The sequence below is a fragment of the Vulpes lagopus genome, chromosome 11 (assembly GCF_018345385.1).
Source record: "Vulpes lagopus strain Blue_001 chromosome 11, ASM1834538v1, whole genome shotgun sequence".
NCBI classification, from domain to species: Eukaryota; Metazoa; Chordata; class Mammalia; order Carnivora; family Canidae; genus Vulpes; species Vulpes lagopus.
The window spans coordinates 67,950,101-68,235,427 of NC_054834.1; the positions used below are offsets into that span (position 1 = coordinate 67,950,101).

The 285,327-nt window shown below is 53.0% G+C and overlaps 2 protein-coding genes across 4 annotated transcripts; one reads left to right on the forward strand and one right to left on the reverse strand.

Moving 5' to 3' along the window:
- Positions 1 to 12,237: 12,237 nt before the first annotated feature.
- TP53I11 (tumor protein p53 inducible protein 11) lies at positions 12,238 to 28,566 on the forward strand. The gene is made up of 8 exons (XM_041773564.1): positions 12,238 to 12,431; positions 22,373 to 22,446; positions 23,166 to 23,325; positions 23,898 to 23,956; positions 24,197 to 24,245; positions 24,630 to 24,726; positions 25,627 to 25,728; positions 26,164 to 28,566. Exons 3-8 carry the CDS (start codon positions 23,197 to 23,199, stop codon positions 26,295 to 26,297), a joined length of 570 nt encoding a protein of 189 aa, XP_041629498.1. The 5' UTR covers positions 12,238 to 12,431; positions 22,373 to 22,446; positions 23,166 to 23,196; the 3' UTR covers positions 26,298 to 28,566.
- TSPAN18 (tetraspanin 18) lies at positions 28,494 to 215,251 on the reverse strand. 3 transcript variants are annotated; one of them, XM_041773562.1, is made up of 11 exons: positions 215,119 to 215,251; positions 181,373 to 181,451; positions 88,985 to 89,122; positions 57,882 to 57,964; positions 49,492 to 49,564; positions 46,678 to 46,872; positions 39,215 to 39,289; positions 38,740 to 38,838; positions 38,018 to 38,200; positions 33,786 to 33,869; positions 28,494 to 31,697 (listed from the first exon to the last, which is right to left on the reverse strand). In XM_041773562.1, exons 5-11 carry the CDS (start codon positions 49,552 to 49,554, stop codon positions 31,650 to 31,652), a joined length of 747 nt encoding a protein of 248 aa, XP_041629496.1. In that variant the 5' UTR covers positions 49,555 to 49,564; positions 57,882 to 57,964; positions 88,985 to 89,122; positions 181,373 to 181,451; positions 215,119 to 215,251; the 3' UTR covers positions 28,494 to 31,649. The 3 variants fall into 3 exon arrangements, with proteins under 3 accessions (XP_041629496.1, XP_041629495.1, XP_041629497.1); XM_041773561.1 differs by lacking the exon at positions 215,119 to 215,251 and adding an exon at positions 213,570 to 213,848; XM_041773563.1 differs by lacking the exons at positions 28,494 to 31,697; positions 33,786 to 33,869; positions 215,119 to 215,251 and adding exons at positions 36,401 to 36,668; positions 213,570 to 213,855.
- Between the last annotated feature and the right edge of the window lie 70,076 nt (positions 215,252 to 285,327).

Consider the following 285,327-nt stretch of genomic DNA (forward strand, 5'->3'; position numbering starts at 1 on the left):
GACATCTCCCCAGGGGGGAACAGGAGTGGCCTTGAGATCATCTCTGCCACTCCTCCTCCTCCTCCTCCTAGTTATAACACTTAGAGGCCCCCAGTCCTGGAAAGATGAAGGTGTCTCCCCTTAACCCTAGTGCAATCCTAAATAAGATTAGCACTAAACTCTAACATAACTGTAAGGAAGTCCCATTATATAGCACTTTGGTGCACTTACAAAAATCTATTGAATTCTTTAAATTCATTTTACTGGTGGCTGTGCTCCTATGGTGCCCAGAGCAATATCCTCGTGCCCTGAGATAGCTTAGTGTCCCTGTGCCCCATCCAGTGTGGGGTCTGGGCCACCGAGAGCCCCTTCTCTTCCTTGGACCTGGTCCTTTTCTGGCTCCCTCAGTCCCTCCAGATTGGAGTGTAGTCTGGAACGTACCTCAAAGCTGGAATGCACCCATCAGGGGAGCCTGCATGTCCAGGAGGGACCCCGGAGCGGCACATGTAGATGGATACTTGAAATGTGTGCCTCTTGTCTCCTTGACCATCTGGCTTCCCTTCCTTGGGGGGCTTTGAGGGAAAGCCCAGGCTCCCTCCTCACCCATCTGGGGAAGGGATCCCTGCCTAGCCGTCTTTAGAGATGAGACAAGGACAGGCCACCCAGGGATGCAGCCCAGAAGCCACTCTTTCCTCTGGGGATGCTGGTGTTGGAAGGTGCTGGAATGTGGAAGCCGGAAAGGACAGCGGTGGCTAAAAAAACCTACTATGTTGGTGTTTTGCAAGGCACTGGAGGACTCACTAAGGTAAAACAGGGCCTATATCCTAATCCCACTTTGCAGGATTATTCAAAGATGAAAAGAAACCACCGCACATGCACAGGCATTCAGCACAGACCCCGGCTCGCTCGCAGGGAGCATTCAACACCCTGTCCTCATTGTCACTCTGAGCTGGGCATCCTCAGAAAGAGCACTGGAACAGGAGTCAAGCTACTCACATTTTTTCTTTTTTATTTGACAGAGACAGAGAGCAGAGCTAGAGAGAGAGCATGGTGAGGGGCAGAGGGAGAGGGAGAAGTAGGCTCTGGGCTGAACAGGGAGCCCTATGTGGGGCTCGATCCCAGGACCCAGGATCACGGCCTGAGCCCAAGGCAGACACTTGACCAACTGAGCCACCCGGGCGTCCCGAAGCTACTCACATTCTAATTCAGGCTGTGCCACTACTATGTGGGTGGCTTTGAACAAATCCCACAGCCCTCTTGGGGCCTCAGTTTCCCTATCTGTAAAATGAGAGGCTGGGACCAGATGACGTTTCTGACTCTCCATCGATGACTCCATCGCTTCCCATAGCTCCCGTTCGTCCTTCCTGACTCAGTTAAACGCCAGCTTCTCTAGGAAGCCTTTGCTGAGCCCCCTTGGTTGTGAACCTACTGGCCGCCCCTCTGCCCCCACCTCGGGCGCTGTGTTCTTCCCTCTGGCCGCAGGCAGGAACACCAAGTACCAGGAGGGTTCCCACACTGGCTGTGTGTGCCCCCTCAACCTGTGATTCTGCAGCTCCAGGGAGAGTCATGAGATTAAGGTGACCCTTCATCAGTTCCCTTGGGCCGACAGTCCTCCCCCCATTTTACAGATGGAGACACCGAGGTCCTGGCCATCCAGCAAGCCCGGGAGTCCCAGAGCCTCAGCCAGATCTCTCACAATCATCACAGCAGCGGTTACTCCTTAAAGGGGTTATTTTTCACTGTTGGCGCTGCCACACGGGCCTTTTTTCCCCCTCTTTTCTTGGGTTTGTGTTCACCAGTGGCGGCGAGGAGACTGAGCTTGAAGCAAAACAGAAGGAAAACATAGAAAAGGAGAGGAGGGCAGGCAGGAGGGCTGGACAGAGGAGAGGCCAGGGCTGCTGTGGGATCTCTCACCATCTTCCAGGCTGCCCAGGACCCCTGGTGAGGGGTGGGGAGCAGGGTGGGGACATAGTTCAGAAGTTAGAGGCATGGCTGGGGCACCTGGGGGCTCAGTGGTTGAGGGTCTGCCCTTGGCTCAGGTGGTGATGCCAGGGTCCTGGGATCGAGTCCCGCATGGGGCTCTCTTCAGGGAGCCTGCTTCTCCCTCTGCCTGTGTGTGTGTCTCTCTCTGTGTGTCTCATGAATAAATAAATAAAATTTTAAACAAACAGACAAACAAACAAAGAATTTAGAGGCACGGGGGTAGGGGTCCTGATCCAGAGGCAGGGCAGCCGCACCCACCTCTGCTCTCAGGCTCCCCTTGATCCCCCCACCCCATTTTCAGACACCCACCACTGGGCGAGGCACAGAGACAGGGCAGCAATGACACACAGTCTTGCCTGGAAGGAGCTCCCTGGGCCAGCCCTGGGCACTTGGAACCTAGCTGCCAAGTCCACTCCAATCCCTTGAGGGTGCCGCTGGGGTCAGCTGGTAGGAGGTGAGGAGGAGTGGGGGGGGGTGTCTGTGTGGCCCAAACTTGAGTAAAGCATAGAGGGAGGCAGCTGGGGGTGGGAGGTCATTGAAAAATGAACTGAGAAAGGAGAAGCATGAACAAGAGCCAGCACATGAAGACCGGGGCATGATGACAGAAGAAAGTCCCAGCAGAAGGAACAGCACACAGCACAAGTCCAGATATGGAAGAGTGATGCGCAAGAGGGCAACTTGGAGGAACGTCGCTCAGAGTCTGTCTTCTCCACCAGATTGCAAATTTCTCTGATGCAAAAATGGAGTTCCAGGGATCCCTGGGTGGCTCAGCGGTTTAATGCCTGCCTTCAGCCCAGGGCATGATCCTGGGGTCCCGGGATCGAGTTCCACATCGGGCTCCCTGCATGGGGTCTGCTTCTCCCTCTGCCTGTGTCCCTGCCTCTCTCTCTCTCATGAATAAATAAATAAATAAAATATTTTTTTTAAAAAAAGGAATTCCCCTTATCGCTCATTTGATGCATCTATGTGTAGCATGCCCATGTGCATTTCTTCATCTTTGTTTTTTTTTAGCTGGAATAATCTGAGGTTTATTACAAATCTTAAAGAATGGCTTGGCAGATCTAGGATGGCCTTTACCCTTGGGTTGCCATGTACTGTTGCACAGGCTGTGTACTGCAACGCTCCCTCTGAAATAGGAGTAATGCCCTGTGGCCCTGCTCTACACTGTCATTAATTAGCAGTAATATTCTTCCCCTGCCCCAGCTTATGTAATATGTATAGAGTAAGGTGCTGGGAATACAGTGGTGAGTGAGCCAGTTAAAGTCTCCACCCTCAAAGAAGGTATATTCTAGAGGAGGCAGATGAAAGAAACAGGTAAATTTTAAAATTTAAAGGCAATCTTAGATACGACACATGCTCTGAGGGGCCAAGCAGTTGAGTCGGTGGTACGTGGGAAGCCTCTCTGCCGAGGCGGTCTTTCAGCTGACACAAGGGGTGAGAGAGGGACAGGCGGCCTGGTGAAGGCCTGAGGGCAAGAGTGCTCCAGGCAGAGGGCACAGCGTGTGCAAGGGCCCAGGCTGGAAGTGCTCAGGGGATGCAAGGGCTAGGAAGGTGGACTCAGTGTGGCTGGAGTGCCGGTGGCAGGTGGGGGGGAGCCGTGCCCGCAGGGCCAGACCGTCTATAATGACAGCTCTGGATTTTATCCTAAGCAAGGATAAAAAAGCCATATTTCCTAATCTTTGATCCACTTTCTCAAAGCTCTCTTGGAAAGAGTGGACTTGGAGGAGGCACAGCTGGGAGGAAAGGCGGCAGCGGCTTGGGTTCAGTGGGCTGGACGGCGTGCTCGGGCAGGTGACAGCACTGAGGCCAAGAGGCCCAGAGCAGCATCATGGAGCGGAACACTTCCCGCCCTCAGCATCCACAACAATAACAACAGACACAGTATTATTCCTGAGTACCCGAGCATTTCCATAGCACTTTTTCTCACTTTGTGAGGCAGACAGGCCACTGGTAATAAGCCCATTGTCAGCTGTGCAAACTGAGGCTCCGAGAGGTGAAGAACCCTGCTGAGTTCCCATGGCCCGGAGAAGGCCACAAAAACTCCCTGCCTCAGTATCCCCACTGACACCTGGGCGCTACAGGCCTGGCTGGGGTGGGAGGTCCTTCCCCACAGCAGGGCGGGGTGGGTGGGGGGAGCAGCCAGGCGCAGTGGGCTTCTGTTTATTGCCTTGGGCTGAAAACACATGTTAGCAATTGGCAAAACACAGGGAAGCTGCCGTTCAACATGCTTAGGTTGGCAAATGCACACAGTGCCCTTTTCTTATATCAGGACATAAAACAATAATTTATTTATACTCAGAAGCTGGAACATTATCTCCTGCCAAGGCTTCCTGCAACCCCCTCCTCTGGCCCTACCCCCACGGAGGGGTTCCCAGAATGCCCTGGGGCCTGCAGGGATGGTAGGGGGCACTGAAGGACAAATAAAAGCTGTCCTGGGACCTTTGGAGTGACCTGTAGAGGTAGTATTGAGCACCTACTGTATGCCGGTCCTTAGTTCTTTCTTCCTTTTTTTTTTTTTTTTTTAAGATTTTATTTATTTTTTCATGAGAGACACACACACACAGAGACACAGGCAAAGGGAGAAGCAGGCTCCCTGTGGGGAGCCCAATGTGGGACTTGATCCCAAGACCCCAGATCACAACCTGGGCGGAAAGCACATGCTCAACCACTGAGCCACCCAGGCGTCCCGGTCCTTAATGATTTCTTTTTCTTTTTCTTTTTTTTTTAAAAGATTTTATTTATTTATTCATGAGAGATACAGAGAGAGAGAGAGAGGCAGAGACACAGGCAGAGGGAGAAGCAGGCTCCATGCAGGGAGCCTGACGTGGGACTCGATCCTGGGACTCCAGGATCAGGTTCTGGGCTAAAGGCGGCGCTAAACCGCTGAGCCACCAGGGCTGCCCCTCCTTAATGATTTCTTATCTGATTGTCAAAATAAGTCTGTGAATGGGAGGTTTGAATCTGGGCTTGTCCCTTACCAGCTAGTCATTTGGGAGAGACGCTGATCTCTAATGTGGAACCAGGAGGAGCAGAGTCCACAAAGGTCTCCTGCGTATAGTAAGTGTTCAAGAAACACTAACCTCTTGAGCCTGGGGTTGCTGTTATCCTTGTTTATGAACCGGGCAAACAGAGGCCCAGCGAGGCTACCAAAGTTACCCAAAGCCACACAGCTAGGAGTTGAGAGAGTCAGGTTTGTGGAGTTCTGTGGTCTGGGTCTGAAGACTGTCACTGAGCATTAAATGTACCTAAGGGCTGTATGCTTCACCTCAACTTTACCCAGTGCTGGGAGAGACTCACTGTGGGCCAGGCCACTTAAGATGAGCAGACACAGAGCCACCATCCCAAAACATGTGGCCTAATGCAGGCAGACAGATAACAATAACTCCCATAACTTCGTGTGTCAGCACTGTCAGGCTGGAAGAGACGGCCTTGAAGGATTCCTGACGCTGGGGTGGGGGGGGCAGTTGGGGTCCTGGGAGAGATTTCCCAGACATGACGCACTGCATGGTGGATGGGAGGAGGGCATTCCTGGCTGAGGGCCCAGCCTGGGCAAAGTACAGTAGGGCTGAAGCATGCCAGTGTTTGGGGGTATGGCCGGGGTGGGTCCTCAGGGAACGTGGGGGCCAGGCCTGGTGTGCTGATCCCCACTAATCCAAACAGCCATGGCGTGTCCTTGGCACCATCTGCTCGGTGGACACCAGCTGCAGCACTTGCCTGTGCCAAACCCCTTCTCCGGGCCACCGATGCAGAGATGCACGCAGTACTTTCCACCCCATCGACAGCATCCTGGCGCCCTGACCCCAGTGGGAACACTGAGACACCAACTGATCTACGGTGGTTATAAAGACCTGCTGTGGGGCACCAGGGAAAGAACATGGCCTTTGGGCACATTTGGAGATGGGAATTCTTGGTGCCTGGAGCCAACCCTTTCTGGGCCTCAAATCTCCACCTGTAAAATGGGTCACCTCACAGAGGTGAGCTGGATATGCAAGCCATTCGTCTTAGACTCACAAGCTGCCCTGTGCATTGGTCTTCTCTCTTTCCCCAGCTCCGGAGTCAGGGTGGGGTGAGGAGGGACAGTGGGAGTTGGGAGGGGAGAAGGGAAGGGGAGCCCTGCTCAGCCTCTGGTCCCTCCAGGTCCCTCCAGGCCAGGGGAGCCGCCTCTGAGAGCCCCTTGGCCGGGAGTGGAGGGCTGCCCCGGCCATGAAGGGGTTAACCGGCTTCGGGCGTGGGAGGAGGAGCCGTGGGTGAGGACTCCTTGGCAGGTGCTCCATCCACCCAGAAGGCTCTAGCCCGCCCTGAGCCTGTGGCCCCGGGCCTGGCGTTGCTGCTCCTCAGAGCAGTAGTTACGTAAGGATGTCCCGAAGTCCCGGGAGCGCGGCAGCGGCTGCCTTTGTTGCTGCAATCCGCCTGGGCGGCAGCGGCCCAAGCCCCATCAGTATTAATAAACCGATCACTCAAAAGGGCAGGCTGGGCTTTTTTTATGTAGATTTGGGCTGGGGCACCTCGGAAGGAAGAGTCAACACGGCCCCCCCCTGCCCCCCTCCCCCCGCAGCCCTCCTCCCCCCTGGATCAGCCCTGGGGCCACAAGTCCAGCAAACACGATTATCCCAGAGCCCTGGCTGTGGGTTCCAGGCCCTTCCCTTCCGCTTCAAAGCTGGGAAATCTGGCAGAGGGAGACTGGTGAGCCTACCTGTAAAATGGGCCCAAGAAGGCCGAGAAGCGGTAGATTCAATGAGACAATCTTCAGCGTGCACCTTGCAAATTCTAAAGCCAGGGTTCTCAGACCTGAGCTCCTGAGGAGCATCAGCTGGAGGGCCCCTGGGAGTGCAGTGTGCCCCAGCTCCCTCCTTCCCTCCCTCCCTCCTGACTTCCCGGCTGGAATGAGAATTTGCAACTCTAACCTGCTCCCTACAACCCAGCTTTGAGAACCACCTCTCCAGAGTGCTGTTTAGGAATTCGAATCTGCTGGCAGCCGGGGCTGCCCCCTTGTCCCAAAGTTGAATGACTACATTGTGGGGGGGAGGGGGCACTGCCTTGCAGGAGGGTGGGCCATCCTTGAGGGAGTCAGCAGCATAGCCAGAGCCATCTGGGGCATTGGGCCAGACTACTTGGGGTTCCCATCTTGACTTCAGTGCTTTCCAGAGTGTGGCCTTGAGCAAATTTTGTAACTCAGTGAGCCTCAGTTTCCTCATCTATAAAATGGAGCTAAGAAAGGTACCAACGTCCTGAGATTTATTGCGATTAAGTACCTAGAATGTGCCCAGACTGGTGCCTGGCACACTGTTGAGATGATGGGGTATGGTACCCAGGTGGCCCAGCAGCCCCTTGGGCTGGGGGCAGGTGAGGCGCTGGCCACAGCCCTAGCTGGCCACCCAGGGTCCAAGGCTCTGACCTCACAGCCCAAAGAGGCTGCTGTCAGCTCTCACTGTGATGCAGCCCTGAGGTCTACCTTCTGCTGCCCCCTACCCTCAGCAATTCTTTTCTCCATCAGGATTCACCCTTGGAGAGTCTGACCCGCCCTGAGGCTCTTGCTTGGCTTGCAGAAGGGTCAGCTGTACCCACAAGGGATAGTCCACACTCTATCTTGAGCTTTGGGGGTGTCCTGGGCTTCAGATTCAAGGCCCCCAGACATCCCCCTCACTCTCTGGGCTGGAGGGAGGTGGAGGATGGCTTTCCTGCAGACAGTAATGTGTACCCCCTGCACCCCCACTCACTGCCATTGCCACGCATTCATTCTTCATTGAGTCAATGAAATTTATTGAGCGCTACTGTGAGCCAGGCCCCCAGGCTCAGGACTAACATAATCCTCCAAGTACCCTGACAGTCATCATGATTCTCCTCTTTCCACTGGGCAGATGAAGAAACTGAGGCTCAGAGAGGCCGAGAAAGTCATCCAAGACCCCAGAGCTAGTCAGCAGAGGACCAGGGCCTTGTGCCTACATCCTACATCCGGGATGGCCTGAGTCCCAAGTCCTGCTGGTACCTGCCCTCCAGAGCTCACCCTCCCTGGCAGCAGGAAAGGGTGGGCTGGGGTCCTCTGGCCCCCCCAGCTGTCCCACCCGTACTGTGGGAAGGGCTGACCCCATGGCTTCCACCCCCACCCTGATGGGCCGTTGCTCCCACAGGTGAGGAGCTGAGACAGCCAGCAGCCTGGCTTGTGGCAGCGAGGATGATTCATCATCAGAGGGAGGGCGGCTTCCAGGGAGCAGGGTGGAGGGAAGGAGGCCTGGGTAGTCTTCAGGGGCTGGAGGTGGGGGCCGGGCAGTGTAGGGGAGTCCCGCCTCATTGGGCCTGATCCTGTAGCTGTTCCTCTTTGTCCCCAAAGTGTGCTCACCCCGTGACCACCCGCAGTGGCCAGGAAACTCCCAGGGGTCCTACCAGGCCAGCTCTCTAACCGGGGAGGAAGCTCTAGAGGAAGTGAGGGGAACCAGGAAGGGGAACCTGTAGGAGTTAGGAGAGCCTAACTCTTCTGCCTCCCTCTCCAGAACAGCGGCCCTATCAACCTGGTCCAAAGCGGTCCTCCTCCTGGCAGCTTCAACTAGCCGTGGCTTGACAACTTTCTCACCCCAGAGCTACCTTTTCTGGTTTAGGAAGCACCGCACCTCCAGGGTCCCTCTCCCTCTCTCTTTCTGGCTGCTACTAATATCAACAAGGGTCCCTGTTCTTGCTAAGGGCTTATCGTGTGTCTTCATTGTTCAATTCCCAGGGACCCCTAGGAAGTCAGCTCTACCCATCTCCCTATTTTAAAGACCAGGAAGCTGAGGCTCAGAGAAATGAAAGCACTGGCCCATGATCCATAACTAGATTGGAACCCAGGTCTATCAGCTCTAAAACCCCTGGGTTCAACTGCAGGGGCCTCTGACAACATCCTTTTCCTCTCTATGCCCTGCTCCCCATCCCCAGGGAGCAGGGTGTGTGTGTGGGGGGGTCACTGCTGAGCCCAGGCCCCAGGCCCAAAGATGGGCATTCCCCCAGCTTTTCTCCTCCCCCTCCAGCTCCCCAGGGAGCAGCACTAGTCCTACTGCCACATCTTTGAAATCCAGCTGCACTTGCATTCCTCCTCAGGGATTTGCAATCCACAAGTGATTTTTGGCCGCAGACACTGGCATTTCCGGTGCCCACGCCACCCTCCAGCCACACACCCACCCATATGCCACCCATCGGCACAAGTGTGGGTGTGTGCACACACAGGCACTGTGAATGTGCTGCCGCCCCCGCTGAGGGGGATCTGGAGGGGAGTGACCCCCTCCCAGTCTCCACCTCCACACCCACCCCACTCCTCCCTCCTGGGGCTCTGAGGGACAATTTCACAAAGAGAATCCCAGGAAGCATGATAGTAATCAGAATGAGCATTTCCAGCTTGCAAATCTTTCTCATCTAATCTCTCCCGTGACACTGATGAGCTCCTGGAGGCAGGTGTTTTTATATTTCCATTTCTCAGGTGCAGCAGAGGGTCACACAGCTAGTTAGGAGTGGAGCCGGGACCCCAGCCCCCTTATCTCATCCTCTCTGCTAATGCTCCTTCTCTTGAGCTGCAAATAATGGTGACAGCTCATGGTCAGCAGGTGCGAGCACCTGTTCTTGCCCAGCTGGGCCGTGTTCTTGCTTAGCACTCGACGGATGCCAGTTTTCTGTCTCAGGACAGCCCAGCAAGGTGAACTTTTTTATGTCCAGTGAAAGGATGAGGTACAGAGAAGTTAAGAGCAGAATGGCAGTCTAAGGAATGCTCCTGAACTAGATGCCCATCACTTTAGAAAACTATAGGAAGGAAGAGAGCAAGAGCTTCTAAGGGCACTTAGGGAGTGTGGATGCTGGGGTGGGCGGGGTTGGGGGGAGTGGATAGCTCTTCCCTCTCCTTCTCCCCCTGCTCCCCCCATCAGCCCTTTGCCTGTTGACGTGAGCTGTCTCCACAGCTGCTGTGTGTTCATCTCTCTCCCTGTGGCTGTGAGCTCCCCAAGGACAGGGACTGGGTCCTGTTTGCCACTGGGGTGCCAGCACCCAGCACCTTGCCTGGCACACAGGAAGGGCCCAGACGAGACTACCTCCTTCATGAGGATGGGGGGACAGCCTGTGCTCCCGGGCTCCCCACTGATGGACTTGGGAGACAGAGAGAACACAGAAGACATGCAGGACTCAAAGGTTATCCACATCCTATGCCACCCAAGGTGTAGATCGGTCCCTCCTCTAGCCCCCCTCATTGGCTCTTCCCTGGCTTCTCTTTGCATGCTGCTAGCGACAGGGTGCTCACCACTGCGAAGGCAGCACCTTCCATGTTGGAGATCTTGGGGTGATTGTTACAGAGTCCCTCCTATGTAAGGTCAGGCTCTTGGGTGTATACAGTGGTCACTCCAGGGGCAGCACTGGCAATGTCTCCATGTCAAGGAGGGTGATCAAAGGTGACAGTGCACACTAGCGAGGCCAGGGCCTCCCCGCAGCAACCCAGAGCCCTGCATGCTGGGAAGACAGAAGAGGCAACAAATGAATCCAGCCTCCCAGCTTGAGCCAGCTCTGCTGAGGCAGCGAGCTGAGACTGGGTTGTTGGAAAGACTATTCTGGAGCCTCGAGTCCGGTGGATCCTGGGTCTGTGCTTCACCCAACACACTTAGAAGCACTCCTGATCTGTGGTTGTAGCCATTCATTCATTCACTTACCCATTCGTTATCAGCCGTCAGGGACAAGAGTGCTTTGGCTGGAAGTGGGGATGGTGGCCCTGTGGGCCACTGAGTCGTTTCCTTGCTAATCAGGACGGCTCAGAGTCACCGAGAGGGCCCTCTGTGAGCCAGGTACTGTTCGTTTACTTCCGCGTAAAGGGCACAGCCTCTCCCGCCCAGTCCCAGCTCTGGGGAGGGCAGCGAAAGTCTCCTTGGCAAACAGTCAGTGCTCAATATGTGCTCGCTGCTGCTGCTGCTCCACAACAAACAGAGGCAGTTCCTACTACGGGTCACCCCCATTTTGTAGGCAGAGGCAACAAGCCCTGTAGAGATTAATGACGTAATTTAGAGATTAATGACGTAAAGGCCACAGTCCCCAAATGGTTGAGCCAGGATGTGAACCCTGGGGGTCTAGGCTCACAGCCTCCTTGATTAACCCTTCAGGGACTGGTGGAGAACGAGCTTGGACCCGGAGTCAAAATGCCCACCTAGCTGGAGACCCGGGGCAACTACTCACCTCACCGCCGTCTGCTCTATTTACTTATCTTGTGAAATGGAGCGTGTCATCAACCTTGCCTTTCTGTCCCCACCTCCCACACTCCCATCAGATAAAGATGAGGAGAGCCGGGCATTTTTTTCTCAGAAGGAGGGTGCAGGGTGGTGGGGTTGGGGGTGGGAGGCACATTACTGGTCCCGGGGGGTTTGAGTGAGCCCAGGGCTGGTGGGGGCTTTGTTTGCAGGAGCCTGGTTCTTTTAGGCAGACAGGTTCCCAGGGAGGCTCCAGGACCCCCGAAACCACACCCTCCCCCCTCACTCCCCCAGGATGTGCAGAGATAGAAGGTCTCACAACTGTGCCCCCTACCACCTGTCCAAGAGCCCCGGATAAGATCTTAGTGCCGTTGACAGCACGGTTCACAGCGACATCCCGACATCCCGGAGAGACCAGATTTCAGGGCGGAGGATGAAGAAGCGGGTGTGTGTATGTGGAGGGGGTGGGCGGGGAGAGAAGGGTGGGTCTAGGCTGAAAGCCCAAATCCAAAGTCACTGACCATCATCTGTAAAGGGGGATTGATCGTGCGGCTTTCGTGGGCTGGTGTGAGAACCAGAGGAGTTGGTGCTCGCAGCTCCTTGAGCACACGGAGCCTGGCACGGCGCGGGCGCTCAGCAGATGGTGACCACTGTTGTCACTGTGTTCCCTACACACTTGGGTATCTACCAGCCCAGGCAGTCCCTTCCATTTTAGACACTGGCCTAGGCCCCAGGGGATACCCCGAGGATATTTAAGACGGTGTGGTTGTGGTGTGCCAACCTGTGGGGGTGTTGAGAGTCTCGCCGAAGGGGCGCCGTCTTCGGAACTTGCCAGGGGAAGTCTTCCCGGCGGCGGGGCCCTGGGCCGGGATTCTCCAGCGCGTCTCCCGGGCGTGAGCGCGCCCCCCGCAGGCAGGCCCCGGGAAAGCCTCGGCCGGGGAGCCCCGGCGCCCGGCGGCCCCAACCCCGCCCCCCGCCCCCGCCCGGCGGCCACCCTCGGGGGCGAGGCAGCCGGCGCGTGGGAGGGGACGGCGCGCCATTGGCTTGCGCGCGGGACCGGGAGGAGGGACCAGCGCGGGCCGCCAGACTCGGGCAAACCCCGGCCGCGCAGGACGCCGCGCGCAGCCCCGCCGGCCCGGCCCTGCCCTGCCCTGCCCTGCCCTGCCCGGCCCTGCCCGGCCCGGCCCGGCCCGGCCCCGCGCGGGCGGCGCGATGTGAGGTCCCGAGGGCCCGGCGTCCCCGGCCCGCCAGCTCCGCGCAGCGCCCGCGCCAGCCTGCGCTAGGAACGTAAGTTCGGCCCCGCCGCCCCCGAGCCCCGCGCGCTCCCTCCCGCCGCCGGCCGGTGCCTGCGCAGCGCAGCGCAGCCCGGCCCGGCGGGACCGCGGCGGACCTGGGACCCCGGGGCCCCGTGCGCGCCAGCCGGACGCCCCGGGGCCCCCTCCCCGCGCCCCGCCGCCCCCACCCCCACCCCCGGCGCAGCCCCGCAGCCCCTCGGGGCGCCTCCCTCGGCGCTCTCCACTCGCCGCCCTTCGCCGTGCCTCGGTTTCCCCCTCTCCCCCGGCTGCCCCCCTGCGCTGGCTCCTCGCCGTTGGACTGTTTATTTCGCCCTGGCTCCCCCCCCCCCCCCCCCCGCCTGGGAGCAGGGGAGAAGAGGCAACAGCAGTTTCTGTCCTGCCCGGGGTCGGACTGCGGTCCCCGCGCCGGAGCCGGGTCCCCTCCCCCATCGCCATTGTTCCCGGTCCGAGGAGTGCGCGGCACAAACTTGCGAGCGCCCCTCCTTGTGCCCTCGCCCCCGCAGGGCCGCGGGCCGCCGTGGCGGGGTTCCCGCGGGCCGGACCCGCTGGTTCGGGGGGCGGGGGGCGGGGGTTGGGGGGCGCCCAGCAGCCCGGAGCTCCCCGCCGCGGGGCCCGGCTCCCGAGCCCGGGTCTCAGAAAGTGGGCGCGTGCCCGGAGCTAGGAGATGAAGGGCGCGGTGGAGGAGGAAGACGAAGCCGGCCTGGGGAGACCCCGGGCCTCCGGGCCGGGGAGGGAGGGAGGCCGAAGCCGCCGCCGCCGCCGCCGCCGCCGCGGCTGAGCCCCAGTTGTTGGGTGGGAGGTCGGGGAAGCGCAGGTGGAGACGATCCCCCCGCCCCGGCTCCCCCGAAGTCGCGCGCTCGGCAGCAAAGGGCCGCGCGGGCTGGGGCTCCCTGCCCTGGGCAAAGCCCGCGCACCCCTCCGGGCCCGGGGTCTGTCGAGGAACAGCGAGAACCCCGCGCGCATCCCGCGCGCCCCGCTGGCTCGGCGCTGGCCCGGCGTCCCCTCGCTCCGCCCTCCGCCCCCGCCCGGCCCCGCGCTCCCGCCGCCCCCTCGCGGCCCCGGGAGCGGGTTCTTCTCCGTCGCCAGGTGGGCGGGGGCAGGAGCGGGGCGGAGGCCGGGGAGCCCGGCGCCGACGGCAGGGCCGCCCCCCCCCCCCCCGCCCCGCGCTTCCTGGGTGATTTCCTCCAGACAAACTTTTCCTGGTGGGGCGGCCCTGCGGGGAGATGGGAGTCGCGGCGCCGCACAGATGCCCAGCCCAACCCGGCCGCCCCCGGACCTGCGCCTCCGGGGGCCGTGTAAGGGGGCCACCACCCTGTGCAGACCAGACCCCCTCTTCCTGCAGCCCAAGGACCGGGGCGCACAGAGCGGGTGGGGGGGAGGGGAACACCCGGGAAGGGACACGTCCTTTCCTTAGCAGAAGCCTCCAGCTGAGCCCCACACTCAGCCCGGGAGGAGGAAAGCTTTCTCTTGTGGGGTTAGGAAATAGGGCACTGTGTACTCACTCTCCAGGTCTCAGCTCTTCCGTCTATAAAATGGGCCGTCTTATTCCTGAGGTCCCCTCTGGCCCCTTTATCCCGGGAGCAAGCTGTCCTGGCTTCTTTTTTTCTGCCCACATGCTGTAGGTCTAATCAGTCCTTCCAAATTTGGACTGGAGGGCTGAGGCCCAAAGCCCTTCACCCACGGATGGCTGTCAGCACCTGCTAGATCCCTGCCCCCCAGGCTCCAGCTGTAGCTTCTCCAGCTCTGTGCTCAGCTGCCTCCTCCCCCCTCAAATCTTAGAATAGCCCCCCCCCCCCCAGAAAGGGCCTGCCCCTAGCCGTGGGAAGGTAGGAAAACAGTGAAATGAGCAGTGACCCTGGATATACATAGTTCTAGACTGTTCTTTCGCTGATTGAACAAATTGTTTGTGGGCCCTATACCAAAGGTGGTTTAGTGAGCCAAGTGCCAGACACAGTTCCGGGCCCTGGGAGACAGCTGCAAACAAAGTGTCATGGAGCTGAACTTAAATGATGGAGGGACAAATAATTTATATAGTGTATTGGGAGGTGAGGTTGGGGTGAGGGAGTTGAGTATCAGGCGTGTTGAAGTCAGGGGTGGGGTTGGCTTTCCTGAGGAGGTGACTTTGGAGCCAAGGCTTTGAAAGAGTAAACTGGGCAGCCCCGGTGGCTCAGCGGTTTAATGCCGCCTTCAGCCCAGGACATGATCCTGGAGACCCAGGATCAATCCCATGTTGAGTTCCCAGCATGGAGCCTCCTTCTCCCTCTGCCTGTCTCTGCCTCTCTCTCTCTCTCTCTTTCTTTCTCTCATGAATAAATAAATAAAATCTTAAAAAAAAAAAAAAAAAGAAAGAAAGAGTAAACTGTGGGGATAGCTTGGGGAAATAAAGATCCTGCAGAGAACAGCCTGTGCAAAGGTCCTGAGGCCGGAATGTGTCCACCATACTTGAGATCAACAGTAAGGAGCTAGTGTGGCTTGGGTAGAGTGAGGCGGTAGGGCAGAGATAGGAGGCAAGGCTGGCTGGAAAGGGACGAAGCGTGTCCTTTTCACAGATGAGGGAAGTGATGCTCAGAAACGGCATGTCAGTTCCATGCAGCAGTGGCAGCGGCAGGGCGGGGTGCCTGACGTTCTGACGCCTGACCCATACTGCTTTCACTTCGCCCTGCATCTCAGCTACTCATTGGCAATGCTGGTTTGTATCGTTGCCAGGGTCAGGCCTGGCCTGACAGGGAGGGGAGCCACCCAGGCTTAGTACCTCAGGGGTTTCATATCCCTGCCACCTGCTGTCATCCCCCTCCCGGGATTCTCCCTGCCTGTTCATCGTGAGCGCCTAAGGGCAGCATCTTCCTCCTGACCCAGAATGACCCGTATTTCCTTTCCATTTCCTTCTTATGGCCGCCCCTTGCAAACGCTCCATTCCTTATCCACATGTAGCCCCTTGAAAGGGGCTGAAGCTGGTATGGTCAAGGGAGAAACTGAGGCAAAGAAGCTGAGTCTCCTAGTCTGAGAATAACAGCAGCGTTATTACTGAACGTTCACTATAAAACAGGTACCTTTCTAGATGTTTTTATGCATCTTCTCATCAGTGGGTGTTAGGTGTCCTTATTAAACCTAGTTCACAGGTGAGGAAACTGAGGCCCAGAGAGGCAGTATCACTGGCCCGAGGCCATGCAGCTAATAAATGGTAGAAATGGGATTTAAGCACAGGCCTTTTGAGTCCTGACTTACTCCTTTGACCCTGAGCCAGATCCCCAGACCCTGGGGGAGATGGTCAGTCCTGGACTGTAGTTCTGGCCCACAGCGTCCTGGGAGAAGTACAGGGACCCTTCTGCCTGCCTCCCCCAGCCCACCCAGAAGACAGATCGCCCCTTGCTTCTGGAAAAGTTGGCTCCAAATGCCGGAGCATCCCTGCAAGGAAGTCCCCACCCCGGCCCCCCTCTTGTTCTCCCCTTTCAGGGGTTTGGAGAGAGGTGGGGGGAATGGCATGTGTCTGCTGCCCCCTCACCACAGCTCTGGCCCCGTGGCGACCAGAAGCCAGGCTGTCCCCATGGTCATGGCCTCATGGGCTCGGAAGCACCAGCTGCCTTTGAGGGCTCTGATGCCGTCACCAGGCTGGTGGGGAGGCAGGCCCATTCCCGGCTGGAAAAGGACAGAAATTCCCCATGTGCTCTGCCCTCTGTGACCGTGGGGACAGGGAAGACCCTCCTTCTGGTGACAGCTGAGGGGCGACGGATGGCCCTCAGGGGGCTGAATCCCCCTTGCACACAGCAGCCTCAGGCCCGGGGGTGGGCCGGGGGTGGGTGGCCCAGGGATGTCCCCTCCTTGTCGTCTGCTCTGCTCTGCTCCCTCACCCTTTCCAGAACTGCAGGGAGTGTTTATTTCTGGTCCCTGAGGCTCTGGAGATGTTTGTTTTGTGATGAAAGTTTGGGCTTCCCTCTGCCATTCTGCAAATCAGGCATCTTTGAAAAAGAAAGAGAACTCGCAGATAAATCATGCGTCCCCAGGGGCAGCCAGGCTGCCGGAGCTGTGCCGCTGGAGTGTGGATTTAGAAGCCACATCCTGAAGATCACAGCCGGGAGGGCCCCAGAGACCACACTCCTGGTGTTTGCAGATGCGGAGACCGAGTCCCCAAGTCGGCCTCTGCTTTCTCCAGGGAAGCAGAATCTCTGGTGTCCTCGGCTGTCCTGTGTCCCCGTGCGTGACTCAGGGCTCCGCTGCCAGCTCCCACGTTCCTGGAGGTTCCTGGAAATGGGACGTGGAGGCCCTTTCTTGAAGACGACGACAGAGGAGTTTCGTCTCAGGGTCTAAGATCTGTCACCCCAGCAGGGTTCGCATCGTGCTTCCCCCCTTCCTCCCCCCGCCAGCTCTCCCGTCATCCTGCCCCCCTTGCATCCACCGTTGGTGACTCGGGGCACAGAGATGGATGATGCCACCCGCCCTCCACTGGCTCACCGTCTACTTGAGACACGGGGCTGACTCAGACAGGCTCGGCCTTTAGAATAACCGTGCTCTTGAGGGACACACCGCAAGGAAGCTCTGCTGCATGCAGCCTCGCCCTGGCTTTGTGCCTTCGCCTGCCGTGACCCACATGACCAAAGCCACTATGATGACGTCAGTAGTGATGATGTTGGTAACGCATCGGTCAGGCCCCCTTTGTGTCCTGTGACTTCCTAGTTTCGCTGTCACTCCGCCACCAACCTGGCAAGTCAGGCATCGCGACCCCCATTTACGGTGCAGGAACGGAGGAGGGTCTGAAAGGTTGATCTGCCCAAAGGCTGAGGGCTAGAAACCAACATGGGTCCCTTCCCCCCCTACCCCACGCCTCTCCAGGACAGCCCTGGAGATGGGAGATTCACCCGGCCCGAGGGCTCAGGCTGGGGGCTCTGGGCTGGGGGCCTTTAGGGAGCCCCTCGGCCACGGAGCTGATGGGCCGCCCCAGGGAGGGACCCACGGGGTGGATGATTGGGGCTCTGGACCCTCTAGCCTCCCTGGCCTCCTTGCCTCCCTTTCTCTGTGACCAGCCAGAGGCTCCTTCTCTCGCTGCCCCCTCTCCTGGCACTGCCCTGGCCCACACCCCGTTTCCAGCTATTTTGCACCAATGTGATAAGAGAACAATGGGCCTCCCGCAGCCCTTCCCTGGTCCTGCTGGAATCACCGGGCCTTCACCCAAGGGAGGCTAGACCCCAGGAAGGAGGGAGTTCAGATGCTGGCAGCCGGCCAGGGACTTTCAAGGGGCGATGTGAGGAGAAAGATGGTGTAGGGCTTCGTTCTTCTCAGAGATTAGGCTCACCACCCAGCTCCCTGCCCCTGCCACACACACCCGCCCTTCTCAGGATATCCATTTAAAGCGCGGTCAGCTCGGTTCCAATTTCAGCTCAGCCGCTTACCCTGCGAAGCTTGAATAAGTCACTCGGGCCTTCGTTTCTTTATCGGGAGAATGGAGGTGACAACACAGCCATTCTCATAGGGTTGTCGTGGGGGCTGCAGAGGATTCCTGGTCTGGAAGTACCTGTTCCCTGCCTCCAACCCTGGGGTGGGTGCTCTTGGGGGCAGTTCCTACCAGACGGGGAGGGACAGGTGCACCGTCCCTCCAGCAGAAGGTCTTGTTTGAAAAGGAAGTGGCTGTGATGCTCAGCGACAGTGACTCCCCCCTGAATCACCGGGAGGCTCGGCAGCTGGTGGGCGTGCTGGGCCCCAGGCCCCCTTCGTTCCCCCTCCCACTCCCACTGCTGGTCAGGTTTCTAAGCCAGCCCTCATGGGCACAGTCTCCATGCAGTCCGACTGTTTCTATGGAAACCGGGCTTCCTGGGAAGGCTACAGGGGGGTTGGGAGAGGTCCTTTAGGACCAGCCCCCTCTGATCTGCCGCCAGGGCAGGGCCTTGGCAGCTGCCCCATGAGCAGTGTCGCTAATTGCTGTCCTGTATGGAGCACACAGCAGGTGCCAGGCCCCTCGGCCGCCTTCGCCCAGTGCCTTCATCACAGCCCTGTGAGGTAAAAAATAGTTCTGTGGTTTCACAAAGGAAGAAATGGAAGCTCAGAGTGGTTAGGAAACTTTCTTGAGGTCGCAGACAAGTAAGAGAAAGAGTCGAGGTTTGAGCTCAAGTTTGCCTAATTATTAAGGCTATGCAGCCACGATGAGCCTCTCTGTCCCTGGCCTGTGTCTGGTTGTGCCCCCTTCTGTGCTGCTGCCACTCGGAGCTCTTTGGGAATGTTCTTGCTGGCCACAGATGTTCCTGCACTTGAAGGAGGGGCGGGTGGGGGCGTGGGGGGTGCATGCTGCAGGGAGTCAGACCTTGGCCAGCTGTCGGGTACGGGGCGGGGGGCTCTCCACACCTTCCCCAACTCACTACTTGGTGACAGGTATTTGGTGAGCTCCTCACATGCCAGGAAGTTTGCCCCAGGCCCAGTGAGCAAGACCTAGGGGTGCTTGCCTTCTAGTGGTGGCTGCAAGTATCTGAGGAGGCCATGGTGATGTCTCACTGCATGCGCTCCTCCAGTCCTGACACCCCCCCCCCCCATTTCCTGGGCCACCCCACATGCCAGACCCTTCACCAAGAGCATTTGTACCCACTCTCCTATGTCTTCAGCATCCTAGACCCGCTTGTCTGAGGCCACTGGCCGGTAGGAGACGTCACCTTTGAACCAAGCGCCGCCTGACTGCAAAGCCCCTTCCCTGGACTCCTCTGCCACCAGCTCATATGTGGCCCGGGGCCGAGCCTGCCCTCTCTGGGCCTCAGCTTTCTGCCTTGTCCAGTGTGTGTTTGGAGCAGAGCCTCCCCTGGGGCCCTGGCACTAACTGAGTGTGATCCTGGGTGTCCTGGCTGGGGCTGGGAGGCCTGCTCCCCGCAGCCCAACTCTCACTCATTCACCTGCGCTGACCAACTGCCCACCTCGTGCAGAGGTCCAGTGGGGAGCTTCTTGGACAAGATAACAGCACTGCTTTCAGGTCACTGGGTCACCGGGAGCCCGAGTGCCTGTGATGTGACTGCGAGCATGGGCTGGAAGTGGTCAGTGGCTGTGCACGCTGAGACCCACGGAAGTCCAGGGGAGGGAGGGAGAGGCTGTGTCCTGGGAAGTCCCTGAAGAACTAGGAGCATCGAGGTGGGGGGAGCAGAGGGAGAGGAGGACCTTCCTGCGGGCAGTGGTTCCTAAGTGAAAACAACCATTAAGAAGGACAGAAACTCTGTTATTAAATACATACACATGAGAAAAAAAAAAAAAAAAAGAAGGATAGTGACTTACTGGCTTTATTGGGAATCGAGGTCAGAGAGGCCAGCCAGGGGCAGAATGTAGAGGTCATGAGCTCAGGCTCTAGGGGGCCGCGGGCTGCATTATCCCTGCTCCTTGGCTGGGCAGGTTCACCTCTGCCTGCCCCTTCCCTTAGCCTCGGGCAGCCTGGCATGGGGGGGGGGAGCCCTGGGGGCCCTTCAGAAGGCAGCTGGCTCTGGAAAGGAAGCAACAGCCCTATCAGGCAGGCTTTTTCCATTGTGCACAGCTGAATGGCTGAATGAAGAAAGGGAAGTGGGAGTGTGGGCAGGCTGGGCACTTGGCCCCAGGCCCCGCCCGTGTTCCCTCTCCTTAGCCTCCAGCACTTGCACAGAGTGAGTGTTATTAACCCCATTTCACAGGGGCAGAAACTGAGGCTGTGAGAGCGGCAGCGAGCCGCCCAAAGCCCTGCAGCTGGTGAGAGGGGAGAACCAGGATTCGAATGCGCATCTGGCTCAGCTGTGGTGCAGGGAGTGGAGCCAAGGGAGGTGTCCTGTGTCCTCACTTAGGTTAAAATGAGGCAGGACTGAAAAACACCTGTGGAGTGGGAAGGGGAAGAAAGTTCAAGGGCAGATCCTGGGGATGGGGGTGTGCCCAGGGGTAGGACATGTGGAGGGGCCGGCAGGTGCATAGGAGAACTGCAGGTGGCCTACCTACACTCCCCCTGGGGTGGGGCACATGCTGTGGGTGAAGCAGGGACAGAACCTAGTGCTTGGAGAAGTTAGCAGTGCAGCGGCAGGGTGCAGGGGCTTCTACTCCCCAGAGGAGTTAGGGTTGCAGGGGCAGGGTGCAGAGGGTCCTACTACCCGGGGAAGGTAGCAGTGCAGAGGCAGGGTGCAGGGGGTCCTAGGACGAGTTAGCGGTGCAGAGGCAGGGTGCAGGGGCTCCTACTTCCTGGAGATTGCACTCTCCCTGGGAGGCCCTAGGGCCCTTTGGGGGTGGTGAGCTCCTTGCTGGGGTCTGGGCTCTGGGGGAGGCCGCAGCAGGTCCCACCAGCCCAGGTACCTGGTGGTGGTCCCTGTGGATAAAGCCTATCCCCGCTAAGCACATCAGCTGTCTTCCTCTGCCCGACGACCCTCCCCACCAATGCCCACGCTCCGAGGGGGGGTCACTGACACAGCCCGGGGCCTGGCGGGCTTGGCCTGAGTGCCAGCCTTCTGACAGGGGACTGAGATCTATGGCTAATTGTCAAACTCCGCAAACAGCCCAGGTGTCCCGCAGTGAGTGGCTGCATCAGCAACCGGGTACGTCTGTCCCACAGAACATGACTCTGCCATGAAGAGGAACGGGCAGGGGACGTGCCCAGCGGCTTGGGTGAATCTCCGAGGCATTTATCGTTAGGCTGCATGGAAGAAGCGGTCTCCAGGGGGTCTAGTCTATATGATTCTGTGCATAGAGCACGTTTGAAAAAACCCCAAGCCAGAGCGATGGCCAACAGATCAGTGGGGAGGGGAGGGGAGGGGAGGGGAGGGTACGGCCGGGGCAGCTGTCCCCATCTGCAGGTGGTATTTCTCTGCATCTACACGTGTGCTAAGAGTTCGTGGAACTGCAAACAACAACAAAAATGTTAGTTCTGCAGTATGTAAATTAAAAAATGAAAGGCCAGAGGGGGAGGCCGGAAGAGGAAGAAGGGTGAGGGCCGGGCTACCCGATGTTTCCCTTGCTGAGGCCCGGCGAGGGGGGCCAGCCCAGGCAGCGACCGGGGGTGGCTGGCCAGCTGTCGTGGGCCGTCTCAGGCCGGTCTTTCTGGCAGTGGGAGGGGCGCCAGGCTGATTGTCGCCTCTCTCTGGAGTCACAGGAGCTGGTGGCAAGTGCTGAGGTGTGGGGACAGCGGCTGGGCCCTGGGGGGGCAAGGTTTAATGACCCTGCCTTCTCCGATGGGGCTGGCTGCCTCCCCATCAGACGGGTCTCAGGCATTGGAGCTGCTTTTATGGCCACCACCGGCCACCTCTGTACCCCTCCCCTGGGGGCTGGGTGTGGGGAGGGGTCAGCAGAGCTACCCCTGTTTCATAGATGATGAGCCAAGGCCAGGGGGCTGGACATCGCTCCCTGGAGACCACTGAGACTGACTTGTGTGCCTACTTCCCTGTTCTACCCAAGTCTAAAGCCACATTGTCCAGGTTCCCCGAAGTCTGAGTCTCGGTCCTGATTATTTGTCGGGGTGCTTTATGTTATTTTAAGACACAGGGAGGCTAGAAAACCAGAGGTGACGTCTCTGCCTCTGGCCGCCCTGATCAGGACTTGGAGGGTGAGGCTTGGCTGGGGCCACGCGCCCCTAAGGCGGCAAGCCAGACTGGGACCGGCTCAGGCCTGGGCGGGGAGGTCCAGCAAGCCCAGCAGAGGGGCAGGCGATTTCTGAAGCTCGTCTGCACATGAGGGTAGTTTTCCCGACTTGCTGGCGGGTGGCTGTGGGCTTCTGGAGAATGGGGTGCTGGAATAGGGCATGTGGTGGGGTGGGAGGTATGGAGTTACTCAACCCCGTCTCTGTTGAACTTTGTTGAGCTTGGTTTCCTCATCTGTAGGGTGGGTGTAAATAGTTCCCACTGCATGCTAGGGTGGGGGTGTGATAGAGGAGCCCAGTGTGCCCCCCCCCCCCCCCCCCCGCCGCCCCGGCCAGCTTCTGGAAACCTTTGCCTTACTGGGGTCTATACTTCTGTCTCCTTTGTACAGCTGTTGTGGTGATCGAAGGCGAGGACCAGCAGTCAGCTCATCTCTGTGTCTCCCACACCAGAGCCTGGCACACAGTAGGTGCTCAAGACCTGGCCCAAGGTGGAGCTGGGGGGTGGGGGTGTGTGTGGCTGGGGATTGGGGGGGTGTAGAGGCTTGTGAGCAGACACAGGGTGGAGAAGAGGCCGGTCGTGGGTGCCCCTGGCAGGAAGGGGCACAGAGCTTCTGCCCACTTTCCTGACTTCACTGGGTCCTGGGGCCATCCCCCTCCCCCTTCATTCGGTCCTGGCAGGTTTGAAGGATGTTGTCTGCGAGACAGGGAGGGAGGGCTTGCTGGATGGAGGGATTATCTGGGCAGAGGATCAGTGGGGGTTGCTGGACCCCAGGACTTGGGCACGTCTTCTTTCTTCTGGCAAGACTGGCTGGTGCTCGTTTGCCCCCGCCTCCAGGAGCTTTGGATGTGGTCTCCACCTCGGCCCACAGACCCCTCCGGGGCCATCTGGAAGGCTCTGTCCAGCCTGGTTCCTGGGGTCTGCCGTGTTCTTGTAGGCCAGATGGGCTCACAGAGCTGGAAGAGCTTTAGGGACACCCTCCTCCACCCATTTTAGAGATGAGGAAGCTGAGGCCAGGAAGGGGAGAGACTTGCCTCTTTCGCCAAATGGCCGGGTGGTTAAGGAGCTGAGTACGAAGGCTGGGCCCCCAGATCTCTCCAGACCTCAGGCCCCGGGTGCAGGTCCGGCAGGCCCTGAGGTGTGGAAGCTGGGGAGCTGTGGCTGAGGCTGGTGTCTCCCCTCAGCCCCTCTGCAGACGCCAGGCTCCAGGACGAGATGGCAGCCAAGCAGCCCCCACCTCTCATGAAGAAGCACAGCCAGACGGACCTCGTGAGCCGCCTGAAGACCCGCAAGATCCTTGGCGTGGGCGGGGAGGATGACGACGGGGAGGTGCACCGCTCCAAGGTGGGCCGAGGGACCTCAAGCTGGCCACCCCCCGGGGAGGCGGGCCGGCCTGCGTGTGGGAGAAGAGTAGCTGCAGCCTGCAGAGCTTCAAGCGCTCCAGGACTCAGCTCGCGGTTTTCTAGGAACTTAATGGAGATGTCAGGGGAATAATAACAAAAATGAAGACAGATCGTTAGAATGAATTTCATGCTTATTACGTGCTCGTTATTACACCAATTGCTTTATAAGTATTATTAATCCTGCTAGTTCTGGGAGATAGTTATTAACCCATTGCATCAATAAGGAAACTGAGGCTCAGTGAGGTCAAGGACTTGCACAAGGCCCTGCCAGTAAGTGGCAGAGCCAGGCTTTAAGCCCGTGCCCAGTGCTTTTATCTTTCCTCAGCATATTTTCAGTTTCCCGTCAGCTCTGGTGTCATGAAGGGGCAGAGGGGGGTGGCCTCGGTGTGACCTTTCTAGCCTGGATGACCTTTTGGCTAAGCAGAAGGCCCCAGGTGGATCCCTGGGCATGCCAGGGGGCTCGGGAGGGGAGTGAATGGCCTGGGCCTGCCCCTGACTCCTCTTGGTCCACAGATCAGCCAGGTCTTGGGCAACGAAATCAAGTTTGCTGTTCGGGAGCCCTTGGGGCTGAGGTGAGCATGGAGTGGGAGTTTGGGTGGGTGCGGGGTTATGGCAGGGGTGCTGCATGAGGCCCCGCCTCGTCCGCTCTGCCCTGGTGTCCTCGTGCCTGTGATTCCCTCCCTCCTATCTCATGCCCTCTGCCTTTTACCAGCCATCCCTGGACACCGTGGCTGGAGAGGGGAGGGTCCCCTGGGGCCTGGAGGTGGCAGTGGGGGGCCCTGACCGTGACCTTTCTCTCCACGTGTCCCCAGGGTCTGGCAGTTTGCTTCTGCTGTGCTCTTCTCCGGCATTGCCATCATGGTGAGGCCCCACCCCACCTCTGGGCCCTGGGTCTGGCTCCCTGTCCTGGGGTCCCTGCTGCCTCTATCCGTGTGGTCATCGTGCTGACGCCCTATCTGTCCAGTCCCAGCTCCTGACGCTCATTCCCACCCATACCCTGCATGCTCTGGAGCATCCTAGATCCCATGGTGCACGTCCCTGACTCCTTGCCCCTGGGAACCTAGAGCCTTCGGTCCTGGCACAGGGGAGTCCGGGGTTGGGGGAGGGCGACAGGTAATCAAGATTCTGATGTTGGACTGCCCCAGGGGCTTCTGCCCTGCTTCTGGGGGAAGGAAGATGTCCGTGGGAGGTTTCAACAGTGACCCCCTCCAACTTTACCCTGAACTTCCCACCCGATGCCTGCAGGCCCTCGCTTTCCCTGACCAGCTCTACGATGCAGTCTTTGATGGAGCCCAGGTGACCAGCAAGACCCCCATCCGCCTCTACGGCGGTGCTCTCCTCAGTGAGTATTGCCAGGGCAGACTGGGGGTCGTGATGAGCAGCTGGGGACCAACCGGGACCAAGAGAAGCATGGGGAAGCCCTTCTTTGTGCAGGGGCTCCCCTTCCACACCCCCCCTTGGGGATGAGTCCATCTCCCTGGGGGTGTGCTGCCATCTTGTGGCCGCTGCTGGAATGCACCCAGTGGACTGGGCTACGTCTCTGCCATCGACACCCCCCTGGGTCACTGGGCTACAGAGATGAATGGGGCTCGGGCCCTGCCCTCCAGGGCCTCAGCCTAGAGGAGGAGGCAAAATCAACAGTGTCTGCAAAACCCCTCCCACCCCTGGGCCTCTCTTGAGCCATGCCATTTCCTCTCTGATTTGAGTCACACCCTGCGCCTGGTGGGCAGCTGACTTAACAGCTCTTAAAGGCTAGCACGGGTAGTGTCCCTCCTCTTCTCCCAAACACTCTATGGCTCCCATTTTCCTGCAGAATAAAGGCCCAGCCCCTCCACCTGGCTTTCCGGGGGGGTTTATGGGGTGGATCCAGCCTACCTTCCCAGACTTACCTCCTCCATTTCCCACTGTGGGCTCTGGACTCCAGCCACGTCTCATGATGTCCAGCCCCCCATTTCAGAAGGCTTCTATGCCTTTGTACCGTCTCCCCAGCCTTGTGCCGATGGCACTTGTGCAGATCCTTCAAGGGTTTGCCCCAGTACTGGTGGGACAGGCACTGGTGGAGATTGGTGTGGCTTCAAGCACTCCACCCAGACAGTGGGACAGCTGGGGCTATGGGGTTAGGACAGATGATGGACGGTTTTCATTGGGGGGGTATGAGTGGACAGGGGAATGTGGAGGTCTGGGATCTTTCTCCAGGCCCAAGCTCCCTGCCCCCAGTTTGCTCTTTGGCCCCCCACCCCAGGCATCTCCCTGATTATGTGGAACGCTCTCTACACGGCTGAGAAGGTTATCATCCGATGGACTCTGCTCACTGAAGCCTGTTACTTTGGGGTCCAGTTCTTGGGTGAGTCTTGAGGTGGGCAGTGAGACAGGGAGGCTGATGGAGGGGGAGGCGCGGGCAGGGCAGCTTGGTTTCCAGGAAGTGATGAAAGTCTGTCTGCGGGGGAGGGACTCAAGTGGCCTCGCGTGCCTGTAGGTCTGCACACCTGTGCTCACACTCCTAATACCTGCCCGTATCTTCTTGATTGCACATGCATGCATCTCCACAGCCTCGGCCACGCACGTGCACCTGCAGCTTCCTGTAACCCATTGCTCGCTGGTGTACCCAGCGCACACCCAGTCTTGCCCACACGCTCACCCTCACCCCGGTACCTGCCACATGGGGGACAGCAGAACAGATGCGTCCGGCGGGAGCCCCCAGCTCAGCATGTCTTCCAGGGTTGGGGGTGAGGCCCGCCCCTCCTCTGACCTCTGTCCCCTCCCCGTCTTTCTCCCACAGTGGTCACTGCCACGCTAGCCGAGACGGGCCTCGTGTCCTTGGGAATCCTGCTGCTCCTGGCCAGCCGCCTCCTTTTTGTAGCCATCAGCGTTTACTACTATTACCAAGTCGGCCGGAAACCCAAGAAAGTCTAGCCACTCGCTGGGCCAGGGGCCCCTGTGGGGCAGGGAGGTCCCCGGGCCCCGGATTCCCTCTGGCTCCTGGAAGGCAGGAAGGACCCTGCCCTGCGCCAGGCCTGCCCCAGGCAGGCGCGGCTGACCACCTTCCTTTCCTCCTGAGCACCCCCAAATGCTGTGATCTCCTGGACTTTCAGGTTTGGGGAGGGACAGGGCCTTGGGACCTCTGTTCTTCACCTCACGCAGTACCGCCTCCTTTTCTCGGGTCTCTTGGCCTCTGGATCCCCTGGATAGATGCCTACGGAAGAGCTTGAGTCATAGGGTCTTAGGCTGAGGCGAGGCTCCTGCTGCTTCTGCCAGGAGGCCCTTCTTTCGTTTGGGAGAGGTGTGCACCGCCCCCCTGCCCTCCCTGCACCCCCAACCGATCTAGTGCCCACACAGCTGAACGTGGCTTCTGTGTACGCCTGGAAAACCTGAGAACTCGACCCCAGACTCCTCAGTGTGGGCCCTCCCCAGCTGCCGGAGCTGCCCCCTGCCCCTAAGCGCACATCCTTGCCTTTCCCACGGCCTAGCCACGGGGCTGACGGGGGAAGGGGGGGGATGGCTGTCTTTGAGCTGGCAACTCCCTTTGCAGCCTGTCTGTGAGGTGGGCCACCTGTAGCCAGAGCCTGGGCCCGGCCCCCAAGCCCGGCCACCACGGGCTGTCTCCCAGGGCCTTGCTTGAGGCTGCTCCAGCCCCCGGGGCTCCTCGGGTCCCCCCGCTGGCCTGGGTCCAGAGGCCGCCAGCAGCCTCACCACAGGCTGGCCCTGGCAGTGAGTGCAGAAAGCACCCTATGGAGGCCCCTGTGGGGTTTGAGATGAGGAAGGAGAAGCAATGGCATTTCCTTGTCCCTTGTCCTTCAGGGTCTGCTGTCTGCTTGGCTCTGCTCCCTCGCCTACCCTCACCCTCTCCCTGGGGTGCAGCCCTCAAGACCTGGTGGGGTAGGACTGGGTGCCCTTCAAACTCAGCAGGAGAAATAAATAGAGATATTTCGGCAGGCCACTTCTCGTGTCCCCCACCGCGAGTGCCCTGGAGGAGGCGAAGAAGCGGCTCCCTCAGAGCTGCAGACCCCCCGCCTGTGCGCCCCCATAGCTGTCCCTCCCCAGGTCCCTTCCCTCCAGGACACAAGTAGGCACACCCGGAGTGGTGGCCCTCCTGGCGACAGGCATGGAGAAAGACAGCCCGGGCCGTACCCTCGATTCTCACCTAGGAGTAGTGTGGTCAGCGGTGTGAGACAGATGGTCCTGAGGGAACCTTGCCCACATGGGGCCGGCTGTCCCCACAGCCACATGCTTGGTGCCCGGCAGAGCAGTGGTCTCGCTGCTGTTGCACAGCTGAGGAGAGAGGCCCAGTGGGTCGGGTGCCCACGGCTGTGCCGCTGGTGACCGGCTGAGCAGAAGGGAACCTGCTCACCAGGGAAAGGCTGGGCTCTGTCCTGACCCCCGACCCCTGCCTCTTCTGTCTGTGCCTCCCCCCAGAATCCAGCTGCTTGCTGACAAGCCCTGGCCAGGCGGGGCACCCACCACTGCCTTTGGGAGTTGGGGTTGGTGGCCGGCCTCCTGTCCATCTGATCCAGGCCTTTAAAAAGGCCTGCTGCTCATCTGATGGGTGATGGGTGGTTTGTCCTAGTCACCGGTGGGCATGGTGGGCTAGTGCCCCTGGGTGGCTGGCAGGGAAGTAGGAAGTGTGGGCTTAGCAGTCGGGCTCTGGGTGAGGCACTTGCTGGAGCCAAGCAGTCTCACCCCTGGCGGGAGTGGACTGGGGTGGGCTGGGGAGGTGGGAGGGCCGCCCGGCCTTGCCCCTTGGGTGGTAGTGAGGGTAGTGAGCGCTGGCATGGCGCTGTCGTGACGTTCCGTGCTGCTTGCTCAGCCATCGGAGGTGGGCCCAGAGGGAGGGGGCCTGGCAAGCAGACGTAGTCTGGGGACCTGGCCGGGCTGGCGGGGAATGAAGGCCACGAGCCATTGCTGTGAAGGAGGCAGTGACAACAGGGAGGGGCATCCACATGTCTCCTGAAGAAGGCCCAGCTCTCCATCCTGAAGGTTTGGGAAGACTCCTCCCACCCTCTCCCCCGCCCATCACCTTCTACCCTCATCCCCAGAGCCCAGCACCCTCTGCCCACTTCTCACGTCATCCCTGCACCCCCTCCACCCTCACCCCAAGCAAGACCACCTTTCTTCACAGTCACTATTTATTCTTTGTTCCTTCTTTTTGTAAGAAACAGTCACAAAAACCAGTGCAAAACCATCAGTGTGGGTGTCCTGTTTTATATTACAAAAACTCCTCTTGATATAGAATATAAAAAGGGGGGGGTCACGGGAAATAAACATGATAAATTAGCTCTGCTATCTACCGCAAGGAACATTTACAGTTTTCAAAATAGACTTTTGACACAGGATCCATGGGGGAAGGGAAGGAGGGGCTTCGGGGAGATGGGGTAGGGCTGCCGGGGCCTTGGCTGGTTTGGGGTCCCCTCGGGCATGGAAAGGCCAGAGAGACGAGGGAGCCTCCGGACTGCTCAGGTGGCTGCTGCTTCCTACAAGGCAGTAGCTCTGGAGCAGGAAGCTGGCTTTCGGCCCAGGGTGTGGGTGTGTGGCCAGCAGTGTGGGGTCAGCCCTGGCCCCTGCCCTGTGAGCAGGCTGGGAGAAGTTCCCGCAAAGAGGTGTCCCTACCCCCACAGCCCCCTGGCCCAGCAGCTGAGTGACTGCCCCCAGCACCTCGCAGGGGCTGTATCTGAACCAGCCCAGTTAGATCTCAGTGCCTGGGAGAGGGTCAAGCCCCACTGGGCCTGGGCTTTATTTTCATGAGTCAGAATGGCTGCAGGCAGCTACCGGCCTAGATCAGTGCTAGAGGTGGATTCAGGGCTCCATGGCACCTTTTTGGAAAGCCCTTGGGGATGAGGCTCACACCTACCCTTGAGCCTGCCTCAGCCAGATGTTCCTCTGGGACCTGCCCTTCCTCCCACTGATTCTTACAGGGCCCTGCAGGGGGGTGGGAGTGGGGGGGGACACGCAGGATGCCAGATATTAGGCCCTTCTTACCTTGAAGGCTCCAGGTTCTCCTGGCTGGTAGGGGACCCGATGGGCCCCCGAAGCCTGGGATGCCCCTGGACGGGAGCCACACAGCTGCCCAGTCAGACCCTGAGTCCCGCCAGGCCAGCTGTTTTTGTTTATTTTTGTCAACCTCAGACCAGCCACATGCCTCTGCCGGGAAGCTGGAGCTAAGCATGTGGGCGGGCGGGTGGGTCTGGAGGAGCAAGCCGGAGGTCCTGCTCAGGCTGGGCTGGGAGACCAGCTGCAGGGCACACTGGGTCCTGGGGATGCCCCGTCGCCAGGGAGTTCGTGGCGGCTTGTATGGAGTTGCCAGGGCAGGTAGGCTGTTCCAGGGACAATATGGAAAGCCCCAGCTTGGTGGCCAGAAGGGGGGACTGGGACTGGGGTGGGGTGGGGGGTAGCAGAAGGATGGCATGGGTCAAATCGAATCTTTACAGCAGGCACAGAGCTCAGGGCTACATCTCTACAGGGGCGGGTGGCCGAGCAGGGAAGCACGGGGCCGCAGGCCACAGCTCCGGGTCTCCCAGTGGCCGGCAGGCTGGAGGGAGGCTGGAAGGGGACACAGGGCCTAGGATTCAGAATGGGCTCATGCTGCTCCTCCCACTGCCGTGCCTCTGGCAGACATCACTAATCGAGCCTAAATTGTCTGGCAGACACCACCAATGGGGATTTCACCGTCCATCTGGCCCCAGGCCCCAGGCCAAACCCCAGATTCTGTGAACAGCCCCCTGGCAATCATTCCTCATTCACTGGAGTCGAGGCATCTTGCAACACTGATGTAGAATGTAAGGCCCGTGTGTGAGGGACTGATTGTGGGTTGTGAGTTTAGGGGACAACCTCTCCCTGCCTGAGCTCAGAAGAAACACTCAGAAGCATGCAATGGACAGCAAAGGGACTAGAAACCTTGTCGCAGCAGAAATGAGATGTCTTGGAGCTCTTGAGCCTGGAGAAAATGGGGCTCGGGGAAGGCAACGTGTGGTCTCAACCCTTTGGGAAGGAGAGAGAGCAAATGGGATGCCACGGATGGAACCAGAGGAAAACAGAGGACTCTCATGTGCACTGAGCTGATGCTAAAAAGTCAAAGCAGTCCAAAGACTCAAGTCTGTCTCGGGAGGTAGTAAGCTCCCCATCCTTGGAGGTATGCAAGAAGAGGGTGGCAAAGTCTTGGCAGAGATCTTGTGGAAGACATCCAAGCCTCAGTTCTGGGTGGGGAGAGGAGAACCAGATGGTCTTGGGGGTTCATTCAGCCCTGGGAGCCACAGAGTTGATGGAAAACAGGAAAGGGGTCAGGCTTGTGGGAAGAGGTGGGTGGTGTGTGGAAAAGGGACTGTAGTGTATGTGCGTGTGTGTGTGTGTGTGTGTGTATCCCTGGGGAGCTTAGAAAGTGTGTGTGTGTGTGTGTGTGTATGGGGGGGTAGGAGGGAAGCAGGCGGGACCAGTCCAGAATTTTCTTAGCTGTGGAGCTGGGGAGTTCTTGACCAGCTTGCTCTCTCTCCCTCCTTGGGAAACCAGGATGCCGAGGCCAGGGAGCGGTGTGAGCAGCAGATGTGCTGGGACCTACAGAGCCCTGCGAGGGGTGACAGGCAGCCGAGGGACGACCGGGTTCTTGCTCAGAATTGTCATGCATGTGCTGTGTGACTGTGAATGAGAAACTGCCCCTCTCTGGGCTTTCCAGATTATTTGATCCAACAGAGGAGGGAAGCAAGGACACCGCCAGCTGGGCCATTCTTAGATCTAGTGTCTGAGCAGCCCACCCTTGGGCCCCACCTGAGGCAGGGGCAACTCTATCCTCAGAGGCCCAGGGGTTGAGCACAGGTTCCAAGTTCCTAAGGACGTGGTGACCGAGTGTCCTGGGGGCCCCCGGGTTCCGTAGACCTCTGAAAGCTGCTTTTGCCTCCTTGTTGGCTAAATCCGCACTTTCTTGGCCCCCCGAGCTGAGGAGAGGGCCCAGGCCCGGGGCTGCCGGGGGCTGGTGGGATCGAGGAGGGAGCCTGGCCCTGGGGATCCTTGGGTCTCTGTTGCTCCCTGGGTGCGGGCGCCGGGGCCTCGGCAGGGCGCCAATGGCACCCACCGGGAGTCCAGGTGGGGTACATCAGTCTGTGTTTTCTTCTTCATTTTGTTTTGTTAAAAAAATAGCTATTTGCCTCCGCCCCGTCTCCTGGCCACTCGTCGTGAGCTCACGTCCTTCCCTGGGGCTGAGGGCAGGGGCACGGGGGCGGGGAGGGCGCTGGGTGCTGGGCAGTGGCGGCGGGTGAGGCGTCAGGCTGCAGGCCCTGCCCTCTACTGAATGCCCCGGAAGAGACACATGGCGAAGATCATGGCGAAGAGCTGCGGGGAAAGCAGATGTTGGCCTGTCAGGCTGGGCTCCCAGCCCCGCACAGGGCGGTGTCACCCCCACGGGATGGGACGTCGGCGGCTGTGGGGCAGGGAGGCGGCTCCGGTGCACAGCAGGCTGCAGGAGGAGGGCTTCCTGACAGTCCCCAGGGGCAAGGGTAGTCATGGAAAGAAGAGGCCTTGGGACATGGGTTCAAATCCAGCTCCCTTGTTTGCCAGCAGCCACATTGGGCCACATGTGTCCCTTCTCTGGGCCTGTGCACGGACTGGGGGCTCGCTGTGTGCCCTGCACAGCTTTATATGTGTTTGCGGAAACCTGTGACAGGGCAGGAGGCAGGACACAGAGAGGTGATGCAACCGCCCTCAGGTGACACGGCTGCAAGTGGGGGAGCTGGGGGCTGGGGTTTGCGTCTGGGCACTGTGACCCCGCAGCCAGAGCTCGAAAGTCCTGCGCGCTCCCCCGTCTAGCTCACGGGGGTGGGGGGGAGTAGGATGGCAGTATAAGGCAATGATGCTGGACAGTAGCTGTAGGAAGAAGTTACCAGCATCGTTATTAACCGGCAGGGGAGATGTAGCCCTTCGCAGAGTTGAGAGCACAATTCCTGAGCACCTAACCGGGGCTCTGGGGTGGTGGGGCAGGCAGAGACCTGGATGCAGGGTTAGCCCTCTGACCAGAAGGGCTGAGTCCCCCACGAGCAGGGGTCTCCTTGCAAGTGGCCCATGACACAGGCCCCAGCCTGGAAGCTCAGGGCCGGATCTCGGGTCGGGGAAGTGGGGTGCAGGTAGGCGAGGCTGGGATGGAGATAAGCAGAGGTCCCTTTCCGGGACCAGGGTTCTGGTTCCTATTGGGGTCGCTGCCGGCTGGGGGGCTGGGGGTGAGGGCAGCACACGGAGAACACAGACGATGTCCGATAAGCCCCAGGACCACCTGCCAGGCTTGGAGCCCCATCCCCTGCCATCCTCTCAACACCCAGGAGCCCCAAAGCCGGGGAGCGGGGTAGTAGCACCATTTCACCGAGAGGTCACCTATGGCTCAGAGGCACCGTGTGCCCAGAGGCAGAGCTGGGAGTTAGACTGGAAAAGCCCGTGTTCTTCCTGCGTGGGGCGGGGGGTGGGGGGGTGGGGGGGCACAGCCTGCGATTCCGCATCCCTGCCCTGGGGTGTGTGTTTCTCGAGCATCGGGTCCAAGGTCTCCGCCAGAGACCTTCTTCACTGGGAACGGTGCTGGCATACAGTAGGCGCTCAATCTATGCTTGCTGGATGAGTGAATAAACGACCCCTCCCTCTCCCCCGTAGTGTCCACAAAGACCTGCTCCCCCGGGGAGCTGTAGGACGCCCTGAGGAGCTGAGCAAAGCCACGTTTGCCAGGCACCCGGGAGGCCCCCCAAGGAGGAGGGGGAGGCTGAGGCTCGGCTGCCTGGCCGAGGCCGGGAGGGGTCCCTTCCTGGAGCTGCTCAGGCCTGGGCTACGCGGTCAATCCAAACTGGGGAGGAGCGGGTTTGAACCCGGGAGGAGGGCGGGAGAAGGAAGGGCGGCGGCGCCCCTCGGCTGTAGCGCCACCTGGTGGCGGCGGCGAGAGCCTGCAGCTGCCTTCCCTTTGAGGGGCTCCGTGGTCCAGGGAAGAGGGGGTTTATGGAGACCGCCCTGGTGAGGTCGACAGGACCCCCCAGGCCCCGAACCTCCCCCAGAGAAAGGGCCTGACCTAGAAGCACAAGCTGCAGCCCCTCCCATCAAGGCAGCGGTGTTGATCCTCTGACAAGAGTCACTCTGGACCTTGAGGGAAGATTCCCCAGAGAGGAACAGGGGTGGGGGACAGTGGGAGGAAGATTGGGGGTGTCCACTCCCTGCTGGAGACTTGCTCAGAGGAGCCCAGAGTCCAACAGTGACTCGGGCAACAACAGACAGACCCAGCCAGGCTTACCATCCCGCAGTCCCCGCAGTGGGGGACCGACCCACTTGGTCCTGGATTTAGGATGCGGAGACAGAGCTAGGCTAGGGGGGATGCAGGCCATAGGGGATCTCTCCGAGACCCCGTGTGTGCCTTGCTTCTGGGGAGCCGCAGACGTGGGGACCTTTACTCACCTCGATGGCCAGTACCCCTATGGCGAGGGCTCCAGCCAGGTAGACGTAGGTTTCGAACGTGTTGAGGATCACTGTGTAACAGCCCTGGGAGGGAAGGACCAGAGGTGAGGCCGTAGCCAGAGACAGTCTGGGGTCAGGGGCCAGCCTCTGGACCGAGGTACGAAACCGGGGGACTGGCACAAGGCCCCAAAGCTCAGGCAGCAGCAGGCTTACCCTGCCAAACCCCGTTGGCACCCGTTGGTGTGGAAGGGGGAGGGAGGCAGGAGGCTCAGGAACAGCAATTTGGCAGCATTACACCAAAGCCCCCCCCAGCTCCTAAGGTGGGCTGGGAATGGCCACATTCCCAGAAACCCTTTTGGTGTAGTAGCCACAGTGATTGGAGTATTGGAAAGTCTCCCATAAATATCTAGACTCCCTGCTGCTCCCCCCAAATCAGGAGATCCAGCAAGTGGAGCCATCACTGCTGTGTGGCCGTGCCTGTCAGATGGGGCCAGGGCTCGCTGGAGGTCCACAGCCCCCGTCTTTCCCTGTTGAGCTACACTCACCCTCTCCCCTCCTTATTACTTCCGTGGCTGAAGGATTTGGGTTTTTTAGCCTCTGCCCTAAGGAAACAGCCCATTTTTCAAAGCCCAGTACACACTTTACCTCCTCCAGGCAGCATTCCAAGATCAGCCCAGCCCTCAAGATCCCTCTCAATGGATGAAGTCCTGTGTTATTACTGCTTTCCCAAGCAGTGGTGGGGATACATACCCTGAGATAGAGATGGCTATATACACACCTGGAGAGAGAGCGGGAGGGGCCTTGGGGTACCCTCACCTTGAGCCACTCTTGCCCTGGTCACTGTGCTTCCAGCCCTATCGGCCTTCCTCTCTGGGTTCCTGGAGCATGCCATGCTCCCTCCCACCCCAGGGCCTTTGCACATGCTGCTCTCACTCGCTGGCCAGAATGGCTTTCCCATGCCAGGAGGACGAGGGTGTGGCACTTTACATCGACAGTCACAGCAGCACCCACACTCACAACCTGCTGGGGAGCAGGTGGGGAGCACTGGGGATGAAGCAGAGGAATGTGAGGCTGTGAGGAGACAGGGCTTAAGATCAGCCAGGCAGATGGGGACTATGGATGTCTTCCTATTGGGGGTCTGCACTCTGGCCTGGAGTCCAGCCAGATCATCATGTGCTCGGAGCCCCCGTCCTCTGTTTCCAGCAGGAGGCCTGGGTGACTGTCTCGACCCAGGGCGGGCTGAGGAAGAGCTGGCGAAATGCCCCGGTGGCTTTGACTCCTACCAATGGGGGAGGCTGAGTGCTCATCACGGTCACCTCCTTTCGGGATTTTCTCATTTCTGCCCATGGAGTGCAGTGGCAAACAGCGGGGAGCTCACTTGACATCCACAACTGAGTGCCATCTGCCTTGGCCTTTGGGCGCCACGTAACCGGGTCCTGGCCACCCAGATCTATGCAGACGGGACAGGGGCTTTCTGGGAAGGACAGGGTGCCACGCTTTCCCTTCCCTCTGTCTTAAACATGGGGGGGTGGTGTCTGGAGCCAACAGTAGCTGTTTCACCACCAAGGAAAGGCCACAGAGATCTCAGAGGCTCGTCAGGCAGGCGGGACAATGCTACTGATGCAGTGGGAGAGGCGCCACCTTCCAGAATGCTCGCTGTGTGTGAAACACAGGGGGCGTGTGCATAAGCCCCTTTAGTTGGGATTTCGGGTCCTGGCATCCAGGCGTTTTGCTCACTGGTTGGAGACTGTGACTGGGGACACCTGGGTGGCTCAGTGGCTGAACGTCTGCCTTTGGTTCAGGGCGTGATCCCGGAGTCCTGGGATCGAGTCCCGCATCAGGCTCCCCACAGGGAGCCTGCTTCTCTTTCTGCCTGTGTCTCTGCCTCTCTCTCTCTCTCTCTCTCTCTGTGTGTGTGTGTGTGTGTGTCTCATAAATAAATAAATAAATAAATAAATAAATAAATAAATAAATATATATATATATTTTTAAGAAAACCATGACTGGATGCAAGGCACACTCAGAAATGCAGGGCTTTAGCAAAATGGGCTTTGGAGAAAAACCAAATAGCGACAGTCCCTCCACGGAGGCTCTGAAAAGGAAGAAGGCTCAGGAGGGATAAGTGACACAGAAAAAGATCCCAGAGGTCAAACTTGGGGGATCCTCATGAGGAACAGAGGGAGAGTCACCATAAAGAACTCAGGCAGCTGGATGGGGACATCCCACCCCCCAACAAGGAGCTCTGATTCCAAAGTCATGTCCAGGAGACCGAAGGAGGTGCCATCACCAAGGATGAGTGCAGATGCAAGAAGCTTATGAGGATGAAGCCCTACAGGAACACGGCCCGCAAAGCGCCTCCCTCAACGATCCACAGGTGGCCTCAGGACATTGGTGTTGGCTCTGGGCACCAGGCCACCCAAACAGTGGTGCCTTGGAACAAGCTAGAAGTTTGCTCATCTTTCGTATGAAATCCCAAGCTGTGGTGGTCCGTCTGTTTCATGGAGCCGTCAGAGACCCAGGCTCCCCTCGTAATGGTCTGACATCCTTTTATTTTTTTTAAAAGATTTTTATTTATTTATTGATGAGAGACACACACACAGAGAGAGAGAGAGGCAGAGACACAGGCAGAGGGAGAAGCAGGCTCCATGCAAGGAGCCCGACGTGGGACTCGATCCCAGGTCTCCAGGATCACACCCTAGGCCGAAGGCGGTGCTAAACCACTGAGCCATTCCGGCTGCCCATGCTCTGACATCCTAAGGGGGATGGTCCCAGGTCCTAGATGGCTGTCACCATCGCTTCATTCCAGCCAGGGGGCAGGGAGGAGGGGCGGGCACAGTGCTTCTGCTGGCCCCTCCCTGGCTCCTGCACGGTCACCTGGCTTAGCTGCAAGGGAAGTAGGAAGTGCAGCTTTTCCCTGGTGGTGATGGGGTGGCGTATAAACCCCATCTTTCCAAGGAGGATAGCCCATGGTCTCTGCTACGGTGTGAGGAATCTGAGGTCCAGAGAGGGTGTCACAGTCCAGGCCTGCCTGACATCAAAGCCTGAGCCCACTCCCCGCCCCGGCCTCCACTTCCTGCAGTCTCTCCTGGAGGCTGAGGTCCAACTCCTTGGTGGCCCTCTGCCCCGAGCCCACAGCGGCTCGTGAGTCCTTTGACACGGCACGGGCATGTGCAGGGGATGGAGTGTGGAGTTCCAAGCTCAGGCCGGAAAGATCCCACCAGATGGCCAGGGTCAGGCCTCAGCATGCTGCCCCCTCCCTGGGGCTCTGGGAGGCCCGCCCTCCAGCTCCCATCCCCTCCGTTCTCGCTGGGCACCTGCTTGTATTTTCTTGATGGAGATCATTGCCATGTGAAGTTATTACTTCTGGTTTGCTCCTTATCGTGTGCTCTCTTGAACTAGATCCTGAGCCCCTTGTCTCCTGTCTCCTGCCGTGTCCCCTCCATCTGGGACTGCCCCAGGAGATGCTCATTAAAAGCCAAATCAAGTGAGGGGTGTGGGGACATGCACTCGGTTCATAGTTCATCCCCGTTCTCCTCCACTCCGTGCCCAGCCTGGTCTCTCACACACACACCCAAGGGGCCAGGGACCTGGGGCGGGGGTTCTGGGTGGGGAGCTGCTCAGGAGGAAGGAGGAATCAAGTACGAGGGCACTATCCTGGCAGGTGGAGGCAATGCAGGGGCCCTGCGTCCCATTCCCTCCAAGACGGCATGTGCAGAAAGGGGAAAGCGCTTCTTCCCAGGACCGAGATAAAGTCCTTGGGCTCCAAGAGAACTGAAGAGTCTGACAGTTTCCCTGACCTTTGGGGGTTGAGGGGAACCTTGCTCCCTTGGGGTCAGCAGGGGCTCTGATAGGGCACAGGCGAGCTTCCCTCAAATAAGAGCGAAGGAGGGGCTCCCACCATGTGATTCAGGCTTTGGCTCCCGACCTGCACCCCAGAAGCTCAGAGAGTGCTCTGCCAGGAACACTGGACGGCTCCGACTTACCCTTTAACCCCAGACAAGACGCCCATTCCTCCGGCCTATACCATTGCCCACCCACCCGCCACCCTCTACTTCCTTCCTCTGTCTCAGCTGGACCTCAAGGGCTTCATCTGCCCCTGTTCAGGAGTCGCATGTCATGACCCACCCACCCAGGGGGGTTTCTGGGGTGCTTCAGACGCCCTGTGCCAGCACTGCCACCTGCCCAGCCCTGGCCATCCGAGTCCCCCTGCCTTGGGGAGCAGGGCCTGGTACCTGCTTGTTCACGAACGGGTCCCTTCCCAGGAGGCACTCCTCCCTGCTGAGCAGGACCCCATCCCGAGTCTGGGGCTCTCTCCGGCAGCAGGCCTCCGGCACCTCGTCGCTACCTGTAGTCAGCAGTCGGAACACGGATGCAAACCTGAAGTCTTCGGGCCCGTTGACGCCACAGCAGCCAAACTAGAAGGGGATCAAAGGGAGATCTGGTGGGTGGGAGCTGGACCCAGGGGAGGGGTGGTGGTGCAGAGATGGACAGCTGCTCCCAAGGCCAGGTGTGGAGCAGGGTCAAGCCTCAGCTAGGGGTTGGCTGTCTGTTCCTCCCATGTGACCCTGGGAAAGTCACCCGACATCTCTGAGCCTTCAGTGTCCTCCTGTGCAAAAGGAGGCTGGAGGTAACAATTCCTACCTCACCAGGCAGCAGCACCCAAGACATAGTTGCTGTGATTAGCATCGCTGACAATCACAGCTACTTGCAGACTGGGGTTAGGGATGGCAAATAGGTTTCGGCCGGAGTCTGGACCGTGTTCAATGGGCCCCTAATGACAGCCCAGAACGCCGTGTGGAGGCCGATTCCTAGGCCCCAGTTGGGCTCCGAGGGGCAGGCCCGAGTGATGACTGATGTCTGGCACAGGAGCCCAGGGGGCTCTGGAGGCTCCACATTTGCTCCACCTGGCATCACGGCTGTGAAGGCTCACAGCATCCCCAGGCGCGTCACTCACTGTGATCATGACGGAGTTCCAGGTGGCGGAGAAGACGTCTGTGTCATTGTTGCCCTGGTAGTGCTTGGTGAGCTCCTTGGTGAAGGACTCGCGAGTGAGCTGCGGGAAGAGGCAGAGGGCAGGCTCAGGTCCCCCCACCCTGGCCCGGGCCTCAACCCAGAGAGCTCTTCTTGTCCTCCTGCACAGCACCTATTCTGGGGCTTGGGGGGCAGCTTGACTATCCTCTGCCTGTCCAATGGTTATTGCTGGGCATGGTATGGAATGGAAGATTCCAGAATCTGGTGTGGGATTGTATCGGGTGGTTTGGAAGAGCAGAGACCCTTAGGGACCGTCCAATTCTGCCTCCAGAAAAACCCTCACAGGAAGAGGGTGGGGGTGGGTCACGGTCCGGGCTGGGATCACTGGCTGAGAGGCTGTGGACTCTGCGGGACCCTCTCTGAGCGGGGGGTGGCCATGCAGGGGGGCCCACACGTACATTTTCCCTGAAGATGAAGGCCAGGATGGCCGCCGAGAGCTCCGCCAAGAAGATGATGAGGATGAACAGAAAAAACTGTAAAGAGAAGAGGCAGGCTCGTGAGCCCCGGGGGCGGCGGGAAGGGGACCGGTGACCCCTTGCGGACGTGCCCTTCCATCTGTTACGCAGTTGACCGGACGTACCGATTTCAGGCGACCAAGGAACCTCACCGTTGTTCGTGAGCATACCAACAACCCATCTGCAGACTCCGCAAACATTTCCATACAAACATGGGAAAGCAAACAAGCAAATATGCCTTCCGTGCAAATGGCACCCCTGCCACGATGCCCCTTGTGCAGTGCTCGGCCTGAACAACGCCACACAGCAGCCCTGGGAGGCGATCGATGTTCGTCTATTTGGGCCCTCTCTGTGTGGACAGTGCACACCTCGGAGATCCAGAGCTCCCTGGGGGCCACTGGCTGGCCTCCCCCACCCCGCGGGCCCCAGCGCCGCCTCCCCCTCCCATGAGCGGTGCAGTCTGTGTTGACCTTCAGCCACGACCAAGATGCAAGATGGGAGGCAAGGCGATGGGTCCATCAACATCTAGAAATCCAGGGGCCAGAGTCCGAAATCTAACAAGACCCCTCCCCGCTCTACTCGCCGCATTTCTTTATGTTCCCCAAATTATCCAGGGCGCCTCCTGTCTCGGGGCCCTTACGTGCTACACTCCCTCTGCCAGGAAGGCTCCTCCCTTCCGCACCCACCAGCTCCTCATTTTCCAGACGAGGCTCAGTGCAGCCTCTCACCAAGCGAGGCTGGCTCCCCCACATGGCGGTGCCCCACAGAGGTGCCTGCACAGCACCTGCTGGGCAGCGCCCCCATCTCTAACATCGGCACAGAGGCTCTAACAGCGCGCTGCATTCACAGTGCCCGCCAGCAAAGGTGTCGGGCCACGGCCATCAGATGAACGAACGAACCCACGAGTGATCCGCTCACCGTAACAACCTCGTTACGTGCTGCGTGGCAGCCCCTGGTCACTGTGGGCCATTTGGTGAGAGCTGCTGGCAGGAGAAGCAGGAAATGACTTTGCCTTCATCACTTCGCACTGCTGGTGCCCTTGGCCATCTCAGTCTGCGACAGTCAGCCCCACTGGAGACCACCAGCAGAGGGCCAGATCCCCGGGGCCCACGGAGGCTGGTTCCTCCACAGCCTTCCAGCACCTCGGCCGCTGCCCTCACACCTGCACTAGGTGTGCGTGGACTGGAGGGAGGCAGAGAGTCTGGGGCTTAGCATCAGGACACCTCAGCCCCCTTGCCTCCCTTCGTGTGGCCAGGGGACAATCACGAAAAAAAAAAAAAAAAAAACCTTTGATCCTCAGTTTCCTTGTCAGTAAAATGAGGATGCTAACATCCACTCCCGGGATCATTGTGGGGAGTCATGAAACAATGGATGTGATAGTTCTGTGTGTCGTCACAGAGGCTGAGCAAAGCTTGTGGTTGAGGCTTTTACAAGGACCACAGAAGGCAGCTCACACGGGAGCCTTGAGGGCCTGGCCACGGGGATTCACTCAGTGCTCGTTTCCCCACAGACACGCTCCCGGCTGCTTGCAAGGCCCCTAGGTGTCCCTCCCCTGGATCGCATCCCTTGTGGTTTCTGTCCCTTTATCCTCATCTGGAAGGACCGCAGTCAGGTTCTCTCCTTGTCTTTTCAGCTCTAACAGCGACTGAAACAGGGTTTCTCCAGACTGCTAGGGCTGCGGGTGGAGAGCCTTGGGGTGGATTTTGAGATGGTCCCTCGAGGGTGTGGGCATGAAACACCTCCAGACTTGCCAATAGCTTCATTCATTTTTTAAATGCCCAAACCCAAGGAAAATGCCCAAACCCAAGGAACAGGTGGGGCCCTCACAAGGCGTGGACCCCTTTGCACCTGGTCCCTTGTGGTCATCTTCGGCCACGGGCTCGCCGGGCATGCTGCCTCTGGCTCAGAGGGGCTTATTTGGCACTAGAAGCCGGTGCCCAGGGAACATCTGGGTGGCTCAGCAGTTGAGTGTCTGCCTTTGGCTCAGGGCGTGTTTCTGGAGACCCAGGTTCGAGTCCCACGTCGGGCTCCCTGCAGGGAGCCTGCTTCTCCCTCTGCCTATGTCTTTGCCTTTGTCTCTCATGAATAAATAAAATCTTAAAAAAAAAAAAAAAAAAGAAGAAGCTGGTGCCCACCGCACAGCCTCTTTCCGTTTAGCCCCCACGTCCAAGGAGGAAACAAGCCAGAGAAGGGAACCACTACTCCAAAGCTGTGCAGCTCCAAAACGCCAGAGCAAAACCTCGCCTCTTAATGCAGCTGTCTCGCTGAGCGCCACGCTACCTCTTCTCTCTGCTGGAAAGACGGTTCGGGACTGGCCTGGGGGACTCTTCGGAGCCCTGGGGGTCTGCTTCCCCCTCTTGCCTGGGTTTGGGGACAGAGCTCCCCAACCAGAGGGGAGAGTCACAGAGGGCCTCCTGTGGCCCGGGCAGGCTGCACCCCCCCCCCAAGGCCGCAACTCCCACAGTCCATTCTGCACCCCATCACCCCCACCCCCACCCCCCAAGAGGCTCTGCAGCCTCGCATCCCCGGTGACAGTGATGGAGGCCCTGGCAGGGCTCCTGGCACTTCCATTTGGCCGCTGATGGATGGGCATCTGGCCCCGTTTCACATGGCCACCCTGGGAGCCCTCCCTGCTCTCTGTCCTCTTGGCCGAGTCGCTGGCAGTTCTCAGGCTCGTGAGGAGTGGCCCTGGAGATGGTTTCCACCCTCTGCCAGGCGACTGGGTGGGCTCTGGCTATCGATCACAGCTTAGATGGTTATAAACTCTGGATGACACAGGGCTCAAGCCTCGTGCATGCCGTGCGCTCCTGGTCCCCAGAGCGTGTGGCCCCCCGGATGGGGCTTAGCACACTTTGGTTAGGGGGTGCAGCTAGAGCGCTTTGCGTGAGGCTGGCACAGGTAGGGCTGCTCAGATGGCGGCTCGGAACCAAGAGGCAGGCACGGCTCTCCCGACGGCAGGTGCTGGTGTGGACAAGGCCTGAAACACTGACGTTGGCTAACACCTACCGAGAGCTTACCACCGGGGTGCCCCGGATCTTACATGGCTTCTTTCTCGGGGCGTTCTCAGTGGCGTGGGGAAGCAGCCGCGGTTACCCTCAACACCTCCAGCTTACCACAGGGGAAACTGAGACCCGGAGAGGATAGTACTTTGACCAAGCTGGCCCATCTGGTCGGTGGCACACCTGGCTAAGTGTGGGAACTCTGATTCTAGAACTCAGCCTCTGAACACCTTGTTACCCTGGAACCCATTAGAGCCTCCAGGTCTGGAGGCTTTCCGATCGCCTGTAGGGTCTCTTGTCCCTATGAAGACCCTACAGGTTCTAGAAGACCAACAAGGTTCTTCTAGTTCCACATTTATCAAGTGATTGCATGTGCTAGGAACAGAGTTAGGCAAGATGCACATTTTCTCCTTGAGCCATGATCACAACACTATGGGCGGGAAGGCCGCGTCATCCGCTTCATCTTACATAGGAGGAGTCTAGGTTCAGAGAGGTGAAGTAACTGGCCTCAGGTCACACAGCCAGGAAGCAGCTGAGCAGGGATCACAACCTAGACTTTCCTGGCTCCAAAGCCCATGCTCTTACCACACTCCTAAGACCACCTCCTCTCTGTCCTTTTATTCCAGGGCTGTTCATTGAGCACCTGCTGTGTGCCAGGAGCTATGCCAGGTACCAGCAAGGCAGATGAGATCACCATCCTCGTGCAGTGTACGCCGAGCCGAGGTTCGTGATTCATGAGATGAAATTCGTGAATGAAGCTAGTAACTCACAGAGGGAGGAGGCCTGCAGATGTCCTTGCCAGGGCCCCCTCCTGCAGCAGGGGTGACGTGTGTGAGCGGGTCACCCGCAGCCAAGTGCAGGGCTGTGGTGCCAGCATCAGTAGCGATGCCACTTCAGCCCACCGGCCTTCCCCAGCGTGAGATTACTTCCTCTTGCTTCCTCCTGGTTATTCAGAGGGGCACCCCCGGACCCCGTCACAGAGGCTTGTCCTGACGCCTCCCTGGGCTTCCCCCCACGGGGTGGGGCCTTTCCCAGGGTTTTTGAGTCAATCTCACCCCATCTCATTTGCCTAAGGACACATTTGCCAGTAATTCCTGAACATCAAATGTTCACTACTTTGCTTAGGATGGAAAAATTAACAAAGGGTCAGAAACTGCTATCTTGCCTACTTGCGTTTCCAGATTTTTCTAGCCCATCTGCCTATGGGCACATCTACTTTCAGTTCTCATTTCTAATAAATGTTTACCAAATTTACATACTTTATGTGCCATTCAGCTCATTTATCTCTTCTAAATACACTCATCTTGCTTTGCTGTTCTCCTTTCCAATTTAGCATGCCTTTGTCATAAAACAGAAAAAAAGAACTTTGAATCTTTAAATAAATAGATTAAAAACATGCTGTGAATGACTCAGAGGCAAGCAACTGCAAAAAAGGGATGACACAAAATATCCATTATAGGCTGAAATTGTCCTATTGTATGTGAAATGCTGTAAAATTGATCACCAGGAGTGTCTGGAAACAGTATCTTTAGAAAAATTGATCATTAGGTGATGTAGTCATTAGGCTCATTGGTTGGTGGAGGGTGATGGCACCCTGGGGTTTCAGCCTCAGAGCAGGGGGGAAGGGATGCTCTGTTCCCCCCACCCCAGCCCTCCTTCCCTGCTGAGGTGGCCAAAGTCACTCCCTCTGGGTCCTATTCCTGACAAGTCTTCCCTTCCTCCCCGAAGGTTGAGGAGCAGGGATGTCAGGCTTCTCAAGGGACCCCAGCAGCAACCAGGGGTGAGACTGGGTGCCTCTCTTCAGCAGGAACCACCACATGGCCAGTCCAGGTTAGGAGAGAGAAGTGGTTCTTCTTATTTTTTGGGTCATGAATCTTTTTGAAAACCTTCCAGAAGCGGTGGCACCTCTCCCCAGAAACACACGTGTTCACACAACACACACAAACAACACATGTGTATAGGCACACATACACACAAGGCCCTAATGGTAATATTTTGTACATAATTTTGGGTGAATTTCAGACATGTGAGTCCATTTTAGATTAGAAGCCCCTCAACTAGCCCTGGTCTGAGAGACAGGGGACCTGGGTCCAAGGATTCCCTGCCTTTGACTTGCATGGAGACCTCAGGCTAATAGGTGCTGGGCTTCAAAGGTGGGGGGAGAGGGAAGGAATGGGAGGAGGGGGAAGGTCAGAGGGTAGGAAGAGGGGGAAGAGAGAGAGGGGAAGGGTGAGGGGAGGGGATGGAGAAAAGGAGGGGAAGGTGATGAGCGGGTAGGGGAGGAAGGGGAAGGAGGGGAGGGATGGAGCCAAAGAAGGGGAAGGGAGAGGATGGGGAGAGGACACAGGGGAATAGGGAGAGAGGGGCAGAGACTAGGATTGCTTAGGAGAGGGTTAAGGAAAGGTAGCAGAAATAGAAAGCAAGAGATCAGAGTCAGAGAAAGAGCAAGAAAAGAAAGGGATGGACACAGGTAGGTCTCCTAGATCTCCAGATTAGCAGAGAAAGGGAGGAAGGAGAAGGTGGCGAAGAGAGGGAGCTGGAAGGGGCTCCTTAAGGCTCTAAGGGCCGGGCCCAGCCACAGCCAAGACCTAGCTTTCCCTTGGGAATGGGGCCTGGGGCGGGGTGGGGGGGGGCACCTCAGTTGGTCCCTGGGTCTTGGTCTTCTCCACCTGGACTGCCGCGCCCACCCAGTGGCAGGCTCTTGTGGGGAGGGCTTTCGAGGCCCCCAGGCTGGCCTCTGGTCTTGGCTTCAGGGATGAGGCTGGTGTGGGGGGGGGGGGGGCTGCTGAGAGGTGGGGGGGAGGAGAGGAGGGGTCGGCATGACCTGGGACCCATATCGTGGCTCCTTTTAAAGACCCCCTGGGGGGCGGCTGAGTGGCTCAGTTAAGTGTCTGCCTTCAGCTCAGGTCGGGATCCCAGGGTCCCGGGATCGAGTCCTGCATCAGGCTCCCTGCTCAGCAGGGGCCTGCATCTCCCACTCCCTCTGCCCCCCTCCCTGCTCATGCTCTCTCTCTCTCTTTCAAATAAATAAATAAATAAATAAATAAATAAATAAATAAATAAATAAATAAATAAATAAATAAATAAATAAATAAATAAATAAATAAATCTAAAAAAATAAAATCAAATAAAGTACCCCTGGGCTCCTGAGCACCGGCTGGCTATGCAGAGGGCTTCCCGCCAGGGGGCGCCCGCGGGTTTCTTTGTTTTCTCTCCAAATGCAAAGTTTGCAGTGTTCAGGCTGCCCAAAGCCAAAGGGACCCTGGGCTCCGAGTCACACGTTTCACAGCTGATTTCACTTCCTGCCTGGGATGTGGGGAATCTCACTGTGACAGGAATGGGGGCCGCCCAGTCTGTTCTAATCTGGGGAGGAGGGCTCGTGCCAGGCCTCTACCTCCCAAAGCCACAGGAGCAGACACCTTGCCACAGAGTCCTCCTGACGCCCGGCCCACCCCTCCCGGGCCGCCTGACACCCGGCCTCTGCACCCACTCACCCACGAGGACCATCTGCACGTTGACCCATCCACACACATTTCTCTAAGCGGGGCTGTTTTCACTGGGCTCAAACTAGAAGCTCTCCAGCCCTGGGCGCCCAAGGGACCTCACTGGGGCGGAAGGCCCATCCACCGAGGCCAGCCCACAAGAATACGGAAGGTCAGAGAAACAGAACATCCACTGCTTGCCACACTTAGCTCCAACCTATGCCTTAGCTCCAAGCTATGCCTAGCTCCTTAGCTCCAACAGCTGCCCCTTGTTAAACAAGCAGAGACACTAAAGCTCAGAGAGGCTAAGAAGCCAGACCTAAGTCACACCATTAGTTAGGGGACAGAGCAGGCCTGCCTGCTGCCCACGTGTCCCCATGGGCCTCACAGCCTCCCACGTGCCTGTCCACCATGGAGGGGACGGCCGCTCAGCCCTCGATGCATCTTCAGCTCTTAGTGAACGACCTGGCCTGCAGTAGCAGCTCACGCACTATTTATCTAATGAATAAAGAGATTTCAGAGATCATATCAGCTCTATTCTAAAACTGGAAATGCAAGCTGTGACTGGATTATGGAACAGGTACCCTCCTTTTGCACCAAGGAGTTAGACATTTGAGTTCTTGGGAGAAGGCAAGGGGAAAAGCATCCTGGGCCGTGTGCTCAGCTGACCGTGCCTCGGCTGTTCAGCCCCGGAGGCCCAGGCCGCTCTCCACCTGACGGCAGGCACGGGCCCAGTGCAGGGAGCAGCAGGCTCTGGAAGCCGGGGCCGCAGGTACAAGCGGAACAGGCTGGTGGCTTTCCCGCTCCTGGAGGCCAGCCCAGCTGGGCGTGACCTCTGAGTCCCCTGCAGTGTAGACACAGCACCCCGCCCCCATCACGCTTTTCCCTAGGAACCCATGGGTGGGGTGGGGGTGGGGCTACTCACAAACAGCAGCAGACACTTGTTCTCACGGACGGCCCCGCAGCAGCCCAGGAAGCCGAGCAGAAAGAGCAGGCCCCCCATGGCCAGGAGGATGTAGGCGCCCGTGATAAGCAGGGGGTTGGCAGCCACGATCTCCCGGAAGCCGGTGGGGTCCACCATGACCCAGACGCCGATGCCCAGCAGGCAGGCCCCACCCAGCTGCTCCCAGGGCCGGGAGGGAGGGAGGGGGAGAGACAGGTAGACAGGGGGGTTAGCCACTGCACACGCACACCGTCCCCCTGAGCGGGGCCCTGGGGCAGAGCCCAGAGAACCAGACAGAAACCCCACTTGCTGCACACACTGGCGTCCCAGCAATGCTTTTCTCTGGTTTGCATTTTCCTGGTCACCTGGACCTTAAGGGTGTCCCATAAACCCCATCTCCCATCTGCACCCCATCTGCCTCTTTTAGATTCTCCTTAAATGTCAGAGCTGCAGGGTAATGAGGGCACCAGGTGCCCCCTCTGATTCCACACTGAGCCCCAGAGAGGGCCAGTGACCTGCTGAAGGCCACACAGCAAGCTCATGGCAGAGCCGGGGCTGAATCCCGGGCTTCTCTGACACGCCCCGAGTCTACAGAACATGCTCTGAGGCCTGTGCTGGGCCTTAGACACACCCGGACACACGCCATCCACTTTGTCCTCGACAGGAGCTCTCATCAGGGTGGGCTCGCCACTCTCAGACCGGCTCCTGGCAAGCCGTCTTGTTTGTGGTCCTGTCCACCGCGCATCTCTGCGTGCCTTACTCATCCTGGCTTAACCTCCCTGAGCCTTAGCTTCCCCGGGGGGAAAAGAAGCTACCAACCTCCCCTCCCTCAGGTGGCCCTGAGGAGGAAAGGACAGTTGATGGGAAGGTGATCAGTAAATATCCGTTCAGTCTTCCCAGGGGACAGGCCAGGCCTGGAAGCCCATCTGCCATAGGAGAGCAGTTTGGCCTCAGCAGATTTTGAAGGGGGTAAAAGTGCCTGCAATCCCCGTGCGGTGGGAGGACCGGAGGCCCCCAGAGGTGCGGGGCCAGCAATGCCAGCCTGCAGATAAGAGCAAACGGGTGAGCTCTGGTGTGGCTGAGAGGGGTGTGCAAGCTGGTGGGCAAATCAGCATGGCTTGGGGCTTAGAGCAGGAGACGAGATCCTTAGGTACAGGGGTCGGGGCAGGGGTGCAGCAGGGAGGCCCCGAAGTACCCAGCACGGGGTGGCAGTGAGGGGCAGGGAAAGGAAAGGCCCACCGGGGCTCCCAGTGACAGTCCACACTGCCACCCTGCATTGCACGCTGCTTTTCTCCTCCGTCCCTTACAAGAGATCCGGTCAAAGGCACCTCGCTCCTCATTGCTCTTAAGGTTTGGGGCTCAACCGCTGTGAGCAGAGGGCTGCGTCCCAGGCACAGACTGAGCTGCCCAAGGGGACGCAGCCCGATTTCAGGGGGCGACACTGGGGCTTGCCTGGGGCCACCCAGCTTGGAAGTTGGGTCTAGGATTCAAGTCTGGGGGGCTCCCTGTTCTTTAGGATTATGGGCAAGGGAGGGACCCCGGGACAATTGCTTGAATGTATACAAAATAGGAGAGATTGAAGAGAGACAGTGGTGACCAGAAAGGGACCTCTCCTTCACAGGGACCCTGCCCTGGAGGGCATTGGTGGACTTTTACTCACCCAGGTCCTGGCTGCACTAAAGTCAAAGGTTGAGGTGGGGTCGGGAGAGCCTGCGGGGGCTCAAGAGGCCAGGAGTGTGGCTCTGCCCCTGGGAGAAGCGAGGGGACCGAGCAGAGCTCGGGGGTGCTGCCAGCAGGTGGGCTGTGCTGCAGGGCACTGGGCTGGCCCCCTGAGCGCTCAGGCCTCTGTGCATAGACTCACCACAGACTCCATAGGCTGGATTCGGATGGAGCTAAGCCAGCAAGTGCTGGCACCTTCCAGGCGCTTCCTAAACAAATCTTGCTTAACTTCCCAAAAAACCCTGTTGAGGTAGGTAATTAAGGGATGAAGATACCGAGGTTCAGAGAGGTGAAATGTGTTTCTGATCACACAGCTGGTTAGATGCAGACCAGCTTTGAACTCTGGGTGCTCCCGGCCCCAGAGAGGTTTCAATTACGTCAGGTGGTCGCAGCAGCTCGGATGCCTGCAACAGCTCTGGGGAGGTCAGGGTCCAGTGGGGCTCTCTGTGCCCCAACACACAGGGATTCCAGACACTTTACCTCCCCTCAAAATCCGATGAAGCCAAACTGTTCTCCTATAACGGATGGGATTCCAGTCCTGCTGTGTCCCCAAGGAAAACTGAACAGATATCTCCCGAAACTTGCTAATCACCTTCCCATCCACCCTGTCCTTTCTTCCTCTGGGCCACCAGGGGAAGGGAGGGGGAGTTCGTATCTTCTTTTACCCACGAGGCTCTCTCTGCTGCCCTCTTCTCCATTCCCTCCTTGTCCTCAGCCTCCACCAGGGGTCAGATCCAGTACTAAGTCCCCTACCCTTTGTCAGAGGGCCTGACAGCTCAGAATCTGTGCAAAACATCTCTCTTGAGACCGACTGTAGGCTCTTCGGACTGGGCCGGGCCCCACGGGGGGCGGGGGGACCTCTCATATGGGAAATTCTGTCTGGGTGGGTAGGTTTGCTTCTAGCACTGACCCTGACCTGTCCCCAGTACTCAGCCTGGTGTGACTATTTCTTTTTTTTTCTTTCTTTCTTTTTTTTTTTTTTTTTTTTTTTTTTGGTGTGACCATTTCTAAGGTACAGCCTGTTATGCCCACCCAGCAGGCCCAGGGACACCCTGGGCACGTCCCAGCCATACTTACAAATATGAAGAAATTGAAGACAAACATCAGATACTTCATGCAGCTCAGACAGTCCCCTTCCATGGTGTTCTACCTACAAAACAGCAAGACTCTCAGTTTCCCCGCTGGGGGACCCTGCCCAGAAAGAACCCTTGGCCCCCCACCTGCCCTCCCCTATGGGGGTTCCTGGAAGAGGGACACTGGTAACGATTTCCTCGCTCAGAGGCGGCTCTTTACTCTGTGGGGCCAGCATTAGGAGAACTCGGGGAAGCCAGCATGCCTGGGTCCAAGCCCAGTTCTACATTCATTTGCTGTGTGGTCTTGGGCAAATCGCTCCACCTCTCTGAATCTTGCTCTTTCCCACCTGAGAAAGGAGATCAAAACCAGAAGCTTCCTCCCAGCAGTATCATGAGGATTCACAGAAATAATGCAGGAACATGCTTAGTCTCACGCTTAGCACCACATCTAGCAGGTGGCAAGGGCTCAACAGGGCTGCCTGGAGACAGTGCTTAGTTGCAGAGGTGAGCCTTCCATCTGGCCGATGAGCCACTCAGGCTCAGAGCCTTCGGGAACTGGCCAAGGTCACGGAGCAGGAGCAGAATCCTGGGCCTCACAAACTTCCTGCCGCCGCATATGCCCTCCAACCTACACCACGTCCCAGGGTGGTTCCATGGTGCCAGGGAGGAGGGCTGTCAGAGGCGGAAGGGGGTATGGGCACCTACCTGGGCACCCGAGCCCTGCTCCTGAGGCCAAGCCCTCCTTACACCCTGACTACCCCCGTCATGGGACCTGCGGCATCCCACCTACCTAAGGAGCCTTCCCTGTCCCTACCTAACAGTATGTCCCAGGTAGTGAGTCACTGGATACAACTCCATTCAGCCAGCATTTATTGTGCACCGACTGTGTGCCAGGTGCTGGGACTTGAAACCAATAAGAGGCAGCCCTTCTGCATCCCCAGGGGAGGCAGACGGCAACTGCTGTCATGAGTCAGACCCCAAGGCACACAGTCATGCTCGCATTCAGCATTCAATACTGCCATACTTTGTTCATGACAACCCCGGGGAGAGAGACCTGGGGCGGGGATCAGAGGTCCATGTGACAGGTGAGGAGACCAGGCTCACAGTGAACTAACACATGGCCAACCTCCTCCAGCTGCTAACGGGCAGGGCTGTGGCTCGGCCTGGCCTGAGTGGCTCTTCAGGTGACCCCAGCAGGCGGTCTGCGCTTCTACGACAGGACGCGGTGCAAAGGGTCCTGGGAGTATTGCTGGAAGCTGTCGAATGTTGGGGGGGATGATGGTGCTTCCTTACTTCCCACGGTTTCCCATCCTCCCTCTGGAGAGAGCCGGGCTCAGTTTGCCTTACCCACCAAAGTAAGGTTGACAAATCCTGTCTTAAGTGGTTGCTGCCAGGATTATTATGATTCATCTTAATAATAGCAGTCCCTGTTTGGGGAGCACCTGCTGTGTGCTAATCCTGGGCCCAGTGCTTCACACCTATTATCTTATTTAATTCTTGTAACAACCAGTGAGGTATGGGCACTGGTTATCGCAAATTTTCACAGTAGTCTGGCAAGGTGTATGTGATTATCGGAGAGATTAAGGGATCTGCCCAAGGCCACACGGCATGTAGGAGGTGATGCTTAGATCTAACACCAAAGCCCACATACGGCACCTGGTATGTGGTGGGCACTGAGCAAATCTGCCCCTTCCCACCCCAAACCACCACCTGATGCCCCCCCCCCCCCAGCAAGGAAAGCCAACACCCTCATAGTCTAAGGAGCAAAGGGGCCAGGGCAACGCTCACCTCCCACCCACTCAGATCATTCCACTGGTGATGACAGTACCAGCCCCATGCAGCATTTTGGTTTAGGCCAGAGGGTTTTAAAAGTGCATTTGAATCTATGTTGAGGAAAGCACAGCAGAACCTCCTACTGGGGAAGGGCGTGTAGGAAAGTGTGGTGCCTCTCGTCAACTCTTCTTGTGGTTTTTGCTATTGTGCCAAGGGTCTGACCTTAGTCGGGCAGTGGGCCCGGCACCACTCAGGCACCTGGGAATCCATGAGGAGGGTGCTGGGTCAGATAGGCATGGGCCATGGGGCCCCAGGGTTCCCTCCTTCCATGGCCCGGCCCCTGCTGGCTGCTCTACTAGGTTTATTGAGCCCGAAAAAAAGACAGAGCTGAGCAGGGGACACATGGACAGGGCACAGAGCATCATCAGAGCCACATTTACTTTCATTTTTTATTGAGTGTCAGAAACCAATGCATCGGGTCACCCAGTGATGAACCCAAGGCCACTCCAAGAGAAAACCAGCGAATGAACCTGAACCAAGGGCTCCAGGCCCAAAGCCTTTGTCCTTCCAGAGGCGCCCAGCCCAAGGGCTTTCCTTAGATTGGGCCAGAGGAGAAGGGGAACACAGGGTTCCTGGGGTCACCTGGCTGGTCTCCACCCCTGTGAATAATAACATGATTGAGCATTTAGCAGGTGCAGGGCTCCATCCTTAGACTTGACATGTATGAACTCACAACAACCTGTGAGGTAAGTACAATCATCATCCCAGTTTTCCAGAGAAGGAAACTGAGGCAGACGGAGGCTAGGTGACTTGCCTGAGGTTGCAGCTGCTGAGTGGTGAAGCCGAGACTTGAACCAGGCAGTCTAATTTGGAGGAACAAAGGATGGAGTGTGTGTGTGTGTGTGTGTGTGTGTGTGTGTGTGGAGAGAGAGAGAGAGAGAGAGAGACAGGACTCCTCCCTTCACTGAGCTGTGGCTTGAGTTTATGAAATGTCATTGGCCTCCAAAGCTAGAGTCTGGTGACAGCATCCACTCCCTTCCAGGGATCTTTCAAGCACCTCCGGCCTCACTCCTGCTCGCGGCCTCCTCCTCTCTCACCCAGCTGCGGCCTCAGCCTTGGCCTGGTCTCCCTACCTCCAGCCAGCACCTCCAGAGGGGCCTTTCCATAGAGCACATCTAGCTACATGATGCCCCTGCTAAACGCCTGGCCTCTACAGGAGACCAGCCACCCCCTAACTGTGGTCTGCAAGGTTCTCCAAGACTCCCACGGCCACCTTCTGTGCCTTTGCCCCATCGCCGACATTAAAGGAGAGTCCCCGAAGCTCATTTAGTGCCTCCACTCATGCTGATCCCTTCTGTTCAAACTGCCTTGCCCTCTCCTGCCTTTCCATTCATTTCCTATTCATCCCCCTAGGCATCACCTCCTTCCCTGATACCCCCCATCCTGCCTTCCCAAGAGCTCCCGTGGCCTCTGCTGACCTCCACCGCTGCCCTACTATACTGTATACCATTACGTCATCGGCCAGTGTTCCGGTGAGCTCCCTATGGCATGGGATGGCAGCTGTGTCCCTCCTGGGACACAGCAGGCCCTGGTACATGGTCTGGACTGCATAAAAGCCCACAACATAGCAAATGTGAATTAAACAGCATGGGCAGGAAGTCTGGTGCCAGGCTAAGGGCTTTGCGGCCTCCTTATCCCCAACAGAGAGAAGGGGCAGGAGGATTCACACAAGCAGGGGGGCTCCTAACTTTCTCCTTTCCTCTCTCTGCTGTGCCCTCTCCAGAGTGAGGACAGTCCTCATGTGACTCCTCCCGATGCTCCATTTGCCTGTCTTTCTCTCCAGATCTTCTCGAGGCCAGAAAGCCCAGAGCTGCCCTGGATAGCCAGGATCAAGAGGACCTGTCCCTTCCTTTGTCCCAGGACCCGTCCCCTCCAGTGGGGTGGTGGGAGGGCTGAGATTTGGTGGGGACTCCCAGGTCTGGTCAGCCTGCTGTTTAGCCAGCCTGTCTTCTGACTGGCCCGTGCCATTGTGCACCAGTTGTTGAACATCTTGACCCTCGTCCTTGACTGTGGGTTATCTTGGTCTCCTCCGTCATCCCTATGCCCAGGCTCCCTGCTTCCACGGCAATTCCCCAGGATGCCATCTCCAGGCCCACCTAACCAGCCATGCCCCTCTTCCACCCCAGTCTTCTAGAAGCAACATCTCACCTGCATCCAAACATAGTGGTTCTGTGCACAGACTCTGGAGTCAAACACACCCAGGCTCTAATCCGGCTCTCTGTCTTTCTACTGCTGTGTCTTTGCTAAGTGACCTAACCTCTCGGAGCCTCAGTTTCCTCCTCTGCAAGAATGGGCACCGAGGGCCCACTGAGGGTCCACTTTATGGCCGGTTGTGAGAAGTAAATGACTGCACTGGCCTGGAGTGGGGTGGACGGCTCTTACCGCCAACTCAGCAGCTGTACAGGCTTCCCTGGGCTGCTGCTCCCTCTGAGCTCAGGACCCCAGGACAGTGACTTAAACCCTAGGTGCTGGGGCAGCCCGGGTGGCTCAGCAGTTTAGCGCCGCCTTCAGCCCAGGGTGTGATCCTGGAGACCTGGAGACCCAGGATCGGGTCCCACATCAGGCTCCCTGCAGGGAGCCTGCTTCTCCCTTCTGCCTACGTCCCTGCCTCTGCCTCTCTCTGTGTCTCTCATGAATAAATAAATAAAATCCTTTAAAAAAATATATAAACCGTAGGTGCTGCATTCTAACCCCCTTCTCCCTTTGACACCAGGCCAATTCAACTCCACACATCTACTGATGGGGAAGAGGACAGGAAAGAATATTTATTCAGCACCGACTCCTTGCCAGCCACACAACTGCTCCACAAAGTAACTGCCCTGACTCTTTCGATGACCCCATGAAGTGTGAAGCACTGTCCATTTTACAGATGAGGACACTGAGGCTCAAGGATGTGAAGCAACCTGCCTAACATCCCTGGGCTTGTAAACATGTCCCTTGGCCCACTGCAGATCCTGTGCTCCGCCTGGTCCGGGGGCAGCTTTCAGGTAGACAGAGGGCAGCAGGAGCACTGGACTGCGAGTCCAGAGCCCCGTCTCCTGCTCTGCAAGTCACTTCCTCTCTCTGGCCTCAGCCCCTTCCTCTGCAAGATGATGGAGCAGGAAGTTGATGACTTGTCAGTTCCTTCCGTCAAGGGCAGAAAGGGCTGTCCCGCTAAGATGCTGGGGTTCTGCGGGAGGCCAGGCTTTAGCGGCCCCCTCCTGGGCCCACCCAGGCAAAGTTGCTTTCCAGAGCAGGATCGGGCTTCAGCTGGCTCTGGCTTTGTAGCAATTAAGGGGCATAATAAATATGGCAGCTCATAAACGGGCTACCTGTATTTATTACACACCGCGTTCGTTACAGATTACATCTAATGGGTAGCTTGTGGAGTGCTGGGCTCCCAGACAAATGCAATAAAAGGAGCGTGTCTCCTGGGAAGAGCCTCTGACAACCTCAAAGGTGAGGCAGGTAGAAAAATAGATGGTGGGAGCCAGAGGGCGGATGGGGATACAGAAACCCAGTTCCAGCTCCAGGGCAGAGTGGGTGAGTGGAGAGAAGGTGCTGGTGCCTGACGGAGGATCAAATCCCAGCCCTGCCAGGCTCAGCTGGGGACCTGGGGTGTTTCTAAACTGCATGCATCTGAGTTTCCTGGTCTTTAAAATTAGTGTACAAATAATGATTTCCTCATAACGCATGGAAAATACAGAGTGCAGGACTTGGCACCCGGGAGCTAACATTGTAGCAATAGCTAGTAACAGCTGGCGTATCTTAAATTCTTGCCATGGGCCAAGGAACATGCACAATCTCAAACCTCATCAAGTTCCAGGACAGGGGTAATGTCATCTCCATTTATCAGGCAAGGGAACTTAGGCTCAGAGAGGTGCCTGAGCCTCTCATGCAAGGTCACACAGTACAGGGACACCTGGGTGGCTCAGCGGTTGAGCGTCTGCCTTAGGCTCAGGGCGTGATCCCAGGGTCCTGGGATTGAGTCCCACATCAGGCTCCCTGCATGGAGCCTGCTTCTCCCTCTGCGTATGCTTCTGCCTCTCTCTCTCTGTGTCTCTCATGAATAAATAAATTAAAAATCATTTTTAAAAAAAGGTCACATAGCACAGAAGTGCCTGAGTCAGGATATGTCTGTTTTCTTCCGGAGCCACAACTCTTAATCATCATTTTGGATAAGCACTAATTGCCCTGCCCCATTCATCCATCCTCCTCCAAAATTCAGGCCTGTCTTCATATCTCCTGTGCCACCTCATTTCCTGCTATTTGGGGAAATCAGCCTTCTGAGCCTTCATCCACTGCCAGCCAGGCTGAAGCCAAAAGACCAACAACGCCTGACTGCTCCACCTGCCACCAGGGGTTTCTGAGTGTGGGACACACCTCCTTAGCCAACTGGCCAGACAAGAGGGACAGACCAACCTCCAATCCCCTGCCTGGATCTGGTGGAGAGCTCCACTCACCCACAGAGCCTCCTGGAGGTTGAGCAAATCAGCCCAGTTCCCTAATTTACCTCAAAGGAGGGTGGGACATAGTCTCTGGAAGGTGGGCTGAGAAGAATCTTGAGGCTGACCATGAGGTCCAAAGGCTGAACTGTTTCTCAGAAATGATGTTCAGAGGCACTTATGGAGGAGACTGCGAATCTCTCTGCTGAAGGAACATGACATACCCTCTCTGGGGCCAGGGATGAAAGGCCCCCCTAAGGTTTCCCCAATCCCCGGAATTGCCAGGGACCCCGAGGGGAGAGTATCAGTGTGGCTGGGCCGCAGGGTCCGACTGGGCCTGGCCCTTCCACTTTCCAGCCTCATGATCTTGGACAAACACACAGCTTCTCTGGGCCTTTGCTTTCTTGTCTGCAAAATGGGGCCAGGAATGCTGGCATCCAGAGGAAATTGTGCGGACTCATGGTTGAACGGGAAGAGGTGCCAAGCTCCTCACACCACAGCTGGCACACGACGGCTCCGTTCCTTCTTCCCTTCCTGCTCTGTCCCGCCACGGGGCAGCCACTCTCACCTACTTCCCCAGACACCAATACACTGGCCAAGTTCCCCGAATCAGGAGAGGGGAGGACTCTAACCACCAGGTATAGTGTGACTTTACAGAACAAAAATGCAGGAGAAACTCTAAGGTACATTTAGGATATGACTTGGTAAAGGCAGCACTGTTTGATGGATAAAATCCTTTAAATCGGGCACCTAGGTGGCTTGGTGGTTGAGCCATCTGCCTTTTTTTTCTTTTTTTAAGATTTTATTTATTCATAGAGACAGAGAGAGAGGGGCAGAAACACAGTCAGAGGGAGAAGCAGGCTCCCTGAGGAGCCTCTGCCTGAGGAAGTCTGATGTGGGACTTGATCCCGGATCTCCAGGATCACACCCCAGGCTGCAGGCGGCGCTAAACCACTGCACCACGGGGCTGCCCGAGCCATCTGCCTTTGGTTTAGGTCGTGATTCTGGGGTCCTGGAATCGAGTCCTGCATCGGGCTCCTGAAGGGAGCCTGCTTCTCCCTCTGCCTGTGTCTCTGCCTCTCTCTGTGTGTCTCTCATGAATAAATAAAAATCCTAAAAAAGAATCTTTTAAATCTTAGGGCCAGGGTGATGAAATGTGGGAGTCAGCATTGCAGGCAGACCTGACTTCCTGTGAGTTCAATTCCTCATGTGCATGGCGAAAGCGTGCAGGGGAGCAGGCTGGGTGTTGCGGTTCCAGCTGCCCTTCCACGAAGGGGTCTGCCTCAGGTGAGTGTGGGGCTGGGGGGGCTGCTGCCCTGGATCTCATGGTCTTGAGGCTCCTGTCATGGTGCCTGTCACGGTGCCCCCTCACCTGGCCAAGTGATGGTTCTGGCCTTACAGACGGGTGTTTCACCGTACAACATGACCCCCAGATGCAACCGACTGGTTCTTATACAACAAAACCAGGTGGTTCAGAGCTTTGTGGGGATGTAAGGAAAACTTTTCTCTGACACTATTGTTTGTGTCACCCTTGGTGTAGAAGCCAATGCTTATATAATTTATGTCACCAGCGTTTCCGTAACAGGAGTTCTGGGTCCCAAACCGGTAGGGCAGGCTGACTGGCCCATTGCCCTCACTCTGGAAATGAGAAATGGGAAGGGGGCGTGGCCAAATCAGCAAGCCAGTGAGGGATGGACGTGAGGCTAGAGCGCTGGTCGGGATCCCAGGTCAGGGGCCTGGGAATACACGATAGGCTCGGTATTGTGCTTATTTATTTTGGTGGCACACGTCTTCCCTTGTTAGAATGCATGCTTCCTAAAGGCAGGGACTGGTTTCATTCTCTGCCTCATTCCTAGCATCCAGAGCAGTGCCTGGCACACAGTGGGTCCTCAATTCATACATCTGAATGAATGAATGTTGGAAAAAGAGAAATGGAAACAGAAAACCGTGTAGATCTGTGAATGAATCAGAGAAAAAAAAGACTAGTCAGAAAGACTGGGAAAGACAGAAAGATAGACAGCAGGACGTGAGATGGCAGACAGATGGGCTGAAAAAGAACTGAGGCGGAGGTAGGGCAGTGTCAGGGGACAGGGCGGAGGCGCGCGGAGGGAGGGCATGCCCTTTGCTGACTTGTCACCTGGGCAGCTCTTCAGGAGTCAGCAGGACAGAGTCTCCCGGTCAGAGGGGGTTTTGTATATTCTTCTATTGGCCCAGCTTGTCCTAGAAGGAGAAAAATATTCAATTACTATAGGAAGTCAATAAAAAGCAGCCACATTCAAGAAGCTGTTTATGTAAACCTGCCCTAAGGACGCACACAGGGCAAGTGCCCTGCTCATCTGGGTCCATTAGTGCTAATGAAAAGCTCTCAGCATCGAGGCCCACTCCAGCTGGGGAGGCCTGCCCGGGGTGCCTGCCCTCTGCCCAGATGGCAGCTCCTGAGTCCTCACAAGAGCTACGCGGGGAACCACATCTTTAAGAGACTTTCCGTTTCTGGCCTGGGCTTCATCTATATGGTTGATGAGCTGAGAGGAGGCAGTGGGCATGGTGGCCCACGCACCTGGAAGCCACCTGGATGTCACCTGGCCATCTGCAGTGATGCCTCAGCAGAAAGAGTGCCAGCATGGCCCTGTCCATCAAACCCCCTCCCCAGAATTCCTGACTCCCAAGGGAGAAACTGGATGCTGGAAAGGGTTGCTTGGCCTCACAGAAGGGCTTGCCAGAAGGCTCCTACAGAGGACCAGATCTCAGCAGTGGAAAACGAGAGTTTGCTTTCAGTAGTCAGAATGGGCCCCGAAGGAGGCTCGTATTTGGCCACACTTGTGGGGAATCACTTGGCCAGGTCGGATCGAGAAGGATCTGGAAGCATGGGGTGGGGGAGCTTGGGCTGCGGTGGGCATTCTCATGGGGTTCCAGGGAGGGAGATGTTGGGGGGGGGTCTCAGATGCCAGTTCAGATTCCTTCCCATTCATGTCAGTGGAGGAGGGGGTGGTGGATGAAAGACTCCTCTCCCCATCCACCCATGCATCTGCTCAGGAGACACATATTGAGCACCTGCTGTGTGCTGGGGGCCGTGTCAGGAAACGGGGCTGTAAAGAAGCTCACCCTCCTGGTCGGGTGGCATTTGGGATGGAGATGCCAGGAAGCTCATCTTCTGTGTCAGTGGAGGAGGTTGGAGGAGACAAAGAAAAGGAAGACGATAGGGCTGGGGACCAGCAGGAAGGAGGGCCATCCACTGGTATAACTCCACTGCGGGCTTAGGGAGGTTTCACGAGGAAGGGGTGGCACAGTGGAGGTGAGGCTGGCAGATGGAAAGGCAGGAGAAGGGGCCTCCGTCCTGAGACCTGCTGAGGCCCTGGGAACTCCCTATTTGGACTAAACACACACATGTAGCAGGCTCGTCAACCGCCTGCCTCTGTAACCGCTGCAGAGCTTTGGGCTACACGCTCACATGCATGAGCTTCCTGAATGCTCATGACACCTGGAAGCAGGGATCCCATGAGCACTGCCGTTTACCAGGAGGAAGCTGAGCCCTGAAGGGAAATGATTTGTCCAGCATCCCACAGCTGGGATGCCTTGGAGCTGGAATGCAAACCAAGGAATCAGAACTAGCTGTGTGATCACACTGAGTCCTCACAGCAGCCCTGCTGGGAGGGCTATTGGCCCATTTTACAGAAGGCAACTGAGACTTACATTGGTAAATGGCAAAGCTGAGCATCCTCCCGAGATCCCAGAAGATTCCAGGCAAAGATGTCAGAAAAGCCACACTGGGGGCCAGGAAGGGGAGGGAGAAGCCCAGGCCCATCTGGCCTGATCAGTGATGAATCTGCTGACATTAGCCCTAAGACTGAGCAGGGGTTCCATGCACTCTGGCCACTACCAGGCAGGACACTACCAGTAGGGTGGACATGGGGGTGTGTGTGTGTGTGTGCAAGGGGTGGTGCAGAGAGAAGCCCCCTGGGTCCATGCAAGGTCCTAGAAGCTTTGGGCTGGACCTTTGTCCGGGGATGGCTCACAGGGTGAGATGCAGCCGATTCAGGCTCCTTTCTGGGGCTAGGGTCTCTGCGCCCCTAGGGAGCCTCAATTCTAGTTCAGGGGCTGCCTAGCCCCACGGCTCAGGGAAGCAAGGAGGAGTCAGTTATCTCCTATCCCCATTTCTCCCCTGCCCCATCCCAGCCCTGGTCTCCAACATCACCATTCCTGCCCAGGATCAGGCTGGCAGTTATCCTGAGTGTGATGTGACTCCTTTTCCTCTGGTCATTGAGGCTGGAATGACAGGCCCAGGTGACCAACACAAGGCCCATCCAGTGACAAGGAGAAGGCACTGAACTCCTTCTGGCATCTCCCCACCCCCTCTTCACTGGAGATCCCAGCCCCATTGTATGCAGGCTCCAGGGCTGAAATAGGCTTACCCCCTTCTGGGGTTCCACCTGCCCCGGAACAGCCTCCCATCCCTCTTTGTCCTTTCTGCTCTCCCGACCCATGGCCGGGCTCCTGACTGCTTCCTGACCCAGCAAAGATATGCATTCAAGGGAAGCTGGCAAAGGACCACGGAGGGGATGCCTGCCATGTGTTCCCCATCACCACAGAGACGGCACTTGCCTTGGCCAGTTAGTTCCCTGAGACCTTCAGAAAGTCACTAACCCTCCCTGAGATGCCAGGTTCTCCTCTGAAAACTGTGATCCTCAATTTCAAAGCCAAAGGTGGCTGTAAGAATTCATGATATGGGGGTGCCTGGGTGGCTCAGTCATTTAAGCATTCAACTCTTAGTTCTAGCTCAGATTGATTGTAATCTCAGGGCCCTGGGATCGAGCCCGGAGTCGGGCTCTGCACTCAGTGTGGAGTCTGCTTGAGATTCTCTCTCTCCCTCTCCGTCTGCTCCTCCCCCAGCTTGCACTCTTTCTCCCAAATAAATAGAGCTTAAAAAAAAAAAAAGAATTAATGATACAAAATACGTGAACTTAACTTATATGATACAAAAACTCTTGGAAACCTGCAAAGCACTCTTCCCACGGGGAGCTATTATTCTCATATAGCAGGAGAAAGGGGATGCCCAAACCACACCCACCAGTCATCAGTGAAGGTGAGCACGGGAAAGAACCATGGACAGAAGGTTTGGTCAGGACAGCTATAAACATCTTTCCCCTAAGGGGCCCCAAATTCAAATTAACCACTACAATTTTGTGATAATTGATTCTAACGATAACTCATAGTATTGAGTGCTAACCATGCAGCAGGTTCTGCTAAGCATCTCTCCAGCGTTCTCCTACGTACTCATGGCCCAAGAGGTCAGTACCATTATTATACCATTTTACATACGAGGAAGCTGAGATTTAGGAGAATGGAATGAACTGGTCTGAGTTTATCCATATGGCTAATCAGACACAGCCACGATTCAGGCCCAAGCTGGCTGGACTCCAAATCAGAGCTCCCGACAAGACACAGTCCATGGAGAGGACACCAGAAAGAGGGAGGCTTATATCTTGGACACCAAAATTTCCAACCCAGGGCTGCTCTAGCCTGAATCAGGAACCAGGCAGACTCTCAGGGAGCCAGCTAGCATCCTCCCCTGTGCCAGCTGGAGGCCTCTGGGGGATGACCCAATCCCCACCATCCCCTGACAGATGGGAGCCCTGAGGCCCAGAGAGGGGCAGAGACGGGTGAGGTCACGCAGCACCTCGGGGGTTCTCCGGTGCAAGCCCCCCCGCCTGGGCCAGACAGCTTTATTAACCTTGCCCCTCCCACGGCCCCAGATGGCGGCTCCAGCCCATCTGCACAGCGCGGGCCCAGGAGGGGTTCTCTGATTAAGAAGAACAGCTCAGTTCATAAATCACTCCTTTTATTTTCACTGCCCTCAGCCTCCGGGCATACTTTCGGGGGTGGGGAGAGAGAGAGAGAAAGCAGGTGGACATGAGCGATGGAGAAGCCGCAGCCAACCCCAGGGGGAAGCAAATACAGGTCTGGTTTGGTGTAGAGCCCAGAAATGTCCTGCAAGTACCCCAGCCAGGTGAGGGCGCTGCGGACCAGGGCAGAGGCTCAGGTCGCACGGAGCTGCCACCACACCTTCAGCAACCTGGTTTCCAGGCGGCAGGGCTCTGCCCTGACAAGCTGCGAGGCCTGCACCAGTCTCCCCTCCTGAGCCTCAGTTTCCTCACCTGCAAGATGGGGGGCGGGGGGCGGTTCTCAGGGCCAGTGCAACCACCAGGGGAGGAGGAGGAGGGGAAATGGGATGGAGCTGAAAGCACTTGGTGGCTGCATGTCCAGTTCCCTCCTTCCAGCACGTGCCAGCCCTGGGCCTGGTCCAAGACACAGACAGCAGCGGCTTTCCTCCCTCAAGGACACACTCAGATCCAGTGCCAATCAATAACCCCACGCTGGGAGAGGAGAGTTAACAGCCCTGCCAACCAGGTACTCTGGGCACACCGAGAGGCAAGGGGGGTGGGAGGCTGGAGGGGGCTCGGGGTGCGAGGGGAGCACAGGGCAATGCCGAGGCACGGTGTCCGGGTGTTCACCTACAGCGATCTCCCTCCATCCCACAAAAAGCTCAGCAAAGTACATGATCCCTCCATCGTTCCCTGGCACGGAGCAGGGAACCAAGGCTCCGCGGGGCTGGAAAGGAGGTCCCTGAGCCAGAAGCGACACCAGGTTAGCCAGACTCTGGGACCGGTGCTTGTTTTCCTCCAACAGGGGGCTGGTCAGGATAAAAATGATTCTTGCCATCAGGTTCAAAGCTGGGGGGCAGGGGGAGGATTTGTCTATTCACTGGCTGTGCCTGCTGGGCCTCCTCCCAAGACAGACAGTCTCGTAAACAAGCAATTGGCCTGCAATCCTGGCATGCCTGGTGACGGCGTGACACAGGGACACGGACACAGCTGAGCGGGGGCTGCAATCTAATTAGGCTCCCGGGGGCGGTGCCGTGAAGGTTCACCAGCCAGGGCGCCGGGGATGCGGTGGGATCCTAAAGGACAGCCTCCCCTGCACCCCCCAGACTCACTGAATGGTGAACATAGAGGGGACGGAGCATCTGGTCTGCGGCGTTTGGAAAGGCCCCATCTCTGTGGTGTGAGTTGAACCAGGCCTGGGCACTTGGTCCCCCACCACAACCCTTTCATCTGTCCCTGAACCCCCAGGGGGCTGTTTCCATCAGAGACTCTTCAAAGAAGGACTTCCTTCATGAGGACGAGCTCCAACGGCCTCTTTGCACAGTGGATGCTGAGGACCAGAGAGGGGCAGGGTCTTGACCAAAGTCACACAGCTCAGCTGGCAGCAGGAGCTCCCCATATGAAGCCCACTGCCCTTCCCCCGCTCCTAAGACTGACATCTGAGTTTATTTTGGCTCCTGAAAGGACGGGGCACGCACTAGCTCGGCGAACCCTCCCGACCACCGGGGAGATGGGCACTCCTGCTCCACCAGTGGAGAAACTGAGACTCAGAGAAGGGTGGCCTTGAAGGAGGTTGGAGGAGCAGTGAGGGCAAAGCAGGATTCCTTGTCCTTCTGCCCTGGCTGTCTTCCAGAGGGGTGGCCCTGGGGACTTTGGGTCTGCTGATGCCCAGAGTGACCCTTGCCACAACACATGCTTCCCATTCCCTCCATGTCCCTGGGCTGGACCGAAGCCACAGACGGTGCTCATCCCAGACACAGGACGCTGGGTCCATCCTCCTGCCTTTGCCCTCAGGTGGCCTCTGGGGACAAAGGCTCTGGGCGCTCTTGCAGAGACTTTCATGTGCCAGGGTCAAGGTGCTGAAGGCACTACAACCAATTTGAACTTGGGTGTGAGCAGAGAGGCGTGGTCCCTTGGTGTATGGGGCTCAGGGGAGTCCAAGGGCTGGGAGGGAGGAGGGCAGGGCAGAGTGGGGACACCCGCCAGGCCCCCAAAGCTGAGCCTGCCCTGTCCTCAGGGGATGAGAAGGAAAGCCAGCCTTCCAGCGGGGGAGCTGACAAGAGATTTTATATCTCGGGAAACCCCTTTGCCTTTGGAGAGAGCCTGGGGCTGGGTGGGCAGCAGCACCTTTCTGCTTCCCCCAGAGATCTGAGATGGGCTCGGATCAAGGAAGGAGGTGCTCTGAGACCCGAGAGGCCCCTGGTCAGGGGCGGGAGCTCCGGGCTTCTCGGCCGCCCACCCCAGCCCTGAGTCACTTTCAAGGAGCATAGTCCACACACCCAGAGACCCGGAGGAGCCTGCAGGCCTGGTGTTCTCCCGTCAGGCTCACTTCCTGAGGGATACCCGCAGGATGAAGTGTTGGGGGAACAGCCCATCCTTACAGTTTTCTAGGGCATCTGTGCCAGCTGGAGGGAGGCCGCTCCAGAAAGGATGTCACCCCCATCCGACAGCCAAGGACACTGGCGTGTGGGGTGGGAGGGACCTGTCCAAGGGGGCACAGCACAGCCAGGGCTGGAGGATATCGTCCAGACTCCCAGCCTGGGTGCTCCCAGCCACGCACTGGGGCAGCCTTGGCACATGCTGGGGGTGGCTCAAAACTCCGCCCGGGGAAAGCCCACAGGAAAGATGAATCTGGTGGTGGCAGGAACCACAGGACATTGGCTCCACCGCTGGCAGGGGCAGGGATGGGGAATGCCGGATGTGTTGTCTGAAACACCATTGTTGTTGGACCTTTCCCATGAGACCTAAGCCCTCGGCGGCCAGGATTGTGTCTTCTGCTTCCTCTGAGTCCCTTCAGGGGACACACAGGGTACTGGATGGAATGTTACCGGTATAATAACTGTGTCTGCTTCCCACATGACAAGGACTGAGCACTGTTCCCGGCATCATCTACAATGGGCCAGTTATTCCCCGGGGAGTACACCGAGGCTCAGAGGTGAGTGAGCTTCCCACGGTGGCCCAGCGGGCCTGGGACAGAACTTGGCTTCAGACCCCAGGAGGCACACTGTTCTGTGCTAGGGCGCCTCCTGGCTGATGATGGGCTCTTGGCCTTTCCACACAAGGCAGAGCAAGTGACGAAGAGAAGGAACCAGACGGCATGGAGTCCTGGGTTCAAGTCCAGAGAACTCTGTATCGCAGGTCCTCTCTCTAACCCTGGAGTCCTTCCACTGTTTCCCACGACCAACTCGGTGGGGAGCAGGAGCCCCCCAGCCCTCCCTCCCTTCCCACATTTCATCTCCCCTCAGGGCCCTGAGCTGCAAGAAACCCTTTGAAAGCCTTGGTAATCCATCCCAAAATATGCAAGGCTGTTGCTGGGGCAACCTGGCTCGCCACTGCACAGACAGGATTTAAATATTTAATGGCTTCTTGGGTGTTAAGGGGGCCTGGGAACTGGGTGGGAAAGAGCACAGGTCTGAGCCTGGGGTGAAGGAATGGGGGGAGCTCTGGCAACTCCTGCCACAGAAGCCCCCCTACCTCCCATGCATAGAAGAGCACTGGGGGCTCCTGGCTCTGTTGTTGACCTTAGTGTCCAACAGGATAAAGCAGATTGTGGCTGGGACCCAAGCAGTAGGTGAGACCCTGAATTCCACTGATAGATATAATGGAGGGAGGTCCCGGGAGGGGGGATTTTCTCTTTTGCCGGTGGACAAGAAAAACTTTTTTAAAAAGGTCCTGCTGTACAGTGGATGCACGCTGCGTGACGGTTCTTGCCTTCTCTCCTTCGAACCTCACTCTAATCCTATGGGGCAGGCCTGTTTTTATTCCCAATTCACAGCTGAGAAAAGTGGGATCGGAGACATGCAGTGACTTACCCAAGGCCACACAGCTGCTAAGTGGCAGACTCGAACCCAAGGCAGTGGGCTCCGAGGCCAATGCTTTCTCTGCTACATCTATCAAGAGTCAGGGCCAGAAACACTGCTTACCGCTAGCTAGCGTGTATGAAGTCCATTCTACGGGCCGGGCACTGGGCTCAGGGCTTCGCATGTTCTAATTCACTTAGCCCTTATAATGACATGGGGAGGTAGGTGCTGTTACCCCCATTTTACAAAAACAACCAATTAATTAATTTAAATCAAACTTAAAATCCTCTTATCCCCTGGTGCTTTGTCCACATCCTCCAAAGCTGGATGGGATGGCAAGAGGAAATTCTTCTGACAACTTCGCAATAAAGATGAGTCAGTTCATTGACTCACTCTACACATAAGACACATGCACACAAACCCACACGGATATGGCCTCGCAGACATATGCTCGTTTACAGACAAATGTACAAATATACACACAGACACACACACGCATAGACACACAGACACATATCACCACACACGCAGGCACACACATGAAGGCACAGGTGTACACATACGGCCACCCATCACTTTCCCCCTGATTGAACTAACAACAATGTCATGAAAAAGACATCCAAAGTCACCCGGTCCACGCCTCCGCCAACATCGAGAACATTTGAAACAGGCAAACGGATGTGATCTTGTTCTTAAAGATCTTCAGTAAGGAGGATAAACCCCATGGCTTCATTCTGATGTCTCTTCAACTAGGGAAGCTCCTCCTGGCATCGAAGCAAATTCCAACCTGCTTTACATTAATCACAGCACGACTCTTTCCATCGATACCCTGCTTTTCAGCTCCCAAAGCCCTGCTATTTTTAACGCTCCTGTTTCATCCTCACGACCATCCAGCAAGGCAAACAGGGAAGCGATGATTTTAATTTATGGGGAGAAGGGCCCAGAGGAGTTACAGGGCTTGAGATGACACAGCTACTGCTCAAGGTGGGCTTCCATCCCACCTGTTGGATGTCTACTACTTGGTGGCTGATTTCACCAGTGTGTCAATGGACCAGGTTGCTGTGAATGTCCTGCCAGCTTCACTTCGCTCCTCTCTTTATTGAGCTTCCTGGTCCCTCAGCCTGTGTTCAGTGAGGGGACTTCACTGGCCCTGGCTCACTTGCATCCTGCTCACGTGATGCCTGGTGCAGCATGGAGGGGAGGCCCCTTAGAGCTGGGTTATCCCGGGTTATCCCGAAGCTTCCCCTACCCGGAGTTAGCAGGTTTCCGGTACCGGGGCAGATGGGTGAGGCATCCCCCTCCTTCTCACCCACCAGGGCAGGAATCCCTGAACTCCTCCGCGCCACTGCCCCCCAAGTCCAGGACCTGTCGCTGGAGCAGAAATCAAGCCTGCTCCCTCCCCCTCCTGGCCTCATGTTCTTGGGGGGTCACTGCCCCAGTTCCATTTGCTTGGCAATAAATATTAGAAGCGCTGGGTCTTGCCAGGGCAACTGCAATTGAGTTTAGTCACCTGGCCCGAATTAGGGAGGCCACAACCCCTTCCCATAAGGGGAAGGAATGACTACAGGTATTTGCAGCTCAAGTTTTGGAGGGCAAACAACCTGAAAAACAGAAGAGACTGCTCAGAGCTCCTGTCTGGGTGAGAAAAAAAAAAAACCTGTGAGGAAATGAATCAAAGGAAAATCTGTGGTGAGGCCTGCAGAAGGATAGGCAGGAGTCAGAGAGCCCTATTTTCTTTCCTCCCCATAAAAAAAAATCATCCCAGCTGTTCCTAGGAGGCAGATCCTAAAGCAGGATGCAGGTCAGGGGTGGGCAAGGGAAAGGGCTGGACTTGGGGGGAGACAGGCACGAGGGTGAGAGGGCCGGGGGGTGCTCAGACAAAGGGGAACGAGGGCACTGCATCCTCCACAGAAGCCCGGTCACCAGCTCCACCAAACATCATCTCCAGGCCAGGAAAAGATGCTGGCAATCCCACCCGGAAGCCTCGGGGTTGAGCAAGTATTCGGTCTTCCAGAATGCCAGAGAGGATTGCTACTTCCTTCTGACAAAATAATAATACTGAAGAAGAAAACTTGTTCAGGTCCAGGTTTCTCCATCTGTCCAATGGGGACAGAAATCCCCACCTCGCTCTTCCTGTGAGCTGGTGCTGGGCAGGGTGAGAAGGGACTAGAGAAGGGACAGGGCCTGGAAGGAGTCAGGACATGAGTAGTGATCTGGCGCCGAGGTGGCAACTTTTTCCTTAATGGGCCACACAGTAACTATTTCAGGCTTTGCAGACATATTATTTCTGTCATAACAATTCAACTCTGCTTTGTTCGAGAAAGTAGCCACAGCTTGCATCTCAAGGAATGGTCATGGCTGGGACCATGTTCACTTACAAAAAAAGACCAGGCAGGATTTGGTTCGCTCCTAGTGGTTTGCAGAGCCCTGAGCCTAAGGAATATTTTAGGGACTGACCTCGGGTTAAAGCAGCAGATTAGAAGTGAATGTGGTTCACCTGTTGTGCAGGGGGGCAGAGAATGGGAGAGAACAGAACCGGGCATTCAGAGAACTGGGTTCCAGCCCTGCGTCCCGGCTGTGCAGCCCCTGCCAATTCCTGGCACCTCTCTGGGCCTTGGCAGCTCCACCGTGCGCACCACTACAAGGATGAAAGCGCCTCCGCAGGTTATGGGCCCCTGTGGGCGGGGGACAGCGCCCTCAGCAATCCATGAACCCTAGTGGGGAGGCTAACTTAACTGCAGGAGCCCCTGGCAGCTGGTGAAGGGGGTGCATGTGATGGTCTGAACAGCACTGGGGGGAGCTTTCCAGCAGAAGGGGCTGGAGGAGCTGCAGCTGGTCACCCTCTATGCCAGGGCCTGGCCCTACTGCCCCGTCTGAATCCAGGAAGAGGACCCCTGGATTGCATCCTTTGTCAAGAGCTCTTTGGAGCAGGGCTCTGCTGCACCAGGGCTGTCCGAGGGCCAGGAAGGCTGAGCCCTTGGCCTTGGCCCCTGCTACCGCTGAGTCTGGCACATGGAGACATCATGTCTGGCCAGTGTTGAGGGGCCTCCCCTGCTGCAGGTGTTCCGTGGTGCTAACGAAGGACAGATGACCCAGGCGGAGCATATTATAAGCCAAGGATGAGCCGTCTGATTAACCTCTTGTGCCCGGGAAGGCCTCCTCCCTGTTCTGCTAAGGCTGCACAGCAATGAGAAGGGGCAGAGAGACTGGTGGACAGTGTGCCTGAGTCTGAGGCGGTCACGGCCTCTGCATCCTCAGGGAAGGGAGGAAGGCGTTGATGATGGCAATGATGAGTTAGCATTTACAGAGTGCTTCCTATGCACTAAGCACAATCCTAAACACTTCATTATCTATTAATGCATGTAATTTTTCCAACAATCTAGGAAGTGGGCTCGATTCTTATGCCCGTTTTACAGATGGGGAAAGTGAGGCACAGAGCTACTTGCCCCGAGTTGCACGGCTATCAGAGGCCGCCATTTGAACCCAGGCGGTTAGTTCCAGCATCTGGGCTCGGAGGGTGTCTAAGATGTCTCAGAGCTGGTGGAGGCAAACCGAGGAATTCTCCAGAATTCAGAAACCCACTAGAAAAGAAGGAAAAGTGGAGGCCTTGGGATCTAGTCTTTGCTTTGCCACCAGCCAACAGCATACTCATGGGCAACAGCATAATCTTGGGGGCTAGTCCTCTGTGGGCTGCCCGGGGGAGGCAGCCTGTGGAGTGGCCCATGGCATCAGAGTGACCAGGGGACTCATCTCTCCTGCTCACTATCTGTGTGGCTTTGGCTTCTCGGAGCCTCTGTGGATCATGTAGTCTCATGGTCACGTGAACGTCGATGAGACCACCCTGCCTGACACATGCGAACGCTCTCAAGAAGCTGGAGCCGTATCATCATTCATCAGGAAGCCACACCTTTTGCTCGGCCATCCCTAGGCCCTGAGCCAAGTTCATGGCTCCCAGCACCAATGCTGAGCGGACATCTAGGTGTCGTGGGCTCCATTTCCAGGTGGAAAGGATTCAGGTATTGTCCTCTTAGGAATGGAATCGGTGGTCTGAATACCTGACGAGCAGAACCCACCATTTAAACATGTAAACACACGCCACCCGCAGCCTCCAGAGCTAACAAATGCCAGTGGAATAAAGGAGTCAGGGTTTAAGAAGGCTCGATGAAATGAGGTCTTGGGGAGCACAGGAAGGTGGGTCTCACCCTCTACGGACCCTGGATCACAAGTGCATGGAGTGTACCTGAGTTTGGTAGTGAGGGCCATCTGCTGTGTGGTGCACACTTGAGCTGCCCTGCGGAGCACACACTGCAGGCGTGCCAGCCACCCGTGTGCTCCCTGCAAGGCGGTGAACGAGGGTGATTTGAGTGCTTCACGCTGGGCTCAAACCAAGGGCAAATTGCCATCTTTTTTGCAATTCCTGAGGATGTAAGGATAAAAGGTATGTCCTTGGTCCAGTGATCTGGGATCAGTTTCCACTTTATGGCCCGCCTCTGCCTCTCCATCTTAAGAGTGTTGTCTCTGCCCCTACTCCCTTTCCCCTAAAAGTGATCATGTGCGCGCACACACACACGCACATGCGCGCGCGCACACACACACACACACACACACACACACATTCTGATCATTTCCTGGGGAGGTGGAAGGCTACCTGCTTATGTCAGCTGCAACACTCCTCTACAAGCACACCTCGCTGGAGGCCTGGACATAAATCCCGTAACCCTGCCCTGGGACTGTGACCCCCAGCAGGCAGTGGCCATAGTTAATTTACAGGCTCTGCATGTGTGAGCCCTTCTACAAAGCTGGCTTGCCCAAGGCAACCTCGAGTGTGCCGGGGCCCTGCTGGGAGAAGGGGGTCCTGGGCGTCTCCTTGCTGGGAAAAGGAAGAACCTGGCAGGTGTTTCATTTCCCCCTGGCAGCCCAGTAATTAAGGAAGGAGGACTCAGCAAGTTCATGGGGCAGGGACCACATGGGGATGGCGAGGGCGGTACATATGGAGCAGGCTTTAGAGGGAGGCTGTCCTAGACTCCAGTGTGACCTCGAACAAGTCACCTCACCGTCTGAGCCCTGATGAGGTGACTTCAAGGCCACCAGGCCCTGACCACATGTCCAGAGCTGGCTCATGACCAGGAGGACCCGTGTAGCTTTCAAGAGTGTCTGGAAGACAATTCTGAGCTTTGCTTGAGGCCATGACCCCATGAGATGCTCCTTCCTTGGTGTAATTCTGAATAGCAAATGTTGTTGGAGCAGAGAGTCCGTGGGAAATGGGTCTCCTGTAGAGGTGTCCTAGCGGGCTTTCCAAGGTAGATATTCCAGTAGGAGATAAACCCCAAAGAGAACCTGGATCCCATTACCTGAGGGCCGAGGGGCGGCAGGGGTGAGAATAAACCACCTCCTTGCTGTGTTTCCTGGGGCAGGCAGGGCCTCCCGGGTCAGTCGGGGTGATACAATGCGGTGCACTCGGAGCCAGGCCTGGCGTGTGGCAGGGGCCCCCCAGGATGGTCCCCTTGCAAGGCTGAGCTCCACGCATCTTCAACGTACCTCCATGAAGCCTTCGACAACCTTCTGAGGCATCAACACCTTGGTTGTGTGAGCTGGAAAGCCAGGTCTTTTCACCCTTCTCTCTGCTACTTTTCAAAGACCTCACCCCATTCTAAGGTCGGGGTTCTCTCCACAGAGTGGATTTAAGGAATCCTTTGTCCAACTTCAGCAGTGACGCTCAAGGAAATCCTTTCTTCTCCCAGGCCACTCTGTCCTTGTCACAAGGTGACAGCTGCCCGGCTGCACCCAGAGGAGACTGGCCCTCCCTGACAGTGGCAGGGGAGCTGCTCTGTCCATGAGCCCGGGACAGACCAGGGCAGCCCCCAGCCCGGCCCATGGGCATCAGCACTGGCATCTGCACTGCCCATCTTGGGCTTCCTTTGGAAGAAGGGGGAAGGCTCGCAAAGCTGTGCCACAGGGGCCACCCTGGGGGCTCTTCTGGCACGGGCGCTGTCAGGGGTGCTGCTGGGTTGGCCTTTGATGGTAAGGCTTGTCCAACATGAGCCCCGGAGGCCCGAGATTGCATGATGGGCCAGCGATGTGGGGGCTCCAGAAGGTGCACAGCTTCTCCACCAACAGTGGAGAGCCCGGCCCTGAGGCTGCCCCGTGTCCCATGACCCAGAGTCAATAGCTCTGGCTGAAGGAATCTTCTACCCCCTTGTCATTTACTTACTCTGGTCAACATCCTCACAGCAGTTTATAAGCCCCCTCCATCCATCCCCGGGCTCATCTCCAACCATCCTCCTTCTCCCTCACCTCACTGCAGCCTTACTGGTCTCTTCCACATGGCAAGCACATTCCTTCCTCAGGACCTTTGCACCTGCCAGTCCTTCTTCCTGGGACCCTCTTTTCCTCAGCTGTTCCACATGGCATACTCCTTCATTTCATCCAGGTCTCTGATCAAATTCTTTAGGTAGACTGTCCCTGACCATCCCCACCCCCTCTCCCCGCCAGCCTAAAATAGTCTCTCTCCTTGGCCACTGTCTGTCCTTTTGTTGTCCCTGTTATTTATCTTCTTTCCCCTTCCTTTGAATGCAGGAGGCCACTGCCTCTGTCTGTTTCGTTGCTGAATCCCAGCATCTGCTACAGTGCCTGCCACAGGCTGGGAGCTCAGGGGGTGTTTGGGGAAGGAAGGGAAGAAGGAAGAAGGAAGGAAGGAATCTTGTATGAGGGCCTCCTTTCACAAATGTTTGATTTAACTCTTGTGAAAAATCTGGCAAAAGATGCAGGACCAGCTATAATTTGTGGGACCCAGTAAAAATGAGGGATCTCTTATTCAAAAGTTAAGAATTTTAAGACGGCGGGACGCCTGGGTGGCTCAGCAGTTGAGCATCTGCCTTCCGTTCAGGTCGTGATCCCAGGGTCTTGGGATCAAGTCGCACATCAGACTCCTTGAAGGGAGCCTGCTTCTCCCTCTGCCTTTGTCTCTGCCTCTCTCTGTGTGTCTCTTATGGAATAAATAAGTAAAATCTTTTTAAAAAATGTCAAGATGGCAACAGCAGAGCATTAAGCCAAGTGTGGGGCCATTCTAAGTGTAGGACAGACCATCCCCTCCCTGCCCCCCGCAAAAGCCCGGATTGCATACTGTGACCCTGGCCCTGGGGACGTGTTATTACCACTGCCATTGTGCCATTTGGAGATAAGAGGAGCAGAATGGCGTAGGGACTTGTCCAATGACACAGCATCACGCCATGGCTTGGAACCTTACAAGCTCTTACTGCCCAGTTCCTGCAGTGGCTACAGAAGAAATCTTGTTACCTCCACACACCTAGAAATCTGGGGACCCAGCCGAGAGAAGGAAGTAAGGGAGGAAAATGGCTTGTGTATCTGTTGACCTCACAGCTTCATGATTTATATATATATCAGATCACACATACATATATGGCATTTTATTTCAAAATATATCCACAGCTGTTTTAATATAAAAATAAGGTATTGTTGGGATCCCTGGGTGGCGCAGTGGTTTGGCGCCTGCCTTTGGCCCAGGGCGCGATCCTGGAGACCCGGGATCGAATCCCACGTCAGGCTCCCGGTGCATGGAGCCTGCTTCTCCCTCTGCCTGTGTCTCTGCCTCTCTCTCTCTCTCTGTGCGACTATCATAAATAAATAAAAAAATTAAAAAAAAAAAATTAAAAAAAAAAAAATAAGGTATTGTTTTCCAAATCTTTGAGGAGCACTCATGTTCTATTAGGACATACAGGGCTCACCCTGAGAGTCTGGGTGCCCCTGGCTTGGGGAAGAGTGCCCAGGCCCCGTGGGTTCCCACAACCCAATTAAAAAAGCTTTATCCGAGGTAGAAGACCCCAGCACAGGCTCTACAGCCAATAGCACACAATAGACGCTAGCTTCATTCCCTCCCTCCTGCTTGGTCCAAAGGAAACCTCCTCCAGGGTGGCCACAGACCCAGATGGCAGGGAGCCTTCCACAGGCCTGGGTCGAGACGCCGGATCTCATTATTCCAACAGAGACAGAGGGGAGCCCGGCTTGGCTCATTCCTCCTGGGGAAATGGGCCTCGGCCTGTTAGCGGGAAGAGGGGAGCGTTATTACCCGGCTCAGCCAGCCAGGTTCACCCACCACGCTAATTGGAACACGTCATGCTTTGTTAATATAGTCTAATTTGGGGAGGCTGGCACACCAGGGTCTCTGGGGTCGGGGTGCAGCGCGGGGGAAGGAAGCTTCTCATATGGTATATCGCCAAGGAGGGCTGGGAGTGTGGCTGAAAGGCCGTGTGGATTTTGCAAAATGACCAAAGTGACGTCTTGCTCCAGTATCCAGAGACTTGAAGTCGGTTGTGCTGCTGTGTGTGGGTTTATATGGGTACACGTGTGCATGCACGTGTTTGAGCGTGTATGCGTGTGCATGGGTGAGTGCACGTGTGCACACAGTGCATATGATGGCCAGCGGGGGTGTGCAATGGTGTGCAGGGCCATAGGGCTGTGAAGGGGGGGTGCAGAGAACACAGCTACGTCACACCTGCAGGCAGGAGGTGGAGGGTCTAATTTTGAGAACGCAAACAAAGACATCTCTTTTCCCATGAATGGCTCGCCCAGCCCCTATTAACACTAATTAGGAGACCTGGGAATTCCCTATAACTTCATAATTACTGTGAACAGACTTCACAGGGGCCGCCAAGGAAATGGAACACCCCCATCCTGTTTTCACAGGCTTGGTGATGATGGTGCCAGCGACGCCCGACCCCCCATCCCTGGCCTCCCCCCCTCCAGGCACTGGGATCCCCCCAGGGCTCGCTGATGTCCAGACTGCCCAGGAGGCAGCCTAACAGAGGTGGGGGTGCCCTCGTAGTGGAAAGCTCACCAGTGCAGGGGGTTGGGAGTGGGCTGGGGAAACTGAGGCGGGAGCCCAAGGAGCACATGGACGTATCCCAGGAAGAGACCCCCAGGTGAGCTTCGGGTCTGGAAGCCAAGGAGAAGACGGGCCACTCCATGCCAGGTTGACCTGCCGCTGCTGGCTCAGGCCCAAGGTCCCCGCCACCCACCCTCTTAGCAACATGCCCCCCCTCTTGTCCATTAAGATGATGAACCAGACATTAAAGGCGGTGGAGAAGAGCCTGCAAGATCACAGCAGTGACTCCCTACATCCTCAGCCCCCCTCCCCAGCCCTCAGGACCCTGCAGCCAGACGGCTTGGGAAACCACAGCGAAGCCATTCCGGGGACCCCTCCGCTGCTTGACGGTAGGATGGCCCCTTGTGCCAGCTGATTGGGGGGCACTTCCAGAAGCAACGGGGCAGGGCCTTCCCACAGGGCCTCAGTCAGGCACACGGAGACCCTCCCCCGGCCCCCCCACTACCCGGCCCCCTGCCACAGGCCTTGTCAGGACCTTGGGGGGAAGCAGGCACCCCTAGCGCGGTCCCCTGTGTCTGCCCCCCTCCGCCCTGCCCACCCCCCCCAATGGATCTGCCAGCGTCACGCCCCAGGGAAGCGCTGTCTGTCTGTCAAGCGCCCGGGGCCTGGCTCTGCCTCCAGAAGACAGTGCTTTGTTCCTTCCTGTCTGCCCAGGATCTGAGATTCTCCATAGTCGGGAGCTTAAAGGCTATTTTCTTAATCGTATTAAAAAAACGGCTGAAACGGTATGAAATAGTAACTGATTCCTGCTGCTGTTTCTTTTATTCTAGATACTCAGGTGACTTCTATTCTTTTTTTCTCACAAGGGACATGGATTATTCATGACTATTCATTCACAAATCACTGTGAAAGGGCCCGCACACCCCAGGCTCTGAAGCAGCCGGGCCTCTCACCTGGGCCTGGAATACCTCCCCGCCCCTCCACCCGCCTCCAGGTGTGGGGTCGGCCTAGAAAACTTCTTCCCGCCCTTCGATGCCCAGCCTGACATCTCCTCAGCTGTGAAGCCCTCCTGGATTTCTCCAGCCCAGGCAATGCTTCCTTCTGTTTAGTTCCTCACTTTGGAAGATGAGAAAATGAGGCCTAGAGAGGGGCGGGGGCCTGGCCCGGCCCCACAGCTAGGTCACGGGTGGTGAAGGCTACACTAGAATCCAGAAGGGCTTTTGTCTGCAGCGTCCAGGGGTTGGGGGGGGTGTTAGCAATATGCCTCTTGATTCTCAACACCCCCTTCCTTCCCTGGAGCCAGTGCCTGCCCTGTCAGGGGGCAGCCTTGACCTCCATCTTTGTTCTCCTTAGGACCGAGCCAGGATGCTCTTCTCTCTGCCTCCAGGGGCTCAAATCAGTGAGGCATGGGATGAAGAAGGAGAATGGCCTGGTTGTTGTTCTACAAAGGGGAGTGGGGACAGGAAGCACTGGGGCCCTTCCTCCCTCTCTGGAGCTCAAGTCTGCCTTTGCTACCCCTGGAGGGCCAGCCCGGCCTCCTTGCCCAGCCGGCTCCCTCCCTGGCCCCTCCCTGGAGGGAGGCCTGGGCTTACACAGCCACGTGGCCCTGGGTCTGAATCTCTGCTTTGCCCCTAAATAGCTGTGGTTCCACATACCCGAGCCTTATTACCAGCATTACTAATATTTCATAAGGCGGCCTACCATGTATTCAGCCCTACTGGGGTCTGGGCACCGGGCAGGTGTTTTATAGATGCCATGGCTCCTCTTCACGACCCCATCACATTCAGGCACACCCATCATCACTCCCATTTTGCAGGTAAAATGTCCCCACTTTCCCAAGGTCAGGAGCTTGAAGTGATTGACCTAGGACTTTAGCCTGGACCTGTGTGAGGTTTATAAGCCCGACTCCCAAGTTAGATGAGTTGGATGAGATAATTGCACAGGCTAATCACTCTACCGATAATAACACATTGAACATGATAGCTTTTCTCATTTTCTTCCATAATGAGGGCAAGCACTGCGGTGAACTGGCCCTGGTGAGAGTCCACGGGCAGGCGAGGCTTCCTGGGGACCTGGTAGTAGGGTGCAGACCCTCCGGCAGTTCCCACCCATGGAAATCGCAGGGCCCGGATTGCTCCTAGCCAGAGTATTATTGGAGAGTAAGTATTATTTTACCCTCCAGCTTAATCCAGACCAAGCTTATCTTTCCCACCGAAAAGCCCACAGCCCAGAGAAAGTTAAGCCCTTTGCTGCTTTCCTAATTGTAGGCTTGCAGCTCTTCTGGGGAACACCAGATCTCTGGCAAAGCCGGAGAAGTGGTCTGGTATTTGGCAGTGGTATCAGAGAGGCTGGCTCCGGGCTGAGCCGTCCAGCTTTCCAAGCCCATGCTGGTTTGGGGGGCGTCCATGGGGGAGAAGGCAGGCTGGGGCACATTCCCCTTCTGCACGGGCCTGCTACCCCGGCCCCAGGGCAGATCTAGCTACAGTGGGGTTCGGGGAAATGAATCGTGGCCTCCTGCTTCATGCTGAGTCCCACTTGGCTAGAAAAGTAAAATGAGTCATGGGCGGCCAGACCCCATCCTTCTCTTGCAGTTTATGCCATGTCTGTTTCCCTCCTGCCTCTTCCTCTGAAGTGTGAGCAGAAGTCGTTCAGATCAGAGGCCCTGCCCCTCTCTGTGTCCCCCCCAGTTTCTCTAAGAGAGGGCCACTGGATGGGGAGCAGTCCCAGCAGACTGTGCTGTTGAGGGTTAGGGACCCTCGAATGGTCCCGGGAGCCAGCCTGGGTCACACTGGCCCCTGCCCAACCTCAGTCTCACATCGTCCCCCCCTCGGCTGTCTGCTAGAAAGTGCTAGCAGGGTCAGAGATAAGTCTGAAGGACCGACGTCCAGGTTAGTGGTCTGTGCGGGCCTTGCTGGCAAAACCAGACACAATGGGTACAAGTTACAGGACTAGAGAGTTTGCCTTGATGCTAAGAGCAGTATCCCCCATCTCCTGGGAGGACTGGAAATGTGGTAGAGCTGTTAAAAGATGGATTTGAAATCAGAGAGACCAGGGGTTGAAATCCTGGCTTCCCCCACTTCCTACCTGTGTGACTTTGGGTACGTGCCTCAACCCCTCTGAACTACAATTTTGTCAGCTATAAAACGATTCCCTCTTGGAGGATGGAACCTAAGATCAAATGACGTCAGGTAAGCCTGGCGCTTACCACATGATCAGGACGTGCACGTTCCTTCAGCCCCGGGGGGAGTGAGCTGGCTGACGCTGGGGGAATCCAAGTAGATGTCAGACGCCCCTAGAGCAGGGCTGGGTACAGAAGATTTCCTTCTTGGACTAAAATGAAGATCACGCTCAATGTTTCTATGAGACCTCCCAACTCGAAGAAAACACACTGAGAAGGTAGGCCTGGCCGGCCGTGGGAAGGTGGGCGCCGTCTCCTCGCACCTCTACCATAATGTAAAAAGCACACACCCCCGTCCCCCATGGTACATGCTTCTGTCAACACGAAAGGTCCAGAAATGGCAAAATCTACAGAGGCAGATAGGAGACTGGTGATTGCCTGGGGCTGGGGGCAGGGATTGGAACCGATGGCAGGTGGGTACCAAGTTTCTTTCAGGGGTGATGGAAATATCCCCAGGTTATATTGTAGCAATGGTTACACTTCTCAAGTTGATGATAAACCACTGAATCATACCTTGAAAAGGAGCACATTTCGTAGTATGCAAATTATATGTCTGTAAAGCTATTAAAAAGCCCCCAGACAGCAATGCCAGCAATGAAGTCGAGAGGGGCTGACGCATGCTTGGGGGTGATGCCCACACCCTGGGGGAAGCATGGCAGTGGCAGGCCGACGCCTGAGGTCACTGCCAGTTTCGCGGCTCCTTCTCCACCTGCAGGTTCACGTTGGCGCTTTCTGGTTATTTTTTACCCCGTAAGAGGAATTACAGCAGACTCGCCCTGACCCCAAGCAAACCCTGCTCTAGGGGCATCTGACATCTACTTGAATTCCCCCGGCACACTGGGTGAAGCCCCAGTGATGTGAGCAGGCAGGTCCTGCAGACAGAAGGGGGCAGCGTGAGGAAGGAGGCCTGCTAGAGACACGCCTCCCAGGAGCTTTGGGAGATGGGGCCAGACGCTGGCTCTGGGTGCCTTATAGTTTGGGGGTCCCTGAGTCAGGATGAAAGTGCAAGGCTCAGCCTGGCCTCACCTCTAAGGCTCTGGTAGGCCCACTTGAGGGAGGCGAGGATGGGACCAATCATGTGCCGAGCACAGCTACCTGCCAGGGCAGCGTTGACGTTTGTCCTGGGGATGTGACACCCGAGGGCCTGCAGATGAGCAGAGAAGACCTGTCTGTGCTCAGGGTCTGAGCACTGAGGAGAGATCTGACTCACTCATGGTTGCTCCCGGGCAAAGCAAGGAAAACAACTTTCAAGGCCATCTGACCGCTGCTGTCCTGACTGGTAGTGAGCTCTCCGTTGCCAGCAGTATGTAAGCAGAAGTTCAATGAACACTTCTCAAGGGGTCACAACAGATGACCTCGAAACCCCTCCCAGGCCAGTTAGTTGGTGAAGCCACAAAGCCTGGCGGTTCATTTCGTTTGAGGGTTAAACCTGGACTCAGAATAAAGCAGAAAGGCCCGAGCCATCCTGAAGGAGGGGGTCTGGCTGGCACCACCTCCACTGGAACTGCAAGTCCTCTGAGCGCTCACCTAACGTGATGCTTGGATGCCCACAGGAGGCCAGGGCAGGCCTTGCCGGGCTCCCAGCGCATGCCCCCGCGCCCGAGCTACCCCAGAAGTGGGTGCAGGGGAGGCAGGGGTTGCCAGCCCCAAGCGCTGCCAAGCCAGTCACATGGGGCCCCCGACTGGCCCTCCGGCGGGAGGCCTGTTGCCTACCTGCCCCACCCTGGGGCGCACAGGGCCCTTCCCTCTCTCCAGTTTCAGCCTCCCCAAGGACTCAGGATCCTGGCTGCAGTTAGCAAGTTCCCTCCTCTCAGCCCCAGACTCACCACAGGATGAGCTCATCAGAGGCCCCTTCCCGAACAAGAGCCCCAGGCCTGGGAGAGGCCCTCTGCTCCCTTTCATGTGCCTGCCTGGCCCTAGGAAGGCAGTGAGGGAGGCTGGGGCCTCTGAAGGAGGCTAGGCCACTGAGGAAGAGGAGAAGGAGGAGGGGGAGGAGGGAGAGAAGGAGGAGGGGCTGGGGGCTCCGGGGACCTGGGCCCCTCTTCGCCTCTCCCAGCCTCCACCCGGCTCTACCCTCAGAGCGGGTTTGGGCTCCTCTTGCGTTTCTCGATGCCACCCCTCCAGGTCTGGAAGCTAGACGTGCAGACCGTGCTCTATGTAGTCTCCTCTCCCTCAGAGACATTCATGGAGACTCCGGGGGTGGAAGGCATGAACCCCCAAACTAATTACAGTGCCAGGCAGTTACAGGGCGTTCTGGAGGTACTAAGAGATAGAGAGCCAAGGGCCACCTGGGCTTCAGCACTCAGTAGGCGTGGCTCCCCAGTGGGAATGTTCTGGCAACAGGGCAGGGCTCCTCCAAGACCCAGGATATCCCAGCCCCACCCTGCCTCCTGCTCCCCATCTACCACAGGCTCAGCCCTACCCTCCAGAAGACAGCCTGACACCTGCTGTGGTCCAGAGACCCTTTATCTCAACCACCCATTTTCCCAGGGTGCAGATCTTCCCTCCCCCCCTCCTGCATATACCTTTTCCTGTTTCTCCAGCACCCGGGGTGGGGGGGGTGGGGAACCCAGCTCAGAGCACAAGAAGCCCATTGACTAGCCCTCCCCTCCCGCACACCCTCCTCTGCTCTATCCCGGCACTACTACTTGTAGGTCCTGAAGGCTTCTGCTCTATCATGCCCCAGGGACTTTGCATGTGCTGATCCCTCTGCCAGGAATCCACTCCCCTCCACCACGTCACACACAGATTTCTTTGTCTACCTCTAAGTAAGTCATTCATAATCCACGCCTTCCCTGGCCACCCCCCTTCCCCAGCCTGAGCACTGTCACCCCTTCTGCGCCCCGCTGCATCAGGGTGTTAGACCGCCTGCCACCTGCCTATTGCCCTAGGTTGACTCTCCAACTTGAGCTTGCATCGGAATCCCCTGGGGAACTTGTCAACGTCCAGGTTTCTGGATCTCACCCCCAAGATTCATTAGGTCTGGGGGTGGGAGTCTGAAGATCTGCATTTCCAACAAGTTCCCAGGCGATGCTGCTGCTGCTGGTCGGAGCACCACACGTGAGAGCTGCTATTTAAACGCTGAGCTCTTTGAGATCGATCCTGTCGGATTTTCCTTTGACCTCCAGTCTCGGAATGAATCTGGTTTTTAGTGGCTGCTCAGTAAACAAATGAATGAGAGGTACTGATTTATCTGTTGTAGCCAGGGTGGGTGACAGGAGAATTTCCTGAGACAAGCTTTCCTGATTTGCTCACTGTGCTGCAGGAGCACTCTCTCCCTTCTCCCAAGATGGTGCCAAGTCTTTGGCTCCCATGTCTTGGGGGCTGCTGGCTTCTAAGGCCAGACACAGAGGTCGCTGGGCCTAGGAAGATAGCCCACTCTCCGGGCCCTGGAAACTTCTCAGAGGGCATAGGTTAGAGCCCCTGGAAGTAGAGGGGTGGGTGCGAGCATGGGTGGGGTACAGGCAGAGGCAGAGGGCCCAGGGAGAGGGTTGTTGAGTGCCTCTGGAGATCAACAAGAAGTGGATTTGGGGGGATCCAGGAGCTACAGGCTCAAGTGCCCTGATCCTGGAACAACCTTTCCAAGGGGTGACGGGCCTTCCACAGAGCCACCTTGAGATGCCTGGGAGAGGCTGGGAGTCTATGCACCCAAACTCACAGAGTTCCACCCAAACACCACATTGGGCCCAGATGGCATGGAAAAGCCCACTGCCCACTCGCCCTCACTGGACCCCAACAGCCTCCCACTAATATTCTGGGCCACAGAGAGCCACCAAGACTCCTGCAGCATCCTCGGGGGCGAGAATCCTCTCTCCCCAACACACCTGGGATGGGATGTCCTGCAAATGGGCAGAGGGGCTTGGTGGCAGAGGTCTGAGCTGAAGAAGTAAAGGCAGGTGGCACATCTTGCACTTCAGTGTTGGTAAAATTCAAACCTGCTGCAAGTCCATGTAGCATCGATGATGTACTGGCCTATGCGAGGCCCAGGGCTTTGCCTGGTGAGAGAAGCCATGTGGCACCAGAGGGCACAGGCGTGGAAGTGCAGACTCCCAGGAGGTCACAGGAGATAGTGAATGTCCTGCAGGAACGTGGGAGCTCGGGCGGGACTGAGCCTGGAGCTCCCTGGCAGAGGAGGGAGCCTAGACATGGGGCCGGACATGCTCTCTGTGAACCTGTCCCCCCAAATCTGGCCTGAAGGTGACACGTCCTAGGCCACCTGCCAGGACTCCAGGACCCAGGGCACTGAAGACCATCAAGACTCAGAGCAAACTGCAACGGGATTGCCAGGCTGCCCTGAGGACCCGGGCTGGTCCCCCTCCTCCCATCCCTTCCCCTCTCCCTGCTCCAGTGGAACCACTGAGGCCTGGACTTCTAGCCTGGATGGCAATTCAACACAACAGCCACCTGGCCACCATCCCACACCTGACTGCACACCTGTCTCCAGCTCTTGGGGAGAAAAAAAAAAGGGAAAAAAGTTCCAGATGTGGCGGTTGCACACTCTAAGAGAATGTTGCTAGGAAAGAGGAGCCAGCTGGCAGAGGAGGGGGGCATTTGCTTTCTAATTTAAATTCTTCTGGGTCATTTGAATATCTAAGGACCCCATATTACTTCCGGAACAATCACTTTTAAAAAATAATTTTTGTCTTAAAAATGCAAAGCAGTCTGCAAAAATCTATTTAGAAGAGAGAAGTTTATGCAACAAATAGCACAAATAGCGTAAGGAGTCATTAAATACACCATCATCATCCTTCTGGTGTACTCACCACGTGCCCAGAGCTCTGCTCCGTGTTTTTACACTCATTATTTCATCTAAGCTCATCACGGCGCTGTGTTGGATGTTACTGGTGCTATCATTTTCCAGATGAGAAAACTGAATTTGAGAGAGACTAAGTAACATGCCCAAGGTCACCCAGCCCGGAGTGGGCTCTGAAGGCAGGTGCATCTGGCGGCAGGCAAGCTCCCACCTTAGGTCAGGGCCACGTACTGCACCGCCTCCTGGAACTGCCACACAAAAACGTCAAGCTCAAAACCCATTTGTTTGGGGTCTGCTCCACCACTTGAACCCCAGGATGCTGCCCCGAGCCAAAATCAAATTGTTACAGGCAAACAAAGCCAGAGCCTGGTGTCTCCGGCCACCTGGAAACTTGGACTGAGGCTAGGAAAGCATGTACAACGGGGAGTCCACTGTAGTCTGTCCATCTGTCCATCCATTCGCCAGCCTCCTGCTGAAGGCCCCACGCGTGTCCGGCTCCATGCTGGATGCTGGCAGCCAGTGAGGGCAAGAGGCCCGCAGCCACCAGGAGAGGACAAGGTGAGCACAGGGCAGACTGGGCCCCTAGGTGCCTTTCCAATCCAGAAATTTCCAAAACCCTTTGCAATTTGGGATCCCAACAGGTTTTGAGGGGGAGTGTGAATGGAATGCAACCCTGCAATCCACGGACCATGGCAAGCTCTTCTTCTCCTCCAAGGTACTTAGCCTAACGCTGAAGCAGGCCTTGGCAATCCAAACCATCTCCTGGCCAGGGTGCGGTGCCAGGCCAGTTAACTGTGGTGGGTTCTTGGGACTTTCACCCGGGCCTTAGCACCGAGATGGAAAGGGGGCTTATGAAAGCTCCAGGAGCCTGGGAGACGGGGGTGGGATTCCTCCCAGGGCTCCAGCCTGCACACCTGAGCACACACTCATGCTTGGCCAGAGGTCCTGTGGCCAGTGATGTCAATGAGGCCAGCAGGAAGATAGACCCTGCCCCAAAGTGCAGCCTGAGCCTCCGAGAGCAGGGAGCTTGGGTGTCCTGTTCAACTCTCAGAGGCCCTGGGTGCACAGCAGGTGTTCAGTCAATATTTGATGACTGAGTGAAGAAATGTGATTTTGAAGAAGGCAGCTCTACCCCTATTTGGAGATGGGAGGGGTATAACTTGGCCCGGTCACTGTATTTTGGGGGACGTGGACTTAAGCTGCCTTCTAGGCACCTAAACATTGAGGACTCAATTGGGGAATCCTCCCACAGAATCCTAAAAACTGAAAATATAAATAAGAACACCAATAGCATAAGCGCTATCGCTAAGGACTGACCCTCTGGTGGGCTCACTGATAAGCTCTTTTCTTAATTATCCAGTGAAATCCCCACATCAGGCCTGTGAGATGTGTAGTATCATTATCCCCAATTTATAGATGAGAAGCCCCAGACTCGGAGGGTCAGAGCTGGGATCTGCACCTACATCTGACTTGGGATAAGAGGGCTGAAGCTGGAAGGGGCCTACCCCCTATTTTCAAACCAACCAAGTATGAGACAGGGGGGCTGAGGACATGAGTAGGAGGCCTGGGACAAGAGCCCAAGGCTTCCGACTTCCAGCCCGGGCTCTGCATGACTTGAGAAGCTGCCGGCAAACACCTTTTCTCCGTTCTACAAAGAACCTCGGAGATGGGGGGGATTCATTACTCTCGGTACCCGTTCAGCACCCCCTCTCTCAAGCCCCCCCCCCCCAATTCCCTTTCCTGAGGATGGAGGGAAAAGGAGGAAAATGGAAGAGTCACTCGACTCCAAACCCAGGCTGTGGTTGAGGGCAGACTGAGGATGGCCACAGGCCCGCACAGGGAAGAAGCTGTCCGCATCCATCTCATTTCCTGCCTGGCACAGTCTTCCAAACCCCAGGGTCCCACCTGCTGGGCTTCGGCTCTCACTATTTCTTCCTCCCGGGATGCTCTTCCCAGCATCTGAGCCGGTCCCCTGTCCTGCCCCAGTTTTCAAAGCCCAGCTGGAATAGGCCACATTGCCTGACTTTCCATTACCGTCACCACCCAGAAGTGACCTCTCGATCTGACCTTGGAACCCCCAAGCCTCCCGTTCCAATTCTGCTCCGAACCCTCTTACTCTCTACCTTGTATGTTAGGGATTTGCTTTCATGTCTCCTTCCTTATGACAGGCCGGGAGCCCCCTGCGGGGGTGGCTGATCTCTGAGGTGTTTCAAGCAAGTGGGGTACAGTGGGGCTGAAGACTGGCCAATTCTTTCTGTTTACTCAGGTGCAGCCCCAGACCGGGTCTCTAACCATGGCCTCCCCTCCGTCTCCAGGACCTGTCGCAAGTCATAACGTACACTCTGAGTGTGAGAGGCTGAGGACCAAGCTGTTCTAGTATCTCCGCAGCATCGGTCGTAAGTGGGGGCTTTGAAAAATAGTGTGGAAACGCGTCAGCCCACAGACATTCACCAAGTTCTCCTGTGGCTCAGCCTGAACGAGACACTGGACGAGGGGTGGGGGCAAGACACCCAGAGGTCCGGTCCTCAGGACACCTTCCAGAGGAGAGGGCAGGGACCTTCACGCCCTGCTCACTCTCGGTCCCCAGCACACGAAACATCGCCTGGCACATGGTAAGAACACACCAGCCACTGGCTGAAGAACTGAATTACCACTCGGTGATCCAGCCACGCTGAGCACCATATAAGGCAGGCTGGTGCTGAACGCTGAGCTGGCCTACGTGGTGAGTCAGAGCTGCAGAATCCACAAGCAAGAGACACACAAACAGAGAGAGAGTGGAAGAGCGAGAGCGAGAGAGCGAGAGACTGGCAAAGGGCAAGGAGTTTTGTGGTTGACCAAAATCAAGCAAAAGACAGAACATAAAAAGAAGTTGGCCACAGTGGCCTAGGAGGCAGCATCATACGCTGTGGTTTTCCATCTTTTTCCTGCAGAACAATCTTTTTTCAAGTGAAATCATACACCACACCCTAAATGCATAACAGAGCTGCCACGGTGGACGGCGGCTACAGTCAAGAGGTTGGCCTGCTCTCACAGACCCTGGAACCCCACAGAGGCCCCCGGGCTCCCCAGAGATGGGGTTCCTGCTCGGTCAGAGACTGCCTCCTTCTCCGCCCCCTTCCCTCTGAGATGCCTCGGAGTGGAGTGGAGCGGCAGCAGCTGAGGGGAGGGCGGCAGTTGCTCTTCTGGGAAGGAGGCCTTCATGGGTCCGGGTCTTCTGGGAGTCCATTTAGGGCAAATACCCCCTAAAGCGGCTCAGGAAGCTTTCCCCAACCACGAGGGAGTCAGGGGAGGAAGGAAAAGATCCTCCCAGCAAGTGGAGGGGAACCCAAGGCACCCAGCTATGGGGGTGGCTGAAATAGTTGGGGGGGGGGGGCTCCTAGGGAGCACAGGGACTCCATATGGACAGAATTGCAGAGGCGATCCTCTTGGAAAGTGAAGCATCACCTGCAGATACATTGTGTGTGCTATACGTGTATGTCATTGGCTGGTGACATGCCAGTGTGTGTGCATAAATCAGGCTTTCAGATAGCAGATCCACAAAACCAGAGCTATACCTGTTGCAGAAAGGCCACCTTGGTGCTATAACTACAGGGAGGACTATTTTGGGACATATGGCATTCCCATTTGCCCCGTGTCCCCCACCCCTGCCACGGCACCAACAGGGTCACCTGTTGTTCCATCTGCCTGGCATTCCTTCCTCTTTCTGAAGATAGCACCCGGGTTTTCCCTTTGGGGTTCCCACCCACTTCCAGCCTCAGGCCAATTCTCCCCTGCACCCACAGCAGGTACTGTCCCACGGCCACCCAGCCCTCAACCCCCACCCCGCCAGGCCAATCAGCACATTCTCTCCTCCTGGTTTCAGAAATGGGTCAGAGATGGTCACGTGGCTAGAAAGTAGCCAATAAGCTGCAACTCTGGAATTTTGGTTAGGGCTCCTGAGAAAAAGAAGCTCTCCTTCCACAGGCTTGGAAACGAGCGGATGTGGGTCTGGAGCCCTTGGTCACTGCCCCACCAGGCTGTGAGGCGTGCATCCCCCAGGATGGAAACCTGCAAGGAGGGAAGCAGGGGCACAGACACAGGCATCATTTGAGCCTTGGACTCAGCTCCACTTTGACACCAATAAACAGGCCCCAAATTGTCAATATATTGGAAACCAATAAAAAGCGAATAAATTGCTTGTCTTGGCTTAATTGGGGGTGGAGCTGAGGATTGGCTCCCACTTGATGTGGCATCTGACCTCGTCCGGCCTTTGCCCTTTGAGTCCCCGGCAGCCAGCCATCATTTCTGGCCCAGGCTGATTCTCGATGAGCTGGACAGCAGCTCCTGCCTCCCCAGCTGAGCCTGGGGTGGGGCACGGGTGGGCGTTAGACTCAAGGACTGGCCACAGGCCAGCAGCCTGGCTGGACTTGCCTGCGTCCAGCCTTCCTGGCCGTCTGGCCCCGCTGAGGGATGTGTTTCGGCGGATCTAAAGTTGGCTCGGGTCCACTCGCTTGGTCTCCAGCCCTCATTGTTCTCCCTCCTTGACCTTGGGCTCTGGTAGGGAGACAGACACTAAACAATGAGGACTCTGGAAAGCAGCCACTCCTCACCTTGGGGCAGGAGGAGTCAAACCCCAGGGCTCTGGTCCATCTCAGGGATATTGTCACAGGCAGAGGCTGCGAGGGGTGGCAGGACAGTTCGGGGCTTGCATGTCAAACAGGCCCAGGAGATGCACCGGGGTGGCTCAGTGATTGAGCATCTGCCTTCAGCTCAGGGTGTGATCCCAGGGTCCTGGGATCAAGTCCTGCATGGGTCTCCCCGCAGGGAGTCTGCTTCTCCCTCTCTCTGTTTATCTCATGAATAAATACATAAAATATTAAAAAAAAAAAAAAAACAGGCCCGGGAACATTCCTGGATCTCTTACTTGCTGAAACACCTTCGCCTAGCTGTCCCTTCCAGTGTTATCATCCTTGAGTCTAACATGGGGATCCTGCTGCTAACAGAAGGACTAAAATCCACAAAACTGACAGCGCTGACTGCTGATGAGAACATGGAGCAACAAGAACTCTCATTCGCTGGTGGTGGGAATGGACAGCCGTGTAGCCACTTGGGAAGACGGTTTGCCGGTTTCATTTTCTTTTTCTTTTTTAGGATTTTATTTATTTATTCATGAGAGACACAGAGAGAGGCAGAGATATAGGCAGAGGGAGAAGCAGGCTCCCTCTGGGAGCTTGATGTGGGACTCGATCCCAAGACCCCAGCCAGGATCACAACCTGAGCCGAAGGCAGACGCTTAACCACTGAACCACCCAGGTGCCCCAATTTGGCGATTTCTTAAGAAGCCAAATATATTCTTTGCCATATGATCCAGCAGTCATGCTCCTAGGTGTTGACCCAACTGGCTCAAACTTCTGTCTACACAAAGACTGGCACATGAATGTATAGTAGCTTTCATCGTAATCGGCTAAAATCAATCAGAAGTAACCAAGATATCCTTCAACTAGTGAATGGATAAATAAGCAGTGGTACAGCCGATGGAATGTTACTCAGCAATAAAAAGAAATGAACCATCAAGCCAGGAAAAGACATGGAACAAGTTTAAATGCACACCGCTAAGTGAAAGAAGCCAGTCTGAAAAGACTACCTACTGTACGATTCCAATTATATGACATTCTGGAAAAGGCAAAAGTATGGGGACAGTGAAAAAGTCACTGGTTGCCAGAGGGAGGAAGCAGGGATCAAGGGCGTCTAAGCCGGTGGATCATCTTCTCTGGCAAGGTGGAGGGCCCCCAGCATCCATTTTCCCCTTTTTCCTTCGAAATAGAGTTGCAGTTGGGCAGACAGCCACCCAGAACGATGACTGTAATTCCCAGCCTCCCTTGCAGCGAGGCGTGCTGCACGACTGCATTCTGGCCAGTGGGATGGAAGTGATGGGAGCCCCCTCTTAAAGGAAGCAGCACCCTCGCCTCTTCTGGTTTCTTCCTTCTTGCTGAGTACGATGGAGAGGCTGTCCTGGGCCATCGTGGATCATGAAGACCAGCGATGGTGCAGCCTCAAGACAGTGAAAGCCGGGACCCTAACATTTCTGTGTGGAAAAATCCTCCTAGCTCAGAATCTTACTTAGAGAAAAATCCACCTCTCTCTCATTGAAGGAGCTATTATTTGGGGTTTTGGGGTCACACACAACCAAATCCACATTCGGACTAATGCAAGAGCCTTCAAGGACTGTCCTGGGGGTTCTGCGTGAAATAGGCACAGCATCTTCACACATTTGATTCATTCAACAGATCGAGGCCGATTTCCTGTACTGGGATCTGAGAGTTCAATTAAGAATGAGGCAGATGAACCCCCACCCTCATGGACTCCACCATCTAGTGCAGGAGACAGACTGTCAGCACGAGAGTGAATGAATTATGGATTGTCACATACACAATACTATCAGCAATGGTTAATGTTTCTTGAATTCCAAGCTTACTACGTGTCCGTCCTGTCTTAAGCCCTTTTCAGATATTGCTTTATTTTATCTTCACCTCAAACCCAGAAGGTGGATGCTATTGATTCCCTGTTGATGAGGAAGCTGAGACGCAGAAAGGTTGAGGAACTGGCCCAAGGTCACACAGCTAGTAACTAGTGGTTCCAGGATTTGAACCCAGGTCTCCTGGACTTGAGAGCCTGAACCACTGGGCTCTCCTGCTAATGAAGGGTGTAAAAGAAGACGCTGTGATAAAGAATGACAGGGTACCCTGCTGGTGGCAGTGACAATAGACGTAGCGTACAACCATGTGCCAAATGAGCCTGAATTTCCTTACCCAGGTGGCCAGCGTTGGGAGGTCTGGAAAAGGATCAGGCCTGATTCTAGACGCCAAAATCAAAGGTGTCAAGTCGCTCTGATGACGGTGTCAGAAGTCCCGGCCGCTGCAACCTCGGGCTGTCCAAGAGATGCCCACCTGTCAGAGATAAAGCAGATGAGCCATAACTGCCTGGTCGGGAGAGATCTCATCAGCTCATGCTGCCCCAGGTGGCTTCTTTCTGTCGCAGATGCTCTCAGGGCCCCGAGGGGGCCATGTCACAGGGCAAAGACGGCAGGAAACTGGGGTCATGCGTCAAGAAACAGGTCCCAGCTGAACTTGCCTGGAAACAAGTCTGAGACCCAAAAATATGCATTTCTGCCTGTGTGTGTGTGTGTGTGTGTGTGTGTGTGTGTGTGTGTGTACGCCCTGAATAAAAATACATAAGCATCACACCCACCGTGTCTAGCACAGTGCCCTTTGCAGAGCGGGGAAGCTCGACAAATGTTTCACGGTTTGCTTTGATGTAAAACACAAATGTATATGTTGGAGTGAGTGGGTGGAAACTCCAGGAGAGTTGGAGTGAATTGGAGGAAAGATCCTTCCTTCTGTGAAAATGCATTCTTGGGACGCTCCATCCAGCCAGACCAACGGCTTCATCAGTCTACCGATGAGGAGACTGACATCCAGAGAGGGGCAGTGACCAGGCCAAAGTCACATAGCAAGCTGGTGGTAGAGTGAGGCCTAAACCCTGGGTCTCTTCTGACTCATGGCTGGGGGTTCTCTCCAACGACGCACCCTCCATTGTATTTGTGGGACTCGCAGCCCCTGAGGCAGCCCGGGCCCATGGCAGGGGTCTCCTGCATGCTGTCAGGTGGGTTAGAGCAGAGTATTGTTTCCCAGCTGTGTTCAAACCCAGACAAGGTGTGAGAGGCAGTGCCTGCAGTGATTAGAAGAAGCATGGTCTTTGGAAGCAGGTAGATCATGGCCCACATGCTTGGGCAATCTTCTTCTAGAAGTAGACAGTGGGTAAGTCAGGGGTCCTCTCAGAGCATCAGTCTCCTCGTCTATAAAATGGGAATAATAATAACAGCATCTCTCTTCGCGGATTGCAGGCATGAAAATGACTTTCCTACATCTCTGAAGCCCACAGCAGGGCATTCGCTCACTAAATGTTAGGGATGTGATGCAGAGGAGGATACTGGGAGCGCCTGCAGTGGGAGGTGGAGCACTGGACTGGGAGTTGCTCTGTGTCCTTGGCAAGTCTTGAGACAAAAATCTCTCAATTTCACTGGTCATTCATCACCTCTGCCCCCACCTCGCTCCCCCTTCTCTGACTCTCATGGACCAGCACGGGTTCCCAGCCCAGCATACCTCCTCTCCTGGGGGACTGGGACTGCAAACTCCCCACCTGCCCACCGGACCCCCATAGCCCAGACCACATTTCAACAGTCAGCAAAATGCAGGTGTCATCAGCACTTGGGGAGCTGGTGAGCGCTAAGGATCCCACCCCATGGCAGCAGCTCTCAGGAGAACTGGGGAGGGCTGGGCGTGGGGGAGCAGGTTCCCTGGGAAGGGTGGCATTCTCAGCTTTTTCGAGAAAGGTAAGATAAAGAAAGAAAGAAATGGTGGCAGGAAGGAGGGGCAACAGAGATTGCTTGACAGCATGCTGTGCAGCAGTACCTTCCTCCAGGGCTCCGCCCGGCCTCCACCCAGGGCCTCCACATGGGGCCTGTGGTCCCTGCTTCAGCCCCCATCGGGATGATGGCTGTGTTTCAGCCTCTCTGAGTCTCTTCGCCATACATGCTCGATGAGGAGGCTCACCTGGGGGACCCCCAGCCTCCACCTTTCATTCCCACCCCAGCCCATGCTCCTTCAAATGTGCTAAAAGAAGCAGACCACCCACTCAGTTAACAGACCCTTGGCAGGGGGGGAGTCTTTACTCCCAGGAAGAGGGCAGTCACAGTGGACCCCTCTGCCCCCCACCCCAAGATTAGCAGATGGAGTCCTGGGTTCCAGTCCCAACATCACACTAACTTGCTCTGAGCACTCAGGCACATCCTCTTGTTTCTTGGGCCTTAGTTTTTCCATCTGTGAAATGGGGTGTTGGGCCCACCGGTGGCCCCTACAATCTCTCGTGGTCAGCTCTAAAGCCCGGGCTCTAGTTAACTCACAGGCAGAGATACCAATGTAAGGCTGCTCTTCCTCTAACTTCCTGAAGACAGTGGCACTGATGACCACAGCAGGCACACTGAGGCTTCCTGGATGAGGGGACAGATGTGTGTGTGTTTGTGCGGAGATGAGAGCAGGGTGCTATGAGCAGCAGGGCAGGGTGAACAAGGGCATGGAGATACCCAAGTGGGGAACCTTGAGCCAGGGCTGCCTGTCAGGGTGGAGTGGGAGATAAGATGTAAAGGTCCTGGGGTCAGTGCTTTATGTGCATTTCCTCATTTAATCCTGTATTATCATTCCTATTTTATTAAAGAGAAACTGAGGCTCAGAGCGATTAAGTACCTTGGCAAATGCACGACCGTTACATAGCACAGATTGGATTTAAATCCATTGTTGACTTAAGAGCAGAAGCTCTTGGGCAGCCCAGGTGGCTCAGTGGTTTAGTACCTGCCTTCTGCCTGGGGCGTGATCCTGGAGACCCAGGATCGGGTCCCACGTCGGGCTCCCTGCATGGAGCCTGCTTCTCCCTCTGCCTGTGTCTCTGCCTCTCTCTCTCTCTCTCTGTGTCTTTCATGAATGGATGAATAAAATCTTTAAAAGAAATATATATTTAAGAGCAGAAGCTCTTGATTGCCATGGGACGCCACCCTCCTTCCGAATGGCTTAAGATAGAATGTGAACTAGAGAAATGTAGGATCATGCATATTGTAAATACACACAGATGAGCTCATGGTGGCACTCAAGGGTGAGCACTATTGTGGCCTGGAGAGGAAGTTCAGTGTGTGAACGTGTGGACGTTGTCAATGTGTGTGTCACTGTCAAATGAAGCTCCAGATCTGAGCCCAGGCTTAGAGATGCCAGATGGGCAGGACGTGGCCGAGGGGCCATCGGAGCCACTGGGGCTGGGGATAGGCAGTCAGAGGCCCAGGCCATCCCGCAGTAGCCCAGGAAGTCAAGCTCCCCAGGCTGTGGGCCAGCTAGGCTGGCTTGCATCACCTTCCCTGGTTTCCACATGACCAGGGGCCGAGCCCCCTGCTGCCAGGGAGAGTGGCACATCCTGTCCTAGGTCTGCATCTTCTTTGCCTGGGTATCTTCCATGGTCCCTCTGAATGCCTGCCCCAGCTAGGGAACAGGGTGTGCAGATGGAGCCCAGCGTGCGCGTGTGCATGCGTGAGTGCGCGCACACACAGACACACACACACACAAACACACACACACACACACACACACACACACACACGGGCTGCTGCCAGCAGATAGGGAAACCGGCAAGCAATCGCACCAGCCGAAGCCAAGCCAGCCCTGCATTCCAGCCCTGACCCTACCACTGGCCACGGGCCCTGTGATCGGGACATGTGGCCTGCCTCTCTGAGCCTCCGTGAAAGCCCACGACCTTCCTAAGTTCAAGTGCATACAAACTGTAAAGTGCTGGGCCCACCGATATGGTTGTGATTCTAACCGGAGTAGCCAACTAACCCAGGAAGTGGTAGAAAGTCCCCAGGGAGCCTTGACTGAGATCCCAGCCAATGCCTCTAGGTAGGTCCCCTGTTCCCCTTTCCCAGGCCTCAGTTTCCCCATGTGTAACACTGAGGATCTTGAGCTCAGATGCAGAGTGGGCTACAGCTCCTGTGGTCTTGCTTCCTTTGCCATGATTTGCCACTAACAAAGTATCTGAATTTCATTTGCCAGAAACCAGAAGGCCATCGACACAGCAGGCAGCTGAGTATATGGGGCCCAGGGCAGGTACATCGTGATGGAAGAGAAGAGGTATATGGTTGACCTAGAAGGGATGTGACACATCTGGGGAGATGAGGGAAGCCTGCAGGAAGGGAGGGAGGCAGAGCTGCCGATAGGTGATAGAACCCTGGCGGGGTCTTTCCCTAGGTTTTCGCTGCCTGGCCTGGAAGCCACAGAGAAGACACAGGAGTTCTGCTTCCTGGTGGTCATAAGCAACACAAGCATTCACACATTTGGTGAGCATTTACTGAATACCTGCTGTGTACCTGGGATTCCAGGGGAGCCGGAGGCAAGTGATGCACAGACTATGCCTTCAAAGAGGTTCACAGTTATGGGGAGGCGAAAGCAATGCCCTCATCTTGAACTATGAAGTTCAAGGTGACTAAGGAGGGCTCATCACGTAGCTATGAGCTCAGAGGAAGGAGATGTTCCTCCCAATGTGGGCCCCAGGGCAGGCTTCCTGGAAGAGGGGGCAGATTTAAATAGATGGAAAGGAGAGGAGGGTGCTGTGGGCAAAGGGCCCAGGGTGAGCAAAGGCAGGGGGACGCCCAAGAGTGGGCCGGGTATTCAGGACCATGAGCCAAGGCTGCCTGTTGGGGCAGAGTGGGGAAATGAGGCAGGAAAGCTTGAAGGCAGGGGTTGCACGGGTAAGGTCTTTGAATGCCAGGCCAAGCCTGATGAATGGGGAGCCACTGAAGGTCATAGAGCAGAGGTATCCTTCAGGTAGATGAAGAACAGGAAGGAGCCCAGGCAGGCGGGAACAGATGGTGAGAGGATGGGAGAAAGAGGGGCAGAGCTTGGTAGGAGTGGTGGGAGGGTAAAGGGAATGTGGAGGTAGGGCGGAGGGTGAAGAGGGGGAGCTCCCAAAACTCGCAGGCCAGGGAGAAGGGAGACAGGTGTGGGAGGGAAGATGCATCTAGACCTGTCGGGTTTGCACCCGGGGTCTGCCTCTGTCACCACCTGTGTGGCCCTGGGCAAGACCTCTCTGAGCCTGTTTCCTTCTCTATAAGGTGAAAAACTTAAAGCCACGTCATAGGGATGCAGGACTCAACCAGATAACGTGGGAAGTACTTTGAGCACAGTAAGTGATGGCTGGATACTTGCTTTCTAAAATGCAAGCATTTATTGCTTTTATTAATTAGTGGTGCCTTTTTCCGGTGAGGACACCCAGGCTCAAAGTCAAAGGACCAGCTGGAGCCGGCAGTGCCTATGCCTCAAATCACGGCAGAAGCAAGTTATGAACAAATAAACCTGGGCTGACACAGAGACAAGTCTTGATTTTAAAATATTACTAAAGCGGAGGGCTGTTTTATGACTTTTGCGCTGTGTGCTTATTAAACCCAAGCTATAAATGTGAACTAATAAGTAAAATGAGTTAAGTTAATGAAAAAAATCAACCTTCAGGACGAATCCATGTTACCTAATGGCAGTCCATAAACATAAACATAAAATTTTAAAATACAAGAATGAATTGCAATGCCCAGCAGCCCAAGGAATCTGCAATTTCTCTCTCTGAAAAATAAAAGCTATTGATTTTCTCTTGGGTTCTCATCGCTCACGAGTGAGTCTTTGAGAAGTCATAAAGGAAGGAATCATCTCCAATTGTTTACTCACTGAGGATCACATGTATTGAATTTAAATCGTCTCCGATTCCTAATTAGTACAAACCAAATTAGAATCCGAATACAGAAGAACTGGAAAGGCCCTTGGAGGCCTCTGAGCTCAGTTTTCTTTGTTTTACTGACCTGGAACCCAAGGCACAGAGAGGGAAAGTGACTTGCCCAAGATCACACAGCAAGTGGGGTAGGAGCCAAGCTAGAATCAGAGCTCCTGGTACCCAAGGGCGGCATCCTGCTCTGGTCCCTGCAGCCTCTGGGATCAGCTCGTTGGATCCAGGCCTTCTGGGTGTGCTGGGTGTTAGGGTGGCCTCAGCCCAGGTGGCTCCTACCATAAGAACTTTCTCCCGGCTGCTGGAGAAAAGTAGCCTGCCCAAGAAAGGACCCTGAAAGCCAGCCCAGTGAGGAGAGCCAAGTCAGTAGGACACTACAGTCACCTACAGAACCCTGGAGCCCCTGTGTCAACCCGGCTTCGGCTGGGAGGAGGACACACACCGGTAGCCTTGGGTTCTGTCCTGAGGGGGACCGTGGAGTGACACAGCTCCCCAGGCCCACGGTAGCTCCTCCCCATGTCACCAAGGGGAGGTGAGGACACAAAGTCTTCACTGTACAGTGGGGAAGCAAGGGGGCTCTTAACTCAGCCTGGCTCGCTGCCTCCTCCCTCCTTCCCCCTCTCCCCCGCCCTCACACACACACACACACACACACACACACACACACACACGTGAATGAGCACAACAGGAACTAGGGAGCTTTGCCTGTGCCACAGGCACGTGTGTATGTGTGCATGTGCGTACGTGTGTGTGCATGTGTGTGCTAAGCTTCAGCTCGCACGCAATTATGAAGCAGATGTTTAATTACTACCTGAGTGTTATTAATCAACACGATTAATACACAACCCATACCACATAATTACTTTGCAATTACACCGAAACGAAATATTTTATTGCTGAGGGTTTGCTAATTACCCGGCCTTGCCAAAGGACAGGTATAATGGGCAGCAATTTCGCTTCCTTCCCTCCCTCCCTCCTCCGCCTCCCGTCTCCCCCATTAATCTCCAGGGCAATGTCCCCACCACAGAGAACGGGGGAGCAGAGGCGGGCTGCGGGGATGCAGCCCCTTCCCCAGGGTTCATGGGAATCCTAAATCATCCTTGTCCTCTCCTCTCAGCCCCCCTCCCCGTGGCTTGCACTGGGTGATATGCTATATGTTGGCAAATTGAACTCCAATAAAAAAAAAAGAAAGAAAATGTATGTCTTTTCTAGAACTGAAGACAGCCTCCTGCAGGCCTGCGGTTGGGGCAGGGGTGACCTGGGGAGGCTCTGCAGGTAGCGCCTGGGCCGGAATCCTAGCCCGACCAGTGACGGGCCGTGTGATCCCAGTCACATGAACGGTGCCTCAGTTTCCCCACGTGTAACATGGAGACAATAACAGTAATTGCCTCTGGGTTTCTTTTGCGCATTGAATGTGATACGAGGCAGACAGCACTTAGCACAGCGCCCTGCACAGAGGAAGGCTTCGCTAATACCTACTATTGTTCTCATTTGCCCAGAAATGGCTCCTCCACAAATCCTCCCAATCACCAGTCTCCCAAAGGTTCAGGTGTGTCGATTCCCCCTCCGTCCCTCCCCCACCCCAACAGCTCAGTCCCATGTACTTAGAAACATCTCCTCGCCTTGTCCCCTTCCCACTACGTGCCACCTCCAGGGGTCTCACCTCCCCCATCCACCCCTGTGTGCCCTCTTCTGGCCCACAGCCATAGCCTTTACACGGTGCCCCTGCTGCCCTCACCCCACCCTACCCTCCACTGGGAAGGGAGACAGAGTTTCAGGAGTCGAGTTTGGACCAGGCCACTCTCCCCCGCAACAGCTTCCCGTAGCTACCCCTTGCTTATGCAGTGGTCCACCTCCCCCTCTGGGGTTTTCAGCCCCAGAAGATCACTCATGCCCCAAGCTCCCCTTCATTTCTTAGGGCATTTGCATAGCCCCAGCAATTAAGCTTTTGATGAAGAATGAATAAATGTCTAGCTAGATTTTAGAGGCATCCATGTCCACCAAGCTGGAATGTCCCAGAGCATTTTATAAGCCTGCGTGTCTCCCCAGACTTGGGGTTTCTCCTTCACTGTTCACGTCCACACCATCCTGGTTTCCTCCTACTTGCCCTGATAAACGTCCTCCCTAAACCCAGCTACATTTAAGAATGATCGATCTTTTAGGGCACCATAAACGTCCCGCCAAGCAAAGAGACTGCATAAGGACACTCAGATGCAGGGCTACTATATGGTCCATTTGAGAGATGAGCGTAAGGGCCATTGTGATAGCCCCCAGCACGGATGGTGGTGCTGGAGAAGGAACCAAGGGAGGAGTGAGCATGTGTGCATGCGGGCATGGTGTGTACATGCTACTTCTGAGCACGCATTGACTTTCAGTTACCAAAATATTAAGTAGTGTGGGCCATTCAATCACTCAATAAATGTAGGATGTTGGGCTCTGGAGTCAGACCACTGGTGACACAGTCCTGTTCCTACCCAGACGAAGCCGTGTGACTTCGAGCTAATGCCTTGACTTTTCTGAGACCTCAGTTCTTTGTCATCACATGGGACTATCGTAGCTCCTACTAATAGAGTTGCTGTGAGGATGTCATGCACACTTGTCAGTTCCTGGCACATGGAAAGAGCCAGACCAATGTTAGCTATTTTGTTACTATTATCAATAAAAATAACAAGCCCTGGGAATATAGAAACTCCAGGCCTAAAGCAGAATATGGTGAAGAGAACCAGATCAGCAGGTGGAGAAGACCCTGCAGGAACATTCCAATGCAAGGCGATGAGTGAGAGTTTTGTCATTCATTCATTTGCTCATTCCCTTGGCCGACACTCCCTGAGTGCCTCCTGTGCAAGTCACTGTCAGGCACCAGGGAGGGCAGGGGGACTCTGGCGCTGTCACTGCAGTGAGGCCCAGCACGGCTCACGAACAGCTGGCAGAGGGCAGAGAAAGTCCTAAACCACTCCCTGCTGTCTCCCCAAAGCCTCAACTGCCTGGCACGCCTGGAGGCTAGATGAACAGACTAGGGGGGTGGGGAGGCAGCTCCTGGGGCGGTAGCCTAGTTCCACGAGCAGGAGGAGAAGAGAGAGGAGGTGTGCTGGGGGGTCTGGGATAGAAGCCTGGGCCAATGTGGGGCCAACCAAAACTCCTGGAGGGGGCCATGGGGACCATCCAAGTCCTGGGTTTTCCTCCATTGTCTGCAGTTCAAGCCTTGGTCTTGGGGGTCTGAAACCCCCTCCCGGGAAGCAGATGCAAAGATTTCTAGGGAGCTTGGGATCATCCACTTCTCTTGCCTGGGACTTGCATAAAGCTCCCTGCTCAGCCACAAGGCAAAGCCACAGGTCAGCTGCTCTGGCCACCGACCTTTGAGTGGCAGCGGATGCAGGACGAGCCCAGACAGAAAACAGGAAGCGGGCCCACTCCAGGTAGGTGCACGGAGGGACACGCAGGGCCAGGATGCAGGAGGTGACCCGGGTGCGGCCACTCCTCGGCTGCCAGGCACTCGGGCTGCATGTGATGAAGGCAACGGGGAAGAGGAGCTTCCTTCCATTCCTCATGAGAGTCCCATGCCCTCTCCCTCTGCCACGATCTGGCTCTTCACTCACACCCGGGCACGTGCTCGTGCACTCTGGCACCTTGCCTCCCCCATCGGTGGCTGTGGCTGAATTTGAACATCACACACTATGAGACCTCAACACCTTACTTGAGCCTGTCTGGGCCTCAGTTTCGTGGTCTATAAAGTGGGGACAATGGCACTTCTCATTCCCAGAGGGAAATGAGAAGACACAAGGATATCGCCCCGTGTGACATCTGGGGCCGAACATGCCTCCATAAGTGGCAGCTATTATTAGTATTTCAGTTATAGCTCCAAGCACATCCTGGGAAAACCCCAACCAGGAGGCTTCCTTGGCCCTCTGTGCCATCCTCCCGTCAGCAGGGACCCTGGGAAGCGGCTGACCTTCATCCTGGTCCCCACTGGGGTGGTGTGAGGCTCTCCCAGGCCCTTGGCAGCCCCAACCCTGATGGGAGATTTTTCCAGACACCCCGCAGCCACACACAGACATGGCTTGGGGGTTGACATTAGTTTTCTGGACAGTGGTCATTCCTCGGAGCCATGGGGAACGCAGCCTGGTGTTATTAGAGATTCTAACCGCCCCTGAAATGTGTTGTTTCTTACCAGCAGAATGTATTCCTATATCACTTGTGAAACAACAGCAGGAGTAAATCATTCATCCGGAGACAAACACCTCTGGGGAAATCCAGGCCGTGGCCGACCCCAACGCTGAAAGCTTTGGCTGTGTTTCTCATTCCTGGAGGAACCGAGCTGGGAACACTGGCCTCCTCTCTCCTCCCGGGGGAGGGGGGTTATCAGGGATCAGATACTCGACCACGGGGCCTGTACGAGGGCAGATGCTCATCTGAGCCAGGCCAGGCAGGAGAGACCCACCCTGGAAAGGTCTCTAAGCAGGCCAGGCAGTGAGGGTAGGAAGCCAGCTCCTCCCACCTAACTTGGGGGGGGGGGCGGTGAGGGTAGGGGGGGGGTGCTGAGGCCTACTGTGAGCCAGCCCAATGCAGCTGCTGTCCACGTGGCATCTCATGTGTGTTTTCTGCCCAATTCTGAAGGAAGGGATTACGGGGCATCTCGCTGCTGTACCCCAACCCCTTTCCTGGATGGTGCATCCCTCTCTCGACATGTGGTGCTGCCTCGCTGGCTGCAAAAGGCTCCACCCTACCTGCTTTGGGGGGACCACTGGCTCCTGACTGTTTGCAGCCACTTCACCTAGAGATGTTTGAGAGGCTACATCCCCATCCCCATGCCAGGCCTGGCCCGGAGCCCAAGTGCTGGGTACAAACTCCACGATGCCATTCACTCTCCAGGGTCCCTCTTGGAATCCGGTTGAAGCTAGATTGCACTTGAACCCCACACCTGCTGAGCTTCTTCCTCAGCCTGGCCCTGCTCCCTCGCCATGTGCGGGTCTCTCCCGAGAAGCCTCCCTCGGTGATTCACTTGCTCAACCACGGCCACTCAGGTTCTGCTTCTAGGGAGCCACCCCTAGACAGGGGGAGCTGTCTCCTTAAGGAGACAGACATGGCTCCTGCCCTCATGACACTCAATGCCCAGCGGGAAGGACACTGGGCCACCATGACACGGTCCCTTTGACCATGACTGTTGCTCCCTGACCCCCACTGCCACCAACATTAAAAGTTTACACCATGCTGTGTGCACCCACTTTCCCTCCTGATCTCATTGAATATCAGCCACAGCCCAGTCAAGAGGGTTTGTTACTATAGATGAGGAAACAGGCTCAGAACGATTAGAATTTGTCCAAGGTCACTCGCAGCTCATGCATGGCTGCACTTGGATTGGAACTCAGTCCTGCCTGACCACTGGGCCCCAGCACTTGCCTCCCACCAACAAAGAGCATCTGAATGCCAGGTGGGGTGGGAAATCCCAGTGGTTAGGGCCACCCCTGGGCAGAGCTCGCCCGTCTCCCTCTGCTACCTCGTGTGACTCCTGGGCCGTGGGGCTCAGGGGACTGCAGACTGGGGTCTCTCCCTCCCTCTCAAATGGTTTTCCTTGACGCTGGCTCATCCCGCACCCGCTACCCCCAAGTTCTGTTATGTCTCAGACTTTGTAGCTCAGCCAGGCGGGTAACAGGCAGGGAATGAGAATGTTTACCTGTTAATTTGGTTCCTGAGCCCCTGCTGTTTGCCAAGCCTGAGCAGCCCCACAGAGGGCTGGGAAAGGAGGAGGGGAGAGAAGGATACACAGCAAATGGGGCACACCGCATAGGCAGTCACTGGGGGCTTCCCGAGGGGGGTGGGGGTCCAGGGGAGCCAGGAAGGGCAACTGGTCCCCTGGGCACCAACCACCCGCTCACTCCCATTCTTGGTGGGGAAAGGGCTGAACATCTCAAAGAGCCCAAAGCTCAGGGGAAGAATTGTACCTTGCCAGGCGGAGGTGACCCCTGCCCCCTCAGCCTCCCTTCCTACAGCCATCGGCCTTCCTTAACACGGCCTCTCCCTCATGCATCTTGAGCTTTCAGGACCCTGGGCATCGTGCGTCATTCAATGCTCAAATCCTTTCCCATACACCCTGTGTGAGGTAGTGTCACTATCATGCCCATTTCACAGATGTAGAAACTGAGTTTCCAAGAGGCGATATATCCTCAACAAGTTCAATGGGGCATTACCACATGACCCCGTGATCCCATTCCTAGATATATACCCCAAAAGGACGAGGGCAGGGGCTGACCAGACCTGTCACGCATGTTCACAGCAGCCAGAAGGTGGGAAAAGCCCAACTGTCCATCAACAGATGAATGGATAAACAGGTCAGTGTGATACATCCATATGGTGGGATAGTATTAGGCCAGAAAAAAGGAATGAAGTCAAGTATGGGTATGTATTATTATAACATGCGATGGCCCTTCAGAACAGGACGCTGAGTGAAAGAAGCCAGACACAAAAGGGCAAACCCTGTATGATTCCATCTGTATGATGTGTCTAGAATAGGGAAACCAGTATGGATGGAAAGCAAATGAATGGTGGCCAAGGAGGAGGGGCCTTGATGTGGACAGTGTTGCCTTTTGGAGTGATGAAAATGTTCTGGAACGAGACAGAAAGTGTGGTTGCACAACACTGCGAACAGACTAAGTACGACTGAAGTGTTCACTTCGGATAACCCCATGTGATGTGAGGTTTGCCTCAAGGAAAAACTGAGAAAGGAAGAGTGAGGGAAGAGGAGACGTCAGTCCCCAAAGGTCACGAGCTGGGAAGCAGGATTCCAGCCTCACACTTGGGTCGCTGTGGCTGTGGGGCCTGTGTCCTTGGCCGTCATCGTCCGTCCGTGGCCTGCCTTGAGCTTTCCTGCCCCTGGGCCTTTGCTTCTGCTGTGGCCTCCGCCAGGCAGGCCCTCCCTCCCCAGTTTGGCTGTCAATATCCTACCCATTTTTATCGACGGCCTGGATCAAAAGCCATTCCTGTACCCGCAGCCCTTCCCAACCTCGTTCCCAACCTCCTCAGGGTCCTTTCCACCTCAAAACCCCATGGCCCCGTGCCCGTCCATGGCCAGCTCCCCCGTCAGCCTCCTGCTGGACCTGGCACTGCCCAGGCCTCTCCTTCGCACTGCCCCCAATGCCCCACCGGCCTCAGAGAATAACCACACTCACAGGGTCCTCACCAGGGTTAAACAATATTAATGCTTGCCGAGTTCTGAGCTCTGTGCTTGGCATGCAGTAAGCACTCAATAAATGGGGGTTGTTAATGGACTGGCTTCACTCCTGAGGGGCTGGGACCTGCTGATTCATCTCTGCTTTGCTGGCACAGACCCTGCTCCCATAGGGGACGTCCCCGAGTGACAGTGGGATGGAAGGGGAGAGCAGACAAATGCCCCGGAAGAGTAGGCACTTTCCCACCTGCTTTCCCACTGGGCAGGCAGCCTGTGTTGGTTCACAGTTTAGGTTCGGTGTGACTCCATTTCCCCTAGGCTGGACGGGCCGCAGCACACACACACCCAGAGCCGGCTGCTTCTGTGAAGTGTCTGAGGCTCCTGGACCTGCCGAGCCTGGACTGTGCTGTGGTGTTTTGCTCCACAAGGCATTTCTACCACGAGGTTCTGTGGCTCCAGAAAAATCAAAAGTTCCAGCCTCTTGGAAGACGGGTCCCTTGCCACCCGCTCCCCCTACCCCATCAAATCACAGATCTAGCGCAAATCCCAGCTGGCATGGACACTGACGTTCATTAGACAGACCCATCATCGGACACCTGAGATGTCTGTGGGGCATGGGGGCCGAGGTGTGAACTGGGGACCCGTCAGCTTTGAGCTGGCATGCTGGAGTCGCATGGAGCGGGGAAGGATTTGGATTCTGACACTTCCTGGCTTTGCCCGACAGGAAATGCTGGACAGGTCAGGTAATCCCTCTGAACCTCAGTTTCCTCATCAGTAAAATAGAGATAGTAGGAGGACCTACACCTCGCAGGGCCATCATGTGCAAAACGCTCAGTGCAGTGCTGGCTCCACCAACGCAGGAATGATTATGAGTGTTATTATTCCCATTTTATTTTATTTTTTTAAAAGATTTTATTTATTTATTCATGAGAGACAGAGAGAGAGATAGAGAGAGAGAGGCAGTGGGAAGCAGGCTCCATGCAGGGACCCCGACGTGGGACTCGATCCCAGGTCTCCAGGATCACACCCTGGGCTGAAGGTGGTACTAAACCGCTGAGCCACCAGGGCTGCCCTTATTCCCATTTTATTGATGCAATGACTGATGCCCAGGAAGGTCAGAAGGAGTTCTGGGAGAGTCACAGAATCCCCAAGCTGATGCTTTATTCCTCTTAGCAAGCCCGTGTTTCACTCGCTCATTCATTCATTCATTCATTCATTCATGATTTTATCTATTTATTTGACAGAGCACAAGCAGGTGGAACGGCAGGGAGAGGGAGAAGCAGGCTCCCTGCTGAGCAAGGAGCCCAACACAGGGCTCAATCCCAGGACCCCAGGATCATGACCTGAGCCAAAGGCAGATGCCCAACCGACTGAGCCACCCAGGTACCTGAGGTGGTGTTTCAGATGAGACCCACTCAGGACGGCCACTGCTGCCTTGGCAAACTGCCCCTGGGTTTGGCACTGGTGACAGCTCAGCCTGCAGGGTAGAAATGCCACCGGCTGTGCTTACTCACTTCTGTGTGAACTGTGTGCCACGGCAGGGGTCAAGGGAGACAGCATGGTGGGCAGGAAGAACACAGGGTTGAGAAGCAAAAGACCGGGGTTCAGGCAGGGGCTCACCCTTTCCTGGCCAGGTGACCTTGGGAAAGTCACAGATCCAGGCTTCTGTCCATGCAGTCCTTTTGGTCTGAAATGCCATATCCTGCCTGCCGAACTCCTACTCATCCCTCAAGACCCAGTTCACATGTTGCCTCCAATGCAAAGCCTCCAGCTCTCCCAGGCCACGATTGTGCCATGCTCCTACTGCATTTTCTTCATCTCTGCAAGCTCTCCAGGGGCAGGGACTGTGTCTGGTTAGTTCTCTGCAATATTCACTGAGCATGGTGCCCAGCATGTAGTAAACACTCACCTGACCATGAACGAGTCTCTGTTCCGGCACCCTGCCCTGAACACTGGCCTGAGACATGTGCCTTACTCACTAGACTTTGAATGTCCAAGCACACGATTCATTCAACAGCATCCGCCTGCCCAGTTCTGAGTCAGTCTTCAGCAAAATTCAACTGAACATGATTCATAACTATCGTCCTGCTTATTACCTCGCTGGCTTCAACTAAGAAATATGTAGTAAGACAACCATCATGGAAGCGGTTTATCAACTAAGAGAATTATATGCATGTAAGGTACTAGCATTAGGAATAATTCCAAATACCAGATAGTGTTGCTTTGCAGTATGCTTCGGAAGCTCCTCCGAATGGGCAACGGAATCTTCGAGTCGAAGATGCTAAGAAGATCACTTCAAACAAAACAAGGTGGCCAAGTTAGGATGTCCCCACATAGGGGAAAGCAAGAAGACGTGGACCTCCCAGATCTTGCCTTTCGGCTTGGCTGGAGATGGAGGGAAGAAGGAAACCTCCTTTCTCGCTGACACCCAGAGCAGAAAGAGAGAGAGGGCTTTGGGATCGGAGGAATCCAGCCCAGCCATTTGCCAACCCTGAGATCTTGGGCCAGCTCCTTAAGCCTCTTACCGTCAGGCGTGGGGGCATGGAGAGGTGGAGGGTGAGGATGTGCATCTCACTAAGTGGTGAGGAGCTTCAGGGAAGGTGAGGTAGTCAGATGTGTGGAGCACCAGGCTGCCCATGAGGAAGGTCTCCATAAACACTCATTCTCTTCCCTCTTAAACTATCCTTGGGCACCATTCAGGGAGTGCAAAAGGGGCGCATGGGTGGCTCAGTTGCTGAAACATCTGACTCTTGGTTTGGCTCATGTCACGATCTCGGCAGGTAGTCTGCTTCCTCTTTCCCTCTGTCCCTCCCCCTGCTCTCTCTCTCTTATAAATAAAATAAATCTTAAAAAAAATAAAAAGAGAGAGAGAGAGAGGAGCCTGGGTGGCTCAGTGGTTGAGCATCTGCCTTTGGCTTAGGGCGTGATCCTGGAGTCCGGGATTGAGTCCCACATCAGGCTCCCTGCATGGAGCCTGCTTCTCCCTCTGCCTGTGTCTCTGCCTCTCTCTGTGTCCCTCATGAATAAATAAAATCTTTTTTTAAAATTTAAAAAAAAAAAGAGAGTGAAAAAGCAAACCGTAGACTGGGAGAAGTATTTGCAATACAAATGCATGACAAAAGACTTGTATCCAGAATATATAAATAACTTGGACAAATCCATAAGAAAACAATAAAACAACCTGGTTTAAAATTGGGCAGGGGAGAGGTCACCTCCGGACAGAACTGAAGGTACCTGAGTAGTCAACAAGCACATGAAAAGGTACCTGCATAATTACTCACCAGGGACATGCAAATAAAAACCACACTAAATTGTCACTACAGAGCCACCAGTTGACTAAAACCAAACAGATGGATGATACCAAGTGTGTTGGGGGGGAGGTGGAACAATTAGAACTTTCCCACACTGCTGGCAGGACTGTCGGATGGCACAACCATTCTATCTGGCAGCATGTATAAAAGCTCGCTGTGGGGACACCTGGGTGGCTCAGTGGTTGACAGTCTGTCTTCAGCCCAGGGTGTGATCCTGGGGTCCTGGGATCGAGTTCCACATGGGGCTCCCCACAGGGAGCCTGCTTCTCCCTCTGCCTGTGTCTCTGCCTCTCTCTCTCTCTCTCTGTGTCTATCATGAATAAATAAATAAATAAATAAATCTTAAAAAAAAGATTTTATTTATTCACAGGAGACACACAGAGAGAGAGAGAGGCAGAGACACAGGCAGAGGGAGAAGCAGGCTCCATGCCGCGAACCCAACGTGGGACTCGATCCCAGGACTTCAGGATCGTATCCTGGGCCAAAGGCAGGCGCCAAACCGCTGAGCCACCCAGGGATCCCCAATAAATAAAATCTTAAAAAAAAAGCTCACTGTGTGCCCGCCCTGTGACCACTCTGCATGTCCACTGTGTCACATACCCAAAGCAATGCCTGCAAGTGCCCACAAGAAGACATGGACTTGAATGTGTGTCCCAGCCTTATTTATAAGCATCCAGAGTGGGACACAACTCAACGCCTATCCACAGAAGAATGGATAAATAATCTAGATGGTGGTCACTCAGTGTATTAGGGAGACCACTAGGCTGTCCACTGGGATGTATGCACTTTACTGTCTATATATTATACAGTATAGCTACACTTAACATCAAAATGGGATTTTTTTAAACAAAATTACTAGAATAGATGTCAAACTGGATTGAACTCTCTCAAAGCCCTACCAGCCCAATCATCTCATGATTCTCAGAGCCTGGAGAATGATTCTCAGGTTGGAACTCGGAAAGCCTGTGCTCATTCTGTTCTTTCTCTTCCCATCACGGTCATCTGGCTTGCCTGGAGGGGCCCCTTCTCTTGCTCCCTCTCCCTCTCTGACTTTGTATGACTCGGTCAGCCACTCCTGGTCTCATCACCCCATCTGCAAAAAAAAAAAGGGGGGGGGACTTGCTTCCTGGACTCCCCTCCAAGTAGAGAACTGTGGTCATGCATGGAAAATGCTCTGTGCATCACAGAGCAAAAATGCTAAATGCATTCCCAGAATTGCTAGCAGATGTATCTTTGCAAATTAGGCAGAATTGTAGTTATGATGGTGAGGGTGCGGTTTTAAAAAAAAATCAAGCTTGGCCCTCATGTGTTTCTGCGGCATAAAGGGATCTAAGACAATGGCCACGGAGCAGAAGCCATCATAGGAAAGGGACAGCTCTGGGTTTGGCCTGGGAGGGCACGGATGCTGGCACGGTCCCTCAGGCTGTCAGGTCAGAGCCGGACAGGGCTCATCCTTGAAGGAGACAGAGGTGGTGCCAAGCCTGGGGCTTCCATCAGCCCCTCAAAGGAAGGAGCATTGCACCTGAAGTCTAAGATCCTGGGTTCAAGGCTGCTTTGGCCCTGGTGTGCTGCTTCCTGGCCACCTGCTTCCCACCTGTGGGGCCCCCATTCCCCACTTCACAATAAAGGGGAGGGCTGGATCATAGTTAGAGATCCTTCCAATTATACCAAACAGGCAGGAGTTTGTGAACTTACAAATTGCTCACTTTTTTTTTTTTCAAGATTTTATATATTTATTTGAGAGAGAGAGAGAGAGAGAGAGAGAGAATAAGCTGTGGGGAGGGGCAGAGGGAGAGAGAAGCAGATTCCCCTGCCGAACAGGAAGCCCAACCTGGGGCTCCATCCTAGGACTCAGATCATGACCTGAGCCAGAGACAGATGCTTAACCGACAGAGCCACCCAGGCGCCCCACAAATTGCTTATTTCTTAACATCAAAATCACATCATGTCTCTCCCTGCTTAAAACCTTACGTATGGCTTCATATTAGAGTTAGGACAAAATCCAAACCCACGAACAAGTCCTCCTCTTTCCATCCTTGGACCCTTGAACCCACTCCTGCCCCAGGGCCTTTGCCCATATAGCCCTCTCAACCGGGAACCCTACTCTCCCCAGCTCTGCACACCCAGCCTTTGCCTGCTTTACAGGACCTGCTCAGGGGTTCCTTCTTGGGTGCTTTCCTTGACCAGATAAAGCAGCCCCTTGTTGTTTCTTTTCCCACCTTTCTATTTACACAGCATGTAGTCATTTGATGAATCCGTGGCTGCCTTATAAGTTCTATGCAGGCAGCCACTGTGTCTGTCATTGTTAAACTCTGGCCTATACGCAGTAGATGCTCAATAAATTTTTATGCATTTTTTAATCCTCCCAGGCAGCTCCAGAGCTCCGGCCACTCTCAGGGGCTCAGGTCAGTTTTCTGAAGGGAAGGGTACACCTGGGTGCCGAGGGCCCATCAGGTACCACGGGGGATTCCAGGCTCCCTGCAATCTTGTGCCACTGAATTCTCACTCACAGCCCTCAGAGACAGAAGTAGGAGGGAAACGGAGGAGGCTCAGAGCAGTGAAGAGATGTGGCCACCATCACATACCCCAGGAGGCCTGGGCTGGGAGACAGCCCGCTCTGTGCCACGCGCTGGCATGTGACTTGGTCTCTCCGGGCTGTGCTTTTCTCGCCGGTAAAGTGGGGCTCAGATCTCCTGCCTGAACTACAAGCTGTGTCATGATCAAGCAGGATAATTAACGTGGGAGGCTCCGTGTGCTGTCAGCGGCTTGCAGCGGCACCCACGTGGACACGGAGCCTGAGGCCTGCCCCCACCCCCGCCCCTGCCCCTGCCCCTCCGTATGTGGCCATACCCAGGAGGGAAGCAGAGCCTTGTGGAGGAGCCTGCTGCCCCAACTGGAATCCGGCTCCATCCCTTCAGAGCCCGGTACCCTCGGGCGCACCCATCATTTAGCTCCTTTGAACTCCAGTTGTCTCCTCTGCAAAATGAGAATAATTCCCTCCCCCCGGGGGCTATTATGAGCATTAAGGGAGATCACCTAGAAAAAAGGGCTTTATTCCTCCCAGAGCACTGTGCACATGTGGCTCCTCTTTTGATGTCTGAGGACATCTAGCTACCATTCTATCAAAGTCCCCCTGGAAACAGAGGCGCCTCCCCAGGTGAACCGGGCAAGGACACTCAAGCTGCCCGCCCCCACCCAGCCCCACGTACGGAGCCCTCAGCGCAGGCCAGGCACGGCAGGATGTCCTCCCCAGGCAGTCTCCTCAAGTGCCCAGCGCTGCATCATTATCAGCCCCACTTTACAGATGAGAAGACTGAGCCCCAGGTGAACTGTGTAACCTTGCTCAGGTTCTCCAGCTGTGGAAGTGAGGCTTTCCTCCCCTGGAGCATGTGGCAAGGCAGCCCCCTTGTTGCCTGTAGAGCAAACCCCTGTTGGCCTGGGATCACACTCACTTTTGAGGCAGCGGTGCCCTCTGGGGAGGTCCTGGGCACGAGGACGGCCACCCACCTGAGTGTGGCATCCAGGAAAAGGGAGGCTGCTTGGGAGGACCAGATTCAGCTCTGGGCCCAGAAGAACCATCTAGACCAGAGAGCCTCGAGGAATAAGCACACCATGCCCGGCCTTGGCCTCCCTCAGCTGATAGTCACCGGCCTGCCTTGCCCTCTGGCTGCCTCCCTGCTAGGAAAGGTCTCTCCCCAGGCCTCTAAGTGGCCCCCAACACCCTGTCACCCCTTGCCCTGCATGCTCAGTTCTACAGGGCTGCTGGTCTTGGCAAGTAGACCACATCAGTGGACCGAGAGAAGGCAGCTGCTGGGTGTGGGAGGGGGTGGCAGAAAGGGACCCTCGGAGCAGAGGGACCCTGGGGCTGGGGAGAGAGGGAGGCAGGGAGAGGCAGGAGCAGGCTAGAGGAGAGGGAAGAACGGTAGAGGGATCAGGGTCCAGGAGAGGATGTGCAGGGGAAGACAGACGTAAGGACACATAGGGGAGCCGCATGGGAGGGTAAGGGGTGGGCCAGAGACCCCGGAGCAGAAGAGCTTCGAGAGGAACTCCGCGAGAGGCAACTAGGCCAACACAGGGTCCGTGTTCGGCCTGGTCCCAGACAGCAGGGGGGACGTGGATTCCCCTTGCAGGAGGCAGGGGAGGCAGGCTGTTTGGAGAGGGGTCAGGACGGGCAGCCGGGACCCCGGGGTCCGAGGCCCCAGCACTCTGCGCGGCGGGGCAGCTCCCCAGGAGGCAGAATGAGCAGGGTCGTGGGGGTGCATCCAGGGCGGCGCTGATCGTAACAGCCAAGGCACGGGCAGGCGCCTGTGGTCCTGGGTCCTTCAGAGAAACAGGCCAGCGGGGATACACGTGTATACACGTCGGGAGATCTCTTTGAAGGAAGCGGCTGACGCTACTGTCAGGGCAGGCAAGTCTGGAAGCCCAGGGCAGGCGGTGGGCTGGGAACAGGCAGGAGTCAGCGCCGGGTCCGGAGGGAGAATTCGTTCTTTTCTGGGAAACCTCAGGTTTTGCTCTCGAGGCCCTTCTCCACACCAAGAGTCTACTGATTAAAGACGCTGGCCGCGACCACAAACCCCCTGGTGGCAATGCCCGGATCGGGGTTTGGGTCAGACGCTGGGTGCTAGAGCCTAGCTAGGCTGACACCGCACACCACCTGGGGCTGCCGCCAAGAATTAGCATAAGTTCAGTGGCTTCAAACAACACACACTTATTACCTTATAGGTCTGAGGGGCTCTAGGGAGATTCATCTTCTCTGCCTCTTCCAGAGTCCACCTGGGTGCCTCCTGGGCCCTTTCTCGAATGGTGCATCCACTCTTTCTCAGGCTGGATCCCTCGGACCCTCTCCTTCTGTCACCAAACCTCCCTCTTCCTCCACACAAGGACCCGTGTGATTAGATTGGCCCCGCCTGGATGATCCAGGAGACTCTCCCCACTCAAGATCTTTAACATGATCCCACCCACAAAGTCCATTTATCCAGGTAGGAAAATATATTCACAGGGCCCAGGGAGGAGAACGGGGACATCCTCGGGTTGGGTGGGGGTGGGGGCATTAGTCTGTCTACCACTCCACTCAAATGCTTGTCGGGAATGGAGGGGACATGTTTTGGTGCCTCCACCCACCCATGAAGTACGATGCACCTGGGAGAAGAGATGAGCTGGGCTCTAGATTACTTTCCCAGCAGAATCAGGGCCCCAGGAGCAGTCCAGATGTCCAGGGAAAGCTCGAGAAAGAATCTCAGGAATGAAAAATAAGATGCCAGCTTCGAACTCCCAAGAACTATGACATCTGATGAAGAATGTACCTACTCCAGCCCTGACGCTGTACGCCCTGTGCACCTGCAGGTCAGTGTCCTAACCTCTCTGTGACTCTTCCTGAAGGATCTTCGTGAACAGATCCTGAGACTAGGCCCCACATGCTGCACACTCACTGGGGGCTAGCTGGGAGCTTCGCACACCGCAGCGGCACTGTCAGGGCTCCTCGTGGGGCCCCCTTCTTCCCCAGAGGGCCTGGACCTACCACCCTCATGGGAGGACTGCCTTTGGGCAACTGGAGCCTTCTGTCCTGTGCCCTGGGCGCCAGAATTGCCTGGAAGTTCACATCTCTCTCCCCACCACATGCAGATGGCCCTTGGCCAGTGTCTGAGGGTGTAGGAGGATGAAAGCTCAGCTCCCTTGTCTCAAGTTAAGGCAAACCTTTGGAGGTGCAACCCTTGAGGTCAGACCGGCGTAGCCTCTGGCAGACTGTGCCTGGCACTGCTCCCTTCCTTGGCTTCCTCTTTCCCTGTCCTGCTCCCCCAACTCTCTTTCTGGTTTCTTCTGGAACTCACTCCTAATAAATCCTCCATCCACGAATCCTTGACTCGAGTCTTCCTCTGGGTCATCTGGACCAGGAAACACATTATCCTCTTTAACAGCAACCCTGTGAGCTGTGTGCTATGATTATTCCCATTTCTTGGATGACGAAACCGAGGCCAGAGAAGTTTAGCGATATGCCCAGGTTACAGGGTACGTAAGTAGTTGAGCAGGATTTGAAACCACACCAAGCCCGCAGGCCCAGCCTTCTCTCTCTAAGACACTACCAGCTCCTCGGAGACATGAGACAATGAAGGAGGGGGTGTTGGGGTGATGCATTTAGGGAAGGACGATGGAAGAAAACACCCTGTGGGGCCTTGGAGCTCATTGAAGTTTTAAAAAAAAAGAAAAGAAAGATTCATCATTTGCCAACTCAGGCATGCACCGTGTGATCTGAAACCCAACCGGTGCGCCTCACCCTGCGGCTGCCTCTTCCCCTCCTCTCCTGAGAAGGAACTCGGGTGTCTCTCCCTGTTGGAGTTCAGGCAGGGATCTGTGGTTCCCAGGGGAGGAGGGAGGCTCCAGGGGCTGTTGGAACCGGGTCCTTGGGCCAGAGCAGCGGGGGACAGGCTGGAAAGGAGCCAACAGCTTGCAGTTCTGTGGCCCCATCCCCCTGCACCGCCTCCCCATGGGTCCTTCTAAAAAGGAGGAAAAGAATCATAAAAAGCCACCTGGGGGGATCCCTGGGTGGCGCAGCGGTTTGGCACCTGCCTTTGGCCCGGGGCGTGATCCTGGAGACCCAGGATCGAATCCCACGTCGGGCTCTCTGCATGGAGCCTGCTTCTCCCTCTGTCTGTGTCTCTGCCTCTCTGTCTCTCTCTCTGTAACTATCATGAATAAATAAATAAAAAAATTTAAAAAAAAAAAAAAAAAAAAAAAAAAAAAAAAAAAAAAAAAAAAAAAAAAAAAAGCCACCTGGGTGGATCAGCCGTTGAGCAACTGCCTTCTGCTCAGGGTGTGATCCCAGGGTCCTGGGATCGAGTCCCACATTGGGCCCCCCTCTGGGAGCCTGCTTCTCTCTCTGCCTGTGTCTCTGCCTCTGTGTCTCTCATGAATAAATTAATAAAATCTTTTTTTTTTTAAATTTTTTTATTTATTTATGATAGTCACAGAGAGAGAGAGAGAGAGAGAGAGGCAGAGACACAGGCAGAGGGAGAAGCAGGCTCCATGCACCGGGAGCCCTATGTGGGATTCGATCCCGGGTCTCCGGGATCGCGCCCTGGGCCAAAGGCAGGCGCCAAACCGTTGGCGCCACCCAGGGATCCCAATAAAATCTTTTTAAAAAATAAAAATAAAAAGCCCCATCTTCGCTCCTGGCATCTCATGGTTTTAAGGTTTAAGCCCTGGAAACAAAGGCTGAGCCGTGGGCGGAAGCGGCTGGGCAGATGGTACAGCAGGAATTAATGACCTCCCAGCCACTGTCATCAATTCCTTTTCTGCACATTATCTACCTGCCCAGGAGGCCCCATCGGGGGGCGGGGGGGGGGGGGTTATGGGTAAAGCCACCTCCCCACCCACATGGGCGTGAGCACGTAATTGCAGATGATCAGGAACAGAGAGAGGCGTGTCTTTATTCCCCTGCATGTCCCCAGATCCCCAGAGACCTGCAGGGTGACTTCTAGGAAGCAGAAACCAAAGGCCCGGGTGAGGCATGTATCAGGCCTACTGTTTGCACGCAGGCGGGGTGGGGGGGTGGCGGTGCTGCAGGCGGCAGTGGCATCTTCTCTGCTCCAAGTGTGGCCTCCCTGCTCTCGGTGGCAATTCCCTGCTGGGCGGACAAGGATTGGCAGTGAATTTAGCCACCGCAGGGGAGCTCCTTGAGGGACGATGACATTATTCATCCTCAGGAGCCGAGTCTAGCATAGAAGAGAACATCATTCAACAACTGCTCAGAGGAGTCAAAATTGTCATTAAGGAAGGGCTGCTGGTGGTGAAGGAAGGGAGGGGATGAAGGCCAAGAAGTCAGGGAGGGCTTCCTGGAGAAGTAAGGTAACTCCCTCGGCATCAAGGCTGCTGGAGACAGAGAGAAAGAGTACTTATCTGCCAGCCTTTGTTGGCTGCCCACCAGCATGGAGCTAGGAGCCTGCCTTTGTCTCAAATCATGAAATGAACCCAGCAAGGTGGTCCTATTATTTCACTCTACAGGGGAAGGAATGGGGCTCAGAGAGGTAAAGCTACTTGCCCAAGGTCACAGAGCCAATAGGAAGGAAAACGAAGATTTGAACCCGGGTCTTCGTGTCCAGCCAGGAGCCTGCCCTGTCCCCTGAGTCATGGACAGCTAGGAACGGAAGTGGACACTGAAGATCACACAATATGCAATAGAGTTCAAAGCTGGGCAAGAATGTTTCTGTTGGAGCAGTAGAGGTAGGCTTCCTGGAGGAGGTGCCTTCCAAACGTGGAAGCTGTAGGCAGGCAGAGAGGGGAGGAGGGTCATTCCTGGTGGAACAGACCATGGACACAGAAGCACAGAGGGGGAGTGCAGAGTGGTGCATAGCCTTACTGGAAAGATGTCAAAGGAGGCATTGTTGGAAAGTAAAGTCCCAAGGATGTCCAGGATATCCAGGCCCAGGCTCTGCAGAAGGCCTTGAAACATCAGTGAAGACTAGCAGTGGGAAGCCCCTGAGGTTCCTTGGATAAGTGAGTGTCTCTGAAGCCAGGGAGGCGGTGGGGAGGCTGTCAGCTGAAGGAGGAGAGCAGCCACTCTGCAGACTGCTGCAGGGCCAGGGAAGAGCAGGTGCATCCAGGACCTGAGACAGTGGGGCTGGCAAGAGGGGCACAGCTCCAGGGGGCCTGGCCAAAGCAGGCCAACAGCGTCGGGCTGCAGGGTCAGAGGAAGGGGTCCCTGAGAGAACAAGGATGCCACAGAGAGAAATAGATCTTTCTGGAATAGTGTGGTCTGGGGGGACTACAATAGGCAGGTTCAAGTGTATCGGGCCATCCACGCGGACAGAGCAGCTCTGAGGTAGGGAGGTTCTTTTGGCGCTGGAGGAGTGTCACAGTGGAGATGCAGAATCGGAAGTCCTCGGGTAGAGAACTGGAAATAGAAGCTGGGCTGAGGAGTGGGGGACAGAAGGAGCGGAAGGGAAGGACGGAAAAAGACAGAAAGGGAATGAAGGAATCATGCATCCGTTTGTTCCTTTACAACACGGACGTGCTAGGAGTTGTGCTGGGCGCTGGGTACACAGACGTTGGCAGGATGCCTTGAAGGTGTGGATGAAAAGGAAGAGGCTCCGAGGCACCGGGGTTCAAATCCCACGTGATGGCCACTGAGGATGGTGGGTGCTAACCTGGGGCACGGAACTGGACCTCCCCATGCCTCATTGCCTCCTCTGGCAGAAGTGAGTATAATGACGCGTGTGTTGTATAAAGTGGGGAATCAAGCGAGATGACATATGACACAAGACAAGTGCCTGCGGACGTGGCCGGCATCCACCAAACTCAGTAAGGGGAGTGGTCTCCTTCCTCTCTCCTTCTCCCTCACGCCCATCAATGGCCTCTTCACTGTTCCTCGAACACCCTGAGCTGCTCCACCTCAGGTGGTCTGGGCCCTTGGCATGGGCTCTGGCTCTCCCTCTGCCTGGCATCTCTTATCCCAGATCTTCACTCAGCTCCCTCCTTCATTTCCTACAGGTCTCTGCCCAGATGTCACCTCCTCCAAGAGGCCTTCCCAGACCAGATTGTTGCGGGCCATCCAGTCACTCCCTGAAGGCCAGCTCCCTGAGAACAGAGATTTGGCTCACTGTTCACCCAGCACAGAAAATATGGCCCAGTGCATCGTAGACACCCACACACATTTGTGAAGGGATGAGTGAGTGAGTGAATGAATGAGCCAGACACTCTGACTACCTGCACTTTGCCAACAGGACAGGGGAGCGGTCAGTGCACTGTGTAAATAAGCAAACTGACATCCAGGTCTCACTCTGTGGGGCCTGCCTGCTTCAAAGTTCTGGGGTCCCCAGGCCTGTGAGGGCTCAGGTGAGGGACGCTGAAAGCCACGGACAGAGAACCATAACGAAACTCAACAGCTCTAGCGTACCATGAAGCCCTGACGTCTCTCCTTTGGGCCACATCTTTCGTCTGCGTCCAGAGCTCTGAGCACACATTATCTTTTCATCAGTTCCCAAGGTAGGAGACAGCCTTTCAACAGGTTTGATGGGGCAGGACAGATCAGGGTTCCCAGATGACCTCTTCAGCTTTTCTGCTCCCGCCCAAAGCCAGAGCTCAAACCACTGTCTAGTGGACCACAGCTCCACAGGCCTAACATGACAGCAGCATGGGGGCGTTTGACAAAAACTCTTCCTTCGTTGTGAATTAGTTGGCAACATTTAACAAATGGGAAGCATCTCCTGAGTTTTGGGACGCTTGGGTAGCTCAGCGGTTGAGCATCTCCGTTCGGCCCAGGGAGTGATCCCGGAGACCTGGGATCGAGTCCCACTTCGGGCTCCCTGCAGGGAGCCTGCTTCTCCCTCTGCCTATGTCTCTCCTCTGTGTGTGTGTGTGTCTCTCTTATGAATAAATAAATAAAACCTTTAAAAAATCTGAGTTTCTAACTTATTTGTTTTTAAGTCCCGAAGATCTGAAAACACTGGAGCTGCAAAGTAGCTTTTGTCATTAGAGGGAGGACAAGTTGAAGTTTGTCACAGTCCTTGCGGCTCCCTGGTGTCACCCACGCCAGAAAGCCATGGTCTAAATGCCCATTATCACTGAGCCTTGGCTCCTGGTTGGTTTTTCGGTCTGTCTCTCACCCACTCACTTCTTTATGCTAGCTGCCTGGCCCCTGTGGGAACCTGAGTGATCCCTAGGCTAAGTGCCTTCTGCCTCAGTTTCCTTATCTGTAAACCAGATGATCTTCTGTGCTAAAATCGAAGAAGATAATGAACATGAACATGACTACAGACTATGAATGCTATTGAACTGATACTTGGTAAATAGTTCTCCTTCCTTGTCCCGGCTAGCTACATTCGTCCAGCCATTTGCTCTCCAATCAGTAAAAAAACAAACAAACAAACAAACAAACAAAAATGTAGTGACTCCTTGATGCCAAGTGCCCTAGGAGACATGGGAATGCGGCGGCATTCACAAACTCTTATTAAAGAAGTAATCCAGCAAATCAATCTGTAATTCCAGTTTGAAATACGCGCCATGAAGGCAATAAATTGAGTGGAATAAGAGAGAGGAGGAAGGTGTCCCCAAGGAGGTGGATCTCAGCCGAATACTGAAGGATAAGAGGGTGAGTGCAGAGGGCTGGGCAAGTGCTCTAAACAGAAGGAACAGCCAGTGCACAGCCCTGATGCAAGAAGGGGCCCTTGCTGTTCTAGGAACTGAAATGAGGCTGGTAGGGAGTGGGTGAGATGGTGCATCAGAGTAGCGATTTTATTCTCCGTGCAGTGGGAGCATAAAATGCTGAGAGGCATGGTTGCTTCACACTGCCTTTTCCCAAAATGTCTGGGCTGTAAAATAACAATAAGCTACTGCTACAAACTTATTAAAATGGCTAAAATCCAAAAAAGCTGATAATACCAAATGCTGGTGAGGATGCAGAGCAACATAGACTGCCATTCATTGTCGATGGGAATGCAAGCCGGTGCAGCCACGTTGGAAGATGACTTGGTTGTTTCTTATCAAACTAAACATACTCTTACCATAAGAACCAGAAATCGTCTTCCTGGGGTGCCCGAGGCGCCCAGTCGATTAAGCATCTGACTCTGGGTTTCTGCTCAGGTCATGATCTTAGGGTCCTGAGATTGAGCTCCACATTGGGCTCCACACTCAGTGTGGAGTCCACTTGTCCCTCTCCCTCTGCTCCTCTCCGCCCTCGCCTGTCTCGCTCTCTTGAATAAATACTCTTTAAAAAAAGAGAGAGACACCATCTTCTTTAGTGTTTACCCAGATGAGTTAAAAATTGTTGTCCACACAAAAAATGGCACACAAATGTTTATAGGGGCTTTGTCCATGATCATCACCACCAAAAAACTGGAAGCAACCAAGATGTCCTTAAATAGTATAAAGAAACTGCAGAACTTCCATACAATAGAATATTATTCAGCAATAAAAGAAATGAGCTATCATGCTGGAAAGAGACATGTGGGAACCTTAAATGCGTATCGCTTAGTCAAAAAAGCCAATCTAAAAAGGCCACATACTGTGTGATTCCAACCATGCAACATTCTGGAAGAGGAAAAACAATAGAGTCAGTGAAAAGACCAGTGGTTGTCAGGGGTTGGGGAAGGCAGTGAGGACAGGCAATAAGGGAGGGAGTGATGAATAGGTGGGACACAGGGGCATCTTCGGGCAGCAAAACGACCCATACGGTAATGATGGGCACGTGTCAGTACACATTTGTCAAAACCCATACAATGTGCAACACCAAGAGCGAGCTCTAATGTAAATTATGGACGTTAATTAATGCATCAGTGGCGGGTCATCAGTCACAACAACTGTTTCACAATAATGCAAGATGTAAATAATAGGACAAACTGCCGTGGTTGCATATTTTGGGAACTCCCTATTTTCCGATTACATTTTTTGTAAACCTAAAACTGCTGTAAGTAAATGAAGTCTATAAATTAAGACATAAGCATATACATATATATATATATATTTATTTATTTATTTTAAAGATTTTATTTATTTATTTAAGAGAGAGAGAGAGAGAGAGACAGACACAGGCAGAGGGAGAAGCAGGCTCCATGCAGGGAGCCTGATGTGGGACTTGATCCCAGGTCTCCAGGATCACGCCTTGGGCCGAAGGCAGGCGCCAAACCGCTGAGCCACTCAGGGATCCCTATATATATATATATATATATATATATATATATATATATATATATATAAACATATATATATATATATATATTTTTAATCTGGGCTGAAGGTAGAGAGACCGGGTTAGCAGGATGGGCTGAGTGGCAGGGGGAGAGCAGGTGTCCATGGGGGAAATGGTGGAGGCTTCCACGAGGGTGATGATGGAGAGGAGGAGGGTGGACCCAAGAGTTACTTAGGGGGTAAAATGCACAGGACCTGATAGTGATGGGCTGTCCAAGGGCATAAAGGCGGGAGCGAGTCAAAGAAGGTTCCTTGGCAGTGGCCCTGACAGTAGGTGGACTGAGGCTCTATTCATCGCAGGTGGGCTGCAGAGGAGGGAACAGGACTGGTGGAAGGAAGCTGAGAAGCCAGTACAGAGCTTGTGGAAAATCCAGATACTAGGGATGCGGGCATGGAATTTCGGCAAGCAGTCTAGCTGGAAGGTTGGGAATCTTCTTCCTCCTATGGAAGTGAGCTCAATCCAGCCAGCCTGTCTGGGGCCCCTCCTCAGTGCGATGGCACTGTAGGTTTTCCCATGGCGACCTCAGCTCTGCAAAGGTTCTTCCCATCCCTCCACAGATAAGAAACTGCGTCCCAGAGGAATCAGAGGCCCTCCAGCCAGCCCGCAGCATGCTGGTCATGGGCTCCCACCTCTTCGCCACCTTCTTTTGCAGGATTCCAGACTGCCCTTTCCCCCGTGCACCTGTCCCCAGAGCCCCGGGCACACCTGGTCTGGAGCACACACGGGAGTTTCCTAGCTGGGAAGGTAGCTTCTGCTGTGCTGCAGAACATGGAAATGGGTCTCGAACACCCCAAGCTGCTCTACCCCCAGCTGCTTCGGGGAATATTCTAAATCACCTATGGTCGGGTAGACCAGGTTTTCACAGGTGGATAATTTGAGCCTGAGTTCAGGCTCAGACTGTGACAAAAATGATAGGTGACAAAACTGTCCCCCTTCCTCTGGTCCAGTGCAGACATGCGAGTCCTGGGCTCAGGAGGGACCGAGGGACAAGGGGAAACTATGGCCAAGAAGGGAGGACAGAGATTGGGGCAGGTGGGAAGGCAGTGGAGACAAGCCAAGCGGGGTCTGGGCTGGGGATGGACGCTCAGCCAAGCTATCTGGAACCTGTTCTTTCTAGATGTTGGCATATTGGCCAGGTGATAGAGGCAGGGCCGGGCAGACGGCAGGGAGGGTGAACGCACGCCGTGTCCTCGTTCCTTGCTTCTTTCCCGCCAACTGTTTTATCCCACATCCCCAGAACCCTGGGCTTCGTTTCTGCCTCTGCACTCTCTCTCCATACTTCTTCCCCAAGAGCCCATCCCCTGACCTCCGGAGGCCCAGAGCAGGGCACACCAAAGGCGTGCAACACATTCATCGCCTGATTCGACTCTCCCACACATCTGTCTATTTCATAGATGAGGCGACTGAGGCTTGGGGGGCAGTAAGGGATCTCAGGGTCACAGCTTCAGTGTCAGGGAGCCGGGTCTCAGATGCATCCCATCCGGCCCCCAACATGAGCTCAGCATCAGAAATCATACAAGACAGGAGCTCTCCAAGGGTAAGGCCCTTCCTGAGCCTGCAGGACACTCGCTGATGACACCTGAGGCCTGCTGGTCTTGGTCAGTCTATGGGTTTTCCACCCTGGGATCCCTGTCATGGGTTCGGTTCCATCAGGGACCTGGAAGGGCAGCCCCAGAGCCTGGAGGTCCCCAGATGGGGCCTCAGGTCAGATGATGGCAGTGAGCCTGGGAAGCCATCAGGCTGACTGGAAAGATTAGGTGGGTGCAGTGTCCCGCACCCCTCAGGGTCCGGTCACCCAGGCAGCGCCCTCATCAACAAAAGGCTCCGGGGCAGGCAGGGAGCACCCTAGAGTCCAACATCTTCAGGTGCGGAAGAAAGATCCTCCCAACCAGGTAAGGCTAGGGCCAGCTGGGCACAGGAGCCTGAAGGACAGGGAGGGGGAAAGGCGTCCAGGAGACATGACATTACATGGAGAGTAGAACCCTGCCCTTCCCCTGGCCGCCTGGACAGTGCCACCTGCTCCGGCTGACTCTTGCTCTGCTCAGAATACGAGCTTCTGTGCATGTCCAGCCAGACACACAGGCCACACAGACACTAAGAGGCAGACCCATGGCATTTATTTTTAAAATAAATCCTTGGCCCTACCACCTGCTAGCTGTGTGACCTTGGGTAAGTTACTTAACCACTCTGTGCATCAGTTTCCTCATCCCTAAAAGGAGTGAGAGAAGATGAGGCATATAAAAGTCTGAGCACAGCGTCTGGCACACGGCAAGCTTAGGTGCTCATCCTGGAGATACAGCCAACAGCCCTGCGGACAATCCAAAAATGCCTGAGGTTCATGTACCAGTGGAGGCAAACTTTTTAAATTTATTGTTATTATTTCTTTATTTTAGGTTTTCCCTGCTCTAGGAAAGCCCTGGTTAAAAACACCCGGTTTCCAAGGCCACCTTGCCTTGCGTGTGCTACAAGCCAAGCCAAGCGAGCACCCAGCGCTAAGCACACTACCGGGAAAACAAGCCAGCAGGGTCTCTGTTGTATAAACCCGGGAAGTCTGGGGGTCCACAAAGAGGCCTTGTAAACGAATCCAGGCCCCGGGTGATAGGGAAACCCAGACGGCTGCCCTGACCCATTTCTATCGGGCTCAAGCGCCACTCCAGAGACATTCCAGAACCCTTTAACAAGACAGCCAGACCTGGCTCCTGTTTCCTGGTCACAGAGAGCTGCAGGCCTCACTTGTTTGGGCCACATCCAGTCCCGCAAGACCAGCCTCACGCCAGGAGGGGTTCAGCCCAAGGACTCCGCAGTAGACACCACGAGGGCAGCAAGGGTGAAAAAAGGCGACGGGACCCCGTGAGAGGTGAAGGCGGTGCTGGAGTCGGGCACTCCACATAAAGCTCCCCGGGTTCCTGGCTGTGGAAGGTGCTGGAAAAAACATCAGGACCCACCTGCCTGCCTTCTAACAGTCCTTTGCCTGGAGTCAGAGAATTAAAGGGAGCCCTTTGTCCACTTGGATGCTGAGAAGGCACCGAGGATGCTCAGGTCAGACCACCTCTGGTCTCGTGGCGTGGGGCCCTGAGCAGCACCCACGCCCCCAAAAGCAGTCAACCTCTCCCTCCTCAGCACCACCCCTCCAGCTGGGGCACACTCTGCTGTTTTCCTGGCCCCACGGGACTACGAGGATCTGTTTGGTGTCAGTCTCCAGGACCAGGAAAGACTTCACTGAGGACAGGGGTGAGCAGAAGTTGAGTTTTACATTCCCAGCACCAAGCAAAGTCTTTGGCATGAGCTGGTGCCAATATGCGTCTGTGGCATCGATGGATGGATGATGGATGATGGATGGATGGATGATGGATGGATGGATGGACGGATGGACGGATGGATGGTAGCAGTGTCCCCGTGAAAGCATCAGATGTGCAGTCTGTCCTTCCTCGGGCTTCTCCCCAGAGGAAACAATTATCTCAACAATCACAGCACAGTTAAAACAGGCCCTACAGGAAGCTCGGCCCATGTTTACACTGAAACCTCCTCTCAGTGGGTGCCTAGGAGCAAGCCTCCAAATCACAGGCACAGACCCTTGGGCCCCGTGCTTTATCTCTGTGCTTTCTCCTTCCTCCCATTGTCCTGCCTGGCTTCCCACAGCCCCAGGCAGGGGCCAGCTTTGTTTGGAGGTCACAGAGGCGCCCTGACTGCCCCAAGACGCAAGGTGGAGCAGAATGACCCACTCCCCTCCTGGGGGAATATTCTTTTCAGATCTTTCCCAGAGACCCTCCCCTCTCAGCTTGGTTTCCTCAGAGACACAGAGGCCACCACAGCTCCTGTCCCTGCCCCCTTAGCCTGCTGGCTGGTGGTCGGAGGCCCCCAGAGAGGCCACCAGATAAGCCACACCAGATAAGTCACCAGGACCAACAATTTTGAAGGCTTAAATAATGACAGTTAGAGGGGGCGGGGAATGAGGGGCCTGATCCAACCTTCCCTAGCAGAGGGGGAAGCACCCAAATGCACAAGTGCCCAGAACCTAGAGATTTCTTTTTTTTCATTCTTTTTTTTTTTAAGACTATTTCTTTATTTAAGTTAGGGGGCGTGCAGAGTGAGCGAGAGTCCGAGCAGTGGGGAGAGGGAGAAGCAGGCTCCCCACCAAGCAGGAAGCTTGAGTTGGGGCTCGATCGCAGGACCATGACTTGAGCTGAAAGCAGACGCTTATCGGACTGAGCCACCCAGGTGCCCCAGGAGCCTAGAGATTTCTTAGAACTCAGCTGAACTTGAAGAAACCCGGAGGCCTTAACTCCTAACTCCCAACTATGACAACGAGGCAGGTTTGACTCTGGAGGGAAGACCTGGGAAAGCAGGACATGGTGGTGGCGGTGGTGGGGTCAGTACCACCTGTGGTTTCCAAATCTTCCACTCACTTCTCAACCCCATTTCTCTACTGCGGTTGCAGATTGGAGTCTCTGGACTTCTCAGAACCTTGGTTCCTGTATCGAATGGCCTCAACTTTCAGGAGCATAACCATCCACACAGCCTGTCTATGCACCTGATTTATTCTGACCCTCATGACTACCTCAAGGGATCATTATTCAGCTTATTTCTAGACATTTCTGCAGACACCTACTGGGTGCTAGACAATGTTCCAGAAGAGGAAGAGAGGCTAAAAGAAGAAACTAGCCCTCCCCTTTGGGAAGCATTCAGTCCACGTAGGGTAGTCTATTCTGTTTCTCAGACAAGGAAACCAAGGCTCAGAGAAGCTAAGTGTGTAAAATAACATAGCTGATTAGTGACATCTTGCCCACTGAACTGACACACAGGAATCATCTGAAAAAGATGATCAATGAAGCTAACGTACTTCAAAACCTTTATATGAACCTTTATATGAGTCTAACTCCGAATGCCCATATGGGGACAAAAAAAAGAAATTAAACAATCCAGGCTCCTCTCCTCTCCCACCTTGCTGTATTATCTGTAATGTTCTACTTAAAAGTCAAGTGCTCTTAATAATCCCCAAGGAGACCTAAGGAAATATCTTGGTCTTAATTTTAGCTCCATGCCAAATAGTCCAACATCATATTAGTCCAAATTGTTTGACCTTACAAAGTTACATCCCCTCTCTGTGCTTCAGCTTCCCTGGTGTACTATTTATTTATTTATTTATTTATTTATTTATTTATTCATGAGACACAGAGAGAGAGAGAGAGAAGCAGACACAGGCAGAGGGAGAAGCAGGCTTCATGCAGGGAGCCTGATGTGGGACTCAATCCCGGGACTCCAGGATCACACCCTGGGCCCAAGACAGGTGCCAAATCGCTGAGCCACCCAGAGATCCCCCTGGTGTACAATTTGAGGGCTCACCTAGATGATGGCTTGGGCTCATGCAGTCCTCAATGTCTGTAACTCTAGGACATTCTTACTTGCTTACCAGACACTGGGAGCTGCCTCACGTATTCACTTGACCCTACTACTGGGTTAACATTTTACTAAGCGTGTTACAAGGTTGAAGTCATCGGTCTTCCATAACAACCCTACAGTGTAAGCGCTGTCATCTTATAGATGAAGATACCAAGACACAGAAAATTTAAATAATTTGTCCAAAGATGCACAGCAAGTAAGAGGCCAAACCAGGAGACAAACCAAGGAGTTTAGCTCTCCAGGGTTACATTGGCCCCTCCCACAGTCTCATTTGTTTACGAAAGGTTCTGCCCATAGCTCCTGAGGAGCAGGCCTCGGACATATGACCTTGCCCCTTTGCCACAGCTGATTGGACCAGGACCCAGGGCAGTCCATCCCCTGACCTTTGGAGGGAACGGCACAGCCTGGTGTGCTTGCACCATTCAGGCTTGCACAGGGAGGAGGTTCAGGGGGCATGGCCAGGTGTCTGTGTGGTGCTGACCCGAGATCCATGAGGACTTGGAGTCCACTTATCAGATGGTTATGGTCAAGATAAATTAGCAGACAGTGCTGGCCAAAGCAGAGAGAGCAATGAACCACCTGGAGGGATCCTGACCAGAGATAGAATTCCTCAGACAGTTTTCTGCTCCAGGAGCTCACAAGTGCCCCATCTTTGCCCCTTGGATTTCCTGGAACCTCGAGTGTATATTGACAGCAAGTGCAGGTGGCCCTCTGTCCTCCGTAGTCCCAAGGAACTTGCTGAAACCAGAACCTCTGAGCAAATCGATTTCCCTTCTCCTTGCCAGATACCTTTGCTGGGTCTGAATGCACCTTTATAAAACCAATACATTCATAATAAGTAAGCCATTGGCTCAGGCTCTGGACTTTTCCGTAATATAGAGATTTGTGCTGTCACAATATTTACTGTAATAGGATTTGACAAACAGAGCACTGGTGTGAGAGACAGTATGTATAAAAAAAAAGGGTGGGGAGAGATAGAAGGTCTTAAAAAAAAAAAAAAAAAAAAAAAAACCTTCCCAGCTCAAGAAAATGGAAAAAGCAGAGTGCATAACAGAGGGGAGAAAAGTCAATTAAATCATGATAATTACTTCCGCTGCCATGCCCGAGAGCAGCATGAACATCTATTAATTAGGATTTCCATGTTGACTGTGGCCATTTGACTTCAATGAGGCTGCCAGTATGCTCAGTAATAACATTGTCCCGGAGAGCAAATGTGTGAAAATATTTTTACCCTGACAATTAGCAGTTTTAAAGAACTCTAAACACACACACACACACACACACACACACACACACACACACACGTTCCCTGGGTCCCCGAGGTTGACATGAAATGCAGCAGTCTCTGCAGCCCCACCTCCAGTCCCAGAAGTCCGGATACCCTAACCCCACTCCTTATAATTACCAGCTCCTCCCAGCTCTCTAATGAGCACTGAGATGCCTGGAGGGGTGCAAATTCCTACACAGAAGCACAGAACAGGAGCCGGAAGTGTTACCTTGTCCAGCTCATGCTTCTGGAAAGATCAGCCCAAACCACTCAAGAGAAGAGTCTGGCTTAAGGTTGACATTGAAGGATAGGGGTTCAGGACGAGTTGACTCCATCCTCAGAACCAGATTCACATCTAGAAACCAGAAGCCTTGGTGCCTTGGATACCAGTGAATGGTCTAAATAAACCATAACACTTGGGTCTGAGAAGATGATCCTTTCTGTTGCGACAGGCAAAGACCTGCAGTGTTTGCTTAACTGTCAGGCCCAGCTGTGGACGATCAGGGTCATGAGTGGTATAAGAGATCAACTGGGCCACTTGGCAAATGAGGAAACTGAGGCTCAGGGATGTCAGGAGGTATGCTTTGAGCAGCACGGTCAGGATTCAGGCCTAGGCCTCGAGGGGCCCTATCCAGGGCTCTTGCAGTGAGTGATACAGGCCAATCTAGGACACATCGTATTATGTATATATATTATATTAGTATAATAACTATTGCTATATAGCATCTGGCACATAGAAGAAAGCAATAAATAAGAATTAATTTCCTTCTCCCTTCCCCTGCAAAGACGAGAGAAAGACATTGGTTGCCCTGTTTCTCAGCCATGGGAGGTTAGGTGGAGGATGGAGGGACAAGGGCGAGGGGGTCTCCGGCTCTGCCCCCAGTGAAGCTCTCTCAATCCCCTCAACTTGGTCCAGCAGGACTTAATATCATACAACTGGGGAAACTGGGGCCCAGATCAATGATTTATCTCTTTTGCCCTCAGGAACAGGGTCCTCTTCTCTTTCTTCTCAGAGGAGAGAAGCAGGGAGCCAGGTCTGAGACAAATGTGGGCCATTGGGCTAACCACCCTTCAACAAAATCAGTGCCACCCTCCTCGCCTGCCCTAATCAGCTGGAAATAGAGAACCCAGGCCAGAGGGGATGAGGGGGAGCAATGGTTGCTGAATGCTCTCTGGCCAGCTGGTGGGGCTGAGCCAGGAAATCCTCTGGCCCTCAGGCCCCAGGCTCCCCCTGGCCTCAGAGCCAGGGAGTGGGGGTGGCGGGTAGGGGGGTGGAGGAAGGTCAGGGTCAGGGCCCAGGAGGCCTGTGTCCTGGAGGATGTATAGAAATAGAGTCCTCTGCATGGGCAGGGCGGCACAGGCTGGGCTCTCGGAGGGAAGTGGGCTTTCCTGCCATTCACCACCAGTTCTGTAGCAGCCAAGTTAAACAAGGGAGATTGCCCGCATCACACACCTAGCCAGAGGCAAAATTTGGATATCCTGACTTGCAGACTAGTGCTCTCTCCTCTCCTAGCCTAATAAATGTTCAAGGCTGAAGGGAGCAGTTATTAGCACTCCAAGAATCAGAGGTCTGCAGACAGACTCTCCGGCTTCTCGAATGGGTGACCTCAGCTGTGGGACACTCCTCTCTGGCCTCAGACTTTCCAACTACAAGGCAGGAGTAATCGCAGGTACCCCTGAGCACTGTCATCAGGCTGGATGTAAGTGAAGCCACACTGGGGAAGTGCCTGGACTGTAGTGGCTAAGGGTTTGGGCCCAAGGTCAGTGGCCTGGGCAGGCTTGAGTTTCCATGCCTCATTTCCTGTCTGTGAAGTCAACGGGGGACAGGGAAGGGCCACCCCACAGGTGCTATACCTGAAGCCCTTTGCACTGCACCTGGCACAGACTGCTGGGCTGTGGTTGGAATGTGGATCCCTCTGCACCTCAGGGGTAGCTTGAGTTAGAGTTCCCTAGCCTTCCCTCACCTGTAATAGAAATAGTCATCCACACCTTTGCCACAGCCTCTGGTGGGCAGTGACTGCCTGCCCTTGACTTTGGGTCTCACACGTGACCTGCTTTGACCAAGGAGATGTTGGAACAGAGGCATGACTGTCCCTGCATGGTGGGGAGGGCCCTCTCATGCTTTGGTCAACTCTTGTGAGAACATGTCTCTGTGGCTCCTGCCCCTTTAGCTTGGGCCCCAGAAGAACCACATAGAGAGATCAGAGGTCCCAAAGGCTGTTGCTTTAAGGAGGATGAGAGACACATGGAGCAGACTCAAACCCCATCTGCAGTCAGAGCCTGGAGCCTGGAGTCCAGGCCAGGCCAGCCCAGCCAAGGTGCAGTCGATCCACAGCCCTCGAACATGAGAATAAACACTGGTTTAAGCCACTGAGCTTTGGAGTCTCTTGTGGCATTATTCTGGTGATGTCATCCAACTCCCATTTTACTATGAGAGAGAGAGAGGTTAAGTGACTTGTTCAAGCTCACAATGCTGGTAGACAGCAGAGCGGGGGCTTGCCCAGAGCCTTGGGCACAACCTTAGCTGCCTCTCCAGCACTCAGAGGCAGTGGTGCACAACCGGTATCCCCCGAGGGGTTGCCAAGCAGGCAGGCCCCGACACCTGCTCCTCCGGCCTCACACTTTCCCGAGAAGGAATCTTCATTAGAGTAACCTCAACTCACCTGGGTGGCTCAGCTGGTTAGGTGGTTGCTTTCAGCTCAGGTCATGATCCCAGGGGCCTGGGATCGAGCCCCAGCATCGGGGTCTATGTTCGGAGGAAAGTCTGTTTCCCCCTTTCTCTCTCCCTTTGCCTCTTCCCCTGCTCGTGCTCATGCCTGCACGCTCTCTCTCTCATATAAATAAATAAAATCCTTTTAAAAAATAAATAAAGTAGCCCCATCAGGCTGTGCTGGAGGCTGTAAACTACAGTTCTGGCACCAGAGCCCAGTTGGCCGCAGCATCCCTGCCCTAAATGTCATCTGCACCTGAGCCAGGGCACTCTGATGTATCACCTCCCCATGCTTCCTGGGCAGGGTCAGAGCAGAGGAGAAATGAGGAAGAAGGAGAAGCAGACAGCAGTAGAAAGGGCAGGCTGCCAGGCCCTGGCTGGGCTGGCCCACCCCCTGCACCCAGACAGCAGGCAGCCTGGGAGCCAGATCCTTCCAGTAAATCTACACTCACTTTGATTTGGAGACAGAATTCACTGGAGACGGCAGGTTCAGGGAGAGCAGGAAGGGACAGGAGAAGCAGGCAGTCAGCATCAATTTCTCATCGACTCATTCCCCAAGTGACTGTCAGGGCAGAGTCTCCAAATGTGCACAGGGCCCTCCCCTTCTCTGAGAAGGCAACTGTTAACAGCAGAAAGAATTGGGGGTGTGCGGTCAGATGGGTGTCATTCCTGGCTCTTTGGGCCTCAAAACCCAGAGGAAGGACTTAAGATCCATCCCCAGGGCTGCTGTGAGGACTCATGGCTGGTGCTGTGAGCACCAGGGCCTGGCTTACACTTCAGTGCAGGACCGCACAATGGCCACTACCATTCTCTGGTGTTGGGCTGTGCCAGGGGCACACATGGCACTCAATTCTGATGACCCAGAGGAGAAAATACACAGATGCTGAAGACAGGGACAAGCACAAACATACCCAGTGTGGTCTCCTGCCACGTTCAGTCAAGAGTGATGCAGAAATGGCAAGTGTATGGCATGCGTGCAACCCTTCTCAGTCTCGTCCGTGGCAGACATCACTAATTGATTGTAGCCCTCTTTGCTGATCAACCTAGAAGGGACCTCACGATCCTCTCAGTCCGGTTCCTTGGCAGGTGCTACGATGGCTCGGAGTCGGCACTGATAGGAAATCCTATTTACCATCCCTGCTCTAGTCCAACCCAGTTTTCTCTGCTGCAACATCCAGGCTCCTTTATGTTCCCAGGACACCCAATCCTGTTCCCACCTGGGTGCCTCTGCTGGCCCCTCTACCAGGCAGGCTCCTCCTCCTCGTGTCCCATGGCTGGTGGCTCTCACGCTCCACTCCCAATGGCTCCTCCTCAAAGAGGTGTGCTCCCTGACTACTCGGTCAGAAGCAGCGGCAACCATGATGCCCTGTCATCAATGTTTATTCTCTGCAGTGCACCTACCAGGAGCCACATTCATCTAAGGTATGTATTTAGTGTCCTCACCCCAGCATCCTTGGGCCTAGAAGAATTTCCAGCATTGAGTAGAGGTTCAATAAATATTTGTTGAGTGACTCCCATCAATCCTCAACAACTCAGACTCTCCCTTCACTCTCTCTCTCTCTCTCTCTCTCTCTCTCACATACACACACACACACACACACACACACACAAACAGACACACACACACACACACACACCCCAAAAAGAGCAGAGGTGATGCCTTAGCTGGGCAGGCCTCTGGACCCCACAACCCTAGTTCTGAGGGTGATCTCTGAGCCCAGCAGCCCCTGGGGAGGGGTGGACCAGCAGTGTTGCTGGGGAAGTAAGCCTCTGGCCTCTTCACTCTGAGTCAGCTTCTAGGAATGGGGATGGGCTTATTTTGGGGCCGTGGTTTCAGACCTTAGATGGGTTGAGAAGGACATTGAGGTGACAGGAGAGATGCTCCCAGGCCCTGGTTCACCCTGGTCTGGGCCCAGTTGGCAGGTCAGGGTAGAAGGTGCATCTCAGCTGGGAGGCAGGAAGCCCCCCACCGCCACATGACCGTCTGGAGTCCGGGTGGGCCTCCACTTCCACACTGGCCCCAGCCTGAGGTCTCCTGGGCACTTCCAGCCCTGAGGGTCCGCGCCTGCTCTCACCTCTCTCCCCTTCACTCCCTACTCACCACCACCGGCCACCACCCTGAAACCTGGATGTGACTGCTCCCAGTCATCACTCCCATACCCCCTCCCCCCAAACCTGCTTTCCTCTGTCTGGAATGTTCCTCTGCCAGCACTTTGCACGGCCAGCTTCTTCTCATGATGCAGGTCTTCACACAACGGTCAGATGGGTTTCAGTCCTGGCTCTCAGGACTGCCACCTCATCAAAGACATACCCGACCACCCCCTAATATCGTTTCACGACCTCTGTAGTGTTTTCACTCCTTGACATCCTCTTGTTTATTTGTTTCCTTTAATTTTCCTCTTCTATCTCTGCCCATCAGACTTTAAACACCATTAGGCGGTACCCTGCAGGCCCTGTTCATAGCTCATATTCCTACTTGGCTGGCACTCTGTAGAGGGTCAATAAGCTATTGGCGAATGAATGAATGAATGAATGAATGAATGAATGAATGAACGAACGACACTGCCCATGATTCCCTGCAGGATCGGGTCCTCCTAAATGCAATTCCTCTCTGAAGCTGCTGTGCTAACCCAGGCTTGGTGAACTGCATGGAGCAGACATGTACCAACTGTCAGTCCAAGAAAGAGCGGTGTTGTTTTCAGGGCCTCGGATTCCACACCAGTAAAAGGAGCCACTGCAACAAGCCAACACTCTTCAAACCCCATGACCGGAAACCCTCTGGAAGGGGCTCCCACCTGCCGCTTTGCTACTGTAGGTCCCTACTCAGCAAATGAGCAAACTCAAGACAGAGCCTCCTAGTAAAGCCCTGTCCCTCCTGTCCTGTCCTGTCCAACAAAGGGCCAACTCTTTCTTCTACGAAATAATGGGATGGGAGATGGTAGTTGCCTTTTTTTTTTTTTTTTTAACATCCTTACTCTCCAACAGGAAGAGGCCATCAGCCAGACCCAGATGTCAGTCCCGACTTTTAAAACAAATTTTTATTGGTAAAGGAAATGAAGTCTGAGACCCTCCACCCTGGTGCTCTGCTGACAGGCCACAAACAATGAGGCATTTTCCACCCCACAATGAAGAAATAAACCGCCGGAGGACTCCTTTTTTTTTTTTTTTTTTTTTTTGCTTTTGTCTGTTTCCTATTTTGGGCTTCCTTTGAAAAAGTGGTTTTGCTGCTTTATAAAGTTTGATGATCTCTGAAGGATCTGTCTCTGAGGCCCCGTTCCCAGGATCTCTGCTCCCCTGATCCTTGTTTTCACATGTCAGCCTCTGTTTTGCTCAGATTCTTCTCCAGGTCCGGGTGTACCTGCATGCTGGGTATGCAGAGCTGGGCTGCTGGACCCCAAGGAGCCAGGATGGCTCTGCCCTGCGAGGGGCCCCCTGGTGCTCTGCTGTTGGCCACCGTGCTCTGGCCCACACACTCCTTCCTGGGCCCGTTGATGCCAGCTTTTTGCACATTTTTCAAAAAAAAAAAAAAAGGCAAGATAACAGCACTTGATGTGTATTTGGCGTGTATGTCATAAGGCCAGGGCCCAGAGCAGTTGTACAACCTCCAATTTCAGCCTCACTCAGAGAGACCAGTGCCCTACTCCACATCACACAGTGAGAAGAGGCCCAAAGCCAGTGTTTTTTTTTTTTTTTAAGATTTTTTAAAATTTTTATTTATTTATTTTTAAAGATTTTATTTATTCATTCATGAGAGACACAGAGAGGCAGAGACACAGGCAGAGGGAGAAGCAGGCTCCCTGCAGGGAGCCCAATGCAGGACCAGATCCTGAACCCCGGGATCACACCTTGAGCTGAAGGCAGAAGCTCAACCACTGGCGTCCCCCAAACTCAGTTCTTAGAGGAGGACTTCCTCCCAGCAGTGCTTGCTGAAGAGAAATTTCAAGAATGCTTTGGCAGCCCATCCGGGATGTGAGAAGCATAAACTGTCTCCAACTTATTCACCCTGTGCTCCTGACTCCTGGGTGTGGAGCACTGGGGCAACCCCTCAAGACAAGCATGTTATGATCCCTGCTTTGTCCTGTGGAAACTGAGGCTCAGAGAGCTTATGTGAGTGCCCGTGATCGTACCAAGGAGTCCCGAGCGGACCAGATGGGAACGGCACCCGCATTCACTCCAAGCGAAGCCTCTTTCCTTTGTGTCTGTCCCCATGTCATGGCCATGGGTCCCTGCCCACAGGGCATTCAGCTGGCCTTTCTCTGCTCAGGGTCATCTATCTGGAAGCAGCTTGACTGAGCCCCTATCTTGCAGAGGAATGAAGCTCCAGGCTGCTGAGGCCAGGGGCAGGCTGGAGGGGCTGCAGAAAATCCAGGACAGACTTTGGGCCACTTCGAGAGTAAGAGACCAAGCACAGTAGACCAGGGTGGGTACGAGGTGAGGGGTATGTGGGGCGTCCGAGAGGGCAGGCTCTAGTGCTGGGGGGCTCCACAGAGACACAGCCGTGCTCTGTCATTTCACTAATTAACTCACACACACAGAGTATTTATCTCTGTCACAGAGCGAAATAAGTCATTTGTGCGCTGTTTGTGTGCTGACAGGTCCTGGCGTTCCTGGGAAGCCCAGAGGCCCCATGGGGCCAGGAGCAGCAGCTTCCCTGGGCTGGGGGCTGCCTGCACCACCCCCACCCTCCCTCGGATACCCCTTTCACTAAGAACCCACCAGCCCCTCCTCCAGCCCAATGAGACTGGTTCATGAACCTGGCGTGTGCCTTAATGAGAACGATGCCTGACTCATCAAGGGATGAGTTTGGCGGGTAGGCAGCTGGAGAAGTCATCCTGTCATCTGCAGAGCTCCCCGTTTCCCATGGGGCTTCCTTCTCTGACTTCCCTCTTCAAGTGGGGATTGGCTGGTTCTGAAGGGGTACAGAAGTCAAAGTAACTGCTACTCCCCAACCAAAGACAGACCCTGACTTCCGGCCCTAACTTAGAACTCCTCTTGGGCTTTATGTCGGTATCAGATTCCACCTTAAATACAGACACATACACATCCCAACCTTCAGACACCTAGAGCCCTTGAGCTGTTACCCTTGTCGGAAACACCTCCCACGTTGGGCCCCCACTGGGAATGCCAGCCCCACCTTATCCAACAGGAACCCATCCTCCAGGAACCAGATGAGAGGGTGACTCTCTGTGAAGAAGAGTCCACATCCCCCATCGGTTCCCACCCTGTGTTCCAGCAGCACATGATATGCCCTCTGCAAGCGTTTATTTGCATGTTTGCCATCCCCCTGGACTGTCTTCCATGAGAGCAGAGGAGTCCTTTAGCTTAGCGCTGCTTCTATTGTACAGCAGAAACAGAAAATGCCTGGGGGCGCCTGGATGGCTCAGTCAGTTGAGCGTCTGGCTCTTGATTTCAGCTCAGGTCATGATCTTGGGGTCACGAAACTGAGCCTTGCATCACGCTTCGTGTTCAGCACCACATCTGTTTGTCCCTCTCCCTCTGTTCCTCCCCCAGCCCCCACTCATGCACACACACTCTCTCTCAAACAAATTAATAAACAAAATCTTTAAAAAAAGGAAGAAAAAATGTCTAGCAAGGAAGGAAAGAGCATAGTAACAATAATCACAGAACTGAGCCCCTGTTATGAGCCAGGTACCTGGCTAAGCACATTACAAGCTGGAGCTCATTCCACAATTACCATCACCTGAAGGAACTGAGGCCCAGGGAGGTTAAGTCATTTGTTTAAGGTCATCCAGCCAGGAAGTGGCCAGATCTGAACGTAAGCCTGCAGATCTGCAAAAAACAGGCTAGTTAGGCCTGCCAGGCCACAGGCAACAGATGTCCCAGCCTGGAGGCCCTCCTGGTGGAGACCTGGGATGCTTGTTTCGACTCATCACAGAGAGCTGCGTGATTAATGTCCAGGTGCAGCCTGGAGAAATAGGCATGGTATAGATGGCCCTGCCTGCTCACGGGATTCACTGTGACAGCTGTCATCCCAGGAAGCGAGCTGACCCTTCTATCCTCCTTCTGGGGCTTCTTCATTTCACCGGCGACAGCCAGTTTTGCTAAAGAGCTTGTCGGCATATCAAAATAATGCTGTGACTCCCTCACTGAGCAAACCTTTGCAGATTCCCAACTTCATACTTGGAACTAAAGGAAATTTTTTTATCTTATTTTTTATTTTTTTAAAGATTTTATTTGTTTACTTAAAAGAGAGACAGAGATAGCAACAGAGAGCATGAGTTGAGCTGGGGAGGGAGCAGCAGGATCCCCACTGAGCAAGGAGCCTGATGCAGGGGTTTGATCCCAGGAACCCGGGATCATGACCTGAGCCAAAGGCAGATGCTTAACTGACTGAGCCACCCAGGTGCCCCAGGGAATGTTTTTTTTAAAAAGCATAAAATATGGTACAAGCCATCAAGGAGTTTATCACTAGAAACCTAATAATGCTTGTATTTCTAATTCTATTTCCAAGGCTAACGGTAGAGTGTGACTCTCTCTCTCTCTCCTCACATTCTTTGAATGGTGTTGAGCGCCTAATGGAGGCTGTTAGAAAACCAAAACATCATTATGCCAATAAACATCAACAGAGACACAATCTCCCAGTGGGATAGCAACCCGTGAAAAAGCAGCAGCTACAGTGTGAGAAGGCACAGGCACGCGTATGCATGCTTGTGTACGTGGATAAAACTCTATTGACCAGGGAAGCGGAGGTATTTAAACCACGTTTGTAGAACAGGAAGTTTGTTATTTTTTAGGGATGAGATAGATATTATCCAAAATATTCCCCACTTTTAATTTTTTTTATTTTTTAATTTTTTAAGTAGGAGCCCCTGCCGAACATGGGGCTTGAACTCACGACCCTGAAATCAAGAGTCACATGTGCTACCGACTGAGCCAGCTGGGGGTCCCCAGATATTAACTAAATTTTAAATTATTGATGCCTGGTGGTTTAGTAATATTCAGAAATGACAGTGCAGCATGCATCTGCCTCAGCCTTTAAAACTTAAGGAAAGTCAAAGATTTGAAAATAGGTGCTCAAACAAGTGTATGTACACACGTGCTCAGAGCGGCACTACTCACAAATACCCAAAAGACATCTGGAAACAACCTGGATGTCCAACGACAGACGACTGGGTGAATAAGTTGTAGTAGATTCATACAGTGGACTATTATTCAACCATTAAAAAGGAACAGAGCACAGATACATGTTACAATGAGGATGAACCTTTAAAATATTATGCTCTGTGAAAGAAGCCACACACAAAGGTTCCATACTGCATGGTCCCATTTATAGGAAAAGTCCCCAAGAGGCCAATGCTTGGAGAGAGAAGGCAGGATTGACCTAGGGGAGAGGAGAATGGAGGGAAGCCGCTTTCCTGGGTAAGGAGTCTGACTTTGGAATGATGGACATTTCTCGAACTCGATAGGTGGTTGTACAACACTAGGAATGAACCAAATGTCACCGAATCCTTCACTTCAAAATGGTTCATTTTATATTATGTGAATTTCACTTCAATAAATTACTTAGCAATTTTGGTGGAGTGGAGAACTTAAAAACATTTTTTTTAAAGATCTTATTTATTCATTCATGAGAGACACACAGGGAGAGGCAGACACAAGCAGAGGGAGAAGCAGGCTCCTCTCAAGGAGCCTGATGTGGGATTTGATCCTGGATCCCAGGATCAGGGCCTGAGCCAAAGGCAAACAAATGCTCAACTGCTGAGCCACTCAGGCGTCCTGGGAGATTTTTTTTTTTTTTGGTCTTTTTTAAATTTTTCTTAAATTTTATTAATTTATTCATGAGAGACACAAAGAGAGAGGCAAAGACATAGGCAGAGGGAGAAGCAGGCTCCCTGCACAGGATCCTGCTGGGGGTTTTGATCCCAGGACCCCGGCATCAGGACCTGAGCCAAAGGCAGACGCTCAACCACTGAGCCACCCAGGCGCCCCTGGACTTAAAAATTTTTTTAAGGAAAGCCCAGGCTTTCCCGATGATAAAAGGCAGAGGTGCAACACAGGGCGAAGCACCAGTTCCGGAACTTGGATCTGCTCTCTCTTCTAATCCTGGGACTTAAGGCGATCACTTTTGTGTGCTCTCAGCCTCAGTCCCCTTTTCTAGAATGAGGCCTCATTTGGTTTGGTTTGGTTTGGGTTTTTTTGTATAAGAACTAATTTTATTTCAAAAAAGTCTATATTGAAGGCATCCTAAAATCTTAAACAGGATTCCGGACACCCTAGGCCTACAGATCAAATAAATGACACAAATCTGCCCCACCCTCTGGGGTTGGAACTAAATGTTGGACACCAAAAAGGACATGTCCTTTAGTACATAAGTCTCTGAAATCATGTAAATATATAATACTTTATAGCAAATCAGCATGATTTTATTTAAAGATTTATTCATTTATTTATTCATGAAAGACACAGAGAGGGAGGCAGAGACACAGGCAGAGGGAGAAGCAGGCTCCATGCAGGGAGCCCGATATGGGACTCAATCCCAGGACCCCCAGATCACACCCTGGGCCAAAGGCAGATGCTCAATCACTGAGCCGTCCAGGTGCCCGCAAATCAGCATTAAATACAAGTCACTGAATTTTCATAACTTGTCTCATAGACTGAAAGTTCTGTACATCCAACACATCACAAGTAGAGTCAGATTTCAAGCCCAGGCTGCTCTCACCAACCACACTGCCTCCCCCCAAAGCACTCTTGTCACTGTGGTCCAGGAGAGCTGGTGGACGCTGAGCTTGGCATATATTGAGATAAACACCAAGCACCAACCCGCCCCAGATCCAAGCCGCCGCCTCAGCTGCACAATGTTCAGTCCTGAGCAAATGAGCTGGGTCATTCTGCCCCACATCTCACCCGTGGCTCTTTGCTTCTCAAATGGCTTCTTTCTTATTTTTTGGCATCCACTGATGCGAATTTCCTTGAAAGCAAACTTCAAATTCAAATCCTTTTGTTACAAAAACAACATTATCAGACACTCTTCATGTGCCAATTGCCTTACTGGGTTCTGGGAATACAGAACTGAATAGGCTTTTGCCCCAGTTTCGAAGAAGTCGCAATGGAGATAAATGAGAAAATAAATAAGTGTTCTCAGTATGCTAAGCTCGGCGATAGATGTCTGCTCAGGGTATGCTGGGCGTGTGTCAGAGGAACTCACAGGAAACTCAGTGTGGCCTAGTGTTCAGAAGGTAAGGCTGGTTCAAATCCTACTTGTATCAGTCACACTGAGCTGTGTGATCTTGAGCAAGTCACCCAACCTCTCTGGGCATCGTTCGTAAAACGAGGCCAATGATACCTGGCTTAAAGCATTGTGCTGAGGATTAGATAACTGAGGATAAATTAACCTGTGAAGCACTGAGAAAAAGGCCTGCTACCTGGCAATTGCTACAAAATTAGGGCTAGCTCTTATTATTACCAAGGTCTCTGCCTGTGGAGGGTGTTGGCCTGGGAAGTTCAAGAAGGACACCCAGTGCACCACAATAGCTCCAAGTGCCAAACTAACTCAGGCATGTTTTCAAGTGAAAGTCCCTGATGAAATGCAAGTCTTGTATGAATAAGGGCAATCACAGTTATCACAAGCCATGGCGAGGAAGACGGAACCCAGAAGACTGTCCACAAACCCACATCCGATGGGAAGTGAGAATATCAATTTCTAAGAAATGTTATATTCCCCCTCCCTGCGTAGCCGCCAGGCCCTAGAGAGTAATTTCATGTTTAAATTGCTTTTTAATCCCATGAGATTGCATCCCCCTGGCCCCCGTTGTCTCCAGAGGATGCATTTGGACAATTTCACCTGCTTTGATGCTGCAGAGAAATGGGAAAGCCGTGGATCAGGCAATGATCCCCCGTGTCCCCTTTCTAGAAAGACAGGTGAAATAGAAGAGCATGAGCCTGTGGGATGCTTTTACCTAGGGGATCCTGATGTATAAAAAGGTGTAGGATTTTCCAGTCAATTTCCGGTCTCCTTTCCTGTACCAGGTCGGCCCATCATCACAGCTATTCTCTGGATCCAGGCCCAGGAATGCCCACCCCTGGGGCAGGAGGAGCAGGGGGGCTGAAGCAGGACAGCGGAGGTTTCCAGTCCTCCCTCCGCCTCTTCTAACTATATGACCATGGTCAATACCTCTCTGAGCCTCAGTACTCTCATCCGTAAAACGGAAATAGGGTCGCAGAATTTTCTCATGGGATTTTTTTTTTTTTTTTTTTTTACAGGCGCAATAAAAATTCAAGCAAAGCACACGACACACAGTGGAATCTTAAAAGAAAAAATTAAAAAAAAAGCTTTCTGAATCACTAAAACGAAACATACAAAACAGTTCTCCACTTGGCCCCATTCCAGCTTCAAATCTACAGGAGGCTGCTTCCAGGGACCGTACCCCAGGGTCAAGCATCTAGGGGACCCCTTCCAGCTCACAGTCCTGGAGCCCAGGCAGCCCTGCCTGGCCCCCTCTCCCAGACAACTAGAGTCTGTGTCTTCCCATCTGGATCCCACGGGAGGCACCTCAGATTTGGTAGCTCCATCCAGCCCACGTTGGCTCTCTCTGGGTGGCCCTCGCTCTACACTCCACAGGAATGTTCCTCTCTGTGACCCAGAGGTCCCACCACCCTCAACTTACAGATGGGGAAACTGATCCTCCAAGGCACTGAGTGACTTGCCCGTGGCCACTGGGGCAGTAGGCGGTGTAGCCAGGATCAAACACAGGTGTGAATGCCAAACACTCTAATCCACTCAACCGGTATTCTCCAAACATGGGTCACTCCCATAAACCCCTCACGATATTTTCAATATCCCCCTGCGTACTACCATCACTCGTTTCACCGTATCTATAGCCCACTTATACTATTCTTTACTGAATCTTGTTCTTTTTTTTTTTTTTTGAATTTTTTTTTGAATCTTGTTCTTTCAAGTGACTTAAAACCAATTCATTTTCTCGACTTAACCTTGTCAAGAGTAATACTAACTAGGAAACCATAGGTGGATGTGTGAAATATATGTGATCAAATACTCCTTCCATGGCTCTAAAACTGTTGAAATACAAAGCATTCTAGTTCATGGAAGTTCCACCTAAAATCATCTGGTTCATCATATGCTGCCAATTGCTGATGCACTTCCTCTCACTGCTCTGGAAGCGTGGAAGGAACCGGCCTCCCAAAGTTATGTTTGATTTAGATCTGCCAAAGACTTCTTAGATTATGCGGCCCGTGTTCCAAAAATTGTTGGATTGAAAGTTTGTGGAATCAGACAGTGTTCTTCTAGCCCCAAGACAAGTTAGACAGATTTTTAGAGTGGGGCAGGTGGCATAAAAAGGAAAGCTTTGGGCAAGTTCCTGTCGACACCCAAGCAAATTTGAAGTTGTCTAACACAAACACCACAGGTACAGTTAAGCAGCTACGTATCTGAGAAAAAGCTCTGGGTTCTTTAGAAACCCACCCATCCTCCACTCCCCAACAGGCCTAGTGCAAGTTCAGCTGATGTAAGCTTGTTATGAATGAGGCAGGCCAATCCAAAACAGTGGCCTTATTTGTCTTAAGATAAGCACTCTACATCCAGCAGGCACTTAATAATTGCTTATGAACGACATAAGTTGAACTCCATAGAGTACAACAATCTTTTATTATTTTTTTTAAAGATTTTATTCATTTATTCATGAGAGAGAGAGAGAGAGAGGCAGAGGGAGAAGCAGGCTCCATGTGGGGAGCCCGATATGGGACTCGATCCCAGGACCTCCAAATCACACCCTGAGCCAAGGGCAGACGCTCAACCGCTAAGCACCCAGGCACCCCTACAAAGACCCTTTAAAGGTGGAGGCGGAAGGTGTCTTGGGTTGAATACTGTCCCCTCAAAATTCATGATCTTCATCAGAACCTCAGGCTGTGGCCTCATTTGGAAAAAGGGTCCTTGCAGAGGTAGTCATTAGAACGAGGTCATGTTCGCTAAGGGAGGACCCTACATCCAAGATTGGAGAGAACACACAGGGAGATAGTCACAGGAGGGAGAGGGCCATGTGAAGACAGTGGGGCGGAGGGGTGGGGACACCTGGCATGGCCAGCGACTGCCAGGAGCAAGCAGGAGGAGGCAGGAAGCATTCTTCCCTAGAGCCCTAGAGGGGCTGTGGCCCTGCTGGACCTTCATTTCAGACTTCTGGTCTCCAGACATGTGGGAGATTGCATTTCTGTTGTTCTAAGGCACTCGGTTTGTGGGTGATCTGTTACAGCAGTCTAGGAAACTCATACAGAAGGCAAGTACGGAGGTCCAGAGGGGCCGAGCGACTGAGCTGAGGTCCCAAAGTGAGTTCATCTCAAGACAGGGACTAGAACCCAAGCCTCGGAGACAGGAGCTTGATCTTATCTTGAGAGGAACGGTTGCTTTCCAGAAACAGCAGCCAGAACACCAGGTAGACATCAAGATCTCTCCCTTAAACCTTCCTAATTTAACACTGGGGAAATCCCTGAGACATATTTGCCTCCGTGGCAGCAACTTCTGTCTCTTTCTCCCAATCTCTCTCTCTCTCTCTCTCTCTCTCTTTTTTAACTTCTGCATCACAAAGAGCTGTGAAAAGTGGCCCGAGAGCCCACCTGTCATTAGCCAAGTCTCTCCGTCTGTCCCCACTGGCTTTCCAGACAGAGGCACACATCCACGGCTCCCACTTCGAGCTGGCTTTCTATCCTGCCAAGGAGCCCTACCCAGGCATCCATCAGAGCCAGCCTTTAGGAAAAGCAATAGTCGGCATGATTTCTTTGGTGTGGACACCGCCAGGCTGTGGTGGAGGGGACCTGCTCTCCCTCCCAAGACGCCAGACAGGCACTGCTGATGCACACTCCCAGGGCGGCACAGGTCCGCGCCTAACAGCCAGCCAGGAGGAGCTCTATGAGTTTTCCATAGGCCGGAGGCTGGGCTTGTTGCCCACCCCACTTAAACACCCTGCTAGCTCTAACCTCCATCCCAGAAATGGTCAGGGGAGGGGAGGGAAGAGCTTCTCTTGCTTTCTCTTCTTCCTCTTCCCTCCTGCCCCCACCTTCCACCCCCTTTCTCAGATATGCGGTCCACTTTATTGTTTTAGGCTGGGGTTTGTAAATGCCTTTGGACTCGAAAGATAAATTGCGATCCACAGCTTAAAGATAAACACACCACTGCAAGCAGAGCAGCTACCAGAGGGGAGCCCCGAAACTTCAGACCGCAAGGGATCACACATCCACCGCACACTGGGCCCCAGATACTATGCAGGGCTGCCTAGGTAGCCTAGGCTGGGGAGTAAGGCAACCCCTTCTCCCTCCCTCCTTCCCGCTCTCCCTCCCTTCCTCTACAGATACTTGCTGAGCTCTTCTATTGCCAGGGACTATGATGTGTCCTGGGTCCACAGGAGAAAAAAAAAAAAAAAAAAGAACCGACTCGGCCCCTGTCTTGTGGCCCTAAGTGAATTTGACATCTAGAAGCAGAAAGAGGCAAGGAGGAGAGTGGGGATGAATAACACTGTAATCTGATAAAGACCAAACAGACCGGCTCTGAGTTGGCAACATTCTATTCTTAGGTTCAGAACTTAATAAATGCAGGTCAAACTTCCATGGAAGCATCGAGAGGATACTCTTGGAAAGGGGTTCTGATGGAGGAAGGGTGGTGGTTAAGTAAAAATCCTAACTTCTTTCTCCACAGCTGAGTTCATCATCTCCCTGGCCCCTCCCAAGTGGCTGTTTCCCCAATCTCTGAATTCCCCTCATTTTTCTTGGCAGCCCAAGTCTCATAGGTACCTCAGCTCAAAGACTCAGACACGTCACCATTTCTGCCCCTGACCCACCCAACATAGAGTCCTGTAGAATTTTCCCACTGCCTCCTGCATCTGCCCCTTGTCTCCACCCCAGCGTCCCTGCCCCCTTGGAGGCCTGCATCTTCTATTGCTTGGACCTGTGCAGTAGACAAGTCGTTTAGGTCTCTCACCTCTGCAGTCCATCCCCTGCACCGTATCAGAGCAAGAGCCCTAGATCAACTGGCCTGAATCGAGGCCATCAAAAGCTCCCCAAGGCTGAATGATTAAATCCAAGTTCAGCATTCAAGGACTTCCATCACCTGGGCTCCAGTCCATCTTCCCAATTTAATATTTCGCTACTCCTCTCCACGTTCCCAGGGTTGCCACCAAAGGGGATCGTTCTTTCTCCACTGAAAATATACACCCCATGCTTTCCCACGGTCAGGCAGATACTGCCCCCATGGGCTGGAATTCCTCCCTCCTACCCCCCCCACTCACCCCCACCCTGACTCCACCTCCGTATAGGCTTTCTCCACCCCACCCCCCACTTTTCTCCCCTAAAAGCCTACCCTTGTGGATTTTGCTTCTGATGCCATTCACACCCTACTTTGTGCTACAGTCTGCATTCACTCCCTTTATTTCCTTCGGAGGCTGAATCCCTAGGGGGCAGAAGTGTGGTTTTAGAGACCAGTGAATGACGATGAATGCCTAGCAGGGCCAGGAAACAGCACGCACTCAATTACCGGGTGGTAAGTAAAATCGCCTCTGCTGTTTCTCTCCTCAAACCTGTCCCCACACCGTCCCCTACCATCAAGGGGCCGGTGTGCCCACTGACAGTAGTAGCTCAATGTTAAAAGAACACCGCTATTTCTAATAATGTTGTATAGTCATGCTAAATACAAACATAAAAAATAATGTGAACAACAACAACACTAGTACTATCAACGGGTTTGAGCAGACTTGGGAGGGATTCCCTAGGAGAGCCCTCAATATACGAAGCCCTCCTTCATCATTTCCTCTTCTTTCCCGCTATTATGGGGACCAGTGTGGACAGACTGAGGTTTCCTTTTTTTTTTTTTTTAATATTTTATTTATTTATTCATGAGACACAGAGACAAAGAGGCAGAGACACAGGCAGAGGGAGAAGCAGGCTCCATGCAGGGATCCTGATGCGGGACTCAATCCCGGGTTCTCCAGGATCACGCCCTGGACCGAAGGCAGGTGCTCAACTGCTAAGCCACCCAGGGATCCCCATGAGGTTTCCTATCTCCCAGAGAAATGCCCTGGGGTCTCCCCACCAGCCACCTCTCCCCCAGGTTCCTGAGTCCACGTGATAGAAACAAGACGCGCACGCGCGCGTGTGTGTGTGTGTGTGTGTGTGTGTGTGTATGAGAGAGAGAGAGAGAGAGAGAGAGAGAGAGAAAGAGAGAGTAATGCCCACCCCCAAGCAGGGCCTTCCTGGGGAGCAGTCCTGACTTCTGTCTCCTGGCTCCCCCTTTCACCCCTATAATCCATTCTCCATGCGGCAGCCAGAGAGACTTATTTAAAATGCAAATTAGAACCTGGAACTCCTCTGCTTAAAACCCTGGGAACGTTTTCTCATTGTACTTAGAATACAATCAGGACTCTTCAAAGGCCAGCAGCCCTCACCCCCACCCCCCAGTGTTCCCTGGCTCCCAAATGTTCTCCCCCTCCTTGCCCAGCCACATCCAGCTTTGCTGTCTGGGTGCTTGAGCACACCTCAGAGCTTGGTGTTTGTCATTCTCTCTCCTGGAGGGTCCCTGACCCCCAGGGGCCCACCCAATGCCAGTGCCCCACTCCCTCTGTTGTCTTCTCTACTCATGGGGGAACCTTTCCCACTTCCTAATGAGACAGCTCCAAGACCTAAAGGGGAGTTTGAGTAGTAAAGAAGGGGAGCAGAAGAATCTGTCTTTGTTCAACACGTTAACTGGGTGCCAAGAATGAATCATCATCAGGGTTGCTGAGTAAAGCTGCCTCCTGGGTCTGGATTCAAATCCCAGTTTTACCTCTTCCGAGCTATGCAAGCTGGGCAAGCTACTCCAGCTTTCTTTTTTTTTTTTAATAAATTAATTTTTTATTGGTGTTCAATTTACCAACATACAGAATAACACCCAGTGCTCATCCTGTCAAGTGTCCCCCTCAGTGCCCGTCACCCACTCACCCCCACCCCCCGCCCTCCTCCCCTTCCACCACCCCTAGTTCATTTCCCAGAGTTAGGAGTCTTTATGTTCTGTCTCCCTTCCTGATATTTCCCACACATTTCTTCTCCCTTCCCTTATATTCCCTTTCACTATTATTTATATTCCCCAAATGAATGAGAACATACACTGTTTGTCCTTCTCCGATTGACTTACTTCACTCAGCATAATACCCTCCAGTTCCATCCACGTTGAAGCAAATGGTTACTCCAGCTTTCTGTGCCTCGTGTATAAAATAGAAATGAAGACAGGTGCTCATGCTTGGGTGGGCATTAAGATGACCGCACAAACGAAACATCACCCAAGAGGGGCCCTGGGTGCAGGCAGCCAAGTAGCCAAGTACTGCTACCACCAGAGACCTTCTAGGGGACCAGGGCTTTCTGTAGCTTGCCATGGCCTCGGCCTTGCTTAGAGAGCATGGGTCTACAGGGCGCCCAGATCATTCTACAGACCTCAGCCCTCCGACCCAGAGCTGGCCCTTTCACCCATGAAACTTCCTTCCTTCCAAACCAGAGTCTGGGAGGGGCCGCCTGGGCCTGCAGAGGTGCAAACCACCTGCATGGAGGAAGCACCTGGTGCGCACCAGGCTCCTCTGCGTCGCTGCCTCATTCTAACGCTAGAGCCATTGTGAAGGCCTCTGTACAGGTGGAGAACTGGGGGCTCTGAGCAGGTCAGAGACTCCCCCAAGGTCACGGAGAAATGAGTGGGGCTCCGAATCAGTTGCCCTCTGCCCTCTGCACTCAACTGACACCCACCACCTGTCTAGTGCAGACCCTTTCCGTGTTGTGCTATACCCACTCCCGAAGCCCCCGTGGCTTCTCCAGGTGCCACACGTATATTATGTTACTCCACAGGTGTTTATTGGATGCCTTCTGTATGCCGGGCTCTGTGCTAGCAGATGCACACACGCGCGCACACGCACACACACCAGCCCACAAAGCCAAGGCAGGAGCTCGTACTTGTCTGAGACAGACGTAAACAGGCAAATAATAAAGGGCCTGTGAGTTATCCTAAGTTCTGCGGAGGAAGCAGAAAAAAAAGGCGGGGGTGGGGGTGGGAAGCTGGCAAGAAGAACGGCAATCTAATATTTTCATTCAGCCAAAGGGCTTCCCGAGGAGGTGATATTCAGTTTATCGTTTTAACTGATAATTTGGAAGTTGTCAAACATACAGAGAGAACGCTACAACAAACCTCCCGGTACCACTCACTCGGCCTCAACAATCTGCCATTCTTCTTTTGATGCTATTTTAAATAAATCAGCACAAATAGTTGAAAAAGCATCAGACTGGGGGTTAGAAGATCTGCGGTTTGGTCCTGGCGCCGCCCTTGACCGGCGGCGTGACCTTGGGCTGCGGTCAGGTCCCCACGGCCCAGGGGGGGTGCCCGCCTGGCAGACAGCCACGGTGACCCTCAGGAAGCGTGCTTTCCCCAGAAGACCGCCTTCTGGGCAGACACGGGGCCTCTGTGGGGGGGAAGCTCTGTACTTACCCTTGATTTATGATCTGACCGAAGGCCTGAGAAGGCCCTGCCTGTCCGCCCCAACCCTGGGAATCACCCCTCTCAGGGAGGGGCCACGAGGAGCTTGGGGATAGCCGGCCCAGGCGGCCAGACCACAACCTGCAAACAGGTGCAGGTGTCCCCTAGAATCCTGCCGGAAGCCCAGGAAGAGGCTCCTTGGGGAGATGGGATGCGGATACACTTTGAGCAAAGCTTCCCAGTGCGGCACAGATCCGAGCCCATTGGAAGGGGATCTAGCTTAGTCAGGAAAAGCCTGGATGCGTGGCTGGTTCTCCCAAATAGAGGGGCTTGTCTAGCCCGGGGCCTAGTCCCATGAGATGCAGCGGAGCCAAAAAGTGGCTCCAATCCCAGATCTGCCAGATTCAGGAGCTCTGACAATTCTTTTTACCTCTTTGAACCTCAGTCTTTCCTTCAGCAAAATGGGCCGATGACGTGATACCTGTGCGGGTCATCCTGAAGATCGGGACCCAAAAGTGAGTCCTGACTCTTAAAGCAAGTGCCCCGAGGTGGGGTAGGGGGCAGGGGAGGCCGTCCCAGTGGTGAAGAGGGCCTGTCTCACAAACACCTGCTAAGCATTCTGACCCAGGCAGTGGCGGCTCAGAGCAGCTCTGAAGGCAGTGTGCCTGGGTTCGAATCCCCGCCCTGCCACTTGCTGACTGTGAGCTGGGGCAAGGCTCATCCTTCTCGGTTTCCTCTTCTGCAGAAAGGAGTAGGCCCTAAGTCTCCGGGTTGTGGTGGCCACATAGCTCATCACGGGCACATAAGACACACTCAATGAACGCTCCTCCTTGCAACAGGCCTGGCAAGGGTCGCCTGTGTGGTTCTCCAGAACAGTCTTCCTGCCCACCCAGGAGCCACGGCCATCATCATCATCGTTCTAAGCACCCACCCCACCCCTCCCCCTGCAGAGGAGCTGGATGGAAATGAAATAAAGTTGGGGCCGGAGATCCCTAAGGCAAGAATGAACTGGCTGATCTAATAAAACTGCCAAAGCTGAAGCTGGCGCTGTGTTGTGGTTGTGCTGTTTGGACCAGGGGTGTGCGACATGCAGGGGCGGGGGGTGGGGGACGGCCTCTTGGGGCTGAGAAAATCCCTCTCCCCAACCAGACAAGTTTAGTCTGGCTTTCCAAGGGGACCAGGGTTCAGAGAGGTCTGGGGCAGAGCTGAGGAATGCGCCACACGGCCCCCAGGGAGGAGGCGGGAGGGGTCTACAGCCTTACAAGACTTTCATTGTATCCACCCTCACCGCGGCCCCCACAGTGGTCCAGGCCCTGGGGAACTCCTGCAAGAATAAAAACCAAGGGGGGGGGGGTAGGGTGAGGAGGGGCAGGCCCTGGCTATGAGAAAGCCTGGGGGGATCTGGGCAGGGGGGGGGTGTCCAGCCACAAAGGCCTGGGTGGGAGGTGGGCTTCACCACAAGGGCCTCTACTCAATTCAATTCAATTAAGGAGGGACGGGAGAGGCTGGAAAAGCAGAAGGCAGCCAGGCCTGGACAGGGCTGAATAAAAGTCCTTATTTGTCTTCACAGCCCCTGAACGCACAAATTTGAAACCCTAAACCCTCCCTCTTTATTTCTCTTGGATGTGGCAGGGCTGGGCAGAGCTTCTCCCTCTTGCCTGAGCTCCTGACCAAAATTATACCAGTTTCCTGTTTAAAATTCTCCAATTCCATGGGGCTTCTGAGATGCTCCGCATCAGCTCCAGGACGGCAGGGGGCAGGGCAGAGGGCGGGCCGCCCAAGGGAGTCCAGACACCAAATGGAGCCCCCCCACCCCCCACCCGCCACCTTGTGGCTTGGCCAGGGTTTGGGGTGGATGGGGGGAGGGTACCCAGCCCCAGCCAGATGCCCTACTGGTCAGGCTGGGGGCAGGGGATGTTCTAGAACCTTCCTGAGACGGTATCCTCCTTCTGCTACTTTCCCTTTCTGCTACCCTGGGGCAAGCCACCTAATCTTTCCAACTCTTGCTTTCCCCATCTGTAAAAAAAAAAAAAAAAAGAATAAAAAAGGAGGGTGATGATGGCACCCATGTCAAAGGGCTGTTTTGAGCTTTAAAACAGGAGGAAGGGCAACCCCGGTGGCCCAGCGATTTAGCGCTGCCTTCAGCCAGGGGTGTGATCCTAGAGACCCGGGATCGAATCCCACGTCAGGCTCCCTGCATGGAGCCTGCTTCTCCCTCTGCCTGTGTCTCTGCCTCTCTCTCTCTCTCTGTGTGTCTGTCATGAGTAAATAAATAAAATCTTAAAAAAATAAATATAAAATAAAACAGGAGGAAGCATGGAAACTGCTTACAACAAAGGCTGACCCAGCTCAGGAGTGGGTCAGGAATAGTCATTATTATAATGCTAATGCTGGCACCATATTTGGACCGATCCTCAACCTGGATCCTCAACCCCAGAGGGATTTCCTAAGAGCTCCGTAGGAGGGCGAGCTGCCCCTCTGACCCTCTTCAGTGACAGTCAGCAACTGAGGACATGTGAGGGGGACTGGCCTGAGACGCCTTTCCTGAATCATGTTCAGATGTCAATAAGCCAACAAAATTAGCTCTGCCGGTGAAGTCTGGGAAATGCTGGCTTAACCCAAGTTAATTTGGGTCTTTTTGTGCAGGCCTTTTCAGAGCCTTTATTTGGCCCAATGTACATCTTGACTCTCTAAAAAAGGAGGCAAAATTCTCACTGATCCCTAAACCACTCTGCTGCACAAATGTTGAGAGCTGAGGGTTATTGTTCTGCTTCGGCCGCTTAGGGAAAAGGCCGCTTAGGGAACAGCCCTAAGCCGATGTTATTCCCCTCTAGGCTCAGCAGTATTACTCCCTTACTTATCTACACTCTCCTGCCTTCCTGAGCCCTTTCCCCTCCTTCGTGCACACTGCACTCCACAAACCGCTCCTGAGACCTTCACTCTGTCGGGCCCCGGACGAGGCGCAGGGTGATGAAGTGATGAGTCTGGCACAGAAACACTCCGGAATCCTTAGTCCCGCCAGGGAGGCACTGCTGGTGTGTGTACCCTCTCCTGCACTTTCGTTTCTATCAGAAGCTCAGATCCAAAATCTCCTAGTCACTCTCTCTCTCTTGTCCATCATCCCTCCCATCCCTTTGCAAGTCCTGTCAGGTCTACCTTAAGACACGTCCCAAATCCGGGATCCCTGGGTGGCGCAGCGGTTTGGCGCCTGCCTTTGGCCCAGGGCACGATCCTGGAGACCCAGGGTCGAATCCCACGTCGGGCTCCCGGTGCATGGGGCCTCCTTCTCCCTCTGCCTATGTCTCTGCCTCTCTCGCTCTCACTCTGTGTGACTATCATAAATAAATAAAAATTGAAAAAAAAAAAAAAAAGACACGTCCCAAATCCAAGTACTGCTCACCGTTTCCAACTACTACTGCACTGGTCCCAGTCTCCATCCTCTCTTGCCTGGTACTATGGCGGCCTCCTCAACGACCTCCCAGCTTCCACTCTTGCCCCACCAGAGTCTTTTCTCCATGGAGCTAAATATAATCAGACATGCTACTCCCCAGCTTAATACTATCTAACAGCTTCCTCTTACTAAACCAAAACCAAATTCCTTGCTCCATCTTCTAAAGACACCCTTGCTTGCCAGCTTGCGTGCAAATCACTCTGCTGCTCATTATCCTCCAGCTACGCTGGTTCCCTTTCAGACCTCACCCCAGGGCCTTTGCACTCGCTGGTTCCTCTGCTTGCAATACTCTTTTCCTAAAACCTCCCCCAGATGTCAGGAATCTGCTTAACGTCCACCTCCTCAGCAAGGCTCTCCCTGACCACCCCACCCAAAGCAGCGCCTCCCATCCCAACCAGTCGCTACCACATTTCCCGGCCGGTCTCCTACACAGCTCTACCTCCCTTTGAAAGTTTTCTAAGTGCCTTGTTTCCTCATTTACATTCTCCTCCTCACACTGGACAGTAAGAAGCTCCATGAGGACAGAGGCTTCGTCTTACGTATTGTTCTAGTCTTAGTACGTAGAATGATGGGGATCCCGAAATACTTGCTGGAAGGATGAGTGAGGAGAATGCTCAGTGGAGGGTGGTGGGGACAGTCACTGAGCTGTGGCATCACCGAGGTCCCTAGTACCAGCCCGATGCTTGACAGCATCCAGCAGATGTCGCTCCCAGTCCCCTGCGCCTGAAGTTGGCATGACAGGACTTTTACCACATCTGCCCTGAAGCCATTCTGCCGGAGTTCAAACCCAGTGTCCTAATGCGCACACAGGAAACATGAGCCAGAGGATTTCTCCAAACCTCAACTCCCTCCTCTGTCGAGTGGACATAATGATAGTCCTGCCTCCGCTCATTCATTCATTCTGCCAAACAGCAGGGCAGTGCAGCAGCAGGACACCAGGTAGGAGGCCACCCCATGAATCCACGTGAGCTCTGGTGGGGGCCACCTGTGGCACACGGGTGTGAAGATCAGACATAGACCAGACTTCCAGAAGGTTCACTCTGAGTAGATGCCACCTCCCTCCTCCTGCCACGTCTGCTTGTCTAAGTCCTCGGGGGCCTGAGACCCCATTTCATGTTCCAGGCTCAGGGAGAAAAGTGGACTCTTTCTCTCACCGCTCCCCCACCCCGAAGAATTGGTTTTACTTCTTGGAATCCAATTAGTTCCCAGGTGGTTCGGGGCTGCAGGTCGTGTAGCCCTGGGATGCTTTATTTTCTTGGTGGGGACACATGCCCCCCATGTCCCCTGCATGCCCTGAGCCCACTGCAGACTTGCTCCCAGGGCTGGGACTGACCAGAGCCCCTGCTCCAAGACCTGTGGATGCAGCCTGGCACCGGCTCTGCCTGCCCCGGACCGCAGGAATGGCCCATGACTGTCTGTGCACCTGTAAGTCCTTGAGGTGCCCTCCAACACCCCCCAGCACCCCTCCTTTGCCCCTTCTGCACCATGCTACATGTCTCATTGTCCATCATCGGCTCCTACCGGACAACAGAGAACTCCCAGGATTATGAGGAGGAGCAGGGAACAGAGACTCCTAGGCTTTGCTAATTTATTTTGACAACTCTAATTTCATTTTAATTATTTATGCTGATGCTTTAGAGTTCGCTGGCAAATGACCAGAGGTGTGTGTTTTGTGCAGTGAAGGAGGCATGGAATCCGAGACTTGTTGCCAGCTTTTCTGCCTTTTCACGGACTCGAGGGAAATGGATGTTGGGGGTCCTCTGTCCCGGCCCCACCCCCACCGCTGGGGGCTCCTCCACCGCCCGTCACGGATGAAATCCTCTATGTGCACAGCACGGAGACAGAAAACAAGAACCCAGCGCTCGGTGGCATGCGGGCTGTTCGTCCCTGGATGTCCTGCCACCCCCCCGGGGCGTGGCCTGCTCACGGCACCCACAGTGGAACCCTGAATGTCAGGGGTGGGGGGATGGCGGTCCCAGCTCTTGCCCCCGCTGTGGTGTGCACGAGAGAAAACAGTGACTAGAAAAGGACGGGATGACGGGGATGTCCTCAGTCACACAGCGACAAGGGAACCGCAGCCCTGCTGCCCCCAGGCTGGCGCAGCCCCCCGCCCCATCTGCCCCCTGCGATCCCGCCCTGGCTGGTGGATTGAAGCAACACCTCAGTATTCGTCAACACGCACACCCCTGCACCCCAGAGCCTGCAAGCACAGGGTCCTTCCCGAGACGCTGGCATTTATCAGGGCCCTGGCTGCTGGGTAACTGCTACGTTACCAGCTCGGAGGGTGCCAAGCATACCCCCTTGCCCCCACATAGCATCCTCAGCTCACTTCGGGTGTCCCCGGGACCTGCGATTCCAGCACTGCAGAAGCTCCCCTTGGGGGTAAGCATGTGTGTCCCCGGGAGGAGCTGGACCCGGAGCCCCTAGGGAGTCCGCGGCTGAGCCCACGGGGCTGCCCCTGCCCCTCATCTGGGTCCTCGCGGCCGCGTGGGGAGGCAGACAAAGCAAGGCTTGCTTTGTCCATTTTCCAGACGGGAAACCGCCCGTCCCCCCCCCACCCCCCCCCCCCAGGTTGACGTCTCTGAAGGCGCGTGGTCGGTGAGTTCACAAACCAGCGTCTGGACATGTGAGCTCCACAGGACCCTGCTGGGGGTGGGGATGGGGGCTGGGCCAGCGGGGAGGAGGGGAGAGGAGGAGAGAGGCTGGGGTAGGGCTGCCATCGTTTCCCTCCCTGTTGTGGCAGCCTGGAAAGCCCATTCATTCATTCACTCATTCATTCATTCCACCCAAGCCCCCGCTGTGGGCCAATTTGCAGGGGAAGACTTGTTAAGCGCTCTGCTGTTTTACAGACCAGACTGTGCGGCCTTAGCTATGATTAGGGGGGCGACACCTCCCTTTCGGGGTCATGTGAAGGGTTTCAAAGTTACCTCTGACGTGTAAAAGTGCCTAGTGCAGCACCTGATGCACTGTGCAGTCTCAGCTACGATGTCCCCAGGAGGGCAGACTCCTGGCTTGTTCGCGTTATCCCAGTCAACAGAGGAAGAAACTGAGGCCCCAGCAGGTTTGGTGGCTCCCTATAACTCCAGCCACTGGCAGATCCAGAGTTTGAACCCCGTGTCTATCTGAGTTCAGAGCTTGAGTCCTTAATGCTAACCTCCGCCCGGAGCTACACACACACACACACACACACACACACACACACACACAAGAAGCCCCTGGCTATTTGGGCTTTAACTCGAAACACTCAGCAGGGGTAAAGCGGGAGAGGGCTGTAATTCTGTAATTTCTCAAACGGAACTTGACTGTGGTTCTCCCTCTTTCTCCCTCTCGCTGTGCATCCAGAGGGGGCCCCTGCTCAAGCCCCCACGCTGGGTGCCAGGGGAAGGGGCCCTCTTCTCCCTCCTCTAACGGCTCACGTTCATTCTCGGAGAACGCAATCAGAGCTCAAGGATTAATGGACGTGGCTCCCGCTTTCAAGTCCCCCCCCCAACCCGACAGATCGCCTAATTCCTCTCCCCACCCCGTTCCTCAGCCTCGCAGGAAAAATACAGGCGGCTTGCTTATCTTAGTGTGGGGTTGCCCTGGAAACGGCAACCCTCGTGAGATGCACTGTCATAACATTTCAGTGCTGTTCGGAACACTTAAAGACACAGCCTCCTCCTCTCTGGGGGAGAGCAGTCCCCTCAGTCCTCCAGCAGGTTGTCAGATGCTTGGGGGGGCAGGGGGGGAACGAAGATCTAGGAGGACCCCTGGCTTTGGAAATGTCAGCTCTCATCCTTCCAGGGTTGCGATCAGCTGGTGCCTGGCAAGTGACAGGGGCGGGGGGTGCGGGGAGGAGGCTAGAGAACACACATTCTTCAAGTGGCTTCTGAGCTGGGCACTGGGCTCCACGTGGGTTCTTTGTGATGACTCTCCCCAGCAACCCCACAGAGTTGGCATTATGATGACCTCCACTGTACAGAAGGAAAGACTGAGGCTCCGGGAGGTAAGGTCACTGCAGTGGACACTACTGTGCTCCAGGTGACCGGCGTCCTGGTTTTAGAAATCAAAGTCTCGCATCCCACGAAACCTCTTGGTCCCTGGCAAACTCAAGGGGGTGGTGGGTCACGGATTAACTTTACCCATTTCCCCATCTTTTCTCACCGGAGACACGGGGTGCATCCCACCTGGGGTGGGGGGCTTGAATGCCTGCACCTGTGACTTCTCTTCAGCAGGTGGCTCCTGGGCCCCTAGAGCTGCTCTGCCTCCCTAGCAGAGACCTGGAAGTCTTCTGAGCCAGAGGTGGCCCTGAGCCAGTGGCTGGCAGGTGTGGGAACAGGAAAGCCGGGTTCCCCTGCCTTGACTGGAAACAAGCTTTGAACATCCCTGTGGAGTCGAGCTGCAGCCACTGTCTGTGGGATTTTTTCTGGGACCCCCTGGCTTGGCATCCTCCCCTCCCTTAGCAGCAACCCTGAGAGCAGAGCCTTAAGGCATCAGGTGCATAGAATCCTCCTTGTCTGCTCCCGTGACAGCTGACCTCAGGTCACAGAGTAGGCCGTGCTGGGCTCCCCTCACTTCCACACTCCCCACAAATCCTGGCCTGCCAGCCACACTGAAAGACCCTCTTGCTGCACAGCCACACCCTCTACAACCTCTGGGCTTTGGCACATGCTATCGGTCCGCACTCCACTGGACGCCTCCTTCCCAGACTGCTTCCCCCAAGCTGAAGTCCACTTGTCCTTCAAGAACTAGCAGAGGTATCAGCCACCAGAAGGGGTTCAGTGGGGCCCAGGGACTTTGCTGTGTCTACATCACTCCCACATGGCTCCACCGAGGGCACACTCTGGAGAGAATATGCCTGGGGTCCCGAGCTGGCTGTGAGCCCTCATGCAGGCCCTGTGCTTCCATCTCTGAACCCCCACGACCCACTCAGGGGCTGTCACAAGGTGCTAACAGACACCAAAAGAGCAGATGAAACTGAGGTAGTACCTGCTTTGTGCCAAGCAGTCAGCAGGACCCACCCTCAGGGCCCTACCTGGTCCCCTAACTGCCTCCTCACCCCCTTGCTTTATCTCCCACTGAGTCCCCTGCAGTCCCCTCTCTGCCCACAGTCCCCTCTGCCTACAGCTCTTTCCCCAAAAGGAGCTCTGGGCTGGGCCCCCCCTTCCTCTCATCTCTGCTTAAAAGCTCCCCTCACAGAGATCTCCTTGACCCCTCCCCCAGCATCGCTCATTGATTTTCCCACTGCCTTAAATATATACTTATTTATATATAGTTACTATATGAGCCAGTAAGAAACAGACACTTAATGATATGCATACAATTCAATATATAATATTTATAAAACATAAATCAATTCACACTGACTCTGTGCTTAGTTGTGTGTTGCTCCCATTAGAGGGTGAGGTCCGCAGGGAGGGACCTTTGTCTACTGCTGAAACCCCAGTACCCAGAAGAGTGTCTACAGCACATTGTGAGTGTTTCATAAATATTTTTGAATGAATGCAATATTCTTGAAAAATGCTAGCCCCTCATGGGCTGCTGAGATAGAGTCCTTTGACATAAGTACAATTAAAAAACAGAAGTTCTCCAGCAGAAATGACTTGTCCAAGGCTGCACAGCCGAGAACCTAGGGCACCACCCAGAGCTCCACGGCCTTGACCTTAAACCTTAAACCTTTGCCAGCAATGCAGCAGCCTGCTTGCTGCTTCTGGAGCCCGTCCCCTCTTTCTGGAGTAGATACCTTGGGGACTGGCTCCCCTGTGGCTGAGATGCATTAGGAACCAAGAGGAGGAGGTGGCCCATAGAAGAGGGACTGGGCAGCCTGGGTGGCTCAGGGGTTTAGCGCTGCCTTCAGCCCAGGGCCTGATCCTGGAGACCCAGGATTGAGTCTCACATCAGGCTCCCTGCATGGGGCCTGCTTCTCCCTCTGCCTGTGTTTCTGCCTCTCTCTCTCTCTGTCTCTCATGAATAAATAAATAAAATCTTTAAAAAAAAAAAAAAAGAAGAGGTGACTGGCTGCCTCTGAGCACCTCTCGGTGCCCACGAGAAGGCGGTGCGGCTGGTGGCAGCATGGGTGGTAAAGATCCCAAACAGAAAGAAACTCTCCCGCCAGCTCCTTGATTGCCGCCAAGGCCTCCAGCTTCCCCACACTGGGGTCCAGGTGGAAGCTCTCCAACGTCTCCAGGAGTCCAACATGTCCGTTATTGATTAAACATACGAGCCAATTAGTGCAAAAGTGTGAATGGAAGTCATTATGCAGTGTTTCAGGCATGCCTCCTCAAAAAAGTGGGAGAAGTGGAGGCCAAATGTGATGAGTCCCATTGCTCACAGCCTAGACCTGGGCTGGGGTCCCTCAGAGGCCACCCCTTCAAACAAGGCTTGGGACTGCAACGGGGATCCAAGTGGACTTCATTTTCTGAGAGCCTGGAGAAGGGCCTCTGCCCCTGTGAACTGGCTCTCAGCAGTCCCACTTTACAGACCAGCAAACTGAGGCTCAGAGAGAGAACACGGGATTCTCAACCTCACGATGACCTCTCTTGGGGAACCTCACCCCGCGCGACCTCATCTTGCTTGGACGCCTGCCACCCGTCTCCTTTCCGGTTCTCCCCGAGCTCGGAGCAAGCGTGTGCACACACACGCACACGCATACCCACCGCAGGCATTCACCTTCTCGGGCCCCTCCGAGCCCAGCCGTGCAGTGGCCCCCAGGGTGGCTGACTAAAAGCTCTGAGTCCGTGAAGACTGACAGCCCGGGGGACCCCGAGAGACTCTGTCCCCAGCATCTCTCAGGCCCCCAAAGCACTCACAAAGGGAGCACTGGCAAGAGGCAAGGGCTCTAGAAGGCGTCTATGGGCTCCACGCATCCTGCACAGGCCCCCGGGGACAAGGCTTGGGAGGAGGTGGGCAGGCCTACGTTTTGAACCCGGCCTCTCACTGTTTTCCTTTTCCAGTGTTCACGGTATCCTGCTGACAGACTATGAAAATAAAGACTCATTTCCTACTGATGTGGGATCTTTTTTTTCTTTTCATTCCACAAATACCACAATTCCGGGTTTATGGCACACGATTCACCCCTGCCTTGCTCCTGGATGGGCATAACTAATCTTGCAGCCTCCTGGAGGGCACATCTTTCTCTGCCCCCGCTCTGCAGGCCCGACAGAGCTTCCCTGCTCTCGAGGCCAGCCCCACGTCCGTCTCACCTATCGTCACCAGCCTTTGTGAGACGAGGCGACTAAGGCCCAGAGAGGTTAAGTAACTTGTCACAGACCACAGAGCAATTTCCCAACGGAACAGATGGATCATGGCAAGCTTTTGCCTTAGCAGATGTGAGAGCGAACAGAGCTGCTTCCCTCCCAGAAGGCCCCAGTTTGGACAACGGCACCCCGGCGTTGGCTAACGGTGGGAAGAGCCCTCTAGGATTTGACTCTGGGTGGTTGTTTTATTCCCCCGCCCGTGACTTATTTCTGTTGGGAAGTGAGAACCTCAGCTTCTCTGGTGATCTCAGCTCTGCCTCGCGTAAACATTCATAAGCTGTGAAAAGAATTCATTGATGAATTCATGCAACGCTCTCTTCTCCCCGGGGTGAATGAAATCCAGCGACGGACGTGCCCATGTGATGGGAACGTCGCCGCAAGAGCAAAATCTGCACGGCTTTCTTCCTTTGCTGTCCCCCCACCCCCCGTGTCTGGATGCCCCGCGTGGCTCTCAGCGAAAGGCCCTCCACCACCTGATTCCGTGGCTCCTGTACGGTGGCCCCGCACAGCCTTGTGAGTCTGCAGAAAGGCTGAGGCTGGCCAGACGCATGGTTCTCCCTTTGACGTGGCCCCGTCTTGCCTCAGAACAGTGGCGAGGGCATGCGTGTAACATCAGCCCTGCCACCTGACCTCCTTAATCCTGCCCAGCTTCTTCAGGCACAGGAGAGACGCAGCCACCCCCCAGGGTGGTGGCCGCCAGCCACCACATGTGTGGCTGTTCACATTTAAACCAATAAACACTGATGACACAACAATGCCAGTCCCCCTCCGCCACACTGGTCACACTGTTAAGTGTTCAAGGTGGCAAGTGTCTCTCACATCGGACAGCGCACACACAGGACATGTGTGTCCTCAGAGAACATTCCATGGAACGGCACACCTCCAGAGCTCCCGGGGCTGTGGTAAACGCTCCACCAGCGGTCACGTCCATCTGGGCAGCAAGGGCCCTGGGACTCCAGCAGCCCCCTGGCTGCCTGGCTCTCCGAGAGCCTTACTTGACTTACCAACTGTTTACAGAGCATGTCCCTGCATGACTCGTGGAAGAAGAGGTGTGAAAAAAGTAGGCCCAGCCAACTCCCATTTCCATCCTGTGGATTCTCCGTCTTTTCTCCATCTGTAAAATGGGGATGTGGTATCTGCTCTGCCGGCCGAGAGTTAGTGGAACAGCCCCCCGCGTGGGCCAGGCTCCCCGCGACTGCCTGCCCTGTGCTGTGATCAGGGCCTGAGGACAGACACACAGTCTGGGAACAGCACGTGGGGTGAGCAGTGACACTGAGGGCCTCCCAGAGCCCCAGGGAACAGCCTCCACAAACAACGTGCGATTGCTGATCACCTCCGAAGCGTCCCGAACTCTTGGCCAGCAGCTCAGCCCCATCCCTGGATCGTGCCTGGACACAAACAATATTCACACCTGCCAATCTCCAGGCCGTGTTTGCTCTGGACCTGGCCAGATACTAGGTGTTTTGTATCTTTTCAACCTCATAATGACCCTAGGAGATTAGAAATGTATTTCCATCTTACAGATGAGAAAGGTGAGGCATGGGGAAGCTAAGAAAGCCATTCGGCGTGGTTCTAAACCACCGAATGCTGGCTGTCCCCCTCACCTTGCCTTTCCTCACTCTCCACAAGGGTGAGAATAAGAGGACTTAAGTGACTTGCCCAAGGTCATGCAGATAGTAAATGGCAAAAGTTCATAACCTTCTGCTACGAGTCCTCCACCGGCCGCGGGCGCCTCCCAGCCCTGTGCTCGGACCGTGACTGTCCCGGGGCTACCGCTGCACTGGCACCGCTGCTCAGCAGCCAGCAAGGGGACAGGCCCTGGGGACCGAGGCAATGGCCCGATCGATGTGTACAGTGCGAAACAGAGACAGGGCAGTGGCGGGGTGGAGGGCCTCCAGACAAAGGGAACACTATTAATGGTACAAGCCACCTTGCCAAAGCCACAAATATTTTGTGGAAAAAAACCCCACAGTGGGCTGCAGTGTGGGCCAAATCGCAAATGAGGCATTTGAGGGGAAAAGCTGGCTTCGGCAGGAGGCTGGGGGGTGAAGGGGGTGCACATACCACCAGGAGAATTTTTATGTTGGGGGAAAATATAACATCACCTATCTCTCTTCCCTTATAAAATAACCGTGGGGCTACAGGGGTGGGAAGCTCTGCAGTGCTCCCCGTCACGGCAGGGCTCTCCAAGCATTTGCTGAACGAATATACAAATGAAGAGAACATATTAAAGGAACGGATATGGAAAAGCCACAAAAGGGAAAAAAGAAAAGGGCAAGAGGAAGATAAACGCAAAGTCTGGAGTGGGAAGAGGTGGGCTCAGGCACGGCACTGGTCTTTGGGGGTCTCTGGGTCCCAGTGGCGGGTGCTCATCTACACGATGTAGTGTTATCACGAATTCCCTGCAATTACTGTCTACACATCCTTTTGCACCTCATCAGCGTTTCACAGAAACGTTTGTGACGTGAAATAGATCAAGCCCTTCTGAAACATCTGGATTTGAACACTAGCTTTGCCCATATTTAGAATAGCGCTTTGGCTCATTACCATGGTTGGGAATGATGAAAATCACCATAGATATTTTTAATGGCACCTTTTATTTATATGGCGCTCCACAGTTTGATGGCATTGCACCACACGCATTATTGGGTTTAAACTTAGATGTAAGGAGTGCAACAATCCAAGGGCAGAAAACGCTAGAAACCAGAAGACCTGCCCTTCAGTCAGGATTCCACTTCTTTCCAGCTGCGGGACCCTAAATAAGCCATTGGACTTTCCAGAGCTTTGGTTTCCCGACTGGCAAAACGGGAGGCTATACATGGGTTGACTGTTTTGTTAGGCGGCGGTTGGTGAAGCCTCACCGCTTAGCCAAGTATTCCTTGAACAACTGCTGTGTGCTGGACACAGTCCTGAGAGCTGGGGACACAACGGTGGACACGGCAGAGGCAGTGGCTGCCTTCACAGAGTCCGCTGTCCTGGGATAGATGGTGGACAAAGCATATTACAGCAGTTACCCCCTTACATGGAGATAATAAGAGAAGTGACAGCCCAGGAGCCCCAAGACAACTTATGGCAAGGCGTTCAACATGTTTGAGGGGCAGAGCTGAGGGGGTTGAGGCCTGAACACATCGTCAGAATCTGTGGTCTTGTTAGAAAGGTAATGGGTCGACATGATTGCTATAAAGACAGGAATAAAAAGGCTCTAGAGAAAATGGGGTAAAAGCAAGACCACCAGCCAGGACCAAGAGCCCATCAGTTCACACAGGATGGACTCTTGCCCCCCGCTGGCACTGGTCAGCAATTAGCTGCTGCTCTGGGCACCAGTCTTCCCACGGCCTCCCTAACCCCCACCCCGGGCCCCAGCAGCTAACAGGGGGAATGTCTGAACCAGTGTGATGACTTGTGTCCACTCCAGCTGGTCAGGCCTAGCACTCACTCATCCTTAAATCGTTTGCTTTGTGCCCCTTAGTCAAAGGATGAGGTTCCGAACTACACCCCCATCTCTCCCTGTCGAGCTGCCAGCACAGACTGTGCCCTGACCCCTGCTTCCCCACCCAGGCCACCACAGTACAGCCAGGCTATGGCTCTGGGGTCCAAGGAATTTTCCCTAGTGAAGGCACAGTGAAGATGCCTTGGAGGCATCTTGGAGGGGAAGGTGAGGTAGCTGCACGGACGGCCAGGAGAAGGGTGTTCTCGAGCAACAGCTTGTGTGTAGGCAGCTCCAATGGCAAGAGTTTGGAGCCGCCACACCCAGCACTGGCCTGTGAGAAGAGGTGGAGCCCTGAGGCCACATTGAAGATACTGGGATCCCTCCTGGGAGGGCTGGCTGTGAACCAGGGGCGAGCCACCACCAGAGGTGCGAGCCACAGAGAGCACCCTGGCTGAGACAGGAGCGGCAGCTGTGGGTCCTCTTGGGATGGGGGAAGTGCCCGGGGTGAGCAAGTTCCTAGAAATGGTTGTGCTACGTCCCAGATGCACGTGTGCTCTGATTATCTTCTTCGTCTGTGGCTTTCCTATTCATTTTCTTTCTTTCGTTTTTAAGATTTTATTTATTTACTTGAGAGAGGGAGCGAGTAAGAGAGAGCATGAGCAGATGGGGGAAAGGCAGAGGAAGAAGCAGACCCTCTCACGGAGCAGGGAGCTTGACAGAGGCTCGACCTCAGGACCCTGGGATCATGACCTGAGCCAAAGGCAGATGGATAACCAACTGAGCCACCCTGATGCCCCATCCTATTCGTCTTTGTAACAGTGTCTTTGGTTGAGCAGAATTTTACAACTTGGTGAAGCCCAGTGTCACAAATTGACCTTTTAGCATTACTACTGTTAATGTCCCATCTAAGCAATCTTTTCCTAGACAAGGCTACAAAGATCTTCTCTGATGTTTTCTTCTAAAAATTAATGGATTCCCTTTACTCGATAATAAAAATAAACAACCCAATAAAACCGGAGGCAAAGACTGGAACGGATACTTCCAAGATAAGATCCTCAAATGACAATCAGCCCATGGGAAGGTGCTCAATTTCACCAAGTAAGCAAGTGCAAATTAAAATCACCCTAAGATAACACCACACAACTACAGAAGGGGTAAAATCAAAAAGAAAAAAAATGCCGACTATGACGACACTACCTATTGACCCGGCTTCGGAGGACTCCCGACTCTCACACCTGGCTGGTAGAGATATAACCCAGGACGACTGTTTTAGAAGATAGCCTGGCTGTTCCTTCTAAGTTAAACACATACCTATCCAGTGATGCAATCATTCCACTCTGAAGTATTCATCCAATAGGGGGAAAAAAAGCCACACAAAGGATTGTACTCAAATGTTCAAATGTTCACAGTAACTTGATTATGTAGCAGCCCAAAATTGGGAACGTCCAAATGCCATCAAAGGATGAATGGATAAACAAATCATTATATGTACATACATCTACACATCTAAGCTCGAACACCACGCAGCAATACAAAGTCACGAGCTACTCATGCGGATGAAGCTCAGAAACGGTGAGCTCAGTGAAGGAAGTCAGGCACAAGAGCGCACACTGCAGAAGTAGTCCATTTGCAGGAACTTCTTGAACGGGCAGAGCTAATCTATCGCAAGAGAAAGCACATCTGTGGTTGCCTGGAAGGAGCCTGTGGGAACTCAATCTTGCAGTGAATGTGGATTACGTGGGTGTCTACATGGTCAACACGGAGTGGACACTGAAGATCTGTATGCCGATTGTGCCCTAATAAAGTCTGTAGTTCTCTGCAGGGGGAAAAGTAAAAAAAAGTTGGGCCACCTGGGTGGTTCAGCAGATGGGCATCTACCTTTGGTTCTGGTCATGATCCCGGGGTCCTGGGATCAAGCCCTTCATCGGACTCTCTGTATGGAGCCTGCTTCTCCCTCTGCCGATGTCTCTGCCTCTCTCTCTGTGTCTCTCATGAATGGATAAATAAAATCTTAATAAAAAAAAAAAGAAAAGAAAGATAAGTTGCTGGGTGTATGCATAGGGAAAGTACATGTACATCCCAGATGATGTACAGAAGCGCTGAATCGCTATATTGTACACCTGCAACAAGTATAACATTGGATGTTGACTAAGTGGGATTAAAATAATAACAAAAAGAAAGTACCTTGGCTATTTTATTTTATTTTTAAGGGCATGTTTCTATTTATTCATTTATATCGAAATACATTTGACATATGACATTGTGTAAATGTAAGGTGTGCAACATGTCGATGTGGTACATTTACATATGGTAATATGACTACTTTTATAGCATCAGCACTTTTATCGGGTCACATAATTATCACTTCCTTTTTTGGGGTGGGAATAATTAAGGTCTAGACTCTTCGCCAGTTTGTTGATAATAATACACTCTTGTGGTCTATATCCACGATTCTATGCCTTAGAGCGCCAGGATTTATTTGTCTACCAGTTGCAAGTTGGTACCCTTAAATGACATCTCTTCTATTCTCCCATTTTTAAAAAGCTCTGCAGTCTGGCGTTGTTACCAAACATGCCAGAGACGTGGGAGAAGAGAGAGAGAGAGGTACACACAGGCTGCTGGAAGGTTCCATTTGTTCATCATCCAACAAAGATCTGTCAAGCCCTACTGTGTGCTATTACAGCCTCTGAACAACAAAGGCGGATAAGATAGTGTCCCACCCATCAAGGAGCCAAGAGTCGTGCGTGTACGCCCAAGTACATGTATATGCATGTGTGTGCCTCACTTCTCTAGAGGATAGCCTCATAGTTTCCAGTGACCAAAAAAAGTATTATAGTATTAAAAAACAAAAAACAAACAAACAAAAAAAAACCAGCCACTTGGCTACCTCTTGGTTCACCAAGGCCCTGGGCAGCTGCAACATCTGGAACTGCATCCAAGAGGCCCTCCCTCCCCAAAAGGGAGCCAGGTGAGGCAGGGCAGGGTCTCTAAGTGGACCGGCCTCCAGCAAGTCCCAACATGCAGATGCCAACAAGGTTTCCAAGCCCTCACTAGGCTTCACTGCCTCTTTCCTACAGATAGCACAGCTGATTCCTCCAGCACAGCCCCACGACCACAAATCCACCCGTTTCTGGCTGCTCTTTTTATTTTCCTTTTTTAAAGATTTTATTCATCCATTCATGAGAGACACAGAGAGAGAGAGGAAGAGACATAGGCAGAGGGAGAAGCAGGCTTCCTCCAGGAGGGAGCCTGATGTGGGACTTGATCCCAGGACCCCGGGATCACCTGAGCCAAAGGCAGATGCTCAACCACTGAGCCACCCAGGTGCCCCTGGCTGTTCTTGCTGCCCTTTGCACAAACTCCCAGAGCAGCATATTTCCTTAATGTGTGTGATAAGCCAGTCCTATCTCAATTACTGTCTCTTCAACGGGCAGCAGAAAGAACCTATGCAACCATACCTGAAAAGTAGGCATTCCACAGGCAGGATCAAAGACTGGCCAGTGCTTAAGACTCTTCACCAAGATCCCCACTTGTCATTCCAGCCCCAGGAAGCTGGCAGGTTGCAGGGACTTATTTCTTCCCATCCTGCCCCTGCTTGAAGAAGGGTTTTAATGATGGACACGAAGTCTCTAAGTCAGTGCTGTGGCTGCTATCCCCAGGACCAAGGGCCCTGCCTGAGAGTGAAGCATTGTGATCCCCATTTTACAAGTAGAGAAATTGAAGCTCAGGATGACATGACCTGACCAAGGCCACACAGCTTGCCACCTGGCAGAAATTGGATTCCAGAGCTTCTGTTCCAAAAGGAAGTCATGTCATGTAATTTTCCTCCATAACAAACCTTGAATCATGCCTGGTTTGCTGCTATCAATATGTACTGGAATGAATGAATGAATGAATGAATGAATGGGTGGATGGATGGATGAATAGAACAGAAAGAGTCAGGAAAACACCCAGCTTCAGACAGCATTTGCACAAGGCCCAAGATTATTCCCTGACTCAACCTCCCCGCTCTCCCTGGAGCCCTTGCTGAGCTCAGCACCTGAGTAAAGGGGCCCCAGCTAATCCAGAGTTCTGTAGGCCTGGAGCTGAGCAACAAGCAAGACCATCCAAAAGTCTGGTTGCAGCACCTGTGAGTGTGTGTGCGTGCGTGTGTGTGTGTGTGTGTGTGTGTGTGTGTGTGTGGTGGGGAGAGGCAGGGAGGACATGTGGGTGTTAAGTGGGAATGGGGGTGGATGTATAGGAGAGGTATGTGTAGGGTTGTGAAAGTGTTGCACGGATGGGCGTGTGCAGGAGTATGTGGGTATGAGCAGGAGGGCAAGGAGGTCTGTGGGTAAGCAGGTGCACGAGAAGGTGAGCAAGGAGGCATCGTGGGCAGTAAGAAGCAGTCAAAGGTTGTCTGGGTCTTAGCAAGGCCACAGTGGTGTGCTCCATTCGCTCCCCAGGGGGGACTAATTTTAGCCACAGCCCTGATCCCAAAGGCTCCCAGCCTAGGAAGGTCAGTGCCCCCCATTACGCCTCCTCAGGATCTGACCCGGCTGGCCTGTCTTCTCCCTCCTGCGCATAGCGGGTCAAAGAGGAGCCCTTGCTGAAAACAGAAAGGACACAGTGCTTTTCTTAGCATGTGAGGACAGCCAGGCCCGGGGAGGCTCTAGATAGTTCTGAAATTTCTATACTGTCCCTGACCCCATTTCAGAAACCTGGGCAGGTTAAAGGACTGGCCTCCTTCACATGAGCTGGGGTAAACTGAGGACAGAGCCAACAGGGAAACTGAGGTGGGGCAGGGTGGGAGGGGGCTGAGGAGGAACACGTCGCCAGGCTAGAAGCAAAGTGAGCACAAAGGAGGCTTCTCTCTGCTGAGAAGAGCCCAGGGGCCAATCCTTCCAGGGCAGACATAGTCATTCAGTGGCCATCACAAGGCCCCTAGGGACCAGACCAGGTTCCCCCTTAGCTCAGCAGGACCTGGAGTTTGGGCTGAGCCTCTCCCTGCACAGACTGGACCTGACAGCGCCTGGATGACCCCCGCAAGGATGTCCAGTGTGTGTGACCAGGGACCAAGACCGATGTCCCAAGGGTCCCCCATGCCCTCTGTGCACTGGACAGGGAGCCACTGCCATCTTTTTGGGACAGGCAAAGCCAGCCCTGCCCTTGGTCAAACTGACCTCCACAGTCAATATTCTGAGGACCACAGATGCAGGACTGTCAGCTCAGACCAGGATTGAGGGGAAGGTCTCTGGCCCACCAGTATATTCCCAGGAACACGTTCCTGGTGGATTCATAGGAGATGTAATGCGAGAGTGGACTGACAAATGCTGGGTGGCTGGCACTGAAAACTTCCTCAGAGATCAAGTGGGCCACCCCTCTCCCTCTCACAAATCTGGCCCCGAGGTGACCAGGAGGCCGGGTGATCCACTGCCAGGCCCCGCTTCCCCTCTGAGGGCTGGTTTACGCTGAGTGGTAGTGAGCATCCTGCTTGGTTCTGTGATCCAATGAAGGTGACGTCTGCCGTGACAAAGGGATGCTGGGGAGGCTGCATCTGCCTTGTGTTTGCTCCTCCCGGCCTCAAGTGAAGGGGAGGTGAGGGAGAAAGTCCTCTCTCTCTGGAGGAGGTCATTATTTGTCAACTTGGTCCCTTACAACAGGAGGCTTGTGAGCCCGGCTAGCTACCAAAACTGGGCAACCCTGGACCATGTCTTCTGTCTTTGATACCCTCCTCGCCCCCTCCCTACCTCACTGAGCAATGATATGGCCCAACTCACATTTCTAGCTCCTCCTCCTCCTCCTCTTCCTTCCACAGCACTCTGCTCTAACCCACCAGAAGACTCCCTGCCCCCAGGAAGTCCCCTGGTTCATACCTCCTGGGCTTTGTACCCCTCCCTCTGCCTGGACTCTTCTTTCTGCAAGAGGAGAAAAAATCCTTCAAGGCTCAGGACTGGTGGTGGCCCTTCTACGAAGCCTTCCCCAGAGTCCTACAGCCAGCCCATCATGCACCACTCCCCAGCCCCCTGCAGGTCTCCAAGCCACTGGTTCCTCCAGCAGAGCACCACACACCCCTTCTGTGGAGGGACATAGGGCTCACCTCCAGCACTGAACTGGGGCTGGAATGTAGTAGGTGCTCAATAAATGCATGTGGTGAGTTACACTGATACCTTTACCAACCACCTCTTCTGGAGCTGGTGGAAAGATTAGAAGGAGGTGCAAGAAAGAAAGAGGAGGGGTTGTGGGAGGCAGGCGGCAGGAACCACAGCGAGATCTGTTAACAGTGGGAGAGGAGAGAGAACGAATTCATTTCCTCCCTGGTAGGTAATGTGCCTGTAAATATTCACAAACCACGCAAGTTCTCTTAGCCTTCCCATTAAAGATAAATGCATAAATAAACCAGTCTACCCAGGGGCTTTGCACACAGGCTGTTGTTCCCGTCCTAGAATAGCTGGGTGACTATTTATTTAGTTGCACCCCACCCCTGCCCTGAAACAGTTCCAGAGGGTGTCCAAAAGTGGGTGACAGGGAGAGCAAGCAGAAGGCTCAGCAGGAGTGGCACTGGTCACTCCAGAGCTGAAGTAGGTTTGCCTACAAGACCTGAGGAGCTGCTGAACCAGCAGCGCAGAGGCCAGCAGCGCGGAGGCTTCATTTGCCAGGCTTGGGTTTGACCAAGTATCCCCCTCTCCCCCCACCCGAACACCTGAATGCCCGTGGAGGTTCCAGAGGTCACACACAGACAGGTCTCTGTGTTCCAAGTGGGTCTCTTGCTAAGGAGAAGATAAATGCCTCCTTGAAATGCTAGAAATGTATGACATATGGAGGGGGACACAGAAGGTCCCAGACATATAGGCTATTCGAGAGCCAGTATCCCCTGGTCCCTATCAGGGTAGATGTCACCCATTTGGCAACTAGCACCCCTTATAAATTACCCACAGATCCCTCTCAGCATCTTGTCCCAAGCACTTAGGGAAGGGTACACAGCCAGACCATGGCAGGAAGCAGGCTCACGGTATGGGGCGGGGCGGGGGGCAGCTCTCCTTCCTCAGCTAATAATGCAAACTTGCGTGGCACCAACAGGAAGCTGAGGCTCGAAGCCCAATCCTGCTGCCATGCTCAGGATATGCACCAAATCCAGGAACACTTGGTTAACCTGGACTCACTCAGCCCACTCCCAGAATGACAATGGCCAGCCTCTGCATAGCACTTGCCAGCAGATGAGCTCTTTTGATCTTCACGGCAGCCTTAGGAGGCAGGTTACTATTATTGTTACTATTACCCCCATTCTTATGACCACCCCCACTTTATAGATGGGAAGACTAAGTCTCAGAAATACAGTCTCACGGGGAACGGGAGTGGAGTCAGGAGTCACACCACACATATCGGCCCTGGGGTCTATACACAAAACAACTAGTCCTCAGAGGAGAGAGGTCAGCAAAGTAGAAAGAGGCTGGGTGCAAGGTCTCAGGATCAGGGTACGTTTGATATTTTGGGAGGAGGGGGCTGTGTGTGGCATTTTTTTACTAAAGATTTATTTATTTATTTATTTATTTATTTATTTATTTATTTATTTGGGAGAGGGAGAGCATGGGCAAGCGGGGAAGGAGCAGAGGACAGCAGACTCCTTGCTGAGCACGGGGCCCGACATGAGGCTTGATCCCACGACCCAAGTGGAAATTAAGAGTCAGACGCCCAACCGACTGAGCCAACCAGGTGCCCCTGTGAGTGCCATTAAAAAATATATATATACATGTATAAGAGGGTGCAGGGGTACAGCCCACCTGCATCATTACCTCACTTAATCTCAGCGGCAGCTCTGTAAGGAAAGGTTAGTATGCCCAGTTCACAGATAAAGAAATTGAGGCTCATGAAGCTTAACGGTCTTCCTGCAGACTGGGAATCCAATCTGGGCCAGCTCCTCGCAGCCACTTCTGCTGGCTTCAGGCTCCGCTCCTCCACTGGCTGGAGTGGCTGGGACCCAGTCCTTCACCGGGCGGACCTCAAGTGCCACACCCGTGAACCAGGGACGTCCTGGGCCCCACGCAGCCCCGGTGGCCGGGAAGGGAGAAGGAGACCGCAGGGAGGGTGAAGGGCCACTGCTCTGAAGCCCAAGTACCGGCGGCTCACGGAGGACTGACATTTAGGACGGTGCATCCCGACGCCCCACAGGATGCTCTGCCAGCAAGGAGATTCAATTATGGTCATTATGATGCACTTAGGAAAACCAGGGAGCAGGCTAATACATTTTAGAAAGATTTGTAACAACAGAGGTTGAATCCGAACGAGTTTTCTACTTAACCCTCAGTTAAACAGAAAATCCGTTTAACCGCAAGGCAATGGTCTTTCCACTCTGCAGCCGATCACTTTCTGTCTTACTGTCTGCCATTTAGATCCATATTTTTTATCACCCTTAAGCCATCTTGAATAAAAAAAATCAGTTCATTGATGGAAAGAAAGATGTCAGAAGCCTTTGTGGGTCTGCAGCCCTGGATCGAAGCCCTCAAACCTGTGCCTGTCTCCTCAGATGGGGCAAGAAGGATGTGCTTATATTCATCATTGCTGAAGACGCTGGTGGGCTCCATCAGAAGCAGCTCCACGGGCCCCAGAGGGAGTGCTAATTCACACCTCCCACCCTCCTCTCCTGCCCCCCCGACAGAGACCAAACGGATCAGCTGCAGTCATTGGAAGCTTCCAGAAGGAGGCTGGAGAAGGGATGTTCTTAGCATCAACTATCCGGCTGGGTTCCTTGTGCTTCTAGCGTGCTAAGCCACAGAGCCGTGGAGGCCAGTGTTGTCCGGGAGGCCTGATCCAGAGAAGGGGGAGATGCACATTTCTTTTCCAGGAAATGAGGATGAACCCCTATCAGCCAGATAGTTTTCTCTCTGTTAAATAAAGCAGCACTGACTGCATACACACAAAGACACTCCGGGTACAGAGTTAGCGGATAAAGCATGGGAGGTTCAGGTAAGTTTGAATTTCACATAAGCAACAAGTAATTTTTTTCTTCGCTCATGTGCCAAATACAATACGGGACTAATATTTTTAGGACATACTTAAACCAAAAAATCCTTTATTATCTATGCAAAGTTCAAATTAACTGGGCAGTCTGCTGCCTTTTTTTTTTTAAGATTTTATTTATTTATTCATGAGACATGCAGAGATACAGGCAGAGACACAGGCAGAGGGAGAAGAAGCAGGCTCCTTGCGGGGAGCCTGGATGCAGGACCCAATTCCCTGCGGGGAGCCTGATGCAGGACTCGATCCCAGGACCCTGGGGTCACACCCTGAGCCAAAAGCAGATGTTCAACCAGTGAGCCACCCAGGCGCCTGGCCTGCCGCTTTATTTGCTAGACCTAGTGACCCCTTCCAGTAGAAGCCAGGTGCCTGTCCACAGCCAGTGAGGGGCCCCGACCCAGGGTTGCCCAGGGAGGGGTCCCCAGAGCTGTTATGCAGTGGGGCGATGGTGAACCGGTGTGTGTGTGTGTGTGTGTGTGTGTGTGTGTGTGTGTGTGAAAAAGCAGGAAGCCCAACCGACCCCGATTTCTGAAAGCACCTCTGCTGACCATGTGCCCGAACGGAAACAAAAGCAGGAAACAAATGGGCCTCTTGTCCCAAGAGAGGGGGACTGAATGATTTCTCTTCCCTCACTTCCCAAGCCCTGTAACGTTGTTTTATTGTCTTAACAATAACAGTGTGTGCACGCACACCAAGTGCTCGACTTTTCTTATCTTTGGGAGTTATCAGGTGGTTCTATCAGATTTCAAGTTCATTGAACCAGTTGGGGGGGGTGGATTTTTCATCTCTGTAACCCGCCAGGATGCTTAGCGAATGACGGAGGGTGAGAGAAAGGGCGGTGAAGGGGGGAGGGAAGGAGAGTGGGAGGGCTTCTGAGGGCCATAGGACTTCCCAGGCTGGGGGACCCCCTCGCCTGCCCCAGGGCTCTGGGCTGCCTCTCCTGGGTGGGGAGGTCCCTGCAGCCACAGGCCTGGGTGACATTTGGACAGCAGGCAGCACAAAGCCCAGCATCTGGTGTGAGCCCCCCACCCCAGTCCCCAGCCCTCTGCATTTACCCAGCGCGGAGACACAGTGCAGCACCCGGGGACAGACTCTGCACCCTCTGCTCTCCCCTGGCCCTCTCTCAGGGGACACACTTGCTTCTCCGTTCAAGTTCAGTTTAAACAGATGTTGTATTCCTAAGAAGCCCTGTCTTTGAAGTCTGGGAGAAAAATCTCAGCTCCAAAGGGACATTTCCTACCTAAAAGGCTCTCCAGGGAGTCTCAGCAGAAATAAAAACCAAAAGCCCTGGATTTTTATCTCTTGGTATTTATGAGATTTTTCATTAGAACCGCTGCCTCCACAGATTGCTCCGTGGAAGAAAAACAGACGGAGAAGGAGGGAGGGAAGGAGGGCGGGGATCCCAAGGAGCAGGGCTGGAGGTGTCCCCAGGAGGGATGCAGCTTCACAGCCACCAGGGCAAACTGTCACCATAAAGGATGGAGCTGTCTGGAATGCTAGACATTGTACACAGCCGGTTCTCAGAACGCGGGTGAGCCAAACACCTACCGGCTCAGGTACTGCCCCGCCTCCTGTCTCAGCCTGTATTGGACACCGAGAAGGCCTGTCTGCCCCTATTCCCCCTGCACCCACCCCGATACTCCCTGGTCATACAGCAGGACCTACCACAGCATCTGGTCTGCAGGATCTTCTGAGAACATTCTGTCCCCTTGGGCCCCCCTCCCCAGCAACACCCTCTCGGGCACAGCTCCCTATTGGTGTCCAAGGATGGGGCAGCGGGAGCAGTTGGTGCAAGGTGTAGATAATAGGGGATGAACTGTCTGTGGGGTATTTAAAATTAAACATGAAACTGCCCAAATGCTGACAATTCTAAACAACGTCAGTGATAAATCATTCTGCCTTGAAAAAGGTCTTTGAAGTTCTAAACAATTGCCGTAGTCACTGCTGAGTTCCTTTCTTTCCTTAGAAATTCCACTAATTACTTTTCATCCCTGCAACTTATTTATTTTGTAACTGGAAGTCTGTACCTCTTAATCCCCTCCACCTATTTTGCCCATACCTCCCCGCAACCCCCCGCCCGGCAAGCTCTAGTTTGTTTTCCATCTTCATGAGTCTGTTTCTGTTTTTGTTTACTTGTTCATTCGTTTGTTTTGTTTTTCGATTCCTCATGTAAGAGAGATCATGTGGTGTTTGCTTTTCTCTGACTTCTCTCACTTAGCATGATACCCTCTAGGTCCATCCGTGTTGTTGCAGGAGGCAAGATCTCATTCTTTTTTATGGCTGAGTAATATTGCATTACAGACCTACACCGCATCTTTATCCATTCATCTGTCAGTAGACACTTGGGTTGCTTCCGTATCTAGGCCATCGAACACAGGGGTGCATATATCTTCTCAAATTAGTGTTTTTGCATTCTTTGGGCAAATAACCAGTAGTGGAATTACGGGATCACATGGTATCATGGTATTTCTATTAATAATTTTCTGAGGAACCACCACACTGTTTTCCACAGTGACCACACCAGTTTGCCTTCCCACCAACAGTGCACCAGGGTTTCCTTTTTCTTCACATCCTCACAACACTAGTTATTTCTTTTCTTTCTGATACTAGCCATTTTGATTGGTTGTGAGGGGGATACCTCACTCTGGTTTTGATTTGCACTTCCCTGATGATGAGTGATGTTGAGTATCTTTTCATGTGTCCATTGGCCCTCTGTATGTCATCTTTTGGAGAAATGCCTATTTAGGTCCTCTGCGCATGTTTAGAAATCAGAATATTTGTTTTTCTGGCATTCACTTTTATAGATTCTTTATGTATTTTTGATATTAGCCCCTTATCACATATATGGTTTGTAAAATCTTTTTCCATTCAGTAGGTTGCCTTGTCATTTTATTGATGGTTTTCTTTGCTGTGCAAAAGCTTTACATTTTTGTGTAGTCTCAATAGTTTGTTTTTGTTTTTATTTCCTGCCTGAGGAGACACATCCATAAAAAAAGTTGCTGAGGCCAGTATCAGAGAGATTACTGCCTATGTTTTCTTCTAGGAGTTTTATGATTTCAGGTCTCACATTTAGGTCTCTAATCCATTTCGAGTCTATTTTTGTGTGTGGCATAACAAAGTGGTCCAGTCTCATTCTTTTGCATATAGCTGTCCAGTTTTCCCAACAGCATTGTTGAAGAGACTGTTTTTTCCCCATTGTATGTTCTTGCCTCCTTTGTCATAGATTAATTGACCATATAAGTGTGGGTTTATTTTTGGATTCTCTATTCTTTTACATTTATCTATTTGTCTATTTCTGTGCCAGTAGCATACTTTTTTGATTACCACTTTTAAGTATATCTTGAAATCTGTGATTGTAATAACTCCAGCTTTGTTTTTTCTTAAGACTGCTTTGGCCCATTCAGGGTCTTTTGTGGTTCCATACAAATTTCAGGATTATTTGTTCTAGTTCTGTGAAAAATACTACTGGTATTTTGATAGAGAATGCATTAAATCTGTAGATGGCCTTGGAGAGTATGGATATTTTGACAATATTAATTCAACCAATCCATGAGCATGGTATATCTTTCCATTTGTTTGTGTCACCTTCACTATCTTTCATCAATATCTTAGGTGAGTTTTAATAATATGTATGTAAGCTTCAAATGAGCACACCTTCATTACTTAAAGTTTAACAGACATTGTGTTTACATGGAAGTTATTTCAAAGAACATTACTCATACAGCCAGACCCAATGCAAGCCAATTCTGCTAAGCATGTTCATGTCATTCAGAATCTCTGGAGTTTCCATCTCCAGCCCCTTTGCCACTAGATACTATTCCAGGTAAACAGTAGGTTTGAACTAAGCAATGATAGTGTAATGATTGCAAGGATGAAGACAAAGAAATTGGATTATCTCCAGCACTGCCTTGTCTACACAGGTCATTGTCCAAGCTGTGTTTGGGAGTTCACTTTTTTAGAATTTTCCTTGAGTATTTCTTTCTTTTTTCAAAATATCCATTAATGTAATTAAGAAGTGTGAACCCATTCCTTTTTCATTTTTTTGTGCTGTAATATTTTTTTGTCAAGAGGCCTGGTTATATATATGAAGTTCTCTAAAAGGAGAGTTTCACTCTCTGTGTTTCTTTTCTGGCCATTAGGAGAATTTATTTTACTTCATCATTACTACCAAAAATAATTTTGTTGTAAACAGCAGGCAGGTACCAAAAAAAATCATCTTCCTTGAGTGTCAAGTACCCTGCTGCATCTGCTATATTTTAAGTCAGGCACCAACAGCTCTACAGTGCTTTTCTTCAGAGCAGGCATTATGTCCAGGGCTTACTCTTGGAGCTGCCGTCTCTTCCTCATTCCATGCCACTCAACAGCTCCCAGGACACTGTGAAAATAAGATCCATCTGCCTTGGTGTCCAGGATGGGCCGCCTACTGGGCAGCTCCAGATAGCCACCAGTGGGTACCTTCTCAGGTACCCCAAAGACCCTGGATCCCCCATCATCTTCTCCATTTATACTCACTCCCTAGATGATTTCATTAAAGCCTGGGGTTTAAAATACTCCCTATAAGCTATGGCTTCCAAATTTGTCTTTCTAGCTGTGACCTCACCCTTGAACTCCAGGTTTGTACCTCCATCTTCATTCTTGCCACTGCCATTTGGATGGCTAATAAATGTCTCAACTTAAAAGGCCTCCAAACAGAACTCAGTATGTTCCCTTCCCCCTCCACCAAAGCCTCGCCACCAAGGCTCCCATATACAGGTACAAACTCAATGGTCGGTCAGCCTTGACTCCTCCCCCACCCTATGCAACCCATCAGTGACTCTGTCAGCGGTACTTTCAAAATAGATCGTGAATCTGTGGGCTTCTCAGCACCGCCGACACCATTTTGTCTTTCCAGATCACTTTGTCTTGTGCCTGGATTCTAATATTGGCCTCCACTCTGGCCTCCCTGTCCCTGATAGGGGACTCCATCCAGCAGCCAGAGTGACCTTGGTATTATGTAAATTTCATCCCGTCTCTTCCATGCATATTGGCTTCCCATCACACTTAGAATCAAAATCCAAAACCCTCACCCTGATTGGCAGCCACTCTGCTTCCACGCCACCCTCACTCTAGCACACTGGCCTCCTCTCTGGTAATCCAACATGTCAGCCACTTCCCTGCCTTATGGCCCTGACTTTTGCTGTTCCTTTCACTGGAAGGCTTTTCACCCAGACAAAACTCAAGGCTTCATCGCATTCAGTTCTCTGCTCAAATGACATCTATCAGGAAGGCCTTCTAAGTACCCCTTATCCAAAACAGCAAACCCCTGGGCACTCCCTACCATTTCCTGCACCTCATACTGTCTGTTTTAATTTATTTGTTTGGTCTCTCTCTCTCTCTCTCCAAATAGAAGATAAGCACCATGAGGGCAGAGACTTTGCTCTATCGTTCACTACGATATTCTCAGCATGCAGAGAAGTACCTGGTACATGACAGTGGCTGAACATGTATTTGTTGAATCATTGATTGTGGGTTCACATTTGATGTTTGCCTTCAAACTAACTCTGGGCCAGAGGGCACTGTGGGGTGCCGCAGGGTCACCACACCCATTCTGTAGATGCGAAAACTAAGAATCAGAGAACAGAAGGGATTTACCCTCATGATCCCTCAGATGGTGATAGGTCTACACTCAAAACATAGGATCCATAGAACAGGAAATCACTAGAGAAAATCAACCAAACCAAGAGCTGCTTCTTTGAGAAGACTGATAAAATTGACGAGCCTCCAGCCAGGCTGACTAAGAAAGAGAGAAGACACAAATTACTAATATCAAAAATGAAAGAGGGTACATCTCCATAGTTCCCATGAACATTAGAAGGATAAGAAAAGAATACAATTACTAATTCCAGGTCCATAAATTTGATAACTTAGATGAAATAGATCAAATCCTGGAAAGACACAACCTGCTGAAACTCATACAAGAACAGACAACCTAAAATAGGCCTGTATCTATTAAATAAATTGAATCAATAACGAACAACCTCTCAAAGCAGAACACAGGCCAGATTTACTGGTGACTTCTACCAAACATATAAGGATGGAAGGAAGTATACCTATTCTCAAAAATCTCTTCCAGAAAATACAAGCAGAGGGAATGTGCATTCTAATTCATTCTATGAAGCCAGCAATAACCTAATACCAAATTGAGACAAAGAAAAGAAACCTACAGATCAAAACCTAAGTACAGATATTTGGAGCAGCTTTATTCTTCACTGCCAGAACTTGGATGCAACCAAGATGTCCTTCAATAGGTAAGTGGATAAATAAACTGTGGTACATCCAGATATTACTAAAATATTATCCAGCATTAATAAGAAAGTTCTGACACCTGCTACAGCATGGACGAACATGGAGGGTATTATGCAAAGTGAAATAAGCCAGTGATACACACATGGGTGTGCACACACGCATACTCACCACACACACAAAATAACCCCAAAACACAAATATTGTATGATTGCATTTATATAAGGGATTCAGGGGCAAAATCATAGAGACAGAAAGAAGAAGGGGGGTTGCCAAAGGCTGGGAGAAAAGGGGAATAGGGAGTTGGTGTTTAATGGGCATAGAGTTTAAGTTTTACTAGATGAAAAGAGTTAAAGGAATGGATGGTGGGGATGGCCACACAACAATATGAGTGTATTTAATACCACTGAACTGTACAATTAAAAATGGTTAAAACAGTACATTTTATGTTATGTTTTTTACCAAACTTTTAAAAATGGGGTGAAAATGAGTGATCAAGTCATGAGAAGAGACTCATGACTCTGGGGAGAGTCTCTGGGGAGCTCTCTGGGGAGAGCTTAAAGGCATATTTTTTAATATTTTTTAAAGATTTATTTATTTATTTATTTGAACAAGAGCATGTGCACACAAGTAAGTAACCCAGAGTGAGGGAAGGATGGAGGAAGAGAATTGCGCTCAGACTCCCTGCTGAGCATGGGGTGGGCAGCGGGGTGGAGATATCTCAGGACCCTGAGATCATGACCTGAGCTGAAATCAAGAGTTGGACGCTTAACTGACCGAGCCACCCAGGCGCCCCTTAAATGCATATTTCTAAGTGAAAAAAGCCAATTTGAAAAGGCTGCAAACTGTATGATTCCAACTATAGGACACTCTGGAAAAGGCAAAACTATGGAGACAGTAAAAAAGATCAGTAGGTTAGTGGGGAGGGAAGGATGAATTGGCAGAGCACAGAGGATTTGTAGGGCAGTCGAACTATTCTGTTGGACACGATCGTGGTGGAGACGTGTCATTATACGTTGGCCCAAACCCACAGAAGGAAGGCGCACCACCAGCAGTGAACCCGGATACCAACCACAGGCTTTGGGTGATAATAGTGTGTCCATGCGGCTGCACTGATGTGTGGTTGTCACAGGCAGCACGATGGTGTGGTTGTCAGCGGTGCGGAGGCTGTCGGTGAGCGAAGACAGGGAGAATGTGAGAACTCTCTGCATTTTCCCTCAATTTTACTGTGAACCTAAAACTGCTCTAGAAAATAAAGTCTATTAAAAAAAAGAAAGAGAGAAAGGCTTCAGAGTCCAAGGCACCATCTCCCTCCATCCCACAGTGCCTTTCTATCCTAATATAACCCTGCCCATACCCCAAGGAGGGAGAACCTGCAGGGACCCCCAAAGCACAGGGGATGACGTCATTTGTTTCTTCTCACGGCGGCAGCTCCGGACAGGTCATTACACCACCCCAGCTAATGGAACAGCAGGGTGATTTGGGCTTTTTCCTTTCTTTTTAGGCTGTTAATTACAATATATTGTTTCACATTTTTGGCTAATAAAAGAGGCAGCTGGGCACCGCAGAATGATCACCAGACCAGGGTGGGGACAATGACAGACTCGTCCCATCTCTGGCATACCACTGCTGTGTGACCTGGAGCACACAGGTCCCTCTCTGTTGCTGACATGCCTCTGAAAATGGTGTTCCTACTCCCTCTCTCTCTGCCACACCTGGCTATTTGAAAGTTCTTCAGCTGTGATTCACAATGTGAATATATGTCATTATTTTAAAAATGTAATAATAATGAAGCCTCTTAAGGTCACGTTCTGCTCAGTTTTTCTGTGTGAACAGAAAAGTAATTATTTGCTCCATCTCTAGATGAGGACTTAGTATCTCCCCATGATGTCCAGGAGTAGTCACTCCCCAGAACGAATGGGTCTGTCTGGCCTTGCTCTCATGGTCAGCTGTGTCAGGGAAATGGAACATCTCCCAGGGAAAAGCTCTACTGGCTTTGCCTCATACCGGGGACAAGGTTGCATCCGGCCCTACGATGAACCTCCTTGTATAAATTTAAAACACTTGAAAAAGAAAGGAAGGAAAAGGTTTGGGATGGAAAGTATCCAAGAGGGCAGAAAAAGACCAGGTTGCTGTCATGAGTTACATATGGACATAGGGCTGGCCTGAGGCCAGAAGGTTCTGGCAGACTTTGGGCTGAGTGAGCAGGAAACTGGGGTGGTGAGAACCTGTCAGCCTGTCCCCTCACACATGAGTCCCAGCCAGAGAGTGACAGGGGAGCCAGGAGGGAGAGGAGGCCCTGGGGCTGGAGCCCCATCCTGGCCTGAAACTCACAGCCTGCACCCCATCTGTCAGAGCTGCAGAGAAATGAATGGTGGGGTTCAGATGGTACAGGAAATGATACCCACCCTTTCTGGAATGTCGCCTCCTTCCCGGGTGGTGGGCTACACACCTGATATCCATCATCTCATTTAATCTTGACCACGAAGCCTGCAACTGCAATGACTGTCTTCATGTAACAGGAGAGCAAATGGAGTTCATTTGCGCAAGCTAATGAGTAGCTAAACGACAGCCCTGAAGTCCATCTGGTGCCAAAGCTATGCTCTACCTCCTGCATTCAACTGCCCCCTGATTTATAAATACTAGATGGAAAATTATATATATCTATAGATTTATCTATATATCAAGAGTGAATCCCTTTTCTACCTGGCCGGTGAAAAGATGGGAGCCTGAACCCAACCAGGATGTGGGAATCACTGAACCCAGTGTCACGTCGGTTGCACGACTAGAAGTCAAAGGTCTGGATGGAGGGAGGTGCTGGTCCCCCCTCCCCACTTTGGCTGGGGTCAGAACACAGCCAGAGCTCTGGCCTTGGCTCTGAGGGCTGAATGATGAATGTGCCCAGTTCAGGCCAGAGTCCCCCCCTCCCCCATCCTGAGGACGGTCCGGAGAAGTCAGGAGTGCTCCAAGACCAGCATCCTCAGAGGGAGGTAGAGAGAATGACCTTCCAGCAGCAAAGGGGAAAGCGGGTGACATGGGGATGCGGGTTAGCAGCCTGGAGGGAAAGGGGTGATGCTGCTTCCTGCGGGCCACAAAGCAGATCTGGGGCAAGCACACGGAGGGTACAAGAAAATACAATTCAGCTCAGCGGAATATGACACTTGAACCTGTCGCAGGCAGCCTGGGGCAGCCCCAGGCAGCATAGGCTGCAATGGAAGCCCCGCGCCCGGCGTCCACAGAGACAGGAGGGCAGGAACTGACGACCACTTGGCAGGTCTTGTGCGGTCGATCTTCTGCCAAGAACTCAGTTAGTTGCCTTTCGGCCCCTCCCGGCGTTGGCAGAGCTGACCAGTGAAGGATACTGACCCACCTCACAGAGGCTTAGAGAGGTCAAGCAACCCGCCCAAGGTCACGCAGTGGAACTGAGCTGTGACAAGGACCAGGGTATTCTTCCAAATCATCCCGGGGGTGGGTAGGAGGTTAATCTCGCTCAGGTAGGCCACTGGCTTCCACTCTCACCTTTGGCATCTCCAGTCTTCCCGGGATTGGGAAGGAGCAGAAGAACATCTCCCTCACTCCTTCTCTCCATTCCATCATGATCTTTACCCCGATAACCACCGCTTTGCTTCAGAGCTGTATATCCTCTCCATTCTGCACTGCCCTAGATCATTCTGGCAGCCTCCCAACTGGCCTCCCTAACTGTGCCTCATTTTCCTCTTAAAATCCAGGGACAGTAGGATATACATTAGAATCACCAGGGAGCTACAGAGTTACACATAAAGCCAGAGTAATCAAGACGGCCCAGTATAGGCTTAAGGATAGACCCACAGACCAAGGGAATAGAACTGAGATCCCAGACACAAACATACCTATTATGGCAAACTGATTTTCAATAAGAGTGCCGAGACTACCCAATGGGAAGAGAATAGCGCTTCCAACACATGGTGCTGGGATAACTGGATAATTGTAGGCCAAAGAAAAACGTTGGGTCCCTACCTCACACCATATACAAAAATCAACTCAAAATGGATCACTGACCTAAATATGAGAGCTAAAACCATAAAACTCCTCGAAGAAAAACAAAGGAGTAAATCTTTATGACCTCGGATTTGACAATGGATTTTTAGGTGTGACACTGAAAGCATGGGCAACAAAAGAAAAAGTAGGTAGACTGGAACCCGGGTGCAGGATCTCCCCACCACCTGCTTCTTGCTGTCAGATCTCAGTAGGAGGAAGATCCCCATGCTTCCTAGAAACTGCTTTCATGGGCTCGCTCGGCCTGCCACACAGGGCTGGCTGTGGAGATTAAAACCATCAGGAGATGCCCCTCTCTCCCTGAGCTCTGAATTCCATGCAATGCTGCTTGGAGAATGCAGGAGGAGTGCCACCATGTCACAGGGTGATGCTGTGAGTCCTGCAGGGTGCCTTGTGGATGCTGTGGGTACCTCTGTGGGTGCTGTGGGGAGTTACAGAGGTTGTACAGGTGCTGCCACTGGCAACTTGGGAAGCCACCGTGGTGCTGCGGAGTATGGCTGTAGAACTTGTAGTTCTAGAAGGGTGCCTGCCGCACGGGGTGCCTTTGAGGGCACTGTGGGGTGCCGCAGGGTGCTGCAGGGTGCTGCGGCAAGCACAGTCCTTGGGACCGAAGCCCTGTGTTTAGGTCTGGATGCGACTGCTTTTTGGACACGAAACCTGGAATCATTTACAACTTCTCTGAATCCCAGCTATCCTCACCTATAAAGAGCTTATTAATACATGCCTCTTGGGGAATGTGGGGGGGATCAGCGCTTATCTACAGAAAGGGTCCAGTAAATGTCATCAGAGCGAAGTGTAAACCACGGGATAAAACCTCAGGAAAAACCGTTCACACCCAGGGGCCTCACACCCCGGAGTGTCAGAACAGAGAGCGGACACAACCCAGGCCCCACTCTCGGCCCTTTTTTAGACCACGCGCCGAAAGAGGTATGTGTCTCCAGGGTAACCTCACTGTTTGGTCACAAACACCAGACTTGTCATCCCAAGAGCCCGAGCCTCCTCAAGGAGGTCACCTTGGAAGGCCACGTTATCCCAGGGGACTTCCGTTGTTCAAAGCAAGCAGGAGGGCCTTGCCAGCAGGTTCCTCAGCCTTACAGCCACCAGGGAGGTGCGTGCTATCTGCCCATTTGATAGATGAGAAAACTGAGACTCTGGACACCAAAGTCACTCACCCGGGGTCAAATAGCTAGTGAAGAGCAGAGCTGGGAGCCAGCCTCCACCAGACTGGCCCCCAAACCCCAGCAGACATTTGCCACGACAGCACATGCTGTCTGCCTCCTGCCGACGGTCATCTTTGCGCTCTCCCAGGGACTCTACGTGTATCTGTTCCCTAGCTAACAGGGGGGGGGGGGTGCGAGGCTGAACCGCTGTGCTCCCTTGAAACCTTCCTGAAGGTAAACCAGGGACAAAAGCACCCTCGCTGCTTTTCTCTGTACTTAAAGAGATTCTTGCATCTCGTACATGGAGGCCTGTGGCTCCTTGATGGAGAAACATCCCTAGCAGAAAAGTCCTGGGGAAGTTAAGCTCTTTCTGACTCGCTTCAGCGCCTTCTCCTGATTAAGAAAAGCGTGCGGGATCCTGGCTCTGCGATAAGCCAGTGGCTTCCTGTGGGGAGCAGGGCGGGCTGCCAGGAGGCTTACAGTTGAGATTCTGGCCCAGGCAGCTGGCGGGAGGGGGGTAGCGAGCTGCTCCAAACATGAGCCTCACGCTCCTCGGCCACGGTCTACCCGGGGCTCAGCCTGGCCTTGCGCTATCTGTGCCTGGGAGCCAGCTGCCGTGCCTTGGATTCTGGCCTGGAACATCCGAGCCGGCCGGCAGCACCCTCCAAAAGTGAAAGGATGAGCCCAGAGGCCAGGGGAGGATCACATCAGTGTCCGGGAAAGCAGCGGAGTGCCAACCAGCCACGGCACCAGAGGCAGCTGGGGCTGCAAATGCCCTCACCTGGCTGGGCGCAGCACCCCACAGTGTGTACACCCCCCTCAATTCTTGCAGCAGCAGCCTTGGGGTGGGCAGGTGGGTCTGAACCTCCCTCATCTCATCTTCTCCCCAGAACATCCCCATGGGCGTGCTCCCATTTTGGGGATCAGAAAACCAGGACCTGCAAGGACGCCACGATGAGCCCAAAGTTTAAAAGCAAAAGCTCTAGGATAAGGAGACAAATCATTTTTATATCCCTTCAAGAAATGTCATTGGAAGAGGTGATTTGGCTTAAAGGACTTTGTTAATCAGAGAGTCACTCAAAGGAAAACACACAAGAATTGTAGGGTGGTTTGGCCCGGGCTTCCAATCTTCGCCATTGTGTGACCTTGAGCAAGTCACTTAACGTCTCTGAGGAGCAGTTCTCTCCTCTCTAAGATGGAGGCTTTTAGTGCCAAGACCACAGGGCCGTTAAGGGAACTGAATGGACCATACAGGGCTCATGCTGAGCACCGCACCTGGCGCGCAGAAGCCCTCAATCGGTGTTGGTTGACCTGACGCTTCCATCAGCCAGGTCTCAAACTCAGGCCAACTGCACCTTCGAATCTGGTCTTTCCACCGAGGGTCTGAGGCCTCCTTTGACCAAGGCTGGCAGTCACATCTCCTCGAAGCTTCCAAATACCCTTCCTCTCCACAGCCTTCCCCAAGCCCCCACCCACTCTGCTTCCCTGCTACCTCACCATACCCATCACTTCCTCTGGCTCAGCCCTGGTCTGAGAACCTCAGAAACTGAGGCCATGAGGCCTGGAACGGAGATTCAAGTCACCGCTCCCCATTCTACTAGTAAGGACACGACTCCCCATGAGAGAAATGGCTTATAAGACCTCTTGAGGCACAATGATGGTACTGACTGGGCCAGAGGACAGACATCCTGGCTCTTCATTCAGGAACCTTCCATGAGGCCATGAAACCCATCACCTGTCCTGGGGTTGTGGGCAGCCCAAGAAGCTCCCAGAACCCAACAAACCAAGACTTTTCCATCCTCATTTCCATCCTGGAATGTGAACTGTATCCAAAAGAGGGCCCTGAGATGGAGAGTGGGAATGGGAGAGTCATTCTAGAAAGGTCTTTTCTTCTCACAATCCCAAGATCATGGTGGTTGGCGGGGGGGGGGAGTGCTCTGTCTTCCCTTGGAGGGCTCACTGCCTCTCCTGATTCTACTCTCACTTCCTGGGCCGACCCTGAGGAGCAACCACGATGGGCAGCCTCCTTATCAGGCAGCCACCAGCCTTGATGAGACCCCACCTCTCCTCACGCCTCAGCTGTGCACCTCAACAAATGTCTAGGAGTGGGGACAAGAGGGAAGCTGCCCTCTGCTTGCCTTGCACCCTGGCACCAGCTGAAAGCTCTTTCACTTGGCAATGGAGGGTTTGTTGAGTGGGAAGAGAAGAGGAGAGACAATCACACTCTTATTTGAATAAGATGCCGCCATACTGCCATGTTGCCCAGCCATACCTCTTCCAACTGGTGTCTGTTCCTTCCAGGAGGGGCAGGATTCTCTTGAGGTCTCTTTCTGATGGCTTCAGGAAAAACTCTAGAAGGAGAAGAGGAACATAAATTTTAAAAAGGCAACAGCTAGTGAGGCATGTGGCTGCTGGGGGCCCCCTCAGTTCAGGCACGCACCCACCCCCTGGGTTCCTGCTCACTCCTTCCATCTCCACAAGCACAGAAAGACAGAAGCAAGCACCCAGCCCCGCGGAGACTTCCAGAGTGGCGGCCCCAGAGACCACCGACTGGAACATATTTTCAGGCTTCTAGATTCAGCCCAGGAGCCTGTACAATGCGCATGTGATGACATCACGCACGCTAATCACAATATCACATCACATTTGTTTGCTTCCGGCTAGAACATTAACAACTCGTTGTGGAAACTCCATTTTCCTCAGGCAGGGAAAAAAAAAAAAAAGGCTTTATGAGTAATTTTGAAAATGTGAAGGAGAATTAATCATTGTTTAATGAATTCAGGCTTTGGGGGCAGACGGGTACTTTCAAGATCTGGTAGTCACCAGGAGATAAATAATAAGATGCTGAGGCTTTGGTAGTGAACAAAATAACTCCAGTGCAGAGAGCAGGAGCCAGAAGCCCATTTCCTCTCTGCCCGGTGGACAGAGGGCCCCCAGGTCACGGGAGAAGGATCAGATGTGCCCAGACCAGGCCACATACCCGCCAGCCGAGGCTGAGGCCAGGCCTGGGGCACTGGCTTGTTCCCAAGCGCGGCTGAGGAAGCAAAGATCAGAGCTGACAGCGGAGACAGGACAGCCACGTCCCCTGACCCCCAAATCTCCCAGCCTCCCGCCCTCAAGGACCGCCCGCACGGTTGAAGTCAAGTTTCGCCTCGTCTCAGACGATGATGTCAACAATCCCAGGAGACCGTACCCCAGCTTTGGGCATGAAGGCCGTGAACCCAGAGGAGTTAAATAACCTGCCCGAGGCTGTAAAGCCGACATGGGGCAGAGCCAGGAGTAGACGTCAGGTCCACAGGAGGTCAAACCTGGCGCCAGCGCCGACTCCACAGCGGGGAGAGGTGCACGCTCCAGAGCAATGAGGTCCAAGTCTTCAGATCCCAGCTCAATGCACACTGTGCCTCAGAGAGCTTCTCAGAACTCCCTGCAAACTGACGGGGAACAGGCCTTGACCCCATTTGGCTATCTCTGCCTCCAAAATCCTCTCAGGCAGAGTCAACCCAGGGGCCCTCATACATCCTGGATCAGAGCAAGGCTACAACGCAAGGGATCCAGGGTACACACACCTACACATAGACATATCCAGCCATAGACAGAGACATGGCCACATGGATAAGGACATGGAGATACACGCATATTGTCACTAGAAAAGTGAAAGTTCTTTCCTATCCATCCATGGGGTCAACAGAACCATGGCAAAATCTTTGTCATACGACCCTCTAGGCTTCATTCTATGTAACGGCTTAGGTGTGTGCATATGTGTGTGAGCACGTGCCTGTGTCCCCCCCACCCCACGCAGACAGGGTGACTCTCTACACAAGTGGGTGGGATCTCACCACACTTGTCCTACATCCCCAGCTGGCAGCGCTATCGTGGCTCCCCACGGACCTGAGAACATAGAGATCTTCCCGAGTCTTCTGCCCCTTGGAAGGTGTGGCCTCCCCTTTATGTACCTCTCCCCGCTTCGAGACGCTGGATATTTCAGATATTTCCATCTCCAGCCGTTACAGCCTGGCGGCAATGACTCCCTTCTTGCTTACATCGCCGTGTGGGAATGTTCACGCCAGTCCCCAGCCTGGATGCCTGAACGTGGAACAGCGGGGCCGAGGCTCTGCACGTTCCACATTTGAATAGATTCCGACAAACCGCTTTCCCCAAATATTAGATCAGTTCCCCCCAAATAGCAGGACAGAAGGAGCCCCTCTCCTCGGATGTAAATCTGAACCCGGGGTTCTTCTGCTTGCCGAGTTGCTTTGCTGGTCACCTCCCAGTGGCCTGGAAGGCCAAGGCCCCTGGACAAAGGGGAGGCATTTATTTCTTGGCTCCCGTGGACGGCCACCGCTCCTGTCCCCGGGGACACGTCTGAGGAACTCGGGCCCACCTGAGCCAGGAACTACACTTACGGGCTCGGAACTGATAATGAGCTTTTATGAGCTCTGGGGACCATGAGGAACACGTATTAATGTCAAGCGTGCCCATCAGCCACGCAGCCCGGGTGAATGTCACACATTAACGAAATTAAAGGCTGCCGCCGAGTCGGGAAGGAGCTGCGGGCTGCGTGTCAGGCGGTGTAGGCTGGGCCTGTCAATAATAAAATTACTTTCCAGGCTTTGCACTCCTGAGCCTGAAGCTGTCTCCCGTCTTCGATGGAATTCTGCTTTGCTGCAGCCTGAGAAGAGATTAGTTTATTACCAGTCTGCCAGGAGAGGCAAAATCCAGCACTAATCCTAATTCCCATTTAAGCAAATCTGCATTATGTGAGGGAAACCAGCTGGGCTCAGAATTTCTGCCCCCACTTCCCCTGAGGTCTCATTCCATCCCTCTCCTCTCTGGGGGTGGGGGTCAGGGGGGGTCACCACAGATGTCAGAGCTGGAGCCCTCCTGGGAGAGGGAAAAGAATCCCAGGGTTTAGGGCCAAGAGGGGGAAAGGCCTGCATGGAAAGATGGTACTGGGAGACCCGGTTCCCTCAGGGTGTGGGAAGGAAAAGCCACCACGCCGGACCCAGGCTCCCTCCTGCATCCTGAGTCTGCCTCTGACTGGCTCTGTCACCGTGAGCATGTGACCTCCCTCCTTCGGGCCTCACTTCCTCATCTGGGAAACCGCTAATAGCAGCTGATACCTCATACGATGCTGTGAGGATCACATGAAAAATGTACAGACAGGACACCAGGGCACACACCGCCCTATTTCTTGAATTAAGACTCCTCGGGTTATAACAGCACCATTATTTGACCACTTCGCTTTGTGAATTATGGCACGTTTTGTTATGACGCATCCTGGTTTCGGAGACCTTAAAATAGAAAGATAAAGGGTGCCTTAAAATCCACGAAATAAAGGAAGAGTTTGGTCAAGGGCAGTGAGTGTGAGTGCTAGGAGCCAAGCTCCCCCGTGGTCTGAGGCCTAGCTCAAAACTTAGATCACCATCATCTTCTTCTTCCTTCCAAACAAAGCAAAGCTGCTCTGCATGAGAGAAACCAGCTCTCAATTTGCAAGAAAAATCCTGAGAGGTACCTCAGCGCCCTGGATGAGACCCAGACGAGAGACTTGACCTTCTATGTTGATGTTTCCTGCTCTATTTTTAAACTGAAACGGATTACATGTACACTATGGAGCGAGGGCCATGAGGACAGAGCCTCCTGAGGCCTCACAAACACAGCACCCTACGTAGCCCACACCCAGATCACAGACCTCGCTCCGGTTCTCCCCACCTCCATTGTTTCTCCATCATCCCATGTGTCCCAAGTCACCGTGCCTCTCCTCCTCCGTGGCCCCTGCCTGTCCCTGCCCGGGCTGAGCCTTACTGTTGCCTGTCAGCTTGCTACAAACAGGATCCCGACTGGTCCACTAGCCTTCAGCCTTGTTCCCTCCAACCTGCCCTCTCATTTGCTGTCAGACTGAGCCCATAGATGTGTCTCTCTCTTGCCTCAGTGGGTCCCCTGGCTTCTCTCTGCGGGCACACAGGCCTTTGATCATCTGAACCCCACTTGTCTTTCTAAGCCCTTCAGGTCCTCACAATGTGCACAGATCCAAGTCAAACTGAACTCGTGGGGGCCCACACCCCCCCACAGACATGCTTGGCCCAACCTCACTGCTGCTCACTCTGCCTGGAAGTCCCTTCTTCCTTTCCTAACCCTGAACTACACCTACCCCCAACTCTCCAAAACACCTGGCAAATTCCTACTCATCCTTCAAAACCTCCTTTCAACATCTCCTCTGAGAAACCTTCCCAGACCTCCAAAGGCACGATTAGTCCCTTTCTCTGGGCTCCCATAACAATTTGTGTGTATAGGTACCGAAGTCAGCAACACTGTGTGTGTTTTGTTCCATAGGATTTCTCTCAACTACCAGGACAGGGCTTGAATGGTAGAAGGCAGGAACTAGGTTATAGTTGGTTGCAGGGATGTATAAATAATATCAGGGATGGAAAGATGGATGGATGGATGGATGGATGGATATATACACACATAGATGCATGTATGCAGAAATGAATGGATGTGTGAATGCATGGATGGATAGATGGACACAAGCATGGGTGGATGTGTGCATGCATGGAAGGATGGATGATAGGAGGGATGGATGAATGCAGGGATGGCTAGAAGGACAAGTGAAAGGTAAATTCTGAGGTGAATCTACAAAAGAATGGGTGAAATGAACAGCAGGAAGATAGAAGTAGGTTAATGGGAGGAGAGAAGGACTAAATGGCTCAACCACTTGTATAATTTAATGGGAGGCTATGGTCTTGCAGCTATGGTCAGCGCCTCACTCTCTCCCACCAGAGTTAAGGGATCCACGCAGAGACCACACCATTGAATATCAACAGTCCTCAGCTTTGCCCCATCTCACCTCCTTGTTCTACCTGTGACCCACAAGACCAGGCCTCAGGAAGGAGGGCTCAGAGCTACCTCTTGCCTTGGCCTTGACCAGGTGAAGACCAGTGCTACAAGGAGAGCAAAGTTTTCCTGTGTCTGAGTCCAATGCCAATCTGTGGGGCAGGTGGTTTGTCAGCCATATGGCAGATCTGCCGGAGGCCAACCGTTTGCTTGGAGGAGATGGATGGCTGCTGATGGGGGTGCCATGCTCCCTTGGAAAAATGCCATTTAGGGGACCCTAAAATGACCAAAGGGCCAAACTACGTGGACAGCACAGCATGATTAAGACAGTTACCCATGAGTGGGCTTCTGTGAGAACAGATCAGCCACTAGAGCCTGCTGTCTGTCTGCAGCATGGGGCAGGACAGGTGGTGGGTGGGGAGGCTTCAGCACCAAAGGGCAGTCCATAGACAAGGCTTTCATGTCCCACAGGCCTGGGTTTGAATCTCAGCTATGCCACTTGCCACCTGTGTGACCTCAGCATCCCTCTAAACCACAGATTATTCACCCGCAAAGTGTAGACAATCATAGCCCCACCTCACTGGCCTGGGCTCAGGATCAGATGAGCTAATGGGCTGTGAGTACTCCCATGGGGCCCGGCACAAGCAAGCCCTTGAGGAACTGAGGACTCAGGAATAACATAAAGCAGAATCTGGTGCCACTTTCTGTGAAAGGGGTAGTGGCCACGATCAGTGGTTCCCAGGTATACTCTTCAGATCCTTCCCTCTCTCCCTTGGGGAGTCTACACCAAGAACAGATGGAGTTCACACATCTTATACACCCTAACGCTTAGCTTGCAACAGCTGGACTTGCTAATATTTTATATATTAAGTTCCCACGTGATGTTGAGGATCACTGGGTTAGAGTTGATGTCCCAGAACCCTGAGTCAGTAGGATGCTAGAGGACATGAAAGGGATGCCTTCCTGGAAGGATGAAGGGAGGGAGGGAGGAAGGTGATCAACCCAATGGTGAGTCTTTTTCTGGCTGGCTCCTGCCAGCAAGGCCTCTCTCCTGTGTGTCTGTGCTCCCCTCACTTGCTATCTCTCTCCCTTTCTCTCTCTCCCCCACTCCACTCCTCCTTGATCCCCTCTGCCCCTCTCTGTCTCTCTCCATCTGCCCCCCACGTTAGCCACCCTACATCTCCACCTGGCTCCTAGGTGGAACAGCCATCCTTCTGAGCCCCATGACCATAAAGACTCTAGGGTGTGTGCCCCAGGAAAGGGCAGCATCATCAGCGGGTGTCTGGTGGCCAGCTCAGCCTTGGCCCCCTCCCACACAATGCCAGGCTGGGCCACTGCCAGCAAGATGCATCGCTTGTTGACAGATAAAAATGCTGTATTTTATGGCCCTAAAGCCAAGCCAGGGCTTCGTTTTGCTGTATTTTAAATTAGCAACGCAGGGGGGTGATGTAAGGGTGGGGGAGAGGAAGAGGAGCCAAGACACGTTCAGGATGAGTTCCGGTTGGGTTTTATGACTCAACAACAATCATCACCCCCCCCCCACCCCTTAATGAAGCTGCCAGCCCTGGCCAGCTCTGCCTAGGTCTCTACCTCCTCTCCACCTGCCCTTGACTCCCTGTGGGAGGGAGAGTGCCTCTCTGCACTGCCTGCCCTGTCATTCAGCTCCAACACCCTCTGTTTCCATAATGAACCCCAGAATGGGCCTGCTAAGTGGCCCCCAGGGTCACAGTGGGGCTGAGGTGGGAGACCTGACATCCTCAGAAAGACTGGGATTTTTTTTTTTTTTTTTTGCTTGGGGAGTAGAGGCCCACTCCCTACATGGAATTGGGCTGAGTGCAGAAGGTGCTGGCACTGCTAGCAAGGGTCTCTGGAGGGCCCACCCTGGTGGTAAGGAATCTGAGCCAGTCTGAGCCCATCAGCTCTGGGTAGCTTGGGGATGGTGGAAGGGCCAGGGAGGAGGTGGAAGTTTCCAAGGAGGAGGGCATGTACAACCCCATAAATTAACACATGAAGCTGCTTATTCTCTGTGCAGCCGTCACAAGTAATCATCATCTCCCCTGCCCCCCACGTTCCATCATGTCTGGGGGCTCCCAAAGACGAGCAAGCCAGGGTCTCTTGTGCCCTCCACAGTGGCACCTGCAGGAGACAGATGCCCAGCTGAGCATGATGAACATGTGGCCTCTGGGAGCCTGAGACCCTTGTCTCCAGGGGACAGAACCCTGCACTTGCTCCCCCTTAGTCCTGTCTGGAAGCATTTTCTCATCACCTGAAGGGGGTAAGGACAAATGCCCGTCCCTCCCCTGGAGCTCTCTTCCTTTGAATCCTTGCTCTGCCTCCTACACGCTTCCCATTTCTCAGATGAGAGAAGTGAGCCTGAGCCACAGCAGCTTTATGTAACCACACACTGGTGCGCAGCTCTCGGAGAAAGGAAAACACGGAGCTTAAGTGATTCTCTCAACACTGTGTGCCAAGTAAGGCTCCCTCATTCTCATGAGGGGTCCCCGGCAGACCTGCCAGGCAAGTGCCCAGCATCCGGACCTGGGCATTTGGTGCCACTGGGACCTGGAGGAACCCAGTGGTTTAAGGGACCTTTCTCTGACAGCACAGCCTGGCCTGCCAGCCCCACCCACCACCACCACCACCACCCCGGCTCCCCTGGGTCATCTGCAGGAACAAAAAAATGAAAGATATGAACTCTATAACCCTTCCGCCAAGTGGCCAGTGTCCTCCTCCTCCTCCCCAGCAAAAGAAAGAGCTGATGCTCAGAGTTCCAGCCACTGATCTCCAGTCCCAGAGCTGAACCGGGCCAACAGAGGATGGAGGCCACGATCTTGTCTGCGGCCAAAGTCCCTGGAGCCCCTCTGCTGAGTCCAGCCTGCACGGGGCTGTCACCATAGTACCCGCACTCCTCAGGATGCATCCAGGAGGATCTCAAGCCACTGGCTATTTGAACAAAGATACCCAGGCTTTCAAAGATTTCGACAACAGCCCATTGCTTCGAGCACAAGGCTCAGGACTAGCGGAGACTCTGGGTGCTGACGTCGACTTTGGTACGAGTTGTGTCTCAAGGCGTTCCAGGCCTGGAAGTCAACTGGGGTCCACGGCGTGATCTTCCACTTCCAGGAGCGCCTGTCTAAGGAGGTTCTGCTTCCGAGAGCAGCAGTTTTTAAAAGCCACCCGACAGTAATAGAGATGTTTCCAAACTGGCCACCCTGCAGCTAGCAAGGAAGCCAAAAGCTGAGAACTGGTAACTGGAGCTGAGCAAAGGGGCCAACCCCACAACCCACGGCAGCTTTCCTCCTGGAACACGGGGCTCTGGGGCTTGTAATTCAGACTTTATAGCCCTGGGGCACCCCACGTCCCTGCCATTCTCCCCCCCAGCTCAAGTCCATGTAAATATATTCTAATGCAGAGAAGGGTCTGCGGGAGGTAAGAAGGCAGAGCCATTAGCATTTTGATGGGTTTTCCCAACACATGAACAAGAGCGGTTTAAAATTCATAGCACAGAGATTAATCGCAGTCCCGCCTCTCTCTACCCTACTTAAGGGGGGCCCGAGAACTTTTTAGCCCTTTACAAAAAGACCTTGATTAGGAAAGAGAGCTAGGAATTCAGTCCTGAGAGTCCTCCAGGGAAGAGCCAAGATGGTTTTCTAGACTGAGTGTGGAAGGCCTTCTAAACACAATCATACGGCAGAGTCGGGGATAAGGGTGGAGCAAAGGCTGGACACCGCTCAGGCGTGGGGTCCTTCCAGAAGGACCCAGCTGAGCCCGGGGGAGAAGCTCTGCTTGTTCCTAAGGGGCACATCCATCTCTCATTGCTGACACAGGCCCAGCCTCCTACCATCCACATTCACTCACTCAGCAAGCTTCCCCCAAAGGATCACCATATGCCACATAGTAGGTGCTTAGAGAAGAATCTGGAAGACAGTAACTCAGCAAATCCCTGGTAAGAAATTCAGTCTAAGGACGCCTGGGTGGCTCAGTGGTTGAGTGTCTGTGATCAGCCCAGGGTGTGATCCTGGAGACCCGGGATCGAGTCCCATGTCGGGCTCCCTGCATGGAGCCTGCTTCTCCCTCTGCCTGTGTCTCTGCCTCTCTCTCTTTCTGTGTCTCTCATGAATAAATGAATAAAAATATTTTTAAAAAAGAATTTCAGTCTAGATGGAAAGAGAGAGAAAGAGAGAGAGAGAGAGAGAGAGAGAGAAATGGGGATGAATCCAAGAAAATGGGATGAAGGAGGGGACCAAGAGAGAGCAGCTGTCCTGGGACTAAGGTGGAGAAGGCCTCTGACAAGCAGGGCCTAAGAGCAAATCACACCCTTTGGGGGCATTCCTGTCCTTCCTCAAAACCTTCCTTTGAAAGTAGTGATGTCATAGTAGGTGTAGAAGACAAGATGAACAAAGATTTCTAGAATATAATCAGAGAGACTATATAGCTATTGTTAATACGCATGACCCAAAAATTGGAAACCAGGCAAGGAGGAGAGGCCTGTCTTCTCTCAACACCCTGACGGGAGTAGGATTGTTCAGAGGGCCCACTTAAGCATTCTTTAATTATCCAGGGCAGAAGATTCTAGAGGAATGTTAACTTTGACTCCTGTGAAGTTACTTGTGAATGCGTAGTAGATTTTTCTGGTCTGGTAGAAAAAATAACCCCAAAGGTTAGGATTTTATTGCCCTAGAGGGCATTAGCCAGTTTTATATCCAATCCAGCCTCCTCATTCCAGTATCATTGCTCTGGTACTTGTATAACTGCTGTTTGTCTAATTCTCCTGAGAACTGGCTTCACCATCTTGCTGCCTCCCCCTTTCATGAGTCAAATCAATCTTTGGCCTATGTTCATCGCAGATTTGTAGGAGATCTTACAGGATTTCTAATTTTTAGAAAATTATACTGTGGCAGTACATGCCTGATTACACACACACACACACACACACACACACACACACACAGTGCATAGGGGAAAAATGGGAAGAAATAGAGCAAAATGTTACCCATGGGTATCTTTTGGTAGTTGGCATATGTATGCCAGGGAGTTTTGTAATCAGAAAAAAAGTGATAAACATCATTTTTAAAATGGAGAAATGCACACTCATCTAAGATTACCCAATCAATAGCTAATGCAAATTGCTTGCCTATCCGGTCTATGGGGCAGGGCTCTAAGCACTTTATGTGGATGTTCTCACTAAGGCCTCCCCACCACCCTAGGAGAAAGGGACTATTACTACCCCATTCGACAGATAAGGAGATTAAAACCCAAGAAGTTGGGGCTTCGGGTCCCAGGTGTAGGCAGTCAGAGCTGGAGCTAAACCCCAGACAGCTCAGCCCCAGAGGCCGCCCTGCCACACTTCTGCCTCCCAAGTGCAAAAGGAAGAAATAAACACATCTGCTGGGCGGCCAGGGTCGGGCCTGGAGGAGATGGTGTTCCCACCCACTCCCAGAGCTCACGGCATGCTGGGAAGCCAGGCACAGACCTTGCCAGCCTTGAATTGAATTCACATGTGTCTCCCCCGCACTCACAGGCTGGGAACCCATCTTCTCCGTGCTTGGGCCTCCCATCGCCTTGGGAGAGGACATGATGGGCATTGGGCAATTGGAAGCCACCCCCTGTCCACCTGCTCTGATAGCATCACCTCTAGCATCTACTAGAGTGGCTGGTCACTAATGACCATTTATTTCCCTCCGCCTATCTCTTCCCCCATGCAGGTACTACACAACGGCTCCATTACCCAGATGGTAAAGCCAAGGGCAGCCAGGCTTCAGCAAAGAGGGGGTGCGGGGTGTTGGAAAGGACATCCAGGAGCCCTCGAGCCCACAGACCCTGCCTGTAAGTCACCGCGTGACCTTGGGTAAGTCACTGAGCCTCCCTGGGCCATGTCACCTCACCTTGAAAATGGGCAGGGGGACTCATTGTGCTCCAGTACCCCCCGATATTTGGCCAGCATCCATCGCACTTTCGCTGTCGGGGTGTTTTATATTCAGAAGGCGTGAAGCCCACACCAGGAGCCCACGCCTATTGATTCTCACTAAAGCTCTCCATGTGGCAGGTCACTGCTGGCTAAGTCTGTGCGGAAATTAGGTTTTGAGGGAGGGATACCATGTGATCTCTGAAAACCAAATTGGGGTGGGGGTCTGCAAAAGGGGGGGTGTAGGGAGTGGGGAGAGATGCTTCATTTAAATAGGACTCTTGAGAGCCCCGAGAAACCACCGCATCTGGGTGCTTTGTATCGTGCTGGTCAGTACTTATTTATTTCTTTATTTGGGTCAAACATGTTTCCCTAGGTTTCCAAACACCTGCCAACTCAGGCAGGATTATTCAGGTAAATACTGTGTTTCAAAGGCTTCCAAATATAAAGTCCCATTTTCCTTGATTTAGCAATAAACATCCATCCAGCCTTTACCTATGGCTTATACGAGGAAGGGAGGGGACCGAATCATTCAGAAATGTCAGCTGCTTAGTCAGTGTCAATATTGAAAGACGCGTCTCTAGGTGATTAATTAAGACGGATGGACAGAAGAAACACAGGCGAGCTCTCTTATAAAGACAGAAAATGATCCCGCTCATGAAAATGGTTTAGCAGATGTGCTTGCTTCTGATTCCTGGATGCCTTACTGCCCCTTTTGGGGTCTCAGTTTCATTCTTGACCACCTAATGGCCTGTGATTCTGAAAATGGGGTTTCCCAGGGCTTCAGAAGCCATCAAAGTGGAGGGAGGAGGTGGGGAGGCCAAGTGACCCCCTATGGCCGCTCCAACAGGGCAGCTCCGTTTTCAGTGATTTCTCGGAGGCTCCATGTTGAACTTTATTTGAGTTTTGTGCTACAAGTAAATTGAGTGCCTCTAGACTGAAGCTTCCCAGGTCCTTCTTACTTTAGTAATGTCCAAGATGGTATGTTGGTCAAGAAACCCCAAGGCATTCTGGTGGCCAAATGTTTTTTTATCCAGAGGCATCATGCAACCCATGGACGCATCACTTGGGGAGAGAAGTGCCTCCAACTCTGAAACGAGAGACTCTCCACGCCAGGTAACAAGCCCACATTACTAGCCAAAGGGTCTGCCAAGACAGATCCTAAAACCACAATAAGGGCTAGCACCAACAGGGGCACTGGCATTATCCCAGGCACTTGATTTGTCACTTCTCACAGCAACCTCATGTAATAGGTGTTGGTCTTCTCCCCATTGCACAGAGAGAGAACCTCAGCATTGGAGTGGTTGGATAACCTGCCCAAGCCCACGAGCTCCTAACGGCAGGAATATCACGCTGAGCAGGGACTTGGGGACCAACTCATCCCTCACTTTCATTTTAGAACGGGATGACTGAGGCCCAGAGAGGATAAGGGACTTGCCCAAGGCACAGACAATGAGTTTGTAGCAGAGCAGAATCAAAACCCAGACTCTGTCCTGAAATCTCACCTTCCACTCCACCTTGGCACCATTAGGCTGCTTGGGACAGCATGGTTTGGTGATCAAAGCTTACTCAGCTGAAGCGCAGACCACTATGCACTTGAAGACCCACTGTGGAGACCCACTGTACACGCTGTGACACCGCCTCAGGTACCCCTGTTTCACTATCTCTAAAACAGGAATGACATTCGCACTTGACCTGTAGGCCTGTTGCAAGGATTGGGCAGGACAGTGCATGCAGTGTGGTATATTCTCAATGAATTCTAGCTCTCTTTGTCCATGGAACTGGAGGCAGGGGGCTTGGGGGACACAGAAAGAAGTGAATCCTTCTGGTCAGTTCCATGCAGGAAACATAGAGTCTCTGTCCTGATTCCATCACCCCTCCCCCATTAGTAGTGCCGAACTGGAAGAAGTAAAAGAAACGGGTCCAAGTGAGATGCCACGACATTATGTCTCCCTTAAGTCAAGAGTGAATCATCCTCTTGAACTTTCTATTTTCTCCTGACCTTGTGTTAATTCCTAGCTCAAAATAAAATGATGTCTCTTCAGTACCAGGAAAAGGCTACAGAGTAATTTCAGGTCAGCACACAGGCCATGGAATGAGGCTGAATCCACTCAGTGATGCAGTCAGGGAATTTATGATGCAGAAGGAACGTTATCTCAGAGCATCTGAGATAAAGTATAAGAAAATGATGCTCTCTGTTGTAATAAACTGGTACCTTTGCCTCTGCCGGGAAACAGGAAATGAAGGCCCAGAGAGGTTGAGTGATTTGGCCCACGTCACACAGCCATGGAACCTGTCGGTAAAAGAGGCAGAGCAAGAACCAGGTCTCTCAACCTCATGGCTCTGCTAGTGGCTGGGGGTGAGAGGTGAGGAGGTGAGGGGGAGTGAGAGAGGGACACGGAGGCCCAGCAGTCTGGGTGTGACAATGAGTGTACATGGTTGAGAAAGCAAGAGTCTCTGAGGTGGAGGGAAGCATTCAAGCCATCTGAAGTCCCAGCTGCACTTTTGCTGGGTGCAAAAAAGATGAGTGTGAACGAGCATGAAGGTGGATGAGTGAGCAAGAGGGCTGGGAGGAGGCGGGGAGCGGAGTAAGATAGAACTGGCGCACTGGAATAGAGAACAAGAAGGAAAATACTTGGGTCATTTTCAAATTCCCACAGTTGAATAAATCAAAACAGACTGAGACAAAGAGGGCGTCTCAAACCACATCCTTTACACCGAAGTCAATCCCAAATGGCCCACTTGGTGCTTTCTCATGACCTAGAATAACAGCACCAATAATACACACAACCACAGTGAGGGTTCTCGAGCCCCAGGGATGAACAAGGTATGCTAACACCTGCTTTCCAGATAGGGCTGCCACAATCCCTCAGTCCCCACACCTCCCTGCCCCGTGGGGGTTGGGGGGATCTCTGGAGGCAGAGATCTCTGGGAGGCAGCAGAGATCCCACCCAGGAGATTTTCACGGAAACACTATGTCCCTGAGAGTCATGCTCCTCCAGGCAGGGCCGCCCTGGCCGCTGCCAGCGGATGATGAAGGAGGAAGGGGCAGCAAGTGACAACAGCACATCCCTGGCACTAGCTGCCCCACAGGGGAAGGCACATGCCCACCTGAACCGGAGTGCCCAGCGCCAGGCTGGCAATATTTGCAGAGGTCCTCACCTCACCTGAGCACCTGGCCCTGACCAGCCAGAGAAAAGCACATGCCCTTCCAAACAAGTGAGGGCCAGCAGGGAGGGCACTGCCACGGCCCCAGAGAACGGGTTTCCCGTTTCCCACCCCAACATTAGCAAAGGGAACATGTGGTCTCCCCTCGAATCCACCAAGCCTCCTCTCCCTGCAGGAGGGGACAGCACCAGGCTGGCTGGGGAAGTGGGCATCCATGGCCACCAGGCAGGTGGTGCATTCTCCAACCATGGTCTTATCCTAACCCCTAAATAATCCTTTGATGTGGGCATGAATCTTCCCACTTTACTGATGGGTAAACTGAGGTTCAGAGACATTAAATAACATCAAAGTCACCAAGATGGTAAATTTAGACACAGTTAAAATTGCACCCCAGCATGACCAGGACACTGTCGGTCCTTCTAACTCAACCATCGCTCACAAAGCTCCCTTCTGACGGAGGATGGGAGTCTCAGAGGGCAGCACTTTCTTATGGGTTCCAAAAGCAAATCCAACAAAAACCCTGCTCACCTCATTCCACTCTTGCTACATAGGGGCCCAGACCCTCAGAGCGCCCTCTTTACCAAAGAAAGTGAAATCTAGAATCACATGCTCCATCTCTCAGGATTTCAACAGGTTAGGATCTGCTTTATGTTATCTGTTGAGTTCAGAGAATTTATTTAAAAACTGAAATATAACATTTATATGGAAAAGTACACAGATCTGAAGTGAACAGTGGGATGAATATTCACAAACTGAACATACCTATGAAACAAGAATAAGAGGACAAACAGACCAGCACCCAGAAGCCCCCATGCCACTTCCAGACACTCCCCAACTCCTGCCCAAAGTTCATCCCTATTGTGACTTCTAACACCATAGCTTCCTTTGGCTGACCTCTGCACGGTGTAGACTCTTTCACATCTGGTGCTTCTCACTCCACACCGGGATCCTGAGTCTCTTCCAAGTTGCTCATTCCAGGAGCTCATTCCTGGTACTGTCCAGTACCAGCCCAGCTGCGTAGTACTCCACTGTGGGACTGTATCTATTCTACTTTCTGTAGACATTTGCATTATTTCTGCATATTGCCCATCTCGGACACTGACACTATGAACATTCTTACACATGCCCTTTGGGAAATGTGTGCATACAAAGGCATTTCTATTGGATATACACCTAGGGGTAGAATTGTCAGGTCATAGGGTCAGTGTATACCCACCTTTGGTTACATTTCCCAATATGCCAATGTTGGGTGAATTTCGTGTTTTAAACATCGTACACCTTAAACTAAACCCTTCTGCAGCTTAGATGTGGCCTCCAGGCCACCAATTTGCACCTCTGGCCTATGCGTGCTTTGTCCATCTTAGCCACTGGCCAGACCATCTTTCTTGAGAGCATATTGGCATCTCACCAATTAATGTTAATACTGGGGGGAAATTCTAATACCCCCCTACACTGATGAGTGAAATGTGGTTGTCCTTTAGTGAGTGCTCCTCTATCGGGATGAAATTACATTCAAGTTACTTGAGCAGCCTCTTCAAAATACACATGCCCAGCACTGCACTAGGCCAGCCCCCTCTGGACCAACCAGACTTTCTGAGGATGGACACACCCAGGAATAATTATTTTGAAATCTAGCTCAATTGAGAACCATTGCCTTAGGTCACATGGCAGTCAAGCCAGTGACAGCAGGGCACCTAGGTTCCCCAATTCCTAGGCTCTATCCAGCACCCCAGGGTTCCCCAAATCTCCTCTCTGTGCTAGCTCTCCACCCTATTCCCATCCCACAGACACCCTGATTCACGCTTCTGCTGGACTCAAGCAGGTCCCATCAATCAACCAGAGCTAGCATTCTGGGCGAAAACTATCTGCCATCCAGAGACCACATCATGTTGCCCCTGCTGTCCAGTACCAGCCCAGGAAACCCTGGCTACTTTAAGTGGCTCAGCCTTCTTAGACTCAGGATGGTTATGGAGAAACAGAAAGGACCAAACCCAAGCCTGGCCTCATTCTTTGGTTTATTTGACTCTGACTCCCACACCAATGCTGCTAAGCTAGCCGTGAGAATAATTTGTCTCTGCACTGGTGTGTTTTAGCTCCGTTGGCTTTGGTTTCTGCCCTGGGTTTTATAGATGGCCAACAAGCCCAAAGAGGCCTAGTGCCTTTGCCCAAGGTCACACAGCGAGGCTGCACCAAAGCTAGAATTTGAACCACCTCCCTGTTTCTCACTGGAGGTTCTTTCTCTCTACTCCAGCGGGCCTTTCACAACCAATTAGGAACCACCAGAAAAGGCAGAAACATGACGGTAACCTCTTTCAGCTCAAACCAATCACATCTGTTTCGTGTCTTCCCCACTAAGCAGTAAACAGTGGGGACAGCGCCCAGGCTGGCTGCAGGCTGGGAGCTCAGCGCACAGACAAGGGCCACGGCCAGAGCAGGCCGTGCGTGGTTCTCCTGCTGGTCCCCGGGCTACAGGAGAGAGACTGTCCCTCACGCGGCCGAGGCTGGCCATCTGACACAGCCGAGAATTGCCCTTTTCTGAAGCGATAATGTGCACAAACCCAGGGAGGGGCTTCTACGTGGCCGTGTTTGCAGGGCTCAGGAGGCCTCCGCTGTCTTACTGCTTTCCGTCTTTATCAACATTTGCGTGAAAACTCGCAGTGCCTTCTGCTGCCGATGAAAACCAAGCAATCTTATTTTCTCCCCTCAGCCAGGCCACATGGCTCCTTCTTGTTCCACCCGGTTCACTCAAGCTAAAAAAAAAAAAAAAAAAAGGTGGAGGGAGGGGGCTCAAAAATACTAAAAGTTCCTTAACATCTGCAAATTTGCCTTTTGAGGCTGTTTTCAGCAAAACGTGCCTGGAACTGTGTCCTCAGATTGTGTTGCAGCAGTACATCCTCCCCCGGGAACAGCTTTGTCTTGGGCTCTGGTCTTTCTCTCCTATGGAGCCTTGGGCCTTCAAGGGGGCAGGGGAGATGGTGGCAGAGAAGGGCACCCCGTACCCCAGTCCGTGTCTGGGAAGGGAAGGTGGGACTCCAGAAATGACTCCTGTGCACGCTTTCCCTGGACGTCTAGTTCACCGCTCCCCAAATTTCTGGGGGCTGGCTGCTGGCAGTGGGCATGAGGCCCGGGAGGCCTCTCTGTCGCTCTGCTCAGCACCTCCTGTCCACTCCCTGACTTCAGCCTCCCGCCAACCTCACCATTGGTCACCACTTTGCATGGAAGGAAAAGGAAGAACCAGACTTCACCAGCCTGAGGTCACACCAACCAGAAGGTGGGAGAATCCAGAATCCACCCAGGGATGGCTGTACCCCGGGCCCCCAGCTCTAACCGCTGCTCCACACGGCTCTCTTCCCGTTACCCACTGAACTGGCAGGGACAGGTCTTGCCCCAATCCCGATTGGCCTCATCCCAAAGGTAGAGTCATTCAGCCCTTGGTGAAGCCGTAAGGCACGGGTGCAGACCCTGCGGAACCCACACAGGCACACACATGCGTACTCGTGCATGCACGCCCACATCACCGGCTCCCAGAATGTTCTGGCTCAGGGGGAGTGCCAGCACTAATTGACAGGAAGGACAAGAAGAGAGAAGTAGGCTCAGAAGATGGTCTGCACTGCCCCACAGGAGGGCTTCCGGAATAATGTCTCCTAGGATGGTCCTTAGACCAAGCCCAAGGTCGGTCCCTGGGAATCCGGCAGCCTCAGGAGTGTCTGGGCAACATGGCCAGGGCCTGGCTAACAAGGACCTCTGAGAGGGTGAGCATGGCAGGAAAGGAGGCCGTGTCCTCCCCCAATGTCCCGTGGTGAGGGTACCACACCAAGTCCCCGCACAAAGGGCAAGGGGTCCTCCAGATGTGACCGAGACAGCAGAAACCCTGTGTTCCCAGAAAGGGGGGCAGAAGGGGCCCAAGCCTGGAGAGGGGCTTGGGAGAGGAAAGGATGAGGCAGGAGGGCCCAGCTCCAGCCAGAGAGTTCCTCGTGGTGGGTATGGCTCGGGGTTTGAAGACTCAGAAAACTCTCAGTGGTACAGGGCCGCCTGGGTGGCTGCGTACGTACCCACAGCCTCAAATCTTCAGCAAAAGCCTAGTGCACACATAAGAATAGAAAGGGGTGCACGCCGACTCCAAGCCACACTGGGAGCGCCTTTCTGCATTCTGCAGACCTCGCAGCAGCACCCCCGTTGGGACAGGAAGGGCCAGACCTTGCGGGACGATTCAGACAGACCCTCCAGTTTCTCATATCCCCCTCCACCTGGTGGGCCTTCTGTGGAATTCCATAATCAGCACCTCGGGCTTCCCTTCCATGAAATGGGGATTAAAAACATCTCACCCAGTGGGATTGCTGGGCATCAAATGGCATCACGTATATGGGTCCGTTGTGTGCCTGGAAAAATTCTGCTGGAGAGAGAAGGGAAGGGAAGAGGGCCCGTGTGGCAGGTGGCCCCACACCCAGCATCAAATGAGACACCTGATCGGGCCTGTGCTGTGGCCTTTTTTCCAGAGGGCAAAACAGAGGCTTAGGATAAAAAAAAATGGCCAATGATCATGCAGCTGCTGCAAGTCAGGCTTTGAACTCAGGGGTATGGGACCCGGAAGCCAGAATTCCCACTCGCAGACAGCCCCCGTGCAAGGCCACAGCTGCCTTTGGAACTCTTCCCTCCAGAAGAGGGGTGAATTTTAATCCCATACGTTTCGACCCAGCAGACGTGGGTGAACTTAAGCACACAACTTTAAATATGTCATTAGCATTATTATTGTTTTGCCAAAAAGATTCTATCAGCCAGCTCTTTTTCTCCCTGCACACACAGGTACCTCTCAAATAGGTTTGAGTAGACCTTTGTGAGTGGTTGGGCTACTTAGAAACAAAAATTGCCCATTATTTAAATTCAATTACATAGCAACCACTTTTTTAAAAGAATATTTTTATTTGAGCTCATTGTGTAGCAAGGCATCAGACACTTTCTTTCTTCTAACTACTTTGAGAAGGAAAAATTATCAAATGAAAGGAAGGAAATGTTATGCATATCATCCCAGCTATTGAAAATAATGCTGATGGATTTTCCTCTCGGGCTCTTAATTTATTTAAACAACACCCCATTTCCATCAACAACCACGCCTCGGCTTCCTGAGTGCCCTTCTCCAGGGGATTTGAGGCTTTTTGGTCATATTCCCCTGCTGGAGACTCTGAAGGGAGACTGCAGAGTCAGAGAAAGACCCAGAAAAAAGTGGCACCCACTTCCCCACGTGTGGATGAGATGTCAGAAGTCCACGATGGGATGGAGAACTAGTTTGAGCCAAAGCAGGACTAAAGCTCAGGCTCTGACACTGGACTCCCAGTCCAGGGCTCTCCCTGTCTCTTTAGTTGGGGGACAGGGGGGTTGATGTTTCACCCAGGGTGGGGAGGGGGCTGGGCTTCAGTGCAGTGCTCCTGGTGCTTCCTACCCTGCACCCCACTTCCATGGCAATACCACAGTCTGAGGGCTCCTGAGATGCATCAGGCTCCGAGCTTGGCCCCCAGCGTCCCCATCTGGTCTCTGGGCACTGAGTGAGGGAGGCCCTGGGCAATTCCCATCTGTGGCCCCAGCTCTAGCCCCTCTGAAGCCGGCCCGCCAGCTCCTCCAGCCTCTCACAGAGCAAGCAGGCAGTGGCTTCAGAGGTCGCTCTGTTTGCCTTGGCTCCTCAGCCCACTTCCCCAGCAAGAAGCCGCTGGAAAAGAAAATAAAACAACAACAAAAAGCCCTTTGATCTGCCACAGGATGGCCTCATCCAACCCTGGGGGAAGGTGGAAATCACCCTGTGTCATGACCTGCTGGCCTCCCTCCCACCCGTCCTCTCTGAAGGGCCCCACCTAGCCTGGGCTCCTGCACCCCGTGGGATGGAGGGGTCACAGTGACATCTGTGGGGGCTGAGTGGGGATGGACAGGAGGCGGGAAGAGGCCAGAGAGGGCCAAGCAACATGGAAGAGAGAAGATGCTCATCCACCCAGCTCACCCCCCAACAATAGGTGTCCCCACAGATTGTCCACTTGGTGGGGCATCGGGGTGGGGGCAGTGAGAGGACCATCTCAGTCCATCTGTGGGGAATCAGGCAAAAGCATCATGGCTGGGACGCCTGGGTGGCTCAGGGGTTGAGCGTCTGCCTTCAGCTGAGGTCATGATCCCAGGGTCCTGGGATCAAGTCCCACATTGGGCTCCTCACAGGGAGCCTGCTTCTCCCTCTGCCTGTGACTCTGCCTCTTTCTGCATCTCTCATGAATAAATAAATAAAATCTTTAAAAACAAAATAAAAAAAAAAAGCATCATGGCTGCCGGTGCTGTGGAGTATGAGGCACCCATCACAAAGGGAGGAGGGAAGTGTGAAGGGCGCCTCTTCCACATCCCCATGGTCCAGCCTGGAGATTCTCTACAGCTTCAGGGGACAGTTCCGTTCACTCCAGCTGCCCCTCCTTCAAGCACCCCCTTCTGTCTCTTGGCCTGAAGTCAGGCTGGAAGTATCCAGAAGCAGATGTCCTGGGAGGAACCCTCAAGCAACCAGAGACAGAAGTTGGTGACCACTAGCTCGGATGATTCCGAGTGTGCTCCTCACAGCCACTTGGGGGTGTGTGTCCCCAGTTGCCTACAGCAGTGGGCTACTCAGCGCTTCTCTTATTGACTCTCCTCCCCTCCCTGCCCACTCACCCCTCGGGGACCAACCTCATACAAAAACGATCTGTACCCAAATCTTTGCCCAGGGTCGGCCTGTAGAGCTGCCCAGCGGAAACAAGGCCGAAGTGCATACGCTAACAGGGAACAAGTGAAAACATGCGGCATGCAGAGCACAGGGTCGGAGCACCACGAGGGACACTGCGTGCAGGGTGACGCGTACACAGATGTGCTCATGTACCCAGCGAAGGGTTTAAGAGCAGCAAGAAGCTGGCGGCCTGGCTGTCTCCGGGTGAGAAGCCTGGCTGAAGGCTGACAGTGAGTCTCCACTGAAGATGCCTCTGTTTCAGTTCTGTTTTTCTCTATGTTGACTCTGATTTTTCCCCTTTCACAGGTCAAACATGACTATCTTCAAAGAGTTTCTGAGCCCCTGGAAACCAGATCAATGAACTATGGAGAGGATCATGCCCCTCCCTTCCTGAGACCCTCTCACTTCCTGGCCTTGGCCTCCCTCTTAACCCCGGGTGCAGAGGACAGGTCCCAATTCCCGCATAGGTCTGGAAGCAGCCACGGAACAAGGGATTAAGGGCTGGGAGGATCAGAGAGGGAGACAAAAGATGGGAGACTCCTAATTCTGGGAAACGAACAAAGGGTTGTTGAAGGGGAGGTGGGCAGGGAGTTGGGGTGACTGGGTGATGGGCACCGAGTGGGCACTTGATGGGATGAGCACTGGCTGTTATACTATATGTTGGCAAATCGAACTTCAATAAAGATAAATGAAAAAAAAAAAAAGGACTGGAAGGGCACAAAGGGCCAAGTGAGAGGCCTTGAGACCCCTGGATGCTGGTTTTCTCCCCACTGTGGCTGTTGAGATGCAGGCTGGCTCTACCAGGCAAGACCCTGGTGTCCCACAGAGGAGCATAGCCAGGAAACTGGCCATCTGATGCTTGAGAGTGGGCTTGCGGCTCAGACGGCCTGGGTTTGCATTTCTCCACCTCTGCTTACCAGCTATGTGACCTTCGGCAAGTGACTTAACCTCTCTGTGCCCCAGTTTCCTTGGCCATGGGGACAATTATAATATTGCATTAGAAGGTGTTATAGGATAAACTGTATTCCCCCAAAATTCATGTGCTGGAAGCCCTGACCCCCAGCACCTCAGAATGTGATTGTATTGGAGAAAGGATCTTTAAAATGGTGGTGTGGGGGCAGCCCAGGTGGCTCAAGCAGTTTAGCGCCACCTTTGGCCCAGGACCTGATCCTGGAGACCCGGGATCTAGTCCCACGTCAGGCTCCTTGCATGGTGCCTGCTTCTCCCTCTGCCTGTGTCTCTGCTTCTCTCTCTCCTCTCTGTGTATTCTCAGAAGTAAATAAATAAAATCTTTAAAAATAAATAAATAAAATAAAATGGTGGTGAGGTTATCATGAGACTGCTGGGGGGGGGGTCCTAATCCAATCTGACTAAAGCCCCCACAAGAGGAGATCTGGATACCCAGGAGGCACTGGGGATGCACATGTGCAGAAGAAAGGCCACGTGAGGACACGAGAAGGCAGCCGTCGGGAAGCCGAGGGACCTCAGAACTACCCACACCTGCTGACACCTTGGTCATGAGCTTCTGAGAAATTTGATGTGAATCGATTTACTTAATCCTCACAACTCAATAAATTAGGTGTTATTTATAGTTCCATTGTAGGGGTGAGAAGATGAGGCACAGAGAGGCTGAGTACTTTGCCCAAGGCTGTGGAGTTAGGAAGTGGTAGGGCCGGGACTGTAAACCGTTATTCTATCGGAGGAGATCAGACCTGTAAGCGCCTGGCACACGGCAAGCGATCAATACACGTTAGCTGTGCTCATTACCCAAAACAACCTGCAAAAGACTGGCCTGCAGAGGAGAAAATGAAGAGAGGCACCTCCTGAGCACCTGCCAGCTACCAGGGCCCGTGCCTTCGGTCTGGGATGCAGCATTGAGCAATGGGGGGTGGGGGGGAGAGGGAGTTGGGGAGGTGGCTAAAACGATGGCCAGATCCAAGCCAACAGGAAGAGAATTTGGCCCAGGAAAGTCAAGGAGGGCTTTCTGGAAGAGGTGATGCAGGGGCTGGGTTCCAAAGGATGAGGAGGAGTCTAGTAGCTACAGAGGGAGGAAAAGGCATTGCAGGGACGGGGCAGTGCACGCAGAGTGGCCCTGTTACAAGTGGGGGCGACAGAAGGAAGAAAGGTGGCAGGTGGGCCGGAGCAGAGAGACAGGCTTGGGTGGGGGGCGCGTGGGCAGGGGCTCCGGGAAAGCCTTCGAACACAATTGAGAATCCACTGAAGGATCACAAGCAAGGTGGCTAACACGATCACGTTACACAACAGATGTTTTTCCTAACAAAGTGTGGAAGTCGAGCTTCCGTAAATTGAGTTTTATTTTTAAGGCAGTAGGGAGCAATGGGAATCGGAGAGCTAATTTGCCTGTAAATTGAATGAGGGCCCTCTGATCCAGCTGGCATTTTCATAGATCCGGGCCGCCTCAACTGAGGTGCACCTGTTACGTAAAACTCCTGGAGGAGGGGCACCTGGCCAGCTCAGTTGGTAGGACATTTGACTCCTGATCTCGGGGTCATAAGTTCGAGCCCCATATTGGAAGTAGAATTTAGTTAAAAAAAAAAAAAAAAGCCAAGCCAGGGGCACCTGGGAGGCTCACTGGTTGAGCATCTGCCTTTGGCTCAGGTCGTGATCCCATGATTCCGGGATCGAGTCCCACATGGGTCTCTCTGCAGGGAGCCTGTTCCTCCCTCTGCTTATGTCTCTGCCTCTCTCAGTGTGTCTCTCATGAGCAAATAAATAAAATCCTTAAAAAAAAACAACCCTAGAAAACTGGTCTGGGGGTGGGGGGCAGGGTCGGCACGGTCAGGCAGTGTCTTGGCTTGCCAGGGGAAGCCAGGGGAACACTCGTGGCTCTGCCCACCAGGCCACCACACAGCCTGCCTCCTGGGGCGACCACAACCTCCCAGCCTCCCCTTCCGAAGCTTCTCCCCATCTCTAAGCTTCAGCATGTGCTTGTTTCCATGAGGGGGCCTGAGCTGCCGCTAATAGAACAACTAGAACAATTCTAGTTTTCATTGAATCCTTTTGAAGTGTCACATTCAATTATCAGAGATAGATTTATGCATTTTAATCTTCTCTTCATAAAACTCTATGAGGTAAACAGGTGGCCTGGAAATGTTAAGTAATTTGTCAAAGCCAAGCAAAGGCTGTGGTGTGTAGCTGAATTGGGATTTGAACCCAGGGCCCTTACATTCAGAAGTTGGACTCCCCACCTTTGACTGAGCGTTGCCTCTTCTGAGTGCATTGCATGAGGACCAGGCTGTGCATCTGAACCCTCAAGCCGTATCAGCTGAGCCCCCAAACCCTCCGGGGATCCTGGAGGATGGGCTCCGGAGCAGAAAGCTGTCTGTTCATCCCCTCCAGACCCCCTCCTCAAGCAGAGATGGCCAGACGTCACCCCAAGGGGAGGAGAACCCAACGTGTGCACGTCACAGGGATTTCTGGCACTAAAGGTGAGCCCAGGATAAATAGCAGGCAGGGACGATTCGTCTCGACTAGCTATTCTTAACCTAGGACAGCATGGAAAAGACAGACGACTACAGCAAGGTAGGCTGGAGGAACAGAGCTGGCGCCTTTCATTCAGTCATTTCAAGTCATTATTTCTAGAAAACATCCTACCTGCAACTAGTTACAATTCATATACATCCATGTGCCTTGAGTCCAGACTGGATGCCCCCCCCCTCCCCGCCTGTCCCGACAGCAGCATCTGGCAGGTGCTTAGCTGCGGACAAAGTATGCTTGACTGCAAACACACCTCCTCTCTGCTCCTAACCGGGCTAGGAGGTGCCCCTAAATCCTCACCTGATTGCTAAGAAGAATGAAAGGTACCAAGATCGATTTACCAATTACTTGCCAGTGGTACAGTTGTAGGAACCGGGGCCAATTCTTTGACCTTCTGCTCGTAAAATGGGACAATCCTAGTATCCCCCTATTATGAGTTGGATGGTGTACCCCCAAAAAGATACGTGGAAGTCCTAAGCCCTGGTACCTGCAAATGTGTCCCTATTCAAAAACAGGTTCTTTCCAGATATAATCAATTTAGGATGAGGTCCTTATGCCCTAATCCAGTGTGACTGGTGTCCTCATAAAGAAACCAAAGACAGACCCAGGGCAACACTGTGTGATGACAGGAGCAGACACTGGGTGACACGTCCATGAACCAAGGGACACCGAGGATTGTCCACGCCACCAGAAGCTAAAGAGGAACAAGGAAGGACCCTCTCCTAGAGCCCTGCCAATGCCTTAATTCAGGGCTTTTATCCTCCAGAGCTGGGAGAGAAGAAAGGTCTGTTGCTTCAAGCTCCCACGTGCAGTACCTTGTCACAACAGCCCTAGGCAAGCAGCCAAGTCTTAGGGCTCTCAAGCTGGTCCAAGGCCCTCCTCCAGGTGTTTCAGGTGGCAGAGGCTGCCGAAGCTAGGTCTAGGGGCAGGAGTGAATGAGGTGTGTTTGAGGAACCCGCGACACCCAACTCCCAGGCCTAAGTGGCCCGCATGCCTCCCAGTACTTCTCAGAGGAGCAGGAGTCAGCTTGCCTCCCTAGCATCTTGGTGGCAGTTTTGGCCAAAGGGCACTCTCCAAAGCCCCCAGGTGCAAGTGTCCACTATGCCGGGGCAGCCGGAGGAGGGGTGATGGCAGAGGGGGGAATGAGCCCCCTCAGAATCCTGTCTTGAGGAACCACTGTCTTCCTAACCGAAGACCCCTCCACTCTGGGCTCCAGCCCACTAGCTATTCCTTTGAGGGGGCCAGTTAATCCCCATTATTCTGGAGGTGTTTACGTCCTGGCTGGTGAAGTGCTTCATTCCCCTACGGGCTGAAACCCACAGCAGATGATTCCCAGGCCTGCTCTGCTGGAGGGGGCCCTAAATGTCAGGCACCAGGTGGCAGGGGAGTGCTGCTCCCCCAGGAGGTTGAGGCATACTGCCAGACGGAGCAGCGCTGGGAGGGAGAGTGCTGTATGGGCCCCAGCCAGAGAGGCAGCATCACAGGAGGGCACGCTCAGTGGCACCCTGGGCCCCACACCCACCCATGTGTTAATTAGACTCCAAAAGATGGGCCCAAATCCAAGACCAGAGCTTCAAATTCCTCTCCTATTTCCAATGGAAGCCATATCAGTCCATCATGAGCACAGAGGCTGAGGCCACCAGGACCGGGAGGCCAGCGCCTCGACATCCAAGAGGTAGGACTCACAGACCAGTGTGCTGGGCCTGCTTCTAGCCTCTCCTCGGGTGCTGATCCTTTGCAAAGGCATCTCTTCCTTCTTACTCAAGTGGCAGACAAGAGATAACGCAAACGTTGACACCAACTACGCACCAGGGCTTGATTAACCTTACGGCTTTCCACAGACCCCCCCATTTTGCAGACGAGAGAACCAAGGCTCAGCAAAATGAACAAGTAGAAGGGTCAGGATTCAAACCTGGGTCTGACCATCTTCTGTGCCACCTCCCCCCAGTGTATTATGGGCACTCTATGATCCACCCTGTGATCATTTCCATGTACACAGTGTGTGATCTATAAAGAGCGACTCACACCAGGGGTTACTAGGGAATGGAAGCTTCCCGGCTTTAAGGGCTGACTGCATATGAGGCCTATGTTAGAAGCTTTAAATGCATCATCTCAATTAATCCTCGAAGTACTCTCTTTGGGAAATGTAAATGCAGAGTTCGTGCTCAGCAAATATTCATGCACTTCCTGGCATTCTCAGCCTCCCCTGCAGCTGGTCTGGGGCCATGCGACAGTTCTGACCGATGCACAGGGGCCAATGTGATGTGGGTCACCTTCTGGCGGAGGCAGCTGGGTGTCAGCGTGCCTTTCCCACCTCTCTCTGCCCCTTGGCAGTAACTGTGGATGCCACATATTGTACAAGGTGCAGCTACCAGGACGGTGGAGTCCCCATAGCCTGGGTCCCTGAGTAACCGTGTGGAGCAGAGATCCGTCATGATCCAGGTCATGGGAGCGAGTGATCACACCTGCGGCATTAAGCCACCGAGGCTCTGGAGTCCTGTGTGATGGCAGCTGATACTTAGCCAAACAGTGTTATTGCTACACTGTGGCTAGTCTTCTGCTTTTCACAGATAAGGAAACCAAGGCCATAATGCCAGTCAGTGGCAGAAACAGGGTTCAAATTCACATCTGGGACTCGATCCTCTTCCGCTAACAACCTTTTTTTTCTTTTTTTTAAGATTTTTATTTATTCATTCATGAGAGACACACACAGAGAGACAGAGAGGCAGAGACACAGGCAGAGGGAGAAGCAGGCTCCATGCAGGGAGCCTGACGTGGGACTCGAACCCGGGTCTCCAGGATCATGCCCTGGGCCGAAGGCGGCGCTCAACTGCTTAGCCACCCAGGCTGCCCAGCTAACAACCTTTTGTTGCTCAGTCCAGTCACTGCCCTCCTGGAAACAGCGTGGCCACTGAAACACCTTCCCTTCACTGGCCCTAGGATGGCTGAGAAATTGATGCAGGAGCAAAGAGGGCATCTCATAAGAGGCACTGAGCCTGGAAGAGGAGCAACAAAGCAGGGAGGAGAGGGCTTGATGGCATCTCAAAGCTATCATTCCTGGGGCTTTACCAGGGGTTCTGATACAATTCACAAGGAGCAACTATCACACAGTGGTTTAGAGCACTGGATGGGCAATCAGGTCAACCCAAGTTCAAATCCCAGGACCCCCACTATCTCACTTGATTTTTCAGAACCTTGCTTTGGGGTTTTTGTTTGTTTTGTTTTGTTTTGAAGATTTTCTTTATTTATTCATAAGACACACACACAGAGAGAGAGAGAGAGAGAGAGAGAGAGAGAGAGAGATAGGCAGAGGGAGAAGCAGGGTCCCTGCAGGAAGCCCAATGTGGGACTCGATCCTGGACACCGAGATCACACCCTGAGCGGAAGGCAGACACTCAACCGCTGAGCCACCCAGGCGTGTCCAGAACCTTGCTTTTGTATCTGGAAAATGGGGACAAGATCTGAACCAGATTCATGGGTGGAAACGGGTTGAAGCGTTGTCTAGCTCCGGGCCCACGGTGAGCGCACACCCACCACGTGAGCCACCACAAAGACCATCCCTGGGATGGCTCAGAGCAGCAGCCATGGGGGGGCGGGGGGGGGGGGCAGAGGGAGGCAGAGGGGCAGCGGGAGGAGGCTGCCCCAGCCAGGGCGGCCCAGAAAGCCCAGATCGTCCACCGGGCCCGGCCCACGTGGCCAACGCAGACCAAGGGGCAGAAGACAAAGAGGGAAGCAGGGCCGGCCAGGCCTGATGCCCCAGAGCAGAGAAGCCGGATTATTTATTTTAAAGTCGCAAGTGTCTTCTAGCAAGCCAGCTTTTTATTTGGGTGAATCTGGGAGTTGTTTATCAGCTTAAACTCATTATCTGCACATATGGTCTTCATACTATGGTTAAGGGCGGGAAACAAAGGATGGAAGGGAGAGAATGGGCAAACACTGGCTGGGGAAATATCATCCCTCAAGTGCCAGAACCCGGGATGTTTTCAGTGACGTCACACTGGGCTTCCTGCCACGGGGATGGGGCTATCATGAGAATCCTCACAAGATTTTTACTCGGGCGTCCCTCAGTGGGGGAGGGAAAGGAAGAAAAAAAAACCAGTTTGTTTTATTCACCCTTGTCTTCTATTTTCAAAGCAGACTCTCTCTCTCTCTCTCTCTCTCTCTCTCTCACACACACACACACACACACACACACACACTCACACACGCACACACACAAAGGCACGCCAAGCCCCGGTGTGTTGGAGCTGGAAAGAATCAAAACTGACCCCTCCCATTTCACATAATGAGGGTGATGACAGCGGACATTAGCTGAGCATCTACCACATGCAGGACACTGGACTAGGTGTTTTGCATGTTGTATCTCATTGACTTCACAATAATCTGATGAGGTATGATTAGTCCCGTTTTACAAATCAGGAAATTGAGGCACCAGAGGTCTCCTAATAGCCTAAGGTCACCCAGCTAATCAGTAGGAGAAAGCCAACATTCAACCCGGGGCAGCCTAACCACCACACAATGCTGTCACTAAAGAAATAGCAGAGCAGGCTCAGAGAGGGACAGTGACTCACTGAGGTCACCCAGCTCCATCTGCAAGAAGATCAGGGCTCGAACACAAGTCTCCTTACTCGAGGCTGGGGGATATCCCACCACCTGTTGCCTCTTGGTCCAGACACTAGCGTGCATGACCTGTGAACACGCTCTCGCTCATCTCCGAGTTGTTCAATTTACTGATCAAACCAGCAGTCTTGGGTGCAGACAACGACAAGGGTTGGACCTTAAGATAACCAGTGCTGACAGGAAAGACCTACTTTGCCAGCTGCAAACATTGGTGCTCATCATCTCACCCTCTCTTTTTAAAAAGTTTCATTATCAGCACACACACACACACACACACACACACACACACACACCTACCCACATTCCCCTCCCCCACCATCCCCCCTCACCTCCACCCCCGCCAACAGAGGATCGAAGTGCTGACTCGGGTCCAAGGTGCCAGCCCGTGCAGCAGGAGGAGCCCAAGCTGGCAGGTTTGCTCAGTGGCATCAGGTTGCAGAAATACCCGATCGACTGATCATCTGCTCCGGGGGGACCAAAGTGCTGGTTTCCAAGACCCCCCTCCCTTTGCTGTGTACCAGCTGAGCACGAACAAATGTTCCTGATTTTCCTCCTCTCGACTGATGAAATAGGCCAGAGGAGCAGCCCTCTGCAAAGAGGGGTTCCTAAACGGGGCAGCCCAGCCATCAACATTTGCTTTCCTTCAGGGAAGGGGAGTGGGGGCTGGACAAGCATCCAGAGAAAGGCAGCGTGTGAGGGTGCAGACAGATGAGGAGCCCCCAGCCGGCACTGGTCACTGAAGTTACCTTCTCTGCCTAAGCCAACAGTCTGATGGAGGATGGGAATCTGGCTCGTTTTTGTTGTGGGGCGGGGAGGGGGTGCAGTCAAGAGAGGTGCCCTCCACTGGAGGAGAGGCAGAGCAAGAGCTGCCTACTGCCCTAAGAGGAGATTATATGCAGCAAGCCAATCCAGAACCTTCTGGGCCTGCACGTGCATTTTACAGACGGGGAAAGCAGGTCCAAGATGGAAACTGGCTCGCCCAGAGCTGCACTGATGATCCAGAAAAGTCAGATTTCAAAGCAGACCCCAGCGAGACCCCAAACCTTGCTGTGTCCTCCCCTCCTCACCCCCTCCCATGAATCCCTGCTGCAATGCCTTGCCTTGACACCCCTTCCCCACCTGTCCCTGCCCAGCACCCTGTGTTTCGGCCCACCGTCAGATGACTAAAACCTCATTCAGTAATTCCGTAGCTCTTTCCAGGCTGACATGGAATTTTTTTAAAGGAGGATGGAATACTTCCTAGAAGACCCAAAGTATCCTAACTTGGAGTTAGGATGAACTTTGGCTTCTAGAAAGTGCCCCGATTGATAGACTGCCATTTCAGCCTTGGGTTGGGTAGAGATGTTCTGAGGGTCTGCGGTGGAACGGATTTAGAGACAGAGATATAAGGAGACTGAATTTCCAAGACTTGAAATCTTGCCGAATCAGAGACCTTGGCGTGTACACCAGGTCTGCACATGATATGCTAACCAAACACAAACACCAGCGGCCCTGGGGTCTCAATGCCCTCTTCGCCTTAGGGGACAGAAAGAAGCGGTACAGCACAGGACCTGCTCGGGGGCCTCGTGCTCACACCCAAGTTCCAGGCACAGGGTTGTCTCAGGCAAGCCTTTCCTCTGCAGAGAAACAAGAGCCCCAAAACGGACCCAAAACTCCTTTTGTTTTCGGGCCCCCGTGGAATGTCTTGAAGACACATCCAGAGACATCCATCGGGCCTCTCCACCCTTTCCTCTGTCTCCTCTCTCCACCCCTTCTGTGCAAAATAACCATTATGCTGATCTTTCTTTATGGCATCTCTGTCCTCCAGCATTTTGGGAACATCCAGCAAAACATGTGGTGGGCTGTATCAGAAGCCAGAACCTTAACTAACTCCATTGGAGTTAGGTAACTAACTAACCAGAACCTTAACTAACTAACCCTATTTCCATCACCTTTGCAGGGGACTCTGGGGACATGGGAGGGAGAGGGGGTGTCCAGTGAGGAATTGCCAGCCAAGAGGGAAACGAAAACTTGCCGTGGCTACTATGAGACCACTGCCAGGTCTTCAATTTGCTCATTTGCCCTCTCTTGGGGTTCAGGGAGGAGGGAGGGAATTAAAGAGAAAGACAAGACAACCGTCCCTGCAGGCCGCGCTCAATGCTGGAACAGCCCCACACAGGACAAAGGTGATGCTCTTCATAGATGCCAGCAGCAGTCCTGCTCCCCAAGTCCACACAGATACACACAGTCCCCACACTCGGGGGCCCTGAGGTCAGGAAGCGGGACACCTGGCGGGTTTCCACCAACAGCTGTGAAATGACCAGATGAAAGTGGCCTGTAGACCCAGAGCCAGGAGGGGAGGGACCCTTGTCACCGGCTGAGAAATCACCATTTCAGCCTGGACTGCACAAGTCTTTAAGGGGCCCTCCTGACCCGGGGCCTGTGCCTGCCGGCTTACTTGTGCCCAGGGAGAGGATGGATAAGGGGTTACACCCCAACACCCTCATCCAGCCCACACCAGGTAGGGATCTGGCCGCGTCCAGGAAACAAAGGTACAACTTTTACGAGAAGGGCGCATCCAATAATTTGAGTTTCAGACTCCAAAGAAACCTCGACACGTTGATCATCCTCTCATCCGCTTTCTCTACACCAACTCGCTGTTAGTGTAAAGTTTTTCTCGTTTTTGTTTCTCTGGGGGTGAATCTTTTGAATTCGCCCCTACACCTTGCCTGCTCCTGGAGGAAAACCACCTCCTGACTACCAGGCCTTCCAGCACACGGTGCGCCCCGGCCTCACGCTCAGACCTGTCCCCCGCCGTGCAGCGGGGCTGGGGTGCTCCTCCACGCGGCCCCCGCGCGTGCTGGGGGGTCTGGGGTTCTAGGTCCTGGATTTCGGCGCATTGGTCTCGCAGGAGCCTGGACCTGCCTTCCCGTGGGCGAAAGGGCCGGGGAAGGGCTCCCCCTGGCGGGGACCAAGTCGCCTCCATCAGCGGGGAGCCAGAGCAGGCGCCAGCCCACCCGAGCCGAGCCACCCTCCGCGAGGACTCCCATCGCCCTCCCCAAATCTGGACGTGCCACAGAGCACCCAGCGCGCACCCACGGAGGCCCCGCTGCGCTTCCCCAAACGGCGCACCCGGCGAACGGGATACGGGGCGCCCCGGAGGAAAGCGTGGCGCCCCCGCCCCGCCCCGCCCCGCCCGGCTCCGCGGCTGGGACCCCAAAGGCGGCTCGCCCTCGGTGCCCTGCCCCGGCCCAGCAATCCCCCCGGCCCGGATCCTCGCTCCTAATCCTGGTCTCTACCTGACCTCCTACGGAGTGGCGTGGCGCGCACCCCCCCCCCCCGGGGCGCAGCCCCCCTGAGACCCCAGCCTGGTTAGGCACACCTGCCACCGCCGCCGCCCTCCCGCCGCCCCCCCCCCCCCCCCAGAGCGCCCGGCCCGACCGGGGCTGCACCTGTCCGGGGGGAAGCCTGCAGCCCGCGGATTCGGGGCAGGGATGGGGCGGGGATGCGGCGAGCTCGTCTCCTCCGCCCCCTCCCCGGGCTGGCTGAAGTAGAACTTGGTTTCTGGGCTTCCCCGAGATCGTCCTGGGATCCCTCCCCCATGCCCTCCGCGCCCCGGACCGGAGCGCGCGGGAGGGAGCGCGCGTGGGGTCTCCAGGTCCCGGGGGCGCGGCGGCGGGGCGCGTGGGGGCGCGGGGGCGCGGGGGCGCGGGGGCGCGGGGGCGCGGGGGTGCGGGCCCCTACCTTCCAGCAGCCGCAGCAGCCGCCCGACCCCGCGCCAAGTCCCGCCGGCGGCCGCGGGGGAAACTTTCCCGGGCGGAGAGGCGCGCTCGCAACTTGCTCGGCGCCCGCTGCCTTCCCGGCGGCGGCGGCGGCGGCGTGTCGGGGACCGGCTGGGCGGGCTCGGGGCCGGGGCCGGGGCTCGGGGCCGGGGCTCGGGCGGCCTCGCGCGGCTCCGCTGTGGATCGCTCGGCGCTGCGTCCGCCCGCAGCCTGGAGCCCCCGCGACGCCGGCGGCAGCTGCAGCCGCCCGCCCGCCCGCCGGCCCCACCTCCCCGCGCCCGCTCCGTCCCTCCCTCCCCCGCGCTCCCTCCCCTCCCCAAACCTCCTCCCCGCGCGTCTCCAGTCGCCGCCACCGCCGCCGCCGAGAAGGCACGTCTGCCCCGGCGGCCGCCCCTGCCTCCCGCCCGCCCCGGGCGCCGCCTGCGGTGCAGCCTGCGCGCCTTGCTCCGGGGCCCGGGGCCGCCGCCCTCGGGCCTGCCCCTGCCCCTGCCCCTGCCCCTGCCCCTGCCCCGGCCCTGGCCCCTGCGCCTGCCCCTGCGCCTGCCCCTGCGCCTACCCCTGCGCCTGCCCCTGCCCCTGCGCCTGCCCCTGCGCCTGCCCCTGCGCCTGGCCCCTGCCCCTGCGCCTGCCCCTGCCCCTGCCCCTGCGCCTGCCCCTGCCCCTGCCCCTGCCCCTGCGCCTGCCCCTGCCCCTGCCCCTGCCCCTGCGCTTGCCCCTGCGCCTGCCCCGGCCCCTGCGCCTGCTCCTGCCCCTGCGCCTGCCCCGGCCCCTGCGCCTGCCCCTCCGCCTGCCCCTGCGCTTGCCCCTGCGCCTGCCCCTGCGCCTGCCCCTGCGCCTGCCCCTGCCCCTGCGCCTGCCCCGGCCCCTGCGCCTGCCCCTGAGCCTGCCCTGCGCCTGCGCCTGCCCCTGCCCCTGCCCCTGCCCCTGCGCCTGCCCCTGCCCCTGCCCCTGCGCCTGCCCCTGCGCCTGCCCCTGCCCCTGCGCTTGCCCCTGCGCCTGCCCCGGCCCCTGCGCCTGCTCCTGCCCCTGCGCCTGCCCCGGCCCCTGCGCCTGCCCCTCCGCCTGCCCCTGCGCCTGCCCCTGCCCCTGCGCCTGCCCCTGCGCCTGCGCCTGCCCCTGCGCCTGCGCCTGCCCCTGCCCCTGCCCCTGCGCCTGCCCCTGCCCCTGCCCCTGCCCCTGCCCCTGCGCTTGCCCCTGGGCCTGCCCCGGCCCCTGCGCCTGCTCCTGCCCCTGCGCCTGCCCCGGCCCCTGCGCCTGCCCCTCCGCCTGCCCCTGCGCTTGCCCCTGCGCCTGCCCCTGCGCCTGCCCCTGCCCCTGCGCCTGCCCCTGCGCCTGCCCCTGCCCGCGGGCCCTCGCTTCGTCCGAATCCGGGAGATCGGCCGCGAGCGCGGGGGCACTGGCACGCTAGATCCCGAGCATTTATTCCGGGGAAACTTTCACGCTGCCCCCGCCCCCACCGCCGGCCGCAGGGGGACCACGCCGCCCGCCCGCGCCCCTGCTGCCCGGGCTACCTGCTGAAGGCCGAGGGCTGCGGATCGTGGAGGCCGCGGCCCCGGGAGGGGGGGCGGGGTGACCCCAGACCAGATGCAAACGAGGCCCCGCGCCGGTCTCCCGTCTCACGACATATCTTTTCATCTTTGTTCCGCTGCCACAGCCACACACCCCTCCCCAGCCCCTGACACATGACTTCACTGAGACGCTTAACCTCTGAACCTCCTCACTGGAGCCGCTCCCTACCCCTCCTGCCTCGGACGGAAGGGGCGAGCCGGCGGATCCAGGGGGATGGCCCGAGTGAGAGTGCCTGCTGGGCCCGCATGAGAGGGGCTCTGACGCCCACTCCTCTTCCCTGTGGAGCTCCTTCTGGAATCCCACTGAGGCTTCCCACCCAGTGCCTGATGGCCCTCAAGCACACGGGAGCCCTGCAGGTGGCCCTTTGGGGCCTACTGATTTCCCACTAAGGAGTGAGAGACTGTTAGGCTTGGAACCTATTCCAGTCTTGGGCATGCATGTTGGTGATATGGGGCCCCAGGGCAGCGTTTTTCCAGGGGCAGGAAATCGCTGCCTTTCCTTACCCATGTTCCAGGAAAAGGCTACATCCCTCTAAGGACTTGGAGGATGTCTGGTCCTTTCAACCAGTTCAGGGAGTCCCGGGGCACAGGGAGGAGAGGTTAATACAGCAGAGGTGTGACTGGGGGTGGGGGGGGGGGTGGTAAACCTGGTCCACGTTTCCAAATGCACCCAGAGTGAGCAATGCTCAACTCAAGGAAAGAAAATCTCTGAGAGCGCAACTTCTGAAAAACAAGCACAGGAAAACTAAAAGGATTCAGCCTCTGCGTTCACCCCTCCGGCTGCCAAAGCAGGGTTGGGGGAGGCTGACCCTTTGCGCTGAGAAACCCCACAGGCTCTGCATTTATGGAATGCTGTTGGAAGAGGCGGTCTGTGTGGGCCTCCTTGGACGAGAGGCGCCACATAAATTTAAAGAGCAGAGAGACTCAGCCCACAGTTAAGGGTGCTGGGGCCTGGGAGGTGAAGGCCGGAGGCAGCAGGGGCGATGGATGGAGTTTCCGAGGGTCTGGGGGATTGGCAGAAGCAGGCAGGAGGCAGTGGGGGAAGGGAACACTGGGAAGTGAAGACGGAGCAGGCCAGTTGGACGCCCCAGCCCCGCCGCCCAGCTGGGAGGATGGATCCGGCTCCAAGTCAGAGTTTCCCAGACCCCAGCCATTCTCCTGCCTCCCTCATGGAGAATCTGTGCACCAGATCGGGCTGCTGGCTTAATAGCGTTCTTTAAATCAACTCTTGTTTTCTTATTTTATTTTTTTACTTAAATGTGCTTGTTTTTACAAAGAAATGTTATATCATTACCATAAATGGAAAACCGGCATCCCATTACTATAAATAGAAGATCCCATAAAAATAAATACAATGAAAATAAAACAGTGTTATTAAATTCTAACAATGTATATTTAACCACAATAAAAAAAAAATTCCAGCAAAAGGAAGGTGCTTGGCCCAAGGCCTCCCCCCCACCCTCTTGTAAAGGGAGATTAACAAGGGCCAGAAAGGTGTTAAAGACACATTAGCAACAAACTGAGACTTCCAGTTGTGATCAGAAGGGTTGAAAGAGAAAGGAAAGGAACACCCCCACCTCCAGTTCCCCACAAGCCAGCAGGGAGGCTAAAGGCCCATGGATGAACCCCTAAATCTCCCTGAAGACCTCTGATGCCCTAGGAAACACAATTCTAAGTGTAGAGGCTGAAAGTACTTGTTGGCCAAAGTGGAGAACCCCAAAGCTCGGTCCTGGACAGGAGGAGGTGATCCTGGTTGCAGGAAGCAGGCCTCCCTCTCACAGGGTGACCCTGGGGCAGTGGTTCCCTTCTCTGGCCTCAGCAAGGGCTTTGGACAAATGGTCTCTGGGATCTTGTGTGCTATTCGATAAAAGCAAGACAGGAACCCGGTGGTGGCTTATCAGGAAATTGAGAAGGAGAAGGTTTCACTGGGAAGGGGTGTGGGGAGGGGGACTCTTAGAAAGGAGAGAACATTGAGGGAGGGAGGGAGGGAGGGAGGGAGGGAGGGAGGGAAGAGGGTCAGCATTCCTCGGGAGTGAACAGGGTATTAAGGCCACTGTGGACTGACTGGAGTCTAAGGGGCTGCAAATCCAGAGGTGGCCCCTCCCAGAAGGTTCCAGATTCCCCATTTACCCATTTGGGAAGGAGCCTTCTAGAGAATCCGTTGTAATCCAACCACGTCATTTTACAGATGGGAAAACTGAGAAAGATCCACGGACTAGATCCTAGTTCATGGTGGGAGAGCTGCGTGTCAAACTGAGGCTCTTTCGACTCCACCCCCCACCAACCCCATGTTTGGGGTTGGACTCCCCTGTGTTTGGGGTTCTAGTAGAAATGATCCTTTTGAAAATATTCACCTTCCCCCCCCTCCCCCCGCCAAGGGCTCTTAGACTTTGTGTTTCTCTAACATCTGGAAAAAACAATGAAGTGGCCTGAAAGCCCCAAACTCGATGGCCAGTGGCCAGTGCTGGGCAGCCCGTGTCACTGGACACGGGACACCTGGAGTGACTGTCCGCACACTGACACCCTAGGGACACTACTGCAGAGCAAACAGCCCCAAACCAGGAGTCCACGGGCCCAGGGTGCAGTCCTGGCCATCTTGACAATTCCCTTCCCTCTATAGGCCTCCATGTTCCCATCTGTAAAATGACACATTTGGGTGCTATCAGTGGGTTTCGAGTTGGGCTGGCAGTTCGGTCCCAAGGTGCCTAAGGATTGTGGGAGGGAGGAGGAGTCTCCCTTCCTTCCAGCTTTCACAATAAGCAATTCCCTTTTCATCTGTTGTGTACAATACTGTCAAATTCACTTACGAAGTATTTGAAATCTCTAGAAGGGACGACCTCTGGCTCCTGACCTTTAGAAATTGAGGGCTGATTAGACTGTGAGCTTCTCAAGGACAGGGGCCCTGCCTTGCTCATGTTTGGGCCTCCAGGACTCTTTAGAGTCGGCCCTCTGAGGGATGTTGGATGCCACTTCCTAACTGTGCCACCGTGGGCCAACCACTTAAACTCTCTGAGCCTCCGCTGATGCATTTTTAAAATGGAATTGTAACCACGTCTCTGACATTGGGTGGCTGTGAGTCTCTCGTTGGAAAGCTCTCAGCCCAGCCCCTGGCACAGAATAAGTGCTCAATGAAGGGCAGACTCAAGTGTGAATGGACGAATGGAGGATGCTAGAAGGGCCAGGTCCTTTCCCCAGGAGGCATCTCGACCTTACAACCTAGCTTTTCTGAGCAGTCTGCATATTAAATATTTAATCACTGCCTCCCTGGAATTTTTTTTCTGCATTGTTTCTTTTTATGTGTAATTTGTAATCATTTCCCAAAAAAATAACAGTTCATTAAATGTACAACTGAGTGTGATTGAATCTGTTTATCTTTGTGATGATTTTCATAGAATAAATTTGAAAATCCTAGGAATGTCCTTTGGGGGTTTGAAGAATATGGTCTTGATCCTCTAGGGCCTGGACCAGTGGTAGGACCCTCCCGTTTTCCTCTTCGTTTCCCTCCAGCCAGCTGCCTGCAGGCCATTCTCAGCCCCTCGGACTGTCCTCAGCACTGGGTCCAAGGACTTGCCTGCCAAGGTCCTCCTTCACCCCCAGAAATGCGCTGGTTGGAAGCTAGAAGAAAGGGGTGGTGCTCTGTCCCTCCCCCAGCCTCTGCAGGAAAAGAGGAGATACTGGATGGCTATGCTGGGAAGGGCCTCAGGTAGAGCTCCCTGGGTGCTTTGTAGGGGCTTTCCAGAAAGCAGCTCCCCAGAATAGATCCTACCAGATAGGGAGACTGCTGGACCCTCATCACCACCTTCATTTTTTTAATTAACTGCTAGTAATAATACAATACTAATAACTACCATCAAGGAGTGCTTTCTAGGGTAGAAGCTCAGGTAGTGAGGGCAGATAAACCCAGGTCCTTTGTCCACCAGCTGTGTGGCTTCAGGCAAGGCACTTTGCCTCTCTGTGCTTTATTAATTTTTTTTAAGTTTGTTTTTTTTTTAAGATCTTACTTATTTATTCACGATAACAGAGAGAGAGAGAGAGAGAGGCAGAGACACAGGCAGAGGGAGAAGCAGGCTCCATGCCAGGAGCCTGACACAGGACACAATCCCGGGACTCCAGGATCGCACCCTGGGCCAAAGGCAGGCACCAAACCGCTGAGCCACCCAGGGATCCCTCTCTGTGCTTTAGGCTCCTAATCTTTAACATAGGGAACGTGTGCCATGCCAGGCACTGTGAAGGGGCTTTTCAAACGCAGGCTCTCTTATGCCTTCTAACAACTCCATTAGGTAGGGGTGGCCAGGGAGCCTTGTTTTACAGAGCTGGAAATCAGAGACCCACCCAAGATCACCCAGCAAATAAAAAAGCGAAGTTCAAATCTTTCTCTTTTCACTTCCATGAGAGCAGGAGAGAGTAGTGGGCAGGGGGAAGGTCAGAAGATTTGGGGCCAGCCTGATGAACTTTCTAGCTGTTGGCCTTGGCCAAGCACCCAACTCCTCTGAGCCTCCCTCCTCTTTCTCTTCTCAAGAGGGGTGATAGCACCTCCCCGACGGGGCAGTTATAAACACCAAAGGAGGTGACATCTGCAAGGGGCTTTGGTAAACAGAAAGCACATAACAAATGTAAGTTGTTGTTTTTTTAAATCACCTTTATCATCCATGTAGAACTGCTGAGATTACAGGTTTAGAACTCAGGGTCCCCATGGTACAATTCAGTCGTGCAATAAATATTTGTGAAGGTACCATGTTCGTGAACTGCCTCCACACCTGGACACCCAAACTAGAGAAAGGAGAAGGTATGCGTGTGGTGCCTGTCCTCATTTGGATGACTGAGAGGGGAAACAGTCAACACAGCCAGCAAATTTTTTTATTTAAGACTCCTCTTGTGCCACAGACCTCCCATTTTAATTTTTTTTAAGGATTTTATTTATTTATTCATGAGAAATGCACAGAGAGAGGCAGAGACACAGGCAGAGGGAGAAGCAGGCTCCCTGTGGGAAGCCCATTCCCAGGACCCCAGGATCACGACCTGAGCTGAAGGCAGGTGCTCAACCACTGAGCCACCCAGGCATCCAGCCTTCCCATTTTACAGATGAAAATGTTGAGGTTAAGCTGGGGTTGGGCAGGGGCCACTTATGCGAGGTCTGCCAGCAAGTTGACTTTAGAGTTTAGGGGAGTTTGAGTCTTGCTTCCCAAATCAGTGCTCTTCTGGCCCAACATCTTGCCTCATTTTCTGCGCTCCAAGCTTCAGTTGCTCAAGGAGGCACCCTCTCCCCTCTGTGAGATATGAATGCCTACATCTCTGCCTCCCAACCCAGAGCCTCTTGTGTCTGCCCCGTCCACGCTCCCGTGCAAACAACTCCCAAAGAGGAAGAATGGGAAGGCAAATTACATCCAGAAGTTGCCCCAGAAAACCCTAGAACAGGTGGCCATGGCCAAGGCTCTTCTGCCCATGAGCAGTGGATGCCTCGTCTAGGTACCTACATCCAGGCCTGGAAGTAAGGGTGGGCTAAGTTCAGGCTCATCGCAGCTCTCAGGCTCTGAGATAGAGGAGCCCTGGGCTGAAATCTCAGCCCACAGAGACCCTGGGTGAGTCATTTAGCCTCACTGAGGCTCAGCTTCGGCCTCTCCAAAATGGAGATAATATAGGCCTCTACGGGATGGGGAAGGATTGGGATTGAGATAACACATGGAAAGTGCTCGCAGAGGACACATGGCGAGTATGGAAGACTATTGTACCTATTTTCCCTGCAGACCAAGTGTCACCGATGTATGAAGCTTTGAGAGCCTACAGTGTGCTTCAGGGGGAGGCAAAGCTGCAAAGGACACTAGCCAAGAACTTTTCTGAGCTCTTTCTAAATCCCCAGCACTTTGCTAAACACTATACCTGTATTAATTCCTCCCAACAATCCTATGAGGAAGCACCCATCATTGTCCTTGTTTACAGAGGGGAAAACTGAGGCTGGGAGAAATTGTTACCTGTCCCTGATTGCTCACTGGATGAGTGCGGAGCTGGAATTTGAACCCAGGCAGTCATATTCCAGAGTCCATGATTCTGGATCCTGACTCACACTACTTTGTGTCCATTATCCCTCTGTTCGTCCAAATAACCTTGAGGTTATTAGTATCATCCCCATTTTACAGATGAGCAAAGAGAAGAAGTGAGGTTCAGACAGGTGGAGTGACTCATCACACAGAGCAAGGGCAGAACTAGAAAGATCCACAGTAATGGCTGTGACTTTTGAGACTAGGCTATGGGTTCTCTTCAAGGAGGAAGGGCTGCCTGTCTGTTCTGGAGCTAAGTGACCTCATGGAAGTCATGCTGGGCTCTTAGGCCACTGGGATGTGTGCTGGGCATGGAGACAGGAAGGCCAGTCCCCCTCTTGGTCATTGATTTTGATTTTTGCCCATTCCGTGTTCTGGGGCACCAGTCAGTAGCAGAGAGCAGAGCTGAGGACCCTGGATCCATGCCCGGCTGCGTCCCTGCTCGGTTTGAGGACAGATCTGCACCCGGCTGCCACAGGGACGGGCCTACTGCTCCCTTGCTGCCTCCAACCTTCTCTCCCTCCTCCTGCCCCCTCCTCCCCTCCTCTATGGGTTGAGTTGTGTTCCCCCAAAAGATACTGGCGCCCTAATGCCCACCACCTGTGGATGGAGCTCATTTGGAGAGAGTATCTCTGCAGGTGATCGAGGTAATGTGAGTTCATGAGGGTGAGCCTAATCCAATACGACTGGTGTCCCCATAAAAAAGAAAAAGAAGGTGGTAGGTAAGAAGAGTTTGCACCAGGAGGTGGACCAGAAGAAAGATAGGATAAAGACACAAAGATGTCCTGACGGAGACCAACACTGACTGGCTGTGGCTGCAAGCCCAGGATCGCTGGCCACCAGCAGAAGCTACAGGAAGACCCACCCAGAATGTCCGGAGAAAGTGACCCCGTTGACACTTTGACGTCAGACTTCCAGCCTCCAGCACGCAGACAGTGACTTTCTGTTCTTGAAGCCACCTGGCTTGTGGCACTTTGTTACGGCGGCCCCAGGAAACACACAGCCCCCGCCCCTTCACTCTGTCTTGGACTCCATGTTCCAAACACACAGATCAAGGTGACCAGGCTCAAAACTAAAGACCCTGCCTATGTCGAGGTCTCACTGAGGACTGCGCTGTGTGCCCACCGTCCCCTGAATGGATGCACACAAGCATAGGACACCAGAGGCATCTCCCTCCTCCTTAGAAATGGGCTCCTTATTTACCTAATACTACAGAGCCCCTGCCGCATGCCAGATGTGCTTCTAAGTCCTTTCCGAATATGTCCTGTCATTATCCCCATTTCACCGAAGGGAACACTGCGGACAGGATGGCTAAGAACTTGACGCGTGTTGCACAGCTAAGTGGCAGAGCTGGGAGTCAAACTTGGGCAATCAGCCTCCAGGACCTGAGCTCTTCACCACTTTCTCTCGCTGCCTCTGAGTATCCCGTTACACCTGCCACCTGCCTCGTTAAATGGGAACTTACACTTGCAGGAAGAAAATCACGCTCTCTTACCTGCACGAGGATCTAAGTTCTTTCTCATCACAGAGCTCAGGGGACCTTGACATCGGAAGGAACCGTGCTGGTTGGTTGGTCCTCCACTTGAGTGTGTGCTCGTGTGTGTACGTGTCCATGTGTGTGCATAAGGTACATGCCTTATGTACCTTATGTATGTGTGTGTGTGTCTACAACTTGTGTGTGTACATGCCTGCACGTGTGTATATATGTGTAAATGGAATGACATATGTCTGTGCGTGTGAGAGAGAGAGAGTCGGGGGTGATGTCCTTGCTTGTGTGCATGTGTGTGTGTGTCAAGGCACATGCCTACACTTGTGTGTGTAAGAGAGTCAGAGGACATGTTGGTGCTTGTGTTTCTGTGTGTGTGCATACAAGAGGGCTGGCATATACCCACACGGCTTAATGGCATCTCTCTCTCTCTTTTTTTTTTTTTTTCAGAGTGAGTCTGATTCACTTACACAGATGAATGTTCACATCTTGACAGACTCATTTAATGGGAACAGCTAGCTCATGTGCCAATATGCGAACTGACCCTCAAGACCCTTCTGCCGAAAAAATACGGACTGTCTCTTGTTCTTGAGTTAACAAGCACTGCACAAGGATCACTTGTTTTTCACAGCGATGCCGGCTGGCCCCGGCCAGCGTTCTGACAAAAGGGGACGTGTGAGAGCTTGGGAAGGAAGACAGGGAAGAAGGACCCCCCAGAGGAGAGAGTACCGCGCAGTTTATCAAAAGTGATTTCACCCCACCGACTGTCTGCGGATGAGGAGGCCCTCAGATCGCAGCGGGGAAGTGGCAGCCAAGTTCGTGCGCTGATTTACAGCAGACCTAGGGCCAAGGCCCGTTTGTCCAGCTGTCCAGGTCTCACCTTCTAGTTTTTCCTTCTTCCCAGGTGTCCGCCGTCTCTGCCACCGCCTGCCTGATTCCTTGCTTTTTATTCCAAATATGTAAGCCTCTAATAAACCTAGAGACAGGCTTATGCCTGATTTATCCCCAGTTACAGAGAAGCCAGAGCCAATTATAAGGTGGATAAAAGGCCCCATGTGCAGTTTTTAGAACTGCTTCCCCAGCATAAACAGCTTAACTCCGTAAAGCTCCCCCAGAATGTTTGCTTAGTGGCTCCATTTTTTTTTTTTTTTTTAAGAAGCTGACCTTTGCTACAAGACCTTTCAGATGATTGCAACATAGCAGGTCACGGCAGCTCACCACCGTGTGTGTACAAACCAGCCACTTTGGGACAGCTTTGTCCAGTGTTTAATTCACAGAACCTGGCCCCTGGTCGGGCCTCAATAAATACTAGTAAATGAAGGAGTGAATCAAATAATCAATAAATATTAGCTTTAGCAAAACAGAATTAGGAGAGTAAATCCTCCAAAGGGAAAAAATATCAATTAGCATATCCTCAGCCAACAAGATCTCCTTCTTCTGATGACCCCACTCCCAGAGAGATCGTACTTTCTGGGGCGGGATCCCTCACAGTGGAGGTTCCATCCTGCCAGTCAGTAGTACTTTAGAGTTTTGTCTGTGTGTTGGCTGCTACCGGATAAGCCCTCGGCATAGGATGGTGAATCCGATAGATGCGGTGCTCCCAGATCACGGGGAAGGCTGTCTAGCTTGGGATTTACCCAGCTTGAAGCTGCCCTGCGAATGCATCCCAAGGCAGGGGAAGACCGCTGAGGCCTGCTTATGGGAATAGAGGGTGACTCACCCCTGCTAAGGGGCCCACAGCCCAGCAAAGCAACAGCTCTTTATTGGAGATTTAAAAAAAAAAAAAAAAAAACCCCACTGAATGATCCATACTCTGCTTGCTATAGCCTGGGGCATTGGCCCCTAAAACAAACCAACTAACAAGAACTCAAGGGAACAGTTAAGCCTTGAGTACACCCAACACCTGCAGGCAGTCTGGGGTGGGGATGGGGTCTGCCCACACTCAACATCCGCAGGCCGAGATTTGAGTGCCAGCTTTGCCGGTGACATGCTGGTGGCCTGGACAAGGCCTTGCCCTTCTTGGGTTGTCCGGGTTGGATGAGACGAGCCATGCATCCCTTCCAGCTCACCCTCTCTCTGTAGTTCTAATAAATACCTCTCCTTTCGCTGGCCTCCCTGCCTCTCTGGCTGTCATCCCTCCACTTAGGATCCTGGTTATACCTGGGTCATCCTGCGTCATTCTCAGGAGTGTACTGTCACCCTCCAGAGCAAGTTTCCTAGGGCACCACTGGCCACGGACGCCACAGAAGACTCAGCCAACCCCAGGTCTGGAGGGAAGCCCAGCTGACTTATGCTACTGGACCCAGAAGTAGAAAGGTAAGAACACCAGGTGCTGGGGGTCCGGGGATACGGGGAGCACAGGGCAAAGGGCTCAGGTGGATGCTGGCTCTCCACATGCAGCCTTCCTGTGGCTTGCCAGAGCTGGTGATCCAGGCTCCTCCTCTCTGTCATCACAGGGGAGTCTGCTTCGACTAGGTGAGCCCCCACAGACCCCACCCTCCTACACAGACCTCTGAGAACCAGGGTGGAATATTGGTCAAAGGTCAGGCCTGCATTTGTCCTTCTTGTTTTCCAAATAAAAGTTAAAGTTTTAACTTTAAAGACCTGCCAGGCCCAGCCTCATCTGTCTCCCACCCATAGCCTTATATCATCTCCTCCTACCCCCCACCTTGCTTATTGTTCTAGAGCCATATTGGCTCTAGGCCATTCCTCCAACACCAGCATGCCAGACATGTTCCCACCCCAGGGCCTTTGCACTCGCCGTTCCCACTCCCTGGAATCTTGCCCCACATAGCTACATGACTCACACGGTCTCATTGCTCCCAAGGCTTCCCGGAAAAGCCACCTTGGCAGCAAGGATAACCCTGGCCACCCCATTTAAAATTGCACTCCTAATACCACTAATCCTGTCCTACTTTTCATAGGACTTTGGTCTTCTAATATTCTGTATCATGTACTTATTCATTATGTTGGAGGACAAGCTCATTGTGAGTGGAGGTCATTGTTTTGTTCCCTGCTGTATCCCTCCCTGTACCTAGAGCAAAGCCTGGCGGAAAGGAGACACGACATGGGGAATGCCTGATGGGTGGATGCGTTGGACTGGGACTCTCTGAGACCAGAGGCAGTGTTCTTAGTCTTTGTTTCTAAGCGGCAGGCCCTGACTGGGGGCTTCCCAGAGCAAAGCACAGTCCTAGGCACCAGGACCATTTAGCAGCTCGACCAACACAATCGCTAAGTCAACAGGAGCTCACATTTGCTCAGCACTCCCAAAGCTGGGCACTGTTCTCAGGGCTTTGCATTGTGAATTCATCTAATCCCAGCAACTATACTCAGTGCTGGGTCCTGTTGTCATCCCCACATCCAGAGGAGGTAGCTTTCCCAAAGTCTCAGTGTCAGCAGGTGGCGGAGCTGGGCTTGGAGTTTAGGGGTCTGGCTCAGGGAGTCCACAGACCCATAAAGGGGACAGACACTGTGCCAGCGCCTCGCGCAGACAAAAGGACACAGTGCAAGCATGCTGAGGAAGCGAAGGGGAGACGTTGACATCAAATGCAACCAGAGAGGCTGAGAAAGTCTTTTGACGACAAGTGATGCTCGTTGAGGTTTTAAAGGACCTATAGGAGTTCACCAGCTGAAGGAAGTGGGAGGATGTTCCGAGTCAAAGGGAGGAGGGCAGGAAATAGCATGAGAACCCTCTGGGAACTGCGAGGAGTTCATATGATGAAATCATGGGATGCCCATGGGGAAGGAGATAGGAAGCCAAGCCAAAGAAATAGGTCGTAGCTCCTGAAATGCTAAGCTAAAGAATTTAGGCTTACGAGTTCTGGAGGCTAGGGGTTTACATGGGTTGGTGAATTTATTCATTCATTTGACAAATAATCTGAAAATGTTTGCTATGGAACAGGCACGGTCCCACGTTCTGGGACATGTGAGCTTCGAAGCTCACTCCTGGGAGATAGGAAAAGTGCCTGGCTCCAATCCTGACTCACGGCAGAGTTTCTATGGTCGACTGCTAATGGAATGAATGAATGATTGAATGAATGAACGCTATTCCTCTACCTAGCTCCCTAGGAATGGAACTTTGAAATATTTCATTGAAGCTCTGCACCGTGTTCCCCGAAGCCCCCACTCCTCTGCCCACCTCCTGCAAGGGAATGACAGAGAGAGACACCCACTCGGACCTGGGTAGTCTTCTAGAGACCACCACCAGATGCAAAGGCCTCTTCCCCCTCTCAGGGTGATCACTGGCCCTGGCAGAGGGAGGCACCTTGGCCCTTGCTTCCTGGTGCCCCTTCTTCCCTCCTGGGCTCAAATCCCCAGTTCATCACAGGACAGAAAAGATGGGACAGGTGAGCCTGCTTGTCTGTGGGAGGGCTCCTTTGTGAGCGGGCTTTGGCAATGGGATTTATTCCCTTCCAATCTTCTTCCATTTACCCTTTGGCTTTGAATTTCCTCCAGTTCATCTGATGTCTACAGAGGTCTGTTAGAGCCACCCGGGGACACGGGGAGGCTCCTGAGAGTCAGTCACCCAGGCCGACGGGTGTTTATTGCACGCCTACTGGATACAGGGCACCATACTAGAAGTCACACCAGAGGGCAACCCAGTAGAACAACGGTGACTAACTGACAGTTATCAGACCCTGCTGTCAGCCAGGAACTCTGCTCCCAGCTCCGGGTGCTGGCTCGTTCGATGCACGGACAGCTCTCGACAGCTGCTCCTACTATTACAGCCCACTTCACAGAAGAGGAAGCTGCATTCCCGAAGGGTGGTTAGTTGTCCAGGGACAGTGCTCTTGACCATAATAGTACAGGAGGCCTGTTCCTGGGTCTGGGAGAGGGTGGGTGGCTGCGGGCAGGCAGGATAGGGTATATATATGTGCACCTGCTCACCATACAAGCAGAGCCTGTTCGTGGACAATGTGCATGTGGCTGTTTTATGTCCACAAACCCCCTTCACGAGGTGGAACCTAATTCCCTTCCCTGTAAGTGTGGGCCTGACTTGGTGACAACCTTACTACAAATAGAATGTGGCAGAAATGACCACATGAGCCTTCCGGGACTAGGTGGGGAAAGGCATTTCAGCTTCCGCCTTCCTGTCCCTGGCTCTGTCTGGCTCTGTCTATCACTCTGTCTCTTTCATGTTGCACTCTGGGAAAGCCAGCGTCCACCAGAAGAGGTCCCTGTGGCAAGGAACGGGGCCCCTTGCCAACAGCCATCGGAGTCGGCCTCTTGGAAAGGGGCCCTCCAGCCCCAGTCACACTCTCAGCTGACCACAGCCCCAGCTGTCATCTTGACCACAGCTTCACGAGATGCCCCACAGCAAAGCAGCCTTGCCACACATCACCAATTCCTGACCCACAGGACTGCGTGGGAGACTCTTTGATGCGTCTTACTGTGGGGGTGATTTGTTTTGCAGCATTGGATAGTTAATGGAGTGTGGACTGGCCTGGGGAGAGAGAGGAGGGAGGCTCCTGGGATCTTAGGGGGAGGAGGTCACAGAAGGGAGCTCCATGGAGGGCAGCTGTCAATTGAGTGGCTGGATTGGATGCTGAGGGACAAGGACAATGATGATGCCTGGGGGGGGGGGGGGGGGTTGCCTTATACCTCCTAAGCTGCTCATGCCTTGTTGATGTCATCTTCATACCACCCCTGTGTAGTGGGGCTTTATCATCCTCTTTATCTTTATCACCCCCCCTTTTTAATGATAGCTATAAAGACATCTTTTTTTTTTTTTTTTGAGATTTTATTTACTTATTCGTGAGAGACACAGAGAGAGGCAGAGACACAGGCAGAGGGAGAAGCAGGCTCCCTTCGGGGAGCCCGATGTTGGACTCGATCCCAGGACCCCAGGATCATGACCTGAGCCAAAGGCAGATGCTCAACCACTGAGCCACCCAGGCGTCCCTCTTTATCACCTTCTACTTAAAGATGAGAAACAGAGGCTCAGAGGGGTCCAATGAGCTCCCTGAGGTCACAAAGTCCACTCAGAGCAGTCAGGACTTGGCCAGACTGAGCCCGAAGTTTGTGCCTTCAACCATTACACTGACCTTTGATAGGGAAGCCTGGTACTCCGAGGGACTTCAGGATGGGGAACGTAAGTGAGGGCCCAGTGGGCTGGTGGCACTCTATTGCTGGGAAAGGACAAGCTGGGAGGACTGGAGGGCTGGCAGGCTTGCAAATCCAGCCACGGGCAAAGGCCACGTGGCTGGTCACGACGGGGACAGGGGCATCTTCACACCATTCTGGATACCCTGGGAAGTAGGTGGCTTGGGTTTGATATGTGTGCCTCTGCTGCAGGAACTCATGGATGGCACATTTGCTGGGGTAAACTCAGCTGACCCCAAACTACAGTGGAATCCTACAGGGATGCATTTCTCCCTGGTATAATAGCTCCAAGATTAGCTTCTTATAAAGCTTTTCCACCAAAGTCACAGTAGTTTGAAAAGGAATCCCTGAGCTGCCAGTGGGGAGGGGCAAGAGAATGAGGACTTTTCCACCCAAGGCCTCAAAGTGTGACCTGGGAGTACCATCATGACTTCCACTCACAGGCTTTTTAGTCAGAACTTGTTCTGCCACGTCCAGATGCAGAGAAGGATGGGAAATTCGGCTACCTCGGTAGCCATCAAGAGTTGCATTACTATAAAGGAAAAGAACAGGGATTTGGGCAGCCTCTATAACAAGGGGTTGCTCAATGGGGCTTGACCCAACAGACAGGGGACTATAAGCCTAATCCAGACTGTCCCCTTTTCTTAACCTTTCTCAAGGTAATGAGCATCTTTGAGGACTGTGAGAAATCTGAGGACCCCCCCTCCCCAGAAAAATATGAGTATACGTAATTGTGACCCCTTCCCCCCAAATACCTATGTTGAAGCCCTTAACCTCCAACGTTCTGGTATTTGGACGTGGGGCCTTTGGGAGATGATTTGAAGGTGAGGTCTTGAGGGTTGGACCCCTGTGATGGGGTTAGTGGTCTTACAAGGAGGGAAAGAGACACCAGAGCTTCCTCTGTCCACCCTGTGAGGATACAGTGAAAAAGCAGTCATTTGCAAAGCAGGGGGAGGGCCCTCACCAGAAGCTAAATCCACAGAGACCATGACCTTGGACTTCCCACCTTCCAGGACTGTGAAAAATAGATGTGTATTGTTTAAGGCACCCAGTCGATGGCATTTTGCTATAGCAGCCTGAGCATTCTCAGACAATACTTTTACATATGAGTTCAGATGTTTTAAGGGTTTAGCATCCAGTCACTTGGAGTTAAGAATCCCTGGATTAGAAGCTATTTATATTTATATTTATATTCATATTTATATTTATATTATTTATATTTATAAACGCATTAATCACAGCAATTCAGATCTGAGCTTCCCAGCAGCCAAAGCAAAAAGGAGATCCTGGGTTCTATAGCTCTCATTTGTCTCGTCGGGGAGGGTATCGAGTCTTTTGAAAGAGAAAAATCTCTTTCCTGGCACCCTCCTCTGGGAGAAATTCATCTTTTGGCGGCAAAACAGTAGCGCTTATTTCTCCAGGTTGCCTGGGAATCCCAACCTGGCAAGACGGCAACACCACCTTGAAGTGCAAAACACTGCCAGCTCCCTTTCCGGAGGATGGGCTGTCCCCCGCCCGGGTGTAAATGCAGCTCCCCGGCTCAGGCAGGTTGCTAAACACATGCGCAGGGACATACGGAAGACCCTGGGCGCGCAGCCGCACCGGGAAGCGCTTCCAGCAGCCAACTGCTGCGGCCCGCGCGGCTCCTGCGGCTCCTGCGGCTCCTGCGGTCCGCACCCCGCAGCCCAGACCCACGCCTCGGGGCCCGCGACCCCTGCCTGGCTGCCGTCCTGGGGAGCCCGGGGCAGGGTCCGGGTGAGCCTTCCCGGAGCAGACGGCGCTGGTCTCCCGGTCCCGTCCTCAGTCCTGCTCGCGGGCAGGGGGCCGAGCTGGGGTCCCGGCCCCGCCCCCAGCTCTCCGCTCAGCTCTCCCCGAGGTCTTGACCCCGTGTTTGGGCCCATTCTCACTCTTTTCTCCGCAGGTCAGCCCCTGGTTCCCTCCGACTCTGCCCCATTGGGCTCCCAGCACCCCTCCTCCCGGGGCTGGTTCTCCCAGTATCTGTCTCACTCTTTCCAGTCACCCCGTCATCCCATCTCTGGTCCTTCCCCTTGGTCTGTCTGTCCACCTGTCTGCCTCTCCGTCCATGTATCCGTCTTCTCTGAGTATGAGTACTTTCTCTGACCACACATTGCCTCTCTTCCTGTCCTGCTCTCTGCTTTCTCCATCCACTGGCCTCCACTCCCTCCTCCTCCCCTCCCTGCCCTCCCTCCTCCCTCCCTCCCCTCCCTTCCCCCTTCTCTTCCTTCCCTCTGTCTCCCTTCCCCTCCCTCTCTTACTTCCCCACCGTCCTTCCTCTTTCCCTCCCACCTCCTCCCTCTCTCACCTTCCTCCCCCTCACTCTCCCTCCCTGCTCCTTTCTTTCCCTCTCTCCCCCTTACCCCCTCCTATCTGTCCCTCCCTCTCACCTCATCCCCCTTCCTACCTTCCTTCCCCTCTTCCCCTCTCCACTTCTCCCCTCCATTCCTTTCTCGAACCTCTGTCCTCCCTCCCTCTCCCCTTCCCTCCCTCCCAACATGCTCTTCCCATTCCCCTCCCTTCTTCCTTTCCTCCCCTCCCTCCCCTCCCTTCTTCCTTTCCTCCCCTCCCTCCCCTCCCTTCTTCCTTTCCTCCCCTCCCTCCCCTCCCTTCTTCCTTTCCTCCCCTCCCAATCCTCCCTTCTTCTCCCCTCCCTCCCCTGCCTTCTTTTCTCCCTCCCTTCCCTCCTTCTCTTTCTCCCCCTCCCTCCCCTGCCTTCTTCTCTCCCACCCTCCCCTCCCTTCTTCTCTCCCTCCCTCCCCTCCCTTCTTCTCTCCTTCCCCCTCCCCCCTCCTCCCTCTCTCTCCTCTTCTCAGCTGTTTCGGTTCAGTGCATCTCCCTCTGTTACCAGTGTCAGTCTCTATCTCCATGCCTTTCACTCCATCCTTCTTTCCTGATTCTCAGAGAAGGAGGCTGGGGCCCAGAGAACCAGAGAATGCTGGTGTGAAGCACAAGGACAGTCAACTCAGAACCCTGAGTCTGTGCTTACATACCCCCCTTCCCCACAGCCAGTTCTCCCTGGTCTCTGGGACACCCCCTCATCGCCCTCTGTCCCCCACCCTAACATACACACAGAGTAGCCCTGGAGCCCAGCCTGGCCCACAGGCCTCTCCGTGGTCCTGGCTCCACTCCACTCCCTGCTGGAGTGCCTGGTTGCCATGGTTACCTCAGCTCTCTTCAGAGGCCACAGGGGATGGCTGGCACTGGTGGCTTGGACTAACTGGGACCAGAAACACCTCCCCAGCTCCTGTGCCCTCAACAGACCTCTCTCCCCACCTTCCAGGGATTCTAGCCTGGAGAGGCCACCATAATTCTCTAGGAGGCCATACAACCTTCAAAAGGATATTTGAAGGACTTCCTTCAAAAGGAGGTAGACCCCGAGCCCCCTCATCTCAGCTGGACTCATCACCAGAACACCATTAGCCAAGTATAGATCAAAGCTGCGGAATCCTTGCTAACACTCATGCATGCAATCATTCAATCATTCATTCATTCATTCATTCATTCATTCAAACATTTGGAGACAGAGGGCTGAATAAGGACAGGTCTCTACCTTTGAGAAGCCCCTGTGGATGAGAGGCACAGAGGACTCTGGAAACACCAACCAGCCTGAGCCTAGGCCATCCAGAAGGTCCCCCAGAAGATAGAGTAATGGCTGGCCCCAGAAAGTGAATCAAGGGATAGAAGAAAGAGAGTGACTGGGGTTTGAGTGCAAATGGCACTGCTTGTACAAAGGCACTGGGGTCAGGGAGACTGTCACAGTACAGGTAACAGGAGGTCGGTGAGGGCTGTGGCCTCCATGCCTCAGTCAGCGTTGGGCAGAATAAATGGTAAACAAATGCTGAGGCAGTGAATGAAGGGATGAATGGATGAGCTGCAGGAGGCTCAGGGGCAGTTCGGGGCAGGTTTCATTAAAAACCTTCCACCCATGCTGAAGAGTTGGGATTTCGTGCCTCAGCCAACCAAGGATTTTGTTTATTTGCTTGCTTATTAAAGAAACAAAACTCTGGCAGCTCCTTGGAGGACCAGTGGGAGTCTGAGGTTGTAAGGTTCGCATGTCCAGAACGGACCTGTTGGTCTTCCTCACCTTCCCCACAACGCCCTGCAAAGCTGCAAGAAGCAGGAAGAGCCGAGGCCTTCTCTATCCAGCTGATGGCAACTCCATCCTGCCAGTTGCTCAGGCCAAAAACCCTGACGTCATCCCTGACTCATCTCTTTCTCTCACCCCTGCATCTAATGCATCAGGAAATCCTGTTAGCTGCACTTTCAAAACGTGTCTGGAATCCATTCTCTTCTTCCCACCTCCCACCTGCACCGGCCACGTCCAAGACACCCTCCCCCCTTGCCCGGCTCACTGCCACAGCCCCTAACTTTCTGCTTCCCCTCCCTGTGCCTCCCCTTCCCCTCAGTCTCTTCTTATACAAGGACACAGTGATCCATTAAAATGAGAGCCACATCTTGTCACTCTTCAGCTCCAAACTCTGAGATGGTTCCATCTGATGCGGGGTAAAAGCTGAAGTCTGTGAAATGGCCCAAGGGCCCTGCAGGATCGACCCTCTCACCCCTCACGGCCTCTCCTATAAGTCTGCACCCTCTCATTTACTACACTCTGGCCCCCTTAGTCTTCTTCAAACACTCAGGCAACTGCCTGCCTCAGGACCTTTGCATAGGTGTTTCCTGTGGCCGGGTGTGCTCTGCCCCCACATGGCCTCATCGCCTTGACCTCCACTTCCTACAAACCTTCTCTCAAAAGGCATCTTCTCAATGAGCCCTACCTGGTTGCTGTATTAGTTTCCTCGGGCTGCCATCAACTAGGAGGCTTAAACAACAAATCTGCCGTCTCACAGCTCTGGAGGCTACAAGCCCTAAATCTACGTGTTTCTGGGGTTAGTTGTTCCTGACAGCTGTCAGAGAATCCGGTTCTGTGGTCCGCTCTAGCTGCTGGGGATTTGCAGGCCGTCCTCACTCTTCCTTGGCCTGTGGACCTCTGCCTTCCTCTTGGTCCTGGTGTTCTCCCCAAGTGCATCTCTGTGTCCAGATTGCCCCTTCCCAAAAAGGCGCAGTAGGGGCCCAACCTCCCCCAGGATGACCTCATTTTGACTGAATGAATTACAACGAGGTCACATTCTGTGGTAGCAGGGTACACACAGACTTTAGCAAATGAAATTTATGGGGGAGACACAATTCAACCCACAATAGCCCCCAAATTTAAAAATCATACCCCCACCTCAGACCTCCCCAACCCCAATCTCCATCTCTATTTTATATATACGTATAGTATGGTCACCATCTCACATCTACAGAGCTTACCTGTGACGTATGGTTTGTTACTTCCCTCCCCTACTGAATATAAGCTCCATGAGGACAGGACTCGTTTCTCTCACTGAAATACCCCAAGTGCCTAGGTCATGCCTGACACATCCCGGGATCCGATGAACTTTGCTGGGGGAAAGGGAATTGGCGGGAACCGGGGGACCATTCAGGAGGCTGTCATGGTACCCAGACTTTTGCAGCTCAGACCGAGGCCACGCAGAAGGGCCGACAAGCAGGGCCTAAACTGGGAGGATTTTAGGGAGGCCAAGTGGACAGGGATTGGTGGGCTTTCAAGCATTAAAAAGGGGGTGGGGGGATCCCTGGGTGGCGCAGTGGTTTGGCACCTGCCTTTGGCCCAGGGCGCGATCCTGGAGACCCGGGATCGAATCCCACGTCGGGCTCCCGGTGCATGGAGCCCGCTTCTCCCTCTGCCTGTGTCTCTGCCCCTCTCTCTCTCTCTCTCTCTCTCTGTGTGTGTGACTATCATAAAAAAAAAAAAAAAAAAAAGGAGGTGGGGTTGGAGCAGGTCAAGAGAGAAGATATTACAGACTTTCCTGATCTTTTTCTGGCTTCTCAGCTCTTGGGGCAGACACTGTTGGGTTGGCTCCCCCACATCATGCCCAGCCCCCAACTTCCCCACCGTGAGGGAGAAGTCAAGAGGTTGGGGGAGGTTGGCAGCTCTGACTGCCACAACATTGTCATGACATTAACCCAACACCAGCCATCCCTCCCTCCAGACATTTTGATCTGTGAAAAGCCTAAACCCCTACAGGCTTAACTTCCTGTCAGCTGAGGTGACAAATTCTCAGATGGGCTCTATTCATCTCCCTCTTCCTGGGGCAGGGGTGGGTGGGCATTGGAAAGTTAAAAAAAATAAATAAGATTCCCAGACTCCCCTGCGGCTGGGATTCCCAGGCACGAGGCTCTGCAGGTCAGTGCTCCCGGATGAGGTGTAGAGGGAAGAAGAGCGGTGGCCGCCACCAGCCTCACAGGTGTGGCATCACAGCCATGGTTCTGGCCTTCCCCACCAACGTCCCTGGCAGGCCGTGACTGGCCTGCTCCAGCTCTCCCCACAATTTTACAAACTCCTAATTCCCTGGTTTAAGTCACTGGCTGCTTAGGATTCAGAGCATCTTCCACTTCCTGCCCCGAACCCTCCAGCTGGGGCCCCAGCATCTCCCTCACTGTTCTCTTCCTTGCCTCCCGCTGGAAGCTGGAAGCGTGGGTGGGTAGAGAGCCTCACCCCGCCCCCAGACCTACCACCCACAACATGTGCGCTCCCCACCCTTTGGAGACTTTCAAAATCCAGCATCCAACCATTTTTGCTTCTCCACTCTCTCTGGGCCTTCCTGGGTGAGGAAGTCTGGCTGGGTTTGTTCTGGGTTTGTTCTGAAGTTCCCCGAGAGACTCTCTCCCTCTTTCCCCTCCTCTAGACTGACTTTTCCCCCAAAGTATTGTCTGTGTAAGGGGTGTGAATGGGATTCTTAGAAGAGAACTGAAACGACTGTTTTCCAGTGTGCATGGGAGAGTGGACAAAGCATAGGCTCTGAATCTAGAGAGGTCTCCGGGGTGCAGCTTACGGTTACACTGCTTACCGTGGAAAATGACCTGGCCCCTCTGAACCTCAGTTCCCTCCTTCTGGGCCAAGATACTTCCCACTAGGAGCATTGCACGGGTGAATGAGGCGAGGTGCGCTGTGGATGCTGGATAAATAGTACTGTCAGGACGGTCACCAGCTCCAGCTGCACCTCTTGTAACAGCCACCGAGCATCCTGGTACAGCTCAGCCAGGCTGACGCGGTGAGGAGAAAGCAGGTGGGCCTGGAGGGCTGTTGGGGGAACATAGAGGGACCCTTCCCCTGAATCCGGACCCTGCCTGTGGAGCTCTTGGGTATCAATATGCTACACCACAGAGCTGCTTTGCTACCGGAGATAAATTCCTATTGTTGAAGGACTAAGAACTATTTCCAAAGCCAGTTTGCAATTAAGCTGCTGGTTCAGGAGGATGGAGACCCGGCCCAAACTGGGCCTGGAGGCCACGGAGGGGACAGACTGTTGTCGCAGTCATGATTGTAATAGAGCCTGTGCTGCTCACCTCGAATTTTGTATTTTCTCAGTTAATCCTACGAGGAACCAAAGAGGTGGGCACTATTGCCATTCGTACTGTACGTGGTGGGAAACTGAGGCCCACAGCCTCACCCATCCATGCTTAGCTCCCTGCCCCTGGTCAAGTCCTGGCTCTCCCTGAGCCTGTGACAGCTTCCATCAGACACCCACGTCTGGGCTCTGATCTGTCCTCCTTGCCTCCTTTGGCAGCTGGGAGGCCAAATGGTTTCAGATTACAGGATCGTGTCCCACCCAAATGTCAGGGCCAAGGCAGGCCGGACATGCAACTCGGAGGGCTTGAACTCTGGAGTGGACAGATGGGGCCTGAGTCTGAGTAACGCACTCACTTGTGTGACCTGGGATATGTCTCCACTTGCCTGAGCCTTGGTTGTGACCCAGGCTTCTCTCTGTCACTGGGTGCTGCAGCAGTATGGATAGATAACAAGGAGCCCAGCAAAAAATGGCCTAAAGTCCAGATTTCCTCATGTAAATAGAAGTCCCGGAAGAGACTGGGAATCTTCCTCCTGCTGTTCCTTCTTAAGAGGCAGAAGAACATTCTGGAAGCAGTCTATCAGATTACTGCTTGCATGCCATTGGATGGAATTGCACCTCTGCCCTACCTCCATGCCTGGTGTCTTTGTCTGCTTGGGCTGCCATAGAAAGGGCCACATAATGAGTGACTTAAACAACAGAAATTATTTTCTCCCAATTCCGGAGGCTGGATGTCCAAGATCAAAGTGTGGGCAGGGTTTCTTCTGAGGCCTCTGCCCCTGGCTGGTCGATGGCCACCTCTCCCTGTGTCCTCACATGGCCTGTCCGTGGCCTAATCTCTGCTCTATCTTTTTTAAACAAGATTTTATTTATTTATTCATGAGAGACACACACACAGAGAGAAAGGCAGAGACACAGGTAGAGGGAGAAGCAGGATCCATGCAGGGAGCCTGACACAGGACTCGATCCCAGGACCCAATCCCAGGACCAGGATCACGCCCTGGGCCAAAGGCAGACGCTCAACCACAGAGCCACCCAGGCGCCTCCTAATCTCCTGCTCTTATAAGGACATCAATCATATTAGATTAGGACCCATCCTAATAATCTATTTTTACCTTAATTACCTCTTTAAAGGCTCTATCTTTAAATACAGTCCTATCCTGAGGCACCAGAGGCTCGGACTTCAACATTAATTTCAAGAGGACACACTACAGCTCGTAACACCTGATGATAGCGCCATAAATGTGAGCTCTTGGTATTTGTGTTCGTGTTTGTGTTGGTTTATTATTGTGTTCTCCGCCTCTACGATGGAATCTGAAGTCTCTGCTCTACTTAACTGAATTGCTTACGCAAAATCAAAAGATCTTATCAGAGACGGTACTTTACAAACAAAAATCCTAATGCGGAGAGGAGTCACTACTAGTAGGACTCAGGGAGGCTATCCTCCGGAGGACGGGGAATGTGCCTTTGGCCCCTGGCTCCTGCCTGCTTTGCTGGGTAAAGCCTGGAGACCTGGCTGGTGGTGGTGGTTCCCTGTTGTCTCTGGCTTTCCGGTCCTGCCTAGCAGGTGGCATGTCAGCCGGAAGTGATGACAGCTGAGTAGGCCATTGGCAACTAGGGAATTAGCAGTTCCTGGGGGGCAGGGAAGCTGATGGGATAGACTGACCTCTGGGTGGACATCAGGCATGGTAGCTGATGGCAGCCAGGGATGATGGGTCCCTGCTCTGAGCATCAACAGGGGAGTTTCTTTGTAGCTATGCCCAGAGGAATATTCCTTCTTACCCTGATCCATCTCTCGGAGGGAGAAGGCAAAGAGTGGAGGGGGGAGCAGCCAGGATGGACAGGAGGGACACAGATGCCTTTCATGGCTGTGCCCCTGATTGACCATATGCTTTCATCAATCCATCCATCCATCCATCCTTCCATCCATCCATCCATCCATCCATCCATTCATCCATCCATTCATTCTTTCTTTTTTTCTTCCAACAAATAGTTATTGAGTGCCTTTACATAGGTCAGGCATTATTCTGGGTACCAGTGATCTGGTGCTGAACAGAACAAAGTCCCTGGCCTTGTGGAGTTCACAACCTAGTGAGGGAGACAGACAACCAATACATGAGCCAGTGTTTATAGAATGTAACGTCAAGGGCCATGAGGACAAGAGAAGCAGAGTAAGGGGATTAAAAATGAGAGACAGTGTATTTAAAGTGAGGTCCAGGAGGGCCTCTCTGGGAGATGACCCTCAAGAGGCGAGGAGAGAGAGCCATGTCATGGGAACGGGATTCCAGGCAGGGAGAACCAAGCACGCAGGAGCCCAAGAGAAGAACGTGCTCGGTATGTTTGAGAAAGAGCCAGAGGCCGGAGTGGCTGGAAGGAAGTGAGTGGGGCATGGATCCTGCAGGTTTCCCAAGGCCAGGGAGAAGGCTCTGGCTTTCACCTCCAGTGGGAGGGGAAACCACTGTCAAGTTCAGGGAAGGGAATGACATGGTGTGACTTGCTGTGGGCAAGTCATTACAAGAGCTTGCAAGAATAAGACGAATTAATTCCTGAAAAGACTTACAGAAAGTGCTGTATGAGCCTATATATCATTGTGGTCGTTACCCATTTTACAGAAGAAGAAACTGAGGCTTTGAGTGGTAACTAACTTGCCCAGGGCCAACCACTAGCTAGCGGTGGAGCCAGTCTGTTGTAAGAGCCTGGGCTCAGGATCACTACGGATTGGAGTTTCCGCAGACTCCCATCCAAGTCTTGGCCCTGTCACTTATTAGCTGTGAGTTTGGGTGACTAACTTCCATGGCTCCTTTTCTGCATCCATAAAATAGAGATGTGGCAGGGGACCTCAAAGATGGCACCCCTGGGTCCTGTCCCTCGCCCTCATGGCCTTGTGCCCTCCTCCTCACTGTGGAACTTGCTCCTGACCAACAGAATACGCCAACGTTGAGGGATGTCATTTCTCCCATTAGGTTGTGAAAGCTTGTGAGCTCCATCCTGAGGGGAGACTCTCTTGCCTTCGGGGCTTGCTGACTTAGAGGAAGCAAATGGCCACGCGGGACAGGCCCATGTGGTAAGGACGGCCTCTGGCCACAGCCCACAGAGAATGCACTTCTGCCCCCTGAGTGAGCTGGGAAGTGGAGCCGTACACAGTCGAGCCTTCAGCTGAGATGGCAGCCCCAGAAACTGCTTGGCCACAGCCTGGGTGAGATCCCAAGGAAAGGGTCCAGCTGAGCCTCACCCTTTCTGTCGCCTGACCCACAGAAAGTACGAGACAATACATGTGTGTTTTCTTATGCTGCTAAGATTTAGAGTAATTTGCTACGCAGCAAGAGATACCCAACAACAAAGGCAACACTTGTGCCTACCACGGACAGGGATTTGGGGGCACCAAAAGCCATGTTTTGTATAAGACATGTAGCCTCCTGCCTGGCACAAAGTGAGGTTTCTTTCCTTTTCTTTTTTTTTTTTTTTTTAACAATTTTATTTATTTATTCATGAGATACACAGAGAGAGAGAGGCAGAGACACAGACAGGCTCTGTGTGGGGAGCCCAATGTGGGACTCGATCCCAGGACTCTGGAACAGCCCTGAGCTGAAGGCAGACACTCAACCACTGAGCCACCCACGCATCCCACCTGTCCCGCTTCCTAATGCCACCCTGAGCTTTCCCACCAGTGTGTCCCCTGAGACAGCCAAGCCTGCCCCTCAGCCTACTGCCATCCCCAAAGGGTCAAGTCCTGGTTCAAGGGCCACCTCCTCTGTGAAGCCCCCCCTCATTACCTCCTCATCTCCTCTGTGAAAGTGACAGCTCACTCTCTCCAAGTCCCAGGGGCTGACCTCTCCCTTTCTACCCGGTATCATGCCATTTGTGCCCAGGTCCACACACCCCTCTCCTGCCTCTCGTCTACTTGCACACCAGGCTCAGCCATCCTCAAGGGCGATGACGAACGTCAGACCTGGCTCAGGCCTGTGTTCAGAAAGCCTGGAGAGGGAGGTGGGAAGAAGGAAGGAGGGAGAGGAGACAGCTTTGAACATAAAGATGCCAGATGAGGGGAACCCTGGGTGGCTCAGTGGTTCAGCACCTACCTTCGGCCCAGGACATGATCCTGGAGTCCCGGGATCAAGTCCCGTGTCGGGCTCCCTGCATGGAGCCTGCTTCTCCCTCTGCCTGTGTCTCTGCCTCTCTCTCTCTCTCTGTGTCTCTCATGAATAAATAAAATCTTAAAAAAAGAAAAAAAAGACACCAGATGAATGTATTAAATGCTTTCTCTGGGCCAGGCTTCGTCCTGCGTGCTGCCCTGGGACAGACTCGTCGCTCCCTCCGAGCCGGGAGATGGCAGCCAGTGAGATGCACAGTTGTGATGGAAGGCCGCAGAAAGAGAAGACTGGGGCTGTGGGAGTCTGCGGGGCACACTCCTTACCCTGGACTCGGGGGTCTGACGAGGCTTCCTGGAGAATACTGTGTCTTGCCTGGGACCTAAAGGCCCAGTTAGCAAGGTGAAGAGGGAAGGACACGTGTGGTGGACAGTAGGAACGGCCAGTGGGGAGGCTCAGCGGCAGGGAGCACAGGTGGCTGGCTGGCTGGAGGCGGGGTGGGGTGGGTGATGAATGGTTGGATGTGGGCATGGTTGAGCGAATGGGTGGGTGCGTGAACGGGTGCAAGAATGCGTGGGAGATTCGAGAATGCACCGCCGGCCTGGCCAACCCTAGGGTCAGAGCAGCTACCTCTGGCGGGACGCAAGGGGGCAGATCTGGGGCCAGGCCTTTTGACCTGAGTCGCAGACCTGAGTCATGACTGCTGGCCCCCTCCCCCCACACGGCCACAGAGAGCAGACCCTTGGGCCTGCCCCAATTCTTGCCCATCCTGGGGGGATCCTGGAGCTTAGGCTCCTCACACATGATAATCTCCGTGCCCCTGGCCCCACAGGCTTCTATTCTTTTGCCCTGGGTGAGGGGAGAGTCCACAGGGCCTCCCCCAGCCCGGCCCCTCCTTATCTACACCCCAGCAGGTTCCTGCCCAGGGAGATGGGGAGGAAGAAGAAGCCCCCCCCCTCCCCCCGCCCAGGGGCTGTGCTGGTAGGATCGAGGCTCTGGGAGGCTCTGCAGCAGTCAGACTACAGGCCCAGGGCCCTCTGCCAGCATGGGGTGCCCGGGGGAACAGCCCCGGTGGTGCACGCTGCCTCTGCCTCACCTGCCTCTCTGGGTGAGTCCTAGCCCCCTTCTGCCTCAGTTTCCCCACCTGGGAGCTAGGTCCCAGAGCTGGTGTGGGGTTAAGGGAGACGGCATGGCTGGGGGCGGTTAGCTTCTAGCGGTAAAGCAGGGAATCCCTGAGGAGCGGTGGGGGGGGAGCAGGGGTCCTGGCCTGGGGGCCAGCGGGGGGGCCCTGCTGATTTCAGGGCTGGCGCTTCCTCCCCGGGCCTGGGAACTGCCTGCCTCTGGCCTCCAGCCCCCAGGAGAGACCCACTGCCTCCCCACTGGCACCCCTGACACTCCCCGCACGTGCGGAGGTGCACATGCAAACACACACATGGACACGCACAGAGGCACACAGGGATACACGCGGTAGTACACCAGAGACACGCACAGTAATACGCACAGTAGTACACCCAGAGACACACACGGACACACAGAGACACATACAGTAATACACCCAGAGACACACACAGACACAGTAGACACACAGAGACACACAGGGATACACACAGACACACATAGTAATACACCCAGACACACAGGGATACACAGACACAGTAATACACCCAGACACACACAGAAACACACACACACAGAACAGGGACGGAGGAGCTCCTTCCCACTGTCCTCTGGCGGCAGGTGGGGAAAAGTCCACAGAGACCTCCCACAACCCCTACCCTGGGCTCCCATCCCAAGCATGACACAGCCCTTCCCCACCAGAGAAGAGCCTGTGACCCCCTGTGACTTTAAAGCAGACCGAGGGTGAGGAGGTCATGGAAAGAACAGTGGCTTCTGGAAGCTGCAGGCTGGGGGCCTTGCTCCTGAGAAGACCCCAAACAGGGAGGAGCCTGGGTCTGCGCAGGCCAGGGGAGTAGTCCCTGATGGGGATGAGCAGCAGGGGGACAGGAGGTGGAGGGGAAGGCTCCAGGGGAGAGGCGCCATGAGGGGAGAGAGTTCCCCATCAAAATGTCCCGATGCTCTGGTTGTGCCCGACTTGGCTTCTCCTTGGCTGTTGCCTGCTGTCCTCGGTCAGTCGAGGCTGCTCCTCGCTCCTTGTTGGGGCTCCCAGCCCCTCGGTCACAAGGCTGAGACCCCCGTCTCTGAACTGGCTCTGCCATCATGCTCCCACCTGCATCCCCAGCCTGGCTGGTGAGAGAGACACCCTCACTAGGCCCATAGCTCGTGTCCCCATCCTCCTCCCTGCTCCTGGGGATTGTTCCAGAACCAACACACCTTCACTCGAGAAACTACCATGGCTCCCCATTGTGCTTGGCCAGGCCTCCTGGTCATGTCACAGTGATATTGCAGCCTCTCGTGCAAGCCTAAGCCCCAGCCACCCTCCACTTGCCCCTCACAAATGCTCCTTTGTCCTCTATGCCCTGAATGCCACCTCCCCCCACCCCCGCCTTGCATCACCTTCATCTCTGTGGAGCTGTCATTCTGTGATCGCCCCACACGCAGTCCCCGGCACCTCACACGTGCCTCTGTCCATTGCCTTGACCTGCTCAGTGTCCTTCCTGGAGGGATGCCCTTCTCATACCTGTGTGCTCAGTGGCAGCCCAGGCCGAGAGACAGGACAGAAAGCAGCCCAGCAAACTGGGTGGACATTAGACAAACTCAGGTAGGGGGCCCAGCTCAGCTGCTCCCACCTGGACGGTCTCAGTTTCCTCATCTGTAAAATGGGGATAGTATTAGTATCTCTTATACCAGCTCATTGAGATGACTCAATGGCATATATCATTGGGTGGCACTACCCCGGGGGGATGTTTTGGAAAGGGACAGGGTGGGTGGGGGGGTGCATTCTGGATTGTCACAATGATGGGGGCAAGTGGGGAGAACCGCCGTATTGGGTGGGCAGCGGACGAGAGAAGGGTGGGACAGCCCTGCCCAGTGAGGAACTGTTCTATAGCCCACGTGACTGCCGCGTGTCCTGCCCGACACGCATGTAGGGGAGAAGAGATGTTTATAATTATACGAGTCTGCACTTTAGCTCTGCTTTACATATAATATAAAGCATTTTTGCACAGTTTGAATATAATTGAATTTTCCAGAGGTGCAACCAACTAAAGACAGAAACAAGAGAAATCGGTATTTAGGTTTATTCGGGACGTGCCAGGAACTGCTCAGGGTTTTGGACGGTGACGTTGTGGGAGCGTTGGCATCCTGGCTCTGTGCGCCATGCACCTGTGCGTCTGTGGCCAGCACCCTTGTGAGGCGTCTGCCCGGGGCTCGAGCTCCTGATTGTGTCTTCCGGAGCAGCTGGGCCTGAGCACTCACTTGTTCCAACAGATTTGATTTCACACAAGTTTCTTTATAGGTCTCCTTTACATTCTAGCTGGGGCATTGCATGTGGTCATTTAAAGCATCTGTGTGTGGATAGGTTACGGTGTCCACGGGAGTCATTCCAGAGTATTAAAGAGGATATTACACTATTTTAACATAAAAAGATGGTGTCGGGTATGAGGAGGTGGAGAACCAGTTTGCAGAACACTTAAGAAGTGGTAAGGATTGAAGACAATATTGTTAGGGGCTCAGCACACATTCAATGGGTGAATAAATGAATGACTGGAGACATGTTGTTGCGGGGGGGGGTCTCTCTGATACTCCACATATTACTACTCACGGGGGTTGTCTTGCTTGGGCCCACCCAGACCTGTCTGCTCTCAGTTCCAGAACTTTCCATGGATTTGGCTAAGCACAAGGGTTTTTTTTGTTTGTTTGTTTTTTTGTGTGGGTTTTTTTTTTTTTTCCTTCTGGCTCCAGGAGCCAGCCACTCTCTGAATGAGGAGGAAGTTGCTCAGAATAACTTTAGCCCTGCCTTTGGGAACCTTGAACAGAGGCCACTTGGAGGTGAAGGCCCAGCCAGAAACGGATCAGGCCCACTGTCCCATCTCCTGGCACTTTTGCAAGGTCCTGGGGGGCAAGTGGGAATTCCTTGCCCAGGGCCAGGCAGACGGGAAGGGAAGGGCAAGGAGTGTGGTTCTGGGTGTCCCACTCCTTCCTGCTGGAAATAAAAACCATCACATTTGCTTCACATTTATTTCTTTATTTCCATATTTTCTCTTTATAGGTAGTGCACGCCGTCACGAGAGCTCCAGATGGTATGGGAGCGTGGAATTCTCTTTTCTCTCTTCCTAACCAGAGGCAGGCTGGCATTGTTAATAACTTACTCCACATTTTTGCCCAACACCCAATCCATTCACTTTTTTTTCCCTTTAACAAAACTTAGATCATATTATACCTACTAGTCTACAACTTGTTTTTACACCAGATAGAGTGTTGAGGACACCTTCCCAAGGCAGCACATACAGATCAACTGCTAGTCAATTTGCGGATGTACCTTCATTTATTTGGCTTTATATTTTTTTGTTGAAGTTTTTTTCCCCCATGGAAGAAATACATGTTTTAAAAGTAATAAAAAGTGAATTTCTCTATAGTGGCTTTCTTGGATAGAGGGAGGCTGACAGTTGGAATAGGAGAGAGGCTCAGAGACAGATGCAAGTTTTAAAATAAATGTTCTGACTCTTCTCTCCAACCACCAGGTCCTGAGTGTTTAGATAAACAAACAAACAAAGGAGAATCATTCATGAATCCATGACAAGAGGGTGTCATGCAGGAAGGATTATGACTAATCCACTTGGACCTGTGACTCTAGGTCCAATATAGGAAAAAAACAGAAAAGCAAAACCTTCTGGAATTTAACTCAGAAAAGGGAAGCTGCATTTCCGCTAAGATTGCCAAGAGTGTATCACATGTCAGCCTGGACATGCCTGTCGCTCTCTGGCCTCTGAGCGAGAATCCTTAGCCCAGAGGGAAGCAGAACTGAGAGACAGCCAGAACTGAACGCAAAGAGCATGATCACGACCCCTGGATCCAGCTGTGCCTGAAGCCCTGTATGTTGACATTTTCAATACAGGAGTAAAGAGATCCCCGTTACTTGCTTCATCCAGTTCAATTTGCATTTTTGTCACTTGCAACCGACAGAATCCTGAGAGTATCTTGAGCCTATGTTTTCTCAGTGCAGTTGAGGAGAGGTTTGAAGGAGGAGGTGACACCTGAGCCAAATAAGTCTGGAAGGATGATGCATGGGTGCCAGTCAAACGCACAAAAGGAGAAGGAGGGCTCCAAGAATGAGGAGAGGCATAGAGGCAGGAAAGAACCAGCTTTGGGATTTCTAGAGGGCTCACGGGGAGGGGGCTGTGGTGGAGAAGCCCATCCTACCAGGGTACTGGGAGTCCCTGCGGCTCATCCTACCAGGGTACACTGGGAGTCCCTGCGGCTCAAGTTTGGAGTCAGCACAATGGAGAGGGAAGGGAACCAACTTGCGTGTCCAGAAGTCTGCTTGGAGGCCCTACAATATGAGTCCAAATCCAGGACCCTTTTTACCCCCTTGACGGTGAAGTCAGGAGACAGGAAACAAAATCTGAGCCCTGAAAGGAAAATTGGGAGCACATTCACCTGGGTTTTGGTCAAGGCCTAATTCTGAGTAAGAAACAGTATTTGATGTAGAGACAGCGCTGAAGGCAGAGCAGTCTCCAGGTGGCTTGGGGACTCCACAAAGGACGTGGACATGCATCAGCTTTTCTAGCTGGCCCTGCAGGGCCTCTGTTGAGGCCAGGGCCAGAGAGATGGCCTGAGCGTCTGTTGCCCCCAGACCAAGCAGCGGATCCTCACTAACACCATGCTGGGCGCTAATTCAATGAACTCCCACGATTATTTTATTTTATTTTATTTTATTTTTTGACAAGTGGGGTTTATTTTTCTCAGCTAACAGACAAGTTGGTGGTGTTGGTGTTGGTCCAGGGGCTCCGTGCTGTTAGGACCAACTCTCTTGGACTTGCCGTCATGGTCACCAAGTAGCACCTGCACCTCTAAAATTGTGGCCTCTTTCTCATCAGCAGCTTGTGTGTGGGTATCTTTGGGTAAAACCGCCTCCCAAGGCCTCCTCTGGCTGGAAGGTCAGCGGGAAGAGTGAGGAAGAGAATTGTCCAGTTCACTTAAACCTCTAGTTCATCATCCCTGTAGATGTAGATCCTCCCTTTTAGACAAGGTCGATATACAGTACCTGCTTTGCAATTTTTTTCTTTCTTTTTCTTTTTCTTTGCAATTCTGAAGAAGCATCATAGCTGATCTGCTTATGTGTATTTTCGATGAAATCAGTCTGCTATCCTAACTTTAATGTAGGGGAGGAATTAAAGGGAAGTAATTTATAATAAAGTACTTCAAAATGTACATGTGCAGACATGACTCCCTTAAATCACGCCGTGAAGTAGTCAGACGCTGGCCTGGTGAGTGTGACAGCAGCCCCTGCAGACGGCCCCAGGGTGTGGGAGTGGTGTTTCCAGTCCAGAAGCCATCTCATGATAATTTTTTTTAAAAGATTCTATTTATTTATTCATGAGACACACACAGAGAGAGAAGCAGAGACACAGACAGAGGGAGGAGCAGGCTCCATGCAGGGAGCCCGACGTGGGACTCGATCCCAGGACTCCAGGATCACGCCCTGGGCCGAAGGCAGATGCTAAACTGCCTTTAGTTTACTGAGCCACCCAAGGATCCCATCATGATAATTTTTTATGAAGGAAGTGCCCACTATTATCTCCATCTTACAGTTGGGGAAACTAAGGCACAGCAAGGCTATGGGACTTGCCTGGGTGAGTAAGTAGCAAAGCTGGGATTTGAACCCAGGCGGTCTGGCTCTGCCCATGCTGCAGCCCCCTGTCTGCTGGGAGGCTCGGAAGTCCAAGGGTGCAGACAGGTAAGCACCCTTCCCTTCTTTCTCTATCATCTGCAGCCTATAAACATGGTAGGCACAGTGGTTGGTGGACTCATGAGAGGTCTGGCTCCCCTCCTGCTGCTGCCCCTACAGAGGGTTTGCAACTTGTACAGCTCTGGGGTAGGGGTGGGGGCAGAGAGGACGTGTCCCTCTCATCTTTTGCCTTACGTGGAAATTCTCAACCCAAGGATCCGTCCCCTGCATAGGGAAGATGTCCAGACCACAGGGGTAGTTCAGAATTGTGAAAATCATAATGGTGACCAAAGGGGAAAAGAAATCAACTGGCTAGGACCCCATACACCCTATCTTAGAGTACTGGTGAGGTCAGGGCAGAGCATATAGCTTATTTATTTATTTATTTATTTATTTATTTATTTATTTATTTTTGAGCATGTAGCTTTTAAAACTCCAGGTCTTGCAGCTCTTTATAGGAGGAGACTACATCTGATCTCTGAAGGCAGAGTGAGTAGCCAAGAGCAAGTCTTTGGCATCAGCCAGTCCTGGGTTCTGGGTTCAAGTCCCTCCTCTGCCCATCACCCTGGAACCATGGGCAAGCCCTTTAACCTGGCTTCTTAAAATGGGAATAGTCAATGTACTCACCTTGTAGGAAGTTGCCCGGTGTCATGAGTAAAGGTTTACAAAGGTGATAACCCAGGCCTTTGCGCAGGAGGGGTGTTCAGTGAGTTTGCATCGAATTCAATGAAATGAATGAAATACTTCCGTGAATAGAAAACATTTTGAGGGTAAGTGGGGGGAAAATCCGGCTGTAATACTGGCTCGAAATCAAACGGTGATTCGGAAGCTTTATGTCCGAGTGAGGACAAGGACTGAAGGGTCAGGGGAAACAAGGCCAGCGAGGTGGCGGGCGGGGGGCTTGGGGCCACATCGTGTTTTCCACGACTGTGGTTTGTGCAGTGCACGTAGGAAGAGGAGGCCTCCCCATGAGTGGAGCACCCACTGGGTGCCATCCTCCAGCCTCAGAATGTATCCTCCTCCCGGGAGCCTGCGAGGGAGGCTTTGTGACCCCGTTTTACAGAAGAGAAAGTCAAGGCCCAGGGAGTCCGGATGTGTCCCAGCAGCAGGGCCAGAACTAGCCCAGACCTGCCGCCTCTGGGCTGTCCTTCTCCCTGTAGAAATCTGACCAGAGGTGAGACAGCAGGGCGACGACACCTTTGCAGACACAGCTGTGGGCTGTGGAGCTTCGAAGCCATCTGGTTTCTGTATCTTTGGACCCCCCTGCCCCAGGCCAGGGAAGGAGGGGAGGAGGCTTTGGGGGACTCTTTATATCCTCCCACCTTGCTCTCCTCCCTCAGCATCCTTGTTCCAACCTCCGCAAAGCCCAGGTAAGAGTTCAGGCCTCAGCAGCCGGCCCCACATGGAGGGCAGACCCCTGACTGGCAACCGCCCAGCTGAGCCCCCACCCACCTACTCCCTGCCCAATCCCTCCCTCCCTAGCCCCCAGCCCCCAGCCTCCGGGCCCCCAGCCCCCAGCCTGGGGCCTGCAGCAGCTCTTCGCCCACCACCTAATGTGGGACAGATGCCCCCCCCCCCCCCACCAAAGGGGGCGGCAAGGGGGCAGCCCTGACCGGAGAAGCAGCCGGCTGCCTAATGGGGCTCTGGGGAAGAGAGGTGCCGAGTGTGGCAGGAGGGGTGTGACCCCAGGGCTAATGGCATTAACAGACCCTAAGGGCAAACAGGGCCAGACTTTCACCCTGGGGCCATGGGAGGGGACTAAGTGTAGGACTGCAACCGGTATAGGTGATCTGAGGGCCTCCATCCGCTTTGAGTAAATGACACCATGTCCTCGTGTAGGCAGGGGTTCACTGTGACAGTAATAATAGCAGCGACAAGAATGATCACTGACATCTACGGATACTTGCCGGATACTTGCCGGGCAGGGGCCAAGCTTCCTCTGCTTTCTCCTTGGTCTTGGGCTCCACAGTGACCCCCTGAGGTAGGTACGCTATTGTCGTCATTTTGTCGCAGAAGGAATCAGAGAGGTTAAGTGGTTAGCCGGAGGTCACACAGCATCTAGCTGTGGTCAGAAGGGACCCGTAGCCCACTCTCCTCCCTTGATCTCAATGGCTGAGTGACTCCAACTTCAGTGACCTCATTTGAGGTGCTGGTAAAAATGCAAGCTCCTGGGCCCCACCTGGACTCACTAAGTCAGAATGCGAGGGGAGCAAGGCTCCGGAAGCCGTGCTTCTGAAGAGTGCTGCAGGTGATACTTGCACTCAGGCATGCCTGGAAAATCTTGCACCAGGGCTGTCGAGGGAACTTAGCCAGAGAGGGCTAGAAAGTGCCCAGATGGCAACATCTGGCTTCTAAAACTGCGGGTCATGGAGGAGGGGAGGAGGGCTGTCTCAACGTTTGGGAGAGGGTGGGTGGGAGGCTGCACCGCCAGAGGAGGGAGGGAGCCTTTCCATCCCTCCTTCCCTTCCCCAGGCCCCCTTTGTCCAGTGCCCGGATTGAACGAGGGGTCAGCAGCCTCCTCGGAAAAGCCCTGGCAGGTGCATCTGTCAGCCTGGAGGGGAGGCCGGGTGGAGGTGGCAGGTGGATGGACACCTCCGCTCCTCTCCCTGGGGTCAGGCGAGAGTTCTTCCTGACTGGCCTCCCCAGGCTCCTGCTGGCCCCCTCCCCTACCCCCCTCCCCACTGCCCCTGTCTCCCCGCTGGCCACCTCACTGGAGCTACAGCTTCCTCCCTCCTCACAAAGACACCACAGGCTTGAACCCCCGCTCTCTCACTGCCATCTCAAGCCACAACCACCCCCGACAAGCAGGGTGCTGTGTGACCGCCACCTAACCAAAGAAGGGACTGAGGCCCTACGAGGTGGGCCTGTTGGGTACTGCAAGGGGCGCCCAGCACTGGGGGCAGGTGGGGGCTGAAAGCCGGGCTGATGGCCACTGATCACGTGCCTGGGCACGGCGCTTTGGGCTCCAGGGTAGGGGTGTTTTCCAGTTGGCACAAGGGCACCGTGTAGGCAGGTCCACTCTGCCGGAGGAGGCTGAGCTTTGCCCTGGGGTGCCTGGTTGCCAGGGCACGGATTTGGGGCTCCTGGGCCTTCTCTAGACCAGTTATTTTTCAAATTGCTTTAGCCCTTAAACTCTTATTTCCAATATCCTACATAATAAACATTTGAGCACTTCCTATGTGCCAGGCTCTGTGTTAAGCACTTTACATGGATTTTCTAATTTAACCCTAAACATAACCTCATGGCTGCTTACTTACTTTTATTACTGCCAGTTTATAGATGCAGAAACCAAGGCATCAGTAAGTCAGGTAAGAATGGCACAGCTGCTCTGGCTTCCATACTTCTAGCCTCCAAGGGTTCCTCAGAGCACAGCTGAAAACCAGGGCACGGGAATTCCTAAACATTTCTGGAGCCCTAGCAACCATCTTGTGACCATGAGGGTAGACCCAAGAGGGTAGTTGAGAGGTCAGCTGAGAGCCTTACTTCCACTGAGCCACTAAGTTTACCAACTCTCCAACTGCCCATTCTGGATGAGATAATACCTTTCTTGCTATTCGAGCTCTTTCCATTAGTCTTTCTATCACACGCAGGCAAAGCATGCCAACTGAGGTACCCCAGAAGGTCTGTGGTGGAGTTGCCTGAAGTCGCACCCCCGCCAGGGACAGGGGTGGGGAGCTGTGTGACCCAAGCCTCCTCCCCAGCAGAAGCTTCTGTGTCTTCCACTCAGGAGGTGCAAATCCAGCCTCAGACCTTTCTAGACAGGCAGCTATCAAGAGAGTGTTGCTCTAACAGAGCTTCTGTGTTTACCCATCAAGAAAAGACCCCCTAAGGTGAGTGGCGGACAGACCGTGACATGTGTCCTCTAACCAGGAACAAACATGAGTCTGTCCTGGGTCCCTGGCAGCTTTACCCCGAAGGCTTGTATTTCTGTCCGTGGTTTGTGTTTGATGCGGCCAGGAGTTCTGCGGATCACTCGGGAGCTTGGAAGGAAACAACAATCCTACCAGCTGGGACTTTGAGGAAGGCTGAATGAAGGGACTTCACAGAGGTGCAAAGGAGGAATGCACATGAGGGACCCTAGAACCGGCAACAGCAGGGCGCTGTTACCTCCCTGGGCCTGAAGGCATCAGAGGAGAGAACCCAGCCGGGACAGGGTGTGAGAGGGGCACCCCCTAGGACACAGCCCAACCTGAGTGGAAATACCCCAAAGCCTCTCTCCTCCCACGCTCGTCTCCTACCAGTGTCTCCCAACCATCACCGAGGGTAGGGGAGCCTGGGATACAATCCGATCCCTAGAGGTTGGCCTCCTGGGGCAGGGAGGGTAGAGCATGAGTGGAGGGGCATTGCCAGAGAGAGGGGCAGGAGCTCCCCCCGCATTCCCGCCTCCTGCTCCAGAACTTCCGAGGCCCCCGTGTTGTGGGAGGTGCAGTGGGGAGCAGAGGGAGATCGAGGCCCCCCCAGTTCTGGTACTGCAGGATCCAGGTTCAGAGGCCACTGAGCAGGGAGCTGGTGCTGGGTCGTCTTACAGTAAAGTGGGGAGAGCCCCAGGGGTGAAGGAGGCAAAGAGCCAGCTACTCTGCCAGGCAGGCACCAGAGGGTTCTCCGGAAGGGCCCTTGCAAATCAATGGCAAACGATGAAAAATGCAGACAGATAAATAACTTAAAAGACCCAGGCTCGCTGGAAGCGGTTTCTGATCTCGGCGTGACTGCTGGGCAGCCAGGCTGGCAGGCTCTATTTTTAATCAGTTTAGTGGAGACAACCAGTTCCTTCCGGTTGTTTTGAAAAAGGGCTTTGCCTCTGGTTTCCCCATGGGGCTGCTTTTGCCCTGTGCCCAGGAGCCTCTCCTCTCCAGGCCCAGTGAGAAAGGTCACCGGGAGCCCCTCCTGTGCAGACAGGAGAGGTGGAAACCATGGGTTTGGATCTCAGAAAGAGGTGAGTTCAAGCTCCCGCCCTGCCACTTAAGTGACGTCCCTGGGGACAAGCCGTTTCATCTTGCAGCACCTCAACTGCCTCACCTGTGAGATGGGATAACAGTAGTACCGGCCTCACAGGGATGTTCTGAGGATTTAACACAACCGTGTGTGTGCAGGGCTGAGCACGTTGTCTGTGCAGAGCAAGTGCTGGGTGAACGGGAGAGGAAGCTGAGCTGAAATCCCGGGGCAGGCTGCCTGAGTCCGCGTCCTGGCTCTCCGGAGCCTCTCTAGGCCTCAGTGTCCTCGCCTGTAAGACGTGCAGCCTGCATCTGTGGTTGACATGAGGGCTCGGTGACATGATGCCCATGTAGCGCCAGACCGATGGCAAGCGCCAGACAGATGGCAGCTGTCGTGGTTGCCGTCATTATTTCATAAGAATACTGGGATCAAAGAACAAATAACCAGTCACTACCAGAGGGCAGGGTCTGAGGGGGGGGAGGACGCTACCACGCACACACGATGGAATATTATTCAGCCTTTAAAATGAAAGAAACCTGGGGATCCCTGGGTGGCGCAGTGGTTTGGCGCCTGCCTTTGGCCCAGGGCGCGATCCTGGAGACTCGGGATCGAATCCCACGTTGGGCTCCCGGTGCATGGAGCCTGCTTCTCCCTCTGCCTGTGTCTCTGCCTCTCTCTCTCTCTGTGTGTGTGACTATCATAAAATTAAATAAATAAATAAATAAATAAATAAATAAATAAATAAAATGAAAGAAACCCTGTCATTGGCGACTACGTGGATGAACCTGGAGGGCGGGATGCTGAGTGTAATAAGCCAGATGCAGAAAGACAAATACACCTGCTATCACTTACCTGTAGCATCTTTTTTTTTTTTAAGTTAAACTCCTAGAAACAGGGAGTAGAAAAGTGGTTGCCAGGGGCCGGGGTAGGGGTGGGGGAGATAGGGAGAGGTTGGTAACAGGGTACGACTCTCAGCTATAAGATGAGCAAGGTCGGGATCCCTGGGTGGCTCAGCGGTTGAGTGCCTGCCTTTAGCCCAGGGAGTGATCCTAGAGTCCCGGGATCAAGTCCCACATCAGGCTTCCTGCAGGGAGCCTGCCCACCCCTCTGTGTCTCTCATAAATAAATAAAATGTATATATATATAAAAAAAAAAGACGAGCCAGGTCTGGGGAGCTGATGTCTACCACAGTGGCAACAGTTGATAACACTGTGTTGTATCAATGAAACTTGCTAAGAGAGGAGAACTCAAATGTTCTCACCAAATAAAGGGGGATGTGTGAAATGTGGGGTGAAAAAAAGATATATGACATGCAAGAGGTCGTGCTCATACCCTGTGAGGCTCCCTCTCCCCCACCCCAAGGGCCTGCATTTCCTAGTCGATACCACCCACTGGGGCCATCTGAGCTGGGCCAGCCGGGTATCCCACAGAGCAGGAGGCGCGTGTCTCTCTTTCCCCATCTCCCACACCTGAGTTCTGGACTGGTATATAATCAGCGCTCAGTGAGGACACTTGCACACACGTGCCTGGGTTACGGCATATCCACACCTGTTGTTATCGCCTCTCAACCCAAAGCCTCAATCCTTAGTCTACCCCCATTTTACCAACTCAAATGCCCCAGGAGACTTGTCTTGGGCCACACAGCTGGTGGGATTCTAAGTGTGCTCCCACCGCCCCTTGGCTAGTCCTCTGAAATGCTGGCTGAAGTGGCTGGGTTTGGTTTTGTTTCGTTCTGTTTTTTTGAACCCTTCCAATGTCTCAGACCGTGTACCATGCATCTTACATCCACCACCTGATTAAATCTTTGTAATAGCCCTTATAAGGGAAGTACTACAATTGTCCCCATTTTACACGTGGAGATGCTGAGAATCCTAATGTAGAGTTACTTGCCCAGGCCACGTAGCCCTCCGGAGCAGAGCCCCGGCTCCTGAAAGCCTTCCAGAGCCTTCGGAGCTCGCACTCTCAACCACCACACTCTGACCACCATTTTCTCTCCCAATCCCAAAGCCGAGATTTGGTGATGTGCAACATCCCTTCCTCCAGGATGTCAGTGTTGCTTGTCCTCCCGCCTCAGGCCCACACCCAGGACAAAGCAAGGCAGAAGGGAGGAGAAATGAGAGGTGAAATGACATGATCAGGGTCAAAGTGACAGGCAACAGATCCAGGATTAGAACGAGGTCTGGTGGATGCCAGAGCCTGCACTTCTGTCCAAGGATATTGCCCTCAATCATATTTAATGAATTTCATATTTAATGTTACATAAGTATATTTCATAGCAGAATGCTTATAGGTCATTAATTTCTCATTTAGGATTCTTACGCTTTGCATTATAATTAAGGATTCATTTGTTGTAGTTAAGGATTCGAGAGATCCTGTGTATACAGTGCTTGTGCACGTGGTTCCTGCAGAGAGCAGGGGCTCTCCAAGTAGCTCTGAGCTCTTTTCAACCAAGGGCTGGGTTTCTTTTTTCTTTTCTTTTCTTTTCTTTTCTTTTCTTTTCTTTTCTTTTCTTTTCTTTCTTCTTCTTCTTCTTCTTCTTCTTCTTCTTCTTCTTCTTCTTCTTCTTCTTCTTCTTCTCTTCCTCTTCTTCTTCTTTCTTCTTCTTCTTCTTTTTTTAAGATTTTCTTTATTTATTCATGAGAGGCACAGAGAGAGGCAGAGACACACACAGGCAGAGGGAGAAGCAGGCTCCCTGCAGGAACCTTGATGTAGGACTCGATCTCAGGACCCAGGAATCACGCCCTGAGCCAAAGGCAGACACTCAACCACTGAGAAACCCAAGTGTCCCAGGCCTGGGTTTCAACTACCTTTTTAGCTGGGGCACCCAGCCCAGTGCCCAGCACCACGTGGGAGTACTTAAAATGATGAATGAAATAGCTGGAGAACAGAGAAGCTGAACGCCTGAGTTGCATTTTCTAATCTCCTTTGCTGACTTCCGGTGCTCTCTCCTTCACGTCACCTCAAAGATCTGAGGTTGCAAGAACACTGAGTGGCACAGCAGCATGACCCAGGATTTGTGTGAACTGCCAAGGGGTGGACTGTGTATGGCAAGTTGGCTGAGCATGTGGGCTCTGGACCCAACTTGCCTGGGTTCACTTTCATGCTAGTTACCGGACCTCAGGCAAGTTACTAGCCTCTCCCATTGGCAAAAGGGGTTGCCCAGGCAAGCAAGATAGGGGATAGTGCTCACTGCCACTTGGGTGAAAGTATTTTGGGCTGCACCAATAGGCCAGGCAGACCGGGTATTTGCAATCAGTGCCTTAAGGCCTCTCCTCCATCAGACTCCCCTTGCGGCCAGCTTTGTACTCTTGCCTGGCCAAACGCATAAAGCCTTGTTAATAATGAATAGGCCCCTGTCTGCCTTACTTAACACTGAGCTCCAAGCAGATGCACAGTCCTTTATAAATGATCCAGTCCAGCTGATTAGGCCCCATGGGGCGCATTCCTGCAGCCGGCCTCTTGTTCCCCGTAATGGAATCATAATGTTAATGTGATTTCAATTAGGGCTACGTTACAGAACACAGGTGCTAGAGTGAGCCTGCGGGCCGGGAGGCCTCCCCAGGGACTCATTTTCCTGGGAAAGGTACGTGTGTTTCCAAGCCCTCCGCCAAACTCAGGAAAAAGCAAGTCACCGAGGCTCAAGGGAAGCCGTGAAAACAGAGAAAAGAGATAGCCAAAGCCCATGTTCCCTGTTCTTCAGAGGCCCTGGACCTGTGTTTCTTATTTGGACTTGACTAGTGTGTAGGCCCCCTTGAGAGGAGAAAACATGTCTTGGGGAACCTCTGAGGTCCACAGGCACTCAGGCCCTGATTTGAGAAATTCGGGCCCAAGATCCAAAATATTACTCTAGGAAAATGTCTTTCCATTGTAAATTCTCACTGCAAAAGAGAGAGAGTCTTGATAAATGGTAATAACATTTTTTTCTTACTAAAAATAGCTCATATGTAAGGAGAGTTTACTACGTGCCAGACATAATCCTTAGTATTTTATGTGTATGAACTCATTTTTTAGATTTTATCATCAAAATGAAAGCATGCAGACATTTTTTAGAAGTGTTTCATGGGATGCAAGGATCCCTAAAAGTGCATTGTCAGCCCCAGTCTGAGAAACCCTGATCTGGAGCAGCCAGTCAAGGTGGTACCTTGAAGTACCCTGGGCCAATTCTGTTTCTCCAGATGAGGAAGCAGATAGCCACAGAGGGGAAGGGACTTGTCCAAGCTCTTCCAGCAAGTCAGGAACCAAAAGGAAACAGGAACCTGGGTGTGCTGACTCCCAGCCCCAGTCCCTCCCATCATGCTCATTGTCGAGAAAGCACAAAGGAAAAAAAACAAAAAAACAAAAAACAACAACAACAACAACAACAAAAACTCATCTCAGTTGCAGAAATCTCCATTGTTAAGATTCTAGATATCCTTCTAGTCTTTTTTCTATAAATATATATGCACTTCATAGCATAAAATGGAGTAATGATGAATAGACTATTTTGCAATCTGGTGTTTTTTCCTGCCTAAATATATCAGGTCAGCTGGGCAGCCCTGGGGGCATTCATTTCTCAGACTGTGTCATTAAGGACCCCAGAGGTTCAGCGTGGCCTTTCTGGAAAGCCTCATTTTGACCCAGTTTTCCCATGGCTCCTCTGCTCCAAACACTGAAAGCCATTGGCATGGTCAGCCCTTTTTCTGATCAAGTCATCTTGATGACTCCATGACCTTGTACTTGCTGTGCCCTCTACTTGTGAAACCATTCTCTGCCTAGTAAAATCATATTCGACCCCGATATTACCCCTAAGGTGAAGCCTTCCCTGGTGAAGACTTTCTCTGGTCTCCTCCTCCTCTCCCTGTTCCCTTCTGCTCTTGCAGTGCTTCCACAAGGACTTTCTTTTTAGTCCTATTGTAGCATCTACTACTTTGTCTTTCTACTGCACAGAGCATCTGCAAATATAGACATATGGACACCCTGAGCTTTCACTGGTCAGCCTTCCTCACTCTATGGTGAGCACCAGAAGTTAGAGAAATGGTATCTTCTTCCTATTTGAATCTCCAGGGAAATAGGTGATTATGTATCTCAGTTTTCTCAACTGTAGCATGGAATCCACTGGATAGAGGTAAATTAAATGACATAATACAAGTAAGGCAATTAGCACGGCACTTTTCATAGTCATATAGCTTTCAATAAATAGTGGCCATTATTGTTCGTAGCGGTATTTGTGGTTAAGCCTGTGGTTTGTTTTTGTTTGTTTCTGTTTTTGCTTTTGTTTTTGGACAAGGGATGTACAGAATGAGGGAGGGATGACCGAATGAATAGAAGATGGATGGACGTGTAATGACTGAAAGGATGAAAAGATGGGGGATAATGGATGGTGTGTAGAGGATGGATGGGTTGTCTTAGAATGGATAGATGGATGGATGGAGGGAGGGAGAGATGGTATTAAAATGGATGGATAGATGGATGGGTGGATGGATTGATGGATAGGTAGATGAAAGCTCTATCTTCTCCTTTCATAAGGATAGAGGTAGGATAGAAGTAAGGAAGCAAGAGAATGGCAGGAACATCCAAAGGTCTTTGTGACTGAAGACAAGATTCAAATTCTGTCTATCACCCAAGTCTTTGACCACAGCCCAGATGTCAACTATAAATTCTATAACTTAGCCTCTCATTGGCTACCTCTAGGCCAACGAAGGGTTGTTTCTGAAATAAGTAGAGATTTCCTTTGGAGCATATGAAGAACCAAATGCCTGGTCAGAAAACTCCCCTTTGCCAGAAAGGCTCTCCCAGAGCTGCAGAAGTCCCTCAGTTCCCTGACCATAAAGACGCTCCTTGAGAAAGAGAAGCTGTGAGCCCCTCTTCCATGGACAAGGAAGAGTAAATGATCATGGTGACCTGAGGGTCTCAGAAACTAACACCCAGAGCTGCCCAACTGGCCCTAGCCTCAGGTTCTGAGGGGCCTTCTCCGATCCACCCAAGGGAAGTCACAGAATAGTCCTCACCCAGCTGCCCAAGATGAATTACAGAAGGAATGGGGAGCAGGGTGAGCCCTCAGGAGAGGCTTGGAGGGGAACCCAGAACCCCAGAGCACCAGTGCCAACAGGGACTCATGGATCCCTCCAGCCACCCCAGCCCTTGCACAAATGGAGTCACAGAGGCAGGAGAAGATGGTGATTCCCAAGGTGTCCCATGGGTCAATAAATGGCACAGTTGGGCTTAAATGCAGGTCCCAGGCAGTGGGGCTCATTCCACATCCTCACTGCCATGGGACCCTGTTAAATCTATTCCTTGGTTGAGTGTGTGGGGTCAGGAACCCCAGGACCTCTCAGTGGGACCCTGGCTGGCACAGCATCTTGTTTATATTCTGAAACTGATGCTCCTTTCACTGCAATCCCTGTAATGTCACAAGTGAATCAATATCCCAAGTTTCCTGGAAGCCAATAGACCCTCCCCACCAGCCCTGCAACTGCAGGAAGGAGGTGGGACAGGTGTCTCCATTGTGTGAGGCCCTGGTTATTATCTCTGGGACTCTGACCTGCGGAGGGAATGAGGATGGCATAGCGTTCTGTGGACCTGCAGGGTGACAGTGCCCAGTGGTAATTAAGTCACACCAAGAGGTCCACCTGAGTAATGGAGCCCTGTGCCTGGACTGAGAATCCTGGCACCTCCCCTTACCAGCTGTGTGGTCTTTCGGCCTACACTGCATGGCTAGATACAGAATGATGGGGCAAGAGACACCGAAGAGGGGTGGCCTGCAAGAAAAGAGGAAAATTAGGCATGTATTTTGGGTCCTAGATGCCAAGGGAAGAGAGGTTTCCAAGATGCTGGAATTTTAAATAGCATATTGAAGGCCTATTTACTCTCCTTAACTCAAAGCTCAGTGGAAAAAGCAATGAATTAGAAGAAGAAGAAAATTTTAAAAAGGACAAGACCTCCATCTCTTATTAAAACATAAAGAATACTTGCCAAGTGCTATAAAATATGATCTCAAAGAAGAGAGAAAACAGCCCACAGGAAGACACGGGTGTCCCTCCAGATGGCACAGTGAAGAGACCTGTGGATGTCAGGGGCCTGGGCTGAGTTCAGGCAATGGCCGTGTCAGTCACGTCCCCATCCAGACCCAGTTCAATGTCACAGGGTGATGTGGGGACAGGGAGAGAGCTTGCTTGCTGACTCACCTCTCTCTCTGCCCAGCATGGGGACATTGCTAGTGAGGTAGAGGAGGGAGACAGGTAGAAATCACAGATTCCAACTCTGGTGCCCTGCAGCCTAGAAGTCTTTGCTGAGAGTCTTGGAACCTGAGCATAGAAATGGGGGTGGGGGGCAGCCCTGGTGGCTCAGCAGTTTAGCACCACCTCAGCCCAGGGCATGATCCTGGGGACCTGGGATCAAGTCCCACTCAGGCTCCCTGCATGGAGCCTGCTTCTCTCTCTGCCTCTGTCTCTGCCTGTCTCTGTGTGTGTCTCTCATAAATAAATAAATAAATAAATAAATAAATAAATAAATAAATAAATAAATAAATAAAATCTTTTAAGAGAGAGAGAGAAATGGGGGTGGGGTGGGGGGTACTATGCACTTGGAAAGGAAATGAAGGATTTAGTAAGCGTGTGTTGGAGAGCACACACCCAATCACTCCCCAGATTACCTACCCTGCTCCTCTCATCATCATCCTTCAACAAACAGCTGGACTGTTCTAAGGTGAATGACGATCACAAAGGACCCCTCATGGGACCAAAAAAAAAAAAAAAAGGAAATGGAGGTAAGGAACATAAACAAAAGGCAAAAAAGCTTACATCACAAGAGGAATTACTACAAAAAAAAAAACACAAAAACAAAAGCGAGGGAGAGTTCAAGCACATAGTTCTCCATGCACTCACAGAGATCGTAGGTGGTCTGAGCTCTCTGAGCTAAGAAGTTTCCAAGGTTCCTTAAAGAGTTATGGCAAGGGCATAGACAGAAAGAGACCGAATTGGAGTCATTCAGGAAAGAACTGGAAGCAACAAATAAAGCCGCTTAGAAATGAAAAAGCATATCGGAAAAAAAAAAAAAAAAACACAACCCCAACTCAGAATAAACAGACAAAGAACAGAGAGGGGCACGTAGCAGGCAAACACCTGCAGAAAACCACCAAAAATAAATGGAAAGGAACAAATAAACATATAAAAATAGTATATTATTTTCCTAGGGCTGCTGTAATGAAGTATCCTAAACTGGATGTCTTAAAGCAACAGAGATGTATTCTCCCGTGGTTCTGGAAGTCAGAAGCTGGAAATCTAGGTGTTAGCAGCATTGGCTCCTCCTGAGGGGTGGGAGGAAAAGTTGATCCACGGCTCTCTCCTGGCTCCTGGTGATGGCTTGGTGACCCCTGGCCTACAGCTGCAAGCCTCCAATCTGCCACTATTGTCACATGCATTCTTCTCTCAGTGTCCCCCCTTCTTTTTTTTTTCTTTTTTTTTTATTAGTGTGCCCCCTTCTTAAAAGGATTCCTTATTGGTGAAGGGCCTCAACTCAACTCTGCAACAACCCTATCTTCCGATAAGGCCACATTCTGAGGTACGGGGGGTTAGGACATCAACATATCTCCTTGGGGAGCCCCAACTCAGCCCATAACAAGTAGTTACAAGAAAGACTAAAAGACATGGAGGATAGACCAGAGAGAGAGAATATTTGCACAGTGTTTCTGAAAAATGAAATGGAAGAAAGGTGAAAGATATTCAGACAGAATGGGGAAAGACTTCCCTGAAATAAAGATCTGAATGTGATGACACCAAACGGATTCAGGGCTATCAGGATAAAGCCTGATATTCTAATGAAGTTTCTGAACTTCAAGACTGAAGAGAGAATTATACTAGCATCCAGGCAAAAATCTGTCTTGAGTCACACAATAGGAGAAATCGGGCTGGCTGCAGACCTCGCAGACCTATACCATGCCAGGGTCTGTGGGCAACATCTGCAAGATCTTGAAGGACAGAAATTGTAAATTTATACCCAGAGATGTTTCCTTCATCTATGAAGGCCACAGACAGACATTCCCAAGCAACCAAGAACTTTGAGAATGATCGCCTCTTAGTCCCTCTTGAAACAGACAATTGGGCAATAAAATCTAGCCAGCAAAGGATTTCTTTTTTATTTTCTTTTTTTAAGATTATTTATTTTTGAGGGAAGGGGAGGAGGAAGAGGGAGAAAATTCTCAAGCAGACTCCCTGCCAAGCCCAGAGCCTGCCTTGGGGCTCAATCCCAGGACCCTGAGATCATGACTTGAGCCAAAATCAAGAGGCAGATGCTCAACCCCCTGAACCACCCAGATGCCCCAGCAAAGGATTTCTTAAAATAAATAGCTCAGAATGGAGAAGGCACAGTAAACAAATTGCTGATAAGCATTGAATCCATTTAAATATAGAAATGAAAATCCTTGTGGATTTGGAGTATTGAGCACAGTGTAAATGCTGTAAACACCAATAATAAAATAAGTAATATTAATGTGACTAATAAAAATTGGGATGTAGAGGATATAAAGTGAGAGCGAGCGGGAATGTGGTGATTTCCTCATTTTGCACAGCAAGAATCAATAGGTATTTGGAATAAAGTTGGGGAAATGGCACTTTCAAAATACCAGAATTATTCTACTCTCATAATTCAGATTTTATGTAATCATATTTCTTGACTTCAAATGGCCTGATAGAAACTAATACCACTGGTAGTGAAAAAGGACTTTATCTGAAATTTAGCAGTTTCTTCTGATTTATTTTTAAGCTTTTTATTTTATTTTTTAAGATTTTATTTATTTATTCATGAGAGACATACAGAGAGAGAGAGGCAGAGACACAGGCAGAGGGAGAAGAGGGCTCCATGTAAGGAGCCCGACATGGGACTCGATCCCAGGTCTCCAGGATCACACGCTGGGCTGCAGGCAGCGCTAAACCGCTGTGCCACCGGGGCTGTCCAAGCTTTTTATTTTGAAATAATTTCAGATTTACAGAGAAGTCTCGAAATCTTTTCCTAATACTCTCCCCCAGTTTTCCTTGATGATCATGTCTTACCCAACCATGCCATACGTGTCCAAGCTAAGACACTGACGTTGGTACAATACTATTAAAGTACAGACTTTATTTGGAATTCACCAAATTTCCTACTAATCCCCTTTTTCTGATCCAGGATCCAACCTAGCAAAGCACAGTACATTTAGCTCTCCTGCCTCCTTAGTCTCTTTCAACATGTGACTTTTCTCAGTGCCTTCTCATCTCTCATGACCTTGACAGTTTTGCAGAGCCATGCTCAAATATTTTGTAGACTGCCTTCCAATTTGAGTTTGTCTGATGTTTTCCTATGATCAGACTGACACTCTAGACTTTGGGGGAAGAATACTAAAAAGTTCAAGTGCCCTTTTCGTGTCATATCAGTAGGTACACGCTATCAACATGACTTATTACTGGTGACATTATCTTTGGTCATTTGGTTAAAGTGCGGTCTGCCAGGTTTCTCTGCAAAAAGAAACTATTTTTCCCTTCCATACTCTAAGTCCAGCCCTTACTCAAAAGAAGAGGAATTAATGACCACGTTCTAGAGGGAAGAGTATGAAAGAATTTGTTGGAACATACTCAAACCACTACAGTAATTAATAAATATTTTTGGAGAGATACTGCAATAATTATTACTCTTGTGTTCAAATGATAATTTCCAATTGCCCTTGTTCATCCTACATTATTACTTGGCATTCTGTACCAGGAAGATTTGTCCTTCCTCCTGCATTTATTTATCTAGTCAATCATTTGTTTATGTCAGTATGGCCTCATGAATATTTATGTAATTCTTTGGGTTATAACCAATACTATCATTATCTATTTTGTTGCCCAAATTATTCCAGGCTTAACCATTGGCAGCTTTACCAGGGTGGCCCCAGTGTCCTTTTTCTTTGTTACTAGTTAATATTTTAGAGCAGCTCCAGTTTTACAGAAAAACTGAGTGAAGAGTACAGAGAGTTCCCACTTACTCCTCCCCCCCACCACCTCCATTTCTTCCATTATTAATACCTTGCATTAGTGTGGTGTGTTTGTTACAACCAGTAAGTCAATACACATCATTATTAACTAAAGTCCTAGTTTGCATTAGGGTTCACTCTCATTGTTGTACATTCTATGGGTTTCAACAAATGTATAATGACAAGTAGCCACCATTATACTACCACGCAGAATAGTTTCACTACCCTAAAAATCCCTTATGCTACACCTATTCATCCCTCCCTTCCCCAGACCCAGGCAACCACTGATCTTTTATTGTCTCTGTGCTTTTGCCTTTTCCAGAATGTCATTTAGGTGGAATCATATAGTGTATAGCTTTTCAGACTGGCTTCTCTTGCTTAGAAATATACATTTAAGATTCCTGTATGTCTCTTTGTAGCTACATAGCTTAGCTCTTTATTAGTAAATAATATCTTATTGTTTGGATGTATTCATTTCTTTATCCATCCACCTATCCACTCACCTGTTGGAATATCTTGGTTTCTTCCAAGTTTTGCAAATTACAAATAAAACTGCTCTAAATACTCGTGTGCAATTTTTATGTGACAAAATTTTCCAATAAATTGGATAAATGTCTAAGAACAACAATTGCTGAATCATTTGGTAAGATTATGTTTAGCTTTGTAAGAAACCACTATCTTCCAAAATGGTCGTAACTTTTGAATTCCCACCAACAGCAAATGAGAGCTCCTGATTTCCACATTCTCGCCAGCATTTGGTGTTGGCAGCATTTTAGATTTTAGCCATTCTAACAGGTGTGTCATGGTATTCATTGTTTTACTTTCCAATTTCCTGATGACTTATGACATTGGGCACCCTGTGTCCTTTTGACATGTTTCCGTTTTTTTGTTTTGTTTGTTTCGTTTTTGTAAGGACTTTCTGACCTTCTGGTACTAGATGATGCTCCAGCCTCATTGTATATTATCTGTTTTAGCATTAGAATCAGACATTTCTTCAGAGATTCCTGGTTCCTTTTGTTGGAGGATGGTATTTAGAAGTCAAGATCTGAATGCTAGGTGTGCCTGTTGTTATTGGGGTGTCACTGCTTCCAGGTCCTTTCAGTAGACAGAGCTGGGAAACATATGTACACACACAAAAGTGTATTTATTTCCTTATCTATTTGTGTGTATATATATATATATATATATATATATATATATATATATATATAAAATGTATATATATAATAGAGATGTGTTTATACTGATATCTTGAGTGAAATCCAAGATTACAACATTCATTCTAGCCTCCCTGCCTTACTTATTTGTAACTTCTTTCTTTGGCAGCAGACAAACTGGCTCTAATAATCTAGAATATACATATTTATTTGTTCAGCCCTACTATACATGTAAAGTAGTTTTAGAATGGTTCACCTGGACCCGCTGAAGAACAAATTAATGAGAACAAAGTGTCTGTGTACTGTGTTTCCTCTTTAGCCTTATGGTATCCAGTCAAAAATATTGTTTTTAAAATTAAGTCATCTCTTTTCCCCCCAATGGATTCATTTTCATACTGTTAAAGTCAGGTGAAACTAAACTCAGTATTTTTTTTACCTAAAAATAGAAATTTGTCATCCCATATTATTATAGTATACTTCTTTATTTTTCTATTATCTAGCTCTCCTTCTATCCCTATATATATACATAAAGGCATGTCTCAAATTATATATAAATATAAATTAATATATTATATAATTTATATAATATAAATATAAATATAAATTTATATTTATATATAAATATAAATTAATAATTATATATAAATATAAATATATTTATAATATATATAATATAATATATATTAAATATAAATATAAATATATTTATATATATTTAATATATATTATATATTATAATATAAATATAAATATAAATTTATATTTATATATAAATATAAATTAATAATTATATATAAATATAAATTAATAGTAAATGTTACTATTAATCAATTATAGTAATCAAAAGTTAATAACAGCTGCTTCTGGGTGATAAGGTTTGGGGTGATTTTTTGCATTATTCAGGTCCGTATTCTGTAAATAACTTTTGTATAAGCATATATATTATTTTTACGGAATATGAAAAAATGTTCTCTAAAATTAGGGAGAAAATGGTAAACAGGTGGAACACTGCTAATGGATAAAATTCCTATTGGACTTAGTAGCTAGAATATCATTTTTTGAGCCTGATGAGAGCCATCACTTTGGGAAGAGGAAGGGGCAGAAGCCGGACTGGATGGGGAGAGGAATAAATGGAAGGTACGGACAAGGCAAACAATGAAGTTGAGTGCTCCTCAAATATGTAGCATGCCTAGGAACTGACTATCTTGTTTGAACATATTCCTGAGCCCCATCCACCAGGGTTTAATTTGGCAGGTCTGGAGTAGAGTCGAGAACTTGCTTTTCCACCAAACTCCCAGCTGGTGCTCATGCTGTTGGTCCTCAGGCCAACACTGAGCTGCCCAGATCCAGATGTAGCCAAGTCTTTTGAGAAGAGTGATTGGCTGTGAGAGAGGCAGGAGAGGACAGGGGAGGAGAGTTGCTTTGTTTGGTTCATTTTGCTGCTGATGTCTGTTTTTTATTTGCACCTAGTAATACATAAACAAAAAAAATTAGAGAATTACAAAAAGAAATAGATACATCAATAACTGGTGGGAGGTTTTAATATACATTCTTCTGTGGCTTATACAACATGGTGGGCAAAAAAAAAAAAAAAAACCTTACAAACCAATAAGTATGGAGATGATATGAACAACATGATTAACAAGCAATGTCTGATATACATAAAAATACATGAAGTAATTACAGAATTCTTATTTTTAAAAAAAGATTTTATTTATTTATTCATGAGAGACAGAGAGAGAGGCAGAGACATAGGCAGAGGAAGAAGCAGGCTCCATGCAGGGAGCCCGATATGGGACACGATCCCAGGACCCCAGGATCATGACCTGAGCTGAAGGCAGAGCGCTCAACCGCTCAACCGCTGAGCCACCCAGGCATCCCATGACAGAACTATTTTCAAGGGCACATGGAATTTGCCAGAATGATTCTACAGGACCATAAAATAAGTTTCAACATTTTTCCACAGATTGAACTAATGCAGAATCCAGTCTGGTCTTTGGCCATTGTGACATCCATTATAATAACAATAACCACAAAATTTCCAGTGTTTGGGATTTATGGATTATACTTCTTTTGCTTAATTTTTATTCGGAAGTAATTTCAAATTTCCACACAAAAAAGTTGCAAACATAAAGATGCTACAAAGAACACTCATGTATCCTTTACTCAAATCTACTTATTGTAAACATTTCTCCCCCATTTGCTTTATCATCCCTGGCCACTCTCCCAACTCACACCCACACTGTTTTCCAAGTTCTTAGCTGAGAGCAGCACTGGCTTAGCCATGCAAGTGAGTGCCTTGGAGGTGGATCCTCCAATCTTCAGCTGAGCTATCTAAGCACCTGGATGGAACAAAAGTGAGCCTAGCCCCAAATTACAGATTTGTGAGTTAAATATCATTTTATGCTAACAAGTCTTGGGTGTTTTGTTACACAGCAGCAGAAAATGGAATAGGTATTGTGAGACTGGGGCTCCCAAGGTACATGAAGGCTTTGTGAGCACTATGAATTCACTCATCTAAGACTGGAATTTTGGGGGATCCCTGGGTGGCTCAGCAGTTAAGCATCTGCCTTCGGCCCAGGGCGTGATCCAGGTGGTCCAGGATCGAGTCCCATGTCAGGCTCCCTGCGTGGAGCCTGCTTCTCCCTCTGTGTCTCTGCCTCTCTCTCTCTCTCCCCACGTCTCTCATGAATGAATGGATAAAATCTTTAAAAAAAAAAAAAAGACTGGAATTTTTTAGGCAAGTACAAAAGATAAATGGAAGAGGGGGGATACGGGAAAGAATTGGCAAGAGTGTCTTTGACATGGTGGGTCATGGTAGGTCTCTAAGTTGGCTCTAGAAGGAGAGGGAGATAGAAGGTGGTTACCAGAAAGGAAGTAAATAAAAGAGTGTGATGGTTAATTCTATGTGTCAGTTTGACTGATAACAGGTTGTCCAGATATTTGGTGAACATGATTTCTGAGTGAATCTAGAAGGGTATTTCTGGATAGAATTAGCATTTGAATCGGTGGGCTGGGTAAAGCAGTGGGTGGGCATCATCCAATCCACTGAGAGCCTGAATAGAACAAAAAAAAAAAAAAAAAAAATGGAGGAAGAACAAACCTGGTCCTTCCTGCCAGATTGCTTGAGTTGGAACATTGTCTCCTGCCCTCAGGGCCACTGGTTCTCAGGCCTTCAGACCATTTCTAAATTACCACTGCCCTTCTTGGATCTCTAGCTTGCACATGACAGATTATGGGATTTTTTTTTCAGCCTCCATAATTGCATGAGCCAATTGCTTATAATAAATCTTTCCATATATATGCTATCTCTCTCTCTCTTTATATATATATATATATATATATATATATATATATATATACACACACACACATATGCCATATGCCATACATATATAGGTGTGTGTGTGTGTGTGTGTGTGTGTGTATGAAACCAGTCTCCTACTGGTTTTGTTTCTCCAGAGAACCCTGTCTAATTCAAGACCTAGTGACACTGACAGATGGTTGTAATGGGATGAGTTCATCAGGCAAGATGGAAGCCAGGAAGCCAGGACCTCCCATGAGAAGATGCATGAAGTACTGTGGCCATAGGGCAAAGAGGTCTTGGGATCTGATGCCAACTTTCTCATACTGGCAACTGCTGATTGTCTTTCAAATTCGAGCCCTCCCTGCCCTCTCAGGACCCTTCTGCATGTCCCTGAGTGCTCTGCCTCCCTTCCATCCAGAGCCCTGCTCACAGTGAATTCCCTTTGTCCTCCCACCCCCCACCATCTGACCCCCTTCGGGCTGGCTCTGTGCTTTGTCACCCCCATATCCCCAGCACCTAGCCCAGCACATCCTGAGACCCAGAACACTTTTACTAAATGAACCGACTTGTGGACACGAGGAGCAATGGACAGATTTCAAAAGGACGGTGATGGTACCGGGAGTCCAACGCCCTTTCTGCCTTGTCACCGCCAGAAGGTAAAATGAGAAACCAGAGAGGTTAGAAGACCTTCCCCAGGTCACACAGCAACACAACAGAGCAGCCTTGGCAATTGAAGCTGTAGCAGAAGCAAGATCAAAGGCGAGGTGGGTTGAGGAGAGCTGGAAGGAAGCCCAAGAATCTCCCCTCTTCTCCCATCTTCCCTGTCACAGGGAACAAGCCTGCCCAGGGGCTAGGGGTGGTTGCCCTAGAACATTCGCCAGCCTCTTGACTTCATCCTTGCCCAGCTGGGGGGTGGGGGTAGGGGGCTGGCTCTCACCTCTTTTCCGAAGCAGCTCCAGGCCCAGCTGTATTTCCCCCTCTCCACAACTCCCCCTCCCCCTGCCAACAAGTCAAAGGAAAGGACAATTAAAATGAAAACCCAGAGGTGGAAAGCCAGTTTTCTAAGCCCAGGTTGGGGCTGACCATGGAGGGGAAGGCACCCTGAGGAAATCCCATTAAATGGTTGTTTATTTTAATGGGAGGTGAAGAAAGAGGGGCTGAGCCCCATCCTGGGGGTGGGGAGGAAAGAGAGGGAAGAAAATGCAGGGTCTGAGCCCACAGATGGGCCTTTGCGAGCCTCCCAGAGGCTCCCCTTAAAGGAGTAAGTGGCCAAGGGGCAGGAGGCAGGCAGTGAGTCCTGAGGTGGCTGGTGCAGAGGCTGCCTTCTTGGGGACGGGAGGCGCTTCTACCTTTTTTCCCTCACCCACACCTCCAACATCCTGAGTCTGTGCGGCCCTCAGTTAGGGTTAGGGCCAAGCAAACAATGACCAATCAGCTCCTGCTCGAACCCCCAAGCAGTGGAGGAGACCTCCAGCTAGGCAGGCTGTGGGGCAAGTGCCAGGACAGCAGGCTCACAGAGACCGTGGGAACACGAGTGGGGGCCCAGGGCCACAGGGCAGACAGACTTCTCACTGCTGTCCCAGGATTTGGGACCCAGGGTTCCTGGGGAAAGGGTGCTCTGGGCCTGTCCTCACCTCCAGGCCATGGTCTGGAGGGCGGCCACATCCTGAGCATCGGGAAACCTAGCTAGGCCCTGGGAGCCCTTCCCCCAACTTCTCTGCCCAGGCGGGTCCCTGTCACCTTTGATGGAGCTGAGAACCTTCTTGATGACTGGTCAGACCCTAATGTTCTTCAGGGCGAACTCACTTCTGCTCTCCCCCTCACTCCCTCAGGCAGTCCCTGACGCCTTATCAGACTCCGGAAGGGTATTCAACCTGGAACTGAAATGCTTTGTTCATTCGCTCATTCATTCATTCATTCAACGAGCTTGCACGGAGCATCTCCTCCATGTTGGGCACCGTTCTGGGTGCTGGGGATTTGTAGTGAACAAAGACAAGTAGATATCCCCACCCTCTAGGGGGGAGAGATGATAAAGAAATGAGTAAAAGATCTAGAATGTCAAATGTTGACAAGTGCCATGGAGACAAATCAAGCCCAAGGTGTAGGTGGCACACACTGGTGGGGGGCAACCATTGCAATATTCTAATATTCTAATGGCCTCTAACATTCATCTTCATTCTGAGATGGGGCGGTGCATGTGTGGCAGGGCCAGAACTAAGCGATGTACGGGCTTTCTGTCTCTCTGCATCCTCACAGCTGGCCTGGGAGTCTCAGCTTGGTGAGTGATGACACAGAGGCCACCCAGAGAGGACACCACACCTGCCAGCTATGACAAGCCATTTAGAGTGGGGCCCCCCTCTCAATACCCCACACCCACAAGGAGTCTGGTGCGAGATGGAGGCAGATGAGGAAGTGGGCCTTCCCCAGCCATCCGGGGATGCCCAGCCTGGGGGCCCCGGCCACAGGCTCCTGCTTTGGCTCAGACCCAGGAAGCCTTTACTGATCAGAGTCTTGCTAAGGGTGTGGCCCTGGTCTGGGGAGGGTCCCAGCACTGACCATATCCCAGGCCCTCTTAGGGGTCCCACCTGTCTCTGCTCAACAGCTAGGGGAGCAGTGTGTTCAGGAGAAAGAATGCCGGGTGGGAGTCAGGAGTCAAGGGTTCCAGCCCCGGCCCCGACCTCCAGGCCCGCCTTCTTTGTCAATTCAAGGCCCCAGTCACCTCTCCCTATCTCTCTCCTAGTCTGTGGAAGGAAGGAGTTTGACCCAGAGAATCCTGAGCCCCTGGGGGGTCTAAGGCTCAGTTTCTCCATCTATATGAGATGCTTTAGCATAGTCTTCACCCCTGGGACAGGATATGATGGCCTTTCCCATGAATGCAGATTCAGGGGGAGCCTGTGGCTTTGAAGGGAGAAACTGGGGAGTGGGGGGGTGCGGTATGAGAGGCTGACTTTTCCCTGACATCCTTCCAAACTATCCACATTTTTGTACCTGTGTGTACCACCAATTAAAAAACTAAATTTAAAAAAATAGAAACTTATGCCATTCCACATCGTCCCCTCTTCCAGAGACGATGAGGCTGCTTAGGTAAGTAAAGGCTCCTGACACCCTGGAGTCTGCCTTGCTGGTGACTCTGGCTCAGGGCCTGGAACTTCTGCCAACATCCTCTGCATGTGCTCCTGTGAGGGATCGGCTGGTCTCCCCACCCCCTACCTGCTGGAACCAGGCCTCTTGGATCCCAGAGGCCCCACCTGACCCACCTCAGAGCCCCCTTCCCCACCCACACACAGGGACGCACATCCGTGCAGACATGCACATATGCACACACACACACACACACAGACACGCATGCAGAACCTACACAAACACACGGACACATATTCCCACCCCACCCTCTAGGGTGCTTTACACATCCCTTAGTCAGTGATTAAGACATATTTACTAAATAATAAATGAGAGCAAACTCTCAGATCCAGGAAGCCAGAGCCCTGCCTGTCTGCAGCCTCCCTCGCCCCCCAACCTGCCTGCCATCTGCCGGAGGGAGAGACGGTGCAGTTGGGGTGCTCCCGCTGCCTCTAATGGAGCCCCACCCTCTTCCATCTGATGGGCCTGTGAGCACTCTGGGGTCACACCAGCCAGACCACACGTTCTGAGGCCAACCAGCCTGCACTCTTGTCCTCTGTGGTCTGGCCCACCCAGCTCAACTTGGGCTTGGCTCTCTCCAGATGCAGCAGAAGTCACAGGCCATGGCCGTCAGACCACACTTGCACTGTCTGGAATCATCGGGGCACCTCTTGGGAGTCTGGTCACAGATCCACTAGAGGAGGGAACGGCTTCCTCCCTTCCTTGTGCTGGCTTGGGGGTTGGTGGAGGGGTGCTGAGCATCAGATGTCAGGGCTCAGAGGGCTTATTGAAAACAAGACACAGTCCTGGCCCAGAGTACCCCCTGCACCTGAACCTCAAGGCCAATGCAGCCTCTTGGGGGACGGGTGGAAGGTTGGAGAGTGAAGTTATAGGCATCAAGGTCTCAAATCAGAGCTCAAGTGGGGAGGGGGTATATCTAAGAACCCTCTTAGCTCTGGAAAGTCCTTTAGGAATTATCTGGTTTAGTGGCTCACAATTTGGGGTTTTGTGTACCCAGGCATATATCACAATAAAGGGAGGGTTATCTGATAAGATTACCATTAATAGACCCTTTTTCATAAAAGAAATGGCACTCAGGGCCCCTGGCTGGCTCAGTGGATAGGGCATCTGCCTTCTGCTCGGGTCATGATCCCAGGGTCCTGGGATCAAGCCCCACATTGGGCTCCCTGGTCAATGGGGAGCCTGCTTCTCCCTCTGCCTGCCACTCCTCCTGCTTATGTACACACACTCTCTCTCTGTCAAATAAATAAAATAATATCTTTAAAAAGAAAAAAAAAGAAATGGCACTCTTTAATGCCAAAAATGTAAGGGGAAGGTGGGCATGATTTCAAGATAATGGACCATTTTTGACACGAAAAACGTCGCACTCTCTGGCAAGCTCCGTATCCAGTGCCTGTTTTTCTTCCTTGGTGATAGAGACCTCATCGCCGACCAGCTCCGGTAGGCAAGATGGTGTTTGGAATGATGCAGAAACTGTGTGCAAGCTGAGGCCCAGAAAGGAGTGACAAGTTCGAGGTCCCGTGATAAGTGGGGGGGGGGAGTGGAGCCAAGTCTGGGGCTCTTTCCACGTTGCTGACTCCTTAAAGCCAGGTGGGCTCCGAGGGCCTGGGGGAGTGGGGGCCTGGTCCCCGCTGGAGGCCTGGAGGGGCGAGGCCTGGAGCCCCGGAGCCTGGCGAGCCTCGGCCCACCTCTTCTCAGCTTCCTGCAGTCTCTCGGGCCCTGCTCCAGAGCCAGGCTCCAGGCTGTGGCGTCAAACTCTTGCCTCCTGCCCAACTGCCAACTGTTCCCTCTGGAATGCTCTGTGCCCTCCGCTGCCAGCATTCCTGGCATGACGTTTCTCTGGTGCCAGGAAGGAAAGGGCCACATGTTCCCCATATGCCACCGGGGTGGGAAGTTTACACTGAGCAGCTGAGCTGGTCTCTCCTTCCTCCCTCAGCAGACGTCCCTGCCTCTCTCTTCTTTGTCTTTCTCCGGGCGCCTCCCACTCCTGACCAAGAAGGAGGTAAAATGGGATGGTTTAGCATTTGGGGGGGCCCCCCGTACTTTCCAAAGCACGACTGCGTGCGCTGGCTTCAATGAAGCAAACACACGCTCTAAAATCAAACAGACATCAAGCAGGCGCATGGCCTCCGTCGGTACCTGCAGGGACAGGTAAAGGTGAGCTCCTTAGAGGATGACCAGACATCTGTCCATTTCTCCACCGCATCACCCACCCATCATCATCCATCCATCTCCCTTTCTCTCCCACCTTTCCGGCCCTTTATTCACCCTTCCCTATATTCATCTATCCCTCTCTCTTTCCACCTCACCGTCTTCCTCAATCTATCCTTTCATTCCTCCATTCCCTCCCTTTCTGTCTCAATCCATCCCTCCATTCTTCTCTCCCTAGTCCTTCCCCCCTTTCTCTCTTCACCCAGCCAACCAGTCATCTTTCCCTCTCTCCTTCCATGCCACCATTCACCCATCCTACCATCAATCCATCTATCTATCCAACTGCTAACACCCATCCGATCAGCCATCCATCCACCCACCCATCCATTCCCCACCTCCCCATGCCTCCCTCAACCTCTGCATCCCTTATCCTGCCCCCTTCCACCCTCCCATCCCTTTATCCATCCATCTCTCTATTCCTCCACCTATCCTTTTATCCTTCATCCCTTCCCCCTCCTTTACCCCTCCCTCCTTCTCCTACCCATCCCTCCACCCTTTATCCTTCATCTAGCCAACCAGCCCTCTCTGTCCTCCCTCCTTCTGTCTCTATCCTCCTCCACTCCTTCTCTCATCCAGCTACCTCTCTGCCCCACTCTCCGCTTACTGAGAACTCTGCATGAACCAGGCCTACCATTTTATCCCTTCAGGGGACCAGCCTGCTGCATACTGTGATGTCGCAAAAAGCCTTTGTTGACTGGACCTAAGAGTGCCCCTGCAGTCCAGAGCTTCCCCTACAGTGAGAGCTAAGTCCACAGCTAACTCCAGTTCTGCTGAGTCAGCAGTTGAGACACATCTGCGGTTGGGAAGCAGGTGAAACAGAAGAGAAGCAGTGGAAAGACCAGCTTTCAGGAGTCCTCACAGTGAGCCAGGAGCCCTCCATGCCCACTTCTTTTTACTCCTCTTAGCAGTCCTGGGAGGAAGATAGGATTTACCCGCATCTTATCAACTGAGGAGCTGGGCCCAGAGGTCCTGGTGCAGGGAGGAAATCTGGGTCCACCTGTGCCCTACCATCACCATCACTTCACTCTGGGGATCAAGTGTGTGGTGCCTTCTCTGGTTTCACGGTAAGTGCTTCCTCCAGCAAGTCCTGTATGCCCACACTTCAAGGCTTGATGTGTTTGACCCTGCCCCTTCCCCTGGAATACTCCAGTCCTCTTCGCCCAGAAGAAATCCCACCTATTCTCCAATATTCAACTCCAAGGATGCCTCCCTCAGGAGGTCTTCTAAGATTGCCCCAGCCTCTACCAACCTCAGCAGGAGTTAACCATTTGTTTTCTCCCCACAAAAGTTTACTCACTCCCCTCCCCTCACATACATTATGTTGTCTGACGATGCATTGAGTGAGGGAGCTGTGTGTCTCTCTTCTCCTCCTGAGCTCCTTGAGGGGGCGGGGGACGTGCCATCTGAATCACTTTGCCGCCCCCCACCCCCAGCCACCAACATACACACTTAACCTAACACCAGAGCATGTATAGTGGGCAAGCAATATAGCTGAGCCAGACTGATAACTCGGGGTGATAATAAATATATTTACCAGCCAGTAGAGCATGGAAACCAACCAGTCGGAAAGGTTAAAAACCTACAGAACATCTCTCGGTCTGCAATTTCCTTTCACCCAGCACCTCTTGACCTGATCTCTGCCTCGTGTGGAAAAGAGCCTGAGAGGTGTTCAGTCTCCTGGGAGGCTGGAGGGGAGGGCACTATGAACTTGGGGAACCCAGGTCTGATCAGACCATACCTGATGTCCCTTTCCCTGGCCTTCCCCGGCCTAGACCAGCCCCATCCAGGCCACAGAGGCGTCTGGCAAGGGAGCAGGAGACTCTGGGGATAGAGTAAAAGCCAAACGTGTAGCAAGTGGTGCACGTGCTTCATGGGCTAAGACTTGACACACACTGTCATTCCACCCCAACCACCGTCTGGGGTGGGCACCATTTTGCAGATAGAAAAGTGAGGTGTGGAAAGACAAGACAATTTCCCAAGACCCCCAGCTAATAAGCCTACAGCCAGGGTTAGATTTTAAGCAGCATGTTTCCCAGGACCCAGTGCTGTCGAGACAGCCCACACTTCTGCCCTGGTCCTGGAGGGGGGCCAAGGGGGAAGCTGGGCATAGGAGGTGCCCTTTCAGGACAGAAGAAAGGCTGGCACTCTGGGAACCGGGTTACCCAGCACGAGAGCTGAGCCAGTGACCACAGGGCCCACTTCCTTATGCTGTTCTGTGTCAGACACACTGCATACTTTAGCTCTCATCTCATAAACTGAGCATTGTTGTGGCCATTTGACAGATGAGACAGTTGAGGTACAGAGAGGCTGACTTGTCCCAGGTTGCACAGCTAGGCAGTGACCAAACCGAGGCCCAACTTCTCCACCGCTGAGGCATGAATGACTGTACCCCAGACACACAGGCACAGCTCGGTGGTCCCAAGGCAAGGTCTAGCACCAGGGCACTGGCCAGGAGGGCAGTCCTGGCTCAGCATGGAAGGAAAAGAAATACAGGGCTTCTGGGGGACTCCCAGCCCTGAAAGGCCCTGGCTTCTCCAGGAGCCCCTGCCCTGGCAACTCCTTACCCAGAGCTCCAAGCAGGAGTCACTGTCTCTGCCAGGCTTCGGGCCCTAGGGGTCCTTGATCCAAGTGACATGTTGTCGTGGTTGCCTTCACCAGGGGGGCTGGAAGGAAGGGGGCATCAGGTATGGTCTGATCAGACCTGGGTTCCCTAAGTTCACAGGGGGCAGGAAGCCCCCACCGGAGCACCGTCGCATGCCCAGGGAGGGCCTGCCCTGAGTGGCCATGAGGGTATTGCCACCATGTCTGTCTGCATAAGTGGAGGCAGGAGGAGAGAAGTACTGAGCCAGAGTAAGGGCAGAGGGAAGCAGCCAGGGAGAAACAGAACTGAGAGTCCAGCTTTTATGTTTCTTTTTTTTTTTTTTTTTTTTTTAAGATTTATTTATTTGAGAGACCACTAGAGAAAGAGAGAGCATGAGTGGAGGTGAGGGTACAGAGGGAGAGAGAGAAACAGACTCCCCCGCTGAGCAGGGAGCCTGATTCGGGGCTTGATCCCAGGACCCCGAGATCATGACCTGAGCCCAAGGCAGATGCTTCACCGACTGAGCCACCCAGGTGCCCCAGCTTTTATGTTTCTCCTGGGGACTCAGAACCTTGACCTGAACACAGGCTGTGACCCTCATGCCCCTAGCTTCTCCTGTGAGATCCCTTCCTTTGGAGCCTCCCTGCCACGCCGACCCAGGCAGGAGGCTGCAGGTGAAGCCAGCAAATCCATCTGGCCCACCCGGCCCCAGCCCTACTGCCATCCCATCCCCACACTCCAGGAGCTGCCTGCTTTATGGGGCTGGAAAGCCCTGGCAAAGCAGTGGCAAGGATGCCATCCACCTGGAGGCAGGAAACCCAGGCAATCTGGGATGGCCAGGCCTAGCACGAGGGTTTCCAGCCTCGCCCACCGTGGCAGCAGGTGGGCAGCAAACCCGGAATGTGAGTGCCCTTGTGTCTCGTCTGATATTCATGACTCTGTGAATCAGAGCCACTGTCCCCCCTTTACTGAGGGGAGGACTGAGGCCTGGCAAGATTACATGGCTGGGGGGCTGTGTGGTTGAGACCTGTGCTAACCGTGTGTCCCTTTAGAGACTCCCACCAAGCGGTGGCCAGCAGGGGCAAGTTGTTGCTTCATGGTCTTTCTAAGCGATCCTGTTGCTCTAGGCCACCTGTGCCGAACGCTCTCTGCCCCTTACGTTTGGGTGATTCTGTTGGACCACCTCTGAGATTTCCTGGGGAGTCGCATGTCATTTGAGGGCTCTCGCTGAAAGCGATTCTGGTCACTGCAGGGGACGCTCTGAGAACATGGTTTTGTGTGGGCCACGTGGAACCTCACAAGGTCAGCCCCTCCCAGGCCTTGTAACGTGGGAGAGAACTCAGGGCCACAGTCCCCGGCAGGTGGTTGCAGGGTGACCATCCCTGGAGATGCTCAGTCCTTATAATGCATCCGTGAAGGATAAGCAAGACCAATAAATGTGCTAAGTTTTGGTAGATGCTACATTCAGGAGCCAGGAATTCTGAAAGACCATTTTTTGCAACCATATAAGGAATTCAGGCTGGGTTTTGGGGGGAGATGTGATTGGAGCTTGGGGCTGAGAGAGCCCTCTCTGGGGATCTCCAAAGTTCCAGGTCCAATTGTCACTCTCCCAGGCCTGTCTCCGTGGGGAACTGGGAGATGGGAGACTGAAATGCCCTGTATCCCTTGCTGAGACGGTATCCTTTGTACGTTATGCTCTGCAAGTTAGCCGGGACTTCTGATGGATCTACATGTACTTGTGTGTTTGGTTTTGGCTGGGCCTCCAACCCAGCTCTCTGTGAAAACTCAGAGCACCCTCTGCCCATATGCTCATGAGCCCCTTACCCCCAGACCCCCAGTTTGCCGGAGGGCAGAAAATGCCCTGCAGTCATAAAGCTCCAGGAACGGACAGCCAGAACCCCAGGTAGGAAGAGGCACCTGAGCCGGGAAGGAGGGGGTGGGGAGGGGAGCAGGGGATGGCAGCCCCTGACCCACCCCAGCTGTTCAAACATCCAGGCCCCTTCCCTCTTCCTTCCCAAGTCCCCGGTCAGCACTCAGCCCTGGATCCCAGCTGCCCTGGGTCCCCGCAGTAAAACACCTCGCAGAGGTTTCCTCCAGCAGACAGGCAGGAAGGCCCCCAGCTCGCCCAGGAGCCCCCAGGACTGGGTGGGGCTGGGAGCCCAGTGGATGGCCCTGCTGAGCCCAGGGAGGAGCACAGGAAGGAGCGTGGGAGGAGGTGAGAGGCCACCGTGCAGGCCGCAGCCCACACCAGCCTCTGGCACTCTCCCACCTCCAGCCACTGTCCACACCGGTGTTTCCTATCTCTTCTTCGTGGCTCTCAGTTCTGCTCATTCCCAGGCCGCCGGTAAAGTGCTTCCAGATGGAAAATGTCTCTCTCCAGCCTCTGGCCCCAGTGGTGCCTTGTCTCCTGCGGCCTGATCGTGATCCACCTCGTGGATATTAGGGTGAGGGTCAGGCTGCCTTCCTGCGGCTCTCGAGGCCAAGGCGTGAGCTGGGAACCTGACCCGGTGGCAACGACTACACACACTGCTCTCCTTATTCGCATTTTCTAAGGGTTCTGGGACAGAGGAACATGATGGATTTTTCTATGTTGATTTTGTATCCAGCAACCTTGCTAAATTCTCCTGTTAATCCTAAATCAGCTGACCCTTAAACAACACGAGTTTGAACTGCGTGGGTTCTATGTGGATTTTTCCCTCCAATATATACAGTCCAGAACTACAAACGTGTTTTCTGTTCCTTACGATTTTTAAAATATTTTCTTTTCTCTAGCTCCCTTTATTGTAAAAATACAGTATTTAATGCATATCCCATACAAACCATGTGTTAATCGACTATGTTCTCAGTAAGGCTTCCAGTCAACAGTAGGGTATTAGTAGTTCAGTTTTGGGGGGAGTCAAAAGTTCTACACAGAACTTTTTTGACTGCAAAGGGGGGCTGGCCGTCAGAGCCCCTGCACTGTTCAAGCATCAGCTGTGCCCTATCTGTGAATTCTTTTGGGTCATCCATGAAACAATCACATCATTTGCAAGCACTTCGTATTGTCTTTCCTTTCAATATTTATATCCTTTTTTTAAAATATTTTATTTATTTATTCATGACACACACACACACACACACACACACACACACACACACACAGAGACAGAGACAGAGAGACAGAGAGAGAAGCAGGCTCCATGCAGGGAGACCAACATGGGACTTGATTCCAGGTCTCCAGGATCACACCCCGGGCTGAAGGCAGCGCTAAACCGCTGAGCCACCCAGGCTGCCCAATATATCCTTTCATTTTTAAACATTTTTACCTTATCTTCTTTTCTGTCTTGCGGTGCTGGCTGGGACTTCCAATGTAGTATTAATGAAAAGTGATGTTAGCAAGCATCTTTGTCTTATGGCCAATTTTAAAGCAAACGTTTTCAATCATTCTTCCTGCTTATAATGCCTGTGATAGGGTTTCTGTGGATACTGCTTACTAGGCTAAAGAAATATTTCTGCTCTTCCCGGCATCCCAAGAGATTTTTCATGAATGGATGTGGAAAGTTACTGCACTCTGTTTCTGCATCCATTGAGCTTGTCATGTGGCTGTCTCCTTTGACTTGTGGATTGCGCTAAATTACATTAATCTATCTTCCGAAGTCAAACCAACTTTGCATTCCTGGGATACACTGAATGCAATGTGTTGTCATTTCTGTTCATTAGAAGATTCCATTTACTAGCATTTTATCTGGAGTTTTGTCCCTATGTTTATGAGTGAATTAGTTTTCTTTTTCATTGTATCGTTGTCTGGCGTGGGTATTAAGGTTTTACTTGTCTCATAAAAATGAGTTGGGGATTACTTTCACTTTTCTGACCTCTGGACTATTTTGTGCAAGACTGGAATTATCTGAAACTTGCCTGTAAAGCTGTCTGAGCCTGGTGTTTTCAACAGTGGAGAATCTGAAACTTTGGTTTGGGTTTCATTTGTGGTACTAAGACGATTCTGATCAGGGGTTCCCTGTGACCTTCAGAGGGCACCGCTTTGCCTCATATTTCTTCTGTTGCCAATTTTTAAGTTTTATTTTCCTAAATGTTCATTCATGCTATATAATTTAATTTTGTATTTAGAGGTAGTGGATAATATCTTCTGATTAATTTAGCAGCTTAATAGAAATGTAATCGTCATAAATTAACTTAACATATACAACACGTACAATACGATGACTTTTGAAATACGTATGCATCTGTGAAACCATCATTGCTTTCATGAGAGTGAGCATATCTATCATTTCCCAAAAGTTTCCTCATGCCATTTGATCATCCCTCCCTACCTCTCCCCCACATTTCCTTCAGGTAACTAATGATCTGCTTTATGTCCCTGTACATTTGTCTGCATTTTCTCGAATTCTATAAAATGGAATTATACAACATATACTTTTTGCTATCTGACTTCTTTCACTCAGCATAATTACTTTGAAGTTCATCTAATTTGCCATGTGTATCAATAATTTATTTCTTTTTATTGCTGAATAATATTCCAGTGTATGAATATACCAGAATTTTTTATCCTTTCAATTTTCAGTGGACATTGTTACTATTGGGCTACTATAAACACAAAGCTGTCATGAATATTGATTATAAATTTTTGAATGAAACATACTTTGATTTCTCCTGGTAAATAGAAGCAGAATGGCTGGGTCGTATAGCTGGTATATATTTAACATTTTAAGAAAGTGTCAATTTGTTTTCCACAGTGGGTGGCCCATTTTACATCCTCACCAGCAGTGTATGAGAGTTCTAACATATTCTCACCAACACTTGGTATGGTCTATCTTTCACATTTTACACATTCTAATAGGTATATAATAGCATTTCCTTGGTTAACTAAGACATTTCCCTATTTGGCTAATGACATTGGGAATCTTTTTATGTGCTGTTTGACATCTGTATTGTATATTTCCCTTGGAGAGGTATCTGTTCACGTTGTTTGCCCATTTCTAATTTTTATTTGTTGAGTTTTAAGAATTCTTTATGTGTTCTAGATAGAAGACCTTTCTCAGATATGTGATTAGCAAACATGTTCTTCCTGTTTGTGAATCGTCTTTTCATTCTCTTCACAATGCCTTTTAAAAGGCAAAAGTTCTTAATTTTTTGAAGTCCAGTTTCCAGTCATTTCTTGAATGGCCCAAGGTCACACGCATCTTCTTTTGTATTCTTTAAGAAATTGCATAATTCTATGTATTTTCCATTTAGGTCTGCTATCCATTTTGAGAGAGTTTTTATATATGGTGTGAGGTATGGATCAAAATTAATTTTTAAAATATGGACATTCAATAGTACCAGCATCACATGTGGACAAGAATATTGTTATGACTTGTTAACTTAACATTTAAGTGGAACACAGAGTGCCAGATGGTGAGTCAAGATTCAACAGCAAACCACAGCACAAACTGAAATAGACACAAATTATTATTCACACTCCTGGAGGAAGTACAGGGTATGCCCCAAGAGGCCATACTGGGAGGTCAAAGCAGAGTGCAATCAGAGAAAGGCAAAACCTGGGGCATTTGTCTTTCTTAGCATAAGTGGGTGGAGTGCTTTGGAGTTCCCGGGCTAAGATGGAATGGTCAATTCAGAGCAAGATAGTGGGGTTTTGGTAAGCTCCATGGGGCAGGGGGGGGCGGTTCTTAGCTCATCCAGGGGCACACAAGGGAAGGACCCTAGGTGGCAACAGAAATCAAAGATCATAAGGGCAGTTGCAAGAGTCATATCAGGAGCTGACATTTGTATGTGATGCTGTCAGCTGTTATCTAGGGTGCCCACTTGCAGTTGGTGGGGGTGACGAGGGAGTATCAGTTTAAGGTCCCCGCAGGTCAAACAAAATCGATGCTGAGGCAGCAATACTGTGGAGTAGCTCAGCTAAACTCTCAGCAACTCTCCCTTCTCAACTGAAGTGACTTTGTACCTTTGTTCAAAAGCAATAAACTATATATATGTGGGTCTAGTGGAACTATTTGTTCCATTGATCTATTTGCTTGTTCTCATGCTAATATCGCACTGTTTTAATCACCATAGCTATAGACAAGCCTTGAAATGAGATAGTGTAAGTCCTCCAACTTTGTTCTTTTCCAAAATTGCTTTAGCTCTCCTAGTTTGTATGTATGTCCAACTGAATGCACAAATCAGCTTGTCAATCTTTGCAAAAACAGCTTGCCAGGATTGTGACTGGGATTGAATTGAATCATAGATCAATCTGGAATGAATTGACATCTCAACAATATTGAGCCTTCCAATCCATAAACACAGTACATCTCTCCATTTATTTAGATCTTCTTTAACATCTCTCAGCAATATGTTTCAGTGTACAGGTTTTTCACATCTTTTCTCAGATATAGCTCTAAGGATTTCATATTTTTTGATATGATTGTAAATTATATTTTTTGTTTCAATTGCCTATTGTGGCTAGAATCTAGACATAATTGATTATTGTATATTGATCTTATATCCTGCCACTTTTCTTAATTCATGTAGTTATAGTAGTGTTTTTGTAGATTCCAGAGGATTTGTTGCAGAGATCACAAAGTCATCTGCAAACCAGAGACACTTTTACTTCTTTCTTTCTAAGGAGGATATCTTTTATTTCTTTTTCTTGCCTGAATGCACCAGCTAGAACCTCCAGTAAAATGTTGAATTGAAATGGTGACAGTGGACGTCTTTGACTTGAACCTCATCTTAGAGGGAAAAAATTCAGTTTTATGATCATTAAGTATGATGTTGATTGTGGGCTTTTTTTAAATAGTTACCCTTTATCATGTTGAGGAAGTTCTATTCAATTCTATTGTTCTATTCTATTATATTCCTGAGAGTTTTTTTTTTTTTGTAAAGAATGGATATTGGATTTGACAAATGCTCTTACTGCTTCCATTCAGATAATCAAATGGCTTTTCTTTTTTCATTTGATAATATGAAAAATTACTTTGAATTTTGAATTTTAAGCCAACCTTACATTCCTGTAATAAAACCCCAATTGGGGCCACGATGCATTATCATTTTAATGGTTAGATTAATCAGTCAGGTAATAACAAGTCCTGGAGAGAATGTGGAGACATTGAAGCCCTCACATATTGCTAATGAGAATTGGAAAAATCTGTCACTTCCTTATGTGATCTAACAATTCTAGTCCTAGAAAACATATATCCACACAAAACATATGAAAAATAAAATGTGTCCACACAAAAACTGCCATGAATGCTCATAGCAACATTATTTCTAATAGCCAAAAGCAGAAACAACCTAAATGTCCTTTGGCTGATGAATGGATAGATAAAATGTATATCTATTCAATGGGATTTTTTTTTTTTTTTTGGCAGTAAAAAGGAATGGAGTACTGAGAAATGCTACTACACAGGCAAACCTGGGAGAGATCATGCTAAGTGAGAAAAGCCAGTCACAAAATACCACATACTGTGTGACTCCATTACAGTGAAATATCCAGAATAGACAAACCTATAGAGACAAAAATTAGAAAGTAGTGATTTGATTACCTAGGACTGAAAAATTTTGAGGGAAATGGAGAGTGATTGCTAGTGTGCTTGGGGTATCTTATTGGAGTGATGAGGGTGTTCTAAAATTGGAGGCTGCACACTCTGTGAATATACTAAAAACCATTGAACTGTACACTTTAAATTGTGTGGTATGTGAATAAAACTGCTATTTAAAAAAACACACAAGCAAATGTAGTCTTAAAGATTAAAAATAACTAGCTTAGAGCTGTAATTTAATTTTGAATTTAGTTTGAAAACTTTGTCTTTTAACCAGAACATTTAGTCCATTTATAGTGATTGTGATTACTGATATATTTGGGTTTGTCCCACCATTGTATTGTGTTATTTGTACATCTTTGCATTTCTTTTCTTTTCCTTTTTTCTTTTCTTTTTCTTTCCTTCCCCCCTCCTTTCTTCCTTCCTTTCTTCTTCCTTCCTTCCTTCCTTCCTTCGTTCCCTCCTTTCTCTCTCTCTCTCTCTTTCTTCCTATGCTTCTCTTAAATAGATTTATATGGATTTGATCCTCACTGAAAAACATATTTGGGAGAAAAACAAACAATAGGAACAAAAAGTAGTGTTACTTGCCAATGCCCCAGTATCTTGTACTTTATGGCCTGTTTGGTTTATAGTAAGTTTTGCCTTCTCTATGAAACTCTGCCCATAGGTACAGCTGCTGCAGGATCTGCTTCAATAGGCACTGATAAGATGAGGTTCAGAGATTTCCATGTGTATTGAGTTCCATTTCCCTCTCTACTAGTTAAGCAATTTTCTTTATTTTATTGCTTGTTACCCTTAATATTTTCACATTCTTACTCAGCATGACAAAGCTAAATATGTTCCACCTTGTTATATTCCATTCCCCCAAATAAAACATTATTAGCTTTGTGTTACACAGTCATTGTGTTTTGAATTTAACCGCATATTTATCGTAATCTTTGCTCACCATTCTTTTGCTCATCTCAGGCCTTCCACCTCAGGTATTTTCCTTTCTGCTTAGAATATATTTTAAAAAAATCTTTTATTAAGCTGTAATTTGTATGCCATATAATTCATCCATTTAAAGTACACATTTCAGGGCAGCCCGGGTGGCTCAGTGGTTTAGCGCCGCCTTCAGCCCAGGGCCTGATCCTGGAGACCCGGGATCGAGTCCCACATCCAGCCCCCTGCCTGGAGCCTGCTTCTCCCTCTGCCTGTGTCTCTGCCTCTCTTTCTCTCTGTGTTTCTCATAAACAAATAAATAAAAAAAAATCCTTTAAAGTACACATTTCAATGGTTTTAAGTATATTCACAGAGTTGCACAACCATCACAACAACCAATTTTGAACATTTTTATCACCTCAATAAGAAAGCTTGTAACCATTAGCAGTCAATCCACATTTACCCCCAAATCCCCAAGACATAGGCAACCACTAATCTCTTTTCTGTCTCTATAGGTTTGCCCATTCTGAACATTTCACATAAATGGAATCATATTAAGTGTGGGGTTTTTGTATGTGACTGGCTTTTCCCACTTAGCATAATAGTTTCAAGGGTCATTGTATTGTAGCCTGTATTAGTACTTCGTTGCTTTTTATTGCCAAATAATGTTCCATTGAATGAATATACTACATTTTATTTATCCTTTTATTAGCCAAAGGACATTTGGTTTTTTTCCAGTTTTAGCTATTATGAGTAATGCTGCTATAAACATTTATGTACAACTTTTTGTATAAATGTATGTTTTCATTTCTCTGGGGTATATATCTAGGATTGGAATTGCTGGGTCATATGGTAACTCCACATATTATATTTTGAGACACTGCCAAACTGTTTTCCAAAACAGTTTTACATTCTCACTATTTTACATTCTCATCAACAATGAATGAGGGTTCTAATTTCTACAGTTCTCACTAATACTTGATATTTTCTTTCTTCTTTCTAAAAATATTAAAAAATTATAGCCATCTGAGTGTGTGTGAAATGGTATTCATTGTAGTTTTGATTTGCATTTCCTTGATGGTTAATTATGTTGAGCACGTACTTCTGTTTTCATGTACTCGTTGGCCACTTGTACATATTTTCTGCAGAAATGTCTATTAAAGTCCTATTTTTCAACTGGAGTATGTGTCTTTTTATTTATTTATTTATTTTTATTTAATTTTTTTGATTATGTGTCTTTTTAATATTGAGTTGGAAAAGTTCTTTACATAGTCTGGATACTAGTTCTTTATTCAGTGTATATGATTTGCAAATATATTGTCCCATGCTGTATTTGCCTTTTCACTTTCTTGATGGTATCCTTTCAAGCACAAAAGTTTTAAATTTTGATGAAATTTGATTTGTGTATTTTTCTTTTTGTTGCTTGTGCTATCACTGTTG

Excerpts from the sequence above, each read along its gene's own strand:
- TP53I11 (XM_041773564.1), top strand. The coding sequence starts at position 23,197 with ATGGCAGCCAAGCAGCCCCCACCTCTCATGAAGAAGCACAGCCAGACG. Across the intron at positions 24,246-24,629 it reads TCTCCGGCATTGCCATCATG|GCCCTCGCTTTCCCTGACCA; the intron begins GTGAGGCCCCAC and ends CGATGCCTGCAG. Across the intron at positions 25,729-26,163 it reads CTTTGGGGTCCAGTTCTTGG|TGGTCACTGCCACGCTAGCC; the intron begins GTGAGTCTTGAG and ends TTTCTCCCACAG.
- TSPAN18 (XM_041773562.1), bottom strand. The coding sequence starts at position 49,554 with ATGGAAGGGGACTGTCTGAGCTGCATGAAGTATCTGATGTTTGTCTTC. Across the intron at positions 38,839-39,214 it reads CCTTCATCTTCAGGGAAAAT|CTCACTCGCGAGTCCTTCAC; the intron begins GTACGTGTGGGC and ends CTCTTCCCGCAG. Across the intron at positions 33,870-38,017 it reads ACCCGTTCGTGAACAAGCAG|GGCTGTTACACAGTGATCCT; the intron begins GTACCAGGCCCT and ends CTTCCCTCCCAG.